Source organism: Phoxinus phoxinus, assembly GCF_949152265.1.
Source record: "Phoxinus phoxinus genome assembly, chromosome: 14".
Lineage (NCBI taxonomy): Eukaryota > Metazoa > Chordata > Actinopteri > Cypriniformes > Leuciscidae > Phoxinus > Phoxinus phoxinus.
Genome location: NC_136889.1, coordinates 24775011 through 25061651, shown reverse-complemented (window position 1 = coordinate 25061651; position 286641 = coordinate 24775011). Strand labels below are relative to the sequence as shown.

Genomic DNA, 286641 nt, shown 5'->3' with positions numbered 1-286641 from the left:
AAACCGGATTACAAATTGCAAGGAGGTCGATGAACCGTATTCCAGAAATCCCACAGCCTGCTTTCCAGATAAAAGAAACGTTCTGGATTGAACTTCAATAGGAAAAACTTCTCAATCACATTAAATGACATACTCCCCCCTAGATATCCCATGATGCTCCCTTCGTATTTGGTAAAGGTGGGTGGCGCAAGGGCGCTGAGGATTTTAAAACCTCTTTCGCACTTCTCTCTACCCTTATTTATATGAGAAATGATTTATTGGCGGTATAAAATACGAGCGTTGCGGAGTCCGACTGGCTTGGCAAGCGGGATGCGAAGACTAGGCCGTGGGAAAGAGTCAGACCACTCTTAGCTAAAAGCAGAGAACGCCAGACTGAAAACGCATTAAAATAATTTGATACATATTAAGATAATATTGGCTCAAGGGCCTCTTGCACAATGCGAGTGCTATTTGGAAGAGTAGCTCATCAGTCTGTGGAGAAATTAAATGAGGGAGATAAGAGACTAACATGTTCTCACAGTGCAGAGTGCAGCCTGGATCCAACATGGCTGATACTCCCACATGCGGTTTACTTATCTGAGGCATCTCAGCTAGGAATCTGTCCATCAGTGTGGTCAAGAATGCTTAATAGGTCTAAAGAGACTTGATGAGGCACTTAAACGTTCTTAAATAAGGGCCTCCGAGAAATTAAAGTAGGGTGAGAAGAACTGCACCCATTTAGCGAACGCTGGGATCATTCAACTCTTTAACAACATCCGACACAAATCGCACACACATTGCAGGGTCTTTTGTTGGGACATTCTCACCTGTTCACAGAGGCTGCAGCTTCCTGTAGCTGACTAAGAAGGAAAGGATAGAGGGCAGGAAAACGAGTGAAAAACTCTCGGCCGGTCATCCTGTTAAGAAAAGAGAGAGAGATTAAAGTGACAGTATATGCAGTATTACACATTCAGATGAGAAATGACAATTGAATGTATCGCAAGTGAGACTTTTAATCTAACAGTGCAGATGCACAGGAGCCCCCTTTCTCAGTCTTCATTAGTTTACTGTTTAACAGTTCTGTCTAATAATTAAAAGTCAAATGCTATGACACTTTTACACATACTGTCGGCATTCAACAAATACACATTTTAAACAAGTCTTTGAATATCTAATAAACATTTAATGGCACAAACTTTGAGCTGTTAGATCTTGTGTCCATAGCTTGCATAAATGCGAGGAGTTTAGCTCTCAATTGAGAGGACTGAGCAATCAACTTTAAATCCTTGGTCAAATTTACTGGCGTTCTCTGATTTTTCAGAGACGAAATCCAGTATTTTCCATAGGAATCCAAAAGTAGCGGATCCAGTGATGCCAACTTGGCAATTTTGTTACTAGATTTAGCAACTTTTCAGACTACACCAGCAACTTTTTATTTCAAAAAGCACTTAGCAACAAATAATAGCTAACAAATAAAATAGCTATTTTTATACAGCGACTTTTATCAACTCTTGAATAGTTGCTAACTCAAATGCTAATATGCATACATTTTATGCTAATATGCACACGTGACCTACAGCGTCAGCTACATCGCTTTACCACCATTCACCACTCTTCTTTCGTGGCTTCATGGGATAGTAAAGTGTCCATCGCAAGCACGCTTCATAATCTCAACAGAAGTAGTAGGTCATCCGTGTACTTTTGCCTACTGGTTTTTTGCATACTACTGTATATAGTTTTGGACACATCGATTGTGTATTCTACGTAATGATACGGTTTTACGTCATTGTGTAATGATGAGGTCATCACGAAATTACACCAAAACCTCATTTAGCAACAAATCAACCTGCCTCTAGCAACTTCTCCTGAAAATGAGTTGGCATGCAAAGTTTAGAACAAGAACTAAAACAAAAATGTTGACTACTGCCACCTAGTGTACTCTTCTGTCTCAACATTCAACTTCCGCATTCACCTTCCACATGCGCTGTTGTATGCACACTATCCATGTGGTCATAAAAATTGGGCTGCAACTAATTTGTCATCGGGAGGGTCCGCGGACGTCCGCAGATCCAGTGCTTAAAAGGGATACTTCACCGCTGGAAAGATGAATTTGTATTTAAATTGGATCATTTAGGTAGTAAAAATGTGAAATTATTTATGAAGTCGGTGACTTCTAGACTGAAAGACAACTCCCAGAATGCACTTGCTTCGCTGCCCTACGAGGCCACGCCTACCGGTTACAGAGGCCCGTATCAGAAGAATTGACACAAATAGGCTACTAGTTGAACTGAAAAGACGCCGTTTTATCGTAAATTTCCGTGACAAGTCTGCCCCGGCTCTTCCTCCTGACCGCCGGGCAGGTCTCGCTCCTCTGCTGCAGCGGCTGCTCCGGCCACCTCTTGTTTCTCCATCGTCCGCGGCTGTTCCTCGCTGTGTTGCGGCTCGTGCGGGTGGCCACGAGCGTCAGATTCGCGCGCCAGATTTCGGGATGTCCGGGATTCCGCTTTTGGTTTCTGCGGTCGCCATTCATTAAAGGTAGGGTAGGTCAGAATTGTCTAAAAAAACTTTTATTCAAATTTGTTTAAACTGTCTTTATATACCAATACATAATTAAAATGCAAGTACTCTGAAATAGAGAGTATAAAAAAACTGAGTGACTATTAATCTATTAAACTATTAATCTTCAATAAACACAGCTCATTAATTCCATTCACTCCCACCTAAAAACGGGTGCGTGACTGCGCGCACGTGGGCAGAGCCAGTAATAGCGGCGGTAGTCATGGCGACGGAGAGTGACAGTCGCGCAAGCCAATCACTTGTTTCGTCCCGGTAGGAATTAATGAGCTGTGTTTTTTGAAGATTAAATAGACCATAGTCACTCAATTTATATACTCTCTTTTTCAAAGTACTTACATTTTAATTATATTTTGGTATATAAAGACAGTTTAAGTTCCAATTGGTGAATCTGAATGTAGTGTTTACATGAACGCTAAACAAGTGATCGGTTGATGTGCGTGTTTAGCATTGTGAAGCAGAATGCATGACCTGCAAAGCGGGCACGTGTCAGTGTCAAATAATGTAATAATGTAGGCGTAGTGAATGGCGACTGTGTAAAGTAGGAGCCAAGTCCCGGACATTTTGGGCGATCTCGAGGTCTGGTGCGTGGGTCCGATGCACGGATGGTGGGGGAGCGGGTGGCGGTCGGAGCAGCTGCTGCAGGGGAGGTGCGAGACTGGCTTGGCGGTCGGGAGGAAGAGCCCGGGCAGTCCTGGCTGGACATGTCCGGGAAAAAGAGGACACATGGTCACCCCTACTACTAGCTTTCTCCACAGAGCAAGAGCCTGTTAGCTTGGCTTCAAAAAAAGATGGCTGACACTATTTTTACATTATGTGAGTGAGATCCCACCCACTATGGGCGGGTTGAACACATGCGGCACTAGCTCCTTCTACTGGCTGTAGTTTTTAGCCTTTGGCCAGGAAATATTCCGATGACGCAAAATGACGATTTTGAAATGGAATGGGGGAGCATGGTAATTCGAATATACTACAGGTTTTCTACTGATACAAAGCTTAATGCTGGCTGAACGTCTGATTCATATGGCACACTTAACTGGAAACACTTCAGGATTTTCAATTCAAAGTCATCATCTGATTGGTTGAATTCTACAGGATGTCCGGGAGACGTCAGTGTAATTTTCTTTAACAGTCCGCCTGGAAACAAACAGCTGTGATGCCAAACCCCCTCGTGAAAGAAGAAAGCCGTTGTGTTTACAACTGTGACAATGAGCGCTTGCCAGGATCAACTAAACGCTGGATTTTCAAAAGTATGTGAAGTTTGTGGCTCCATTGTTGCAGGATACTTGCACAACGTTCTTGAATTAATAATTTATTAGATGCACACCGGCCTGTTATTGTAGGGACATCGACTTTACATTTTCACGCTCCTAAACATGATGCGAAAACAAAACGAACGGTGCTTGGTTGTGTTAGATGTCAGTCAAATGTCCTCTTGGATGGTCCTTGCCCAATCTAGCTGCGATAGAGTCCAGACCTTCTGCCATCAGTCTGAAGGTCTGGCTATGCGAGACTAGCACAGCCATAACTACAATAAATACAAAACAATAAGCAAAATAATAACAAGAAGCTATAGCTGTGAGCCAATAGCAAAACATAACCTCCAAATACATCTGCATTAACCCATGCTTGTTCTGTCTCTCGCGGTGCACGTACACTGGTGCTGCGTTTTCAATTAATTCCTATGGAAGTTGAGCCTCACCCTCAAGCACGAGCAAGAGGCTCAACTTCCGAAAGAACTGAAACCGCTTGCTCGCTTCGCACAGTCCCAGTGTAATGCACTTGCTTAAGCACTTAAAAAATAAAAAAATTAAGCAGACCCTCGAGATGACAAAATTACGTCACCCTGAACAAAATTTAACCGTTACACAACTTTCTTATTCACTTAAGACAAAACCGACCGTTCCTGTGTATACTAGTCAAGACTATAATTTTGTACATACATTTGTGTGTACTTGTAGCCTGGTTCTACCAGACTCTTGTACATTTCATTTGTACAGAGAGTCTGGCCTCTCTCCATAGACGAGCGTTAACTTCCTTGAAGGCATGTCATCTGTTGAAGTTTTAAACTATTGGATCTTCCCAGAGTCACTCTGGATCTGCCATAACCAATCACTACATTTGGTCGTGACGTATGAGGGGCTAGCGCACGACCTCAACGGCATCGTTCTCAGCCACTCCGTCTGTTCGCTGATTGGACCGGTAAAAAATTGACTAGAGAAAACCCAAGAATACACCAGAATCCCAGACGTAGTTCTGAAGGAAAATTAAAATTGATCGGAAGCACGTAGGAGGGTGGAGCCAGGCTAGTGTACTTGACCATTTTAGCGCAATTCAGTGCTCGCGAGCTGTCTGTGAGGCGGCCTTATGTGTGTGCGCTTTGAGAGCACTAGAGCGCGCAAGAGCTGAGTGGTTTAAACTGTGCAGCATGCAGCTCGCTTATAGTGTAGATGCGACGTGGTGATGGGAAGCCATTTGCGCATTTTAAGAGGGAAACGGAGAGCATGCAGTGATTCACTCATGCGAGTCAATTACATCTCACAGAAAGTTTTCAAAGTTATTTAATAAAGAAATATGAATTGCACCTCACCTTTTAGCACTATAATTATTTTTACCCACGCCAGACAGAGACTGAGACAGTGCAGCATGTCATGGCAGGCGACCATCTTTATGCATCATCAGCATGAGATCGGCCTTTATAGAAACCTCCGATCAAACTTTTTAAAGCGATTATCCGCCGATAACGATCAGTAGCTCTGAGTCTTGTCATTGACAGACAGATGTGAGAGGTTAAGAACACGCCTCCATTTACATATGCATGTTATGGGGTGTGTAGAAGAAAATCATGACATCTTCATAGTGCATTACGGGATCAATTTCCGGACAATTCTGCCACAGGTGGGTATTTCCTTTTTGGAACACCGTTGGTGTCAGGAGTGTGCTGCCTACGTAGGCAGCAATCTAGATTTTGGAAAAGAGCCTAAGTAACATGGAGAGGAGGGAGAGACTGCAACCTTTAAAGCTCTGGTTTGCAAACCACTTCCTAAAGTCTGAGCTCTTTACAGCTCTATAAAGCTCTCATTAGCTCGGCCTCTGATGGCGCACTGCAGGGACACACGGCTCACAGTCCCTGTTTGTTTATTCCTTAGAAAGCGCAGTGGCTGGGAATCTCACTCGAGACAAATGCATATGTGTTAAGAGAGGGCAAGACAGACAGCGAAAGTGTATGCGTGTGTGACACACATAAACCTATCTTTATTTAGCTAAGCCTCAGTGTTTAGGATAGGCCTTCCAATAAATTCTTCTTTTCTTTTTTTTTTCATCTTATTCATGTAACTGAAACAGCCCCATACAGGGCTAACTTTAGCTCAAGAGCCAATTTTTCAAACACAGTTGTGACTTCGGCTATGTCAAATCCACACACACAAACACACCACATCCTGTTTCAACCACTAATGCACAGTCTGGTCTGAACTTAGGCCAGGGCGCTGTCATGGTAACAAGGTGGGTCATCTACGTCTGTCACATGGCCACATGCTAGCCAGCCACAGCCACAGACAGACAGACAGACAGACAGACAGACAGACAGACAGACAGACAGACACACAGACAAACAAGCTCTGATGTGGGCAAATCTGGTTACACTTAAGCTCAACACAACCCTGCATTTTTTTCAGTATGGATTAGTATCTTCCTGACAAAACACTTCCAAGATGTCCATACATGCAGCATGTCAAGCATAAACCATCTTTAACCGCTTTTCGTTTGTCATTACTTAAATTCACAAATGTATGTAACTGATAAGTTAGCAGATTATGTGTAATGCACTTGAGTGTGTTGCATAGGTCATAACCACAAACGGCGAACACACACAAAACACAATACAGTATTTCTTCAGCTAATTTGTTTACTGTATGTAATGTATAGTACGTTCAGAACTTCATGAAAACAGGAAACAAACTTTTTTTTTTCCTATTGTGTACTAGCTGACTGAGGTCCGGCAATGTAGGTCTAAGGAACAAGCAAACATCTCTGATCATAATCTGATGGTTTTTTTTTTTTTTTTTTGGTTTTGTGAAAGTACTGAAACAAGTTACTAAAACATGTAAATGTTTAAAGAGTCGAAACAAAATTACGTAGGCGAGATGGTGATGATATCAGAGGCTAGCAACTTTGTTGGTCTAGTTTACAAGCTTGCACACCACTGAAGTCATTACTTATCAAAATAGTTTTTTTAAATAATGGTTTGGAGACTTTCATTTTGTTTCACTTCTATGTTTAACTAAGATGTGTATCAATCAATTTTAAAACTGTGGTTTGACTCCTTTGATCAAGTCCAAATAGACCAACGGAAACATTACTCTGTGTGCTTTGTTTTGACCAAAATCATTGTTATAATGATAAGAAGTGGAACAATTTAATCTTTTTTTTTTTTTTGTTACGCAAAACATAAAAGCTAATATAAAACATATGCTTAAACAGCACATCAATCCAAGAAAAATACGCAAACACCACTTATATTAATGCGTGCTACTAAAATTCTGATTTTAAAAACTGTACAACTATTTGTGATTTATGATTTGGGTATTTAGGAGTCTGATTTCATGTATACGTGTATTTGTACATGATTAAGTTTAAAAGGTCACAGTAATTTTTTACTTCCCTGTCTATTTTCAAAATGAAATGAGTTTTTACTTACTGTGCAGTACACTGCCTACTATTTTTTAAGAAATGAACCTGAAAAGTTTATGCAACGCTGAACATCTGAAACAGCAGTGAAAACTATATAGCATGGCCTAATTATGATGTGTTGCTTAATATGTTATGTAAAAACATTATGCATGTTTCTGTACGGTTATTATTTGATCAAAATGGTGAGTCAATGCAGATGTTAAAAATGTACGTCTGATATTACATGAAAAGTCAAGTCGAAAGCATTGCACTATGAGATGCAGTGTTGCACACATTGTATTCTGATGTATAAAGTAGTTGTGTTTCAAATCACACTACTGTTCAAATGTTTGGTGTCAGTCATATTTTATTTTTTGTCCATACTTTTGAATGGTAGTGTAAGTAGCTTATACTGTAAACTTACACTTAATGCTCTCTGCCATCTAGTATTTGACATTTAAAAAAGTATTTCCTTTTAAATAGAACACTTTTTTTAAGAATTGGCCATTTTTCTTTAAAGAAGCGACATTTTATATGCACTACTAATACTACAAAGCAGTACAGAAGTATGTGAGATGGGCAGGCAGTTTTCTGGGGTAGACTGTAAACCCTAACACTCAAAATAATTAATTGGTTTGAGTAGAACAAACTTAAATTAAACTAATTAGTTCAGTCAAATTAACTCTGAGTATTTAGCACTTTCTTTTTCTTTTAAGTTCACAGAACTGATATATTTTAAGTCAACTGAACGGTTTCATTGTTTTGAGTTTTATGAAATGATTTCTTTTAATTTAGACAAACTTAAGTTTAACTGAAACGGCTGGGATGTCTATTTCCTAGCATGCTTTGCCTATTTCCCAGCATGCTTTGCCGATGGCACTCGAAAGGGAGAGTAAATGCTAAAATTAAGTGTAATATAATGGGTTTTTTTGTGCAAGATTAATGTTAAGTGAGAGATTTAGTAGTGATTAATGTGTGTTATGGTAATTTAGAAGAATTTCTGTTAATGTTGGTTTTAGGATAGTTAACATCATGGTCACAAGTGGTGCATGCAGCTTGATTTGTATGAATTAGTGTACTTATAGATTTTAATTGTTCTTAACTTGAAATGTTTAAGTACAAAATAAGAATCTGCTAGTTCTGCTTGCTTAAACTGAATTTCATAACTTAAAGTTGAGGCAATTGACTGCCTTAAATGTTCTTGAGTTCTGCCAACTTATTCAGGTTTACAGTGAAACACACAAAGATAGTTTGCATACTGTGCCAAGTATACATATTCTACACTGCAGAAATATCATTAGTATGATAGTATGCTATTGTGAACACAGCCTTTAAAGTACACACACACAGATTGTAAATCAAAAAGTACCCAAAAGTCATAACAGAGAACAGCCTGTCAAAATGTTTAATAAGTGTTTGTCAGCACACAAATCCCTAGACTCACAAAAAACACTTGCACACAGGAAGAGGCAATAAACAAAATAACATTAAGCAACAGTTGAGTGACCCGCAGGATCAAGATGTCTGCCATAAACACATAAATCTAAAGACAAACACATTGAGCTGTTATCCTGAAAGTAAACGATCCTGACTATGGGTGTTCAGAGCGCAGGAGCCAGATCGAAGAGTCAGCGTTATTTCAGTACGATTATGACAAAGCTCTACTGAGTTTCAGTGACCTCTTAAGATTCAGCGTCTCTTTAGAAAATCCGTTGGTAATCTTGGAGTGAAATGCCACGGTCAGCTGACCTGGGACCACATGGGCTCTTTGAAGTGTGAGGTATTCCAATGCATCGGCTTGTGTCATTATGGCCTGCTCGATTTTCCAATTAAGTCCAATCAGCACGCCGATTAATCATAACAAACCATGATCTCATGAGTGAGCCATTATTGTTCTTCAACGAGGTCAGTGCCACTCCTGTTTAGTCATTCCTCACTCCATCCGTGACCTCTCTGCGTTCAACCCCAGAATGCATCAGGGCATTCTTGCAACAGCTCACGCTCCACTGGTTTGGATGAGATTAGGGAGCTGACGCAGGACAGTCTCTGCAGCAGGAGGTCCCATCACGGCCCACCCGCCCCGTTCTGTGGTGGCCAGGGGTCAGAGGTCACGGTCAACCCGGCAGCAATCTAGAGGGTGTGAATGAGTGCCAGAAGTGTGTCAACGTTTGTGCGTGTTGAGGCAAGATGTTGTTAGCATTCCCTCTACCAAGGAACAGATAAACACGCGTTGAAGTGCGTTAACCTCTGTGCGTCAACTAAAATGCCTGTCCAGAGTTTGAGGTTATCAGCAATATGAAGAGTTGAAACTGTGAGCAAAAGAGTAAGTCTTTGCAAGGGTGGACAAACGTGGGATGAGGATAGAACACAAACAAATAAAGGCCAAAAGGGAGTTAGGAGGAACATCCAGAACATTTAAGGGCCTGGAAGATGTCCATGCACCGTAGGCCAACATACGGAAAAGATTAATGGGTGGAATGAAAGAGTCGAAGGTGAAAAAGCATAGAGCTTCAGTGACCCCTAGTGAACAACCCCTGACAGAGCAGGGTCACTCAGAACTGTTGCTCATCAACGAGATCTATTCACGCCAAGTGAACGCTGTGACAAGCCTTAAAATCGAAACAATGTATTCCAATGGACACCTTGCATCGAAAAGCCTTTTCTTTTCGGTTGATGTCACAAATCTCTCTTTTCAACCTTTCCTCTACAACAACCTGGCTCCTTTCTGCAATGTTACAGCCACTTTGGAAGGATAAAATGAAGTCCTGACTTTACATTGCTTCTCGTTTGAAAATAAGTCAAATTACGTGAGTGCAACGGGTTGCAAAGCACAAACTGAAGCTTTTTTGTAGGGACAGTGAAGGTATTAATTCACGAATGACAGGAACACAAAAAAATACATCTTATATTTTGTCAGACAAACTCTATTTTGAAGGTTGAATGAACTATTTAATGTGGAAAAAGTTGCCAATACAAAAAAATATTAAATTAAGTAAACTTTTAGGCCATTTAGTATGAGCAACTTAAAATATTAAACACCAATAACTTAATTGACAACTGAGTTTGGTAAAGAGGGTCAAACTAACAGGCTGCTGAGCATGTTCAGTTTGATCACTGATCAACCATAATCCCTTGAACTTGAATAATTTATGTTTTGGTCAAAGTATAGGGACTTATGAGCACATGCAAATTTTGCATTATTCAAAATTAATTATTTTTAATTATAATTAAAATGTGTGTTTTGTTTTGTCACCATTAGGATGATTAGTGTTCCCTATATTAAGTTCTACACACTTGTTTTGGTGCAGAGCGGGAACTATGACCATCGGAGTTTGTGCAACTAACTGATACAAGTTCAGCAAACTTTAATTGTTCAGTGGAAAGGTCTGCCAAAAATAAGAATGTTTCACGGTACATAAAACAACATAAAAGTCCCACCTGTTCTTTTTGGAGTGCTCATCTTTTCCCTTCTTCACCCCGAATATCCGTGTAATCAGAGTGCTGAACAGGAGAGTCGAGGAGTTCCTCACCTAAAAAGAGGACAGGATGAAGAAACTGATGTCAGAGCAAACCTTCCTTCCATGTAGATATATCCTTTGACCTTTGGCAAATTGGTGCTTGAAATCTTAAAAATGTGGTGTGCATTGATATCTACAGGCAGTTTTTCTAAGGTATATGCAATTATTTATTAGTCTGTCACAATTATATAATCTAATGTCTCTGATCATCTTTATAGGAAGAATATTGGTTAAAGGGATAGTTCACCAAAAAATTAAAATTCTGTCATCATTTACTCACCTACAAGTGGTTTCAAACCTGTATGAATTTCTTTCTTCTGTTGAACACAAAAGAAGATATTTTGAAGAATGTTGGTGACCAGACAGGACCCCATTGACTTCCATGGTATCTTTTTTTCCTACTATAGAAGTCAATGGGGTCCATCAACTCTCTGGTCACCAACATTCTTCAAAATATCTTCTTTTGTGTTATCCTTATGTTCCTTATGTTATCCAAATCTGTTAACTTCTGGCACAAATTAAATTATTCTGAAAAATGGCTCAGTGATTTTTGTGTTCATACAATGGAAGTCAATGAGCTTCAATGTTGTTTGGCTTCCAAAGTTCTTCAATGATCTTCTGTATTCCGCAGAAGAGAGAAATGCTCACAGTTTTGGAACAACATGAGGGTGAGCAAATGATGACAATTTTCATTTTTATGTGACTTATCCATTTAAATGGACCTCAGGGGGGGATTAATACATGACATGTATTTGACATGAGAAAGTAGTGAGTCAGAACACATGATGATGGCCCTCGAGACAATTACAGTGCAAAAATTGGTCTTGCAGCTCAAGGGTGTACAAGAAAAACAAAGCAAACGGCACGCAGTCATAGGAGTTATAACTTAACATAAGCAGCCAGATTTGCAGGGTCTGATGACATCTTGATTTCTAAGAACACTAAAAGGCCTTCAAATCACAATCTTATGTGGCCAAAGTAATGCTGTACACACCAAACTTCAAACCTCAGTGTTACCAGCTCATAACTTTGATTACATTTTTATGTCAGCTTAAGAAACATTGCTCACAGACTACAAGAAAACTGTTCTCTGTGTCTGACTGCTGCATTGTGGGAAGGATTAGGCTTACTGTACTCTCCACAGTAAAGCCTGCTGGCTTGAGCTCTGCCATTAAGAGAGAACACGGCAACAGAAGCAGATCTTTTGACATCCTGAGAGTATGGAAGAAATGGGAGGAGAAAAAAGGACTCGAAAGGAATGAACTGATAAGAAAATGAAGTGAGGAGAGATGTATGAAAGAGACGTAAAGGCAGATAGACAGGTATGAGGGAGGAGAGCACAGGAATGTGACCTAGAGTTGTCGCCACCATGACCTGTAGGAGCCGTGTCGCCCATGTGGAGGTGATCAAAGCAAGCAATCCAGGGCAACCGGCCAGGACCACCGCACAGCTGTGTGTGTGTGTGACCGCACGTACTGCCCCTGTCCCTTGTGTTCTCCTTCACTTTAATTATTAACCTGTCAGTGTCTCAGCAACTGCTATGGTCTGACAGGGTGGAGTACGTGAGAAACAGTGAAGAAATGAGTGTGAGAAAGGCAAAAGAGACAAGTGACTCTATATACCTAGTGTATAACTATACACAATATTCTCTTTATAAAGAAATTATATACCTTAAATATACATTTTTCTCATAAAAAAAGTGAAATATGTTTTAGTGTGTGCAATGCATGGATGTATATCTGGATGGTTAAAGTTAAACAAATGTCATTATATTAGATACAAAATATCAAACCACGATCCAACTGGTTCAGAGGGAGTATGCTACATTTTGGCTAGTTATCATTATCATCGTAGAAACAAATAAGGTTAACTTATAAATATACATGCTTGGTACTGAATTATTACCATATCCAAAAACCATGTTATTTACATGACACTTAAAAAAGTAGCATATTATTAAAGGGGTGGTTGATTATGATTTTACTTTTTTAACTTTAATTAGTGTGTAATGTTGCTGTTTGAGCATAAACAACATCTGCAAAGTTACGGCGCTCAAAGTTCAATGATATTTTCTTGTACAGAAATCGATTTTTAAGGACTACAACAAACGGCTGGTAGGAACAATAAACAAGTATGACCATTTTTTATGTAAAAAGCATATTAACAATACAAGTGCACCCCAGGAAACATTAGAAAATAATAAAATAATGCAGTTCATAACACCTTTAACCAAAGAGGCATGGAACTTCTTTTTTGTTGGTGAAGAAACTGACATAGACAGGAAATCAGAAAAGGGATTATTATTATTAGTAGTAGTATACACTCACGGCCCACACAGGAGAAGTGAAACCTAGGATAGCAGCTTGCATGCCCTCTGACACAAACGGCACAATGTTCTCCCCCAGACGCGTATCTCGATACAACGCCCTCAGGATGTTCAGAGCATGGACCTGTATGTGCATAAAAACAATCCATTAAAAAAAGACCCATTAAACGTCTGATCCTATTCATAGTTTCCTCAGAGATGAAGATATTTGTTTTGTGTGTGTCCACCTGTGGCACAGTGCTGCTTTCAGTAGCTCCATCATTAGGTGGCATTGCCAATGCCGTCAGAGATCTCATGGTCATCTTCAGGAGTCCACAGCTGGATGATTTAGGCTCAGAAGACAGCAGGGCCTACACAGAGATTTATTACACTTCGCTTACAATGGAAGAATAACAGGCAAGTTCCCACACCTTTGACATGGTTTGGGATGACATAAGAGCCAAAATGACAGAATTTTCATTTTTGGATGAACCGTCCTTTAAGCTGTATTTAAGACAGCACATTCCTATGAGACTGGGACAGTGAATGACAGCATGACAGTGGAAAAATGACTCACGGTATGTAACCGAATAGTCTATGGAGTTCTTTTGTCCCTGTGCCAAAGGGTGTGAACTCATCGCGCAAGACCACCTTTTCCGGGACATACCGCAGGAATGTGTGCTCATGCCAAGGTGTTGAGTTTATCCATCCTCGCTGTGTCTTATTCTTCCCTAAAACCCTCTCATTGTCTTGTGTTTCAGATCCAAAACCCATTTTTCCTTGACTTCAGTATTCAGCTATTTTGACCTTTCAGAGGACTGTCCACTGGGGAAGATCTCCATCATAAAAACTATAAGGAATCAATTACCGATTCACAGATGTTCAGATAAAACTAATGAAACTGTGAAATCTTCAGAGATTGTCAGATTATTGCATATTTGTAAAAGAACAAATGTTTTGAGGGTGCTATACATCAGAACTTTACACACATTAGTGGTAAATGTTAGGCTACACTCAGACTGCAGGAAGTAATGGCCCAAATCAAATATTTTTCTCATACAAGACTCTGAGATCTGTTTTGTTCATAACAGTGTGAACCATATGGAATCTGATCTTTTTCGAATCCAATTTGGGCCACTTCCATATGTGGTCCTTAATCAGATACAGGTCTGATGTTTTGCAATGCAACCTCAGTATAACCAGTCAAATCAGAATGCATGCTACTTTTATGGGGACACTGTGGCTGGACATGGTCAGCAACAACACTCAGGTAGGCTGTGGCATTTAAACAATGCTCAATTGGTTCTTACCAAAGTGTGCCATTTTCTTACATCACCAGCACAGCATGAACCGTTGATACAAGGCAGGATGGATCCATGCTTTCATGTTGTTTAAGCCAAATTCTGATCGTAACATCTGAATGTTGCAGCAGGAATCGAGACTCATGAGACCAGGCAACATTTTTCCAATCATCTATGGTCCGATTTTGTCGAGGCCTTGGTGTAGCCTCAATTTCCTGTTCTCAGCTGACAGGAGTGTCCATTTGCCTGAAGGTTTGACGTGTTGTGAGTTCAGAGAGACTCTTCTGCAGACCTTGGTTGTAACAAGTGGTTGTTTGAGTTACTTTTGCTCTAACAGGTCTGGAAATTCTCCTCTGACCTCTGGCATCAACAAGGCATTTTTGCCCACAGAACTGACGCTCACTGTATAGTTCCTCTTTTTCTAATCATTCTCTGAGCCATAGAGATGGTTGTGAGTGAAAATCCCAGTAGATCAGCAGTTTCTGAACTTAAATGGCACGTCACTTAAATCACCTTACTTTCTTATTCTGATGCTCAGTCTGAACTTCAGCAGATTGTCTTGACCATGTCTACATGGCTAAATGCAACAAGTTGATGCCATGCAATTGGCTGATTGTGTTAATGAGCAGTTGAATAGGTAAACCTAATAAAGTGGATGGTGAAACTAAACATACAATCTAGAAAGCAATTCAGGGGACCTGTAATCAAATCTCAAAAACATTTTTAGTTAATTTAAATATTTTGTTTTAATTAAGTTGTATGAAATTGTCTTGATAACTTAAATTGGGTAGTGGATATGTAGAGGATACAAGTTATTTATATACAAATAATTGTTAAGTGTACACATGGATAAATTGTATTTATGTATTTATTGGGAATGTAAGGTGTTCATTTTGGGGGACGAAATTGGTCATTGCTGTAGATAGAGTACTAACCTGGATATAGAAGGGTATTCCTGCACTGCGGCGGGTCGCACACAGTTTAGAGGAGGGGTCACTGGATTTTACTTCCTCAAGAACCTCCTTCAGCCAGTGTGCTGGCAGCTGCTGGAGTGTAGCACTCCCACTCCTGAGAAAGAAAACACACGAGAGAGAGATTAAAGACAAACCCACATAATAGCTTGTTGTGGAATTATGAACAAGACATTGGCTCCCATGACTGTGGTCCTCCAAGTTTATGTGGTTCCCAGTTTCTCTAAGACTTTTTTGTTTACTTATTCTCAGATGTGATATTATCCACGGTTTTCAAAGCAATCTGAAAATCAAATCACATCCAAGTAGAGACTATAAAATAATTGAATTTGAACAGTCATTTGAGGAAACCGTCAAGCTAGAGCCAAGTTACATTAGAGCAGAAAAGTTGTGAAGATAAACACTGATTCTTCGTGGACCCTGAAAGTGTCATATGGTCCTACACTGGATCTTGACAACAACAGATACAACAGTATGAGAATTACACATCACTTTTAGGTCCTATTAGCTATGGGATATACACTACCGTACAAAAGTTTGGAAGCAAAAATACTGTTTATTCATGGATGTATTCAATCGACCAAAAGTGACAGTATATATGTATAAAATCCTACAAAATATTTATATTTCAAATCAATTCTGTTCTTATGAACGTCCTATTCAAAGAATCCTGAAAGATTGCATCACAGTTTACAAAAAAAACAAAGCAGCACAACATAATATTGATAAAAATAAGAAATGTTTCCTAAGCACCAAATCAGCATATAAAAATGATTTTTGAAAGATCATGTGACATTAAAAAAAAAAACATTTAAACAAATCTTACTTTTGAAAACGAGTCGTGACTAAAGCAAATGTTACAGTACAATTATTTTTCAGCCAATTTCTTATTCACAAGGCTGTGATTAAGAAAATAAATCTCAAAAAGCTGCATGATTTGAGGAATCATTCATGTCTGTAGCACAAACAGAATGGGACGAGATACACAACAAAGTTTAATACTTCAGGTTAAGAGTTTATTCAAATCCCTATTCCAAAGTATGAGCAATAATAATAGAGATGCTTGCCTAAGCAAGCACTGTAATTACACTGCAAACCTCGGATGAATACACACACACAAACACATAGCAGGAGCTGCCCAAGCGTGTGCAGAACGCCCACTTTGAGAGCGGAGAAAAATGCCAGGCTCTCGTTATGAAAAGTACCGTTATACCAGAAGCGCTGGACCGAGCAGGCCAGATCAAACAATCCAAACCACACAGCAAGCGCCCACGCACACACACACACCTCACTCAGTAATACACTACCCCAAACACAAGGCGATACCTTCAAAAGGCAGCCGATGAACGCCCCACAATCAACACCTCGTAACGGGCATAGCGGTTGCCGGTGGAGGCGTGTAATCACACAGCAATGCTTTTTCTTCAGAAGCACCTCTCTGAGACTCAATACAGACACAATTGTTAATACAGGCCGATCCACCACAAACACACACACTACTGCTTCCTCAGGGATTTTAAGAAAAGTTGGCATCTCAGGACTAATATGTTTGCATGCACATTTTTGGGTGTTTTGCACCTAATTGATAGGGATGCCAGAAAAAAAATACAGGAAATGATAGGGAAAAGAGACAAACCAGACTCAAACCCAAATCACCCACTTGTGCACAACGTCTCAATGGCATAAACATATTTACTAAACGGGCTGGCTTAATTATGGCATGTAACACCCACTTTCCAATTAATCAATTCCTTATGAATAAGTTTCATCCATTTTGACTCATTGCATAACCTGTTTCACTGAAATAAGTCACAATAAGAAATACAATGAATTGTGAACAACATGGATTCAACTTCTATTCTAGTTTGTGCTTCTTACATTCTTAGATATTCAGCCCAAAAACTCTCCAGTTTAATCCAGTTCAGTTTTTGACTTTCTCCTCTGCCCACTTTTAAAAGCCCACAATACACCTACTTTCCACCATTTCTCATAACCTGGAGATATTGAGAACACTTGTGACATAGCAATTAACAGCAAAGACTAACTTGTGAACGGCAAAAAACTAGTTGTTGAGACTTATATACTTTAGCACACAACAACCGAACTTGCTTTCAGATTTAAGTTGTACATCTTGATAATGTAAGGGAGTCACTTATGTTATTACTCTCTTTTATAACCAAACTGAGTACCGTATATTTATCATTTATATTTATTTTTGTATCAAGTCAAAATGTATTTCTATAGCACATTCAAAAGCAACGGAGTTGCGCCAAAGTGCTGTACAACAAAACGTTGAGCATATAAAAAGAAATAATTAAAGGAAAACATGCAGTGTACAAAATATAAACACATTAAATAAAATACAATTAGAAAAATCTTAAAACTCTTAAACTACTCCTAATCAAAAGCCAGAGAGAACAAATAAGATTTAAGAGCCGATTTAAAACTGGCTAGTGAAGGAGCAAATATTACACCATTTAAATATTATTCAAATACATAGGCTACTGAGTTACTACAACAATCTGTCAAATAATAGTCTTGTTTGTTCACAGTTGGAACGGTCTTGTTTCCATTTGTTTCATTTCAAGATCTGAGGCGAATTATCCATTGTTGCTTTTACAGCTACAAAGCTGGGATCACTAAATGATATTCAAAGTCACATTACACGATTTTAACATTAAATAAAGCACATAAACAGTACCTGAAATTATTATAAATTATGTTGTTCCAACGCAACGTCGCAGAAAAATAGAAACCGTTTCTAAAATAGAATCGTCGCGTGTCGTCGTCGTGGCTGGTTAGGACAAAAACTGATTAACATGGAAAAGATACATTTTATCGCGTGTCGCCTGTAGTTAGGACACGGCGTTAGTTTTACAGCGAAAATGTGGGACAGTTAAAAGAAGCTGATTACTAGACCTAAGTGTTCTTTGGGGAGAGTGAGGAATCAGAAGGTCACTCACTAATGTATATTGGTGCGACACCAGATAAAGCCTAGTACACAAAAACTTCAATTTTAAAATCAATTCTAAACTTTATAGGGAGCCAATGTAAAGTCGCTAAAATAGGAGAAATGTGATCCCTCCTCTGATAAGAAGTCTTGCTGCAGCATTTTGGACAATTCGCAGGTGAGAGATCGCAGTTGAGGCAGGCCACAGTACAGGGAATTACAGTAGTAGAGGTGTGATGTTATGAGAGCGTCGATTACAGTCTCCAAATCTTTCGGGGGTAGAAATGGTTTTAATTTCGCAAATGATCTCAGATGAAAGAAACTGCCCTTTTCCACTGTACTTATTTGTTTCTCAAAATTCAATCAAATGAACGAATCAAATGTAACCCCAAGATTCCTTACAAGAGGTTGAACACTGGCAGAAAGAGAACCAAAATTAAAAACAGATTGAGACCTGGAGGGGCCTAAAATCAGAATTTAATTTAATTGCAAAAAGTTATTATTATTAGCCATCCAACATTTGACCTCCTCAAAACGTCCCAAAGTGAAGTGTCCAAAGAATCACTATCGACAGTTTTAGCTGGTAGATAAAATTGTGTATCGTCAGCATAGAAGTGGTAGGAGATCTTATATTTCTTAAAAATGGCACCCAAGGGGAGCATATAAAGTGAAAAGAGAAGAGGGCCTACAATGGACCCTTGGGGCACACGCAAAATAGGGGAACCGACGAAGAAGAACAGGGTAATGTAATGTTAAATATCACTGGCGTCTTACAAATAACAGGCATATTCTACGAAAACACTGTATTATGTATAACTATTCAATCCCTGTTTTTATAGAGAATAGTTTTAATTCTATATTAGGAGGAAGCGTTTCTGACCTGTATGCTTGTGTTTAAAGAATATTTTTTTATTTATTTTGTAAATTTATCATTCAGTTTGCTTACTCAATTGTAAGCTTTAAAACAAATAAAACCACTTGTTTTTTTTGCCGAAAAAGTATATGAATAATTTGTTTCCACACAGTGCTATCAGGAATCGATAAGAGAATCGTAAAAGAATCGGATTGATAAGCAGAATTGTCAGTGGCATTGATATTGATCAAATCTTATTTCCCATCACTACAGAATACTATGATCAATCGTATCGAATGCAGTGCTTAAATTTAATATTAATAACTTTATCACTTCTAATAGACCTGACAACAGCTATGAGTTTTATTTTAGTATCATTTACTTTTACTGTTATTACTTACTATTTGTTACAGCCCTATCTTCCACTTTTCATCAGAATGTGATTGGCAAGAGACGTTAATTTATGGGTGGAGAGTATACAAGTTTGTAGTAATCTGCTCACCAGTACTTCTTCCTCTGGTGGAACGTACTGTAGTTCTCCAGAGAAGTATTTTTCTTTAAGTTTGTTTATTATTTATCAACATTCATCAACCCATTTGATTATTTCTCTTTATTGTAAGGTGTTACATTTAATTAGATCTTTTAATAATCATTAATTTAGAAATATATCATTTTCTGCATTAATAAATAATCTTGCAATTCAACCAATTCGTTTGTATACGTGATCCTATTATGTGATGGTCGAGAACGAGCTGACATTAATGTGTGTATTTATGCATACAATGAATGAATACAATGTCAATGTATTTGGTCTTGGCGGAATAAATCTGCTACACTGATGCTACTTCAGAGTACCGAGACTTGATACTGCGAATACCTTCACAGGCATTCTGTGAACATGTAAAACATGCTGCTGCACATGTAGCAGACATGATTTAATCCCATAGAAGATCTACAGGTGGAGCTGGGGAAGGGGGAGGGTTCTGAAAACGCACTGCAGACTGAAACAGCAAACAATGGCAAGTATTTGAATGTTTGAACAGCAAGCTCATTGGCAGCTGCTGTAATAACAATCAATCAGCTGTGTTATGCTACCAATAACACCTATTAGTCTGCACCATTCAGAGTTTCATGCCAGAACTATGCATTACTGCAACAAACTAAACCAAAAATTTAAATATTTAACTTATTTCAGTTAGTTGCCTAGGCAATATTTCTATGTAACATTTCTAATTTATATGAGCTATTTCAATGTATTCGTAATAATTTTTGTTTTAATTAACAATAAAAATACTATGACTGTTTTTATTTAATGGAAACAAAAAAAGAGAACGGCAGAGGTTAATTAACTGTACAAGAGGCTCCCTCAGCAACTCCACAACAGCAGAACCGATCTGATGTCCTATTCATGTCACTGTTGTGAAAGCGAGCGAGTCAATTTCCTTAACTTCTGCACAGAGGCCACATTCCAAAGCTCATTAAATCTCACATTTCCAGATGTTAACAGTTTTCAAACTTCCTGATTATTTGAAGCTCGTTTTCCACCCAGCAGCTGAGAGGTAGCAGAGATGGAGGGGGCTGGACTCATTCAGGTATGAAACGTGGTTGCCAAGCACAACATTAGGGGCTCGGGTGTAGCAGTCCTCACGACTCCCTCATCTAAAGATCAGAGGTGGAAAGTCCAGGTTCAGAAAGTAAAAGTCCTCCTCAGTATTTTGTTCCAATCACCTGGATTTGCTAATTAGCACAGTTTTTCAGCCAGGAGATAGAACTAATTAGTAAAATCAGCTGACTGAGTTCATGGGTGGAATAAACATATGGCAGGACTTTTACTTTCTGACCCCTGGACTTTCCACCTCTGCTAAAGATGCACACTTGTTCTGTCTAAAGCCTTTGGGTTGAAAACATCTTGAATGTGTGTAATGACAAGGGAGCTATTTTACTGGACAGCAAGTTGACAAGTCAGTATGTGTGTTTTCCTCATTATTATATAATTGTTGGGGTCAGTCAAGCAATCTGATTGAGTTTGATCTCTCACCTGCAGAGCATCTCAGTGAGCCGAACAAATCCCACATAGGCCAGTTCAAATGCCCCCCTGTGACGAGACTGCAGCAGCTGCTCCCGAAAGTACTTCCCCACACCTTCCACCTGAGAGAAACACAGACAGACAGATTGACAAAATGGATATGTGAAGACACTCAAATTAAAAAGTTTACACTCAAAGCCAAAAGTGATGACTGACCTAGGAAAACCCCCTCTTTTCCCCTTATTCAAACTTAAAACTTTTTTTTCCTATTTTATATGCATGATGTGAAGTTGTGCTTGGAGTATAAAACTAATGTGTGCGTTTCAGGTTCAAATTGTATCATTTCATTTGACATAATGCAATGACACATACCAAGCTTGCCGTGATTATTCCTAGTCTTTACTTCAATAAATCACTATGTGGTCAGTATTAGCTATAGTATTAGATGTTATTTTGGAAGGAGCTGTTCCTGCAACCATATTGTTGAAATGGCTAAATCTGGTCAATCATTTTTGGATATTGCTCATATGCGGGATGTGAATAGTCACAATGTCCACAAAGCACAGTGACACCACTACCATGCAGAATGTAAAGTGCTGTGGCTGGTCATGAAAGACCAGGGAGTTTTGACAGGAGGATGAAAATCAACTGAATGTGGGACCACTACAAAACAGCTTCTATAGACCTGGATAAGATTGTGAGGAACCTCCCATTTTATTTTTTGAACTCTATCCAACAGCTACAAGAGGCTGGATGTTGTGTACCAGTAAAGAAACCATTTATTAGTTTTATCTACTGCAAAAAACACCTTGCATTTGCCAAAGAACATATGGACTGAAATGTGGAAGATTGGAGCAATGTTCTGCAGTCCAATAAGTCAAAACAACCTAGCATTGGATGGTGTCAGGTGTGTTCATAGGAGAAACTGGAGTGATTTAATGCCAAATGCAATTGTGGTGCCATTAAGCACGGCAGGGGAAACATACTGGTATTGGGGACGCATGTCTGCAGCAGGTGTTGGGAATGATCAACAAAGTTGCTGGCACTTTAAAAATGGACCAATATTGGAAATTCTGATGAACACATAGTCAAGTATGGAATTCAAATGTGTATTTTCCACAACGATAACGATCCCAAACACACCGGGAATGCAACAAAGTTGCATGCAATAAATACTCAGTTGTTCTTTTTTACCACAATCCAAATTTAGAAATTTAATCTGAATTTAAATAGCCCCCTCATTTTATTTCCGAATGGCAAACATTTGTGCTAACAAATAAGCTTGGTAAAATAGATACTGTACTGTACATGTCAGCCTCTGCTCCCAAATCAACAAAATAGCTCAACAAAACAGTGGTAAAGGAGCAACTGTTTATTCTAAACACTTTAGCTTTTAGTAGGACTTTATTTAGCCAAACACTTCCTATTTCCAACTTCACCCGACCCCAAAACCACCACCACCAAACTTTGCTTACGCTCCACGTGCACAGAGAAATTTCCCAACATGACCAGCTAATTACTGTCAGGGTCAGTGACCTAAATAGCAGCTTTTCCTGCATGTCTAGCACTAAGATGGGTTAACGCAAATGTAATGCTGTTGTTTGCTGTTTGTTTTGATTCCAATAACTAAAATTCTGGTTAAATAGCTATTGAGAAAGAAAAGAAATACAATGAAATACCACAGACAGTGCAATCAGCAAGCATGTCTGTTCTGGTCACACACACAAAAAATTGTTTGTTGCAGCGGGATTTAGAGCAAAGCACAGTGTTCACACGAGTAGCTCAGATTTGCGTTTCAGAGCAGACCCGTTCACAGTAAATGCTGCAAGCTCCATCACTGCATGTGCTGTAAGTTTAATCTTCATTTTTTACTTCTCTTGTATATCCCATTTAAGTTTATTGCAGTGATGTTACATTGTTTGCACTTAAAAAAAAAACAGCCAGTTTGAGATACATATTGGAGTATTGTGTGTAGGCGATCTTTGAATAATTTACTAAACAAATCAATAGGCTAATCTTTAAAATCACAATTGTATTGTTTTAGTATTTTTGTTACTCTTTTGTTGTGCTTTGTCATTTTTATTCGTTTTTGAAATATATTTCTATTTAGCTTTAATTAATTTTTATTCCAGTTTTAACTTCAGTAATTATTTTAATTTCAGTTAGTTGCCAAAGCAACATTTCAAATATTCTACGTTTTTTTTAGTTGAAGTATGTAGTTTCTGCGACTCTAGTGACACAACATTTCCTAAATCGTTGCTACACGACTAGAGAAAAAAAAGAAAAGAAAAGGCTGTTGTCTTCCCTTTTGGCAAATAGGTAGGAAAACTGCAACACCCATAATGCACCGGGCATGTTGCCGTCGAAGGTCACTTCCACCAGTCTGCTATGAATATGCATGACCAGTCAAATACCGCCTTGCTTTAGTAGGAAATAATACGTAGCAAACTTTTAGTTATAATGGTGTCAACTTTTAGTAACAATGGTGTAAAACATTGTCACGTACAGGTAAGAAAGCTGTTGAAATAGTGCTCCATTTTCACCTTAATGCTGTTTAAAGAGCAGACAAAGTAAGATACAATTTTCATTGATAAACCTACTCTTACAATAACTGTTCTCTTAATAACCCTCTGTTGATCTGACAGTCCGTGTGCAAGTAAACAATGTTCATTTACATATACTACAGACATTGCAGCTTTTCAACCTGCTTTTTAATGTTGCAAAGTTACACTTTAACACTAACAATGTTTCAAGCCAAGCAGGATTTTGTTGGTCAACATGGTGAACCCACTGTGATATCTGCATGGGGAAATCTTTCACCTGCAGGAGAAATTCCAGATAGCATGAATACCTATTGAATTGCCCGGATTTTGCTGATGAAAATTTGCCCAAACAACAGTAAAAATGTGCAGTTAAATATCAGCTCTAGAAACATTTCAAGCTAATGCAGCTAACTAGTAAACAGAGTACAGTACTTAAATTTATGATGGCCACTGGACTATACAAATTTGTCACAACTCTCTCAGCTAATGCAGAGTTCACACTGCACAATTTTTAGGTCCGATTTTCACTGGCCGACATGTTTTTTATGAAATCGCTGACAAATGCCCAAATTCGGAGGCAATTCGATGCTCTATCCAAACTAACCATGCAAGAAGATCTTGAGACAAAATGTGTAGGCCCTTAATTTCACAGCAATGATCTACTCAATAGAAACTGTCAGATTTGACTGTAAAGAGCACTTGATGGTCAAATGACCGGATTACGACTACTTTGGGTACCACAATGATAGCAAAAAGCATCCCCTACTGAGAAGCGGTTCACTCTTAACTAAAGGAATTATACACCATCAAGATGTGACTAACTGCTTGCAGTTGCCATGGCGCCTCCACAGTCGGAAAACATGTGCAGTGTTTCCACAGCAACGGAGGACATAACAGGATGCAGGACACACACGTTTGGGAAACAGAACCTTCACTATCATAAACACACGCTCGGTCCGAACCCTCTGATGAAATGCGGTCTGGAAAAAGATGTTGTATGAGGCATAAACACAAACCGCAAACACAAGCCATGTGGACCCCGGCAGCATCGTTAGATCATCCTTTACATAACAGGCGAATATGCCATGGTAACCACACCAGTGACATCACTGAATAACTTCACTCCATCTGTTAAAGCACTGAAGTCATTTTAGCAGGACAGAGCGGTGAAAATAACAATTATACTGACACATTAACGCGTTCACCGAGGCCGCTGGCTGATCAACACGAATTCCCAATCTGAAACCTTCGCACAGATATCAAGTAACAGCTCTAATGATATATTACTTCATTACTTCAGCGCAAAAGATGTTGCAAGGTCTGCTCCCTCCCTTGCTAATTTCTAGATTTGGAAACTACAGCGATCTATCAAGAAAACAAAGTGGGAACATTTGATCAAGCTGTCTGGCCTTGGCCGAAGTTACGCTCTTAGCTTAAAACTGTTTATAGTTTAAACCTTCGGCCCCTCAACTGCTATAAAATATCTGCTCTCCACAGGATGTTACAAAATAACCTTAAATGAACCCAAGAAGAACCTAAATTTAAACCTTAATATTTTCTTCTGAAGGCATACAATTGTGTAAATAACAGACTGATAATCTTAGCCTCCACTATGCCTCTAAATCTCTTTTTTAATTCTGCATGTTCACTTCATTAGTTAGAAGATACAGTGCTTAACTAATTTATTAGACCACCTGTCATAAAGAGAAATCTAAATATTTTAGAAATCTGTTAAAAACTTGTTTAAAGGGATATGAAAATTCTGTCATCATATACTCACCCTCAAGTTGTTTCAAACCTGTATGATTTTCTTTCTTCTGGTGAACACAAAGGAAGATATTTTGAATAATGTCGGTAACCAAACAGTTAACTGGTCCCATTGACTTCCATAGTAGGAAAAAAAAAAAACTATGGAAGTCAATGGGACCAGTTAACTGTTTGGTTACCAACATTCTTCAAAATATCTTCCTTTGTGTTCACCAGAAGAAAGAAAATCATACAGGTTTGAAACAACTTGAGGGTGAGTATATGATGACAGAATTTTCATTTTAAAGTGAACTATCCCATTAAAACTAAAAATTGTATTGTCATTTATTAGGCAAATAGCAAACTGAAACATTACATAACCAAAAAAATCAATATTTTATGGCGTCCTTTGGCCTTGATAACAGCTTGTTTTTATATGCAGTACTTTTCCAAAGTCTCTGTTGTTAGACTTCCAAATAGTTTCTAGTTGTTCCCAAAGACGTGCTTTTGATTAAACGTTTGTGCGACCTATCTTTGAATCCACTAAACCCCTAATTTGTTCAATAGGATGCAACAAGAGCTACACACATACTGGTGGATTCTAAAAAAATATTTTGGTGATTACCGTACCAATACTTAGTTTAGGGCAGTTGTGGCTCAAATCTTACATTGGGTGGTGGTCTAATACATTTATTGAGCACTGTACAGTATGTTAATTCACTGAAATCAAACCTGTGCGATTCATCTTCATGTAGTATGTAAGGAATATTTGAAAACGGGACGTTGAATTATAAGAAAATAATGTTCAATAGGATGTAATGTAATGCTGCGAGTGTGCATTATTTTCTAATAATTCAACAGACCGGAGTCAATTATTCCACTAATACTACGGTTACCAAACCTCAAGACATTGTTCAGATGTTGCATTTCAAGTATTTGTCAGGTTTTTGTAAACACTCTTGTGTGTAGGACTAATTTCTTGTGCTTCTCATCCCATGCCTCTGTTGCCAATTCAAAAACATCAATGTAGAGCTTTTAAAAGAGGCTTGAGCCACTGAACAAGAACAGTGCCGATTTCGGACGCAGCCACGGTATTAGACTATATAGTGCATTGCTTCGGTAGATGAAAACTAAAAACATTTTTGTGAACTGAAAAACTGAAACTTAAATACATTTTCATGATAAAACAATTTAAGTTTACAAATGAATAAAAAAATGTTGATAAACATGCAATAACACTGGAGTGCACTGCAGGGCTCCGAAACGGTTCAAAGAACAAGCGCAATTTTAACAGGAACATAAAAACTAAAATCAAGTTTAAACATTCGGAACAGAAACGCTTCTTGGAAATTACCATTAACCGTTTAATAATGTCATTTTATCATTCTGTTTAACATTTTAATTTGGCAGTCAATCAATCATGAATTAAAATAGTAAAGCCTAAGCAAATGTGACGTTGAGAAACGTAAGAAAAATGCCTGCGCTCACTTGTCAAGTCATCCTAATTAATATGATTAGCGTTTGGCTTGACTACATGTGTTGCTAATGTTACACAAACCATGTGGAGCTACTGTATGAGGTTTTGCCGACAGTTTGAGGATCCACTCGAGTTACGAGGTTTAGTCACAAGCCCTTAGTATAATGTTCAATTCAAGCTCTGGTATAAAGTATAGGCAAAAAAACAACAACCTTATTTACCAGAATTGTTATAATCAATCCCTTTTTGGTACGACAATGTTATTATGAATTTAGTTAGGCGTCTCTAAAATCGGAGATATACTGAAATGAAATAAACTGAAATACGAAAAAAGCTAAAATAGCGGATGAAAAAAAAGATTTATAAAACAATACAATTGTAATCGAAAATGCTAATTTGAATCTAAAAAATATTAAAAATTATATTAACCTTTTATGTTTTTGTTTTGTTTTTTGACTAATACTTTCAAATAATACTTGCTTTACACAGAAAAAGTCAGCCATGTAGGTTTGTATAAACATGAGGTTGAGTAAGTGTTGGGCAATCTATTCGCTAGGCCAGTAGGTTTTAGGACAAGACCCATTTGAGAAAGGGAATTTTCACTTTACGCCTCAAGCTATTTTTTAGCTTGGTTCAATGTACACGGACACTGTTACAAACAGATGTTCATATTGTACTCAAAGTGCTCACGGCTTTAAGTCAGGGAGGTTTTGAATATATACCAGGATGTAGGAAACATTCATGTTTATATATCGTATTGGCACATAGGACCGAGATGCTGCCAGAACAACCACTGCAAGAGTCTCAGGTGTAAAAACCTGGTGAATAAGTTCAGTGTGAAGTGGTTCAGCTCTTCAGGGAAAAAGGAAGCTATTTGAAAAGAATGCAGGATAGGAAAGGTAGTCGGCCCATTAAACAGCAGGCTGGTCTGAAATGAAAGCACTATGCTAAGAGGGCACATGCTAATTGAAGCCGGGCACAGCAGGAGACAACATATACATTCACATGGTTTAAACAACTGTCGACGGAAAATAACTGCCCTGCTAAACACAGGCAGCTGGCACGGTTCATGTTGAATTAGAGTCCAGCACTGATCCAAACCCTAGTGAGCTGCAAACCTAGCCACCATCTAGAAACATCATAAGTACACTTCTGTCCTGAAGCATAGGGAGCTAAATTATGCTTCCTTCTAACATACCTCATTTTGGCCAAATATGAAAGCAGTATCACATGTATCCTTTACAAATAAGGCAATCCCAGAATGCACTGCGTCAAGTTAAAAAAAATGATCCAATATGAAACCGCTCTTTTCACTTAAAGGTAAGACTATTAAAGGGTAATATCTGAATAAAAGCCTAGATTAAATCTGTTTATCATATAAAGAGATTGTGTGTCTTCAGACAGGGGCGTAGCCATCTCAGAAGAGAGCGGGAAAGAAACGTCAAGAGCAATACCAGTTTTTTTTTTCTGACCTTTGTCTAATTGACAGGTTTTATTTTTCTTATCTTTTGCATTTAAATGGCTAAAAAATCAAATACACTGATGAATAATAACCACTAATTTGCACATTTGTATTCTATAATATTTTTCCCTATATTTTCCCTATGACAATTTGTGAAACCACACCTGTGCATCAAGTCATCATGGATTTTATACCAGGTAAAAATCCTCATATTCTTATCACAGAATTTTCTGTACAAGGGTGCGCTCCGGCTTCCAGCCTTAATAAAACAGACTTTACATGGTAGTGTGTTTAGCACTCCATAATGCTCACATCGCCTCAGGCTTCAGGTCATGCATAGAATATCTTGTCTGTTTGAAATTAAATCTAGATTCGTTCTCATTGGCCCATGAAAACCCCTATGTGAATACACTTGCCCGGAAAAAGTGCGGGGGGCGAATTTATGTCTTATTAAAAGTGCGGGGGACACATCCCAACTCGTTCCCCATTTATTCTACACATGTCTTCAGACATTTGACTAAACCTCTCAATTCATATGGATTAGTTTAGTTTTATAATTTCTTTATAAACTTTTTCAAATCAAATCAAATTTGATTTTGGTATTTGGTTGCAGAGAGATTTATATAACGAATAATACCATTTTAAAATAAATTCTGTATCGGACTGGTAACCAATGCAGAAGTGGATTGGGTAACCAAAAGTGGATTGGGTAACCAAAAGTGGATTGGGTAACCAAAAGTGGATTGGGTAAGAAGTAACCAAAAGTTTAGGATTGGGGTGATGTGATCTCGTTTGGACCATTTGGAGACGAGAGATGGAAGAGAGAGGTAACCCGACACATGAGTTACAGTAGCCGAGTCGTGTTGAAATAAAAGTGTGAAGAACTGTGATCTCAAGGACCCCAAAAACACCTTAGACCCCAGAGGGGTTAATTGCTTTTTTTTTTTGCCAATGCGTGAACAGCTTGTAACGATACTTAAAAAATTAGACCTTCCCCAACTTCCTAGGTTTTCTATGAGAGCATGTGATTGATCTTTAAATGAAGGACTTGGGACGTTTTTGCCAGGAAAATCAAAAGGATGTGACCTTTACGCACACTCACGAGAGCCTTTCTGCCGTTCAAAGACACATGAACCGAATGCTTATGCAATGTTCAGAATAATGCCGAAAGAGCTATCCTGTACTTTAGTGTCAATGTGTCATGCAAAGAAGAGGGATTAATTCAAAATATAGTCTCACATAGCCAGATCTGTAGTCTATACAATCAAATATACTTTATAATCAAAACAGTGTAATTTTAATGACGTCATCTGTCGACATGATGCCGGTCAGATGCTTTCTTAACTGCTGCTTTTTCACTGTTGTCATTTTTGTTGTGTGCTTATTTTGTTATTGAAAGGGAAGCACATATGTTCCCCGCTGTAAATAAATAATTGTTTCCTAACATTCAAGCTAAGAAGCTCCATTCAGGATAGGATTCCACCTTAGAAGGAAGCCTACTATGAAGAGAGTAGACACGGAGGAGGCTCCCTAGGGATTAGAACACAGTCTTTAAGTCTGTACTGGAAATACGTTTGACATTTTCTTTTCAATGGGCGCCAGGCTCAGCCTTATGGCAAATGAAGTTGTATTCACCATGATCACATTTCCTGATGTCTCTTCAGGGGCTGTTCGCTAGACCAGATTTAAGTCTGTATTAGCTATTACCATGATGTCTCATCTCTCGGCCCTGAGCTCAAAAAGATCAGCTTACTGGTAAAAGTCTCCACACTACAGTATGAGGTACTGTTCTCCATTATATCTCATTTGCTTATGTAACCAAGATCTTGGCTTCAGGGAGAGCCCAGCAGTTTCTATTATAACAGTCTCAGTGAGGAGTGTGTGTATGCATGTCAGACAGTGAATAGTAGATCAGGTGACACCTGACAAGTGTTTTACCTGGTTCTCCGTGATGACTCCTCTGCTGTCAGGGTGTGTGAGAGGACAGTACAGGGTCATGCTCTGACACAGATGACCCAGTAACATGGACACCTCTTTCATGGTCCTCCAGCAACACACCAGCACCATCTGAGCGGTGACTCGATAGGCCTCTCCATCACTGCCACCTAGACAACATACATAAACATACACACAAATAAGCACTCGGAAAACACTGATCTAATGTCGGCCTCTTATGGACAGGACATGTATTACAGTAACACATCATTTGAAATTAATTATGACTAAAAGTATGATGTTTCAAATATCAGTATGGTTACTATAGGCATCATACTAATGGATTCATAACATGGCTCAATGCATGTAATTCGAGTTCAAAATTAGCTTTTTTGATACAGATACTATGGTAAAGGGCAATAAGGTGGAGGAACTGTATCTAGTGATGGGCAAATGTGTTTTTACCAGTGTTACAGATTTGTTGTTTATGAACGTCGTTCTCTGGCTCTTTCTGCTCACTGTTATGGCTGGTCTCACTGGGGTCCAGCTCTCTGGCACTCGTGAAAAAGTCATTTGAGTCACGAGGTTGAATCTCCTGCAGGATTTTCTGTAGGTCAGCAGAGGTCTCTGTGGAGAGAGAAAATATGTAATGTAATAATACGTATGCAACTGAATGTAAAGTAAATAAAGTGTCCTGACTCTAAACTATCCTGATTCTGTGCTCCAGTAACCATGTCATAAAGAATGCATCACAGAATCACAGAAAGTGTAAAATAAATAAAGCTCAGTGTCATAAAGAACAACAAGTCTATTCCAACGTTTGCATTTTTCGAATTTACTTGCTGATGTGCCACAACAAAAAAAAATGTTTCACTTTTTCTTACCAAAAAGGAGATTTGTATGTGTCCGACAGTTCAGTGAGCTTTAAAAGTTTGATGGAGAAAATGGTGGATAACAACAAGGCTTCTCAGCACAGTGATTTGATTGGATATTTGGGCTGTCAGTCATGTGTCTCTCATATGGTCAGTTATGACAAGCGATGTAGCATAGTACGACTATCAAATCAAAAGCTGCAATTTAATTAAGTATAGTATGTTGAACTACGTGTTTCAGAGCGACATTATCTTGCATTTACATGCAAGCAATTCATCATCTGGTATTTTGGGATTCTTAGAGCGTTTGAATGATTGAAAGTAAAGAATTTAAAGTCCCCCATTATGCTTTTTCACATAAATTTCATGCAGTGTGTCATATAGCACTTTGTGAATGTAAAAGGTCTGCAAACTTTCAAAAATCAAAGTGTGCGATATATGTAATTATTGTCTCCCTAAAGAAATAACCAATTCTAAACTTCCTGAAACAAGTTGTCAGCCATTTCAGTCTTACGTCCTGCACGAACATACGTAGGTTTGTAACACAATTGCATGATGCCAACCTATGATCATCAATGGCTGCCCGTGAAAATAGGGACTGAGTTTATAGAGACTGAATCCTTTATTGAACAGTTTTAGACACTGTGAGAAAAGAGATGATTCTGTTCTTCCTCGCCTTGACACGTCCTGCTCTACACTTTCATATTATTCCATGTTTTTCCATGTAATGTAAAGCAGTTCTGCCTATTAACAGTCAAAGAAATAAGTCTATCGCAGTATAAACAGCACAGCAATTGGTTGATGCATTTGTACTTTCACATACATATCACCCACTTAAGACAGATGAGGGGCTACCTCGTGCAAATCAAGGGGCCGACTACTTGTGCAATACTTGGCATGGTAACAGCTGGTTAGTTCTCACTTAGTTAGAACAGTGTTAGATGCATTTACCAGACTCTGTATCCATGGGAATGAGGCCCTCGGGGGAAGAGCTCTGAACCACAGGTGACACAACATCAGACATCCTGTAGCACAGGCCTATGAGCTCTGACACAACAGCCCTCCATTGAGACAGCAGTGCAAGTGATCTAAACAGACATTACAGTATCAACCACATGTACACCGGTCAAAATACCTCTGTAAGTAGTTGATTAAAGGTTAAAGGATTAGTTCACTTTTAAAAAAACTTTTGCTGATAATTTACTCACCCCAATGTCATCCAAGATGTCCATGTCTTTCTTTCTTCAGTCGAAAAGAAATTAAGGTTTTTGATGAAAACATTTCTCCATACAATGGACTTTAATGGGCCCCAAACGGTTCAAGGTCCAAATGACAGTGTCAGTGCCGCTTCAACGGGCTTTAAACAATACCAGACGATGAATAAGGGTCTTATCTAGGCTAAACGCTCGGTCATTTCAAAACTAAATTAAAAAGTTTAAGTTTTATAAGCACAAACGCTCGCCTTGCTCTGTTCTGTGATGCACGTTCGCGACGTCACGTAATACGCAATTGCGTTGAAAAGGTCACGCTTTTATGAAAAGTCCAACATTTCTGTCCTGACGAAAATTTTATTTTAGGCTTTTTAATATTACAACACCCAGGATACGCACACGAAATGGGCATTTTAAACGATAAACTGACACAAAGACATTTGAATATGTGTATACGGTCCTCCTGCAAATTTGTAAACACCGACTCGCTGAAGCGTGACCTTTTCAATGTAATTGCGTATTACGTGACGTCAAGAACGCGCATCACAGAACAGAGCAAGGCGAGCATTTGTGCTTATAAAACTTTTTTCTTTATTTTTGAAATGACCGAACGTTTCGACCCTTATTCATCGTCTGGTATCGTTTAAAGCTGCACTGAAAATGTCATATGGACCTTGAACCGTTTGGGGCCCATTAAAGTCCATTGTATGGAGAAATATTTTCATCAAAAACCTTAATTTCTTTTCGACTGCAGAAAGAAAGACATGGACATCTTGGATGACATGGGGGTGAGTAAATTATCAGCAAAAGTTTTTTTTTTAAGTGAACTAATCCTTTAAGTGTGTGTGGAAGTACCCAGTGTTGATCTGTTGGAGTACTGCAGTGATGCAGTGAGCTCTGCCATATAAAGGACAGCAAGCAGAAGCCTGCAGAAGAGACGACTCGGCCTTCAAAATCTCTTCTTTCAGACAAATCATCAGCCACTGTACCACTGAAACATCACAAACATATTCTCAAATTTAGATACCAATATACAGAGGTAAAACATTTACTTATTTTGTATTTGAAAGTGGGCATCTTTGCTTTTTTGTTGTTTATTTTTATACAAATAACCATTGATCAACACATGCAATTAGCACATCAAATATGAAAAAATAGGAAGCTCAACAGTAATTGACATACGAGAACAAAACTAATTTATTCTTGCAGAAGTTTATATGTGCTTGCATGACAAGAAAACAAACCTCATTGGTTAATTTATTGTTTATGCATCAGGCAAATATATTTACAATTGCTCTATATATTAGCACTGGAGGGAGCCTAAATAATGGGGGGGGGGGGGGGGGGTAACTGATAAAAATAATTTTTATTTTTGGGGTGAACTTTTAAGAAAGGACACGTGTTTTTGAAGTGTTGAACATGCGTTTATATTCACAATTAAATTATGGAAATTCTGGAGATTCTTGAAAACTGACATCCTGCTTACATCTTTCAGATGGCATTTTGGACCATACCTCCACCTACAGTGATGTTCATCTAACACCAGGGACGGATTACAACACCATGGGCACGGACTTGTCTAAACATCCCCCTGCGTGCCATTTTTTTTGTTTAGCGGGGATGGGGTGGGGGTTTGGCTACAGCTCTCAGATTTCACGTTCTGCAGGGGTGGGGTGTTGCTATCCATTTACTAGTGCCTTGGGCATGAGCCTGAAAGGCCCATGCATTAATACATCCCTGTCTAGTATACCTGCCAAGGTGTTCTGCTCCAGAGTGGAAGCCTCAGACACCTGGGACTGGTTCAGTGCTGGTGGCCGGAGAGGGATGTTCTGCTCTTGAATGCAGCCGAGTAACGCGTCCTGTAGACCCGGCTGGTGCAGGAGCAGATTGAGAAGATGAGCAGCAGTGACGCTGTCGAAGGGTTTGGTGCTGGTGCTGAGGTTCAGAGCGACCTGAAGCAAAGACTGCAGCCTCTCCGGCTCCTACACAGAAGAGGAAAAGCATTCATATTCATTTGAACATTACTTCATACTAGTCTCAGACTCTTATTTTCACACTGACCTGAAGTCGTACTGCTAAAGGAGGCAGTTTTTGTAAGAGGTTGCTGGCGAGCTGTTTGACTTCAAGAAAGTTGTTTGCAAGGCAGTACAGCACAGCTTGGGCATGAGCTACACTTACTGACTCTCCAAGAGCAAAACCAACAGAGCCTGAAAGAAAGAGGAGAAGAGATGATGAGTGTTAGAGGTGACTAGTGGTTGATCAATGTGGATTTTTTAATGGCCGATAAGATATTTTAAAGAGCAGGGTGACCAATGGCTTATATAAAGCCATCTATATGATATAATACTACTTCATTTAAAAGGTAGTAAATAACGCATGCACAAGTTCAGCTATTAAAATTATATTTTACATAATATTCACTAAAATAATTGGAAATAAATTAGAAAATAAATAATTTGAAAATAAATCGATTTGAAAAAATAATAATTTGTATACATTTTTTTTATATATTTATAATTTAGATAGGAATTTCTTGATAGTGTAACCCAATTATAGTATTTTTCACAAATAAATAAGATTATAAAAAACAAACACTTTATACTTTAACAACCAATAGTATACTCCGTAATCTGGTCTGAGCACACTGGCAATCAAAAAAGACCAGGTAACACACATTTCACATACAGTGCACAGTGAATATGACAGTGGCAAACTAGATATAGTGTAGCATAGGTTTGAAATTAAGTTTAATATATTTCTCACTATTGCATAACCAGTCAATTTAAACGGAAGGACCGTCATGAACAGAGTACACGTTTTTTAAGCAGGCTATGCATGCTATAGGAGATCTTACAGCTGTATTCGCTGAATTTTGAGAGGTTTGTAGCATTAAATGTTTATTAGATGTTCAAAGATTATCATATAATGAGTATTTGCTAAATGATGAACATTTGCTATACATTTTTTTAGGCAGAACAGTTAAAAACCAATGAAGTCGGAGAAAGGGTGCTTCTGTGCAACGACACTGGATGCAATCGGTGCTGTCAAAGTAAAAGAAAAAAAAGTATTGGCAGATTCAACCCAGTATGTAAAAAAATATTGATCATTACAATTATCCTTGGCAGTCAAGTCAAGTCAGGTCACCTTTATTTATACAGCGCTTTCTACAATACAGATATCAAAGCAGTTGTGCAAGGAACAAATATATGAAAACTCATCATCAGACTAGTGTTTAGCAGGTTTTACAAGGTAAAATTGGGTAATACCTGTGTTAAAGGTAAAATGTTCAGCGACCAGCAGCAGCAGGTGCAGAGCCATCAGACACCTGGAAAATGAGGCTCCTGGATGAAGCACCTGGAATAGAGTCTCACAGAACCAGCGCAGGAACTCCTGTTAAAAAATAAAAATAAAAATAAAAAATAATATATATATATATATATATATATATATATATATATATATATATATATATATATATATATATATATATATATATATACAGTGCTATGCATAAGTTTAGACACCCATGCTAAAGTTACCTAAAAAAAAATCATCTTTTGGAAATTTATCTTAATGCCTTAATTAAAAAAATTAGGAAATCTCCAACCTTTAAGGACACCAATTTTCTTTGTGAATGAATGTATCGTAAATAAATAAATGTTCTTCCTTAAAATACAGGGTGCATAAGTCAGGACACCTCTATGTTAAATTCCCATAGAGACAGGCAGATTTTAATTTTTAAAGGCCAGTTATTTCATGGATCCAGGATACTATGCATCCTGATAAAGTTCCCTTAGCCTTTGGACTTAAAATAGCCCCACATCAGCACACACCCTTCACCATACCTAGAGATTGGCATGGTTTTATTTCAGTTAGCCTAATAGCTGGTTTGATTTGCATTGAGAAATGATCTTATGGAAAGTACCCCATGCCAATCTCTACTCAGCCGTTTTTACACCATATATTGTAGAATTAAAACTTTATACCCAAATATCAACAAATTTACTTGAAACATCATTAATAAAGCCCCAGTCTTACAGATCATTAACTAAAAAAAGTTGTTTTAGGGTTTAGTTACCCTTTAAGATTCATTTTGTGGTTCTAAAAATTCCGAGGACTGTATGTTGTTAAAAACAATAGAGTGCTGCAGTGAAGATGTATATTGTATGCCGGAAGTTAGCATCACCCTGGTTCCCTCTACAAAAAGCCAATTGGATTTTCAAATGGCTTTTGGATTACTGCAGAAAATAAATTCTGTTGGCCAATCAAAGTTTATGATTCTTACTAATTTTGTTCCAAGATAATCAACTTTTATACATTTTGAAGTCTAATAACAATGGGTCTCATTCACCAAGCATGCGTACGCACAAATGCGTGTGTGAAATCTGCGTAGGAACGTTTTCATGGACAAATCATGATTCACCAAAAACTTCTAACTTTACGAAAAAATGTAGGAACAACTGAAACCACACGTATGCAAAACGCACATTCTCTGTACAGCCTTGTAATCAAGTTAAGAAAGTTAGATTTCATCTGTATGACTAATACAGCTTATGAGAACAGCACATTTTTCTTCTGTTATCTTAATGTTTATTGCTTCATGTGTGTCTCCTTTATTCAACACATTACTCAATGCTCATGTAATCAGAGGACTCTTATCTCTCTGTTCCCAATGTTCTTTGGCACTTCTTGCTGTTTAGATAGGCATTTCTAAATTCACTCCTTTAGCTATATTTTCCAAGCTACTTTTTGGTTTAGTTATGCACCATCTAATCAGTTACAAATGCAAAAATGCCTATTGAGAAAAATCATTTGCACAGACAAAGGTTCAAGACCAATGAAAGTGCTGTCTGTGGAGTTTATCTTACAGCTCAGATTGTATCACAGTTCTACCTGGTACATGTTGAGGACTTGCTGATCTTTATCGTTCTCATGCTGTTCCGGTCTCTTTTGCAGAAGCTGAGCACTGTCCTTCACCCTACACAAGAGCTGACAACACAAAACAGAAATGAGCCAATCAGAACACACTTACACTCTGAACACACTCTGACAAATCAAAGCTTGAACTGACATTGGTTTCTACCTTCTTTAACAGACTGACGGTCTGCTGTCTGACACCTGGTGACTGACTGTTCAGATTAAAAGGCAGGAAGTGGCGGATCAGCTCCATTTCTTGTCTGGACAGTTTCTCCGTGCTACGATGGCTCTCACATAGCAAACCCAGAGCATCCATTCGCACCTGAAATTACATAAACGGCCACAAATTCCCTTTTGGTGTTCTAGTGCCACAGAATGCATGTCAGACATTAATTATTAAAGGTTCAGTAAAAGATAACTGAGTTTCGTTTAACCTGATCATGTTTGTGCACCAGAGCCTGTCGCATTAGTGGGAGGGACACCAAGCCACCCCACAACTCTTCCTCATCAGACTTGAGAACCCCCTGAGACCGGGCAGCACGCAGACACGTCATTAGAGCCCCCAGTGCACCTCTGCTACCAGCCCCTGAGGAACAAACATTCTTAACACTTAAAGGCATACGTAGGGTGCTTCTCATTTCTTATTTCCATCCATAATATATTAATATGTCTTTGTTGTTTCTACACTTAAAAAAAAAATATATATATATATATATATATAAAGAAAAATTAAGGGTATGATGTCATTGATGGGCGACGCACAGACACGGTCCGTGTCCTGGTCAAAACTGATTATTTCTCTGTATTTAAACATTCTTAGAAACAATTAGGATAATGTGAGTACACAAATCAACAACATATATAAAATTGTTCTTGTGGTTTTTGGATATTTTGATCCAAATATCTTACATAGTGTGCCTTTAAATATACCCAGATATACATATACATATAAAATCTCAGTCCTATACAATATGCCTTTCTATAATTCACTACCACCATTTTTTTATCATAATTTCAAATACCCATATTTCATACACATATGGGCAACAATGATTTTCTGTAGAAACTGTGATATATTTTTTCAGGATTCTTTGGTGAATAGAAATAGAATAGCAGCATTTATTTGAAACTGAAAACTTTTGTAACATTATATGTCACTTTTTATGCAAGATGAATATCTTTTTTTTTTTAAACAAGCGCAAACTTGCAGTAGTATACCCAAAGTGTACATATAAATGATATACACATATCTGTAAATATTACATTGCAGGTTAAAAGTATCTTACCCTCAGAGCAATACGGCATCTCCTGCAGGGCCTGCACCATGTGGCTAAGGCTGGAGGGGTTGCAGCGTAGCAGTTTGGGCAGGAAGTAGTCTAGTATATAAGTGGTTTGATCCAATCGGGCTGTACACAGTACCTTCAGCAGAGGTGTCACCCAAACCTCGTGCCATCCATCTATCCACGCATGCCCATCCCTAAATTGGGCACATAGCAGGGCCTTATGACTGACAAACAACTTCTCCAGAAGGTCGCTGGCGTATGGTGCCAGCGTCTGATCCCCCATCAGACCCAGCAGCCTGGATGGCAGTCCACCATCAAGCTTGAGTAGATACTCCGCACCCAAGTGCTCCACCAGGCAGGCCAGCGTGCCGTACTTCCCTTTCATATGCCACTCCAGAGCCAGAAGGTCCCGGGTGAGCTGGCTGATGTAAGGGTCGCTGGTGGGATCGGACTTGTGATCACTGCAATGCTGGTGGATCTTGAGAAGGTTCTGGAACAGGGTGCGCGTCTGGTGGCGGACCCCATCCAGAGGGTGCTCCCAGTGGGCATAGATGTGGTGGTGAAGGCGTGCGATTAGAGGAGAGCCTCCGACCAGAGATGAGAGAAGAAGAGGGGGACACGTGTCGACCTGGACGCAGTCAACCGCTGCTCCGCTCCAGAGAGTCAAAACCCGAGCCACTACCATCACTGTACTGGACTCCTTCACTCTGAGAGATTTTTGTTAGAGAGCAGATTAAATGGAAATCCAGGCTGAACAACTTTAACTAACTACTTAAAGGATAACTCTCGCCAAAATTGAACCTAGGCTCCTAAATCCTAACCTAGAGTCAAACATTTGTGTAAAACCATAATTAAAATGGAAACTCCACTTTTAAGTTTGACCGTATTTTCGTTTTCGGTCAAAACGCCTTTTGAATGGGAGTGCTAGGGGCGCTACAATGAGAGCATCAACATTTTTAAAACACTAAGGAGGCTCGACACAACATGAAACTGCTTGAAGTATCACCAGGGGCTCTACACATGAACTCAAGCATTAAGAACATTGTTTGTGTGTACACAGAGTTTACTAAAAAGAAAGGTTTTGAACAACTCACTGCGTTTCCGTCTGCCGGCATTTTGTCAGTCAAAAGTAGTCGATCTCCGAATGCAACGTAACTAACTGACTCCATATAAGGAAATGTCATGAACTTGTAATTCCAATGAAAAGCATGATAACGTAGACACTTAGCTCATGGCAATATCTCATGGAAACAAGCTTTAGGAGCTTTCCATTTTTACTCTCCTCATGTTACGTTGCATTCGGAGATCGACTACTTTTGACTGACAAAATTCCAGCCACTGGAAACACTGATAAAGTGAGTCGTACAAAACCTTTCTTTTTAGTAAACTCTGTGTACACACAAACAATGATACGGAGAATACGGAGTTTCCTTTCTAATTATGCTTTTACATGAATGTTTGACTCGGGTAGATTAACAAAAATAGCCTAGGTTCAATTTTGGCGAGAGTTATCCTTAAAAACAAAATTTACTTAGAACAGTTTAACGATTTAAAATAAGGTGAATTCAGAGATGCAACTTCTCTGAGAGAAACAATTGTATTATTAATCTTTCATTTTGCTTTCGGTCAACTGAAATGCTGTAACTAATTGTGGTAATTTTATTCTATTGATATCCAATATTACCAATAAGAAATATGAAAAGAAAATAATTATTTTCTATTTAATATTTTTTTTTATTTTTTTTTTTTTATTATTGTGCTGCATCTTTATAAAGACTTTTATTTATTTGTATTTATTTATTTATTACTCATAAATTAATGATGAATATGCACTACCATTCAAAAGTTTGGGGTCAGGTTTTTTTTTTTTTTTTTGATGATGATTAATACTTTTATTTAGCAAGGATGAATTTAATTTATCAAAAGTGACAGTATTGACATTTCATGTTAAACAAAATTATATTTCAAATAAATGCTGTTCTTTTGTACTTTCTATTTATCTAAGAATTTATGGAAAAACAAAAAGGATTTCCACAAAAATATAAAGCAGCAAATATATATTTTTTAACATGATGATAATACCAGTAATTAAGTTTCTTAAGCAGAAAATCATCATATTAGAATAATTTCTGAAGGATCACGTGACTGAAGACTGGAGTAATGATACTGAAAATGTAGCTTTGTCATCACATGAATAAATTACATTTTCAAATAGAAAATTATTTAAAATTGTAATAATATATCACAATAGTCAAATACATCCATCCTTGGTGAGCATAAAATAATTCTTTAAAAAAAGTTTATTTTATATTATTTTATTTTACAGATTCCAAACTTCAGAATGGAAACGTCCACAAAATGTAAAGTCTTATCTTCCAGTTCATACATATAAATGTAGGGAGGGGGGAAATACAAACAAATCCCTGATTCAATTGTTAAAATATGTATTTTACCATATCCTTGTGTAAATGCATTTGGCATATTTAATACCTTGTATCTAGAGACAGGAGCACTTCAGGTATGAGCAGCAGCAGTTTCTCTGTCTGTGAACTTTGAGTCTTTCCTCTCCAGCTGAGCATAGCCAGAGCCCCATGACTCAGATACAGAGCCACCGCTGCAGGCCTGCTGCGGTCATACAGACCTGCACAGCTCTGCCTCAACCACTGGGGGGCGGTGTCGCCTGCATCCACTGAACACTGCAGGAGACCGGCAACCTACACACACATTTCACACTTAACAGCCAGGAATGGGTCCAAATGCAGCTCAAGTTGAGATCAGCTCAGCTGCATTGAGATTTATTCAAACTGAATAATGATAGTACAAAATACAATGATAGACTCTTGCTCCTGGTAAGAAGGAACATTCACTTACTATAACTGGTACATCTTCCCCATTCCCAATAATAGATCTAATGAACAAAACAACAGCCATCCCAGCAGTGCTCTGGACCGTCTGAAGAAACTCCTCTGGATTGGGGGGGGAAAAGCAATAACTTAAATATTATACAAAAATCAATACAATATACAACTACAACAACAACAAAAAAACTCATTGTCAATAGCATATGAGGAATACAGTGGTCTTAGCAATACCATCAGTCAGGATACATGTAAAGCAGTTGAGTAGTCCACAGAGAACTTGATGCAGATCAGATTGGTCACTTGAAGATGAAAGCATTGCAGAACTAATGGGTTCCTGAGATCTCTGCACCACCAGCATTGAGGCCTTCACCACTGCCAGACAGGACTGCATCAGCTGAGCCTGGGCTACATGACGACCCGCCAGACCCCTGAAAAACATATCACATGTAAATATACAACAATAAACCATGTTACAGACAATTTTCAAGGATTCTGGATAATATGAACAAAATGACAACATTTTCATCCATGCATACAGCACATTATACAGCACAAAAGTGAACAGTTTACCTGTTCTGCTCCACATAATAATTCAAAGTCCTTTGGAAGAACTGGAGGACTATGAGAGAGAGAGGAAAAAGAAATCAGCGGCTGGATTTGCAAAACAGAGCTGAGAAAGCCAAAGGTATGCCATTAAATTAATAACTTATATTCTAACCTTCTGTTAGCAAGCGATGAACACATTTCTCACCTGTAAATCAAGAAGAACTATTTTAAAATACATTACACCACCTCTGAAAAGTGTGGGGTCTCTAAGATTTAAAAAAAAAAAAATTGAAAGAAGTCTCTTATGCTCGCCAAGGTTGCATTTACGGTACTTCATAAAAAAATACAGAAAACCTGTGATATTCTGTGACATGTTATTAGAATTTTAAATAATTTATTTATATTTTTATAAAAAGTAATTTATTTACATCTCCCTCTCTCTGTAATCTCATTTTTATTTATTTTCAGTTTTCATGGCATCTGTCTGTATATAGTTCAGTGAGCTTTGATATGTTTTCTGGTATGATAACTTAAAATAAAAATATTGATTACAAAAAAAAAAAAAAAATTATTCCTGCAATGGCAAAGCTTACTTTTCAGCATTACTCCAGTCTGTAGAGTCACATGATCCTTAAGAAATCAGTCTAATATGCCAATTTGGTGCTCGAGAAATATTTCTTATTATTATCAATTTTGAAACACTTGTGTTGCTTAATATGTTTGTGTAAACCATGACACATTATTTCAGGATTCTTTTATTATTAGAAAGTCTAAAATAACAGCATTTACTTGAAATCGAAATCTAAAATTAGGGTAGAGTATCGTTTGAGTATCGTTTGAACGGCGCGAGGCACCCGTCTCGTATCTCTCACAGAGGAGTGGAAGCATAAAAGGAGGAACGACGACAGTGAGGGACGAGAGAGGACAGGCCTGGAATTATGTTGTGTTTTATCATATGTGACAGCAGTCGTCCGTGAGGGGCTGCTTTCTTTACTTTCGTTTAGTTTATTTTGTTATTAAAGTTGTTGAAAGTTGGCCGGTTCCCAGCTCCTTCCCATTGCAACGAACTGCGTTATAATATTCACAGTCTTATTGCAAAACATTTAATTGTGGCTGAATACCATGAACAAATCAACAGGCTAAAGAACACTTACACAACTCTTGCCTATGGTTTAAAAACACCATAGCAAAAACAACTAGCCTAACTTATACATTTTAAACAGACTGAAATAAACAGTGTTTTAAGATTTTCAGGTACATAAACTGTAATCAAATGTAAAATAAAACTGCACTTTATAAATAAAATATACAAATTTACAAATATAGTTACAAAAGATATTCAGTCAAGAAAAGCGAGTGACTTCTCTTTTTGTTTTGTTGTTTGATTAAATGTCATTATAGAGACAGCAGGAATATCAGGCTGCTGTCACTTTAAGAGATCCAATATACTGTTACACACACCGTTTTCGTTTGTCAACTACTGTTTATGTTCATTTTTTTATTATGCCCCTTTTTACAAGATGTAAAATAAGTCTCTGATGTCCGTAGAGTGGGTGTGTGAAGTTTTATCTCAAAATACCCCACAGATAATTTTTTATACCATGTTAAAGGTGCTCTAAGCGATATCGGTTGGCGTAACCTCTTGTTGATGTTTGAATTATTATCAAACAAAACGGAGGCTAGCTAGACCCTCCCTCCTCCTCATCCACGCAATAACCCCCCAAACCCCACCCCACATCATTCTTGTCAGTTATTGGCTGGAACAGTTTGTTATGTTTCGTGCTGCGGGTTGCTCTGTTTATTGCTGTTTGTTTTTGCTGCTGTTTGAGCTTGGGCTCTCTGCAGAGACCACGTTTTTTTACAGTGTGTTCAGGGGACAGGCAGCTAGCGGATAGTGAGGAGATGTTTGCGGTATGTGAAAAAAAAAGTTTTGGCCTAAAAAACGCGCGAGATCGCTTAGAGCACCTTTAAATTAGCTTTTTTGGAGCGAGCTAAAAAAAGCGCCATTTTTGGGTGTGTCCCTTTAAATGCAAATGAGCTTGTGCTCCCGGCCCCTTTTCAAGAAGAGGGCGGAGCTTCAAGAGCTAATGCAACAACAAAACAGGACGATCTCACACACTGAAAATGTCAGTAGCAGTGTTCAGCCAGCCTTATATGTTCGAAACCGGAGTCGGACATTGATGCCTACAGAGCCAGAGATTAAATGCTGTATGGAGATAGAACAGGTATAGTTTAGTTTAATTATGGTTATAACTTTTATCCACTATTAGTACAAGCCTGTTAGAGGGGATCCCGTCCGAATGATGTCCAAAACTTTACCAATGAGTTTTATGAAGTTGCTCAGTGTGAAGTACATCACACAAAAGATGAAGCATCCGTTTTACTCCAAAAAAAAACACTGTAAGAGCTGAACAAAACTAAACTAAGTCAATTATTAAATTGCTAAAGTAACCAGAGCAACTTTTCTCCATTTATGGAAATGACAAGACACATACGGGCGAGTGTGGCAGATGTACGCAATTTCCGACAGGTCTAAAATATACACTTTTATAATAGGCTTACCATAGTGAACCAGCTTAAGACAAAAACATGTTTTGAAAGAAGGATTGATGTATTGACTTTTTGCTAATTTTGAAAAAAAAAGTTACATAGTGTACAAGTATTGTCGTAATTATAAACTGGTTTGCAGCACAAATATTTTTACCATTTACCTATAGCAGCTAATGAATCAGATGTCTCACACATTCACAGAAAATAGCTTACTTTCCATAGACAGTATATAAACTGGACACAGCGACCCCATAGGTTTCAACGGAGAGCAGAGAAGTCAATTAGAAGCACTTACTTCCTGATCGCAAGGCGAACTGCGCAGGCTCAAACTGAGCTTGAGGACGTAGATGTGACGTGAGCAACCTGTAGGTCTTCTAGTAGCTGTGCCGAGAGAAATCTGAATCATTCCCTTCCGAATCTCGCAGAGACGGAGAGCGTGAGCATTAGCTGTCCATGAGCTAGCAGCGGGAGCAACTTTATCTCTCTCTATGGGCTTCTGTCTTGACTTTATGCCTCCACGTCCTCCCGATTGCTTGCGAGCTTCTCTGCCTGTCCATACGGTAATTTTTCGACTTGTGCGACAGAGTCGCGCGGGTATGACGCAATCGTTAGCCTGTTTTTACAAAAACTGCTTCTACGGGGCCATAACGTACGATACAAGGTAATGGAGCCTTTTATACATTTTCGTGTTTCTTTAGAAATAAACAATGGACAAACGGTGTCTTTAAACGCCTCAGATGTAAAGTTATTCGCTGTCAAAGTGACGCCAAAATGAATGGGAGTCAATGGAATGCTAACAGCAGGTGGGGGTCCGCTAGCCAATGGCGGCGCCCAGGTCGGCTTCAATATCTTTCGGAACACTGCCCCCCTGTTACTTTCGCATTGCAAAATAAGGTGCTGGTGGATATCTGCTATTATTTATGATACAATCTAATAAAATGACATCACTTAGACGTACCAATTTTAAAGCCATCCAGACAGGAAGTGATGCTATCTGTTAGGTGTGGGAAGTGATCTGTGTTCGTAGAGGAGAGAGAGGAAGACAGGCACTCAGACAGCCATCCAACCGTTTGCTCCTCCAGCCAATCTGGGCCACTACGTAGTGCACTGGTGGGAAAGAAAAAGAATATACCATTGTGTTAAATAAACTAAGTGCCCAGAAGTCATTAAAAAGAGTTTTTGATTTCCAGTCACATGAGTGACAGTGAAATGTGGGTACTTTTAACCTTGCTACAGCTCTCTTAAGTGGGTTCTTGGCTGGCAGTGTGGTATACAGGAACGCTAGTGTGCTCAGGCAGGCGTGCAGTAAAGGACCTGTAGAGGATTCATCCTCGCTCAACTGCTCCAACATGAAGCCTGCCTGCAGTCAACATGCAAACTAATGAATTAAAAGTGTTAAGCGATTACATTCATTATACTTATATGATGAATGTGATGCAGACCGACCTTAGAGATGAGCTGGATCTGCTCAACTGGGTCAGGTGAAGATAAACTGTCCTTCAGCACCTGAGCAAGCTCTATTGATCTACTGTCCCCCTCCACAGATAAGGAATCTGGGAGAAAACATGAGATATAAAGACACTTTACAGTAAACTATAAGCATTGCAACCACAACACAACCACTAAGGTTGATATCTGTCACTCACCTGTCAGGCTCTTCAGCTTGACATCATCCAAAACTACAGCCTCCACTTTAGGTGTTTTTTTCTTCACAACCATGACTAGTTCTGGGACATAAAAACAGCTGTAGATGAGTATCATAAATTAATCGTTTAATTATTTTAAAAGCTAATACAACAACTGAAGAAGATCAACTTTAAACTGCAGCGCGTGCACTTTATTGTTTCCTGCAGACATGTAACGTTATATTAAACCGACGTTCTCCCACACCGTACATCCCGCATTGTAATGCACATTCAGAACACTTTAAGGCATGAACATATATTGTCATACCTTTGCAATAAAGCAGGTACCGGTGAAAAAGTTCAATACTGCGTGTAGAAATCAGTAATTCCACAGGAACATAACATACACGTGTGACGCGTCAATTCCGGAGTCGCTATGAAACACCGCCCAATTGAACATATGATTGGTCTAGACTCAACACTTCAGATGTGTGATTGGTCCCCAGGAAAGTCAATCGTTCATGACATCACCGTTCAACAAAAAAACCGTCCTAACCACACCTACAATGGTTTGATTGTGCGTGCTCGTAAAAACACGCCCCTGGGCCCGCCCACTTCCACAGGACGATGCTGGGGTGAAAACTTTGAGCTAGAAAACGCTCGCTCTTTATATCATAATTAGGTCATTAGTGCAATAACAACTGGGACAACACGGAATAATATTTTTATTATGGTGTGAAACTAGTGCCATCTACAGCACTGTAACACTGAGTGTCGGGTAAGGATATAATCTTTAACTATTATCAAAAAGTATTAGTTTGTTTTTGTTTCTTGTTAAAGGGAATATGAGGAAATAATTGCTTAAATATAAAGTTTGTGTTGTTTGAAATACACTATTTGTTGATTTTATATGATTTAAATGTTGTTAATATTGATTAATTCTGTTCTGTTCATGAAACAACTCTAATTGTATTAGCCTACGTTACATCGTCATTCTTTCAATTGCAGTTAACTGGTATATAGATCATTGTCGTTATGTACATTTACCCTTTTTATATCAAGATTTTAGTTTAAAATGTGTATAAATAATACATTAGCCTGTAACGTTACTCTATATACTGCTTTCTATATCATATTCGTCATTTCAAAAATATAGCCTATATTTTGTTCATCATTCATCATTTTCGATGGCCCACTAATCTTTGAAAGTACAAATATTCCACATAGTGCCTGAAAATGAGGTCAGCTGTCCAATCAAAAGATTTCACCTGTAATTACAGTTATGTGGAATCATTGTATTATTTGCTCTGTAGCCTATAGAGAACTGTAGAGAAACTGTAGAGAACCTTTAATGGAGCCAAAGTACCACAGTCCATCTACTCCTGAGATGCAAATTCCTACCAAAATTCCCTGATCCTTGTATACATTTCTAGATCTACATTTAATGACTTTGTTATCCACTTTGGCTCACTTTCCCTAAATGTGTCTTTCAAGGAGGTTGTTCCACAGTAACATGTTGTTTTTATTCACATTGGTTGAGATTCAAACCCTCAGTCTTATTTACCACAGCTTAATTGAGCTCAACACATGTTTGCACTCCCTTTGTGCTCATGCCAATGCTGTAATGACAGCTTATTATAACTAGAGAAGTTGTAGTGCAATGTGTTCACTCACACTTTTCTGTTGTGCTTTACCTGATTTACATCAGTTAACACATGTTTTTCATAATTAAACTTTTACGATGGAAAAGTGTGATGGTGCATCAGTGCTGGCTGGTTTGGTTTGTTTTTATAGTGGTGGTCAGTTTGTCCAGGGCTCTGCCTGGCCCTTAAACACTTCTGAAGTTCTTCTGAACACAACCAATACAGACTGTCTTTGCTGTCTATTTCCAACTAATATTTTAAGTGAAAGTGTCTCTCTCTATTCCAGTTAATATTGGAATTGGGTCATATTCTGGTTGTGCATGCACCATATAAACGTTTTGATTGGAGTAAACCATTTATTAATAAGATTCCAGTTTCTTAAATTCATAAAAGATAGCTAGCATATACCTGTATTAATCAGAATGTTGTGGCAAATAAACACCCTCTTCAGTATATTCACTGTTTATTTCCATTTCCATTGTGAATGCCCAAACAAACATAATTATGAGTTCTATGACACATAGGAAGTTGTGAAAAGTCAAGTATGTTTTGAAGCGAGGTGGAGACCGATTATTTTGTCTAAATATTAATATATATTTTTTTGCAATTCATGATGATGATTTTAATGTGCTTTCCATTTCCATTTTCTATTTGCATTTCAGCAATTACACAGGGGAATCAACATGGTGGGTCTTCAAATTAACGAAAATTTCCTTATCAATCATGGGTGAATGAATCTCAACATTAATTTTAAGTATTTGATAACCTATTTTGAACCATCAAATATTGTTCCAATGTTGTTTTTTAATGTTGAAACAACAATAGCCTACACTTTTTTAATATATATAATATATATATATATATATTATTTTTTTTACGTTGAAGGTCAGTCACATGCCGTCTGGTTTTGTTGGGCTAATTAAATGTTATCTAAACTCCATGTCATTAGACACATTTTGGTACTTCATTTCCATAGACCAGTTCCATAGACCAGACTATCCATTTCAATTAATGGATTCATCATTTTGATTTATTTACATTATCCAAAAATGTTTTTTATTTATTTATTTTTTTTAATTATTTTTTTTAAACAGAAGTCTTGACATTTTTCAAGTAAGCTATACATGATAATTATGTGGAAACAGAGTTAAACTGGATTTTTAATGTTCTTTCTTGCATTTAAACATTTTGAAGCAAATTGATCACATCACAGGTGAATCAATGTCATGGATCAAGGACAAGATTAAATCACTGCTTATATTAGTTAAGTTATATTATATATTATATATATATTAGTGCTTATGGAATCACTGTTGATATTGCAACTTTGTTTCAACCTCTTTTCAACATGAGCGAATGAATGTTGTTGTCCTTTTTACATTGAGCATTAAGTGTTATTTAAGTGTTTTTTCAATGTCATTTTTTTACCACATTTCAGTGTTGAAATGTTGCTGGTTGTTCAAAATGATGGTTCCTCTGTGCTTCTTAGAGAAAATAGCCTATATAAATATTTGTTTTGCATCACCCAGCCCTGCACCTGATTTATATTTGGACCTATGTTCATTAGCTTAAGTTCTTGAGTAGTTTTCTGCATGTTCTGTTTGTCCGTCTGCTTCGGTCTCATGCTGTGTATATAATATTGCAGGGCCTGAGGGGTGACGGCATGGCGGAGGGTGATGAATGCGCAGGCAGAGAGTGGAAAGACAAGTACATGGCCCTCGAGGCCCTGCTCTTTAAGTTCCGTGGGCAGATGAGCGTGATCCGAGAGCTCACGGCAGAAAAGGTCAGTCAAACGCACTATGTCTCGGTCCCTGAGTCCTTTCACTTGGAATGCGGTTTCACACTGGTGCTCTCGGATCTTTAAAAATCATTTTATCAGACTGCATGCTGAGCAAGTAAAACCTACTTTACCCCTAGCCATCTTTTATTAAAATAATAACAGACCAGGCATAAGATTTGTCTGCAACTGTCACCGCCCCACTAATTCCTGTCTGTATTAATATAGGAGAGACACTCAATAGTTTGAATTCTAGGAAAAGCAAAAAAAGACACCTATTGAACTATTTGCTCACACATGTGTGTGTGTGTGTGTGTGTGTGTGTGTGTGTGTGTGTGTGTGTGCGCGCGCCATGGCCTATTTCTTTGGCCTATCTCGAGGGAGAGCAGATTAGAGGTTAATATAAACAGACGCCTGACCACAGGGCTCCAGACTGCTGCATTCTGGGATAGAAGACTCGTCTTTGAATTACAGACTCAAGATGTATTTGCGTACTTTAAATGTCTTGCCTTTGGGGAGAGGTCAAGTTTAGGATTTTTTTTATTTATTTTTTGAAAAATATATATTTATATTGTATGTTTTACATTACATTTCAACATTGATGGTGAGTCACATGATATCTGGTTTAGTTTGGCCCTCAAGTTTCCTAAAGTCGATCATGTCATTAGACTCATTTTGGTTACTTAATTTCCATGGACCAGTTCAAACTGTCCGTATCAGTGAATTGATTCATAGTCATATCTTCAGCCTTGCTCATTTTTAAAGTTTTGGCTCCCAAAGTTTATAAAGTTTTAACTGCACCATCTTTCAATAATGGCCTCTTGAAACCAGCATCACAAAACAATCTGAGTTAAACCAAATAAGTGTTATCGACACAAAGTTACTTTTACAGGAACAAAGTTGGTTCACCAAATTCAATAAAAAAAAAAATGTTTTAATCTATCGCTTGTGATTTATTTTTTCCTTCTCAATAACTTGTGTAATGAAAACAATTTAATGATTCCATCATTTAAAGGAACATTTTCCAACTCCCCTAGAGTTAAACAGTTGAGTTTTACCGTTTTCGAATCCATTCAGCCGATCTCCGGGTCTGGCGGTAGCACTTTTAGCATAGCTTAGGCTTAGCATAGATCATTGAATCTAATTAGACTGTTAGCATCTCTCTCAAAAAAAATTACCAAAGAGTTTAGATATTTTTCCTATTTAAAACTTGACTCGTCTGTAGTTACATCGTGTACTGAGGCCGACAGAAAATGAAAAGTTGCGATTTTCTAGGCCAATATGAATAGGAACTCTCATTCCTGCGTAATAATCAAGGAACTGTGCTGCAGCAGGCGCAATGATATTACGCAGCGCCTAAAAAAATAGTCCCCAGCTCGGTAACTTCCAACATGACGGGCACTAGGTTTGTAATATCATTGCGCCTGCTGGTACAGCAGCACAGTTAACTCTAGGGGAGTTGAAAAATGAGCCTATTTCCAAAAAAAGTGGAGTGTTCCTTTAAGAATCTCATTGTAATGGTTTCTCATTCCTTCATCTATAGACGTGTTGTTGTTATCAGCTGGGTACTGTCTGGGCCCGCTTATGTTTGCCATCTATTATTCCTCCCTTGCATAGCATGTGGATGCATTCGCTTACTGCAGTAATTAAAAGATGCCATTAAATGTTTACATAGGGCCTCTTTCCTAAAATGTCCTCTCACTGCAGATCCTGGATCAGCTGTCCTGTAATATACAGATAGCTGGTAAGATCAGTTTGACGAAATGTCAGAGATTAGTCCTGTAGAATTAGACAAAGGAAGGGGAAGGAATAGGTCATAGGATAAAGAAAGTGAGGAAAGTAGGGAAGTAGGAAAGTGTGAGATAATCAACAAGTCGGCCAAAAACCGATCAAATAAGAGGTTAACTAGTTTATCTTTTTTTTTTTTTTTTTTTTTTTACTATATTTTAAGTAGTGGTGCTTAACATGGGCTGAATTAAGAGATGTGACTTTGTGGAGAGCATTTTCGCATGCTGCCATTGTGCTTGTTAAGTCTCACATTAGCTGTGTTTCCATCCACCTATTTTAATGCGCATTTTGAGATATCCCATAAAAAATGCTGGATGGAAACGGCGAAATGCGCATACGTTCTAAAAAAGTTTTTTTCTGCTCAATTGACCCTTCGCAGGGAGCTTGATTGACAGGTGATCTGACCAATCATACTTCGCCATCCGCCATTTTGTCCGACAGTGTACTGGCGCCTTTCTGCGGTTAAAACAACATTCCTTCTTATGTTCATTCATGTTTATTTGATGCTATAAATGAACTAGAAGGAAGAGAAGGTTTACGAGCAGCTTTAACTGATGCTCTACAGCGATCTGTCACGACACATTAAAAAGCCACAAAACGGAATTTATTGTTTAAATTTATTTTAAAAAATGACCAAATTTGAAAGGTGACACTTTGTTTAATATGTTTAATATCAAAAGTAACCGAAAAGTAACCTGGTCTGTCCTGTCTGTCAGCGTGTAGTCAGTGTCCTCTCTGCTCCACGATGTATTTTTCACTGCGTGAGAACATGGTGTGGCGTGAGAGCGGCGAAGCTTGTCGGACATAGCGACAGTAACTAAGGGGGTCGGGTCTTTGCGAACGGTCAATTGGATTGCAACTTCCATTTTTATTTCAGATTTTGTGATTTTGTTCTCTTGAACACGTGATGGAAACGAATATTCCAAGTTCAATTTGCAATTATTAAAACCTACTACAAGAAGTTGTCTCTTTAATTTAAATGCCTATTCATACCAAGGAGGATATCTATAAAGATAACTATAATGGTGAATATATTAGTGCTGACACAAACGGACGATATGGTTTTTGCTATTTGTTCAGTAAGCAGACTCTGTTGCTGTAATTAAACTTTTTAGATATAGAATAGTTATTGGTGCGAACAGGCCATAACTTTCAACATTTAAAGCACAGCACTTTTGTGAAAATTGACTGACAGTTTTATGCAAATGTATACAACAATTAAACAAAGTTAATATTGAGTAACTTACGTTTTAGAAACAATATTGCCAGTTACTAAATGAATCAGTGGTTTTGAACAATCGGTTAAGTGAATGATTCAATTACTTATGTGTGTTCCATTCAACCATAAGTGCGAAGTGGACTTCAGTATTCTGTGTTTCAAGTGAGATTCCAATTCGAAGGGACTAGTTTGTGGGTTGTATCAAACTATTATGAATTTTTGACATTTTTTTTTTATAGTTTTGCTCATGCCTTGTAGGATAATGAAGAGGTATAAGAGTGAAAGGGAAAGAGAGGGAGTAAAATGGGAGGAGAGAGACATATGAACAGAGTGGCAAAACAAACTATCCTTTAATCACTGAGACTCCCATGGGAGGAAATGCCTGGTTTCGTGCTATACAGGAAGTTAGCATCCTAAATGCATACACAAACAAACTTGTATATGCTGATGCAAGTGTGGTTTGCTGGGAGAAATGTAGGCCATTTTCTCTCCTGCTTTGCATCCTGTTTTGTAAAGTTTGAAATGAATCAATCAGACATGGACAGCAACTGCTCATCATGCAAAGAAACTCAAAACAGTAACGAACATTCGCAGTGAGCCATCCTCAAAGAATGTCACGAAGGATCGCATGAAGAAAACTTCAGTGGCTAAACCATATCCTGCTTCTGAACTCATGCAAACCTTTCTTTTAAACCGTTATGGTAAAAATAAGGGCGGCTTTCAAGTGCAGTTAAATATACTCTACTTGTGTTCTCACACAGAAAGCACATTGTGCGAAGTCTGTATCTGTTGTAGGTTAACACTCCGCTTTTCCTCGTTGCTCAACACCCTCAGATTGATTCCACGTTTAGTTGGGCATGGCCAGAGAGAACAGACATTGGTTTTATTGACATGTTTCTGACAAGTTCGGGCCAAATTCAAAGCTCAGAGCCCTCTCCTCGGACAGCACACCAAATATGCATATTTTATACTATATCTGATTATATGCAAGTGTGAACTTGTGAATAATATATATAATTGGTAACACTTTACAATAAGGTCCCATTCATTAACATTAGTTAAGGCTTTAGCTAACATGAACTAACAATGATCATGAATACTGTATATTTATTCAGTTTTTTTCTTTTTCGTTTGCCCTAATGCTCTGTTCCAAACAACTCAGGATTCAGATTTTACCCACACCCTAATTGTAAATAACACCTGGAATGCTGTTTGATGTCGGACATCTGACCTGTGAACTCGGGGCAAATCGTTTAACCAGACCTCAGTGAGACACGTCATTTGACGTCACTTCCAAGATGGCGGCAAGTCCTGCTTCCAACAAGCATTGCGTGGAGCACCGTCAAACGTAAAAACAAACTGTAACAATAAACATTACGTTTATATAATGATACCTTTAATGCTTTCTTTTCGTCAGCTATTTTCAATGCGAATGCATTTTTTAATTTATTAAAAAATGTTGCCACATAATTGAAACAAAAATGCTCTTTGTGTCTTTGCGACATCATGTGTTCAAAAATTGATAGTGATGTGTGATTGACTGGAATGCCAAATTATATATATCCCAATTTCAACCTCGTTTTGAACGCGGCATTAAAGTCTGTGTTTATTGTCCAGTTTTAAATGGAGACTACAAACACAAAAGTTTATCAGATTTTCCATTGCAGCGTTCTCTCTGGAAACTGAAAATAACCCACTCCCGCTAAACATTTACTCTTTTTAATTCTATGCTTTTCTGTTACATAGACAGACAAGTTTTATTTAAAACTTCATTTTGCCAGCAGTGAAGTACCCCTTTAAATTACTTATCATAAAATGTAGAATTAAAAGAATTTTTCTCTGGGAGAAAAAAAATATATTATTCAACATAATATTTATTTCAATGCTGATTTCAGCAATGGACGTTACTTGAGTATAAATGTTTTTAGCACATTCCAAAGTGTATCCAATATACAGTGTGCTGCTGTTCCCCCTGAGTGTGTAGGACACAGAGTGGAGTGTGGAGCCGGGAGACGCTCGGGAATTTGGAGCTGTGGTGCAGTGAGGGGTGTCATACAGACAGGCTTTGTGAGCTGGCCTGTAGAGGGAGGCTGGATGAGGGGTGCAGGGCGGGCCGGCCACAGAAGGACGTGGGTGGAATGCATGGAATGGAAGACTGACTGTAGCCAGGACCATATGAGGTGGAGGAGCTAGGAGAGATCGTAGTAGATTAAAGAAAACTATTGATCGAAATGTGGAGTTTAGGTGCAAACTGATGAAAGGTTTTTAGTTTGTTTTGGGATAATGCACTCCCTTTAGCAGTCGCCCATCATGTCAATACTCATTTTAATAAAAATAAAAAAACAATCATATAATATTTTCTGTAAGAAAATAATCAGAACTTATACCCTTTTGTACGGTGAAAAATATACTGTGGAAAATAATTTCTTCCTTATTTCGTGCTCAAGTTGTATTCATTTGTTCCTTCATTTTATTTAAAATCATGACTACATTCTATTAATTTGTTTGATCATTTTAGTTAAATCGTGGCCACGTTTTATTTATTTGTTCCCCTTGTTTTATTAGTTAAATCATAGCCATGTAATGGCATTTTTAATCTTTCCTAATGATTTAACAGATTAATGCTGTATGTTCTCTGTCTGTATTCTGAGTTTTTGCTGATGTAACGTTGGTTCAGCTGGAGATGGAGGTGTGAGGCCGAGAATGATCTGTATTTTAAGTTCCCATGCTGGGGGAAGCTGTTCCTGCTTGTATAAACGATGGGGGTGATGGTTTCCCCTTGCATTATAAAGTAGCAGGCCAAGCTCTCTTGAGGAGAAGTGCGAGTATCTGTCTGTATCTGACTCTGGCCTGCAGCCTGGCTGCAAGGCTGGGGTCAGGGAACCATTTTTCTTGCATGAATAAATTACTTTTCTTTTTAAATACAATTTGGATCTTGACGTCTCTTTGCCTGGGAATGCTGAGTTTAGTAATTGTTTTTGCCACAACAATTTGGTGTCAGAAGTGGGATTCCGTGAGGAAAATTCTTCTCCTGGTCCTGAGACGGATTTGACGGAGTGAATCGCCCCAGTACCAGGTACTGGTCTCATACCTCGACGGTTTGAGAAATAGAGCTCAACAGGTTACGAGAGAGAGAGACAACTCCTGATTTCAGGGCCAGAGAAGAATCCTCACCGGGATCAGAAAGAATCCGTGGCAGTGCATCTCAGCTCAGGTAAAAAAAGACAGCCAAATTATTATTTTTCTTCTCTTTTGTTGGGTGTAGGATTGATAGGCTAACTGTGAGTGAACCATATTGGCTGAGACTGTTTCTTTGGTGCGAGCAGAGTTTTTTTTTTAAGCGGGAAATTGACCTGAGGAAGTCAAGTCAATTTTCTGAAAACTAGCTCGTAGGTGGACGGAAGAGCCACAGCTGATTAAGTAAGTGAACGGAAGAGTCACAACTGAATACAGAGCATATTTGCTAAAACCTGTCTGATTTTGGGTTAAGAAGTCAGATCTGTCGAAGACGTTCGGCAGATTAATAAGACGCGCGTCGAAAATAAAAATCCAAGAGAGGAGATTCAGCCAAAGATGGGATCATCTAACAGTAAGCTAGATAATTTTTACACACCAGTTTTTGTTAAAAAGAAGAAATTATGGCCAGAAAATGCATGCAAGAAATTGGGAGAACAGATATTTGTTTAACAAAAGGCTTTTTATAGTTGTGTTCAGCATCTGTGTAAAACTGTGAACAGACAGAATTGTTGAACTGAAGAAGCAGGTAGAATAAAAGAAGAATTGTTGAATTGAAGATGAAAGAGAAGGAACTGAAAAGTAGCAAAGGATAGTAAAATAGAATGTTGTTGAGAGTTGTTGAACTGAATTGTTGGATTGAAGGAAAAGAGAACAGATGTAGAAAGAAACTGAAATGTAGGGAAAGATAGAAAGAAAATAGAATGTTTTTTTCTGATGGAAATCACAAAACAGTGATTGTTGGATTGCAGATAAAGAGAACAGATGTAAGAAGGAAACATGGAATGTAGGGAAAGATTGAAGATAGAAGGAAACATGGAATGTAGGGATTGATAGAATTCATGGAACTATTTATGAACGCCTGTTAAGTCAAATTAAGTTGAAATGGTATGAAAAGTGAGTTTTAGAAAAAAAATTAAAAAAAATAAGGCATTGAGTATGATTAACAGGGATTAACATGAGGAATGTTTCATTAAGCAGAATGGGAAAAGTATATGTCAGTGTTAATTATGATGTGAATGTGCTTTATTGTATTAATGTTAGGAAAACAAGGATATTGAAGAATAGATTTCCATATGTTTATAACAGAGTTTATAAAAGATTTGAATGTGCAGGCAGCTATGAGAGATGTCTGTGTAATTTAGGGACTGAGATATGAATGATATTGTGATTTCTGTGAAACCGTGCTGATACAAATAGTGAGACAAAAGTGAGCAAATGCTGTAAACAGCTGAAGCTAACTGATTTGCAAATGATGCTTTTGTAAAAGTTTGATTCTGATTGAAAATAAAAAAAAATAAACATAGATTGGCTCCAAACAAAGAAAGTGATGATACAAATTTGAAGAAAATTCTGTGTTAATATGGGTTAGAAAAAAAAAAAACAGAGTAATGTTACTATGATTTGGCTTTTGGCTATTATAATTCAATTTGCAACTGAGAATGCATTACTAGCTCTGTTTTGCATTAGTGAATGGGGATGTATTTTGAAGGCAGATAGTAAACAGAACAGTGTGACACAGACACAGTGGAAACAAATAGTTCAAAAGAGCCTTTGAACTTTTAGTGTAGGTAATTATCTTCAGGAAAGATAGAGATTATTTAGCCACAAACAAAGAATTTTCAACCTCAGGGGAGTGAGGACAGTAAAACCCCCGAGGGAAGGGGAAATTTAGAAGACTCAGGGGAATTTAGAATTGTATTTTATTTTACTCCATAGATCTAGTTTACGGGAACTGAGATTGTAAAAGAATACAGAGAATGCTATTTTGATTGAATTTGCAACTGAGAGATTGTATTGTTGTTTGCTTTCCTGGATGGGACAGAACTACAGTGGGGGTGAATTCGGAGGCTGGCCGTGATCAAACAATAAAGTGTTTTAGTGTGGTCATTTAGCAGTAGGCTGCATCTAAGTGATGTGAGAGTGACGTGTATTAATGTAGTGTTAATGAAAAAAAAAAAAAAAAAAAAAACTTGTCTTAAACTTCTTCAGACATTGTGTGGTGTTAAGCATGTTTATCTTCTGGAATGCATGTCTGTTTTCTTAAGGCTCGCTCATAGCAAAAACACATGCTACTGGGGAACTTCTAACACCTTAAGCCACGGGAAACTTTTCAGTCAGGAAGGCACGGAAGGTCATTTAACCATAAATGAAGACCCCTAGGTGTGAAAGACAATTTGGCCTAGGAGGAGGGTTAGATAGGGCAATCTATTACAGCTAGATATGGTCGTATTAGAATAAACAGAAACAGAGAGAAGATCTGAAGAAGGCTATAAAATGATTGTCTTTTAATGAAACGCTTAAAAAAGGTTCTAGATGATCATAATTGCAGATTGATAAACTCATAGAAGAGAAAATATGGAAGTAAGATATTAAAACTATGGTAATTTGAGAACATGACAACTAAAATTTAGATGAAATTTGAAATGTTATTGAGACTCAATAATAATAATAATTTGTTCTCTAAAGAATAAAATAAGCTAAACAGAAGCAGTGTTGAGGAAGTAACAGTTGCTAAAAGCAAAAATGCGTAAAAGGCATTTGATTAAACAAAAGTTTGTTAGTGTTGACTATGAAAGACCTACAAGCTGATGTGCTATTTGTAAATAAGATAAAGTTTATGATTTGGTTGAAAACAATTTGATTATCTGAATTTGATGTGTGCTGAAACAGTTTCAGTGCAACAGAGACTCATTCTGAGTAGGAATTTATAATGTCTAAATTCCCCAGAGATGTCAAAAGAAACTATAAAAATGATGCTTGAATTGAAAATGCATTTAATTTATGGAAAAGATAACTCAAGCTAGGCTAGTGTTAAAATATGATAGATAAAGTCTGAAGTTAGTTTATGAAAGTGCAAAATATTAGTCCTGAATGGCTCAAAAGTCTCTCTTCTCATTCAAATGTCAGCTAAAAGCTGTTATCTGAGCATGTGTTGTAAATGTTAATGAGCTATAAAGCACAGTGTTTCAGTTGAAAATAATAGGCACAGAGATATTTAAAGAAATAATGTTACAGGATCTTATAAATTTAGAGGACAATTTGTAAATGTTTTAGAAGTAAAACTGAATGACTTTAAAGAAGTTTTTAAAATACTGTTTTGATTTGTTTATTTTAGAACCAGTGACTTCTTTGTCTGATTTTAGTTGCCACCATGAGACAGGGCCGATGGCTCCGGCTACAGAAGTAACAGTAATAATTGATTAAACAGTAATTGATTAAATACTGTTGTTTAAACGTTAGATTGAAGATAATTCTTTGATCGATATTGGACGCTCCCGTTAGATGGGATGGTTTTTGATTACCTTTTTTCAAACCCAAAAAAAAAAAAAAAAAAAAAAAAAGATTTTTCTTAACAAACAAACTATGATAATTCTGCTCAAGTGAAGTAGAGCTATAATCAGTGTGCAATGAGGTGTAGATTCCAAAGACGGGTAAGATTCTCCGGTGGCCAGTAGGGGGACGACCTAAGGCAGGACTGCACCGGCCACTGAGCACCTGCCCACCAGGCTAGGGAGGTGTGTCTATGAAAAGGGAGTGGTTGTGATGCTTCTGATGGGCCAAGAGCATCTAGGGGGGACTATAAGAAATTATAAGTCTGCTCCGATCCAACTTCCACTCCAGTATATATATCCAAATGCTCCTTCACTTAAAAGAGCTTATTTATCATAGAGACAATTGCTTCTAATCTCAGTAATATGCAAATAGTATGACAGAGTCACAGCTGTCACCTATAGCGTGCGACAGCGGGCAATCGAGAACCATTGATTATAGGGACTCCAAAACACAAAGAATGTTTTCAGACCATGAGGTGAATTAAATTTTCTGCTGTGAAGACAGTAACAAAATTCTAAGATGTTAGTTGCCTTAAGGGCAAGGAATTTTAGGTCATTGGACATGACAAAGGGCCATTAGTACATGATGGTGGCTAAAGATGAAGACATATTTTGTAGATTCAAGGAAAAGTCTGAGTAACGAAGGAACTAATACATAAAATAAGTTATTGTAATGAATTTATTGTTACATTTTGTCTAAATTACAGTCTTAGAAGGCTGTTGAAAAGAGCATTTGTTTAGAGAAAGAGAGAGAGACTGCTTGAGGAAGGATTTATATTTTGTCTTTCTGTATTCGGCCAGTAAAGGAAAAGCTAAAACAAATTAATGATAATGAAAAAAAAAAAAACAACACAGCTGACTTTTGTAAAAAACAAATTAATAGACATGTTTTGAAAAAGGTTAAGAGGCCATGTAAAATTAGGTAAAAGCTACAGAAAATTTAAGTTTTAAAATCTGATTTAAAATGTAAATTTTTTTTAGAGAAAAGATATGAATACGAAATATGAACGGTTAATAGTCAGATGTGTGTGTTTGATGATGACTGCAGTTTTATGTCTTGATAAGTGTGAGTTTAGGTATTAGGCAGTGGAAAACATTATGTCTGAATAGTGTGCATAGATGTGTCGTTAAATTTGAGAGAAGTTGATAATTCTGAATAGATTTGGTCGTCAAGCTCTGTCTAGCAATAATTACTTTTGTCATTTATGATGTAGATTTTAATGAATTTCTAGATCAGTTTAAGTTCTGATGGAAGTTGGAATTGTGAAGTTGTATCGGAATCAATCATGGATTGAAATAAAATAAGTTATAGATTTGACGGCAACAATACAGTAAAAAATTGGCTAGATCAACATCAAATCAGTGAGAGAGCTTTTAACATTTGTGTGAACAAAGAGCGAGAATGTTGTTCGACTGACAAAAGAAAGTCTGTGAAGAAACAACTGACCTGATGGAGACGGTTGATGACTTAAAATGTTTGTAAATGACTGAGAATTGAAACTGAGTTGAGAGTAAGGGCCATTTGCGTTTCGGGTACTTTGATGGGAGGACGAGATTGTGGCTTAGAGTGAAGAATATAACATTTTGGTTAAGAGACAGAGAAAGATGCTTGGAGGACAGTGTTTAGTTTAGTGAATCAAAACCCAATTATGTTAATTTGATGCACAAGTAAGATGGTGCATCAAAAATGGGGAATATAGTTTGTGATGGTTTGGGATTTCCCAAAGCCATCTGTGTTCCCAAAGCCATCGCACAGGTGGACAAAAGTGTGCTAACAAGAAATGTTTTCAACAGGAAACAGGGAAGATGCAGCAGCATAACAACAAAAGAATTAACTATTTGACATTTGTTTTTCTTTACAGAGGATGCAGACTGTGCCCAATGAAATAATGGCTATGGATGAATTTAGCTAGATATCCTGGCTTATTATTGTGACAGAAAGGTGCGAAACCTGCGCAGCACATAACTTAAACATTTTCTTTTGCAGAATGTCAGGATGGATTGGATCAAACAGAATTGATTCTGTTCCAAATGTATACATATTGTTTTGTTAACATGAGTGCTTTTTCAGGGGAAAAGGACTCTGAGTGCAAGAAATTATCTGATGATAATGTTTCAGGTTGATGATTCCACAGGTCGAATCAAGAGGGACGACCGACTAGATAAACAGTCACTAACAAAATCACTTAAAGGTCTTCGTTCGCAGGTGACAGCAGAAAGTAAATGTTTTATTCCAGTGGGGGTACGGTCATGATCTAAGGGAAAATCTTGTTAGAATCAGAAAATGGTTGGAGATTGTGACAACTGTGTCAAAGCATCTTACCTTAAGCTACACCAACCAATATCAGCAACCACACATGCCAACGAAGTATAAAGTGAGGGATCAAAGGCTTGTGTTAGTACAGCCTCCATTACGTACGAGGGAGAAAGACGATTTGACCAACTAATGGTTTAGCAGAAGAATCTGTTTTGTGATGATGTTGATGATTTTATTTGATTGATTCAAACTAGGTATTGATTTGATTGGTGAAAATAGAAAATCTATTAATTGATGTGTAATAAGCAAAAAAAGACGGTCCATAATGGAAATATTAGAGTACATTTTGAAAAACTACATTGGTTAAAGGATGAACAAAATTATGCAGACGATTCGAGTAGCGGAAGTTACAGTGAACTGTATTAATTGAGTTAAGATATGTTTTTGTTTTTCTTTGTTTTGTTTTATTCTGTTTTTGATTATCTTTTGTTTTTCTTTCTGAAGACGATGAAATGTAAAAAGTGTTAAAAGCAAGGACAGGATTTGAAATGAGGGGTTTTGTTATAATTTTTATTATTTTGTATGTTTATTCAAATCAACCAGGGGTGTTGAATTGATATGGTTTTCATACAATGACAATCTATACAATTTCTTGTTTATACTGGAGTGAACGCGGGTCTGATTTATCGGGAATGCGGTGACAGTGCTTGCCCATTTAGCCCTGCTTCAGTTAATATTTAATTGCTTGATACTTCAACAAGGTTCAAGTGATTAGTTATACGGAAAATTGTTTTTGTTTTTCTTTGGATTTACTTTATCACTTAAGTAATCATTTGTCTGACCAAGTTATTTTAAAATGTATGTCATTTTAACCGAAGTATAACTATTTGTATTCTCATTGAATTCTCATTAATGATTTTGAAACTTTTCTGAAACTTATTTGATTTTTGTTTATTTGTATTTTGTCCATTTGACTTGCAACAATATTTTTGGACATGAATTGAATCTCTGTGTTTGATTACACTGAATATTTTGCTGATACTCTTCATGAAATGATGTTTTAAACTAGCAGTTGTTGTTTTGTTGTAATGAAATTTATTTGAGTGTTTTATAAATATGATGAAATGACGTAAAATTGTTGCGTTTATTTGGTTATCAGATAATGATAAAAAGGGAGAATTTGTAATGGCATTTTTAATCTTTCCTAATGATTTAACAGATTAATGCTGTATGTTCTCTGTCTGTATTCTGAGTTTTTGCTGATGTAACGTTGGTTCAGCTGGAGATGGAGGTGTGAGGCCGAGAATGATCTGTATTTTAAGTTCCCATGCTGGGGGAAGCTGTTCCTGCTTGTATAAACGATGGGGGTGATGGTTTCCCCTTGCATTATAAAGTAGCAGGCCAAGCTCTCTTGAGGAGAAGTGCGAGTATCTGTCTGTCTCTGACTCTGGCCTGCAGCCTGGCTGCAAGGCTGGGGTCAGGGAACCATTTTTCTTGCATGAATAAATTACTTTTCTTTTTAAATACAATTTGGATCTTGACGTCTCTTTGCCTGGGAATGCTGAGTTTAGTAATTGTTTTTGCCACAACAGCCACAAGGAAAAAAAAATTAGTACAACGTGGCCACAATTTAACTGAAACTAAGGAACAAATTGTTATGTCTTGTGCAATTCTTAATTTGTAGCTACAATATCTTTTTTTTCTTTTTCTTCGTGTCATATTCAAAGCTCCATATTTTTGAGATGCTTATTTTCACTGAAACGGTCAAACGTGTTAGCAAGATGATCTGAATCGATCTGTGATTTAGTCTGAATTTCAGACTGCCACTTGAAAACTGAATTGTTTGGAGTGTCAAAGAATACCTAATAGGACCGGCACTGCAGATCAGTCACAGACAAAACATAGTGGAATAGGCTATTTTACTTCTTTTAAAGGTTTTGAAATCTTTTAAACACAACATTGTTTCCAGGTGGACTCCTGCTAGACTAGAATACACTAGTGTTCAAAAGTTCAGGGTCAGTAAGATTTTTTTATGTTTTTATGTATTATCTTATGCTATTGCTAAACAAGGCTCCATTTATTTGATGAAAAATACAGTAAGAACAGTAATATTGTGAAATGTTACTACAATTCTAAAGAGCAGTTATCTATTTATCTATGTTTTAAAATGTAATTTATTCCTGTGATGACGACAGCTGAATTTTCAGCATCATTCCTTCAGTCTTCAGTGTCACATGATCCTTCATAAATCTTTCTAATATGCTGACTCTGAGCTCAAGAAACATTTCTTTATATTATCAATGTTTAAAACAGTTGTGCTGCTTAATATTTTTTGTGGAAATACTTTTTTTCATGATTCTTTTTTTTCAGAGTTAGAAAAGAACAATATTTGAAAAAGAAATATTTTATAACATTGTTAATGTCTGTCGCTTTTGATTCATTCAGTGCGGTGATTCTCAACTTCGGTCCTGTGGACACACTGCTCTGCACATTGTGTCCCTTATCTGACACTGGGGTGCATTCCCCGTACAATGACGTAATTTACTGCTAAACCACCATAGAACAATGCATCATTGTAGAAACTAAACTAACTATCTTGTCACAACTGTTTCCGGAAACTGTTCCGGAAACTGCACCTCTGTTGTCTGAACCACGTTAGTTCAACAATATAGGACTGTTGTTAATGACGTCGCATGCAGGTGGTAGAGTAATAACTTAACATTGTTATAGTTAATTTACAGGAACAACAGAAAGTCGTAAAATGTTTTAATCACGTTAACGTAGTATTTGGCGTACATTTTACTCCTGTAAACGTGCGGTTCAATCAGTAAGCAACTTTCCCCATGTAACGTCATTTTTCTGACATGCTTCTGACACAACGAAGTGACGACTACTTCACTGTTTTTGTATGTCGTTTTGCTTTATTTCATTATTCGCTTGTTCCCTCATACGTCATACTCCAGGGCTCCCTTACACAGTTATGCACATGGGCACTCCTCAAAAACGGTGCTGACTGTTGACATGCTAAATATAGATTAAAATGTAAATATATTTAAATAGGATGAAAGATATAGAATGCACTGAATTATTGTTCCCAGGAGCATGATCTATTTGTCCACATGTCATTTTAACAAAAAACTATGCTTCTCGCCACAGCATCCAACAGATTTAACGAAAAAAGCCCATGTTAATATGAACCATTAACCTGTGGCTCAACTGGTCAGAATCTGACTGGTTTGTGCAGCTGTTCTCAGAACAGTCTGTAATTACTCTGCTATTTTTTATTTTCTATATCTGCACCATTGGGCAGTGGTGGACCTGCTTGACCACAGATGAGGATGGGTGTATACACTATGTGTGTATGTGTGGTTGTTGTGGTATGAACATAACTGTAGTTAGTTACACATTAAGTTTGTGTGTATGAGTAGTCTGTGGGTATAGTGGCTGTGTGTGAGGACGATATAGAGATAATGAGTGTGTGATGTATTTCTGACCATCAGTGTTTTTTCGGGACACGCCCTTTGGTTTAGTCTAGGAATTGGCTCACTAAACACTGAATAGCAATAGACTTTTATGATGGAAAGTCTTTTTAACTTCCATCAGTGAATAAGAGATTTACGTCATTCATCAAACTCTGACTAATGCACCATTAACAAATCCAACAAAATGTGCTTTAACTTAAGTCCAAGAGACCCAGAGCAGAAAAGGTTTACATGAACTAGATCGTTCCAAAGTCATCATAATGACAGTTTTGTCAGTAGTCCGCTGTGCATTGAGCCTTATTAAGCATCTTTAATGACGGAGGCTTGTAAACAAGAGAGGCTGTTAGAAAGATCAGAACATCATTCAGTCACATACTGTACACAACTTCATGGAACACTTTAGTGTGGTGTTCATTGGAAAATATGAGTGCGGCAGTAACTACAGTGTGTTAGGTCATATTTGTCTGTTTTCCTTTGGGAACTCTGTGAAAAGAAACAGGTTGCTGATGGAGCTCATGCCAAAGTAGAAACAAGCAAATTGTTCCAGCGAATAACAACCACACATGAATCTTATGAAATTAACTCCAAAATCAAAAAGATTTAATTAAGAAAAGACCCCAAACAATGTTCAAACCGAAGCAAATTTATTAACCTTTTTTTTTGTGACAGTTACCATAATCCAATAAAAATTACATTCTCTATACTAATATTTAATTTTAAAGTAATCTCCAAAAAGATTTTATAAGCTAAAAATATGCAAATATATATATATATATATAATTTTTATCTAAAAATAAATAATAATAATAATTCTCATTGTGAACCCTGTTGGCCTCTCAACTTAATTGATATGCCATACAATGAATAAGAAATAATTGAGATTGTGCTCCTAAATTTCTAATAGTTACATTATTGCCCCCCCAAAAAATTAATTTACATTGTTTATGCTGATTATTTAATTTGTATTAAAAAATGTCACATTCAAAGTTTCACTGATGACTGTAAAGTCACCAAAAATGAGTTTACCACAGAACTCAAAATCTCTCTCATTTCAATACAACACAGCATCAGGACACAGCATTGGACAGTCGTTCTTGCATTCCCTAACTTTCTACAGGAATTTTTCTCATGGTCTTCTCGTCCAAGAAAATAAAAATAAAAGACTTGATGGAATGTTACGGTAATATAGCATGGCATTCCTGCTATGGTAAAAATTATTTGAAAATGGACATGCTGCATTCCTGACAATACTATGCTATTAGAGTAATATGTATAAAAAGATGAAATCCTAGCTCAGTAGATATTTGTTTACAAAACCAGCTGGCTTTTTTTCCTTATTAATGCATAGAATATGTTATGCATAGAGCGTAAATCTAGTTGTATGTGTAATACCAGTTTATTCTGACCTTTGTCTAATTGACAGGTTTTAATTAGCTAAGAAATGAAATACACTGCTGAACAATAACCAGTAATTTTAATGTTCTAAACAATTTTTACTAGTCCCTATTTTCCTAATGACAATTTTATAATTTGTTTATGTAGGCCTACTACAAACACTTGTGCATTAAGTCATCATGGATTTTATACAATGTTAAATAAAGGAATAGCATTTTAAAGCCACTCTAAAGGACCGGTCACGCCAAGGGCTATATAACTATAAAGATAACTAAAAATATATTTTTCTAAAAATCTTTCTCAATATTAGAGTTTACACCACAGCTATACCGATAACGGCACAGAGAAAAATAGCATTGGAATCACTTTCAGAACGATTTTATCCAGCTGATGGATGATAAAAAACATTGACAGCCAATAGAATCAATCCTTCTTTAAAGAGCTTAAGCATTTAAAGCGGCAGACAAGCACGCACTTAGAATAGGCCCTATGCACAGCTTCACTACGTCCTGAACTTAAGCAGGGTCCTTTGTTTCCTGTCTGCCAGGATTGGCCAAACTGATTAATCCAGGTGTGTCTGACCAACAACAATAATCAGACACACCTGGATTAATCAGTTTGGCCAATCCTGGCAGACAGGAAACAAAGGACCCTGCTTAAGTTCAGGAAGTAATGAAGCTGTGCATAGGGCCTATAAACAGAATGATACCGTCCGCTGATGTGGACGCTAATATAGTTATTTTATAGTTATCTTTATAGTTATTGTTCTTGGTGTGAACAGGCCTTAACACTTAATGAGACTTTTTATTGCAGAATAAGGCAGAACATATATTTGATAAGTTCTTCTGATATAAAGTCGATGTCAATTAGCACTGCATTATTCAACTTTATTGCTATGTAAATATCCCAACAAGGCTTGGAAAACACACATAACCCATATATTGTCGCAATCGCATAGCTATTTATTGTCTTCACGTTTCATCAGTCAAAACGTTTTTATTTATTTATTCAGCTACAGTGATAGCTGGATGCCTAAAGGATTTCCAGGAATGTCATAAGTGTAATGACTTCTATGAGTCTCACTTGCAAGTGGTGCTTGCCTGGTTTGAGCTTGACCTAGTGAAGCTCCACCTCTGTGGAGGGATAGAGTTATGGGTTCTTCTATCTCCACCTTACATTACATCACATCCTGTCCTCACTTGCATACTTTTTGCATGAGGGCACCTTCCGGCTTCTAGTATGAAAGAAACAGACTTTAGCACTCCATAATGCTGACGTTGCCTCATTTTGGATTACAATAAAACTTCAGGTCATGCATAGACTATCTTGTATATTTTAATTTAAATTGGGATTTATTCATATTGCTCCACGAAAACCTCTGTGTGAACACACTTACTACACTTGCTCCATGAAAACCTCTATGTGAACACGTTTTATTAAGAGTCCCCTGCTTATTCTATGCCCATGGCATAGAGGAAAAATTAAAGCAGACTTAAGTATTATGTGCATGCATACACGCACAAACACAGCTCCTTTGCTCATTCATTCATTGTTCTTGCTCTCTCAGATGCAGCAGTTGGAGAAGCAGGTGTTGGAAGCAGAGCGTCGGGCATATGAAGGCAACCAGCAGGTAAATACTTGAGCGCTTTTCTCAGCACTCAAAGCGCTTTACATAGAAGGGGAAATCTCCTCAACCACCACCAATGTGCAGCATCCACCTGGATGATGCGACGGCAGCCATAATGCGCCAGAACGCCCACCACACACCAGCTTACTGGTGGAGAGGAGACAGAGTGATTAAGCCAATCAGTATATATATATGGGGATGATTAGGAGGCCATGATGAACAGAGGCCACTGGGCAAATTTGGCCAGGATTACACCCCTACTATTTCAAAAGACATCCTGGGATTTTTTGTGACCACAGAGAGTCAGGACCTCGATTTAACGTCTCATCCGAAGGACCGAAGGACATTTCATCAAAAATTAGGGATGTACGTATTTGATTCAGCTAAAGGGACATTCAAACACTAAAACACATTTTTAAACACACAGGTTATTAACAGTATAGATTGTACATCTTTGAAAACAGTGGTTGCACTTATTATGTTTATTATAAAAGAGAGTTTTCTTGATAAAAAGGGGTCCAATATATATATATATATAATATAATTTATAGTAAAATTATTTGTGGCATAGATTAAATTAAAGAGCTTTTTGTCCATATTGACACGATAGCATCACACATGTTGCTGCAGATTTGTTGTCTGCAGGCAACGTTTTTCCAATCTTCTATTGTCCATTATTGGTAAACCTGTGCGAATTGGATCCTCAGTTTCCTGTTTTCATCTGACGGGTGGCACTGGTGTGTTCTTCTGCTGCTGTTGTAGCCTCGGTTGTAACGAGCGGTTGTTTGAGTTACTGTTGCCTTTCTATCAGTTCGAACCTGGACATTCTCCTCTGACCTGACAATACTCTGACAGCCCATCCAGCACCAACAACCATGCATTGTTTAAAGTCACTTAAATCACCTTTCTTCCCAATTCTGATGCTCAGTTTGAACTTTAGCAGATCGCCTTGAACATGTTTACATAGTTAAAGGTGCTCTAAGTAACTTATTTTACGTTAACCGAACAATATTAATCTTAAGCCCCGAATATTTTGTTTCCTTGTCTTTCTCATAGAGCAAAACAATTAATCAGAAAAACAAATGTGAATAAGATTACAGCTGCCGCGATTATTACCTAATCATGAAAAGTACATATTACAGTTTTATTTATATTTTCCCCTTTGCATTAAAGATACTCACAACGTGCTTTTGTAGCGTTGAGCATTGTAGCCAATCACAGACATTTCTGTTGAATGCATCGGCCAATCAGAGGTGTTTAAATGAGTCGCTGTGCTGAAGATGTTTTTTGCACGAGCTCACCAAGTTCTACACTTTCGGAAACCTGTCATTATTATTGGCAATAAACTTAAGATGCAAATAAGAGATTCACTGCAATGTATTTTATATTCTTGATGCTGCTCTGATGCACTCCATTACGCACCGCTCTGTTTGTTGTTAGGATGACTAAAACTTCAGCGGTCTAACTCATCAATGTCAAAATGATTAAAGAAGGCAGGGCTTATCGTAAATTAATGAATTCCTTTAAATAAAAATACTCCATTTTAGTTTGGGCTAAAGCCCCGAATATCCGTTGACCTTAGAGCCGACCCCTGCTGATTAAACAGCATGATTATTGCACAGGTGTGCCTTAGGCTGGCCACTCTAAAATGTGCACATAAAATGTAAACGGATATACACTCACTTCACATTTTTGGTACCGGTATATAATCCTATAACATTTATTAGCTCTGTGTATATGTGTATGTGTTTGTTGCAGGTGCAGTGGATGGAAGAGCGTTTAAAGAATTCAGATATCCAGTCGAATGATTCAGAGCTACAGCTTTTTAGGCGCTGTCAAAATCTTCAAGCGGGACTGAAGGAGAAAGATGAGCTTATTGACACCCTAGAGCAGCAGCTGGAGGAACAGGTCAGTCATACCTTCAATCATTAAAACCATCAGGTTTGCATCAGTATACAAAAACGCCTTTTTAAATCCATTAAAAATAATAAATGTGATCCATTACGTTGTACACCTTCAGAAACAGAACCGAATCCAAGATGCCAAGACAGTGGAAGAAAAAGCAGCTAAGATCAAAGAATGGGTCATGCGGAAGTTGAATGAAGTATGTTCATGCTCTTTGTATGTATTTGTGTTTTAGAAAGAGATACATATGTTTGTGATCACAATCACTCTTGTAGTTTGATGTAGAGAATGCCTCTCTGAGAGAGATCAACCAACAGCAGGAAAATGAAATACAAGACCTAAGAAGACAACTGCAAGGTAATCATACATGTGATCAAATAGTAGGTTAAAGGACCCCTATTATGGATTTTTGAAAATGACCTTTCATGTGGTGTGTAACATAGCTCTCTAATTGAATGAAAACATCCTGCAAAGTTTTAATTCTGAAAGTGCACCGTATATAAAGTTATTGTCTTTAAAGAAGTAAGAGTCGACTCTGAGTCAATGAAATGAATCGTTTTTCGAGTCATAAGCCGTTTCGTTGTGACGTCAAGACGAAACATTAGCATATTGCCCGCGCAAACACGAGGAAAAACTTGAACCTCAAACCTGCAGCTGATTCCTGTGGACACTGGACAGCATCATGTCGAGAAGACGCTGTGCTCTACAATGCGAAGGTAAAGCCAGTTTTTTCCACTGCCCAAGGACGAGCATGTGAAGAATCAGTGGTTAAAATTAATCTTTACCACAATATCACAGCAGTATAATCCTAAACTTTTGCTGTTTTCCCTTTATTTTACTGACGAATGCTTCTCAAATCTCGGAGTTCAATGCAGGATTCGCAAACCACTTGCTCTTGAAAGATGGTGTTCAAAATACTTAGTTTTGAGTAGTTAATTTGAGTAGTTAATTTAATAGTTTTGAGTTTTATATTGTGTAGGTCTCCTGCTAACTGGTTAACTCACATTATTAATACATCTGCTGATCAGCTGTGGGCCACTATTACCTAAAACTGTGTCTATTAAAGCAGATTGTCTGTCGTTCTCACTACTTTGAGGAAAGATTAAGCATCGAGCAAGATTTGTTTTACCAGCGTTTATGTTACATCAGTCATTTACACTCGAGCTCGGCTAATGTATGCATTGCATTCATGCACTTATTGATACAGTTTCCACGTGTTCACTGCAATATATAAGAAAAATACCTACTAAATAAATGAGTACAAGTAAAATAATCGGTTTGTTGATGGACATGCACTTGTTAATGCTGATGGTGAGGAATTACAGTTGCAACATCTCATAATGTACCTCAAACTGAGTAGTGTATCACTGAGAAACGTCCTGCTCGAGTCGTCCTTGCGATGAAGGTTCGGATTGAATAACTTGTTCTTCCAGTGTTTCATCATTGGACTCGCATTGATATGGGAAAATCGAAGTCATTGTTCATTACTGTTTTTAGTTTACGGTGTAGGAAGCCTCAGGACATGCAGAGCTGACGTTGTTATGGCAATGAGCGTTTTTGTTTTCGATGCGCGCGCTGTAAGCGGTAAACCAATCACAACAGAGTGAGCTGTCTGGCCAATCAGAGCAGAGTAGCGAAAGGAGGAATTTAGAGAGATTGATTCATCTGACGAGTCGTTTGAGAATCATTGAAAATCTGGTGACGTGCAAATGTATATTATGAGAAAATGAAACTTTGATGCATGTAAACCTGTTGTAGGAGACTCCAAAACAACATTAGGAGTCAGGACACTTTAAAATAGCATAATAGGGGCACTTTAAATCATGGCTATGTTCAGGATAACATTCTTCTACCATATTAATCCTCTGATACTGATGAAAACATCAAGTTTAAACTGAGAGAACATTTTTATAAAAACTATGACTAACACAAAAAAAAACTGTAAAGGTATGTAGCATTCATACTGTGCAGTATATAACAACAAATAAATAAATAATGCAAATAAATAAAAGAACAAGAATTGGGCTTGCAAACATATATTATTTCATTTTTTTTTTTTTTGTTAAGTGTTAAGTGTCATGTTTTTTGTGTTGTTTTAGTCATGGAGCAGACTTCTGGTTCTGGTGGCCCAGTCCAGCCCAGTGTGGGTGAGGCCCAGCGGCTCAGCAGTCTGACTTTTGGCTGTTTCCAAAACAGAGGGAAGATCCCACAAGTACTGACGGGCCCAGAACCATCCCAGAAGAGCATCGACACCCTGCCGGATCGTGACCACGCACACATGGATTGCAGGAGACCCCCTACTGGTCAAAAGACTAATATCTTCAGATATGATATCTTCAGTTGTGTGACTGAAAGTAATAGTTCATAATCTGCTGAGTTTGATTGAAATGCAACAGGGCTGGGAAGAAATTAAGAAATTAATTACTAAATAAAAATGTATCAAAAGTGACATTGAAGATATTTCCCAGCAAGCAATTTTGCGTTTAAAAGATCCAAACACAGCCCTGACGTACACTTATAATAAGCGTTTATATTCTGACTATTTTAGACCGGTACGGGTCATACCACTGTGGAGTAGCCCAGTACCTGTGTGACTCGTCATAGATTTAAACAGAGAGGAGCTCCGGCTACAATGTTTTTCCACAAGACGCATGCAGTTCTGTTTATTAACTGCTAGAGCACCAAAAGTTACGGACTGAAGCTTTAAATAAAAGCGGTTCTTTTAAACTTTCTGTTCATCAAAGAGTCTTGGAAAAAAATGTATCGCAGTTTCCACAAAAATATTCCGCAACTGCTGTTATTGGTAATAATTTATCAGATGTTATAGAATGATATTAGAATGACTTCTGAAGCATCATGTGACACTGAAGATTGGAGTATTGGATGACATTGTAAAATAAATTTAAATAATTTTATTTCACAATATTACAGTTTTAAATGTATTTTTGATTCAATAAATGCAGTATTGGGGTGGGGAGCGTAAGAGACTTCATAAAAAAACATTTGAACAGTACTGTTCAAAAATCAAATTTTGATCATATTCATACATAGTTTTAATTGTCCCAACAAAAAAATCTATAAAAGGAAAGTTTCTCAAAACATATTTCCTCACTTGGAAATTAAAACATGTTTAAATTATGCAGCATGACAGTGGGCCCCGATCACACCAAACACATTTTTTCAGGTCGAAAACTGCTAGGCAACCACCGAAACAGCTGCCCTGTCAGTCAAGTAAACGTCAAATCAGCCTTTTATTAACTTTACAACACAGTAACTGTCACATTCACGTTAGTTTGAACTCGTTTTGTCATCACCTGCCTACGTCACTCATTTGTTGTCACGGTCCACGGACACTAATCCCGGTCAGCTGTGCACTCTTCAGTCACCATCATTAAAACCTGTATATATGTTCAGTTCTGTTTCAGTCCAGTGTCCAGTATTGTCTATGTTCAGTGTGTGTTGCTATCCGTTTGCCTTCCTATTGGATCTTTAGAGAATATACCTTTTGAATTGAATCGTATACGTCTTCCTCATATGTCTGCCAGCAACCACCCATGACAGTAACATTGTGATTTATGTTTTTGATTCAGAAGAACCGGCTCATAAGAATAATTTGTTCAGGAATCATACTGCACTGGTTGCAGTTTGATTCACTAAAAGAACAAATGAGTCATGATTGGTAATGCGTCTGATTCAGTGAAATGGATGGCTTTGACAATGGTTTGCAAAATATTTACTATTTGTATTCATGTATTTACCAAGTCTGTGTGTTTGGTCCAATCCAGATTCTGGAATAATAAAAAAACGCCCAGAAACAGAGTGTGTTGGCCGTTGCTCTAAGGGCGGATCTGAAGACGAGGGTGAGCGGGACAGTCCCGGACACACGCTTTCTCGCGGTGTCTCCTCTATCCTGTCCAGCGCTGCCTCTGAAGTAGAGAGGTGTCTGTTTGGAGGTTTGCAGTTCAGCCGACCCACAAGTGAGACATACCACACCGCCTCTGACGACAGCAGCTCGCTGTTTGATGATGACATGCAGCGTGTGGACTGCACCAGACTTTGTCTCACTGGCACCAAGAACGCTTCAAAGAAAGATGCTGACGATGGATCTTCAGATGAGTTAAATAAGCGCTTCCAGTCGCAATGTCTGGATTCTTCGTCCTCCTCCAGTGACACAAATACCTCCAGCCCAGTCCTAACTCCAGCTCTCACACCAAAGCGGCCCACCCCGTCTCAGGACACCCAAGACACCCCAGCTTCCCCCAAACAGCCCCGATTGCGCAATCCAAATGCATTTAAGGTTAGTTTGGCATTGGTCAAGAAGCATATGAGTCAGCCTCCATTGTACAGTGAAACCGCCCACGGGCGGACTCGAAATGCTATCAGCATGCTACGTCCTCTGCGGCCTCAAGAAACTGACATGGACCACGATCCAAAGATGGAGACTGGTGAAAGAGAACATACTGATGTGCCTTCAGCCGAAGTGCCACCTGAGGAACCCGAAACCCCCATGGCCTCTGCAGCTGTTCCCGGGAGTAAACCCCCGACCCCTCCACTGCACAGGCTGCCCTCTTGGGTGAGTCCTGGAACTAATTGTTGAACTAATATGAATGGCTGTTTTAGTTTATGTGCTAAACCTGTGTTTTCATGTTATCTGCAGGAGAGCAGAATATATGCTGTGGCAAAATCAGGAATTCGTCTGTCAGAGACGTCATGTGCAGATGAAGCTAATAAAGGTGTGTTTTAGATTTTTTTCTTCTTCATCCAGCTGCCCTTCATTCATCTCTCATTTTACCATTCACGCGCATAACTTTACAAAAGAGGAAACAAATATTGAGATATTGATTATGTTGGTCAGAAGAGATAAAGATATTTAATATGCCATCTTTCCCTTAGCTATTGTATTAGAATTCTTTAAAATAAGGAATAGCAATGCTAGTTAAAGACTAAACTAGTCTTAAACTAGTTTATTTATTTATTGTGTATTGTGACTGTATTTTTATGACAATTAAGTACATTCCCTCCAAGATTCCTTTTACCAAAATGCAAATAATATTTTTTTCATTAATTTAAAAATTAGCATAAATTAAATTTGCTTGACAAATTTATGTTACTATTTAATTAAAATTAAATTAATGATTTTTGCATCACATTAGATTTATTTGTTATTTTTTGCATTATGGGCTTAGAATTGTGGGAAAGGAAATTAATTAAATTAGGAAAATAATTAAAAAAATGTTTCATTTAAAAAGATCTTAGAAATAGAGTTCAAATAGAAATGTTCTTGACAAATTTCCCAGAGATTCGCCCAAATTCCCCTGCACAATTAGTTAATTCACAGATTAGAAGGTCGAATTATATTATTTTAGGGTTGGGTTTAGAGATTTAAACAATATTCGTATTTACTTGTATAAACCCTTTGATTTGAATAGCTGTAGTTTTAAGTTATGGTTATAGGATGGCATTTTCATGTTGCATGAAAATGTAAATACTGTATTAGTCCAGGGCCAGCAAAGTAATCAGGGAACATTTCTTACTTGCCTAATTCATATTGTGCATTTACTGACAGCTAGTGATGTCCTTTCCTCCTCTTCCAGACTCCTCCCACCCATCCTCATGCCCCGCCTACATGCTCTACACATCCCTCATCTACAGGAACACTAATACACCTGTCTTTACCTCAATGAAAGGGGTAGGGACCTGTGTGTGTCTATATGTCTGTCAGAGTGTGTGACTGTGATGCGCAGCAGTGTTAAGTAGAAATTGTTTTTGCATAGGAGTCTGCATTTCTATCAGTAATAGAAGCAAATATTTTAATCATGTTGAATGCCACATTTGTTTTTACTCTCATAGAAGGCGACTTTGTTATGCAACATTCAGTTCTCTGAGGAGTCGTGTAGTTCTGAGGAGGACAGTTCGGAGGAGTGTCAGTCTAACTCTGGAGAGGAGGAGAACTGTCAGACCTCTGGATCAGAGTCACACAAGAGCAGCAGCCGAGGAAGCCCTCGATCCCTTAAGAGAGGTACACGCATTATGCAGCAGTTATTAAAGATCAGGGTTGGTAACCAAGCACATGCAGGTTTGAACCCTGCAAGTAGCAACCCATGGGTTATCACCATTGTACCTTTGAGCAAGACCTTCAATCACAGCTACCCAGTGGGTCTGTCCTCGTAATAATTACACTGGAACATTGCTCTAAAATATGTATTCATTATGAGTGCAGTCTCTACAAAATAATTGGAAAAAAAAATCCTCATCCAGTGATTATTAAGGACTGGAGCATTCATGGAAAAATCTATTAAATTCTTTGGTCACAGCAAATTTCAAATGGTTCCAATGATTTATTTGAAAACACAGACTGAATCATAGAATCCAGTTATGGAATTTGGAATGTACTGCATAATATTGAATGTTTTGATTAATAAATCAAAAGTAGGGCTCTAAAACTAACCAAATTGTAATTGTGATATAGACTCAAATAGGCTATGAACAGAAACTCAAAGGTTTTCACATGAGTGGCCGGAGCGCATTAAGGGTTTTCTGTTGGAACGGTGTAGTGTTAGCGGCCCCTACGTTAATAACTAATGATCGTTGCGACGGAAGTGAATCAATAAAAACAAACTTTAGGACAATAACTTTATTCTAGAGCTGCTGTAAAGCCAAAACAATCTCTGTTACTTTAATTTCCTTTTATCACTGTAAAGCTGCTTTGAAACAATCTATATTGTTAAAAGCGCTATATAATTTATGAAGGTGACTTGACTTGACGTTTTAATTTGAAGAAATTTTGACAGAAATAAATGACTTGGCCAATTTACTAAGTACAGTATATACATTATATGGACAAAAGTATTGGGACACCTGACCATTACACCAACAGGGACTGTAATGGCATCACATTCTAAATACATAGGGCCAGATTTACTGAACGGGACAAATTGGTATGATAAATTATACTTGCTTTTTGCTTTAAAATTTTTATTGGCCCATTAAAAAAATATTTTACAGGGCTTTACAGACAAACACACCTTAATGAATGTGTTGTGTTTTGCTTAGCGGTGTCATTATCTTCTATGACATCTGAGTGCGACTATGCCATACCTCCTGACGCTTACTCCACTGATACGGAGTGCTCTGAGCCTGAAAACAAACTACCAAAGACCTGCTCCTCCAACAGTGACAACGGCAAGAGTGTAAGACACATGCACATGCATTTGTGCTTTTCGGTGAGTCACACATGTGAGACCAAATGATAATGTGTTGTATCTCAGGAGTCTATGGAGAAGTCTGGGTACCTTCTCAAGATGGTAAAGACATGGAAGAAAACATGGAAGAGGCACTGGTTTGTTCTGAAGGATGGGGAGCTTCTCTACTACAAATCACCAGTCAGTTTAAATGGCTTGTGTATCTCTTACTTCTTTAAATTTGTTTGTTGTCCTATTTTATTATCTTGTTTTGCTTTTACTGTTTATTTATTTCTTTGTACGTTTTCTTTAAAGCACTTTCTAAACACTTTATAATTGATGCTATATAATTAGCTTAAAAATATAACTATATGCTAGATATATATATAAGGTTAACTGACTGACTCAATAGCCACAATCTGGTGGTCAAGCTGCAATACAACATACGTTGTTTCCTGAGATTCTTTGATGATGTTTCATAGAGTGACGTTATCCACAAGCCCCAAGGCCAGATTGATCTGAACGCATGTAGCACTATATCACGTGGTGATGGGAAACAGATGCTTCAGGTAAAGTGTGTGTGTGTGCGTGTGTGTGTGCGTGCGTGCGTGCGTGTGTGTCTCAGATATAGGAGCATGTTATTTCACATGACTGTCCATGTTAATGTTGTGTCCCCTCAGGTGGTGACTGGTAAAAGTGTGTGTAATCTGAAAGCAGATTCCCCGAACCTCCTGGAGGAGTGGCTGAGGGTTCTACAGAGCGTCCTGAGGATCAAAGCTGCTAGTCCGCTCTTCACACACCCAGATGTACGGCCCATTATGAAAGGACACCTGACGAAGGTATTCTGTAGGAAAGAAAAAGCATTTGTATTTACACTGTCACATGTATGTTCTGTTTTTGATTCAGTTTTCATTGTGTTCACTGTGCTGGCTAGCAGTCAGTTTGTTAATTGGTTCAGTTCTCCTCCATTCCCTGCCTGTTTGTTTCTATGGTTTCAGATTGATTTGAGTCCTCTGTTCAGGTGTTTCGTTAATTATCTTGTTAGCTCATTTGTTTGCCCTTGTACTTAAAGGTGCACTCCACTTTTTTTGGAAATATGCTCATTTCCCAACTCTTTTTACCATTTTTGAATCCATTCAGCCGATCTCCGGTTCTGGCAGTCGAACTTTTAGCATAGATCATTGAATCGGATTAGACCATTAGCATTTTTCTCCAAAAAAATTATCAAAATGTTTTGATATTTTTCCTATTTAAACCTTGACTCTTCTGTAGTTACATCGTGTACTAAGACCGACGGAAAATGAAAAGTTGCGAGTTTCTAGGCCGATATGACTAAGAACTACTATACTCTCATTCCTGGGTAATAATCGAGGAACTTTGCTGCCGTAGCCTACCATGAGTGCAGCAGGCACAATGATTTTACGCAGCGCCTGAAAATAGTCCCCAGCTGTGTGCAGCCGGCAAATTAGGTCATTAAAAAATAACTGGGCTGATCACACGTCACATCATCGATCATCTGGGTTTAAGGGTATAGCGTGCAATTTTGACAGAAATGGGAGATTAATAAACATGCTGAAACAATAAAATGACATTTAAAACGTTAAAAAATAAAAAGTGTAGCATGCTATTCCGATTATCAGCTCTTCATTCAAATCTCATGACTGACTGAGATTGTACAGGCGATCGCCTCGTTCAGATATAATGTTGCACAATTAAAATAAAAAATTACACACACAGTATGTAAGTCTAAATAAACTATTTTGAAGATTGACGTTTATTGTAAGTTTTAAATAAATTTAATTTCTTGTATATACTGCGTCTGGCCATTATTTTCTGACAGCCATGTGGGGAGACTGGCAGGGATTTATATGACGTCCACGGTCCACCTGTGAATGCAGACACGATGGCTGGATTGCGTTTGCATTACACTGAGATCCGATCACAATGCGTCCTCGACTACCTCCGAACCTGGACACGGTGATCGGATAACATTCTGATCAGAAGCGCGTTTGTGGTTTGTATGTGTATATGGACAACATCCGGATACAGGTCGCACGTTAATGCCAAGTGTAAACGCATAAATGTCTTCTGAATCTTCTCTCACAAATGTATCGGTTACAAGGCTCGCTCCGTGTGCAAGCAGGTTGTCACGTTGGTTATGTTGATGGATGTTAGCCTATTTTCAGGCGCTGCGTAATATAATTGCGCCTGCTGCACTCATGGTACGGCAGCAAAGTTCCTTGATTATTACACAGGAATGAGAGTATAGTTCCTTGCCATATCGGCCTAGAAACTCACAACTTTTCATTTTCTGTCGGTCTTAGTACACGATGTAACTACAGAAGAGTCAAGGTTTAAATAGGAAAAATATCAAAACATTTTGATATTTTTTTTGAGAAAAATGCTAATGGTCTAATCCGATTCAATAATATATGCTAAGCTATGCTAAAAGTTCGACTGCCAGACCCGGAGATCGGCTGAATGGATTAAAAAATGGTAAAAACTCATTTGTTTAACTCTAGGGGAGTTGGAAAATTAGCATATTTCCAAAAAAAGTGGAGTGTTCCTTGTCGTGCATTGTTGGATGTGAGTGTGTTTGTTGTTGTTTCCTCTCAGGGGCTGTTTATATGACACCGTTTTCAACTAAAAACGTACTCGGTTACTAACGTAACCTCGGTTCTCTCTAGAGAGAGGAACGAGTACTGCGTTGTCGTAGCAACGCATTGGGGAAAATCCTTTTCCACGAGAATACTGAAGCAAAAAATTATCCTTAATTTTGTATCTATGTAAAACGCTTTGCCACAGCATACAGACCTAGGCGAGACAGCTCGCGCGCCTATTGGCTGCTGTGCGGCAAAAGCTTAAGCCAATCGAGCGAGCCCTTGAGTGACGTCACACCCAATGACGTCACTCAACGCGTCACGTCCCGCCGAAACGGGCGTGGCTTAGGGCTATATATTTCGCTCACAGGCTTATGAACTCTGATTTTTAACAGCGAAACAACCAGAGCGCATACACGGCAGGAAACGCAGTACTCGTTCCTCTCTCTAGAGAGAACCGAGGTTACGTTAGTAACCGAGTACGTTCTCTTACGAGAGATACTCTCGTACTGCGTTGTCGTAGCAACACATTGGGGAACACCCTGTAAGACGCCGTGTGTGCAGTGATCCGACACCATAGACCCAGAGCACTGAGCTGGGGTTCATATAGTACATAATCACCTGTAGGACTCACAGAGAATCCTGAAAGAGGTGGGCTCTAACCACCATCTCTCACAAAAATGACTGCCTTAGCAGATCAGTATAGAATTGACTGCGCTTAGCAGATCAGTACAGAATACACTGCGCATAGCAGAACAGTACAGAATTGACTGCGCTTAGCAGTTTCAGCATAAAAATGCCATAATAGACGACTGAAATGTCAGTCTAACAAATACGGTTATTTAAACCGATAATATCTTGGCCTGTAAGGCGGGTACCTCGAGGTTATAAAACCTGATAAATGTAGACGGTGAGGCCCAGCCTGCCGCCATACAAATATCCTGTAAGGCAATCCCACTCGACCAAGCCCACGAAGAAGCCATACTTCTCGTGGAGTGCGCCCTAACACCCAAAGGGCACTGAATGCCTTTGGATGCGTACGCTAAAGCTATAGCGTCCACTATCCATCTGGATAGGCTCTGTTTCGAAGTGGCCAGTCCCTTGAGACGCCCACTAAACGAAACGAAAAGCTGCTCTGTCTGCCTGAAAGCAGACGAGCGCGACACGTAAGCTCTCAATGCCCTCACCGGGCAGATTAAGTTTTCGTCCATATTATCCCCGATGACCGGAAGGGCAGACAGGGAAATAACCTGCGCCCTAAACGGTGTGTTTAGGGATTTTGGAACGTAACCATGCTTAGGTTTGAGCACGACTCTGGAGTCATTAAGCCCAAATTCCATGCACGACGCGCTCACTGAGAGCGCGTGTAAGTCCCCAACGCGCTTCACTGAAGCGAGAGCCAGGAGAAACACCGTCTTGAGCGACAAGTGTTTCATATCAATCTCCTGAAGAGGCTCGAAAGGAGGACCCTTCATGGCGTCCAGCACCGTGGAAAGGTCCCAAATGGGAACTGTGGGAGGTCTGGGTGGATTAAGTCTCCTAGCTCCTTTAAGGAACCGAATGACTAAATCGTTCCTTCCTATGGACTGGCCGTGTGCGGTTTCAGAAAAAGCCGCTATAGCCGCCACATATACCTTGAGTGTGGAAGGGGATCTCCCGCTATCCAACATCTCTTGTAAGAAGGACAAAACCTCTGTCACTCCGCAGTCTGGGGGTGACACGCCGCGAGACGTGCACCAGCCAGAAAAAACAGACCATTTAGACGCATAGAGCCGCCGTGTAGACGGAGCTCTAGCTTGTGTGATCGTGTTTAACACTCCCTGAGGGAGGTCAGCGGATACCCGTTGATGGCCCACACATGAAGGGACCATAGCTCCGGGTGAGGATACCAAATCGAGCCACTCGCTTGAGAGAGTAGATCTCTCCTCAGAGGCACTGGCCACGGGGCGGTGCTGGCTAACTGCATCACAGCTGGGAACCAGGGTTGATTCGACCAGAGCGGCGCTACTAGCAGCACTGAGCATCCTTCCTCCCTGATCCTCTCCACCACCTGGGTCAGGAGGGAGACAGGGGGAAAAGCATATAGGGGGCGGCGTGGCCACTGATGAGCCAGCGCGTCCTTGCTTTTCGAGAAAAATTCTAGACAGTGAGCGTTCTCTGGGGACGCAAAGAGGTCCACTTCCGCTCTGCCGAATTTCTTCCACAACAGTTGTACCTGTGTGTGGGTGTAATGACCATTCTCCTGCCGGAACGCGGTTCCTGGACAGTACGTCTGGTCCAACATTCAGGTGCCCCGGCACGTGCGCCGCCCTTAGTGAAAGGAGGTTGCAGCGCGCCCATATCAGGAGGCGTTTGGTCAGCCTGTATAATGACAGGGACCTGAGGCCGCCCTGGCGATTTATGTATGACACCACTGACATGTTGTCTGAACGTATCAGTACATGGCAGCCCATAATCAGGGGACGAAAGCGAGTGAGCGCATTGCACACCGCTAACATCTCGAGGCAGTTTATGTGGAAGAGCTTCTCTCGCTCTGACCAAAGGCCAAACAGCGGTCTGCCCTCGAGCAGCGCTCCCCATCCTGCGTTGGATGCGTCCGTAGACACCACCCTCAGACTCGAGGAAGTCCCTAGGCTTACACCTGACAGGTACCAGTCTTTTGACCTCCATGGTTTCAAAGCTGCAACGCAAGCTTGATTGACCTTGAGGCGAAGCCGACCGGAGGCCCATGCTTTGCATGGCACCCTCCCTTTGAGCCATATCTGCAGCGGGCGCATGCGCAGCAGACCCAGCTGCAGTACCGCAGATGCTGAGGCCATCAGACCTAGCATTTTCTGAAAGCTCTTTAGAGGGAGAACAGCGCCGCAGCGAAATGAGCTGACTGTGCGCTGGATGCGCAGCGCGCGCTGTTGTGACAGCTGCGCTGTCATCAACAGCGAGTTCAGTTCCAGTCCCAGAAAAGAAATATTTTGACTGGGGGACAGCGAACTCTTTTCCCAGTTTACTGTGAGACCGAGACTCTCGAGGTGACTCAGCAGCAGGGCCCTGTGCGCCACTATCTCTGAATGAGATTGGGCTAGAATGAGCCAATCGTCCAAATAGTTCAGCACTCGAACACCCTGCAGTTTGAGGGGAGCGAGTGCTGCGTCCATGCACTTCGTAAATGTACGGGGTGCTAGAGACAAGCCGAACGGCAGGACTTTGTACTGGTATGCCTGGCCCTCGAAGGCGAATCTCAAAAATCGCCTGTGACGTGACGCAATCTGTATTTGAAAATACGCGTCTTTTAGATCTACTGACACGAACCAGTCTCCTTGGCGAACGTGCGCGAGGATTTTTCTGGTCGTTAGCATTCTGAACTGGCGTTTCACAAGCGCTCTGTTCAGTTGCCTCAGATCTAGTATGGGTCTGAGACCCCCGTCTTTCTTGGGTACCAGGAAGTATCTGCTGTAAAGCCCCCCTTCGCTCTGAGCCTGAGATAAAGGTTCGATAGCCCTTTTCCTCAGAAGTTTCTGAATTTCGGCTCGAAGTAGATGTGCTACATTCGAATCTACCGAAGTCTCGACGCGCGCCGCGTGGCGGCGAGGGCGTCTGCGAAACTGTAGCGAATAGCCTTCTTTTATGATGTTTATCACCCATTTTGAAACCCCGGGAAGCTTTTCCCATGCATCTGCACGTGTAGCTAGGGGCTGAGTGAAAAGCGCGCTCTGATCGACTCGCGATACAGCGGCTTTCGTGAGCTGCGACATTTGTAATGTCTCGCTCGCAACATCTGAGGCCGGGGCCGCGCTTATGAAAGCGGGCAGAATGTCCGCGCTCGACCCCTCGACAGCCTTCAGGCGGGAGAGGGAGGGCTGGACGGGCTCCGTAGGAACCGTGATGCTTGTGTGGGAACGCGGGCACTGGGGACCGGGCACGTTTACCACCTTTATAGCATCGCTCGCCGGAGCGGAGCGCCTGCACGCAGGTTTCGTTTTTACAGAAACCGTGCGATGAGCAGGAGGTAGCATTAGTGGGCACTGGGTAGTGGGCACGTGTGCTACTCTTAACGCGCTATCGAACTGAGTCGATTTTATGTGCGCGGGCCCTGTGTGTGGGGCCGTGTTTGTGTGTAGGGATGTGCACATTACAGCGGGCAGATTTACTACACAAGAAACACCGTCGGCCGTGGCCGGGACACCAGAAAATGCACTCTTTAATGGATTTATCTGGGTAGCCGTGAAAACGGCTGTTGTGTGCAGGCAAGCGGCCAGTGAGACACGCCTGTTGGCTGCAATGATCGCAGGTACAGTCGCTTCGCTTGGGACTGCACGAGCGGTGAGCTTCGGTGAGGGTCCGGCCGCAGCGGGACTTGAACACCGACGCTTCCCTAGCAGTGCTAGGATGTCTTCGGGGGCTCTGGCTTCAACGCTACCTTCTGTCGCGGGCCACGCGGCGCGGGGCGGCGACCGGCAGAGCGAGAGCGCGGTCTCGAGCTCTGGTTCTGGTGGCGTTGAGATGAGGAGCTGGGCGGCGGTCTCGGCTGTGAGCTCTGAGCGGGCGGTTTCGCACGGCCTGCTGCAGAGCTGGAGCGCTTCGGCAGGAAGTGCTTCATAGCCTGGGTCGCCTTCTGCACCTCCGCATACCTGTCGGTGAAGTCCTTCACCGAAGTCCCGAAGAGGCCAGCAGGGGAGAGCGGGGCGTCGAGGAACGCGGTCCGCTCTGCTTCTGGCATGTCTGAGAGCGTTAACCAGAGGTGCCTCTCAGACACGGTGATCGCCGCCATACTGCGTCCGATGGCTTGGGCTGCAGACTTCGAAGCGCGAAGAGCCAGGTCTGTAGCGCTTCTCAGGTCCGCCACGCAGATCGCCTCGGGTCCGTTCTCGTCCAGCTTGCGGAGGAGATCGGCCTGGAAACTCTGCAGCGTCGCCATGGAGTGCAGCGCTGACGCGGCCTGTCCGTTGGCGGCATAAGCGCGACGGAGCAGGGATGACGTCGTGCGGCAAGCCTTTGAAGGCAGCGCCATCTTAGCCCGCCGTCCAGCGGAGGGTGGGCATAAGTGGGCCGCGATAGGCTCTTCGACCGGCGGGAGGGAAAGGTAACCTCTGTTCTTAGCGTCGTCGACCTCGGAGAACGCTAGAGAAACAGATGACCTCGTCCTCGTAGAATACGGGGAAGTCCAAGCTCTCGCGACCTCCTCGTGAAGCTCAGGAAGGAAGGGGGCGGGCTTTGAGACAGGCGTCGACTTCTCCCCGGGCAGAAAATAGCCATCCAGCCGGTTTTTAGCGGGCTGCTCGGGCGAAACCCACTCAAGGCCAAGGCTCGCCGTGGCTTGAGTGAGAACGCGCATGAGCTCCGCCTCGATGCTCGCTCTCTTTCCTTTTGGCGTGGGGGCAGGGGGCGCGAGATCCGCAGAGCTCGCCCAATCCTCGCTGCCGGAAGCCAAAACCGAGCACGAGTCCTCGTCCCTCAGCATGGCGTCGATGTCGATGTCATCGATGTCGTCGACGGAAGCGGCGGCAATCTGCGGTCGCTGTCCGTCGGGTATCGATGCTGAGGAAGCCGGAGACACAGTTCGCGGGCGCGCCGGCGAACTTGGGTGGCTTGCCGGAGGTTCCGGGTTCCGCTGTGCACGGCGCTTTTTACGGCGCGGCACAACAGCGGAGAACACGGGCTCCTGGAACGACGCCAGGCGAGTCCGCAGAGTCGCCAGAGGCAGAAGTTCACAGTGATGGCAGCCGCCATCCGCAAGAGCGATAGCCGCGTGTTCCTCGCCCAGGCAGGAAGCGCAAATCACGTGGCGGTCCCCGTCGCTGAGCGTGGTCCGTTTGCACGAACCGCAAAGAGGCATCTTGAGAAAGACGCCGCTTGAGATACAACAGAGTAAAACAAGTGTGAGTCGCGCCGGCGACCTCACACACACTCAATACGTGAAAGGATATATAGGCGCCGGAACGCGCAGCTGGAAGGCGACGAAGGCGGCGGTGCCAGCAGCTTGTCGTGACTTCTCCCGCTGAGGTGCTCTCTCGACGGCGCAGCTTCTTCACTCGGATCAGCGATGAGTTGTCCTCGCTGAAGGATAAAAAATCAGAGTTCATAAGCCTGTGAGCGAAATATATAGCCCTAAGCCACGCCCGTTTCGGCGGGACGTGACGCGGGAGGGCGCGAAGCGCCCTCATTGGGTGTGACGTCACTCAAGGGCTCGCTCGATTGGCTTAAGCTTTTGCCGCACAGCAGCCAATAGGCGCGCGAGCTGTCTCGCCTAGGTCTGTATGCTGTGGCAAAGCGTTTTACATAGATACAAAATTAAGGATAATTTTTTGCTTCAGTATTCTCGTGGAAAAGGATTTTCCCCAATGCGTTGCTACGACAACGCAGTACGAGAGTATCTCTCATAAGAGAACTTTCTATGCGCTTTGGCCGTTCGTTTACAGTTTACACGACAATGGCGTTTTGGGTGCCTGCAAACGCAAAGTTTTAAAAAAGGGGTTTCAAAGTGCAAGTTTTTGAAAAACGGTCTCCGTGTAAACGTGTCTCCGTCATGCATATGCGTATACATGCAACATGTTCAGTCTATAGTGTTTCATCATCACCATCTAACGGCCTGGCAGCAGAATACAGGGTTTTTAGTCGTTTTCGCAGATCCGTGTGAATGGGGATCGTTTTGACAATGATGTCGTCTGTATGTGGAAAACTCAAAGGAAAAACTTCCTTTTTTAAGCACATTGTTGTCGTGTAAATGTATCCTTACTTATTCTCCTGGTTATTATTTATAATATTAGATTAAAGATTTATTTTGAGTTTATCCTTCGTCGTGAACTTAATTTCAGCCACCGACACACTACTGTTCAAAAGTTTTTGGTTCGATTTTTGAAAATGTTTTTAATGTTATTAAGGAAAGCAAAACTTTAAGTAGTTTCTATTACTCCAGTCTTCAGTGTCATATGTTCCTTCAGAAATCATTCTAATATCCTGATTTGGTGCTCAAGAAACATTTCCTATGTTGTTCAATGTTCATTATTTTCTGCTTCATATTTTTGTGGAAACTGTGGCACATATTTTTCAGGAATCTTTGATTAATAAGTTCAAAAGAACAGAATTTATATGTAATTGTAATATTTTGTAACATAACAAATGTTTATACTGTCACTATTGATCAATTTAATGAATTCTTGCTGAATAAAAGTATGAATTTATTTTCTTTTTTTAAGTTGTAGCCGTTTATAACTAGTGTGTTACTGTACATGTTGTCTCTGACTCTTTAAGGTGAAACATGGCTACTCTAAGCATGTGTGGTGTGTGCTTTTGGGGAAGATTCTCTACTACTTCAGAAGTCAAGAGGACAAGGTTTTTGTCTCCTTAAATCAGAGTAATCTTGCACAGGACATTTGTATGTGTGCATGCATTAATTTTGTATTTCCCCTACAAAGTTTCCCCTAGGTCAGATCAAACTGTGGGAGGCTTGTGTGGAGGAAGTGCATAAGTCATGTGACTTAGCTGAAGTCTCTGCTCAGTATACCCTGTCCATTCAGTCAATCAGCCAGGGCCCGACATACCTGCTCATCGACTCACCTCATGAGAAGGTACAGTAGGAAATACAACCACAAATACCTCTTGCACATCCCTCGTGAAAGGGAAGTGCACTTAATTTTATTGGATGTGCACTTGTATATTTAAGAAATATTTACATGCACATAATCTAATATTAATTAAATAAAAATGTACATACAGTAAGTGTACTTAAAGAGAGTATTTTCTAGACAATAGAAGTAATGCTGTGTTCCATTTACCTGGGAAAAGGGATGTTGGAGCTTTGAATGTCACCACACGCGAGTTCACCTTGTTCCAGTACAAAGGTCGGAAAACTAAGATGGATAGTGGGAGCATAATCAATGACATAGGATTGGTGCTTGCCGACGAAACTGGCTTGGTGCTGGGAAAAACCAGCGGAGTGAAAGGGACATCACAAAGTTCTGGAATATCTAAACGGCTTGAGGTAATCGGCAGGGAAGAAGGTTGCTCAAGGGCAGAAACAAGGACGGGAGCTGGCTCTGTGTCACTCAAGTCAATCAGCCACTCCAGGCTGTCCAATTCCACCAAACTTCCTCTGGGACAGACATGGGACCGCTTCACACACCTAGTCAGACTGGCGGGAATAGGCTCTGGCTCAGCGTCTGTAGTCGGCTCTGGTTCAGGGTCTTTGTTGGGTAATGGCTCTGACTGATTATTGATCCGGATGGTGGGAGTTGACTGGGATGGCTGTAGCTGTGTGGCGATGTTGTCCTCACCGATGGTAAATGAGCCACTCGGCCACAGTGTCCAGATCCTTTGCCAGGGTCAAGCTGGAACCTCCCGCTTGCATCCAACGACCGATGTTCTCGCCAAGCCCACTCCATGAACAGACCATCGGAGAACAATCATCCAATGATGTCAGGTTGCAGTATTCCAGGAGTTCCTCCACATATGCTTCAATCTTCATGCCATTCTGGAAAATAGAACACAGAATAGTTACTGGTCTGAGAAAAACTGCTGCCAGATCCATTTTTAATGTCTGTTTTTCTGTCATGTAGGTTGCAGCAAGGATGAGTTTGAGCGAGATCTAGTTGTAGCAGCAACCAACAGGCACACTCTAGGAAACTAGAGCTGTGTTTGAAATTGCCCCATATACCTCCATTCACTATTCCCTTCGTTACTCCACTAATATAGTCCACTTGAAGGAGTAACTGAAAATGAGTGCGCAAATTCGGAAACTGAGCGCGCTGGAAGGGCTGCCACTTTTGCATCTTTAACTCTGTCATGGAAACTAGCATGTATAAACCTTAATTAAACTATTTAATAATCAATTATTTATACATGTATTTTATTACTATACCCACACTGGACCAGCGGTTTGGAAAATGGATGAATGGATGATTCAGCTGCGGGCACCATCTATTGGTCAGATGTGGGAATTCATTCAGCACAACCCTCACAGTGCATTATGGGTATTCTCTTGCCATTGAGTGTACGTCGGTTAAAAATAGTGTCCTATTTAAGTGTATAAGGGGTTATTTCGGACACAGCCTTGGTCAACTTAGGAAGACAGGAAATAAACGCATAAACACATAAAAACACACCTGGGAACACATAAAACTAAACCAGAACAGAACATAAGGTTTTGAGCTGCAAATTGTCAGGTTTATGTTCTGTTCTGTTTTGGTTTAGTTTTCAGCTCAAAGCCTTATTTATCTGAAGCATTTATCTCAAGGCCCTTTTCTTTTTTCTATATGTGTTGCCTTCTACCTTATGCTTGCAGTTTAACTGTTTGTTTTATTATTATATTGTTATAAATAAGACAAAATATTGTCTCTTCATTTTAAATGGACAGCAAATATATTTAATCACGCCTTCTTTGCTTGGACCCCTAAATAATGAAATTACATAGAAAGATGTACTAGTACTACTTAAGTAGGTCAAAAAACACTCTTAATTAAAAAATAAATAATCAAAACTAATGTTTTTATATCATTGTAAATAAATGTTAACTGTCCAAAAACATTACGTTTGCTCTTAAATATATTATTTTAAAGTACCGGTATGTTATTACAATAATAAGTGCTCTTTTTAAAAGTATGCTTTAGTAAGTGTACTTCTTTTTCACAAGGGATGAAATATCATTACGGCACAGAAAAGGTATAAATTCAAAGACAGTCCTAAATGTTTGGCTAGTTTATGATGAGACCAAACGTCATTGTTGCTTGTATGTGTTCCTCTCCTGTAGACAGCCTGGTTTTACCATCTGTCTGTGGCAGCAGGCACTACAGTGGGGCAGGTGGGAACTGAGTTTGAGCAGCTGGTTGGTAAACTTCTCAACATGCAGGGAGACCCAGGTAAGAAACTAACAGCTGATTTCTGGATGATCGTGTTATTAATTTCATATATTTCATTGTGGTGGAGTGTCCAACATCAGGGACATGCAGTAAAGGAGAAGACATGCCTCCTTGGAAAATCAGCCTCTTGAAAAATAAGCTATGGGAAACAAATCCCAGCATATTAAATCCATCTTGCAGGGCCGGATGTTCAAAACTGGTATAGTCTTTTCCACCATGTAGCTTATTCTTGCCAAGAACCACCAATTTAGACCGGAAGAGACATTTACTGTAAATGACCAACCACTATTGATCATGCTACAACAATAGGCTGACACAAAAACACAAATTCAAATAATGAGGTTTTTAAATCTCTGATTGGCTCCCAGTAGTTGTGTTGATTCACTATGCATTAGATGGTCTGTGGACACAAGGGCAAATTAGCATTTTTAGGATCCCCAAAGTTTGGATTTGAAGACGGTGATGTGATTTTTCCATATTTATAAGGCTTACTGCTCATGATCCGGTATCTTCTATGTTTTGGCGTAACTTGGTTCACAGTAAATGCTGCTTCATGCAAACTCCATCTCTGCAAATGAATTTGGCTCGCTTATAACCTGCATTTGAAAATGCAACACACATCAACCATCTTCTTAAACTTGCAATGATAAGCTCTTATAAATCTGTTGTCAACAAATCTCCCAGCTGTTTTCTGCCAAAATAAAACCTCTATAGTTTTGCACTTGAAATCAAAGAAATTAAGACAGCCACACATAATAATATTGTAATTTTTACTTTTGTCCTAACCCTAATAATGAAAATAATAATGATTATATAGTCAGATTGAATTTATTATCTGTATTAAATAAAAGTGATTAAAATAAAATGATTTTATTCAGTGACCAGCAGGGTTCCCCAGATCTCATGGGCCCCAAGCATTTGTGTGGTGGTTAACATCACTAAATGAAAGGACTGTGTTATGTGGGTGTAGTGCTTGAGGCTGAGACTGATTTGAAAAATGTTATTAAAATGTAACCACGGCAAACATTATATCATAAATTTACTTTATTCTCAAGTTGTTCATTTTAAACTCATGCTGCCCTTTTAAACTGTCTCTGTATAAAAACAGTTTAATGTCCATATTTGTCCGATTCCTTCTCAGGGTCTCCTCTCTGGAGACACCCAATGCTGTGTTTCACTAAGGAAGGATTGTCTTCTCCACTCACCACCCTGCCTTCACAGGCTCTACAAACTGAAGCCATCAAGCTATTTAAGGTGTGTGTTCATCCATTACACATTTGGGGAGCATAGCCCCAAAACACAGGCAAAAACACTCTTTTTTTTCTCTTCTTTACAGACATGTCAGCTCTTCATTAATGTGGCCATTGACACTCCAGCCATAGATTATCACGTGACTCTTGCCCAATGTGCTCTACAAGTGTGTCTCACCCACCCAGAGCTGCAAAACGAGATCTACTGCCAGCTTATCAAACAGACACAGAAGAGGCAACCACACGGAGCGCCTGGAACCCTGCAGGTAAGAAAATCACATGCTTGTGATGTGAACACACACCACTAGGGGGGGGTGCTTGACTTTGTTTTGTGTTTCTCGCCAACTTGGGAATTATTTATGAGGATGTCCATGACTTGTTTACATTTTCTCTAACACAGGGGTGGCAGTTTCTGGCTCTGTGTGTCGGTCTTTTCCTGCCCACACACCCCACTCTTTGGTATTTGCAAGTTCATCTCAAAAGATATGGAGATTCAAGGTAAATCAGATAAATTATCATACTCTTCCATGAAGCACATTCCACTCTCTTAGTTTGGCAGTTGTTCAATCTCTGAATTGTTCCCAGGACGGAGGTGGGAAAGTATGCAATTTATTGCCAACGTTCACTGGACCGGACGCAGCAGAAAGGGGATCGGCAGGCCCGATCTTCACGTATGGAGATCTTGTCAATCTTACTCAGGAACCCTTACCACCACTCTTTGCCCTTCAGCGTGCCTGTTCACTTCCTTAACAATACCTACCAGGTCCACACATTTCCAAAACACTTTATGATAAAGGAACAGTTCATCAAGAAATGATCATTGATCTGTCATTATTTAGTCATCCTGATGTTCTTTTAAATCTTCATGCAGCTCGTTTCTATATGAGTGACCAAAAATGACAAAAAAAACCTCATAAAATTATTATAAAAGTTGTTTTAGCATTTTATGTATGTGTTATATCCTAAGCCATCTGAGATTTTCTTCAGAAGACTTGGAATAGAGAGCAAGAGATGTATGGATGATTTAAAACCATTTATTGTTTATCTGGATCTTGACATGGTCTCTGTGAATCATCGTGTGGTGTTTCTGTAGCTTGAATGGTAAAGCATGACTTTAACAACATCTTGGGTTTGATATCCAAAGAATGCAAAAAATGCAAGTTGCTTTGCAGTATCTACAAAGTGCATGACTATAGAAAACAGCTGCATGAAAAGTCTTCAAAAAGGATTCCCATGGGCAAGTAAAACTTGAAAATTTCAGGCTAATTTAATTTAATGTAATAAATGTTTTTTATAGTGAATATATTTCTTTTTTTCTAGTTTTGCTCGGCTCCAAAGCATTTTTTTCTTTTTCTTGTGTGGAGGAAAACTGTCTGTTAAGAGACTTATTGGAGATAATTCCTTCAAAATGACTGAGATTACTGTTCAAATTTTTTTAAATATCTTATGCTTACCAAGGCTGCATTTGTTTAATAAAAAAATACATTAAAAAAAATTTAATATTGTAAAACATTAGTGCAATATATGAAACTATTTAAATGTAATTTATTCCTATGGTGGCAAAGCTGAATTTTCAGCATCATTATTTCAGTCTTCAGTGTCACACACGGTCCTTCAGAAATCATTCTAATATGATAATTTGGTGCTCAAGAAACATTTCTTATTATTATCAATGTTGAAAACAGTAGTGCTGCTTTTTTGTCATATATTTGTTTCAGGATTCTTTTGATGAAAAGAAATTTCAAATAACAGCATTTATGTTTTTACTATCATTTTTGCTTAATTTATTACATCCGTGCTGAATAAGTATTATTTTCTTAGTTTTATGAAGTATTTAATACCTTACTGATCCACACCACCTAATTATTAAATCTAAGAAAAAGTAATAGAAATTAATTTGCAAAAAGTCTGGGAACTCAGTGTGTTCAGACGTTCTCTTTTTATATTCCACGGAACAAAAATAACAGTTTAGAACATCATAAAGGTGAATAAATAATGTGGGATTTGTTTTATTTTTGGAAGAACTGTTTCTTTAAAAATGATATTAAGAACTATTAGTAATTCACCATCTACTTGTCTGCGCTAACAGTCTGTGTTTTTATGGCAGGTTGTTGGTTTTGATGCTTCATCCACAGTGGAGGAATTTCAGAGCCGGCTGAACCAGGAGACGGGCATGAGGAAAACTGGTCAGTCTGGTTTCGGCCTTTATTCTGATGACCCCACTGGCAAAGACCTTGAGCACTGTCTTCAGGGAAACCTGAAGGTCAGACACACACACACACACACACACACTCTGTACTGGACAGTGACTTATTGTACCTTGCAGTCATCTTTATCGTAACACCAATGTGCTGTGTCCTCAGATCTGTGACATTATTGCAAAATGGGAGCAGGCCTCGAAAGAACAACACACAGGCAAATCTGAGAATGCCAGGACGGTGAAACTCACGTATAAGAACAGGTAGAGTACAGGGGTCTGATTCAAACTAATTCTTAAGAGAAATTATAAGAAGTTCATAAGAATGTTCATAAGTGCAATTCTTGAAAAATTCTTAAGAAGTTCTCAAATATTTTCTTATGAAATATATTTTTTCTTAAGAAGATAATGAAAGGCTTTGGTGTTGATTGAAAGACAGGTATTGCTGAAGACTCGCTGGATGAAAAACTCCTCAAATCCCATCTTTCTGCACTGCCTGCAGAGACCGTAGTTATCATAAGCGCTCAGACTAGTTTCGTCGCAAATGGCTTGATGGGAGTTAACTGCTTAGCGCTGTGATTTTAATACCATAGAGTGAATGTGTCCGGTATCTGTGTGTGCTGCCTCTCTAGTTCTAGCTAGAGTGAATACATTATGTATACACGTTTACTCCAGTGATCACTGTTTAATGATTGATCTGTGACACTTGCCCACATTCCTGATGCTAGTAATATGTATTACCGTATATGTAGCTAGTGTTATGTTGTAATGTTTAATTCATGAAACAATCCAATTAGTTCATTAAATATCTTATCTTTGAGGATTTAAGACAGTTTGGAGGTTATCCTTCCTAACCTTAAGAAGTTACGTATTTGCGATGATTTTTAAGAGCATTCTTTTCAGGAATATGAATGCTTCTTAAATGTTGTCTTCAGAACAATCTTAAGAAAAAAGATAAGAAGCTTTAGAAAAAAAGATTAGAACAATCTTTAGAAAAAAAGATAAAACTTTTAAGAAAAGTTTTTGGGAATACAAAATGTTCTTATCTTTTTTCTTAAGTAAGAAAATAACAAGAAAATAGCAGTTAAGAAGAATTTTATTCATAAGAATGTTTTGTGAATCCCACCCCAGATTCTGAAACCGAACATCATCAACAACCCTACATCCAACAGGCTGCAATTTGTGTTTGTTCCCTGTAGGTTGTACTTCTCCCAGCAGATGAGAGGAGAGACCGAGAGAGAGCGGTTGCTTCTGGCATACCAAACAAATGAGGAGATTACAGCTGGTCACTTCCCTGTCAACAAAGAGCTTGCTTTCGAGATGGCCGCCCTTCTTGCTCAGGTTCACTGTGCTGCTCATATTATATTACTGGAGAAATCTTACAAACCTGTCAAGAACATTTTCATGTCATACTGTATTTCACCCCACTTTGTCAATGAATTAAACAGCCCACTACATTTCTTCGACCCCACAGCCTCTCTCCAAAATGCACACCGATGTCAGCAAATTCAAATGCAGAAAATAACTCTCAGTGGATCTGATCACTTAAAGCACCTCTAAAGAAAATTAGCTCAGTTTTGGCTACCTCAATTTTGATATTGTAACATTTTCATGACAATTAAACAAAACCAATTAAAAACGAATTATTGTAATTTGTGTCAATTATACAAATCTTTTTCACGTGATACATAATGAATTTATGAATTATTATTTAACTTTTTGTTTGGACTGTCATTAAAATTGTATCAATAGATTCCTATATTTTAAGTCTAGAACAAAAGTAAAACAATAAAATCTATGCAAAAGACATTTGAAAGGCAGCCAAAACAAATCACGATGGCATGGTGAAACTTCTATCCAAAAAAATCACAGGACCTCGAAAGAAAATGAGCTCTATTTAAGGCACCATACATTATTTGTGTATTTTTACATAATTTTCATGTCAATTAATCAAAACCATTTTTAATTTCCATATTTCAAAATAAATCATTGTCATTACTGTCAAAATGTATATGTAGTATATTTATACACATTAGTATTTGTTTTACTGCTGTAAATTCATGTTCATTTAAGTAAATATTGTATTATAGTCATTTGTTAATGGAGAATAATGGCAGTTACTAAAAACATGTCTGAAGTTCTGAACACATTGTGGTAATGAGAATTTGGGGAGAAAGTGTCCTTAAATTTCACTAATATATAATGACATATGCCAAAACATCTTAATGTTCCTAAAATAGGCTTCATTTCCTGTAAGTACGTAAACCCAATGGGTTTTGTGTCATGTAGGTGGAGTTTGGGGACTTTGAGCGGCCATTTTCTAGTCCAAGTGGTTCAGGAGCTGCACAGACTAAGTCTAACCAGACCCTCAAACAGGTTCTAGAGCGTTTCTACCCGAAGCATTACAGACACACCTCCACCGAGGAACAAATGAGGTATTTATGCCTCCAGTGAAACCAACTCGTGTATGAACACAAATAATTTGTTTGGCTTACCAACTGAAATGCATGCATTCTCAGGCAGTTGCTGCAGAAACTCTCTACCCGCTGGGCATCTCTGAGGGGGCGGAGTTCATCAGAGTGCATACGAATCTACCTGACAGTGGCCCGGAAGTGGCCATTTTTTGGAGCCAAACTATTTGAGGCTGAGGTGAGTTAAAGATAAAATATGTAATTTTTTTTCGCCGCTAGGGGTCGCTAACTTCTTATAATAACAAAGGCGTACGTTGATGGACGTTTCCACGTTATGGAACTTGTCGTCAAGCTGATGGATCTAATAATGTTTATGGATGAGTGAATACATTGATGTTTTTAACATGACTGTGGGATAAAGTAGGGCGTGATTGCTAATGAGAGACAGATATCAGCGCCACACTCGAGCCCCACAGATATAAAGGAATGAGGACCCGCAAGTGCTGTATTACCGGTAATACTTACACAGGTCAGTTTATTAGACTTATGAAACTTGTGAGGTAACACAGCTCTGTTTCACTTGGTCTACACTATAACACTAAACTGCATTTGAGTGTGTTGAAAGTTATAATGTTATTCTATGTGTTTAGTTTGTTGGCTATATGAGACTAGCAGTAAGCTAGGTCAACATTAGAATAACATACAGATCATATTCTAACATTTCATTATGTTGAACTACATAACATTGATAGTTTTATGTTACATTTGCTCACCTGTCTAATAAAGTACATGCAAAAGCTCTGTCAAGTCGAAGTTTGTCACGGACACGAAGCTCTCTGCATCTCGAAAACGCCACGCTGATATTGATCCTCGTTTTAGTTCTCCTTTTGTCCCAAAGTCAGCTTGCCATGGTCCATAATGTTTGAACGAAACAACAATAGCGTGAGCGTGCCGCTAGGCGTAATGCAGATGTCCCCGTCTGTCGCCATGGTTACCATGGCAGCACGAGCGGAAACCAGGGGTAACGCGGATGTTACGTCATTGACAGGCGACAAGTAAACAGGAATTTTAATTGGAATTTCTCTGAAATCAAAAATCTCTGGGAACTTTTGGGATATTGTAAGTACACAACTGCAGGAAATATATCACACTGTGCAAGTGATTTTTGGATATTTCATTACAAAATTATTACATACTGTACCTTTAAGGCCCCTTCACACCAAGAACAATAAATATAAAGATAACGATAAAGTTCTAAAAATTGTTCTAAATATAAAAGAATAGCAGAGTTCACACTTCAACTATAACAATAACAGCACAGAGAAACAAGATTTTTTCCAGCTGATAAACAATAAAAACATTGAAAAAAAACATTGCGCTTATAATAAACAGAACGATTTTGTGCTCTGATATAGTTATCTTTATAGTTGTCGTTCTTGGTGTTAACGGGCCTTTAGTCTCCTTCTAAGACTAAAGGCGATGCGTACAATTTTTTTCAATATTTAAATACTCAAAAAAGTGTAAATGCTGTGGCATTGTGTCTTAGTCATACTCTCGTTCTCCCTGTAGCCCGTAACTTCATCTCCACAGAAGAATGTGCGTGTTTGGCTGGCAGTACATGAAGATGGAGTCAGCATATTGGAGTTTAACTCTATAGTAAGTGAACATGTTCTTTTCAGAGCTGCAGCAATTTTTCATGTTGTTTCAAAACAATTCATAATAGTGAAGGGCTAAGATGAGTCTTCACCTTGTGTCTTCTAGAAAGTCCTTGGATCTTACCCTCATAAAAGCATTGTGACATTTGGAGCATGTGGTCAGGACTTTATGCTGGTAGTAGCTCTGAGTTCTGGCACCAACACATCCAAAGAGAAGCCTACAGAGAAGCATCTGTTTGCTATGACCCGATCTAAGGTAGGTATTGTGCTCTTAAATTTGTGTTGTTGTTTTTTTGTTAAAAAGAAAAAGGTTGTTGTAGAAATGACAATTGTGGGACAGCTGTTATTTGTGTAAAAAAAAAAACATAATTTTCACATGATAAATATTGAGATGTTTTACACTAGGCTACATTAAAATGTTTGGGGTCAGTAAGATTTTTTTTTTTTTTTAAAGAAATTAACACTTATTCAGGATACAGATGCATTACACTGATCAAAAGTGACAGTAATAATACTTATAATGCTACAAAATATTTCTATTTCTACACTATTTTAAGGTGACAGTTACACGTTACTACATGTACTATAGTAATAACAGTAAACATAGTTACACGTTACTACATGTACTATAGTAATAACAGTAAATTATGCATAATTACAGGTAACACTTCATTTTGATGGTCCCTTTTGAACATTCTGTTGACTATAAGTAACGTTGCAACTTATTCTAGTAACCCTAACCCTGCTAGTCTACTAATACTCTACTAACACTCAAATGAGAGATAGTAGATACATGTAGGTGCAGCGTTACTTATAGTATCCATCAAAATGAAGTGAAACCACAATTAACCATAAACCAAACTCTATAGTAATAAAATGTAGTTAATTTATATTTTTATTTATTATTTTAATTTGAAGTACAATGTAACTATGTCACCACAATAAAGTATAACCAAATGCTGTTGAATTCTCTATGTATTCAAGAATCCTGAAAAAAATTGATTTTCTACAAAAATATTGACACTTTTTTTTAAGACTACAAATGTTTTTTGAGCAGCAAATCAGAATAATTTCTGAAGGATCATGTGAGACTGAAGACTGGAGTAATGATGCAGAAAATTCCATTACAGGAATAAATTACATTTTTAAATATATGAAAATAGAAAGTTATTTTAAATTGTAATAATATTTCACAATATTAATGTTTTTACAGTTTTTCTCGATTGCTTAAACACATTTCTTGAAACTATGCCTCGTATTCTCTAAACAGCAAACACAAATCCATAACATCTCATCCAATTCCCCAAACATCCTATTTTCAGGTCAAAATGAAGCTCTACACTCAAAACCATTCACTCTTGCTGGAAAACCAAACTTTGCCCTCAGACAGAACACACACGGCCTAACAACACACACACACACTACAACATAGTCTTACACACTGGTGTAATAAATTCAAAACAACATTTCCCAAATTGGTAAGTTATGTTGCTTGTGGTCCCCCCCTCACAAACCTTTTCACATGATGAACACAAAAGATGAACACATACATTGGCATATTTTAATTCATTCATGAACTCTTGTAAAAGTACTTTTCTTTTTTTTTTACTCTAATTTTATTTTATTTTATATTTACTTACATAAGATATGTGTGTGCCCATCATATGACAGTAAAAGAGCACACACAAACCTCATTCAAATATGGGATTGTATTGGAATGGTGAAGAGTGTTGTAAGTGACAGGACCGCCTCCACTCAAGGATACAATATGATGAACAAGTCTAAGAATGTTCCATGTATGGTTGAAATACCATCATTGGCCTAGAAAGATAACATTCTGGTAGTCAAGTCTATAAAGGAGGAAGGATGCTCTCCCTTCACTGTCACACAGAGTGTGACTGTACGACTGCTAGCCTTTTCTTGCAAGAAAATAAACCTCATCAAAGACAATTGGAAATGTTTGTCTCTTATTCAGTGATAGAATTTTGTTTGCCAGCACACCTCCCTAAAGCTTCTGATGATGGAGGCGACAGTGAAGTGACTCAAATGTGGCCTTACTCGTAGCCCAGCCTCCCTCATAGTCATACCATGGACAAGGACATGGTCAACTAAAGTGGCTTGAATTTTATCCGAGACCGCTTGTCTTCTTGCGCTTCCCCTTAATCCTCCTCCTCCTATCCCTCCTCGACTTCTTTCTTCATGTCTTTCTGGATCCATTGTTCCAAAACTCAATAAACTGATTCGGCCCTTTTATCTATCTATTGAAGGATCTGATAGATGTGTGTTAAATTTTGACTCTTAGAGTTTTCACCTGGGCAATTGTGTGCTAACTGAGCTGAAGCTGTGCTGACTTGAGTGAACAATACTGAATACTAGTGCTTTCTAAATGACCACATGGTGTAGGCAATGAGGAATGAAGGGATTTGTGTTTATAGTTTAGTGAAATGGGTGTGCTTTTTGATAAATGGCATTATGGTTTTGAAATTTTATTTTTATTATTTTTATTTTTATTAATAATTATTATTATTATTTATTATTATTATAAAAAATTGTCTTTCAAAAACATTAACATCTTACTGACCACAAACTTGAACGGTAGTGTAGATTACGTAACCTTTGGTTTACACCTTCATAGTTTTGAACCTAATAATTCATACATAAAAGGCATTTGAAAAGTAGCCTGTAGTTAAAGAAACAAAAAGAACACACACACCAAAGTACACAGAAACACACCCTGATGAATACTTCTGTTTGCCGTTCATGAACATTACATTTCATACAACGAACATTTCATATGCCGCTAGAGAACTGAAATGCTGCATCAGCAAACATACATGCGCATTTTACAAAGCGTATCACACAGTATTTCTCTGCTTCCTTTGTGTTTTTCAGGTTCGAGACCTGACGCTGCTCATAGCCAGCTACATTAACTGCACACAACAACAACAAAATGCAGCGGTGCACCACCTGTCGGCCCCAGCCCTGCTTCTGGCCCTGTCTGGAGAGATGAAGAACAAGTCTCCTCCTGCTGCCTGCAGACCCAGCAAAACACCCACCCTTCTTTAATACATCCCTGCTGGACCATGTGTGCTCACTCAGGCTGGATCTCACTACACTCTCTAATTCATTACCAAGTTTTAAGCTAGTGCCCAAAACCATCTTTACAATAAACTGATTTACATCAAAGGGAATCTGGCATATCAGGGCAAGACCATAAAGAGACATCAGAAAAAATATTTATTGATATAGGACATAAATAATACAATTGAATGATTTTTTTTTAAAACATGACTTTTTTTGTTTTTATCTTATATACTGAAGCAACTGGGGTTTACTTTATTATTTATTCACCATTTTGTAATGTAAATACAATGTGCCTGACACAAAAGGCTTTTGTGGAACATTTTTGCATATATGAGCCATAAAGCCCTGATGTATAAATATGATACAAAAAGCTCATATACAAGCATATATATATATATATATACACACACACACATACATAAACAAATTTGTGTTTTTTTGGAGTATCATATTTTACACACGCACACACACGTACCGGTATACATCAGGCTTTTATGGCTCATATATGCAATTCGTTGGAAATCAACGATAATTAAGAGATGGAAAATGTTCCCCAAAAGCCTGTGGTGTCATATTTAACAAGTCAAAATATTTTTTAAATAATGTATGAATAATCAAGTAAACCCAAGTTGCTTCATTCCAGTAAATGTTTATCTTGCGTTTACTTTATAAAAATCTTTAATGATTTCTGAGCAAAAAGGACTTTACTTGATTAAAAAGTAGATTGAAGACATGAAAGTAGATTGTGTACAAGAGGTTTTTTAGCAAAGTTTTGGTCATACTGATAATTGATAGGCTCTGGAAATTTGCGTATTAAATATGATAAAGTAAGCTAATATATTCATAAATAGGCATTATACTTATTGTTCAACTGAATTATCCAAAGAATGTTTAATTTAAGTTATGAGAGAGTAAATGTTTTACATTTTTACTAAAAATGTTGTAGCAAGCATTGCCAAACAAGCATTATTTTTTCAATTAGTATATACCCTCTTGGGGTGACGTATTCTGGGGGAAACAAACATTTACAGTTAGATTATTAAAAAAATTAAAATTAATAACATTTCAACATAAACGTAAATAAGCTAGCACAATAACTTTTTAAACATATAAGTCCCCTCCAAATATTGCAAATATGTGAAATATATCAACTTTTATCTGAAGGTGAGTAAATTTTCCACTATAGGTGGCCGTGTTGTTTCTAAATGCTGCTCACGGGCTAAACAAAGAATGTATGAACAAAGTTACCAGATATAAATATTCACAACAAAACACCCTTTCAACATGAAACCAAAAAATGAGACCTACACTTTCCCTGCCTCTCCCCACAGCTTCTCAAATGTTTGTTTCTTTGTGTTTGTTTCTCCTTAAATCATCTTAAATATGACGTGACTTCCTGAGAGTGACCTGGTTGATAGTAGTCCTGAACATAAAAATTATTGAGATTTCATGTCCACGTCATGTTCCGCTCCAATATAATTATAAAAAAAAGTATTGTGGAAATGAAAATAATTTTTTTTTTGTATTGTAATATTATTTTTACGATTGTCATTAACATATTTTTTCCCTGAGAGGGTTTTTTTGAGTTTTTTTTTTTGTCATTCACATTATTCTAAATAATTGTGTGTGTGTGTGTGTGTGTGTGTGTGTGTGTGTGTGTGTGTGTGTGTGTGTGTGTGTGTGTGTGTGTGTGTGTGTGTGTGTGTGTGTGTGTGTGTGTGTGTGTGTGTGTGTGTGTGTGTGTGTGTGTGTGTGTGTGTGTGTGTGTGTGTGTGTGTGTGAGAGTGTGTGTGAGTGTGTGTGTGTGTGTGTGTGTGTGTGTGTGTGTGTGTGTGTGTGTGTGTGTGTGTGTGTGTGTGTGTGTGTGTGTGTGTGTGTGTGTGTGTGTGTGTGTGTGTGTGTGTGTGTGTGCGTGCGTGCTATTTAAAACAGCATAATTTAAATTCTTTTTGTACAGTATTGTTGCTTTTTTTTAAATCCAATCCGATTTTACATCAGTAATGCAACTTTGCGTGGAAATGTGCATCATTTTCATGAAAATAATGTCAAAGAAGCAAATAATCTTTTGATAATGTTTCTTTTTTTTATGATTTGGGGATGAAAAATGGCCAGAACTGTTTTTTGACAAGTTTCATGAGATTCAAAGTACACTTTTGTCATGCCGTGGTATTCTAATACTTGTATAAGAACCTTTTGTGGTTTACAGGCTCTAGCAACAATCTAATTTCAAAGAAATATATAAACTCAAAAACACTAACTAAACAGGTTTTCTTACACTCAAAAGGTATGAGGCTATACATTGTTCAGACATGTGTTGGCTTGCTGGAGTTTACTCAAACGAAACTGGAAGTAAATTGCAGAATGAGAAATTCTCAGTTATATCCCTCCACTCTGAATCTTACCTCATCTTTTCATGTTTAAGCTTGCAGCGAAAGAATGTAAGGATCACAATACAGGAAATGTATTAAGATAGAGGATGTGTGGTTTTTGGCGAAGAAGCCAGCATGGAGTCATATTTTAGAGAGTACAGTATGTACCGGTGTACTGAACTGGGGGAGTGAGATTCAATGCAGAAGATCTGTCTAAAGCCAAAGCATTATATTTCGTCATTCAACAAGGGACACTGTGACAGATAATGTCATAGTATATTGTATGTATTTTCCCTGTGTGTTTTCTATAAATATGATCTATTATGCAATTTTAAATAAATGTCCTTACTCAAAAAAACGAAAATTGAATCTGTTTTTAAAATAGAAATTATATTAATACACTATACCATTCAAAAGTTTGTGGTCATTAGTATTTTGTGAAAGAGAAAATTTATTTTATAAAATATTAAAATTTCTATGATGCAAAGCTGAATTTTCAGCATCATTACTCCAGTCTTCAGTGTCACATGATCCTTCAGAAATCATTCCAATATACTGACTGAAACATTTCTTATTATTTTCAATCTTGAAAACAGTTGTGCAGTTTGTGACTACTTTTGTGTCTTTACTGTCACTTTTGATCAATTTAATTTGTTCTTTCTGGATAAGAGTATTACATTCTTTAATAAAGAAATCTTACCGAACCTAAACGTAAATGTTAGTGTATAATGCATACTGTTTAGGAATACAAAACAGCTACACGTCACCTAATTATTATTATGTGTATGATACAATCTCTTTTAATCAACATATCAATGAGAGTTTGATCTAAAAAAAATTGCCGGACATGAATGATTGTTCGGCTTCTAATCAGTATTCTGATCATGAAAACTAGTTTTGCATAAGGTTTGTTCTGACTTGCTGCCTCGTTTGGTTGCTACACTTCCTGCTATTTCCTAAACCAGTGGAATTAAAAACAAACAGGTATTTTCCCCATGTCACATCTTTCCACTTGCCAGCTGTTTGTCTTTGTGTTGTTACAATACTTATTTGTTAACTGGCAGACTCCCTCCCTTCATTACACTGAATCAAAAAAAAAAAATTGTTTTACTTTGGTATGTTACTTGGGACCATTTACCCTTCAATTCAAACAAGTCGTTATTATTCTTAAAGCAGGAATGCAGAGTCAAGAATCTAGATAAACACCTGATACTTGAAAACTATTTAAGATGGTGACTTCACTTGTATGCTCTAAAGCCAAGGATGTAACAACATTTGATTGCTTTTCTACATTTGATCATAACCGAATCACGTGCCTTTTAAGTATCGTCGATAATGTGAACCGAAACACAGGTGAGGAGTGAATCATCCTTTTGAAAATGTCCCTCCCCACATTCATCTGACAAGCTTTGTTATTTAATCCCTCCTTTTCTACCATGGAAACGCAGACTGACTTCCTACTCAGGTGTGAGCACGGTTGGGGGAGGGCAACATGTGATCCACCTAAACCTGTCTAAACTAGTCTGAGAAACAAATGCTCGAAGCTCTTCTGGGAAAAATACTGGGGGACTAGAACTGAAAGCAAGGGAGTGCCAGTCAAGCTTTTGTGTGAAGATATCTCTTAAACAAGTCAGATTTGTTCATTTGCCACTCGTTATTCAGCAACCTCTTTGGCAAGGTGTTTGCTATTCTTGTACAAATTTGTAACATGTGATTTCTACTAAGCAAGTATGGGAAAGTTTTTAATTAATACATTAGTCATACATTAATGTGGCTGTTAAAACCTGACAGACTTTTCTACCAAAAACAGAATTTGAATAAACGCTGCTTCCTGGTTTAGTCATACATTTACATTAGTCACACCACAATGATACAGTAACTTTGTGGCCTGAAACATGAGCAACAGGTTTGACCAGTTTTTTGTTTTTAGCTCAATGCACAGCTCTCTCGTGGGTTTAATTATTAGTCCTTCACTGCAAGTGAATGGTCAGCAGCTTTGAGTTAATAAACAGCCCCTTTGTTCCAAATTCTGAGAGAAAATCACCCTTACAAAGGCACAGGTTTAAGAGGTTATAAGTAGACACTTGCATTTTACACCTTTTATTTACTTTAACAGCAAGCAGTGCCACTTGTAAACTGAATGTATCTGGTTTCTAGCTACTTTAAAATTGTTCATTATGCTGCTTGATATTGCAAACTGTGGTATTTGTATTACACAATTCTAAAAATATTGGTTTGTAGCATAAATGTTTCACCATTTACTGCACTTTGTTATTTACCTATAGCCTATGCATAGGGAGTCTCAGAAGTGGATTCCTTTCCCAAACCAAACAGTGTAAAGTCTTCTCTAGCTAAACCTAGCCTTTTAAACTCTTGATTTTGAATAAGGTTTACTTCTGTGATGAATCTCATGTGACAAACAGGTGCAGCTTCAGCCCTGGACTAAAAGGACAATCAAACTCTTTGGTCACAAAAAGCTAAGAATTGTGGTAGGACTATCCTTTTCATTAAAGCCAATAGATCTTTAGTTAAAAGGGTTGATTTACTATTAAAATGTCAGATCAGTTAGAAATACTGTAGATTAAAAATAAAAAAAATGCATGACATTTAACAATTTTATTAAAAACTTACAAGTCACAAACTGTACAATGTTAAAATGTTGATCCAATGAAAATGAGCCCTTATTAAATAGCAAAACGTAACATCGCTTAAAAACAACTGTAGCCAGCATGTAACAGACACAATTTTCCCAATATGAAAGTCACATGCAATGCACAAAAAAGATCTATGCTTCAGCATGGGGCACGTCCCAGTGTCAGATTCAAGTACATGGGACATCATTAATAGCTTTAAGACATGGTCTCCATCTCTCTGGGCTGCAAGAACAGAAGGAAATGTGTTAAAAACAGAAGCTTGCTCCCTTTTGGGAAAAAATACCACAGTTTGGATAATGAAGTAAACGAGAACTAACCTGTGCTTTACTGTACAGGGCCTTCTGCCGCCGTGCAAGAAAGAACTAAAACAAAGAAAAGGGGAACAGTTAGATGACATGCACGCACACTTTATTTAAAAGTGAATCTACATACACTTACCATAATAAGAAGTCCTGCAATCACAATCAAGCTGACCACCACAATGACAGCAATGATGCCACCGGTCAACTTCTGCATGGTGATGGTAGGTGGTTTATCATCTACATAGTACACCAGGATTTTCTCCATGGACACCTTTGATCCCTCAACATTGACCTCAAATGGTGTTTCGTTTGAAAACAGGGGCAGAACCTTGATCTATAGAAGACAGATTAATTTTACACGTTACAAAATATAAAAGCAGGCACTAAAGTTTCAAGACATCACAAGGAGTCTTACATCCTTCTCCATGTAATAAGCCATGAGGGACAGGTCTGGAAGACTTTCTCCAATCTTCTTTTTGAGGTCCACAACAATGAGACGGCCATCTTTGTCATACTGGGAATGAAAAAATGGTTAGGATCTGTACCGCAAGCAAAATAGAGGTACATCACAAAGGCAATGTCTTACCTGAAATTCAGACACAAATGATTTATCCAACTTGTAACGCTGCAGCAAAGCATTCTCAATCCCACTGCAAAAAATGAAATAAATTAGCAAAAAACACTTCGATAGCAGATCTTAATATTCCACGATCTGGCAAAGCCCTAGAAATTCATTGCAACATACGTCCTCAGTTTGACGGCATCAAGACCTGCTGCTTCTTTATGCTTCAATTCCAGGCGAACCCAACTACAGAAAAAAAGGCATTGTTAGACCATCAAGTTTTGCTTCCTTCCGCAAACAGTAGTACAATACAGACTAGAGTTCTCAACGGGTCGGGTCGGCCCGACAAACCCGACGGGACCCGCGGGGTCGGGCCGGGTTCGGGTCGAAAATATAAGCAAATGACTCGGGTCGGGTCGGACCTCGGGCTTAATCTTTTCCGCTCAGTGAAAAAAAAAAAAACATTTATTAATCATCGCTGCTGTTCACCGTAAAAAGTCTGGCTGCTGCGTGTGCGTGTAACGTGGCGTGCATCATGGAGAGGGGTGCGGGCAGACCTGACGCCTGCGTGCGCGCTGCGTCTCCTTTAGCCGGGAGAAAAAGATGGAGTTGGTGAAAAGTAAACTTGCCGCAGGTGAATTCACCATCGCTACTACAGGAATGGGAAATCAGAGGTCTGGAAAGTGTTTGGACTGGTGCTGGATTCTGATGAAAATTCTACAGGTTATGTAGCCTACAGCCCGCCCACTGGCTGGGTAACGTTATACATGTTTGAGTTCTTTTTATTTATTATTGTGTGAAGATTTTTATTTAGACTAAGGCATATTTATATAGCCCATCTATATAGTTAAAGTTTATTGTTTCAGTTGTTTGTATTGTTAAAAGGCGTGGACATTAAAGGTTGATTTGAATTCCCGTCTGCTGGTCAATACGTGTATGAGAAAAAAAAATACACGGCCGTCGGGCCGCGGGCCGGGTTCGGGCAGATAATTCATGTTGATGTGTCGGGTTAGTTCGGGTCCGGGCTTTAAAAGCCACGGGCCGGGTCGGGTCGGGTTGTAATTTTCAGGCCCGTTGAGAACTCTAATACAGACCACACCTCATACTAGGTGTGTCAGTCAGAAGACTATCCAAGTGTACTCACTATGTCTCCGCAGTCTCACACTTGATGTTCTTGTCTCCTTTGTCACTTCTACGTACACCAGCACTGTTCACACACCAGCACTCTTCAGTTTTGTTACACTGGAGATTCTTGAACTTCCCGTTGGTGTCACACTCTGGATCATAGATGCCATCATTGTCCACAAGTGCGGTTTCTACAGGCTTCCCAGCAATTGATCTTGTGGACAGGCCATTCCTAGCACGATACATCTCTGCTTTCATGAGGAAGCACTTGGGAATCACTGAAGAGAAAGAGAAGGAGAGAGAATTGAAAAAACACTTAATGAGAAAAGACGATTAAACCTTCCTGGTTTGTCTCAGCTAGGCAAGTTGGTGCTCAGCTAATTTAGTTAATTAGAGTTTCCAAAACCAGTTAAGCCAGCAAACTAGGCTGTTATACATTTTTAATATAGCCCAGGTTAGACCCTAAAGCAGGGATGTCAAACTACCTCGAAAACGTTAATTAAATAACTCAAAAGCAAATCTAGATGAAAACTCACATTTTGTACACTCAATCGGTTGCTTGACACCGTCATCAACCAGAATGGTGCACTGGCATGGCGTTCCATCACAAAGTGCCCATTTCATACTTTCACAAGGAGCACCTGTTGGATTAAAGTAAAAATAAATGTATAGGCCTATAGTGTTTGTTTAAAAATAGAAAACTTGTTGGTAAACAGGATTACATTTAAAAACATATATAACCCCAGGCAAGTAGAGTTCGCCCCCCTCCCCCATAATGAACCACACCCAGGATCTCTTTGTTTGCCTTCTAACTACCAAGTTGATGACAAGGATTAAACAAATTTAACCCGATTTTAATTTACTTCATAAATGTACATTTAAAACTTTAAATATAAAACAAAATTACTTACATTGTGAAGCGACCACATCCACAAATACCACAACAAACAAGGCGATTAAAACCTTCATCATGGGTAAGAACTGAAAAACAGACAACAACCAGCGTTATAAATCACTCCGGTCGAGGAAATTATGCATAAGCCTGTGTTAATATCCAAGTGCGCAATTTAACTATTCTTTCATTAATAAAACGCTGAAGTCTTCTTACCAAAAAAATACTCTGCTAGTCTTGGAAAAACAGAACAAAATCCAACCAGAGTGAGTTATTCCGCTTGATGGACTGTAGACTCTTGAGCTTTATAAAGAATAGATCCAGCAGATATCCTCTCCCTCTCTACCCCGCCAAACGACTGATGTTAACGCGCAACAGGTGACTAATTATGTACCTGTTTGAGTGAGCATGTGGGCGGGACTAACAGACTCACCTGTTTCCGCCCATGACCATAGTTGGCAACTTGACGCATCGAGAATGAACGCAAAACGTCATCTCTCCATTTTGGAAATGTAAAGCGTCAACTAAGATTTTCGGTTGAAACTCGACACATGCAAACTCTGATACCTATCAAGTGAAACTGCATTATATACCTGCAAGTTGTAGCCTATATGACAACGGCTACCGGGGTGAAACAAACACAAGGTGACTAACACACTTGTACTTACAGATGTAAGGCAAGGCAAGTTTATTTATATAATTTAAAATGGGCCACTATTTCATACACAATTGTGATTCAAGGTGCATAATAAAGAGGGAGAGATAAATACAAACATGTAGTAGCTAATATTGTATCATTTAGGACCATAAAAATAATGCTTTAATTTTTTATTTAAATTAATAAAAAGTACTGTCACCAAGTATTAAGAATAACTTTAACTATAACTATATCTATATTCTCTAGTCTAATGTGATATAATGTATAATACAAGCTTTTCATTTACATGTTAAAAAGCTAATAATAGCATGCCTAACCAGGCGAGAAAAACAACAACAACAAAATGGGACAGTTTAGACATTTTTGACATAATGCTCTCACATACGGTCTGTTATGTTTTTAGAATTGTTAGTTAGTTAGTTTTTTTAGATTATTATTTATTTATTTTATTTGGCTTTTTGAATGATAATGTTTACCATATGTTGTATCATTTTAATTTTAAAATTACATGAGGTAGGATGTTGGTGATATGGAATGGCATAATAATTCTTTAAAAAAAGGTATACCTACATTGAATTGCCACAATAAGTTTACACGCAGCACTTAAAACACCCATTTTTTTCCCATTAATGTAAACACTTGTAATGCCAATTCTAATCTGAAAAAGGCAGGAATGACAATCACAACAATATGACAAAGACACATACAGTACTGTTAATGATCAGTGTTGGGACATCAGTGTTCAGGTAAAGTCATTCAATAGGCTTCAACACTCAGGCTCTCTCTGTTTTTTCAGAGAATGCAGCGAAAACCAGGTGAACAAGTTTGGACAGAAGTGGCCCAACCCCCAACCACTTTCTGAGCATTTCACAATCAGGACTTTTTCTGTAAACTATTGCTTTGACTCCTTAAAGCAATTCCGTGGACACCAAATTTTGGATTGTGTCGAAAATTCATCTATGTCTTGTAGTTGTAGTCTACGGGTATCATGACCTCATGAGAAGCATAGCACTGTCAAAGCTGAGAAATCAGTCAAATGACACACCCTTCCAGACTGATACCCACAACAACATCGAAACTGACGTACTCTCTGTCTGTAGTGGTATCTTAAACAACATCTCAAGGACAATTTCATATCATAGACATCTGGATTTGTGTTTGTCTTGTTGTTATTTGGCTCTAAAAGTTATATATTTATGTTTATATATTTTTTATATAGCTGTGGTCATGTAGATCTGAAACCTTATTTATACAGCTATGGTTGTAAAACCTTTTCTTAATGTAATGTCTTAGTCTAAACTAAACATTAAGGACAACAATCTGTGAGTCCAATTTAAAGTTGCAGTCAGCCTATTTATCAAATTCTTTGTATATAGGCTATGTTGGAAAAAAGATGTCAGATATATTGTCTGGTCTGCATTGCTTGTGTTGAATGAAAGTATGTAATAACTAACTGACAATTGAATGCATTTAAAAGATGTTTCTCTTTGTTATTTTTCCACATCGCCACTTGATGGCGCTCTTATATGTTTTTCTACAATTATATTTTTGTTTACACCCAGATCTACATTTTCAAATGTCCAGAATTGAAGTTCCAAACGTATGACTGGATTCTGTAGAAACTATTAATGACAGACACTACAGGTCATATTTTTGTTTTTAGTTGTAAGCAATTATATTTTACCCATTTTACTTCAATATTTTCATTTCTCTACACCTAAAAACAACAAGCCTCACAACAGGTCTCATCCACGAGAATACAACCATCTTACTTAAATTAAAAGTGTGAGTGTTACTGAATAAAGCTAAATCATCTCTATAATTACTTAGGTTTCTCAAACTTTATTAAACATTGTGATACATTTAAATTACGTGTGCTCATATAGGCTACAAAGTTTAAAAGCAATTATTTGTTACAGTTTCTATTTTTTTCTAGTCAGCTTTAGCTGAAGATAGTTGAGGAACCAGTTAGCCTTAAGAAACTGCTGAGAAATGTTATCCTTTTGTATAACTTTATATATTGTATTACTTTATATATATTAAGTTAACCGGTTAATATTCGTAAACAGGTCACGGAAACAATACTAATAAAAACATCTAACTCATTTTTTTAACAATCTTTGTCTGAAGACATAAAGGCTTAATTATTTAACAACCAAAACGCAAATAAATTACAATCTACTCACCTAACTTCACAAATATCTAGAGATTAGGATAGAATCAACTCTGTCTCAAAAACTTTTTACTTTTTATAAACTAGCTTAGTATTTGCACTTGAATGGTAGCCTACGTTTTTTCTTTTAAAGCAACATTTTTTTTTCACCCACCTTAACGCAACTAACACTGCCACCATTTCCACTGTGTATACTCCTAAAAAATCTGATGTTCTTCTATTAATTCCTATTCCTTTATCAGGTATTGCCACCCCATATCCTGTCACTCCTGTCTCAGGTTTCTTAGAACCATCTGTATATATATGTATGAATTCTTTATAATCTTTATTTATGTGGTACTTGAATGCACTTACCAAATCTATTTGATATTTTTCTTTCCTTTTTAACTCTTAACAAATACCAGTCAATATCAGGCCAAACAAGTACCCATGGAGCCACCATCGGATATACAACTGCAGGGCTCATCTTCATATCAAATACTCCAAATGATATTGCCACCTCATTGCCTACTCGACTAAAATTATCTCCATTATATCTTGCATTCTCCCATGTCTCCTGCAACACTTTTGTGGGGTGGAAATCATTATGTCCCTGCAAATTAGCCCAATAGTTTGTCATCAGCTGCCTCCTTCTTAATACTAACGGCATTTCTCCTATTTCTACCTGTAGTGCAGGTACTGGTGAAGTTTTAAAAGCACCACTACACACTCTTAAAGCTTATGCCTGAATCATGTCTAGTTTCTTTAATAGAAATTTGGTGGCTGACCCACACTGCCGTAATCCAACACAGATCTTATCAATGCCACATATATTGTTTGTAATGCAATTGTATTGTATTGTAATGTAATTGCTCATTGTACTTTCCTGATTGCATGCTCCATATTCCTTCCCCTTTTCCTCAAAGCCCCATCATCCGCAAACAGTGACCTCCCTATATCCATTGGCACCTTTGTGAAGACATCATCGATCATGATGATAAAAAGTAGCGGGCTTATCACCCCGCCTTGAGGTGTTCCATTGCCCACAGCGTACTGACTTGATATGTCTGACCCTATTCGTACTTCTTTATCCAGTTAAAAACTCTTCCACCAACACCCATCAAGTGCAACTTTATTAACAATCCTTCCTTCCACGTCATGTCATAAGCTTTTTCTATATAAAAAAATACTGTAATGACTGATTCCTTATTTGCCTGAGCCTTTCTTATTTCATTTTCTAGTCTTATCACCGAATCCATGGTACTCCTACCGTTCCTAAAACCACTTTGATACCACTTACTAGCTTTCCACTTTTTTCTAGTATATCATCCTTTCTGTTATCATCCTTTTACATAATGTTGCATACATTTGATGTTAATGCTATTGGCCTATAACTTGTGGGTTTAAAAGGATCCTTGCCGGGTTTCCTTATTGTAATGACTACTGCCTCTTTCCATGCACTCGGTAATCTTCCCTCCTCCCACACTCTGTTATAAAGGTGCAGCAACTTTAAGAGCACTCCTTTACCTAGATGTTTTAGCATAACGTATTTTCCTGGAGAGGTTGGTTTAGCTCTATTTATTGCTCTCATCAACTCTGCCATATTAAAAGGTTCATCAATTTTATCATCAGTTTTTTTCCCTCCAGTCTAAAACACCTGGATTCATTGTTCTTTCCTTTCTCATTTTGCATACTTCTGACAGGTTTTCTGAACTGTGAATTTTTACAAATGATTTTGCCATTATCTCTGCCTTATCCTTATTGGAGATTGCTGTCCCTTCCTCAGTTGTTATTACTGAAATTTCCCATTCCCTCCTTACTCCTCCCATCCTTTTTATCATTCCCCAAACCTCTCCCACAGGTGTTGATCTCCCTATTTCATTGCAAAATTTCTTCCAACTTGCCCTTTTAGCTTGACGTACTGTTCTTCTCACACTAGCCTGTGCCTTCTTATACTGAATTAGATGCTGCATGTTATGGGAGTTTTTTACTCATTTGAATGCTTTATTCCTTTTTTTAACAGCCTGATGACATTCTTCTGTCTGTACCAGTTTTGTATTTCTCCTTTGTTTACTCTTGGGAATAGATCCACCTGCTGCCATAATAATTGCTGATGTTATCTGTTTGTTTATTTTGTCTATATTTCCAGAAATGTCTATCCTTGATAGTGATTCCTCACTTAATTGCTGGAATTTTACCCAATCTGCTCTTCTAAAACCCCATTTTGGTATTCCTTCACCTGGTCTTATTTCCACTCGCTGAGTATCCCACTGTGGTGATCGCCCCCAGTGGAACTCTGGTGGACCTACAACCAAAATTCGGTACAATAGGACTTAATAGGGAGTGAACAGGCTCTCCGTAGACGGGCTCTGGGTTCTCCCTCACTTCTTCCCATGTCAGTCCCACTAGTCCTAAATGATTTACTTCTGCTTTGACAACCAACTGTATTTTATCCTTTTTTTATTTAAATTCAGCCGTACTGTTTATCACTCCTGCAATAAATGTCACAAAATCTTTTTTGTCCACATAAATCTAGTCACTTCTTCTTTGTAGTTGTTCTTCAACCCCCAATTCTGTTTGTTCTATGGTGATATCATTGTGTACTCTTGACAATCTTGCAGCTTCTGCATAAGTGATCCTTCTTTCCACTCTTATTTTCTGGATTTTATTTTCCAGTTATCAACTCAAATCCTCCATATGCCACATTATGGCTTCCTCCACAATTACAACATTTTGGTTGCACTCCTGTTCCACACTTTCCGTACACTCTAAAAAATGCTGGGTTGTTTCAACCCAATTTTGGGTCAAATATGGACAAACCCAGCCGTTGGGTTACATTTTTTAATTACATTTTTAACCCAACGTTGGGGTTTGTCCATATTTGACCCAAAATTGGGTTGAAACAACCCAGCATTTTTTAGAGTGCATGCTCGCGCACATCTAGCACATATATTTTTTTTGGCATATTCTCTCCCTCAAATTCAATCAATAGCGTTTCACTATCCTTTTTCACTCCATCTTTTGTTGTTTTTAATCTTTGTGCAATCACTATTTCCCCCCCTTTAAGATGTCTCTTAAGTTCTTCCATTCCTACATTCATTGGTACCCATGTGATCACTCCTTTGTATCCTCCACCATTTCGTGCTCCCAACCTCCTTGTGTTTATCACTTTCAGTTTTCCAACCTCTTTTACTTTGAATGCTTGCTCAAATTGATCTTCATTTGCACATTTGACCAACACATTTCCATCATTTAGGACCTTTGCATATATTATCTCCCCTATCTTACTTGCCAGATGTTTTGTTAATACAAACGGGTTGATAATCTTCATGTTCTCTTGATCTTTATCATTGAATCTTATAATGATTATAAAATTCTCATGTATTTCCTTCTTATTTTGCTCATGTCCTTCTTCCTCACTTTCCGACCCCTCATCATTTTCATTTCTTATTCTTTTATTCCCCTTTACTTGACGGTCTCTCTTTTTAAAAAATCTCCCTTCAATATTCCCTAATTTTCTTCATCATTCCCTTCACTATAATCCATTTCTGCCCACCTACCTATACGTCTGAGCCATTCACAAAGCAGTTGTGGTCAACCGCTCCTAAAACAGTATTTCCAATGTTTTTTTGAATTTCACGCTTTCAATCAATTATTTCCTCGATCATGTCCTGCTGATGTCGCCGCCATCTCCTCGTAGCAGCTGTTTTTCGGCGAGTCCCCAAAAAACACTCTCATTTGTTAGTCGTTCTTGTCGGTCTGAGTCTGACTGAACCGATGAATCGATGATTCGACACCCTCCTCTCACTCAAATCCTGCGGCTCTTTTTATCAGTCCAAATATCAGGGTTTTTATTGGTCCGTTTACGATCGGATATTTTTATTGGCTACCGAAATGCCGGTCAAAAATTTGAATATAAATTCAAATTGTACTCAGTAACGAAATGTGATTTTACAAGTAGCAAAGTAGATTACTTAGCTTAATATTTACTTGAGTACAAGTAAAATTAGAGATGTAAAAATACAGTATACTCAAAAAAGTACAAGTAGCCGAAAAAACTACTTAATTACAGTAACGTGAGTAGTTGTAATTCGTTACTCCCATCTCTGATGTCAGAACATGTATTACAGTGACAGCTCTACTGTACTGTTACTGTTGGCTTTTGGCTTGCTTAGTTGGGGACATTAATATTCAACAATATTTTTAATATTCAACAATATTTTTGATCTGCCTGCACACTATTATATGAGAACTTAACTGAGCTGGACGATGACATCACTGTTTTCTCCAGAGCAGCTATAGATAAATTAAATTAATAACTTTTTTACAACAAAAATGAACAATCACTGAACTTAATTAAACTATGACACTATTTTCTTCTAGATCTGCTAAACAGCAGAAACAAACTTTGTTGCATTATTTCCTGTTATCACTGTAAAGCTGCTTTGAAACAATAGTAAAAAGTGCTGTATAAATAAAGGTGACTTGACGTGACTATACAGTTGTAATCACGATTTCCTGATTTACAAAAATGAATCCATCAGGCCTTCCACACACTGCAGGTTTCCAGTGCCAGAGGATGCAAAGCAGCCCCAGAGCATCACCGAGCCACCACCATGCTTAACTGTAGGCAAAGTGTTCTTTTCGGCATGTGCTTAATTCTTCTTCCTACAGACTACCGCTGATCCATAGGGCCTGAAAGTTCGAGTTTTTTTGTTCATCGCTCGACTAATCAGAATCCCAAAACTTCTGTGGCTCATTTATATGATTATGGCCAAATTGGAGCCGACTTTTCTTGTGCTTTTTGGTCAGTAGTGGTGTACGTCTTGGTGTTTTGGCATGGAAACCATCTGAGTTTAGTATGTAAGCTGAAACCTCAGTGCCTGTGGCCACCAAGTCTTACTGCAGGTCTTTTACAGTCACTCAAGTGTTTTTCTTAACCTGCCTTCTCAGGCATCTGGTTGCAGCCATTTATAGCTTCCTTTTTCTGCCTCATCCAGGTAGTGGATCCAACTACTGTTCCTTTAACTTTTAACTTGCGAACTATGCTTCCAACGGTGTCTCTAGGAACATTAAGTGCCTTTTTGTGAAGGGCGATGATGTCTTCTCTTAAGATATCTTCTATGATATCTTCTCCCTTTTTAGACCATTCTTTTGACTTTGATATTTTTAACATGCAGTCAAACGTGAAACTCCATAGCAAGTTCAGATATGTCATGTTCTTGCTCAAGCACACCTGGTGCAACTAATGATGCCCTTGATTAGTTGCATCAGGTGTGCTTGAGACAACACCTGTTTTGCAGATTGTGCTGTAGTGATTTATTCTATTCAGGGGTTTGAATAATTTTGAGTTGGCAGAAGTCACATTTTCAGTTGAATTTGGGGAAACCACTTGACACATTTGTTGTGTTGAGCTATTTCAATTATTATTATTATTATTTTTTAGTTTTTCATTGCAAACAGCTGAAAGTCTGTACAATTTGCCAATAATACTAATTTGCAATCGGGGTTGAATAATTATGATTACAACTGTACAAGAAAAACAGTAAAAACTACTTAATGTTTTCCATGATGACTTCCATTTGACGACCATCCGTGTGGTGTTTTCTGACCTGTGTGCTGTTTATTAATAAAGAGCGATATTGCAATTACATCCTGTTTCTGTCGACCGTTACAGAACGATCTGACCATATTATGGATGTAGCAGGCGCCACGACTTGGGACGAATTCGCGTCTCGAAGCGTCGCAAGAATGGATACCCAAGAGGAGAGCATCTCAAACACAGGACGGGCGGTCCAAGCGCTTGTGAATTTTGAATGGACTTATTGAACTGGCGCTCAGAGTTGATGCTCGGTTGAGCAGAATGGGTCGCTTCCAACAGAACCATCCGTTTCGCGGCCCGGGGACCCTGCGCTCCAACAACCTGGACACGGTCAGTCCCGTTTGCGATCCCGAGCCCATGCAGGTTGGTAGAGCTCGGCTTTCCCGGGAGGAGAGAGAACGGCGGAGACCCCAAGGACTGTGCCTATACTGCTGGAAGGCGGGCCACTTTATCCACTCATGCCCGTTAAAAGATCAAGCCCGGCAGTAACAATGAGGCTACTATCGGGTGGGATCTCCGCCGAGAAGACCTCATCGTCACCATCATCATCTACTCTCCTTCCGGTAAGACTAAGGTGGGCAACCCACACACACGACACCAAGGCTTTACTGGATTCGGGGGCAGAAGGTCATTTTATGGACTCTGGACTGGCTCAACGTCTTCACATCCCTGTCTCCCCTCTCACGTACAATATTTCTGTCAATGCTCTTAATGGATAACAACTCCCCAACATTTCACACGCTACTGAACCCATCACTCTCATCACATCTGGCAACCACACTGAGACAATAGCATTCCTCCTCATGAACTCACCAGTCGCACCTGTCGTACTCGGTCATCCCTGGCTTACACAACATAACCCCAGAGGCGATTGGGGTCACAATTCTGTATCTATGTGGAGTAATACATGTCATGAGTCATGTCTAATGTCAGCGTGTTCGTCTGTACCTGTGTCTGTATTCCAGGAGGAGGCGGTGAATTTGTCTAACGTGCCCGGAGAGTACCAGGACCTGAGAGAAGTGTTCAGTAAGTCTCGTGCTGCTTCTCTTCCTCCACATCGTCCCTATGACTGTGGCATAGACTTAGTGCCAGGTGATTCTCCACCTAAATGTAAGTTATATTCAGTTTCTGTTCCAGAGAGGAAGGCTATGGAGAAATATATTTCTGATTCTCTAGCATCCAGATTCATTAGACCTTCCTCATCTCCAGCGGGAGCAGGGTTCTTTTTTGTGGGGAAGAAGGATGGGTCTCTGCGACCATGCCTTGATTACCGAGGGTTGAACAACATCACGGTAAAGAATACTTATCCTTTGCCGTTGATGTATTCAGCCTTCGAGCGATTGCAGGGAGCATCCATCTTCACAAAATTGGATTTACGTAACGCTTATCATTTGGTTCGTATAAGGAAGAGCGATGAATGGAAGACCGCGTTCAATACCCCCAGGGTGCATTTTCAATACTTGGTCATGCCGTTCGGGCTGTCCAACTTCCCAGCGGTCTTCCAGGCACTCGTCAATGACGTGCTGAGAGATATGGTTGACCAATTCATATATGTCTACCTGGATGACATTTAGATTTTTTTCATCTTCTCTCCAGGAACACGTTCAGCACATCAGATGAGTGCTTCAGAGGTTGCTAGAGAATAGGCTGTTTGTCAAGGCGGAGAAATGCGTTTTTCATGCACAGTCTGTACTGTACTAGGATACATCGTCTCGTCCGAGGGAGTGCTTATGGATCCTGACAAGGTTAAGGCTGTGATAGATTGGCCAAGTCCAGATTCCCGTAAGGCCCTACAGAGGTTTCTGGGGTTTGCCAATTTTTATCAGCGTTTTATTCACAACTTCAGCCAACTAGCCGCACCTCTGACTGCCTTGACCTCCCCCAGAACAACGTTCAGGTGGTCCGATAGAGTGGAGGCTGTATTTGCCAAACTCAAGAGCCACTTCGTTTCGACTCCCATCCTTGTTGCCCCTGATCCATCACGTCAGTTCGTGGTGGAGGTCGACGCGTCAGAGGTGGGGGTAGGAGCAGTTCTTTCCCAACGTTCTTCCATAGACGACAAGATGCGTCTTTGCGCGTTTTTGTCTCATCGTTTATCACCTGCCGAGCGTAATTATGATATTGGTAACAGAGAATTGTTGGCAGTCAAGTTAGCGCTGGAGGAGTGGCGTCACTGGTTAGAAGGGTCGGGGGTACCTTTTATTGTATGGACCGATCATAAGAACCTAGAATATATCAGAACTACCAAAAGACTCAACTCTAGGCAGGCTCGGTGGGCACTTTTTTTCGGACGTTTTGACTTTTCTCTTTCGTACCGCCCGGGTTCCAAGAACATCAAACCCGATTCTTTATCTCGTATTTTTGACCAATCCGAACACCCGTCTACTCCCGAGTGTATTTTACCCGAGACGTTAGTGGTCTCCACTCTCAGATGGGAGGTTGAATTGAAGGTCATAAAGGCCTTAGAAGGGATAATGCCTCCGCCCGATTGCCCACCGAATCGTTTGTTTGTGCCTGAGGGGTATCGGTCCGACGACATACAGTGGGGACATTGTTCCAGCATAGCGTGTCATCCTGGAGTTTTTCGCACCAGTTTTTTGGTGAAGCAACGATTCTGGTGGCCATTAATGGCTCACGACATCCAAAGTTTTGTTTTGGCTTGCTCAGTTTGTGCCACTGGCAAGACTTCCAATCGACCCCCGGATAGGTTACTCCAACCGCTGTCTGTCCCTTCGGGACCCTGGTTCCACATTGCGCTAGATTTTATTACCGCCCTCCCGCTTTCCCAGGGCAAGATGGTCGCTTTGACTGTCGTGGACCGATTCTCAAAGGCGGAGAATTTTATTCCCTTGCCCAAATTACCCTCCGCCAAGGAGACAGCGGTAACTGTCGTAGATCACGTCTTTTGCTTACATGGCCTCCCGATTCTCTGCACTCTGCACTGGATCTCCGAGCACCATCACGTGGGATTATTAACTGGATCAGAGCACCGTCATGAGGGATCACCATTGGATTAGAACACCAGCACCTGTTGTCCACCAAGGTCCCTGCGTCACCGTCACCGGAAAAGATCAGAATCCATGTAGTTTGTGCTGTTCACATTGTCATGACAAAAACAGAACTGAGTTTTATTAAATACAATATCAAATACACAAATTCTGATCACACAGTTTCTCTCAGTATGGTTTCCAAATTCTTCTAAATGATCTCGTATTGTACTCAAATATATTTTTAGGCAGAGCAAGGCAAATCAAGTTTATTCTAGCACATTTCATGCTGTACACAACACTTGAGAAAATTAGAAGAAATAAAAATGGACATTACTGGTTTTGTAATAGTTTGAATAATTAAGTTAAGTCTCTCATGCTCGCCAAGGCTGCAATTGTTTGATCAGAAATATAGTAAAACAGTAAATTTGTGAAAAAACATTACAATATAATATTAACTGTTAAAATAGTTTAATAATAATAATATTTTAAAATGTAATTTATTTACTTTTCAGCAGCCATTGCTTCAGTGTTCAGTGTCAGATATCTTATGTGATCAGATATCTCTCATACTGAGGTAAATCAGTCACACGCTTAATAGGTTTTCTAAACAGCCTCTTTACTTTTTCACTTTAACACATTTCCAACCACATAAACATCCGGTTCCATCATGCATGTACTCTCAAATCTTAAAGGGCACCTATTATGACATTTAAAATGTTCCTAATGTTGTTTAGGGAGTCCCCAACAACAGTTTTACGTGCATGCAATGACAAAAAACACTTTTGTTTTCGTATAATATGCATTTATTTTTACCTGATTTGCTCACCGACTCCCAAATGATTCGTTCAACGACTCGTTTTTCCTAACCCCTCCTTTGCGCGACGCTAATCTGCGATTGGTCAGATGACCCAGCAGTGTTTACAGAGATAATACTTATTGTTTAACACGGAGTACAATTATGCTTTTATCAATTAAATCGTGTTATAATAATGATTATAGTCCACTGCTTTGTAGTTTGTAGTAAAAAACTAAAAATAAGATAAAGAATTTAATGTTATGTTAGCGAGCATAGCCCAGAGTTCATATTGTAAAAGCACAATCAGTCTTTGTTTGCATTAGCCCGATGCATAAACATAACGTTTTTACAAAAAAAAAAAATGCAGTTACGTTACTACGAGGTATTATTCTATTCTTTAAGACAACTCCGAAAACAACGACAAACACTTCACATCTCAATACAATTGCCATTGAAGACCTAGAAGCTAAACGGTGCTTACTCAACAAACAAAATAATTATTAAGCATGCTACATAAAACATAAAAGCAACAATTATTAATAACACTTACAGGTTGTGATACGGAGGAGGAAGCTGATGCAAATACACTTGGATCTGAACCTTCCTTCAATATCAGCCGGCTCGCGAATCCAAGTTTGATTGCATTTAAAAAGCAATCGTCTTCAAAATGGCGCGAACAAAGCACAAGGCTCGGACTATACTTCTGTGGTATAGTTATATGAATTGTAGCCACTTAGTCTTCAAATGCTCCTCCTTGGGCAGATGAAAAAAGTTGGCTTTTGAGCCGCACTTCAGAACACAGCGTCTCGTCGCCATGATGTTTCCCTGGCCTTGGAGCGCAATAAGTGGGCGTATCATATTCAAATAACTTGACAAGTTGACGTCATCTAGTCAGAGAAAAAGCTTCGGTCTTCTAACGATTCATAAAAATGACTCAGAGTCGACTCTTACTTTTGAAAGACAATAACTTTATATACGGTGCACTTTCATATTTCAAACTTTGCAGGATGTTTTTGTTAATTTAGATCTACTTACACACTACATGAAAGGTAAATTTCAAAATTCCATAATAGGTGCCCTTTAAAGATACACAAACCATCATTGCACCTGTGCTAAGTTTCTCATATATTGTAATAATGTTTCACAAATATTTACACAATGAGCTCATTGTTTCTGCCTTAAATTAACTAACTGCATGATTTGTATACAGTATGTACATTTCTGAAATCCATCACACAGTCACCTCTGCTAACAAAACTCTAAATTGTAATGTAGACACATGCATTTTCTGTATACCTGCTTAGAAACTATATGTATTGTGAAAAGCGCAATGCAAATAATTGTGAATGTAATTTAATTGAATCAAGTACATGACAATGCCACATTTTGGCAAAATCCTGTAAAACTCTGGAAGGCATACAATGAGTCAATATAAATATTTACTTTCTGATTCTCATGCAACTGACTGGCTCATATCAGAGCTGCTAGTTCGACTGCCTGAGAAATGTAAAAAGAATAGAATGTGCTTCTAACACCTTCTTTGGTAGCTCACAGACAGCATACCACAGTTATAGGTGTCTTCTCAAGGGGCAAGGTTCTTTATTTTTACACATACATATTAGATACGAGTGTTGTAATGTAGTGAAATGTTTTTCTCCAGTTTCCTGTCCCACAATGCAACACAATCTTGTGGTTTTTAACATGAACCATTCACAAACACATGCACCCAAAACCCCCGCCCTCCCACCCCTAGAGGAACCTCTTTTAGGTCAATTCTACAGGCAGAGGTTTTTTGTATTCTGACTCTTATTTCAAAATCCATGTTTGTGAGCATGCAATGCAACATGGCTGCTGGTGAATATGGGTTTGGGGTTGAAGCAAATCAATAAGGCAAATTGTATGGGTTATTACATTTTCAACTTACTTTTAGTATAATGATGCTGTTTGAGTGTGAAAAACGTTTGCAAAGTTACAAAGCACAAAGTCACTCCGAAGTGAGTTATTGTCTATATCAGTAAGCACTGTTTCTGAACTCTTATGAAATGCCTTTATTGTAGTCTTGAATTTTTCTTAGGGATGGTACTGGTCACAATATTCTTAATTTAAATAATTAATGCAAAAGGTATATGCAAAAAAAGGGACGAGCCCTGGTTGAGTTGCGTTAGTAGCATGTGAAAATAAACAGGGGTGCATTTCCCATACAACAACGCAACTCGCGGCTTAACTACCATAACATACCATAGTATGGTGCATCGTTGAAGAAATCAACTAACTAGTCAAGTCTTTTTCCCATAACAGTATCGTCGCAAATTTTTCGTAATAACTTTTTTAAATTAATTTGTTTGAGATCTAATTAATGTCAAATTTTTCTGTATTATAAATTACGGTCATGGAATCTGAAGACCAATTCTAATTTTTCTCAGTTATTTTGCTTTATTTCCAGATTAAATCATAAGCTCCTTCTTGCACACTAGATCACATGCACACTCTTCAAAAACGGCGCTTAAAATCTCTTGACAAACTAAAATACATAAATGAAATATATAGTGTATTGAACATCAGCTTGCTTATTTTGCTCAAGATAAGTATCTATTAAGTGTCATAAAAACAAGAAACTATGCTTCTAACCACAGGTCGAGAACTGGCCACAGGTAATTTCCAACCACACAAATTTGCGATGCTGTTTGGAACTATGGTTTTGGGAAACACCAACTTGTTGAACTATGCTGATAACGACAGAACATGCGACCATAGTTGCCATATGATGCTTTTGGGAAACGTATAACTAAAAGTAACTAATTCTACATTCTGGCATGTATGTGCTGCCTACTTCCAGTTTATTTAGTCAACTAATATTTACAACAACAAAAAAAATCAGTTGCAGGTTTTTGAAACAGATCTTACAGTCAAACTGAAAATTGTTGAAGAATTCATTGATTATATAAAATTCAATGAAGGTTGACTAATCTTTGAACTAGGTAGTTATCTGCAACATGCCTCAACCATGAGGATGGAGAACAAGCTATTGGGGGTTTTATGAACCAGAACCAGAAAGGAGTGAGCTCCTTTTTTTTCTTAATATGCCTGGAGCTGAGGAATAAGACACAATTGTCGAATTCACGAATTATCTATTCCACCACCATCTTAATTACAATTAGTACACAAAAAGGGGAGTAGATCTGAGTAGTTTGAGAAACTTAGTTAGGAACTAGCCACCAGGGTGGTTCCCCCGATAACTAAATTCTCCTCTAGGAACATTTTTTACTGGTTGCTTTTGCACCGCCAGTAGGAACTCTGAAGTGACGTAAGCCGCGCTAGTTGTTGTGACTTTATTTTGACGGCGTTGAGAACGCCAGAGCCTGAGCACACAGCTCTCACCGTCTAGTTTATGATCTGTTTAACAGTTCTGTCTAATACGTTATTAGATACTGTTACAACTGTTATAAACAGAAAGTAGACAGGATATGATAAAGTATTAGCATTTGCCTTGTGGTTGATGCCCAATGTCGCCAGCTGAGCAGAAATACATAATCATGTTTTCGCTTGATCCCCTCAAAGTCGCTTTGGATTTTCCCCTTAGCGTTTCTGTAACGGTCGACAGAAACATGATGTAATTGCAATAACGCTCAAACATTGCAACACTCTCTCCAGATCTTGGTTGGATCTCTAAAATTGACCATTGCTTTGGGGATGAAACCCCGAAAAGAGACTGACAGTCGCCCCCAGTAACTTACAAAACTCTTGCCAAAATTTGGACACAAATTGGGGTCCCCTGTCAGAAACCACGTCAATCGGGAGGCCATGTAAGCGAAAGACGTGATCTACGACAGTTACCGCTGTCTCCTTGGCGGAGTGTAATTTGGGCAAGGGAATAAAATGATCCGCCTTTGAGAATCGGTCCACGACAGTCAACAAGACCGTCTTGCCCTGGGAGGGCGGTAATAAAATCTAGCGCAATGTGGAACCAGGGCCTCGAAGGGACAGACAGCGGTTGGAGTAACCCATCCGGGGGTCGATTGGAAGTCTTGCCAGTGGCACAAACCGAGCAAGCCAAAACAACACTGCGGATGTTGTGAGCCATTAATTTTCCCCTTCAATTTATAGGCTATAATCTGTGTGTACACTTCTTTTTTTTAAAAAGCGAGAGCTGGTTTTTCACATGCGTTTAGCCAATCAGCGTACACTTACATGACTGGTAGTTCCTATTGTGCTGGGTTAGACCCTATTTGAAGTAGGAGCTAATTTAGTTCCCTTAAAAGGCGTTCCTAAAATTGTTCCAAGTTCCTGCAGTTGAACACGCCAAAAAGTGGGCACTTCTGCCATAAGTTCTAGGAACTCCGTTACGAAAGCCCTAATTAACTGTATTCAGTTGTGTTGTAGGCACTAAAACAATCCAGTCATTTGTTGTCAAACTAATTTGTATGTTGAAAAAATTCAACTGGTTGCTGCCCCTTGCCTGGCCACCCCTGCTAAATATCCTGGCTCTGCCACTGTTCTTGTTCACAGTAATAAAAGACTGATTAAAAATTAAAAGATAAGATAAAAAAATTATTGGACAATTGCCCCATATGTGGTAAATGGTAAAAGTGATATGCACTGAGAAAGCACATTAGCATCAAACAAAAAAAGAAGTAATATGGACTGTCAAAACGTCTTTAGTTGAAAACATTGTCGGGATCATTTAAAAAAACGTTGACGCCTATAATCGGAAAACACAAAGGAAAAGCTTTAGCTACATGAAGTGACGGGTTGCAGGAGATGAGGGATTAAAACTCATCTGGCCATTGGACAACCTTATTACCTAGCCATTGTGTTGATGTACAGGTCATCACAGAAGAGATGTCTATACGGAAATATTTATAATAAAAACTGCAACATTCCATAAAAAATAAGAATTGTCAAATTAGATTTTATAATGAATTTAATGTCCCATGTTCACTGTTATACGGTAGATGGTGCTATTACGCGTCCGTCTTCTGAAAGAGTACAGAATCTCCGGAACCAAAAAATCTCCGGATCTCCGGATTCATCTGGATTTTCTCAGATTTTTGTTCAAAATATTGCTCTTTTATGAAACTTACCCACATTCAAGTGTTGATTAAAAAAGAATGCATGAAGCTAATAATTTTTTTTTTTTTTTAACCAAAGGCTCTGTACTTTATTTTGATACATTGTATGTAATGATCAAAAATGATGGTGCTGGCTAGCAACTTAAAAACAACAACAACAATAACAACAAAAATATTTTTGTTTTTGTATAGGCAATGAGAAATGGAACTAAAGTAAAACTAACCTAATTATGTTTCAGCTAAATTATAAGAAAGCACTTAACAAAGGGAAATATACGTACACATGATTGTACATTGCGCCAACTACTTTGTATTATACAGTATTTGTGCGATGCTCATACTAGGGGTTGTGATGCTATGAAGCTATATGAATCCAGGGCTGATTTTTAGTTCCAGTCCATCCCTGGTAATAATAATCTATTATTTGAGCATGAGGTAAAGGTACCCTCAACACAAAACACTAACTATTGTATGTTCTTTATTATCTCGTCCTTTATTTTACACCCGGAGGCAAGTTGAAGCCCAATGGGAATAGTACACTTACTAGGAGAGAGAAACATAATCATAGCAATATATGGGTGTTCCCTATTATGCTGGTTTAGGATGTCTCTGGTGCTGAGATGGGTCATTATGCTTTGTACCAGGATGAAAAAAGTTTTGTAACTTGGGCAGAAGAGTCCATAGAGAAGGGAAGTCACACACCTCCCGAAGCCTGAAAGGGACCCACTTGCTCTTTATCCCAATGTCAGCCTTATAGGACAACCAGCCATCTGTCAGATATGCTGTAAGTACTCATTTAAATGTATCATTTTATTTCTCATGTTTAAATTTCTTGTTTACAGTAACAGTGGAATTGGTTAGCTTGTTTCTGTACAAGTACTAAGCGCTAAGCGCTAAATATGTGTTATCAGTTATCACTCATGATTTATTTCCAAATATGGAATTGGCAATTTAACCTAATGATACTGTCATGTGAGTTCTAGATTTACATTCTGATACACATCAACTATTTCTCAATATGAATGTTCTGAATGCTGATCAAAATTAATTTTATATATTGATACGGACAGTCTAGGAAGATTTAAAACAAAAATTCTGTTACATAACAAATGGTCTCAAAATTGTTTTAATGGTTAATTTTAGTTGAAACATAATTCCAATCTGTAGCGGTAAATGTGCCTTTTGGGCTGTTATGTTCAGCATTGATGTGATGTTGAAAAGAATGTTCTTTCCAGTAAATTCTTTGTATGATATGAGACACGTCTTGACGTAATTTGATTCTGACACACAACACAGATTTCTAGAGATACCATCAACCAGACAATGGCTGAATCTGACACACAGTGAAGTCAGATATGTAATATAGTCAGAGATCAAGGATTATCATCATACTTTTTCTTATTCAGGGCACCATTCATGTTGACTTCAGTTACCAAACATGAGAAATGATTTATCTCACCACCAGCCATTATTAAATATAGCCATTATAAACTCTCCATAAATGATCAAGGCAATAAATTAACAACACAATTTTAGGGAACTATGCTATATTCAGAAATATTATAATCTGAAATTTACTTAAAGAAAAAGCTGAGATGTTGACTGGTTATCAGAGATGACAAAATAGTGGAATTAATTATTGCGTCTGAAACAGTAAGATGACTTTGAGTCTAATAAAGTTCTTTTGATTTGGAATAATTAGGTCCTTTGAGCATATCCATCCCTTTTTGGTCTCATGAAATTAGGCTTAGGACAAAGTAACCACATTACCTCTGTTTTTGTTATGGATACACTTGTTTGACTCAATAGATGTAACTCTATAGATGTAAAGATATTCACACATGTATAAGTAACCGGTAGGAATTCACCTAATTACTCACACCAAGAAGCTGTAAGGGATAAATATATATATGTATATATTTTACAAAATAATTAGTGGTTTTTGAGTTTCATTTTGTGTGTATCTTTACACTGAGCTGAGGTGCTAGATTAATCAATAATCATGGACACAATTGAAATTCAAAATGTATCTTTTGTGTTTTCTGAGGACAGTTTTTGGATCAAATAAGAGCGAAACAATGACACATAATGTAGACTGCACGGTCACAAAAGCTCATGGAATTATTAACTTAGCAGTGAGTTGAGTCACTGGGGCTGCTAAAACTCCTTGGCTGGGGAATGCATCTGTGTTCATTGTATCTTCATATTTGTTGACCTTCTTTTGCAGGAATCTGCTGCTGGACCTTCTGTGCCTGTGTACTGTGTTCAGGTACACAACTGCAGGTGAGTAACAATCAACTCACAGCACAGAATAGAGTAACTTATTGCCAGACTAACCGATCTCCTATCAATTTTGTCTACACAGTTGCAGATCTCAGTGACTGTGCAGCTGCAGGCACCATATGCCACACCAATGCAGATTGCTACAAAACACGTGATGAGAAGTATGTCTGCATGTGCCAAATTGGGTACCGGGGCAATGGAGTGCAATGTCTGGACATTGATGAATGTACTACTGGTCTACACAGCTGCCATGGAAAAGCAATCTGCAGTAACACTCTGGGCAGTTACGCCTGTTCGTGTCAAAATGGTTATTTTGGTGATGGTTTCCAATGCCAAGATATTAATGAATGTCAAACTAATAATGGTGACTGCCATGTCAATGCGCTTTGCACCAACAGAGATGGAGGAAGGGACTGCAGTTGTAAGTCTGGTTTCAGTGGAAATGGATTTCAGTGCACTGATGATAATGAGTGCGCAAGACCAGGAATCTGCCACTGGAATGCCACTTGCACAAACAACCCTGGATCCTACGTGTGCACATGCAATACTGGCTACAAAGGCAATGGAAATTATCTCTGCCTAGACATTGATGAGTGTTCAGAGACTCCTAGTGTATGCTCTGCCTTCTATGGGTACAAAGGTTGCAAGAACCTCCCAGGAACCTACACCTGCCTTTGCAACAGTGGCTACCAAAGCAATGGACAGACATGTGAGGACATCAATGAATGTGAAATCAACATCTGCAGCTCATTTGCTGATTGTACAAACTCGCCAGGATCTTTTCGTTGTACCTGTCCTGAAGGATTTGCAGGAAATGGCTTGGCGTGCGTGGACATTAATGAGTGTGATAGAAAGAACAACTGTGACCCCAACGCAATATGTACCAATTTGCTAGGAAGCTACGAATGTTCCTGCCGCTTTGGCTTCGTGGGCATGGGTACAAAGTGTACTGACATTAACGAATGTATCACCAGTAACATTTGCCCAGACAATGCTGCATGTGTCAACACAGCAGGTTCATTCTTCTGTGACTGTGGTCAAGGCTACAACTTTAGTCGAAACCAGTGTCTGGATGTGGATGAATGTGCCATAAAGCATTGCAGTCGTTACGCCTCTTGTGAAAACTTACCTGGTTCATTCAACTGCTCATGTCTAGCTGGTTTCGAAGGTGATGGATTAGTATGCAATGATGTGGATGAGTGTGCCATAGAAAAGCGGTGCCATGTTAATGCACTCTGTATTAATGTACCGGGAAAATTCAACTGCAGCTGTATGGTGGGATATACAGGGGATGGTGTGTTGCAATGCATAGATGTGAACGAGTGCCTTGTTGATAATGGTGGCTGTGGAAACAGAGCAACATGTGTCAACAGTGAGGGGTCTTTTTCTTGCATTTGCCCCTCTGGCTTTCAGCTAGTCAATCGTACAACCTGCCAGGATATAGATGAATGCCAGCTACCTGAAAAGGCTTGCGGCACCAATGAACAGTGCTCAAACATGGAAGGGTCATATGCATGCCAGTGTAAAGCAGGCTTCAGTCGGATCAGTGATGATTCAGACTGCTCTGATATTGATGAATGTGAAAATCTGAAATCTTGTCACCAGAATGCCACATGCTTGAATTTAGCAGGCTCCTTCTCATGTACCTGCAAACATGGCTTCTCAGGAAATGGTGTAACATGTGAGGATATAAATGAATGTGCAATCAAGGATATGTGCCATCTACATGCCAATTGCTACAATTATCCTGGAGAATTTTTGTGTACATGCCACCGGGGCTTTACGGGAGATGGTTTCACCTGTACAGACGTAAATGAATGTGTCCTTTCCAACTATACTTGCCCAGGTATCTCTGTATGTGTGAATTCCCCAGGAGCATATATCTGTTCTTGTCTGAATGGCACAGTAGCATACAACAACAGCTGTGTCCTCCCTAGTCGTGAATGCAATCCTGCCTGCCATCCACACGGACTTTGTCATCCTTCACCTTCAGGGTATCAGTGTGTTTGTGATGTGGGATTCAAAGGGGATGGACTCATTTGCTCAGACATTGATGAATGTAAAGAAAATGTGTGCCCAAAGAAAGAGACACAGTGTGTCAATAAACCAGGATCATTTGACTGCATGTGCAAAGTGGGTTACACTCTTAATGGAACAGAATGCATAGGTATGTGCAATTCACATGTAATTTTAAAAATAATTTTTATTTTAACAAGGATTCAGTTATCCTGGAAATGTACAAACTAATACAATATTTACCTTGAATGTCTACCAGATGCCTAAATGTAAGTCTTCAATCTTCTCTTTTCATGTTATTCTTGTTCCTACCTTACAGATGTGGATGAATGTGAATCTGGAGTCAATAGCTGCAGCAAGTTTGCACAGTGTGTCAACACCATTGGGAGTCACCTGTGCTTCTGTCGCAGTGGCTTCACTGGGGATGGAAAAAACTGCTCTGGTAAGTCTCTCTCCCTTTTCAAAATTTATTTGTGCATTTCTTTGCTTGCTTGAGGACTCTCTTCTCAGTCTTTTAGGGATTTTTGTCCTGACCCTGTCCCATTTTGGATGACTTATAGACATTAATGAGTGCCAATCCCAACATGGAGGATGCCATCCAGCTGCCAGATGCACTAACTCCCCTGGTTCCTACAAGTGTACCTGTCCCTTTGGCATGACCGGGTCTGGGTTTGATTGCCAAGATGTGAACGAGTGTAATGAAAACACAACTTTGCCTCATAACTGCAGCCTTCTCGCCATGTGCAACAACACTGAGGGCTCCTACATTTGCAAGTGCATGGATGGATATCGGGGAGATGGGTTTACTTGTGAGGATATGGATGAGTGCTTGCTACCTTCAATCTGCAGGAACAACATGACCTGCCAAAACTTTCCTGGAACATATACCTGCACATGCACCGTTGGTCTGGTCTATGATCTGGGTACCTGCGTGAATGAAAAGGACTGTATGAATGTAACGAATGCGTGCAGCACCCATGCTGAGTGCAAACACATCCGTGGGTCAAACTATTGCTCCTGCATTAAAGGGTTCCTTGGAAATGGTAGAGATTGCCGGGATATTGATGAATGTTCACAAACAGGAGCTTGCCCAAAGTTGTCCAACTGTTTCAACACAGAGGGGTCCTTTCATTGTGACTGCTGGAAAGGTTACCAGTACAATGGGACTCACTGTGAAGACTTAAATGAGTGCAGTGTAGGAAACTTTATTTGCCCAGACAACAGCACATGCTACAATAAAGAGGGAGGGTATAATTGTTCATGTAACAATGGCTTCCTCTACCTTAACGACTCTATCTGTTTGGATGTTGATGAATGTGCCACAGGGAGAGCACAGTGCCCAAATGCTTCCAACTGCCAAAACACAGTGGGAAGTTATTTTTGTGAATGCTGGGATGGGTATACAGGTAATCAGACAGTCTGTGAGGATGTCAATGAATGCCTGAACAATTCTGCATGTTCAGACAACAGTATCTGTGTCAATACTGAAGGTTCGTTTCTGTGCCTTTGTGATGATGGATTCTCCTCTAATGGTACCAGTAGTACCCAGTGTGAGGACATAGATGAGTGTTCACACCCAGAATTTGGGCCACTCTGCACTCATGGGACTTGTATTAACACAATTGGCTCATTCCACTGTCTTTGTGACATGGGATTCTGGAGCAATGACACTAAGTGTCTTGACATAGATGAGTGTTCAGGTTCAAATAATGAATCCATATGTCAACCTCACTCTACATGTGTCAACATCCCTGGGTCTTACAAATGTAACTGCAAATTGGGGTTCCTTCTAAACAGAACAGAGTGTCAAGACATTGATGAATGTCAGGCAGATGAAAGTCCCTGCACTGCCAACGCTGTATGTGTGAACTCACCAGGGTCTTTCCAGTGTCCATGCACATCTGGCTTTGAGGCCCGAGGCCCAAAGTGTACAGATATCAATGAATGCCTTTCAAACAGAACTTGTCGGCCCGATCAGGTGTGCATCAATAAACCTGGAACATATCGATGCTCCTGTCCACTGGGACATCATGAGGAAAATGGTACCTGCATAGACAACAATGAATGTGCAAATAACACTACCTGCCACCCCTTGGCAAGATGCTGGAATACAGTGGGGTCTTTCACATGCCAGTGTCGCTTAGGTTATGCTGGGAATGGGACATACTGTAAAGACATTGATGAGTGTTCCACGTCGTCCTTACGTTGCCACAAGTCAAGTCAATGCATCAATACCCCTGGGTCTTATGTATGTGTATGTGTACCAGGTCTTATTGCATTAGGGTCTTTTTGTGTGGATCTAGATGAATGTCAGTCTAGTAGGGATGGATGCCATCCTGCTGCCACATGCTACAACTCTGTAGGTGGGTTTCAGTGCAAGTGTGGCAATGGATGGGATGCCTCAGTCAGAAATGGGCAAGGATTGGGTGGATGCATAGACCGGAATGAATGTCTTTCACCTGACGTATGTTATAGCAACAGAACATGCACCAATTTATTAGGATCTTACAGCTGTGCCTGCTCTACTGGAGATACTGACTGCCCACAGCTACCAAACATGGGTGGGGTACTTTATTACAATCATGAAAAATAATCTATGTAAAATTATACATCTATATTTTGCTCTCTCTCTTTGTGTTTTTAACATGTAGTATTCACAGATCACAGGAATAATTTAGTAATTTAAGAAATACTGAAAATAATACTGTTGATGCACTAAATTCACTCACTTTACATGAAGACTCATGTAAATGAGTGTTATATCAGGACTCCCTCTTAATGTTGCTCCTTTATGTTGGGAGTTACTCTCTTATGGCGAGTCGGCGACTGCCATTTTGATATCACATGACCATCCAACCAGAGTTAATAAACATAAGCTTCAAAAAAACTTTTCAAACAAATTTTGCCGACATAGAACTCCACATTTTTATGTTTTGCTCTGGTCAACCTAAATGCACATATTATTATTATTATTTGGTGACCAGAAGGTGCTTTTATGACATCTACCAATAGTGGCTAACTGCTCATGCTAACCAACCTTGTCCCCTTTGGGTGCATTTTGTATATATTTTTACAGAAAGTTACCTGTATCCATTTGGAGAGGAAGTAGGTGATGCTGAGTTACCAATTACAGTGGCAGATGGAAATTCTCCATACATCACTCCTCCTGCAGGCTTTCCATTCATGGGCAAACTATATGAGCGGCTGTTTGTAAGCATGCACATTTAACTGTTCACATTTTAATAGCAATTTAATGGTGAGCAGGCTCATCTGAAATTTCTAAACTAATAAACATTAAATATCTCAGGAAACATTTTGGCTACTTACAGTTAGCCTTACCTCTGTTCACATTTTAAAAGTTAATAGAGTCTTGATATATGAACCTTTTCAGTTTTCAGATAACGGCTTGGTGCAGTTCCAATCGGTCAGTGAGAATGAGAAACTGTTGATCCCTGCTCCAATCCCAGGGGGTTTCCATGGTAATGAGGGTATTCCCATGTTGGCAGTGTTTTGGGATGATGCTGACCTTACCCTCGGAGATGGAAGACTGCTATACCAGGTTAGCATTGCAATTAATAATGCAAAATTTAGTGGTCTACTATTCTTCTATTATCTTTTTTTTTTAATATTTTTTAATTAAAAATGTATTAAATGTATTGAAATTCAGTTGAATGACCTGGTTTTAAAGGTGCTTCTTCAGTAAAATAATTACTTTTTCAAACAGGTTTCACAAACATTTCACCTGTCTGCCAGTGCTTGTATAGATATGTCTCACCCTAAACACAGGTTAAAAGGTGAAAAGAGCCACTGTGTTTAGACTTTTCAGTAGACTCACTATGCAAATGGTGTGCATATTGTTTTCTATGCACGTTAAATTGAGATTAACATAAAAAATATTTAAGTTTTACTTAAGTGAACATTTCCCTATTTTGTAGAAGTACAACCACATCTTTTTGCGGCAATGTTGAAAAATTCAGCATAAACTGAATAAACATGAAATCCATTTTGGTCCAGGCTGGTTTACGCTGCTTAAAGCTGGTATAGTTCTGGTCTAGCTGGTGGCCCGCTTCCAATGCTGGGGACCAGGAACCAGCATCCTATGCTGGTCCCAGCATACAAAACATACCTTGTGCTCAGTGTTGGGAAGGTTACTTTGGAAATGTAATAGGTTACAGATTACAAGTAACTCTATTTAAAATGTAATAAGTAGTGTAACTATTTCAATTACTTTATTAAAGTAATGTAACTGATTACATTTGATTACTTTTTGATTACCGGTAGGCTACTTATTTAAATTTCTTACCAATGTTTTAAACTGTTAATTATTTTCAAACATTTAAATCAGGCAGGGTTAACCGTACAGTAGTACTTAACACTGATTATTGTCAGACTTTCAAAATCCTTCATCTCTTCAATTAACCACAAAATCAGACTTGAGCACCTCTTTAATTTGAGATCTTTCTGAGGTTAAATACAGATATCTGGATGAAATTATTTTAAAATTTCCAGCAATGGAATGCATTTTTATCACTCGCCATGGTGGCACCTCTCATACAGGTTGTAGCCTAAAGCTTTCAGCAGCAATGTGGATTAACGTGGTGCATATTCAAACAAGAGAACCAACCAAAAGCATCAGAATAGCATGACTTAACCAAACAGCCTTTAAATGACAGGGGCATCGTGCACATCAAAAATAGATAGCTTTTTACAGAAAATATTCAGATATAATCCCCTTTGTAATCGTTAACATTTTCATATTTAACTATAGACTTTATTTTTAAAATAAATTATTTTTCTCTGTAACAGATTACAGTTACATTTATTTTGTAATTAAATTATGTAACTCCATTACATGTAACTAGTTACTCCCCAACGATGCTTATGCTGTTGACTAGCAATGCTGGATTTTTCAGCAGGGTACCATGAAGGAAATCTTGAACATTCTCCTTTTCTGTCCAACAGGAATACAGTCTGCTCAGTATATCTGACATCTACGCTGAGGCAGTATTCAACCGAACAGCACAAGATGTTAGCAGATTTGAGACTCAAAGGGGCAACCCCCCCTTTACTCCATCCTGGATAGTGAAAATCACATGGGATCACGTTTTGCCTGTGTCCTATCAAAAGCTCAACCTGTCTGAGGTGATTATTATTTTTCTAAGTATCGGTAATCGGTTGTATTAGTTTTGCCTGGAAGATAATAAAATTGGTGAAAAATTCCATAAACTTAAACTTAAAATGGATTTAAAGTTACATCATATCTAGACTGTAGAATATCATAGAGACTTGGAAGCAGACTCTTTTGACTTGGGCCAAAAAGCAAACACTATAGGAGCCAGAACACCCAGGAAACCACACTTAGCAACATTCTGGCAACCAACCACATATGAAGTTAAAATGACATCGTAAGGCAAATGAGGAAATAGAAAGGCATAGTACAGAACCTAAACATGCAAAGTTCTTTCAGACAATTGAGAAAAACTTGTGGGTTATAGTCTCATTTTACAGAAAATGAATGTCACATCCTGTCTCAGTCTCAGTCTCACTAGTTCCTGATATGGGTAGTAAAAAGATGGGCTTGGTGTAGTGTTGCTGTCTCCACCCTAACCCCCACTCTCTGCCCTAGTTTATATTGTTAGCCAAATCAAGAGTTTTTGCAACGACTAAGGCTCTGTTTACACCTGGTATTAAGATGCGTTTTGGTCAATCAGATCACAAGTAGAAGAGGGAGACACTTAGCTGTTTGCTTTAATCTGTTAATTTTGTCCACTTTCACCACTTTTGTTTCTTTGAGTGAGGGTCTATGGGCAGGTACGTTTTTCAAATTTGGGTCTTCACCCGACAAAGTCTCAATCCCATCTGGCTTGCACGCTACTCACCATTATGTACGCATTGAGTCAGTAGGGGGAGAGTAGGCGGACTTTTGCGGCTGTTTGAACACATCTGACCACATGAACATTTACACCAAGAAAGCAATCCGGTCTAATGCGTTTTCGACTACCTGTGACAGTGATCGAAAGTGGACAAGCTCTTAACATTTTAGACTCCGTTTACACCTGTATTTAGCATCATCCACTTGTGATCCGATTGACCAAAACGCACCTTAATACCTAAGAGGACATTCACACAGGTCGCGTACAGAATGGAACAGACCATTGGGGTCTTGAGACACATTTTCTAAATTTGACATACTTTAAACCGAAACTGAAAAAACAGTGCAAGAGCAGATCCTATGTAAACGGCTCTTAAAAACTCATCTTAGTAATAATCATCCTAATGTCATTCGCAGACCAACACCTTCCAGAGCATTCTGACCACAGATGGACTACGTTCATTTGCTCTGCTCCGCTACAGTGACATGAACTGGGGTCCAGGACAGAGGACCGATCATAACGCTCTTATTGGCTATACTGATGGCAAGAATAACTTCCATAATGAGATTCCAAAGCAACCCAACAACCTGTTTGGCCCAGGAGGGCGCTATCGTCCCCAGACCGTCACTGGTAACACGGGCAAACTGGGGCAGCTGGTGTATGACCTGGCAGGATCTAATGAAATAAGTTCAGATCCTCAGAGGCAATGCCAGATATGGGGCTTCAACGAGCCAGATCCTAAAGAATGGGCATTAGGACTGGCATCATGTCCCTGCACCCGTGTTCAGGCACAGGAGGATTTGGCCTTTGGCCCTGAGACTCTACCATCAGAACAGATGGCACACGTGAGGGATCTGAGAGCTCTTAGGTGGGGTGGCAGCAGGAGCCGTGTCTTTCAGTCCATCCTCTTTAACAAACAAAAGGCAGGAAAGAGATGTGTGTATGATCCAGAGGGCCCCCTGCTGGCTGGATACAGTGAACGATTCTTTACTGAGGACAAGACACAACAACATATAGGTAAAGCCAAATTCATTTATATTTTTCTTTTATGAAGGCATTGTAAAATGAGGGTCTTACCTGATTTCTTTCTAGTGATTTGATTTGTTTCATGCTGTCATTGTTTCTAGACAAGGATCTATTACCCTTCCAGTGGTGCTGTGTTCAATCCCCTCTGTGTAATATTTTCTTGGCAAAGAGACCACTAGATCGGTGCCAAGGGTATAGCTGGAACAGCTCTGACAGCAGTATACCTGGGAACAGGGCAGCACCAGGCATTGGTAAGGGCTTTAGGCCTCGCTAGCTCCCTTATGCACGACTGCCAGCGGTGTACTTGATTTGATTAGGGATCCTTACAAAATTATGTAAAGCATCAAGAAATCTGATATTTAACCACAATTTGGTGACATCAGTTTGAATTATTATGGGCCAATTTAAAATTATTTTCAAATTGTAAAGGCACAACACTGAAACTAGATTGGGGATCTGAGTTTGACAGACTTGAACAACTGAAAGTAGTTCAGGAAGTGTATTCTGGAAAACAAATTAACATGCAATACATTAAGTATGATAGATCAATATTTGGGATGCAAAATATTACATTTTGACTGTTACTACTACTGATAAGCCAATAATTATTGTCATGTTATGGCCAGTAAATGATTATTGTATGATATTATAATTATATACTGCTGTCAAAATAAATAAATAATCAAAGACTAAATAAAAGCTAAAATCAATTATTTTGAATTCTAAAAAATGTCTTTAGCTATCACAACATTATACAGTAAGAAAAATGTATTTTTGCAAATTTGAGATTTGCTAAAGATTACATTAAAAGTGTTATATGGTTATCTTTTTGTTAGATTACAGCAAAGTTAATCTAAATGTAAAAGGGCAAATGAGCATGGTTAACCAATATTATACCTATGTTATGCAGTATTAATGATCATAAATTCCATAATCGATGCATTGAATTTTCTTTGACCCATTTGTTAATTTTTACACTCCCAATGACTACTGATTGATTGATTTAATGTAAAAAATAATTAATTTGAAGCTGACAAGAAATTAGCTTGTCTGTTCCACTCTCTGCTTTCATCCAGGCATGGTATACGGAAGTCTTCACTTTATCACCTTTGACGGAAGTGAGTATTCCTTCAAAGCCTTGGGTGAGTATGTCATAGTTCGCCTCTCCACCAGCACGGGATCAAACATCTTCACCCTGCAGGGACAAACAGCTGCTCTAGTGGTCAACGGGCAGCCCAAACTTGTGCCCGCTCTGGTACGATTAGCCGCCTTCTTTCAAGGTGCTGGAAAGGTGAGTTTGACATTTGAAACATAAAATATAGATGTAAAATGCATGCTTAAGTCAATGTGCCACAATTTAGAGATTGTAAATTGATTTCTTGAAAGGTGGAGTGGCGATGTGCTGAATCTGGAAATGGTCTTAAGGTCTTGGTCAATGATGTGGTCATTCCTGTGTCTGTTGGTAAGAACGAATTTAAAGGTTTTCAAATGCTCAGGCAAAGAAATAACACTGCTGTCCTTCTATTTACAATACTAGTAAAAAAGTTGAAAAACCTTCTTTTATTATCGCTGTTTTTCATATTTTAGAATAAGTCATCATGCCTATAAAATAACACAAATAGACATACATAATATGCATTTTTTTTGTTTTGTTTCCATTCTTCCAAGTTCTTTCCTCAATGCTTTTTCTTCACTGTCAGGTACAACTTATCCATAAAGTCTTAGTTTTGCAAAGAAATTCTTACAGTAAACATATAATTTAGATTCAAGTCCAGAGAAAAATAAACTCTGTCAATTGTGTCCACACACCTGTGTGAGTGTGACTGGTTGTGTATAAAACCTGACAACAGATACTACTAAATTGAAAGGTGCCTGAACATCTAGACTACGTCCGAAATAGCATGCTCTCTATACTTCTTTTGAATAAGTAATTACTTTGTGACCATTAAAAAAGTATGTTCTACATAGCATTAATGCGTGTAATATGAATGTAATCCGAACATACTACATTCACAATGGTGTCATTCATTGTCATGCACACTACCAATGTCAGATGCATTACCTCACTGCCCTTCGCAAATCCTCTCCAGTAGCTTCATGGGATAGTAAAGTGTCCATTACGCACACTTCAGAATCTTGCCCGAAGTAGCAGGTCATATATCGTCTACTGTTCTATGAATACTGTGAATGTTTGGACATACTACTCTTTTCACATCCTGTTTTTCACCTACTTTATTGAAAGGAAGTATGTGATTTCAGATGCAGTCCTTGTTTTAGTTTTAACCTAGCGCCCTCTGCTGTTCTGACAGGAGTGATACATGTGGAGGAGCAAGGCTTTGCAGTGCGCTGTACCTCTACGAGTCGCTGCGCAGTGGTGTATGCCGAGGGCCTGTACGTGGTGGTGTGGAGAGGCGATGCTGGGAGGCTGACCGCTCTGGTGGAGGTTCCTCAGAGGTTCTACAACCGCACGCTGGGTTTGCTGGGCCACTGGAGCTCCAACAGGACAGATGACTTCCTGCTTTCCAATGGCCGTCTGGTGCCTTCTCTAAATAACAACATCCCCTCTGAACAGAGTCTGCTTCCCTTCGGACAGTCATGTGCGTGTACTCTTCAGCTGGCTTCAGTATTTGTGAGAAAATATGAAATATTGTAGAAACTGCAACTCGATAGAAACATTAACGGCTAATATGTATTTACCAGTACTGAACTGGCATTCATCCTTTTTTAACTAGGGTGTACCACTGTCTTGTTAGAATCATAATTTGAATAATTCCAATTCCTGTTAGAATGAAATTAGTTCCTACTGAAGAAAAACGGGAACTTACAGAACTTGCTGCTGGACAGTTTCAGAAAGGGTGTTATGAATTTCATGAAATCCCTGGCAAATGTCTTTGCGATCAGGGGCAAAGAAGGGGATAAGAAAATGAATACTGTTAATTTAATATTTCTTGACTTTTTTTCCACAGGGGCTGTTCCTGCTCCAGAAAGTCTTCTATTCTCAGAGCCTCCCACTGCTCCATTCAGTCCCATCACGACAGAGCAACTGATGTCCTCAGTGAGCCCAGATGTGCTGGCCAAACACAGTCAGACCTGCCAGGGCAGCATGCAGTGTGTGCATGACATCCTAGCCACAGAAAACACAAACCTCGGCCTGGATGTTCTGAAAGACCAGCAGCAACTTCAGAACCGAATGCAAATCTACGGTTAGATGACTTATGACTTAACCAAACTTGCCTAGAGTAGAAAACATACACTTCTGTTCAAAAGTTTGGGGTTGGTAAGCCTATTGCAAGTCTCAAATGCTCATCAAAGCTGCATTTATTTTGATCACAAATACAGTAAAAACAATAATAGTGAGAAATAGCCTATTATTACAATTTAAGATAAACTGTTTTCTATTTGGATATAATGTAATTTATTCCTGTGATGGCAAAGCTGAATTTTCAGCATCATTACTCCAGTCTTCAGTGTCACATGATCCTTCAGAAATCATTCTAATATGCTGATTTGCTGCTCAAGAAACATATTACTATTAATGTTGAAAACAGTTGCTGCTTAATATTTTTGTAGATTAATAGGTAGTTCAAAAGAACAGCATTTATTTGACATTTTTTTGTAAAGTTATAAATGCCTTTACATTATTGATAAATCAAATGCATCCTTAGTAAGAATCAATTTCTTAAAAAAAAAAATCATACTAACCTCAAACTTTTGAACGGTGCTGTATTTTATGCTTATCACTTTGAAAAGAGAAATCACAAATGAAAAATATATTTAATGAGATTAAATGGAGAGCAAATTGAGACTTTGCTTTTAGTCCCCCTCTAGTCAATCGTTTTATGCTGTAAAACTCAACTTTGATCACCAAAATGACATACAGTATTTAAAAAATGTTTCCTTGAAATACAGTTCTTCATGCCTTAATAATGTTACAAACAATATTACCAAAGAGATCTCAAGATGAACTCTTATGAAATTCTTCACATTTGTGTATAACAATCCTCCCTCTTCTTGTTTTCAACAGGGAACCTGCCGCCCATTGTGACAGAGCCGATTGTTATCATGTGCAAGGTCAATAGTACAGTTAGAGTTCAGTTCAAAGCCCAGGATCCAAACAAAGACCAAATCACCTTCTCCCTGGCCTTACCACGCTCTCCACGGATCACCATCGGCAGCAGTAAGATTTACTGCAAAGCTTTCTATTTACAAACTTAGCCTACAGTGTATTATGCTAATGTCTGAGAGATCATCTGTTAGATCTCTTTCTAGAGCTTTATCCTCTGTTGACTCTAATACATTGTGCTCTACACATTGGTGCATTGGTATATCACAATATGATTCTTTTTTTGCGTGTGTGTCTTGAAGGCGATGGTATCCTCGTGTGGTCTCCATCCGGTATTCAGCCAGTGAATCTGACAATTCAAGCGAGTGATCAAACATCCAGCTCCTTGATCACCCCTGTTCTGCAGCTCTGTAACTGCGTGAATGGAGGAAGCTGCCAATACAACAGCGTGGCTGAGAACCTTCTGCTGGGAAAGTTTCAGGTACACAGCATCTTTAACCCTGCTCACAGATACAGTACTTGTTTGCTGAGAAACTTTAGCTCATGTGATGATACCACCAGTTGGGAGTATATATGGTCAAAAATACAGTTTTCTATTTAAAGGATTTTAAAATGTAATTTATTAATATGATGGCCAGGCTGAATTTTCTTCAGTGTCACATGATCTTTCAGAAATCATTCTAATATGCTGATTTGCTGCTCAAGAAACATGTATTATTATGATCAGTGTTGAAACCAGTTGTGCTGCTTACTATCTTTGTTGTGGAAATGGTTATACATCAGGAATTTTTGAAGAATAGAATGGCTAAAAAAGGAAAGCATTTATTTAAAATTGGCAAAAAAATATGTATTTTACAATTGAATTTAGCTACAGCTTCATGTAGAGTCAAGTTAATTCTATGTTATTCTGTTGTGTACAGTGGTGTTCAGGGTCATTTGTACACACAGACATGTAATTATTCCTAAACAAATGTGTTTTTCTGTATACATCTAGGTTGTGGGATGTCTTTGTCCACCGGGTTTCGGTGGCAAGTACTGTGATAGCAGAACAGATGTGTGTAAAGGCAAACCCTGTTTTCCTGGTGTGGAATGCATCAGACAAAAAGAAGCAGAACTCTTCACATGTGGACAGTGCCCTCCTCCGACTGTATACAATGACAAACAAGGATACAAATGCTTTGAAAATGGTCAGTTAAAAGGCCTACCTAGTATTTTATATTGCTATTTTGCATTGCAACAGTTTCAAATGCAGTGCTTCCAATGAGATTTAAGATACAGAACAGCTCTAAAACATTTTTTTTTTAAACAAAGTTCATCTAACTCTGTCCCACAGACTTCTGCCTCCCTCCGTACACCTTCCCCTGCCATGAGATGGCCGACTGCACCAGCACCGGCTACAACTACACATGTAAATGTAAGCGTGGCTACGCTGGCAATGGAAAAGAGTGCTCAGGTATGCCACATGAATGCACAGCCTCACATCCATTCTTTAAGACACACTTGCACTCAGGTTTGTTTTATCCTACCCACAGATATTGATGAGTGTCTGAACCCCTCAGCCTGTCCCAATGCTAAGTTTGAATGTGTGAACATGCCAGGATCAGTGCGGTGCTTATGCCGTTACCAGAACACCACAGATACTGATGGCTGTGGTAAGTGGTTTGAATCAGTAATATCGTAATAATCATAATTTCTTGAGTCATCAACACATCTCAAACTTTACATTTACCATACCCAGGTAAGTGATTGAATTAACAAACATTTTGAGTCTTCCAATCAGTTTAAACAATTGCTTCGTATCATGATAGACAAATGGTCAAAACACAGCACCTTAAAGACATCATGTGTTAATGCTTTAGAGGTTATTGCAATGTATACAGTATTTTAATAGAGGGCATATGCACAAATCTAGGCAATAGAGCTTAATATATAATCAAGATTTTTATGGTTATATTAAACTAGGATTATATTAGTTTTTATATTTTTTGGTTTCAAATATTAATACAATATTTTGTATTTTATTTGCACACTCAAAAATATTAATTATAGGTTATATTTACATTTTATAGCATCTATGTAAAAAATATGCAAAACATGAATCCCTTTTGTTTTACTTTTTTTTAGGTGAATCTGCTAATCCTACAGGTAAGACTGTGTATATTGATTCACTTTTAATATTATATTATATTATATATAATATTACCATTATAGGTTTCATCAGGGTGCGATTTGTTAAAAATTCAGAAGGGGGATATTTGAGCTACAATCATTGAAATTGCAATGTAATAATTTAGACAATGTAGAAATACAGTGTAGTTTTAGTAGTTTCTATAAAAGTTAATATATATGTTTTAACAATTAACTTGACAGCTATTCATTTATTTATAAAATGTACAGGTCCCAAGAGGTATTGAGATAAGGCACATTTCAGCCCTCTATCCCAACACAATTGTATTATCTTCAATCTGCTTTAATCTAGGATTAGTCGTAGTATCGCATACATTTTATAAGCTGTAAAAAACTTAAGATAAAATGAAAATCTGTTTTGGTCTCTTCTTGAAAGAGTGGTGGCAGTGACGTGTTGTGCTGACTATAGAAAATCTCGTCTCCTGTCGAGGACGGCGATGGCTAGTAAAACTGTTGACCTGCCATTTAAAAATATTAAACCTAAATTATAACATGATATTAATCCAATTCTTTACCATTCTACTTGGAAGAGTTTAGTGTAGTGTGTCCAATCCTGCTCCTGACAGGCCGACGTCCTGCAGAGTTTAGCTGCGACCTGCTCTAACACACCTGCCTAAAATACTTAGAGGTCCTGAAGACCTTGATTCAGGTGTTTGGTGCCAAACTCAGCAGGACCGTAGCCCTCCAGGAGCAGGATTGGACATCCCAGCTATCGACCTTTTTCCTAACACACCTATTGCGTTTTAGATTATGGGACGCACTTTCAGTTTGTGGAAGTTCCACTCAAAAACACTGAAACAAATCATAAGGTTGCCCTACAAATAATCCGTATCCACCAGTTTCACTGAATGAGCTGTACAATTTCCTTCATGTTCTATTTTCAGATGTCAGGAGAATAATGTAGCGCTTGACATTTGAATGTGACATGATATAACAAGACTATTTATGGCAAGAGCTCTATTCAATCGCTGCATTCTTTTCCTCCTGATTATTTTCTTTTTTTTTAAAGACCGCAGACCACAGTATGAAAAAAAGAACATATACTGCGTTTTTGATCTGCTCTCCTGGTTTAATTTACGATATATTCCATGAATAATTCACTGGAAGGCACTGAAATGCAATCTCTTGTTTTTCTCCCCAAATCCTCATGTCTCTTATCAGGTTTGTCTTCACACGGATGCTTTACAATGTAATTGTCTCCCCTTTTCACTTCTAATCCCTATTAGCCGTGTTTACTGGAATGTTAGGTAAAAATGACGGAAATCATTTTGAAATATTATCACTCAATGTTCCAGTTAAAGAACATTTTTGATTAAGGCAACGCATGTTACATAATACAGACAGACTGTGGAAAGAATCAAACACATTTTGTTTGGGGTTATTCATTGTCTGTTGTAGTAAATTGTTAATGCGTTTGCACTTTTAAATTCCTTTTAATGTTCGATGGTTGAAGGGTGAACGGAATAATACCATCTCATTGTTTCCAGTTTTTGAAAATGATTACTATTGCATTCATGTGAACCTTTTGCTGATTGTTTACAGTCTAACAAAAGTTACTCCCATAATTCATCATGAGGCCTATGAAAACGGTGGATAGTGCTTGTTTTATTATAAGCCGGTAGGAAAACTTACATCACCAAAGTATCAAAAGCAGAGGCAGGGAAATCCTCCCCAAATCGCAAATCGTACCCTGGGTTTCATATTTTAGGAGAGAGACCAACATCGATGTCTTTTTTTCTCCAGGATGGAATGTTTTTAATGTGTCCATGGACTGGGGAAATCAGGAGTCTGGACAGGGACTGAGTCAGGTCAGTGTGTGGATCTGAGAAATCAGATAAATGTCAGATGGACATGGTATCACGTCATAAACACTGCAGCTCAGATTAACCTCAGCTGATTTTAGTGTTAACGTTTCTGAATTCTCTGCAGCTGGAGAAGATCCTGTCACTGGGTTTCCAGAACAAGTTCTACAACGCCAGTGCTATAGCTCCTGATTCAGCTTTAGCAGGCGGGCTGAGCGAGTACAGGATCAATGTGTCCAGCGACACGCCGCACTGGTATGTCATGGACTACCTCACCAGAGTCCGTCAGTACTACGGCATCCGGTCAGCCTATGTGGAGGGTAAGAAAATGTAATATGTTATTTTCACTTATTATACAGTTCTGTGGAATGCTTGATTGGTCAATCACGACATTATATATTTAATCAAACGTGCTTGTGTGATCAGACCTGACCTTCAGCCTTATTGCGAGTGTGATATTGCTTTTATACATGAATTGTTTTTTATTTTATACAAGTTTTTGTTGTGAATATTGAAGTTAACATTGAATAGCTTATATTTTAGACACAATATTGCCAGGTACTTTGTCTATTTTTACTTTGGCAATGAAGAAAAGCAAGCGCAAGATCAACTGCAGCGTGTCTCAGAGCAACTGAGAGTAGTGTTGTTTCTGAATGGATCAGTATTGTTTGACTCTGTCATAAAGAACATAACTTTTTTTCATGAACGAACCGTTGTTTTTGAACAAATCTGCTGAGTGAATTATTCAATGACTCCCTCTTGACTTTGATGCTGAATGAATCAGTGTTTTTGAACAAAAAATGATTTAAAGTCGACATGAAATCAAAATTGACCCCATTTACTTTGTTAGCACATATTACTAGTTATGTGGTGAGCAATTAATCTGTGCAAGTTAATACACAGAATTTTTTTTTTTGCATTGGTAATCTTTAATCAAAATCTGAAAAGTTACTTCCGGTCTGCAATGGCGTTCCTTTTCTGATGACGTCAGTTTGACGGCTTGGGTTGAAAACGCTTAACCACTCCCCTCAAACCGTTAGTCTGCTATGAGCAGAGATGGAGAGGAGGAGCGCTAAAGTAAAACCCTGCCCTCTGTTCAATATTCCCTTACACTTGGAAATACATCACAACACTGGAGATAAGTCGTTTGCAACTTCCGGTTCACGGGGACTTTAAAGGAGAACTCCAGCGCAAAATGAACCTTTGGTCTAATTACACATTGTTACCTAGTCAACCGTTATCTGAGATTTGTTTTCATGATTATCGAATGTAAATAGTTTTATCTCTAAAAACAGTTCAGCCTATAACGCTAGTATAACGCTAGTATATTGGGCATAGAGTAATGACAAATACAAATCGCTTGTTAATACCACTAACAAGGCTCAAAATAGCCCCACACTAACACGGCAGCATAATGAGGGTCCCTACCTTCAAACCGAAGCATTGAGAACTTTGACAGTGTCCAGACAGTTTAATAAGAAGATATTTTATACATACAGTCAACTTCACGTATACAAGCAGAAGCCATCTTTGAAAAACAGACTCGATCAGTCGATCAACGAAACGCCGATCCAAATGCGCTGAACTGTGTAGAATCTCATATGGTCCAGCGCATTTAGATCGGCGTTTCGTTGATTGACTGATCGAGTCTGTTTTTCAAAGATGTCTTTTTTTAGAGATAAAACTATTTACATTCGATAATCATGAAAACAAATCTCAGATAACGGTTGACTAGGTAACAATGTGTAATTAGACCAAAGGTTCATTTTGCGCTGGAGTTCTCCTTTAATTCCTCTGTTATAAAGTCACTTGTTTAATTTCTGAATGAATTAGGCTGCATCCGAAATCACATACTTCACTACTATATAGTAGGCGAAAAACAGTATGTGCAAAGAGTAGTATGTCTATATTTACACTAGTACTCATAAAAAAGAAGGCAAAAAGTACCCGGATGAACCAATACTTCCGGCGAGATTCTGAAGTGTGTATATGATGGACACTTTACTGTCCCATGAGGCCACGGGAGAGGATTTGTCAACGCCAACGTCAATGCAACTGACGCTGGTAGATCACAAGATAATGACAGCATAGGGAATGTACATAATACGTCTGAACTACAAGCATTCATACTATATAGAACATGCTTTGTCAGTGGTCGCAAAGTAATACTTATTGAAAATAAGTACCTACTCACTCAGAGATTATTCGATATTGGATGCAAATTTATTTTAAATGAATTGCTTGAGTGAATGATTCAATGACTCACTCATAAACATATTAATTTCACCTTCTTGCATAAAAAATGTAACCTGCAGTAAGATTTACTGAAACAGTTTCCATCATTATTGCGGACTAACAGTCTCTCTGGAACATTTACAACAAACATTACAAACAGGCCACAGTGCTGTTGAACTGAATTCTCTTGAAACATTGTTTAACCAATCATATTTGGGGACGGAATTAACTGTGGTATTGCATTAGATATAAGACGTGAACCTCTAATTCCTCTGTGCTTATGACTGCTTAAGTTCTACTCCTTGTCTTTGGACTTTGTATTCCTTGTTTTATTTAGACCTTGATGAATGCAAGACAAATGAGGCTCCGTGTTCAAAAACATCCCAGTGTGTAAACACCTACGGTGGCTACAGGTGTGTGTGCAATGGCACTGATCTAAAGAAGGAGTCACAGTCATGCATATTTGGTAAGAGCATCACCAGAGAAAGTGTTCAGGCCCTCAATCTGCTGATTCGATTTTCATAAAAATGAGTGTTTTTTTTTCATTCTTTCCCCTCCTCCTTCTCAGACTGGAACAGTGTTAACAGCACAGACCCGTCTGTTGATAAGACTATGGCGGATAAGAAGGCATTAATTTTGGGCCTGGTCCTGGGCATCGGTATCCCCCTCCTGCTGCTACTGCTGTTGGCGGCCCTCGCCTGCTTCTGCTGCTGCTCACGAAAGAAAACCATCACTGGGGAGTGAGTGTCCTGATCACACATTCAATGACATTGTGGAGGATTTTTTAAAGCAATCTTAAGTCAAGTCACCTTCATTTATATAGTGCTTTTAACAATATAAATTGTTACAAAGCAGCTTTACAGTGATAATAGGAAATTAAACAGATTGGTTTGGCTTTACAGCAGCTCTAGAATAAAGTTATTGTCCAAAGTTAGTTTTGATTGATTAATTTCCGTTGCAAAGATCATTAGTTATTAACTTAGGGGGCGCTTTCACGACACCGTTCTAACAGTAAACCCTTAATGCGATCCGGCCGCTCATTTGCACAACAACAGTGCCTGGTGGCTCGAGAACGCAAACCTTGAAATAGGTTCCCAGGGTGCAAGTGTTGAAAAAATGTGAAAAACGTTATCATCTCCGCGTAAACTTAAATTTACGCAAATCTGTGAAAACGCTGACGGCACATGCATATTACGTGTTTAGTCTATAGATATGCACGTTTGAATATATATGTGCGCAGGCGTGTAGTCTTTCTTTACAAATTGACCTCAACAAATTACTTGTCTGGCCTTAAAAATTCATAATACAGAATTTTAGGGCTGTTAAACGATTAATCGCGATTAATCGCATCCACAATAAAACTTTGTGTTTACATAATAAATGTGTGTGTACTGTGTATAATTATTTTGTATATATAAATACACACACGTTCATGTATATATTTAAGAAAAATGTGTAATTTATAAATAAAATATTTATCAATTATATATAATATAAATTATATATAAATCTATATACAGTATATACATGCAAATATTATTTACAACTAGATTTCTTAGTGGTTTTGAAAATATTACTATAAATTACAGCAACACCTCCTCCTTTGCTTTTCAGACGAGGTTCATGTTTATAACCGTAATCTTGTGGGGTTGACTCATTTAAAGCAATGTAATCGTTTGGTTTTAGCCAGGTTTCTGTTAAACAGCACATCTAGGTTATAATCTGTAATCATATCATTAACTATTAGCGCTTTTGAAGTAAGAGATCGAATATTCAGCAGCCCAAGCTTTATCATTTGCTCATTTGTATTATATCTGTTTTTTATTTGTTGAAGATCAATTAAATTTTTAACCTTAGATGGGTTTGAACGTATTTTGGATTTCCAAGTTCGGGGAACAGACACAGTCTCTATATGATGATATCTAGGTGAAAGAGTCTCTATGTGATGGGATTTAGCTGACCTTGGTGACGTGAGGCCGCTAGCAGACGGTCGGTTAAGCCAGCTGTCTGCTTCCTGACCTGAGGCCCAGATTGTCATGTTTTATCTCTAAGATGTTTATGTAAACACAAACTTTTATTTTGTATGCAATTAATCGTGATTAATCGTTTTAACAGCCCTACAGAATTTTTGTATTTTCTTATTATTAGGATTAAGCATATAAACCAACCAGTCTGTGTCCTTGAAGTGCATTCACTGAACTTTCTCTCTTTCTCTCCCTCTCTCCATCAAGCATTCCTCACCTGCTGCCTGAGTACATGCAGGAGCAGTTCAACCCCCCGTTCAACTTTGAAGATCCCTCCCTGCAATACAACACACATTGCAGCCCACGTATGCTTGACAACCTCACACCACGACAGAAGCGTCGCTATCGATAACACAGGCCCAGTGCGCTTGTATTGTCTGGTTCATCCAGCATCAGTGCAGATGCAGTACATTTGTGTTTAAAGGAAATCCCAATACAGTAATATTTATACTAAAAAGAGACTGCTGACTTTTAAAGTCCCATGTGAGAGTGAAAGAGTGCCAAGCACATGCAGAATAAACATGATCTGTGAGCAACAAGCTCAGTTGAACATAAATTGACTCAGTTGAAGATAATAATTAATGTGAAGAAATACATATGCAATGTTCTTACCAAAATTATCAACTGGCAGTCTGGCACACATTAGTTGCACTCATGTGGCACTGACATTAAAAAAAAGAAGCTACGGTTTAAAGATATTCAAATAAGAGAAACATCTGAACAGCAGTGGCAGGAGGTCTGGATGCATTATAGTAATATGAATTGTGGTAAAATGTGTTTGAATGCCATTAAATAATTTTAAATGTCTAATGATTGTTTGTTTCCCTTTGTTTTGGGGATGAAATATTACATTTTTTATGTGATTCTTTTACAGAATGTGAAATAATGGTCAATAATACCTTGCACATAAGTCAAAGGTCTTATATATATTTCCAAAATGTGTCTGTTGAAAGCAAAGCAACTTAATAATGTATGCATGTTCATCAAATTCACTCAAATATTGTCAACTACTTTGTATCGGTTAGTATGTTTGTACACCCTAGAACTTTTCCTTAAATAAAATGAACAAAAATATACATTTTAACAGGGTTCTGGACGTAAACTGATTATAAGCTGTTATAAGGATACATGATTTTTACAACAGTGGGCTCTAAAAGCCTGAGGCCACTTGTGAATATACTTCTATTGTTCATTCATTCCTAATTCAATACAAATTATATTGCTAGTTTTTATTACTAATTATATTACTAGTATAAGAATGAGTAAATATGTGTGTGTGTGCAAAAACACGGTCTCAGAATTTTTGTCCCCACTGTAGCATGTGTTACTGATTAAGTGATGATGTATTAGTGTTGTGAAAGTGCAGTGTGTATATTTCACCCCTGGGTGGCAGTAGTGTGTTTCTGTCCGTTTTTAGGGCAGACAGTCAATCACAAGAGGCACCAGGCAGACACCTGCAGTGTGTGTGTGCGTGTGTATGTGCGTGCGTGTGTGCGTGTGTGCGTGTGTGCGTGTGTGTGTGTGTGTGTGTGTGTGTGTGTGTGTGTGTGTGTGTGTGTGTGTGTGTGTGTGTGTGTGTGTGTGTGTGTGGTGGGCCCTGCAGGATGAGATCATCAGAGTTGTTTGCAGCCCTGCACTGCAGATGAAGGCCCACACAGGGAGAGGGGGTCAAGAGCAGGGCAGCAGCCGCATGTACACTTTCCTTTCTCCCTCACTTTATACCCCACCTCCTCTCTCAACCATCCTTATCGCTCGGCCTTCCCATCCTCTTCTAGTAATTGTTGTCATAAACCTTTCAATTGTCTTTCTCCCTATCAGCAGATCAGCCCCTCACCTACTACCTTCTCTTGACTTTCATTTTCCTCTATTAGCCTTGCAAATCTTGTTTGTTCCTTTGTTTAAAAACTCTACAGTCTATTTCTTTAGGTAACACCCTCATTCTGTGTGTTAATTCTGGGTGTTAATGCATAGCATCAGCAAATGTAACCCTCATGTTCTGTTGTGGACTCTTAGGGCTTCTGCATTGTTGTGACTGACTTTATAAATACAATTGTAGCTTGTAAAAAAATATTTATTTTGAGATTCATTTTATTTTACCTCCAGATTATTTTAAATCGGTCTTCTGAATAGAGTAGTCAGACATTATTGACAGATTAACCCATCAGTTGTAACACAAATCATACATGCACTTTTATAATAAAAAAATTTAGTTTTAGTAACTGTTTCTGTTTGAGTTCAGTTAATTCAAATTAAAATATTTGCATTTATTCATCTTTTATATTTATTCTTTAAGACGCCAAGCAAAAGTAATATGATGGGCACTATCATAAATCCGGCTCAATGTGGTGCCAGGCACGACTCAAGTGTTTTTTTGCTAGTTTCGTCGTTAAAGCAAAAGTGGATTCGGACACGCAAGTGCACTTGCGCCGTGCGCGTTAGACCATGCTCTTAAATCGTTAAAATCATTACAATAGGGCCCAATGTTTTCATGGAGGTTTTTTGACGTGTGTTATCAAGATTAGGTAAAGCCTTGAAGTTTCAACCTAACACAGCCTTAGGGTCTCTGAGACCCAAAAGAGAACATGAGCTTCTAACTTTTCTGAGAGGAGAGAGGCTTTTGCATGCAAATCTATCATTGTATTGCATAACATAAGAGGTGTAACCGGGGCGGAGGACTGTCCTCTATGTTCCAGCTTTTCAGGTTACCTAAACAACTGGCTTCTATTCACAACCCTTTTTCCATTCAGTAAGACTCATTATTTTGTGTCTTGTTGACACCCATTCTCTCTTTTTTTGTTTGTTTATAGTGACATTGTTAATGGTATGACATTATATCACCTGGGAGTGAAGCCTTGTTGAATCTGGAGCATTTGCCACACAGAAGCAGTAAACTCTTAAAGAAAAGAGCTATCAGCTGCCCTTAAGGTCCTGCCTTTGGACTCTGCACTTTGCAAGCGTTTATCTCCCAGTCATAAAACTATAAAGTTTAGGATGTGAACTAAGCTCTTTCATGCTCTGGCCTTATCTCCCCTCTACGTCATTTCTGCAAGCCCTCGACTTGCTTTTTGCCAACAATTTAATCCAGAGTTGGGCTCCGAGTAATGCTGAGTACAGCTTTTCAATCTAAGTGTAACAGTGCAGTTAAGAAACTGCATGAATCCAACAACATCTGGCTGTAAATCTTACCGAACTCAAGGGTGAAAGTACTTATGCTGTTTTAAACGACCCACATGGCTATTTGACGCACAAGAGTATAATGGCATTAATAGACTCTCACAACTCTTGAATTGTGAGCAGGCATATCAATGACGAAAAGTATGTGTTTTTGTAAAGAGTTTTATAGATATCAAGGCCACAAATTAAGAATTAATTCCCACAACCTCTTTATGTGGCAACGTTGTAATAATTTGTTCTTAATTTTAGGTAAATCGGGGCCATTTTGTAGTAATTTTAGTTACAACATGACCACATTGTAGTAATTTGTTTCTTTATGTTAGTTCTCATTTTAATCTGGTTACTGTAAGCCTTGGCCATGATTTAAATTGCCCGTATTATGCTATTTTAAAGGTTCCTAATTTTGTTTTGGAGGTCACCTACAACAGGTTTACCTGCAGCATCACCTCATTTCTCAAAGAGTCTGAAAATAGTTTATTCAAACTCTCTAAATCTATCCTTTCCATGAGCCTATCTTCTCTAATTGGTCAGATGTCTTCTCATAAACAACGTGAACCAAACTCTTCCAGGCCTCTAACTGTGTTTGAGGGTGGGTCAAAGTAGACGTTGTTGTTTTTTTGTGCACTTTGTTCTGCGAAACTTTGCAGTCGTTTTACATTCACAAACAGCTATTACACACTGCATGAAAGGTAATATTTAAAAAAGCATAATGGGGCACTTTAACTAAAACGAGGCAACAAATGAGCTAATTTGTGGCCATGAATATTAAACAAGGGAAGAAATTAGTGCAACATGTATCTAAAATGAGGGAACAAATTAATAATTCCAATGGATTGCAGATTAAAATTTGCCATTGGTTAAATCTGGTACATAGCATCAATTGAACACCTTTTATGTTTAATATTGTACATGGTCCCCTCCAAAAAAAAAGAATTGATAAAAATAATTAATTATTGGCCACAATATATTTTTTGTCGCCTGCAATGTCATCCATATTTGGCTCCATATTTTTGAGACGTTGTCACATTCTGCCTTTGTTAACGTTCATTTTCATGGACTTTAGTTTGTTTCTCTAATTTACCTTTTTCCTGTGTTCCTTTGTTCCCCCAAGTCATTAGTTGCCATTAATTTCACAATCACACCTGTTAGTCCTTGTGTTCATTATCATTGTGTATATAAGTTCTTGATTTCTTTCTGTTCATTGTTTGTGTTAGTGTTTGTGCTATGCATGCTGTCTCGTTGAGTTTACTTGGACTGGATTACCAATTGCTTGGTTTACAAGTTACTTTCTTAATAAACTTTTATTTTGAACCTACATTGAACTAAATTCCTTTGTCTATCTTCATCATCTTTGGATTAAATGTTACAGGAGAGGTATGTTATTAAAAATGCTACATGCATATCTAAATCATTTAATAGCATGGTACAAACAGGTACAAAAGTGCCTCGTTAGAACACTGTATGTTCCTGTAAGAGCTAAACATCCTCATACGCCCCTGAAAACCAACTCTATCCCCTCCAGCATGAGCAGGCTTCATAAATTAAAGACGACACAACCTCCAGTTACACAAGCAGACATCTACACCCAGACACCTGCTCTGGCCTCAGTATCCACACCCAGCCCTTTGTTGAAGACTCCAGCAGTGAACAGAACCGAGTGCACCATATAGTTCTCAGCATTTTCCCTTAACAGGAGAAGTCCGTTGCTTATTTCCTGTAAAGAGGTGTTCTGCAATGTCTTTTGAATGCCTTGCCCTGTATAGACTTGCCTTGACTTGCCTATTAACGCTCAAGGTATGAGGGTTGTCTTTTGAGCTTTAGATCTGGAAAGATCTGGAATGTTCTAATGCAGATAAAGCCTCCTTTCATTGAAGTGCCACAGTTCTACGTGCTTTACAAGAGAATATTTGAGCGCTGAGTGAATAAATATGCTTGAAAAACAGGGAAGAGTGAGTCATTTCAGGAGAACAACACATTTAGAGAAGTATATACATAAACGCCTTGCCTTCACACTCCTGCCCACGTATGGTACCATCACTCATGCACTACTATTGTAGGGCAAACACGTCATGCAGGTTTACGTTCAAACATGCTCACTGCTCACTGCATTAACTTGAAATAGCACGAGATTGGAATTCTTAACACCCACAATGGGCTTCTTCATGACACTATTGCTCTCAAAAGCATAACTTTGACAGATATTATTAGATTTTTATTTATCATTATTTTATCTTCAGACAGTAATGAACAGAGTCACTGATAAGGGTGTTGTTGCGCAGGGTGCCTGTAGCCCTTTCAGTCATGACTATATGTATTTATAGGCCTATAAAAGTCAGCATGAAATGAAAATTCACAATATCTATATTCTAATAATCTTAAAGTAAATCATCCATGCATATGTTTATTTTATTTTTTGTGATTCTTTATTTATTAAACATTTTGTGTGTATAACTATTTACAACAAAGCCCAAGATCCGCCCATAACCGCAAGACTAAATAAAAATAAATCAAATAGATAAATATGACAATATTTATAATATTGTCAGTAATTGGACCAAAACTTAGAAGGATATCAAAGACTTTTTGATAAAGTCTCAATAAGGTCCAACCAAAATTGTATTGTCTTTCTGTTGGCTCCGTGCACTTTAGCTGTGGTACACTCCAAAAGGGCAATGTCCAGCAAATAGGACATCCAGATAGACATAGCTGGGGTAGTTGGTTCCAACCACAGTTTTAGGATGACCTTTTTAGCAGCAGTAAGGACAACGGACAGAATCCTCCTTTGATTGGCAGACAGTGACCATGATGAATCATCCAGCAAAAGAAAAACCAGAGGGGCCTTTTGGATTATGTTGATTTTTTTAAACATTTTGTTGACCTGAATTTTTTTAAATAACTTAATCGTCATGTATGCTGCACTTCACATACTACAACTAACTTCACATAATACAACTAACTGCATCGCATTCAGCCTTCATCCAATCAACAACCAGTTGATAGGACCAAGTCCATGCCTACATTTTCTACTTTTTCGATAATCTATTTGACTTGGATGTACATCACAATATGAAAGAAAATTTCTTTGGCTATTTTCCGTTTCATCGCAACTCTAAAGCAATTTTCATTAAATCTTTATTTTATTAAGTAAATCCATTTGAAGATATACTGTAGACCTTATGTAGCCCCGCCCCTTTTCAGCGCTGCGCTCATTGTCTATTGTCTTCCGGTCTGTATTTTCACATAAATCTTGATGTGCTTATGAACAGCTTGTATCCCAATAAAATCCCTAAGCAAGTTATAGCCATTTATTACAACATTATTATATGCGATTTTCACTGAAAAGCTGGTGTTTTTTATTTACTGACAATGTAGATGTGTCCAAAAAAGTGACTGTTATATACAGGTGCTGGTCATATAATTAGAATATCATCAAAAAGTTGATTTATTTCAAGAATATATTATATACTAATATATTATAGATAGACTCATTACATGCAAAGTGAGATATTTCAAGCCTTTATTTGTTGTAATTTTGATGATTATGGTTTACAGCTTATGAAACCCACAAAATCAAAATCCCAGAAAATTACATGAAATCACAGTAATTACACAGCAATACCATGGTCATTGTCATTGAACCAGGTTTTGGTTCTTTTTGCAGTGCGGGCAGGTGCAAATCCTGCTGGAAAATGAAGGAAGCATGAAGTGCTCTGAAAATGTCCTGGTAGACGGCTGCGTTGACTCTGGATTTAGTAAAGCACAGTGGACCAACCTTTTCTGAGGTCCAAGGTCAACGCAGCCATCAACCAGGAAGTTTTAGAGCGCTTCATGCTTCCTGCTGCTGACCAACTTTATGGAGATGCAGATTTCATTTTCCAACAGGACTTGGCACCTGCACACAGTGCCAAAGCTACCAGTACCTGGTTTAAAGGAGAACTCCGGTCAATTTTAACATTGAGCTCAATTTTTAGTAAATTTGGAGTGCTGTCAATACAGAGAACAACGACAAAAATCGGTGTTGCCTACACTGTGTTATCCTCTTTTTAAAATTTGCACCCTGTTGACTTCAATGGGGCACGTTTTAAACCTGCTTTTGGCATTGTCGAGTACCTCGCGTGATCATAGGTAACTAAACCTATGCGCGCGAACTCGACAATCGACTACTTTGGACTAAAAACAGGAACTAAATACAGGTATGTGCGCTGGCTGATATAACATCATTTTTATTAATATCTTTCACATCTACTGCAGTCAGATTCACTCGTGTTCACTCTGAAGGAATCACTCAACATGGCTGGGCACTTGTAATGACATATCAAAGATGTTAAGAGGCTAAAAGCAGGTTTAAAACGTGCCCCATTGAAGTCAACAGGGTGCAAATTTTAAAAAGAGGATAATACAGTTTAGGCAACACCGATTTTTGTCGTTGTTCTCTGTATTGACAGCACTCCAAATTTACTAAAAAATGAGCTCAATGTTAAAATTGACCGGAGTTCTCATTTAAGGACCATGGTATCCCTGTTCTTAATTGGCCAGCAAACTCGCCTGACCTTAACCCTATAGAAAATCTATGAGGTATTGTGAAGAGGAAGATGTGATACACCAGACCCAACAATGCAGAAGAGCTGAAGGCCACTATCAGAGCAACCTGGGCTCTCATAACACCTGAGCAGTGCCACAGACTGATCGACTCCATGCCACGCCGCATTGCTGCAGTAATTCAGGCAAAAGTATTGAGTGCTGTACATGCTCATACTTTTCAGTTGGCCAGCATTTCTAAAAATCCTTTATTTTTTGTATTGGTCGTAAGTAATATTCTAATTTTCTGAGATACTGAATTTGGGATTTTCATTAGTTGTCAGTAATAGTCATCAAAATTAAAATAAATAAACTTTTTAAATATATCAGTATGTGTGTAATGAATTAATATAATATACAAGTTTCACTTTTTGAATGAATGGCGCATAAGGTCTATAATCCCTGACATGTAATCTAAGGTCAATAATTGGTCTCTATGGGGAATGATGCAATGAATGCTGTGTTGACCAATCAGCATCCAGAAACAGAACATTCAAATTTATAAATAAGAAAAGTCTCATTTAAAAGAGTTGTTAGCAGCAAAGTTACTATATTCACAATTCAGCACAACCTTGAGTGTGCCACGATGATGAAGACTGAATGAAAAATTATAAATGAGGTTTAATAAGCAGGTAATCAGGCGTAACAGTGTTTCCAACACAAACAACAACCGAAAACTGAAAGATCAATCAGAGCAACTTAAATACACAGTGATAATGAGATGATAATGAACAGAACAGGTGATGATTAAATGTGTCCATGACAACTGATACACAAGACAAATAAACACATGTGATTAATGAAAACAAGAAAAAGTCCATGAAAACGGAAACTTACCCGTGACAGAGTGCCTTATTGCTTTTATAAAATTGTTAGGCTTCTACATAATAAATTATTGAAGACAAATTTGCCATCATTAAATATGTTAATTTAAGACACGTATGCATGCGTTAACAAATTCAGAGGCATCTTTCCGCTAGAATTAATAGTCCCTGAAATTGCAGTTTCTCCCATTCATAGTTGTAAATCGTGGGAACTCATTATTCATTCTTTGCTATACGATACACCCCCACCCCAAACACACACAAAAAAAACTGTAAAGCGCAAGGCTCTGTACAAGAACATATACAAATTATGGACTTGAATTGTCTAGGATTGTTTCTTATGGCCAAATAGAGTTCAAAAGCTTATAGCAACGAAATGATTGTACCGGTTGGCTCTATAGCCAGCATGTTGTGTTTTGCAGTTTCTCCCATTATAGTAAATGAGGGATCCATCTTGGTAATATAAAGTCTTATCATGGGTTGAAATGCTGTATTGTCTAATCCAGGACCGGTTAAATAATGCTATTCTGGAATAGTCCTTTAAAGATGCTAATTTCAATGACCGATATTTCAATATACATCCATTTAGTATTTTCTTAAATAAACTCAAATTTATGTCTATTTCTGACCTAAAACATAGTTTTCCTTAGAGACCTGAGGAGGTAGCTGCTATTTTTTAGAAGATTGGAAGCGATGGAAAAGATGATTACATCTTAATATTTAACAAGAGAAATTTTACACAGAAAGCCTTTGTACTGCATACTAACTTGGAGCCATTGTCACAAACATGTTTGTTTCTTCTTCTTAAAGACCGTACATTCATGCTCAGTCTGAATCCAGCTTATCTCCCCCTTGTGATTAATAGCAAGGCCCTTTATGATGTTTCTCCTTTCTTTGCGTAATCTTCTCTATGAGTCGCAATCCCAGTGTAGAAAAGCAGATTTGAATGAATAGACGCCACTGTGTTGAGGATTAGGCAGCAGAGACGGTGGCAAGTGCCAAGTGGACACTGAAGCAGTTACTTATAAGGATCTCTAAATGGTGCGCTTGTGTGTGTATTTGTGCATATGTCTGGGTGCGGATGGTATGCTTCCTGTTTGTGTGTGAATGCTTGCATCCATTTACTATCCATCAACGATTTCACGTTAATTGTGCAATCTGGGAACACACTGCGGTCGGTCTAAAGGGATAGTTCACCCAAAACTTCTCATGATTTAATCACTCTCAACACAGAACAAATATTTTGACTATTTAGTGAAAGTCAATGGTGTCCAAAACAACACTGGACCCCACTGACATTTATTGCATGGGCCAAAAATATGAACCTTATTTTGCTGCGAGGACTGGAACCTATGTTGTGTTATTCTTAAACAACTGACCCCAGAGTTTCCACGCTCTCCCACCTCCAACTTCACTGGGTTTGGTCCAGAGACAGGTGGCCAGTGGGAGAGAGAGCCAGGCAGCCAAGCATAGAGAAGCAGGCCATCAGATACTCATGCATTCAGTGAGTACATACAGGCCTAGCATCTACTGCACGTGTGCCCACAAACCTGCTGCTCCTTATGCCACATCTGACATATCGCTAGATGAGCCTGTCTCAGCTGATGTTACACCCCATTGCACGCACACAACACACCAAAAGCATAAACAGTCACTGTCAGTCCATAACCACAAACTATGGATCTAATACAGTGTCTCCAAAATTGTTCGGTTTAATTGCAATCAAGCCAAATTGTCTTCTACTTCAGGTGATTCATGTACTGTATTAATGGGACCTGAATCATCGGCTTCTAAATGCTTTATTCTTCTTGTCGTATATAAGACGTTGGAGGCAGACATTCTGTAAAGCTTGCAGCAGGCCAGCCTTGCCAAATCAATCTGACGAAGAAATTAAGTGGATTGCACTCCATAACTAATGTTCAAATCCTTTTAACGGAGCGAGAGCGGGTCAACCATTTGTTTTATTTCATTGATTGCATTGAAGGCATAATATTACACGTAATGCTCAGTCTAAACATATGCCCAGCATGTCCATTAAGTCAATTTTTCTGCATGGTGCTGTAACAACTATTGCGAGTGACATGCACCCCACAATATTTGGTTAACCTATATTATTTTTGCTGGTTTATTTATAATAATATATTACATTTGGTCCTGCCAATCTGGTGACATTCTTCCATAATGATTGTAATGAATAATTTGCTCAAATTTAACCAACTTTTTAATTTATTTATTTATTATTAATTGCTTTGATGGCATCATCAAAATACAAATAAAACACCTCTTAACACTTCTTAAATCACTTGATATTAAATGCTTCACTCTATATGAATCCCAATTGCTTATAAGGTGCATCATGATGCAGTGTCAGACATTTTTGTAATCATTGTTTTTTAAATTAATTTATTAATAATTTAATTGTGATTATTATTTATTAATGGGCATTAGCCTATTTGGGCATTGACTTTCAAAAGCAGTTTTCATAGCATCCTGTCAATTATGTCCAGTAGCCTACTTTAAATAAAAAAATATGTACAGGCCTAGACAATATCAAATGTCACATAACAGATAAACAAATGAACAATGTTCTTCAGGGACATTTTTTGTCCAAATATTTTAAATAGTTGCACACATTTGTCACTTTCCATGGCATTCCCGCGTTGAGCCCTGGTTAATATCTAACCCTGATGTGTAGTGATTGAGTCTAGTAGTAGTCGGGAATGCAGCTCTCCTCGGATCTTAGCGAGTGACGCATTGCGGGTACAAATGGACCAATCAGAAGCCGCCTCTCCTGGCCACAACATCCAGTACTGCGATTGACGCATCACACTTTAGCAGAATGTATGACTCCGCTGGTTAGCTAGTTCCACTCAAAACAAGCCCCCCCTCGCTGCAAAGCATACATCTTCGCGATTTGAAGACGTCGCTATCGTATAAAACCCACGGTACTCTTTACTGTATGCTTACGCATCACAATTTTGACATTTTGACGATCGTTTCTGATAGGGAAGGAAGTGTGTTGGCGGATGGAGATAAAGCAGGGGGAGGGGTTTATAAGCGACCATTAAAGGCGCGTCAAGCACTGTATGATTGCATCCTGTTTGTTTGCCAGCTGCGGACTGTTGTTCTGTGTGGAAATACATCTGTTAAAACAGCGCGATGGTGAGTAAAACCTGTTATGTGTCAACGTGACTGTTTATTTGGTGCAAAATGTAGTTATCATAGACTACATATATAAAATAATGAACGTTACAGTCAGTATACAGTTCGTTGGTATTGAATGCATAACGTCATATTATTTTTCATTGAATGTATGGGAGTGTTATGGTTTAATGACTGGTAGTCTTCTTCTTGTGTTTTATATATGTGTATTCATTTAATTCCTTAGGGGAATAACAGTTAAATATTCCATTCTTGCTGTATGAAATAATTTAAAGCATCAGCTTGGAAAAGCTTCATTGATAGCCAGTACCGTTACAGTTTGGGGCACGTCAGCTGCAAATATGGCGCATTTCTCTTGCACACGCTTACGTTTGAATATGGGCTCATGCCTCATTATCAAACACGCGTATGGGAAGCATTGGACGTCTAGTTGTTATTTAATTCAATGTTCTGCTCATGAATAAAGCAGTAACGTTACAAAGACTTTTGTAAAACGGCGGAGAAGGGACTGCGCCACCTTCTGCTGTTAGCATCAAAGGGAAAGTTCACCCCAAAATGAAAATGGTCATCTATTCACTTTCATGTTGTTACCAACCCATACAACTGGTTGACTTTCTTCTTTAGGACACAAAATGGGACGTTAGGCACTGACAGTGTCAGACGACGTTTACTTTAGTTCCATCTGTCCGTCCCCCTAATAATGAAAGTGATTGGAGACTGAGGCTGTCATTCTGTCAAACATGACATTTTGGGGTGAATTGTTCCTTTTTAAATAGAAGTGAATCTGATCCTTTATGATACCTAGGTTTTAAACCCCTAGACATGTCACACCAATATTTAATTTAATGGGTGACCAAGATGGGTTTAATGGTTGGTTCCTAAATGGATTCGATTTGTTTCCACCAGTGCTTCAAATACATCATTGTTCTCAACGTACGTCTTCTCTTTTTCTCTGCAGGCCGACCAGTTGACAGAAGAACAGATTGCCGGTAAGACATTCCCACCTCCCTTCTATTGGCACATGTCAGTGGTGTGGATTCCCGTGGTTTCCCCCTCTCCAACCCCCCCACCCCTCTCTCTCTCTCCGTGGATTTATATTATTTCCTTTTATGGCAAGCCCTGAGACTTGGTCGGGACACATTCCTCAAATTAATGGACAGGTTGTTGTGGTGGGAAGCGTGTAACGCCAGGCTTTAAAACTAAGTGGCTGAGTAATTTCCTGGGGCTTGATGTAGTTTTCGATGAACACACCCTTCTCTGTTGGAGAGAGTTAGCAACTGCAGGCACTGAGGAACAAGGGTGTGTCCCCTGCTCAATATCAATGGCTTTGACATGATGTTACAGTTTCATTGGCTGCTGGTTCGCCTTGAGTAATTTCTGACCTGATATTGCAGATCCTAGCTCATGATGGACTTCTATGCGTTACTTTATTGGGGCATGATGTTCTTAATGTCTTTATAATGTTTCCTTGGTGTTTTGGATCCTTAGGGTAATTTCAATGGTTTATAGGGGTGCACTTATCTCTGTCTCTAATGTAATAGCACACATGTGCTAGAATAATCATTTTAGGTGATCTGAGATTCATATTTCTGGTATCACGTGCAAAGACCACCCTGCAAGATTAATGTTATTTTGAATACTTTGGAAGAAAAATAATAAGAAAACCTCACACTTTCAGGATCAACTGTTTTTTTGACTAATGTTTTTGATCATGGTTGTGCTATTACAGTAAAGAACCTCAAACAGAAATGCTCTGATACCATTTAGGTCATTGTGGTCTGTCTCCATAGCGACAGTGAGGTCATGGTGGTTTATCCATCGAGACATAGTCTCCAAAGTGTGTTTCCCTGGAGATTGTGTGAGGTCACGGCAGTGTTTCCATACTGCCCTGAAATCTAGATCCTATATCCGCTCAATGGGGTCACAGCACTGGATCTCCATATGGTTCAGTGGGTCTCCATAGGAACAGAGTGAGGTCACAGTGCTGGATCTCCATAGAAACGGTGGCTCGGAGTTGATAGTTTGCATAGAAGCAGGGTAAGGTTTCATTTATGCTAGGACAGGCAGTTGTAGCAGCCAGTGGCATTTTTACATAAACCGATGTCACATTTCTTTTTAGAGGGATTGATATCTAGGACTTTTTCCATTGTAGTTCTAGTTTGGGTGTCACGTGTTTTTCCTGTGTGCCTTGCGTAATAAACTGGTAATTACAGACTGCAGATTTTTTCCCACTATACAGTGACTCTTTGCAGTGTTTATTATGAGCAAGGACAAACTGCTTTTTAAAGACCGCCTAACTGTTGTGCTCGGGCCTTGGATTTTAAAGCCATCATGAGACTTAATTTGCAACCTGTTTTATTTCCATAATCAGACTTTTTTTTCTTTTGTTCTGAGTGCAGCAGCGAGAGGAAATGTATACGTCTGGACATGTTGCTACTTAGTAATTGGTTGGACTAAAAGTAGGTGTTACTTTTCAGAATGAAGCCTGGTGGTTGAAAAAGAGAGGATTCATTACGGCAGCCAAAAAGCAGAGTAGCTTCATTGCTATTGCATTTTAATAAAATATTATAAAGGGTTTTTTTTGTTGTTCTTTTAGAATAACAGGCACTGATTATTCGCTCATTAAGACCTGGAAACGCGTGTTAAAGTAAATGGGGTCAATCTTGGTTTACTTTAAAAGCTCTATGGTTGAGCTCAAGCTTCTTTTGCACTAATGTCTGAAAGGGCTTGTTTTGAGAGTGAGTGTAAAGTGTATTTGGGCTTCCCTTCTTTGGAACTGGCCCCACTGGTTCCTCTGTGTGTCTTTTGTGTTCAGTGTTTGTTTATCCTTGGGAGACTCTGTTAATTCAAGATCCTATTCCATTTATTTGTCACCCTTCACAGAATTCAAAGAGGCTTTCTCACTCTTTGACAAGGACGGCGATGGCACCATCACAACCAAAGAGCTGGGCACTGTCATGCGCTCGCTCGGCCAGAACCCGACAGAGGCCGAGCTGCAAGACATGATCAATGAAGTGGACGCTGACGGTAAGGACGGCCACGTGCATCCTCAACCCAAGTGAATGCTAAAAGTTGGGCTTTGTCTGAAGTCTTTCGCTTTCTGTATAGGAAACGGGACGATAGACTTCCCCGAGTTCCTGACCATGATGGCGAGGAAGATGAAGGACACCGACAGCGAGGAGGAGATCAGAGAAGCATTCCGTGTCTTTGATAAGGTAAAGCTTGTCTGGTTCCAGAATAGTGCCACACACAGTCACGTGCAGTCACTGACCTGGATACCTTGTGCTTTAGGATGGCAATGGTTACATCAGCGCAGCTGAATTGCGTCACGTCATGACAAACCTTGGAGAGAAGTTGACCGACGAGGAGGTTGATGAGATGATCCGAGAAGCAGACATCGACGGAGACGGACAGGTTAACTACGAAGGTGAGTTGACTGACAGATTGTGTCCTTGATAAAACGCACAACCACAGCCTATCAGAACATGGTTTGTTTAATATACTGTTATGTGGAGTGGGGTTTTTGGATCACTAAGATTCCAGCACATCACAGAAACCATGCAACCAACAAAATGTCACTCGGCGCAGTCGTGGCTGGTTAGGATATGGTGTCAGGGCGCATCTTGAGTTCATGTAAGAAATCTTGTCATCGTTCAGAAACGGACTAACCCGTTCTATGTCTCCACAGAATTTGTACAGATGATGACGGCGAAATGAAGGCCTTGTACAGATCCTCTCTCTTCTATAAATAATTTGCCTTTTTTCTGTTTAATTTATCTGTAAAATGTTAAGTCCCCTCCCCTTCCTCCTCCCGGCTGTCCAAAGGAACTGCATGTAAACTGCATAGGATCTTCAGTCCTCATGTCCCTTTCTTTTGCTGTCATCGTGTTTTTGGAGTGGCGGTGCGGTTACACGGTCAGGTGCTTGTTGCCGCGAAGAGGGGGTTGTGACGTGCAAAAACGTACACGTCACGTCTGTCTGCCCCCCTCATGCGTAGCAAGAGTGGAGACCTGCCAGCTGGTTGTCTTCTGGCAGCGGCGCTGGCACGGCAACAATGTAGAGGAGTAACTCTGCATGGACTATGGACAAAGTATATAATATATATATAGATATATATGTATATATATATGAAATTTCTCAGCATTGCACTACTGCAAAAAAAATAAAAAGACACGGGTGTATCTACAAGATACTCGTACATAAACTCTTTTTGTATCTGCTGTTCTATACTAAGAACTTGTTTGAATCTTACAGTGCTTTTTAATGTTTTAATCACTTATTCACTTTTTTCTTTCTTTCTTTACTTTTTCTTTCTTTTTCTTTTTTTTTTAAGCCGCTTAATGGCATTGTCATGCCTCAGATAGTCCATTCCAAGTTGTATATTTGTTTTCCAATAAAATTTGACTATTTACCCATATTGAAAAGTTTCTTTGTTTGCCAAGCATCATTTGGCCCTCTGAATTAAAAGCCCTTCTGTTAATCATTATGCATCCCAGAGCTGGTTTTTATAAGTTTGAAATCGCTAACTATTTTACTGAACAGGGTTGTTTACTCTATTTATTGTAATAGTTCAGATTATTCATTTGTACATCATTATACGATGCGTCTCTGAGTCAGCTGGACAAAGTGCTGTGTGTTCACAAGATTGGATTGGGGCGAGGCCTCTGTCAAAAAAAAAAAAGCTCATTAAAGTAATCTTGAATGACAATTGTTGTAAAGGTCATCCTTTTCCTTGTGAGAATACATCAGTTCTGTTCAGAAGTTTGGCTATGTTTAGTGAAGACTAGTTGGTGTTTAATGCATGTTGAGTATTTATGCTGTACAAAGATGTAGTATTAGTTATAATATAGTTAATACACAGCTATAATGTATAATTCATGCACCTCTCCACGTTAGCTTTTCTGGCAATCCAGAACTAAAGTATACAAGATTATTATTATAATTTTCAAGAGCTTATTACAATGACAGCATACACTGAAGCATGGCTTGGTTATTCATGGTATGTCAGTGTTGAAGTGCACTGCTACAGGAGACGGCTCTGACAAACAGTGAACACTGGGCCCTTCAGTTGCTTGTTAGAAGTGTGTGTTCCTGGTCGCCTAGAAACAGAGCAGAACATTCTGCCATAAACTCCCAGAGAGAGGCTTTCACTGCTTCTGCTGTGCTATTCATCTGTGGCAAACACTGTCATATGCCTCTTGCATACAACTAATTATTGTATGAAAAATATAACTCACTTTATATTGTCGCAATCCCTTTTAAAACTTGGGAGATTTATTTTAGAACTTTAAATGGAAGTTTAATTTAATACAGAAATTAAAACATGTTTTGTATACATACAGTTCAACAATAATTGTGGATAGCAGCTCAGATATCTTGGGCTTGACATTTTTTTGTTTTTAGTACATTTATATTTTTGATCGGAGAATTTGATGAACAAACAGACTTTTTTTCTCAATAGCCTATGTAACAAAATCAGTAAATGTAAATAATAAATACGAGAGCAAACACATAGCAGAAACTCGTGTATCCAGTCCTCTCGATTAATAGTTAAATAGTTTTAGTATCTAAGCGACGCCTCTTGTTGTTGAGGTGTCTGTTACAGAAAACAAACAGGAACGACAGAACTATGGCCACGGGAAGAGAGAAAACATTACCCAAAGGGAAATGTATAGATGGGGTAAGTTTTTACATTTGTTGTGGTGGAAGGCTGGTGCGTAAGAATTACACAAGAACTATTTCTTTATAGTTTTTTTTTTTGACACAACCAATCAAAGGTTTGTGGGCCGGTAATATTATTATGATTATCTTTTTAATAAGGAAAGCTATTTATAATGATACAACAGGTTTTATTTTTAAATAATTCTAGTCATCAAAGAATCCTGTTTTTAATATTGATGCTAATGATAAATGCTTCTTGAGAAGCAAATCATCAAATTAGAATGATTTCGGAAGGATCATGTGACAAGATTAGAGTAATGATGCTGAAAATTCAGCTTCGCCATCACAGCAATAAATTACATTAAAAAACAACAACACTTATACTAAATTGTTATAATATTTTACAATATTACAGTTTTTTTACTTTATTTTTCAAATAAATCCAGCCTTGGGTGAACACAACAGAATCTTCCCAACCCCAAATGGTGATCAGTGGTCTTTTCTTCTTCTTTTCAGAAACAGAAAGAAGAAATGTACACTGACAGAAGTGGTTGGTGGAGAAACACTATTAAGGCAGGTGATATTTTACAAAAGATCCAGCCATATAAGTAAAAGTAACATGTCTTGACAAACACAATATGAAGTGTACTTTTGCTGTAGTTTCTGTCTTAAAAAACAAGGCCTGTTAAACACCGCACACGAAAGCAGCTTGTATTTATTTTGATGCTCATATTAACAGGTTATTGCTTTCACACTGCCTGCATAAGCAGCAATGTGTAACCACAGCTTCAAACCTGTTTTTGTAATGAAAAGATATGCATTATGAAAATGCACTTTAAACCTATTCATCATTATGCTTTTAGTCCAGATGATATAAGCAGTTTATTACACTTCGGGCTCCCTTCTATAATGATTAATAGCCATTCGGATGATTTCACAATGTTTAGTGTTGTACTAAACAATGACTTCACTCAATAACCGTTTTAAACTTTGGCTGTTACTAAAGGACATATTCGGTGTAGTAAGCCAGAAATGATGTAAGGTGTGAAACGGAAGAAAAGAGGTCTCCTCCTTCTACCTTCAGAACTATCCCGTTCCAGGCAGTTACCACATTCGAGACTTCATAGAGGAGACAGGACTCAACCCGGTGCCGAGGACGTACAGCTTCAAAGGCCCCGCGCGAAACACCCTCACGTGGACGGTGCGCCGAGGCGGGGATCTGCTACTGCCTGGGGCGTATAACTTTACTGACTCAACCAATGAGGCTCTGCGGCGCCAGGCAACTTACTCTTTCAAAAACTGCCCCAGACCTGATAACCTCACTTTAGGCCTCAGGGATAAGGTCAGTCAATCACTATGAACGGGACGTCCCCCCAATCATATTATCGGCATACAAATATTCCTCAAGGTGCCTTGAGGTCAGTTTAACATTTTGACGTACATTCCACATGATGTAGGGGAGAGGCACAACCTTACACTTTTTGACTTTCTCAGTTTGTGTAAATCCACTTGGGGTTCAGAGAATTTAATTTGTCCACATTAATTTCACACATCTAGTACAATTATGGGGTTTTGTTATACTTTTTTCTTGATTTCCCCCGAAAGAATGGAAGTGAAATGGGACAACATGCCCCATAGGTGGGGCACATTGTAACATGACCATATGACAGCTTAAAATGTTATCTGATTTAATCAAAAAAATATACAAACTAAAACATGTTTGTCAATAAAATACAATTATTAACTTTTTCATATAAAATAATGGATTTTTTAAATAATTAAGAAATAAAGTAATTTTTGAGTTTGACAACAAACACACTGCAAAACACAGCTATAGCATAGTTCAAAACATAATAATAATGAATCATTTCTGAACATTAACTCTTTTTCTCATGGTTTCTCAATAGAATTCATACAAATAGTTCTAATGGGGTCATGTGTGTTACAACGTTCCCCACCTGCGCAACTGATTTAGTGTCTTCTGCTGGTTAGATCATGTGTGTGTATGTTTAACGCAGGATATTAACCTCTCTCCCGGTCATTATGATGTTATGGAGAAGCCGGTTCCCAAATCACCCTGCAAGTGAGTAGGCCTCACGCTCAGCACGCTTTCACACACCGCAAGTCAGAGAACGTCACACACTGCAGCTCGGCGATGTTTTTCCTTCTCATTCTCAGTTTCTTCCTTTACCTCAGACAGTTCACAGAACAGCCCTCAGATACTTTAATACTGGCCTCAACAATAAGGATGGTCCAAAGACCAGGGTCAGTGTCAGAGAGTTTGTGACTTTCCCTTGCCTTTACTGGGTACTTGTTGCTCAAATACATGTGTATTTTTAACAGACTTAACATTTGGCTTTCTTTGATGTACTGTACTTAACTTGAAAATTCTGCTGATTTAAAATCTAATCAATGTGAATTTATCAGGTTGGTTGATCTATATGAGGTCCTGTTGAACTCGTGACAATTAATCTAGAGATTGAAGCATCAATTAGAAGGGGTTTCAAATAAAAGTTTAGCCCGTACTGATAGCCCATTATTCAGAATGATATCTGCCGCTGCCGATAGTTAGAATTTTTGAAGATTTTTTTTTTTTTTTTTTTTTAATAATGCTGTAAACTATACAGGGAACCCTCTCATTTGGTACACCACTAAGAGGTTAAATGACCAACAGAACTATTATATTCAACTTTTTTAACTGTTACATTTTCAGATATAATAATTACACGCAAATAAAAACTGAAATGTTAACATAAGGTAGTTTTCATAAAAACATTTGTTTTTATTTTATTAATTTATTCAAGCATACAATATCTTCAGTTTGAGATATTTTATATATTTGTATTATACTTTTACTTTTATGTGTTTTATTATACTTTTTTTATGGCTGAACTTACAAAATATGAACATTGGATAACTTTGGATAAATGCAACTTGGATAAATGCAACATTAAGTGACCCATTGTTCTCAAGCTCAAGTTTTATTGATGTCTTTCCACGGCTGATGTAAGCACCTAACTCTGGTTATAAGCCTAAACTTGACATAAACTGTAAACTTGTCCCTCAAATCTGTTGGGTTGATTGGAATGTTGTTCCAGGATCAACAAAGATATTGATCAAGGAATATGTGGCACTTGGTGGAATCAGGTTCTGCTGACAACCCTGGCTTGAACTAAGGGTGATTCATAGGATCAAAATGAGCCTGCTTTAACTTTGCAATTTTTTTTAACTGTTAACGCCTTGTTGTTGCGTTAACTTGCCCTAAATTCAACACAAGACAGATTTTCTTCATTCGCAGGATGGGTTGCAGTCTGAAGTTTTTTTCCGCCACCTTTTGATTGACACGAAATAATTGGCCCTGATCACCGGCTCTTGTTAAACAATCGGCCAATGGCTTTTATCGACCGATACCAATCATTGGCCAATACATTGGTGTATCTCTAGTAGGTATTTTAAGTCATGTACCTAAGTAGGCCTACCTATGTTTTGAACAAAAAAAATGCAAATCTCTGGAAACAATGACGTCATGCACATGTGTTCAATCTATAGTGTTTCATCTCCATCTAATGGCCTTGCAGCAGAATACACGTTTTTGTGGATCCGTGTAAATGGGAATCGTTTTAACAATAGTGTTGTTGGTACATGGAAAACTCAAAGGAAAACTTCTCTGTTTTAAGCGTTTCGTTGTCGTGTAAACTTACCCTTAGTTTCCAATGCAACCCGTTTGTTACCATAACAACTAATCACCTACACCTGTCCTTCATTTAGCTTCTTGTCATCTTGTGTGTATAAACCCTCAGCTATTTCTGTTCTTCATCTATGTTCGCTTTTACGCGTCCAGTTTAAACAGCTTGGTTGCGTCTCTGTACAGACTTCAGAAGTATATCAGAGTCGGAAATAAGTGCGTTTATTTTGATTAGTGATGGGAAACCGATGCTTCCCGAAGCATTTGAGGCTTTCATCAAATTGTGCTGAAAAAAGGTTCTTTTACAGTTTTTTCCAACTGCTTACACACAAAATCTTTTCATGTCACACGATTTTTAAAACCTCTCACTCAAAGTGCAAAACTACACACCAAATCTCCAAAACCTTAAGCTATTTCTCAGCCATTGACACTTTTTTCAAAACACTAAACACAATTCTATCCCTAAAACACAAACATCTAACAGGAAGTGACTTGCTTTCCTTTTCCAAACGCAACCAATCAAAATGCTACACTTAAGGTTTGTTCGACTTGAACCGGCGCTGCACAGACCGATCGGTTTATGACATCAAAGTACCGCGAGAGCGATTAGAGAGTAGACGGCTCCTTATGCTTTTGAATCGCTCTCGCGGTACTTTGATGTCAATCGGTCTGTGCAGTGCCGGTTCAAGATGAACAAGCCTTTATTCACCAGGTCACACACACTCCTCACATGTGCAAACACTAATTGCTTAACTGATCACTAACCAATCACTGCTTTACTGTAGGTATAGGTATAGGTATAGACCTATAAATAGGTCAAAGGTCAGATTACCTGTTTTGACCAATGGATGCCAACAATGGACAGAGACCACACACACACAATTGTGTTCTTTTCTGTATTCTAAAGAATATACTTTTGGGTGCATAATGTTTATGGTTTTGTTGTATGCTACTATATACAACAGTAATGTTTGGCCTAATAAATATTTTCATTTATTTGCATTGGTGTTTACAGAGTACTTGTTACCCCTCTCAGAAGATTACTTTCACTGTAGAACATTGTATTGAAGTGTAGATATAAGCCTATGAATGACCAAAAAGCTTTAGATTTAGAACAACAGTGTTTACATGGTATATCCAAAAATGTACTACTATTATGAAAGTGTTTGCCATTTGATGCAAATGCTTCATTCTGACATCTGTTTATGACATTTTGAATGCAGTGTTACATTTTGAAGGAGATGTGAGGCATTTCGCATTTTGGGAATTGTGTGTAGAGTTTTGAAAAAAGGTGACATAGTCGGTATAGGGTCTAACATACATGTTGTCGATTTAGATGATTTAACGAATTTAGAAATTTCTTCCTCTCCTATAGCAATAAATTAATCAAATTTGTTCCTCAAGGAGACTACAATGCACTTCCTGATGCGATACTGTAGTAGACGGTTGCATAGTTATAATTTTCTCCCTGATATTATCAATCTTGTAAGTAAAGAAGTTCATAAAGTCATTACTGCTGTGCTGAAACGTCTGGGGATGAAGCTTTCTTTTTCGTTAATTAGGTTTTGTTTATTTTCTTCTAATAGGGTTGAAAAATAAGCAGATCTAGCAGCTTTTAAGGCCTCTATATGCAATCGAGCTCTCTTTCCATGAAATTCGAAAATACTCTAGTTTTGTTTTCTTCCAGTTGCGCTCCATTTTTCTGGCTGCTCTCTTAAGGGCCTGAGTGTGCTCGTTGTGCCACGGCGTTCGGCTATTTTCTTTAATCGTCTTTAAGTGCAAAGGAGCAACTGTGTCTAAAGTGCTGGAAAAGAGAGAGTTAAAAGATTCTGTCGCAATATCGAGTTCTTCTAAGCTATCCGGGATGCTGAGATGATGAAACTGATCAGGAAGATTATTAATAAAGCAATCTTTAGTAGCAGAAGTTATAGGTCTAACATATTTTTAACACTGAGTCGGCTTTGCAACCTTGGCTAGATGGAGTGTACAAGAGACTAGATAATGATCTGAGATGTCATCGCTCTGCTGCAGTATTTCAACGGCATCAACATTTATTCCATGATAATATTAAATCTAGAGTATATGACAATGAGTCGGTCCTGACACATGTTGTCTAACTCCAATAGAATTCAGAATGTCTTTAAATGCCAATCCCAATGCATCTTTTTAATTATCTACATGTATATTAAAATCACCAACAGTTAGTACTTTATTTGCAGCCAATACTAACTCTGATAGAAAATCTGCAAATTCTTTGATAAAGTCTGTACGGTTCCCTGGTGGCCTGTATACAGTAGCCAGCACAAATATCAAATGTGATTTATCATTTACACTAGATAGTGTTACATTAAGTAACACTTCAAAATAATTATTTTTAAAACAAGACTTCTCAGTAATTCTGAAGATATTAAATTACAGCAACACCTCCTCCTTTGCCTTTCAGAAGAGGCTCATGTTTATAACAGTTATCTTGGGGGGTGGACCTTGGGGGGTAAATACATATTTAAAGTAATGTAATTTTTGCAATGATGTTACTCAATCAGTTGCCAAACGGGATCCATTATTATATATATAATGTTTGTTTTTCTTTTTATGCAAAAACGTTATTAACATTATAAGTGAATCTCAAGAAACCAAATATCAACATGAATCAATGTCATGACGACCCCTTCAAATTTTTTTTAAATTGTTTTAGTTACTTTTAATTTTAGTTAGTACAGTAATATTTTAATTGTTGTGTTCAATTAATCATTTGAACATCCACATATCCAGCCAAAACACTTGAGTGAAAGTTTTTCTTTAGAAATGCATTTGAGTAAAAGTAGAAGTATTCAGTTGCAATAGTAAAAGTTCCACAAAACTGTGAAATACATAATTTCACACCCTTGTGAATTATTCTTTCTAACACAAATGAAAAACAAAATGCAATATTTTTGTAGAGGGGACCAATGAAAGTATTATTAGAGTAAATACAAATCTGAAGCACCAGCCTGAACAAATAGACGAATCCTTATTGTTGAGGCCTGTAGTGTTTCACCTGTGTTTGTTGACTCCTTCCTCTCCTCCGCCCTGTTTGCACCATTTTATTGTCTTCTCTTATGACACTCGTCTCTTATTGCAGACACGTGATGTTCCGATCAGCTGTACAAAGGGTCAGCTTTCTCCCGGTAAGTGTCCGGTTTCATTGTGAATAATACAGTCTAACCTATTATGTGTATATTAATAGTATGTGTTTTCCCCCAGAATGGTTTGTAAAGCATGTAGACTCCTGTGAGAGAGTTTCACTGATGCGCGTCAGTGTTGCACCTCACGCACCGTGGCTTCAGTGGCAGTGTTGGCTGGTTATTCGAGCTGTGCTGGCAGCTGTCTAGTGTTGACGGAAAAGTGAGGATGCTAAATTATCCTCTGGGTCTCATTAGGGTGAACATTAGGGCTTTGTGTGGTTGTAGAAGGGTGTCGTTTCATGTCAGACAAGTGTTTTGTCAAAGGTTAAGTAGCAAAGAAACCTCAAGCTTATTCTTAAAATGACAGATGAACAGCAAACAGGCAAATGATATTACTCAGAGGCTGAACTTCCATAGTTTAAGGCTGGAATACAAAGAAGACTTTTAAAATCTGAACAGATTTTAAAACACTATGGCATCATATACTTGCCAACTTAAATGGTTATAGAGAAATACTGGGCATCATACACTAAATGACTGAGGATAACACACTACCAGACTTTAAAGTTGTTCAGAACACAAGAAAAGCCGTTTTTTCACAGTCTAGCTGAACGACTCTAAGAACGGTAAAGGCATCCACACACTACAAGATAATCAGGACGATTTTGATCCCAATACTCTCCTTCCGACAATCCCAGGTAAAGTCCTGATTATCTTGATGGATCCACAGATTATCTTATCAGATTTTCCTGTGGTGTGATCTGTGTTAAGAGTGATTGAATCTGCTCGGAAGAAAACCAATCTCAAATATCCAACATGTTAAATATTTTTAGTCAGAAATAATGTTGTGTGGGTGGAACCACGAGGACAAATGGGCCAGCCTGGTTCCAATTTCCAATTTCCACTTGTATCAAGTGTGATATTTATTTTATGCATCAGTTAAAAATTAGTTAGTAATGAGTAATTGGTAACACTTAACACTAACACTTTTGGTTAGTTCAACGAAAAATTAAAATGATCCCATGATTTACTCACCCTCAAGCCATCCTAGGTGTATATGACTTTCTTTTTTTCAGCCAAACACAATCAGAGGAATATAAAAAAATATCCTGGCTCTTCCAAGCTTTATAATGGGAGCCTGTGATGTTGAAGCTCCAAAAAGCGGATCCATCCATTATAAAAGTAATCCACATGGCTCCAGAGGATTACTAAATGTCTTCTGAAGCGAAGCAATGGGTTTTTGTAAAGAAAAATATCCATATTTATAATTTTTTTAACTATAGGCCTAATCACTGGCTTCTGGCAACAGCCGTACGCGAGTCGAGTTCTATGAGCATAAGAATGGGAAAGAAATGTGATTTAAGTAACTTTGAAAATGGCATGGTTGTTGGTGCAGACGGGCTGGTCAGAGTATTTCAGAAACTGCTGATATTTTTACGCACAACCATCTCTAGGGTTTACAGAGGATGGTCCAAAAAAGAGGAAATACCCAGTGAGTGTCAGTTCTGTGGGTGAAAATGCCTTGTTGATGCCAGAGATCAGAGGAGAATATCCAGGCTGGTTCGAGGTGATAGAGTAACTCAAACAACCACTCGTTACAACCGAGGTCTGCAGAACAGCACAACACATCGAACCTCGAAGCAGATGGGCTACAGCAGCAGAAGAACACACCGGGTTTTACTGTATATGCTAAAAAGTTGGCCAGTTTAGTCCCAAGTAGTATTGAAGAAGTAGGCTACACTTACAAGTTTACTTCTACTAATATCAGTGTACTAGAACTTCTAGTATATTGATATTAGTATACTCAAAATTGACTACATAAAGTATACTTAAATATACTTGAAGTATACTTATTATTTGTACGGGTAAGAACAGGCTACAATTCGCACAGCGTCACCAAAATTGGACCATATTTTCTTTTTCGGGCCCCTTAGTAGGCCTACTATAATCAAATGGCCTCTACAGTCCAGATCTCAATCCAATAGATAGAGCACCTTTGGGATGCGGTGAAACGGGAGTTTCCAGCCAACAAAACTGCAGCAACTGCGTGGTGCTATCATGTAAATTTGACCAAAATCCTTCCCAGCACCTTGTTGAGTCTATGCTATGAAGAATAAAGGCAGTTCTTAAGGCAAAAGGGGTTCAACCCGGTACTAGTAAGATGTGCCTAATAAAGTGGCTTATATTTTGTTTGTGGATAAATCTGCGTTTTTGAACAATCACTAGATTAATGATTCAATGACTCACTCACCTGTTAAGCATATAAAGCTATAAAATGAATGTGGATCACATAGTTCAGAATATTTGATGAGAAATGTCTTAGGTCATATTAATATATCTGGTAGGGCAATTCTGAGCAGTGAGCCTAGTTTGATATCTTTTCTCTGAAACTCAAGAGAAAAGACATTTGAGATTTTTCATTCCTGGGTAGTTTTCACAGGTTCACCTTAAGGCATTTGAAAATACAGAGAATTTTTTTTTTTTTGTATTGATATTTTCTTTATTGAGTTGTGTGTAGCTTGTTTTGGAAGGTGTTGAATATGGCTTTTCTGGACAGGAGTCCCTTAATGAAATAATAGCTCAGTGCCTCTTCAGACATGTGTAGTATGGCACAGCTATCCGCTCTTGTCCAAGGGAATGCCGAGCTGGCTGGCCGTCCCATAGAAGAAGGGCGCAACGGCCTGATGCCTTTAAAACCAACGGAAGTTGACCTCATGAGCAAGCAGGCAGAGGGAAGTGAGTTCCACCGCAGCCAGCATTAACACCTCCGGCACAGTTCAACCCGCCACACACACCACTGCACAGGCCAGCTGGATCAAGTGAGGCTGCCGGTGGAATCAAATGGCATGTAATGATAGCAGACAGCTAGCACAGGCGCTGAGCAGTGAAAGCTCTTCCTCTCAGCTATGCTTTTGAAAGCACATAGACCTATATCTGTGATTATAGAGTCAAGCACAGGTTGATGAAGTGCTTTTTTTGGAGAACACTAATTAGATTTTTTGATCTTCCAATCTAAAGGAATATTTCAGGCCGTGAAACACAAAAGGGCAAGTTTATCAGATTGTCCCTGCTGCTTTTTTAGCATATAATGAAAGTGGATTGTAATTTAAATTAATAAGGTCCAAAAAAGGTCCATTCATAAAAGTAGTTCACATGACAATTTTGGGGTGAACTATTCCACCAGCTGGTTAATTAAATTGAATTTGAATTTTACTTTTGTTGACTTGACTTCCATTAATGGATTCAGAAGGAAGGACCAGCGCCTGGACATTACAATCCAAGGCCAAGCACGGGCATTGCAGTCACTTCCTGCTTTAGGTCCACAGTACCACGGCTGTACAGTGTGCATTCGGTGAGCTCCATTTCTATCCCTGTTCGATAACAATCTCTACAACCCTACATTAAGTTATTAAGTGAAATTGGGTGAAATTAAGTGAAATTTTCAAACCTTTGCTATTTTTGACAGGGAACTCCCGGACCAGGTGTGCATGATCCCACATGGCACAAAGGTCAACGGCTCAGCAGCACTAAGGGCAAAGTGGACTGGGCCTATGACCTCCTTTTTCGCAACACACCATGAACTTTGCCCTCTCTTTTGTCTGAATTTCTCATAAGTATTCCTTCTAGTAATATTTCCCATTATTTTGAAAGTAGGGTGTTGCCAGCTGGTATGCGACTGACCTTGTTGAAATGAGGTTGAAATAATGTCAGTTGTTGTTTTAACATTGACGTATGTTAAAAACAACGTTTTATTCAGAATTTTTGTAATAAGGTAAAGACAATATGTATAAATTTTAACAAGATTTGTAAGATACGACATTGAAACAACATTGTAATATTAACATTGATTCAATTTTAATAAAAAAATCTATCTCTGCAATCTCTGTTATGTCATGAACTGACTGCGAGGCTGCCCATGTAATGAACAAATCTTTGTGATGACTCTCACATTCACATAACTCATTCAGCCTGAACAAAGAGATCAGTGTCACACAATAAAACTGCTGTTTACAACACTCACACACAATAGCTAGATTAACCCTATTGTTGAGGTCCTGAATAATTCTGCTGACATCAATGAGAATGTACATGTGGGTAGTGTAGGCCTATATTTATGTCTATATCTAATAAATAAATGTAATCTACAGTACTGTGTGGTCCAAAAGTCGGAGTAAAAAATGCATCTATTTCCCATTTTTCTAATTGAATGCAAAATGTTTAACGGTGCATTCAGTCGTTTAAAAAGCTGAACACATGAATGCAGTACACTCACATGAAATGAAGACTGTACTCATAGTAGTTTTCTATAAAAAATATTTTAATTTTAAATGGCGCAGGTAACCCCCCTCAAAGTATTTGACCATGTGGAAATAACGTGACCCACACTGTTTCACTAAACATCCAACACTATTCTCATATTACTTGGCTGCCTCATGGTAGTGGCGTTTACTGCTTGATTATTATAACCTTCTTTAGTGTTCATCGTCTCATGATAGACCCCAAATGGATAAATTTCAAGTCTGCTTTTTAAAAAAGAAAGAAAATGAGGATGGTTATTATGCAACAAAAGTGGGAATCTCTGTATATTTGTGCAGTGTGCGCTTGTCAAACGATTAAATCTGATTTAAAGCTTGTGACATATAAACAAGTGCATTAACCCGATCACTTTATTTAGCGTTCAAGTAAACACGTAAACACATGTTCGGATTTATCAATCAAATTGATTTCATTCCGATTGAAACAAAAAGTGTCCATGTAAGTGTGGCTAATGTTTTTAATGTTTTGAGTTCTCTTCATTGTCTGTTACAACGCTATCTCACGACCAATTCGTACGAATTTGTACGAGTGATTAAAAGGTGGCTAATTCGTACGAATTTGTACGACCTCACTCGTACGAATTTGTACGATTTGTCTAAACCCACGTGATGGGTAGGTTTAGGGGCGGGGTCAGGAGTAGGTAATTCGTATGAATTTATACGATTTTGGCAAATCGTAAAATATGTACGATTGAGCAAAAAACTTGTACGAGCGAAGTCGTATGAATTGGTACGAATTAGCCACCTCGTAAAATTCGTACGAATTGCCATGAGATCGGGTTGTCTGTTACTATAGTTTCTGTTTAGTTTCACACCTGTTCCTGTTCTGTTGATTGTCATCTCTGTGTATATAAGCCCTCAGTTTTCTAAGTTCTCTGTTCGGTGCTGTTCTCTGTATTCCTCGCTCATTCTGCGTCACACTCTTTATTGGATTTATTTAAACATTTTTATATTGATGGTGCTGTCATTTTATAAAAGGGAAATTTACGTGAGTAATGAAAAAATTACCATTTCAATTTTTCCCAAAAAAGATTATGAAAGACTAGTGTATAGGGCTTCGTGCAATCACACAAGTCTTTTCCAACAGGGTCATGTTCAGAGTCAATATCACGTTAGACAAAAGTGTCTGGAGGCCTAGTATCATTTTACATTGCAATGGACAGGTGCTGGTACTACATCACAGGTCTATTATATGACTCATATTACTTTAAAGAGGATGGTTTGGGTTCGGGATCAGGACAGAGGTTGATGTAGGCTGCTATTGTTTGTGAAATATGAACAACAGTACAACAAGCACACAACTAATGTGAGGGTGAATGCAAGGCAACCTTGAAAACTCATGTTGTGGTTGCTGAAGCTAATTCAGTGGCTAATACATTTAAAGTGGTCATATTTTTTTAAGTTAATTAATAATTTTCAAGATTTCCCCCCCAACCAAACCAGTGTTTTTAATTGCCTTTTTTCATCATCTCCCTTTTCTCTGCTATAATATGATCTGTGGCTATGTTGTTGGGATTAAACCATAGGGATTAAACTGATTTTTAACTGCCCCATTTTGTGTCATTTTGCATCATCATACATTCGTATTTTCTTAATCAAAAAAAGAAACCCATCAATATGGGCAGCCAGCTGTCAGGGCTGTAACTCAGTCTGGACACCTGACCTTCCACGACTCCAGAGTCCCACCTCAGTCTGAGCAGGGCTGGCCTGCCACCTGTGAGTAACCAGAGAGCCAGGGACAGTCTCTCTCTCTCTCTCTCTCTCTCTCTCTCTCTCTCTCTCTCTCTCTCTCTCTCTCTCTCTCTCTCTCTCTCTCTCTCTCTCTCTCACACACACACACACACACACACACACACAGAGAAGAGCGAGAGAGGTTTTCTCAGGACGGTGATCACTTTTTTCATTAGCACATAATCAATCCAGGTGAATAAACAAGTGAGCAGGAACATTAAAACACGCTCATTAGCGATGACCTGCATGTTCTGACTTCTCATTACCCAGTAATTTTACACAATGGATCAGAGTCAGACTGATATGATTTCAGACATTGCTTAATATAACTTTCCGGAAGATATGCAGAGCGGCAACATTTCGTTATTCATTATGAGTCTGGTTTTGATCTTGATTTTAATTTTGTTAATCATGAAATTAATTTGATTTAGATACTAACAACTTTGTCAGTCATAATTCTGCCTCACATAAGCAGAAAGAAAAAAATAGATCTAGTTTAATTTTTTTAAATAATTTTAGAAATTATTCGATAAATAATAAAAAACCCTGCTCTTTATAAGTAGTTTAACCCTTTAAGTGTCACCCCCCTTTTTTTGAATATACATGAAAATGCACATTCCGAACTTAAATGGTTGTAATTCAAGAATGCTTTGAAATATGGATGTAAGATTGGTCTTGTTTTTTTCTAAAATAATTGAACAAATGCTATCTTTTCAACTCCTGGCATGAAAACAAACTTTTTTTCATGATTTTTCATGTTCATCACTATTTCAAAATAAAGGACTGAACACCTTTGGAGTACAAAAATATTATTGTTGCAAATTGATAAATTACAGGTCCTCTGTAATTTATTTTGAAAACCAGTCACCAAATACGAAAACTAGAGATTGTAAGCTTTCAAGTGATATATAGTTTGTCAATATTAGTTTAGGTTTAGTATAGGATATTACTATTTTAAATATGTAATGAATTTGGGCCCACCGGTGGGCCGGTGACATTAGTATGGAGACTTATTTATTTATTTGTCTTAATAGGGAGAGTTATTCGAAATGTATTTTTCATTTGCAATGCTTCATGGGAGGGGGTGGTTGTAAAATCATTTTCTTTTATTGGTGGATCTCTATTAAGGATTACAGGTAGTTTAGTTTTTAACAATACATTTGACAGATACTTTCTTTGTAACTAAATTGACCCAAAAATGTGATTTCTGTCATGATTTAATGACCCTCATGTTGTTCCGTACCGGTATGACTTTCTTTTTTAGGGGAACACAAAAGAAGATGTTTTGAAGAATGTTGGCAATCAAACAGTTTTGGTTTTCATTGAATTCCACAGTATTTTAAATTTTGGTATTATATATACAGGTGCTGGTCATATAATTAGAATATCATGAAAAAGTTGATTTATTTCTAGAATTCAACTTAACAGGTGAAACTAATATATTATATAGATCCATTACATGCAGAGTGAGATATTTCAAGCCTTTATTTGTTATAATGTTGATGATTATGGCTTACAGCTTATGAAACCCACGAAATCAAAATTCCAGAAAATGAGAAAATTACATGAAATCACACAGTAATTACACAGAAATACCATGGTCATTGAACCAGGTTTTGGTTCTTTTGGCAGTGTGGGCAGCTGCAAATCCTGCTGGAAAATGAAGGAAGCATGAAGTGCTGTGAAAATGTCCTGGTAGACGGCTGCGTTGACTCTGCATTTAATAAAGTACAGTGGACCAAAGTCCTCTTATCTGATGAGAGCAAATTTTGCATCTCATTTGGAAATCAAGGTTCCAGAGTCTGGAGGAAGAGAGGAGAGGCACAGAATCCACGTTACTTGAAGTCCAGTGTAAAGTTTCCACAGTCAGTGATGGTTTGGGGTGCCATGTCATCTGCTGGTGTTGGTCCACTGTGTTTTCTGAGGTCCAAGGTCAACGCAGCCGTCTACCAGGAAGTTTTAGAGCACTTCATGCTTCCTGCTGCTGACCAACTTTATGGAGATGCAGATTTCATTTTCCAACAGGACTTGGCACCTGCACACAGTGCCAAAGCTACCAGTACCTGGTTTAAGGACCATGGTATCCCTGTTCTTAGTTGGCCAGCAAACTCGCCTGACCTTAACCCTATAGAAAATCTATGAGGTATTGTGAAGAGGAAGATGTGATACGCCAGACCCAACAATGCAGAAGAGCTGAAGGCCACTATCAGAGCAACCTGGGCTCTCAAAACACCTGAGCAGTGCCACAGACTGATCGACTCCATGTCACGCCGCATTGCTGCAGTAATTCAGGCAAAAGTATTGAGTGCTGTACATGCTCATAATTTTCATGTTCATACTTTTCAGTTGTAATGGAGTTCAAATGTACAGCACGCACATCCAAAACAATAAAACTGGGTGCTGGATAGACAAGTAATTAGAAAAGGTAAACAATGAGTTTGCTCCTTAGTAAATGCCAGAAAATGCTCCTTAGCACCAAACACCACAAAATGCTCCTTAGGAAATGTAATGATTGCTCACTGCGTGTAACGTTTCGGGCCCAAGCCCTTCATCAGACATACTTTTCAGTTGGCCAGCATTTCTAAAAATCCTTTTTTTGTATTGGTCTTAAGTGATATTCTAATTTTCTGAGATACTGAATTTGGGATTTTCATTAGTTGTCAGTTATAATCATTAAAATTAAAATAAGTAAACATTTTAAATATATCAGTCTGTGTGTAATGAATGAATTTAATATACAAGTTTCACTTTTTGAATGGAATTACTGAATTAAATAAACTTTTTCATGATATTCTAATTATATGACCAGCACCTACTGTACAGTATATAAGTCAATAGTAACCGAAACTGGTTATTTCTGTCAGGTCCACTATCATCAAATACGATTGACAATTAGCATACAGTTAGAATTGGCGGTATGGTTCCGTTCTGGCGGTATGGTTCCTGCTCTTATCTATGCAGGCTAGCATGGATAAGAGCAGGGAGAGCAGCAATACCCCCCCAGAATGCCAAATCCTGACTGGATGAGAGGAGGAGCTGGGGATGGAGGAGGGTAATTCACTCCTGAGAAACACGATAGCAGCTGATAATACTGAAGGAGCTTATATATATATATATGAATACAGTGGTAGGCGTCGTATTCCTATAGGTAGATGTGGATCAGCTGACAGTCAGCTGATGCGAGCTTGACTAACGTGACCTGCCAGAACTAACGCTACGCTTGATATTCTTCAAAATAATTTTTTTTAGGTTCCAGAGAAGGAAGGAAGTCACAGGTTTGGAATGACATGAGGCTGAGTAAATGATGACAGAATTTTTTATTTTTGAGTGAACTTGTCACAATCACGCCAAGCTTGCACAACAACAATGTCAATTTTGAAAAAATTGAAAAGTTTGCCCTTTGCATTTTTCACGTACAGATTGACAGCATTGTCAAAACGATACCCATTCACACGGATCCGCGAAAAAGCTGTATTATATTGCCAGGCTAGTAGTTGGTGATGTCATCATGTTGTAAAGAAAAACTACGCGCCTATAGACTAAACACATAATACTCATACGCATGATGTCGAGCGTTTTCACAAATTCCCCTTTTTGTAGTTAACATGGAGACACTTATGGTATCATTTTCAAAAATGGCTTTTTCAGGCCCCAAATCCGTAATTTTCGTGTAAATGAACGGCCAAAACGCATAAAAAGTTTTCTGTTTTTAGTTGAAAACGGTGTGGTGTAAATGGCCAGTCAGCCTTCACAGTCTGAGTACTGATCACGCACACGTCACTCACACACACACCACCAGTAGTTGTCTGGCCTTGTCTGAAGAACACGGACTCATTGCCTGCAAACTTACCTTGGTTTTTCCTGTTCCATGTTGAAATCCTACTCATCCATCTGTGTGAGTGTGTGTCTGGAAACCTGTAAGGCAAAACCAGTAATCATCTTTCAAAGACTCTATTGCTGTTTCTATTCATGTTCGTCATTACTTACCTGCATTGAATTGTGTTCTTGCTGCTTCTATAAATAAACGTACCTGTTCATTGTTCACCTGACTCTACCATCGTCATTGTGTCCAAGCCCTGTAATTATGACAAAACTATTCCTTTAACAATTTCAAAGCTCATGGTAGTTCTGTCTTAAAAGGTTTGTGCATAAGACATATATTTCTCTATGGAGAGTTTTACTTCCAGAACCCTTTTGTTGTGCTTCTTTAAGTGATTAACTGAAAAAATCCCAAAGGACAAGCTTCCAATTCAAAGGCCTCCATCTAATCATTCCCTTTTCTTTCAAAATGTGTGAAACATAATGAGCCCAGTTCTCCTGTGTGTGCCATACGGGAACTTTATGTTGGGACACTGGGCTCGGCTGGCCTGGGGTGCGTTTCCCAAAAGTAACTTTTGTTGCAAGTTCTGTCGCTGCGATTGGCTGTCGTTGGCTACCGATGCTTTTGGGAAATGCATCCCTGGTCAGGATAATCATTCAGGCTGATGCTGATGCTTTATCAGTCACAACCTCTCCAAATAATCCCATATATCACCACTACTGCTCCTATACCGCTAGTGACAACCGCTAACAGTGAGACAAAAAATAAATCAATACTTGATGAAATATTTAAAAAATAAAAGGTATCATGTTATTTGAGTAATTCTCAGAACATATTTGTGACAGTTAGGCACACATATATATATATATATAAAAAATCACTGTAACTTTATGTGTTTTTGACTAATTTTGTCTAAATCCCAATATCACATTTTGTTATTCCCATCATCCTCAATGGTGATTCTCATTAAACTCTCATTACTGTAATAATAATTTGTACACACACTACTAAATAATTAATATCAAGATAAATAATTACTGCATTATCAGCATAATCAATATATTTTAAAAGACATCTCTTCTGCTCACCCAGGCTGCATTTATTTAAAAACAAAACAAAAACTTAATTTTGTTAAATATTGTGACAATTTAAAATAACTGTTTTCTATTTTAATATATGTTAAAATGTAATTTATTCCTGTGATCAAAGCTGAATTTTCAGCATCATTACTCCAGTCTTCAGTGTCACATGATCCTTCAGAAATCATTCTAATATGCTGATTTGATGCTAAAAAAACATTCAGTTTTATATTATTATTATCCATCTTGAAAACAGTTGTGTACATTTTTGTTCAGGATTCTTTGATGAATAGAAAGTTCAAAAGAACATAATTTATTTGAAATATAATCTTTTGTAACATAAATGTCTTTTGAACAATTGAATTCATCCTTGATGAATAAAAGTATTGATTTATTTCCCCCCAAAATGTATATATTTTTAATAAAATTAAGATTCTTACTGACCCCAAACTTTTGAACGGTACTGTTTAATGTTACAAAAGCTTTCTATTTCTAATAAATGCTGTTCTTTTGAACTTTCTATTAATCAAAGATTAATAGAAATTACTTACATTAAAAATGTAAGTAACTGTTTTCAACATTGATAATAATGAGAAATGTTTCTTGAGCATCAAATCAGCATATTAGAATGATTCATGTTTAGTCCATCTCTGCAAAACAGACTTCAGGGTAGGAGATGGACTTACTGCCCAAAACTCCCGGCCAGATTCTGGAAGATGAATTCTTGAAACAGTGTAAAAGAGGATGTGCTGCTGGTCCTTCAACTCTCAATCTGTCTGTCTTCATGTATTTTACTACACTGCAGCTCCTGATTCTTAAGTGTGGGTCATTTTTTAGGATTCTTTACCTAACCAAAGTCTCTGAGATCCTGACAACTTGCACTTCTGTAGACTACAGGTATGTTGCAGTTCTGGAAAATGGTGGTGTTGGAGATTAAAGGGTTCCTGATGGTTTCACACTTAATTCTTCACATTAGTTCTTAATTCTTTTAACATGGGTCTTTTCTTCTCCACCTGTTTTTGTCTGACCCTGCTGACCCAATGAGCATTTCACTGTCCAATGGTCATGCCTTAACTGCAATTTCAAGTATTGCATCCTTGTCATGGGCATTTTTTTTTTTTTTTAAATAATAATAAGAGTTCAATCTTTTTTGGCTTAAGGTGTTTTTAATTTCCAACCTTCATGAACAATTATATATCACTTATAAATGATTAAATACAAAATGAATAGTAGTTATTCAGATTAATGTGGTTTGGAATTGGAAAATGTTCCTGGAAAAAAAAAATATTATCAGAAAATCAACGTGCCTAATAATTATGCACGGAGTATCTTATTTGTTTTTCATTATGAGTGAAATATGACCATGTGAATACCATTAAACAATATCATCTTGTGAGCATTATTCTTGTATGTTTCGACTTTAATCTTGAAATATTTAGACTTTATTCTTGTCATTTTAGATTTTTTTTAACAGATATTTTTTTACAGCTGCTATAACTGTCAAATATCAAATTGAATATTACCATGCAGCATTTAACACGCAACACATTTAATATTTTTTTAAATCAATAATATTAAGTAATATTGCGTTTATATTTGACAACCTGCAATAACCCAGCCATGCATGAAACACTTTTATAATCTTTTGCAAACAGATTCAACGTGAATGTGTATTTATATCGGTTTGAATTACATATTAATGTTTAGAACAGGAAAAGTATGCCATTGCCCCATTTAGTAAGACCTTGTTCCTGTAGTCAAGCATTTGAATTATGCATCAGCAATAGTTAAAACAGAGAAAGCTCTATAAAACATTATGTGGAAGTGATTCAAAACAATACTATGCCAAAACATGCAGAGAGGCCAGAAAGACCGGTTTCAAACAATAGAAATGGGAGGATAATAGAGATACAATTTCAAGAGCACTTGTTAAAATGTGCCAGGAGAAACAGTGGGCATGTATACTGTAGATGTGTGCAAGTAAACAAGAATCCCACTTATAACACTTACATAACCCAACTCAATGGTCTATGCATTTGTTCAATGCTCTCCCTAATTAACATCTTGATCCCGTCATCAAACAGAACTGGCTAAAATAGCACAGCGCTGTTTTCCATGAGGCTTTAGACCCACGTGCTGAAGATCCAACAGCCTCCCCAGAAACTCAAACAAGGCTCGGCTGCTAGGCAACCGCAGCCGCCCCAGAGAAAGAAGACCAAGGGTTTCTCCACCAACAGCACTGGAAACGTTACATAAGATATTTAAGTGCTGTGGAGCTACAGGACCGAAACTGATAAGGAATGAAAACAACAGAAAAAAATGACCCTGGGATTGCAAAAATCACTCTTTATAAGAAGAACAATCTTTAACCAACATACAGATGATTACCGGGAATATAAATACTAAAAGAATTTAAAATGAACTAAAGAATTCAACAATTTTGTCCCTGAAAAACAAGACTCAGTATCTGAACATGTTGCAGCACATGTGCAAATAAATATTGCAGATAGAAAGAAAATGTTTTATGTGTTCAGTCATTCGTCGTATTGTAGTTATTTGAGAACACGGAAGTCCACACCCACAGCTGTCAAGATAAATAAGAACAATATTGTTGGGATCACTGACAGTCTATCAGAAATCCACCTGACTACAAAGAGTCCAAGCATTTAAAGTTGCAGTCGACAAAAATTGTAGAGTGCTCTTATAGTAAACAAATAATCTGTTGGTGTAGAAGCTAATATTATAGATATAGTTATCCTTAGATATCGTTGTTGGTGTGAACAGGCTTTTAAAGCGATAGTTCACCCAAAAAGGAAAATTAGCCCATCATTTACTCACCCTCAAGCCATCCTAGGTGTATATGACATTCTTCTTTCAGACGAATACAATCAGAGTTATATTAAAAAATGTCCTGGCTCTTCCAAGCCTAATAATGGCAGTGAATGGCTGTTTCTGTTTCGAAGTCCATAAAAGTGCATCTATCCATCATAAAAGTAATCCACGCGGCTCTGACGGGTTAATAAAGGCGTTTGTGTAAGAAAAATATCCATGATCAAAACTAAACTAAAATAACTAGATTCCAGCCAAACGAACATACTGTACGGATTTCACTAAAGTCTAAAGCTCAACTTATGTGAGTAATGCGACGTACTGCTGATATTTCCGCTACGCCATGAGGCACTACACTACTTCTGACGCCATAAGTTGCGTAAGTTGCACATTAGGCGTAAGTAGAATCCGTATGTTCGTTTGGCCGGAAGCTAGAATTTTACTTTGTGTAAGAATTTTTTTTTTCTTATTTAGCATGTTACAAACGCATCAATCCGCTTCAGAAGGCTTTTATTAACCCATCAGAGCCGCGTGGATTACTTTTATGATGGATAGATGCACTTTTATAAACTTCAAAACAGAAATTGCAATTCACTGCCATTATAAAGCTTGGAAGAGCCAGAACATTTTCAATATAACTCAGATAAGTCAGATAGACTTGAGGTTGAGTAAATCATGGGCTAATTTTAATTTTTCAACTATCCCTTTAAGGTCACATTTTCTGTTGCTCTGTGAAATAGCGCAGACGTTTCAATGGGAATTCTCAGTCTGGGATTTTGCGTGACGACAAAAAAGTCCCACATTGAATTTTGTCATATATTTTCATTTGCCACATTGATCAACAGAAAGCTTCATGCATCGCTACTCTATTCACGACGGACCTTGTTTGCTTGTGAAATTTCACTAATGCGATCATGCTCCCTTTCAATCAAGAGCCAAAAGTGCAAAGTTGTTTTGTTATACAGTATGTGTCATTAAAGTGATTAAAAGCCAGCATTGCCTCCACATGTACGAGGGTCATAGATGTGTCAGAGTTCTCGTGGGATGATGGTGAAGGGCCGGATAGGGCAGCTGGACTCCAGCTCCAGTGCGGTGAGGAAGCAGTCGGGAGCCTGTGAGCAGCTTCTGCTCTGTAGCGCCTCCCCTAGGGCACTCCAGGCCTCGTGTGCCGTGTTATGCACTTGTATCGCGTCCCTCAGCATCTTCTCCCCGAGACCCACGCGGCCTGTGCGCACCAACAACTTCCCCTGTGGACAGGAAGCGAGGGAGAGTTACACTGTATTTTTGCAGAACTGTTCATTTTTTTATATATGCTAGATTAAAAATTAAAATGCTTGTTGGCAAGAAAAATATGAGTGTAGGGAGTTTGTGATGGTGTGCTGATGTTATACATTGCTCTATAAATAAAAGTGTTTATTTATAAGGGTATGGGTAGAGTGGAAAGGGGTCAACTTGGAATCAGTACAAAATAGTTGAGTAGACTGATTTAAAAACAGGACAGGCACCAATTATGAGATTCCAGGTGAGGCGGAGTTTATACATTATTTAATTGTTTCCCCATTACAGATTTTGTAACTTTACAAATTACAACCAATAGCACAAATAAATACAATAGAACAAAGATACAGATATGAGAAAGAGAGAGAGAGAGAGAGAGAGAGAGAGAGAGATAGGAGACTATAATGTATAAATAAAATATATGAATCCTATTAAAGCTAAATAAGTTATTCAGTTAAGTTCATATACTGTAAAAAATATCGATGTAGTGTCCGTGACATCACCCGTAAGTTTCTGAAGAGCATTTTTGAAGCCCAAAGTGGGCGGAGCCTGCCATCGCCGAGCGTCACTCTTAAAAAAACGGAAATGGCCAAAAAGGCGGGATTAGCTGAGGTGATGTGACGGCTAACAGACAGCAGACAAACGGCTAGTAGTGACAGCAGAAATGTCACTCAAGTGGCTACGCCCTTAATTATGCAGAACTTTAAGGCTTAATATAATTTAAACGGATGAGTTATATTAACCCCCCTCACAGGTGTCATGAAAATAAGGGTCTATGGGATTGACACTCTTTTGTAGCCTGTCTCTAGTGGCCAGTCGATGAATTGCAGTTTAAGTCACTAGCTTGCAAGTTGGTTTCAAAAGAGAGACAGGAAGGTTGTTGCTTGGTCAAGATCAGATTTTACATTTTTTTTTTGTTCTTTAATTAACATTAATGACACAAGACAGCAGCAGGTATATTAAGCTATACTGTCACTTTAAGATCAAATGCACAGATCCGACACGCATCAGATTTTTTCCCAACTGTTTATGTTCATTAAGACTTTTGGTCCCACTTTATATTAAGTGGCTTTAAGTACGTACTATGTACTTACATCAAGAAATAAGTACAATGTACTTATTGTGTTCATATTTTATTGTAAAACACTTTTGCTGCTATTGAGGTGTGATACGGGTAAGGTTAGGGACAGGTGTGCTGGTATGGTTAAGTTTAAGGGTGGGTTAAGGTATAAGGAAAGGCTCAACAGTGTAATTACAAATGTAATTACATACATTAATTACAGCTGTAATTACATGCAGGTATTAAAAACATATAAGTACAATGTAAAAACATGTATGTACACAATAAGTCCATTGTATCAAATTATTAATTTCAATGTAAGTACATAGTACTTAACGCAGTTAAAACAGGGCTTACGAGGAAACTTGCCAAAACAGGCATTTTGATGTAGCCCAATTTAGGCCCGAGCACCGATGGTGTGAGGACCCTATTGGAATTGCTCCGTTTATTATTATTGTGTGTGTATTCGTCTGTTTAAGAGTGAAGACGCAACAGATAACTCAGTTCGGTAATGACGCAGCTCTCTGTACGTGTGCTATGTGTGTATGCGCACAGAACACAGTGTGAGTGGACCAAATTGAGTTTCTTTAGCGTCTTGCGCTTGAATGGTTTAAAATCATTCAAATTTATGAAGACCGATGTCACGTTCTAATACTGCTTTCTAGTTTTTAAAAAACAAGCAGATTTTTGATACCAAAATCTCCCTCAAAATCTGGGGCTGAATTGAACATCGCACCAATTTTGCAATATGTCGTCTTTTGGTGAGGGGGCAGGATGGGAAAAGCCCCGCTGTGGTGCCAGGCCTGCATTTTAATTTTGTGTAATTCCCAATATCCCATTTTGTTATTCCCACTATTCTCATTGGTGATATTAATTAAAATCTCATTACTGAAAAAACAATCATCTGTACTCTACAGTACTCAATATTTAATATCACGACCTACAGTATAAATACTGGATCATTTAAAAATATACACCTTTTGCATTACAGTGAAACTTTTTATGAGGCATTATGGGTGAAATATGACCATATTTATGTTATCACTGAAAAATGGATTTCCCATGCTAGGTATTAAAATGTCTTAAGTAAATATTATATAAAAAACGTATATATAGATAAACATTGCAGTGTAACACCATATGTTATTTTGATGCATACAAATTATGACATTTTTTTATTGTGTTTGTTTGGTGAAATACAGTGTAGAAAAATGCTTAATATTTTTTTACTAAATTAACATTCAACTAAAATTTACTTCACAATAATTGACTTTTTAATGAAATTATGATTGCTCTGATTTAAAGGCAATTTGGAGGGCAAGCACATAAATATCAAGATATATCAAATATGGTCAATGTTTAAAATATATTTTTCTGAATTTTCAGGACAATATTACAGTTCAAAGAGTAAAGCAAAGTCATGGGTCCAATTCCCAGAGAATGCATGAACTAAAGAATTGTGAAACTTTTTATTTTTGGGTTAAAAGCGTCTGCCAAATACATAAATGTTATTGTAAATTACTGCGCAGTCCTACAAACAATTACCTAATTTGCAGCATAATATTACACATTTAAAATGTACAGTCTTCATTTCCTGGAAAATTAACCAGACATATTGATGATAAATAAGACTTGTTTTGCAAATGTGTACAGTATTATGTACTGTATATTTACTAATGCTTTGGCAACGTGAAGCTATTTCCCCATGCCAACAAAGCTTCTTGAATCTGAAATCTCAATATAATATACATTGTAAATCAATGGTATGAGATGAAAAGTGGGTTTAGAACAACAGTCTATGTGCACAGTGAGTTGGTGGTTATGCCTAGAGTTAAATTGTGTTACTTTTCCCAATCCTGCCAACAACACCATGATTTATATGGCGTTATTTTCCTGTCAAATGTCGAGAGCGCATTATTGTAGCGCGAAAGTACATTCATATAATGCGCGAGCGCGAATCTCTCTGCTCGCGCACGAAATATGATGCGCGAGCGCGAATATCTCTGCTCGCGCGCGGAATATAATGTACCGAGCGCGAATCCCGCGCGCGCGCTCTCAGATACACGCTGCTCTTGTAAGAATTTTCTCTGGGCTCGCTCAGAGAATATGCCTGCACTTAAAACCTGTTCGTGCCATCGCGAATCTCTCCTCTTCGCTTAAAGTAAGCGTGTATGTGCTTAGACTGTGACCCGTGCGTTCGCGCATGCCTAAGTACTCTTCTCTTCCATTTCTTTCTCTCTTTGCTCTTGGCATAAACGCTGTCAAAACGGCAACAACCAATCATAAATAGGCTTCAACGGCTGACCAATGAAAACGTGACATCGTACATGGAATCTTATTGGTTGATATTGAACCGCACATGGAATAAGTTCAATCAAGACAAGCCGAGATGGATCCGCCGAATCGACGAGTTTTATTTGTTTTAATGTTAAATATGTCAAATGTATCTTAGAAATGTCTGGGAAGAGGGCGATTGGATTATTTTACATATAAATGAATGACCTAGACTTTCTATCTGCACAATATGTTTTGTAAAAATTGGTACTCCAGACTCTAAAGTTATCTGAAAGGAAATGTTACAGGGCTGGATTTCCCGAAACCTTCTTTAAATTATTATACCTTAAACTAAAGCTATATCTAACGTTAATACGTGTTTCCCGAAACGTTCTTATTTAAGTATAACTTTATAACATTTTACTAACATTCGTTAGTAAGGTTGGTCTGGACCACTCTTAGCTATAGGATACCTTATCACTGTGATAGGCTATATACGAATATAATTCTGAAGCTGTAGGCTAACACACCCAGTGTTCAATTAGGATTATGGCAAAGAATAAATTATGCAAAGATTCACTGCTAAATTCAAATGTGCTTTTGCACTGAACCAGAGACAAAGGCGCTCAACTCTTGTCATATTTCATACACATATCTATTTTTTTCTATTCTACTAGTAGCTACCTACTTACGTTAGTTACTTACATTCTTAAATGTATATGTATAAATATATTCCTTTGTGTTCAACAGATCTTAAATGTATATGTATAAATATATTCCTTTGTGTTCAACAGATCAAAGAAATTCATACTGGTTTGAAACTACTTGAGTGGGAGTAAATTATGACTTTAATCATTTTAATTTTGGGTTTAATTTTAATTTTTCCCTTTAAGCAACAATAAGGTATAGTTCGGGGAACACGTCTAGAAAAGGTATCTTCATATACCTTTAGAGTCTTATCTTAGATTCCCCCCAAATATTTGTTCAGATTTGAATTTAGCAGTTGATCTCGCTACGTACTTAATGGTTAATAACTGGTGTGATTGCACGAGACAATGTGTTAATTATCAGACGTAAAATATTATTTTTGCCTTTTGGAATCGGCTTTCAAATCTATTTGGCTCAAAAATCTCACTTTCAATGGACATGGCACCTGTAGTGTGAACAATGTGGTTAACAGTCTAGGTCATTTATAGGCCTATGTAAAATAATCCAATCGCCCTCTTCCCAGACATTTCTAAGATACATTTGACATATTTAACATTAAAACAAATAAAACTCGTCGATTCGGCGGATCCATCTCGGCTTGTCTTGATTGAACTTATTCCATGTCCGGTTCAATATCAACCAATAAGATTCCATGTACGATGTCGCGTTTTCATTGGTCAGCCGTTGAAGCCTATTTATGATTGGTTGTTGCCGTTTTGACAGCGTTTATGCCAAGAGCAAAGAGAGAAAGAAATGGAAGAGAAGAGTACTTAGGCATGCGTGAACGCACGGGTCACAGTCTAAGCACATACTTTAAGAGAAGAGGAGAGATTCGCGATGGCACTGAACAGGTTTTAAGTGCAGGCATATTCTCTGAGCGAGCCCAGAGAAAATTCTTACAAGAGCAGCGTGTATCTGAGAGCGCGCGCGCGGGATTCCCGCTCGGTACATTATATTCCGCGCGCGAGCAGAGAGATTCGCGCTCGCGCATCATATTTCGTGCGCGAGCAGAGAGATTCGCGCTCGCGCATTATATTAATGTACTTTCGCGCTACAATAATGCGCTCTCGACATTTGACAGGAAAATAACGCCATAGATTTACCCATTGCAATTACATTTCATCGTCCCCACTCTCAGCACACATGCAGTTGTATTTCTGGGTTGCGGCACATGACTGCTGATTATGCAGGCACTTCAAAAGCACATCAGAGAGAATGACTCCGCTGGGGAGAGAGAAAAGCGAGGCAGGAAATGAGACACGAGTGAAAGAAGCAGCCACAGGCAGGGCATGTTTGGAAAGAATGATCATAACACAGCTGCAGGAATATACAGACTGACAAGCCTGTGGACCAATCACAGCTCGGTAAGAGGCTGTTCTGGTGATTCAGGTGTTTGTGAGTCTTATAGCCGGAGGACTGAACAGCAGAGCACAAGAATGGGGGTTTAAAATATAAACAGATTTGAGGCTAGCACATTGTGGCATAAATTGCCTTATTTTCATATGGATGTAGCAGAGGTGGCACTTGAAGAACTGCTGTAGGGTCACGGCCCTGCATCTGAACTCTGCTAATCCAAAAGGATGCTGATCCGATCCAGCTGGGACCAGCTACGATTACAAGTGTCAGCTACTAGGCAGACAATACGCACACAGTGTACAAACAATGCTTGTGTTTGCAAGCAGACAACCCTAACATAGACAAACCATTGATTCATGTACAAACACAACTAGAATTACAGAAAAACACAAAGCCAGAACATTTACACATCATATTCTTGCTGTTCCTCTTGTAAGGCTGATCAATTAATCAAAATAAAATTGAAATTGCGATATGGCTTAGCATAATTAACAAAACTTTAATGCTAAAAAATGTGTATGAAATAAATGAGTCGCGCATTTCAGAGCAAAGCAAGGCACTGTTTCCACAGCTCTTGATCCGGTGTTTGCTCCACACAAACTCATCTCTACATCTGCTCTGAGGATGACCTGATTATTGCTTTGTTGCAGGTCAGCAGACTTGATTTTGCAGGACCATGTGGGACATGGTAGAGCAATAACTTATTATTATGTTATATTCATTTGATTTAATCTCACTCTCATTAACCATTTCAGTCGTATCTGACTCTTGGTGATTCTATGGCCATCTCTTGCCATACGAGACTGACCATGAATTTTCTTGGCAATGGGGTAGGTTGCCAGGTCTTTCCCCAACCCTCTCTATTCCAGGGATTGAGACACACACACACACACACACATTCACAACTATGGTCACTCGAGTATAGCCAATTCACCATACTGTGTGTTTTTGGATTGTGGGGTAAAGTGAAATAGGAGCACCAGGAGGAAACCCACGAAGACAAGGCATGCAAACTCCACACAGAAAAGACTCTTGGCTCAGCCGGGACTCGAACAGGGGACCATCAACAGTGCTAGCCACTGTGCAGCATATTATGTACATATTATATTGGTGTATGTTCAATGTAAAGCCTATTTGCAGTGATGTTGGATGATAATGTTCTTTATAAAAACTTGAGTGATACAACACACTACCAATTCTGTGAAAATATGATGAATTGAATATAATTTTATTTAAGCAGTGAATAGGTTGTGTTACTTTATAAGATTGCATGCATTTTTTTACTGGAGTAGCATCTTGTAGATGTGGCAGTTGTGGCCAAATGCTTAGAGATTCTGACTTGTAACCCCGAAGGTCGCAGGTTCGATTCTCAATACCGGCAGAGTATTGAACGACTGAGGATGCCCTTGAGCGAGGCACTTAACCCCCAATTGCTCCCTGGGCGCCGCAGTGAATGACGCTGAGTTTGGGTCGCTTATAACATGCATTTGGGAATGCAATATGCGCCGTCCATTACATCAGATTTGTAATGAAAACATATATAAACGTGTTGTCAACAAAGGAGGAGCTCTCTACAGTTTTTCGCCAAAATAAAAGCTAGACGATGAAAATAAAGATATTAAAACACATTTTATTACCGTAATTTTACATTAAAATAAAACCAAATGTATAGTACAAGTTTTTTTGCAAACTTTAGCCAGGCTTGGATGAAGGGATGCCCTGTACTTTCTACAGTTGTTAATGACTGTCTTCACTGTGTTTCATGGTATATCTAATGCCTTGGACATTTTTTTGTAGCCCTGGCTTGAGTTTGGGAGTGAATAAACAGGCTTACCAAGTGGTTCTCAAAATATAAAATACAATAAAAAGCATCCAGGCAGGCCGAATTCAACATGTTACATGGGTGACTTGAATGTACTTAATGAGCAAAGCAACATCAGCTTGTGAAACCGTAAAGCTCACTCTGCCTCGACTGATTAAAATGCATGCCACATCTCGTGTGAAACAGCCTTAACACTGGTTCTATGTCTCATTATCAGATATCTTGCACCGTATGATACAATTGCCTGGTTGCTAGGCATCCCATAAAGGCCTGAGAAGGAGTGAAGTGTTATAAATAATGTATTTGCATTATCTAATCAACTGACAGGGCAATGGTAGGGAGCCAGAAAGAAGACAGAGAGAGAGAAAGAGTGAGGGAGAAAGCAATAGAAACAGAGAAAGGACCCAGAGATTCAAAGAAGGCAGATGTATAGGCAGAAAGAGAAAATTATGAGGTGCTGAGTCACAGTGCTCAGTGTGCTTAAACTCATATGACACGAGAACAGAGACTTCCGAGACACCGTGTTTGACTCACATCAGCTGATAGCCCTAAATGAAAAAAGACCCATCCAGATGCCCCAAGTAATATAAAATAATAAAATATGTCCCCCACAGAAACAGATTAATATATGCTGTATTGTATTGTAAAAAGCGCTATATAAATAAATCTGACTTGACTTGACTGTAAGTGTAAGCTTTCATGATGGCAACGCTAATTTTTCAGTTACGCCAGTCCTCAACGTCACATTCAGATATCAGTATTGTGCTGATTTGGTGCTCAAACAGTTATTATGATTAATGTTGAAAACTGTTGTGCTGATTCATATTTCTGTAAAAAAAGTGATTCACACTTTTAAGTGACACGAAAAGTGTACGTATTTTTCATGATTCATTGATGAATAGAAAGTTAAAGGGATACTTCACCGATTAGCATTAAGCTTTGTATCAGTAGAAAACCTGTAGTATTTTCGAATGACCATGCTTACCCCGTCATGTCCCCCTGAGACGAGAGATTTATGTATTTTTTGTCTAGAAAAAATCTTCCTATGACGCAAAAAAAAAGAGAGTATTTTCTGACCTGAGGCTAAAATCTACAGCCAGTAGAAGGAGCTAGTTCCGCATGTTTTCAATCCGCCCATAGTGGTGGGATCTCACTCACAGAATGTACAAACAGTGTCAGCCATCTTTTTTTTTAAGCTAAGCTAACAGGCTCTTGCTCTGTGGAGAAAGCTGAGTAGTAGGGATGACCATACGTCCTCTTTTTCCCGGACATTTCCGGCCGGGATTGCCCGGGCTCTTCCTCCCGACCACCAAGCAGGTCTCGCTCCTCCGCTGCACCCGCGACTCGTAACGAGCCTCCGCTGCACCTGCACGAGCCGCAACACAGCGAGGAACAGCCGCGGACGATGGAGGAACCAGAGTGACAGTGGGCCCTATCTTGCACCCTGCGCAATTGACTTTGAACACCGACGCATGTATCATTCCTATTTTGCACCCGCGCACAGCGGACTTTTCCCTCCACAGACGCACGTCGGTAAATTAGGGAAGGAACTTGCGCTCACGGGGGCGGTTCAGCGCAAAGAGGAGGCGTGTTCCGGCGCAAAACTCCCCTGGTGATATTTTCCAGTTTTAGAAAGCAATTGCGCCACTGACCAGGAAAAAAACAGTCTAAAAACAGTGGCGCGTTGCGCGTTCGTGATATGGTATTTTAAGGGCGCGTGCTTGGCCATAATGTAGTGTGTTAACGCGCATCCACTTTGATTCTCTAATAATTATAAACAGACGCAGCAGTTTTCATTTTTGCAAATCATACATTATTACAAGGAAAAATATTAACACACGAGGGAAATCATTGTTGTGTCCGTGAAGATGTGAAAAAGATCTATCTAGATTTTTTTCTAAAAATCTAGATTAGGCTACACATTTACCCAAATTATACGCCTGTTTAACCGAAGCTGGGCGTGGTTCAGCAAAGTCTGCAGCGGGAGAGAGAGACAGGAGACGAGCAGTGCATAAGTAGTGAAAAATGACAAACACCTGTGTCTTGTTGCAGTAATTGGCGTGGAGAAACCAGATAAAGCCACCGGGAAATAGGAAGCTGGCAGAGAGACTGGACTGGAGACTCGTGCGAATATCTGAAGACTAACTACCATTGCAAACGGAGATGCTGATTGCTTTGATCTAAAGCAAATACTGTTGATGCGTTTGTTTTATCGAAAGAGTCAAATAAACGCACTTAAGTCTCAATAAGCTGACCCTGTCTTCTTCCTTCCTTACTCATTACATTATCACACTGGTGCAGAAACCCGGGAAGGAAGAAGAAAAACCGCCGTCGTCATGACCATGCCGCGCCCACTCAGATGCCCTTAACGAAAATGGGGCACGTGAGGATGACCCGGAGGCTTTCATTGCTCTCTTTGAGGAGAACCACGGAGGCATGTGAGTGGCCACAAGCCTACTGGCTGGTGCGTATCATCCAGCCGCTTTCGGGAGAGGCGCAAGTGGCAGGCAAGTGGCAGCCCAGCAGCTGCCGGTCCAGAACCTCCTGCTCTATGAAGACTTGAAGCGAGCCATCCTACAGTGGGTCGGCCTCAGCCCAGAGCAACAGTGCCAGCGCTTCTGATCACTGGACCTGGGCAAGAGTGGCCGACCCTTCGTGATGGCTCAGCAGCTCTGGGACGCGTGCCACAGATGGCTGTTTTCTGGGGGAAGTGACGATAAGTAGTTCATCGACAGAGTGGTTGCGGAGCAATTCATTTACGTGACTGCCGAAGAAGACGTCCAGTGGGTCTAGTGCCACCGCCTGACATTGCTCGGCTGGTGGGAACACGCCTGACATGGTTCGGCTCCTGAACCTCCAGCTGGTGCAGTTTTAGCTCCCGTTCCTCCGCTCTCTCCTTGTCAATTACTTGAGCCACTTCCAGCCACTAGAGCGGCGGGGAGGTCTGGGCTTTCCTGTTGGCATTGCCGGGACCTGGGACACTTTGTTGACAGGTCGGGTCAGTTATTACTGATCTGTAATAACTCAATCTTCCAATGAAATGGTGGTGATGTTGTATTCTCTCTGGTGATGTATTCCAGACTTCTTCAATCATTTAGTCTAGTTAACCCTCTGGGGTCGGCAAACGCACCGGCGCATTTTGCTAGATTTTTTTCACATAGCAGCAAAATAGACTTAAAATACTTATTAATGTCATTTATGGTCATACAGACTTAAGAAATATGAAACAATAAACTGTAAAATGTCTACTTTTTTATGTGTCCACTTACAATCGAAACAAACCATTGTGCTTTTGTAAAAACAAAACAAAAAAAAAAACAGGCTGGGCTTTCTGCCTCTCCGTGAACTTTTTTTCTGGAGCACGTCTCTAAACTTAAACAAAACTCAGCGAATACTATTCACCCAGGCATGAAGATATGATTATATATCTTTATAATTATATATATACTATTATATATAAGTCTCAATAGTGTCTACTATTATCTGCTAATGTGAACATGCCTATGGAGAGCGCGCACTATTCAAACACAAATGATCTGAGGCAATCCATGCAAACCTGTCAACACCCACATCAGCTTGATAAAACACATCAAGTTGAATAAGAATCATGTACTTTACGTTGTCTTGCGACGCTATGAGGGATAATACTATCGTAATAATAATCCTGGAAAACTGCTTATTTTATTTGTGCGTGACATGATTTACACACAGCGTGTGTCTTCTCCAGGTCGTGCTTACCAGGTTGTTCATAAAAGCCGATATGTGCCCAGATGTAGGCTTTTTAAGTAGTTGGAGAATTTTTAATTGCCCGCACTCGACTCCCTCTGAAATTTGATTGCTACCGCGACAAAGCACGTACGTGACAAATAACGTCAGAAAAGCGTCAGTACATTATAATTGGTTATGGTCTATTACTGAACCGTTACCGAATCGTCCTCGTCTGCATCACGATGCATCGTAGAAACTATTAATTTCAACACCCCCAAGATGTAGGTGAAAAAATAGGCTCTGAAATACATTGTCTCTCAAAGGATTGACGGTTGTAACGAGAGTGCTGGTCTCTCTAGTCGTAATGAACAGAAATGTTTAATCTCCCCCATTGGATCCAGTTTGAGAATTCCCTCAAAACTCCACTTCAGTTCAATAACAGCAGCTCAAGCCAGAGAAATCAGTGGTGTGACGTTCTGATGAAGACAGGCTGTCTGTGTGTGTGTGTGTGTGTGTGTGTGTGTGTGTGTGTGTGTGTGTGTGTGTGTGTGTGTGTGTGTGTGTGTGTGTGTGTGAACTATGCAGGGCATCACCAGCAAGCACAGAATTAGTTTTCATCAGCTCAGGGAATTGATATTTTACGTATTTTGTCCAAAAATAGTGGGGACGTGTACTCTGATTGGCCAGATACAGGAAGAAAATGGCCTAGCTTCACTCCGGTTTCTCCAGTGAAGATGAGTAATGAAGGGCCTGACATTATGCAGTCACAATGAGAGCAGAGAGTGGAGGCAGAGCTAATGTTAGCACACATCACTTTGGGTTGTAAAGATGTACATACTGTACTGCATGTACAGTAAGTTGCATATGCAAGGACTTAATCAAAATATCCCAAGTCACCTTCAAAGCTTTATATGTTCTGAACAATGCATTAATATGAATTTATATTCTCTTAATAATTGTTTTTTTCTCTTTTGCTTTAATAACAGCAGCACTGAAGCTGCATGAACTCCACAAGTTTCACAAGATCCTGTTCTCTAACATGATTTGAAAATGATCAGAAGAGCTTCATGAGCTTCTATGGAAGCCAGAACGTCTGAGCGTCTGTACAAAGAGTCACATGATTATTATTAAATGACTAAAATGGCAGACTTTCAATGTGGTCTCATACCAGCGGATTATTTTAGTAAGTGTTCTTTTAGTGTTAATTTATACACACTTATAGTATCTATTAATATTCTAAATTAACTTTTAATTTATACTTTATGTTATTTTAATCTTAGTTGAAGTTTTAGTAATTTTGTTATGTGCTTTTGTTCTATATTTTTATTTAGCTTTTTGTTTATTTATTTTTAGTATTTCGTACTTCAATTAAAAATTATTTTTAAGGCAAGACACTATAGGATAAATTATACTAATAATGTTAAATAATTAAAAGCAGAACAGAGAACAAACACAGTAAAATAATACCATCAATACAAAACATAAAACAGAAGGTAGCATGTATGTGTAACTATGTGAAGTGAAAATATTATAAAAAAGAATATATATTTATATATATATTGGGTGGTATTGGGTCAGATCGCTATTCAAGGGCATCAAAGTGGAACTAAACATCTATTAGTTTTAGGGTTCAAGATGTTAAAGTGAGTGAGTGTGATGCACAGCATGTGTCTGTGGATGTGTGTCACTCACCAGGTGCAGCAGTATATGGTGTCCTCTGGGGTTGATGGCGAGAGCTTCATCGTACAGGCCCTTGGCCTCGGTGTCGTTGCCCCTAAGCTCAGCCACGCGGCCCTTGAGCAGCAGCACTGAGTGTGAGGTGGGGAAGAGAGTTCCTGCCTCCTGCACACAGAACTGAGCTTCCTTCATCCGCCCGTCAGCGATGAACAGCTCCCCTGGTCGGCACGGCATCACAAAACATACAAGAGATCAACGAGAAAAATAATAAACCATTCTGATGGCATAATTGTTTTTGTGACATTACACTAAAATTATATTATTACAGTTACAACTCATTTTCAGTGACAGCTTTGTCATATCGTGAGATTATCTCTAATCGAGTGCATGATGATTCATCTTTATGAAACGTCTCTGACTTCACGGCCGTGACACAGCCATCTGAAACATCAACACTCTCAAAGACGGATCTGCTGCCACAGCATTACAACTCTCTCAAAGGAGTGAATACCCACATGCTTCATTTCAGACAAGCTGTGGTTCAACCAGGAGAATTGCACGAATGCCGCATTTTCTTCTGTCTAGATGATTTAAAATGCAGCTTAGGCAACATATTTGCGATCGCAAATGCACGATGACCTTCTCCCCTTTCTACCCTTAAATCTCACACTCAGGCTCATAGAGGGATATTCATGCTCATGTCTAAATAAGGCCATTTGTAGAGTGCTGTACAAGCATCTGCAGCTCTACTCTAGCATGTAGGACTCACCACAGCAAATAAACAGTTCTAATCAACTGCTGCCTGTTGTGTATTTGTGTTTGTTCAAACATAATCACTGGTAGGAGAATTTAGGCAGCAATTACACACAGAAAAAGGTAGTTTTGAAAATTGCATACATGTATAGTGCTTCCAAGATAGCAGCAGGGTATTTTCATTTTTATTCACACCTATCTGCAATTAATTCAGACTGAACTGCTTAACATACAGACTTATTCAAACTATGTTTTGTAGATAATTGCAGCATTAAGGTGCGGTCACATTTATTGCTGTTCCTGAATTGTTACAGGCCAGACATTTTAATAGGAATTCAAGCAATCGGAAGTTTGAGTGAGGGCAAAATATTTCCCCACGCAGATTCAGCTAAAATTAGTTTGAAATAACACAGAAATGAATTGCTAACTTTAGCTGCTAACTGCTAGCATTAAAAGCATACGATCCCACCCTCATTGCAAATCGGCGTCCAAACTCGCTGATGATGATGTATGTCTTTGTGAACAGGCTGCGCAGTGTTCTGCAAAACTCACGTCGACCGACAGGGAACACATAGGGCCCTATTTTAACGATCTGAAACGCAAGTGTCAAAGCGCAAGTAACTTTGTGGGCGGATCCCGGCGCTGTTGCTATTTTCCCGGCGGGATAAACGCCTCTTGCGCCTGGCGCAAATCTAAAAGGGGTTGGTCTGAAGTAGCTTCATTATTCATATGTAGGTGTGGTTTGGGCGTAACGTGAAATAAACCAATCAGAGCGTCCTCTCACATTCCCTTTAAGAGCAGGCGCGCTTGTTCCATGGCGGATTGCTATTCTAACGGCGGATTTGCCAGCGCACGCCAGGAGCGGTTCACAGCCGAGGAGACCGACGTTCTCGTCAGGACCGTAAAACACAGAGAAGTGACATTGGGGATGATGGGAGAAACCCACCCAAATTAGCTTCGGTTAAACAGGCGTATAATTTGGGTAAATGTGTAGCCTAATCTAGATTTTAAAAAAATAAATCTAGATAGATCTTTTTCACATCTTCACGGACACAACAATGATTTCCCTCGTGTGTTAATATTTTTCCTTGTAATAATGTATGATTTGCAAAAATGAAAACTGCTGCGTCTGTTTATAATTATTAGAGAATCAAAGTGGATGCGCCTTAACACACTACATCATGGCCAAGCACGCGCCCTTAAAATACCATATCACTAACGCGCAACGCGCCACTGTTTTTAGACTGTTTTTTTCCTGGTCAGTGGCGCAATTGCTTTCTAAAACTGGAAAATAGCACCAGGGAAGTTTTGCGCCGGAACACGCCTCCTCTTTGCGCTGAACCGCCCCCGCGAGCGCAAGTTCATTCCCTAATTTACCGACGTGCGTCTGTGGGGGGAAAAGTCCGCTGTGCGCGGGTGCAAAATAGGAATGATACATGCGTCGGTGTTCAAAGTCAATTGCGCTGGGTGCAAGATAGGGCCCATAGTAGCATTTCATTCGGACCGAATGCAATAATTGAACAAACATTTTATGGTACTACACCTTACACAGACGATATATATTTATAAAAATACATTTAGACCGTTTAACATAGTGATTGTTATCAGGATGAGACTTTCAACCAGCATAACAAAAAAAAAAAAAATTCTGAAGAGAATCACCTATTGCACCTTTAATATAAAAACTGTAAATGTAAAAATAAAAGCTAATTCAAGATATTATTTAAAACTTTAATAATAAAATAACACTGGTTTGACCTTTGCGTGAGCTGCATTTCATACATCGCTACATTATTGATAATAGACAATGGTCCTTTTTCCCACGGCAACATTTTGCGCATGTTTTGGTTTAAAAAAAATATAAGATCTCCCACTGATTTTGTTGAAATGTTCAAAACAGTGCTGGCATTGATGTAATATTTGCATACTGAAATGTTACTGGTCTTCTTTCTGGTAATTTTTTGCATACTCAGTTGTGATAGGCCTTTCTTGCATCTTTTACCATCAATAGCTGCCTTTGCACTGCAAACACAGTTTTGTGCTATGTTGTTTCTTCACAGACAACACATGCTGAGTGGCATAACATTGAAATTAAACATTTAAATGTTAAAAATACATTTATTTGAAACATTTGAATGATTTAGTATAATATGTTATTCTGCTACAAAGCACATAAAAACACAGACAGATTACAAATGACAGCTGATGTAAAAAATATGTGCTACAGTACATGGTGGACTGTGTTCAGTGAGCCCTTGCGCTCAGTACTATTTTAAACTATCAGTGTGACATCACGCCCATTCTTTCAATGGGCCGCTCTTGTGCTCTCAAATTTACTAATTTGTACAGAACCAGGATATGTCCCATTTTAGACAGGAAATGATCCCATGCCAGAGGAATGCTGGGAATGGGAACAAGAGGGCACAAACACCCAGTATAAGATCCCTGGGAAACGCATTTCATGCAGAGCAGCATATAAATAACGCAAAAATAACATCCAAATAATGTCATACTACGTCAATGACTTCCCAAATGTATTAAAGTCAACATGAGTACAGAAAAAAAACTCAAAAAACAATTACAAACTTTATATTTCATTAAAATGTAAGAAGATCTGCGTATGAAACACTTTACTTTCAGCTGATGTCATCTAGGAAAATAAGGCAAATTATGTCCTTCTAAAGTACTGCAAACATTAAAGCAGTAATTTAATTCTGGTTAACGTTAATATAATAAAATGTAGAGATATAAAAAATAATGATATTAAAAAAAGAAGTGTAATTTCTACACTTACGACGTACCTGCTTGCAGCCAGATGCGCTCCAGGGTGGTCCAAATGTAGGCAGGGCCGTGTCTGTGGGTGGAGCTGAGGGCCGACACCTCCGACATGGCCTGTTCCAGACGGGACACAGCGAGAGACGGAGCGCTCTGAGACCCTGGCAAAACATGACACACATCTCAGTTACATAAACACACATGCAATCACACATGCTCATGATACACACCGGTCTCTGTCTCCTGGAAGTCTGGGAGGGTAAGATGGAGGCCGCTGGGTTTCCTGCTCAGTGGGCCTGGATCAGGGGGTATGCTACTAGTGTCATCCTCCTCGCTGGAACACATGAAATCACAACATCTCTATCACATGGAAATACTGGGCTATAAATACACAGACTAAATGAGGAAATAAACAAAGCTACTAGCTACAGAAACAAATCAGGACATATAGGCTATGTGTCCACCAAACTGTTTTTTCCTGAGGCTAGCTTAATTTTCCAATTGTTTTCAATGGGAGTTGAGCGATCGTTATTGTTTTTCCAGTCACCGACTGAAGAATCTTCAATTTTGGTAAAAAGAAGCACTCATCACTGTCTTTTTACCCAGCCGTCCAATCACAGTGGAGGAGGGGCGGGACAAATACCATAGCGACCACGTCCTGCTGGGACAAAGGCAACAACCGAACAAAACCATTGCGAAAACAGAAGCCAAAGCAAATATCGTATTGTATCGACATTTTTTATATTCAGAAACATACAATCTGGGAAATCAGATATCAGTAACAATTCTGCAGATATTCCATATCATATAGCAACTGAAGACCAATGCTGCGCCGCTGAAGCTCCCGCAGAAAGATGTTTCAGAAGAGTGCTGGCGTTATTAGCTTGCTAAAGCACTTTGGTGGACACACGGCCATAGGGTGCTTCACAAATGGAAGGCTGCATCCTAGTGAGACAGTGTCCTTCCTAGTCTAGTTCTTTGGAGGCTTGTAGGCTGGAGTCCTCCTCAGCGTATATTTTCTCATACGATATTGATATTCATCCCGATGTACATTTACCTACCATTAAAGGGGAAGGAAATGCTTCCCACATATTTGTTAGACCTTGAGAATGAATGTAAACATATAGGGCCCTATTTTAACGATCTGAAACGCAAGTGTCAAAGTGCAAAGCGCAAGTAACTTTGTGGGCGGATCCCGGCGCTGTTGCTATTTTCCCGGCGGATAAATGACTCTTGCGCCCGACGCAAATCTAAAAGGGGTTGGTCTGAAGTAGCTTCATTATTCATAGGTGTGGTTTGGGCGTAACGTGAAATAAACCAATCAGAGCGTCCTCTCACATTCCCTTTAAGAGCAGGCGCGCTTGTTCCATGGCGGATCGCTATTATAACGGCGGATTTGCCGGCGCACGCAGGAGCGATTCACAGCCGAGGAAACCGACGTTCTCGTCAGGGCCGTAAAACACAGAGAAGTGACATTGGGGATGATGGGAGAAACCCACACAAATTAGGTTAAACAGGCGTATAATTTGGGTAAATGTGTAGCCTAATCTAGATTTTTTAATTTTTTTTATCTAGATAGATCTTTTTCACATCTTCACGGACATACCAATGATTTCCCTCGTGTGTTAATATTTTTCCTTGTAATAATGTATGATTTGCAAAAATGAAAACTGCTGCATCTGTTTATATTAGAGAATCAAAGTGGATGCGCGTTAACATTATGGCCAAGCACGCGCCCTTAAAATACCACATCACTAACGCGCAACGCGCCACTGTCTTTAGACTGTTTTTTTCTTGGTCAATGGCGCAATTGCTTTCTAAAACTGGAAAATAGCACCATTGAAGTTTTGCGCCGGAACACGCCTTCTCTTTGCGCTGAACCGCCCCCGCGAGCGCAAGTTCATTCCCTAATTTACCGACGTGCGTCTGTGGAGGGAAAAGTCCGCTGTGCGCGGGTGCAAAATAGGAATGATACATGCGTCGGTGTTCAAAGTCAATTGCGCTGGGTGCAAGATAGGGCCCATAAACTTTTTTTGTTCCAAATTAAACTCTGCAGAGTCACTACCCTTATTAAATCCTTTTTGTTTTTCTCTAAATGCTGTTTTTCCCTTTTTTTTGTGGGATTTTGATTTAATATAAATGTATATAAACTTTAACAATTTAATCAAATGATCAAACAAACAAACAAAAAACATTAAAAAACAATTTGTCAAATAAGATGCCGCAAAACAGAACTGTATAGGCTACATTTAAAATATGGATGAAAAATATCTTGGTTGTATGATATTCCTTAGAAATAATAATAACATTATCATTATTATCATAATAATATTATTATTACTTTGAGAAGTACATTTTAGTATAGGCAGTATTTCTGTCATAATTTCTTGAAGTTAAACCAAACTTTTATTTTGAAAGTTTGTCGTGAAGATGTGTGTATTTGACGGTAGTTTCTCCTAGTGAAAAGGTTGTGAAGTGACTCAAAGGAGTTCTGGAGATGAATTTCATGTGTTCATGTCTTTACATATTGAGACAGCAGACGATGATAACACTGTAAGTGTCACATGCGTGTGAGTTTGTGTATCATCAGACGATTCATTCACACACAGACACGCAGACATCACTTATTAGCGACAAGCACCGACTGGCTGTTGACGTGTTTATTTCTGCGGTGTGATAGGCTGTTAGATTAAACCATATTGAGTAAAAATGTCCAGAGCTTATCATCGTTATCTACGTAAAAGCCTCAGTAATAAATGCTAGAAAAGAGTAAGTCTAGTAAGTGCACATGGCCACGTCACATGTGTTGCCGCCCCTACGGTCACAGCACAAAAATACTATTAAAACTTAATTTTGGAAAAATACTTTGTATCCAAAAATCTTTAGATTAACTGACTACTGACTTTCTATTACTGCAGTACAGTGAATGACAGCCTCCCAGGGGCATACAGTATTGGCAGTTTAGTGTTAAGTGATTCATTTACACCAAAACAAAAGATAACATCTCCAAAAACATTATTTTTGTCTTACATTTCACAATGAACTCACAACTCAAGCTCGCGCCGACTCATTTCCCGTCAGTTCTTTTTCACGAATTGGAATGTGTGCAATGGATTGTGGGTGATTGAAGAACGCGAAGGATACACTTGATGCATCCTTCCAAATGAGCTGAATTAAAGACGCGAAATAAGGCTCCAAATTGAGAATGCTTTCAGCGACCCTTGATGACGTGGCAGTCGAGATATGCAGCCTTACTATGACACAGCCTATTGTTTGAGAAGCACCCATAGAGAAACCAAGGAAACAGGAAATTAGCAAAGTAAGTAACAAGAAGAGAGGAACAATGCTAACGGAGCTAAATTAATATCAAAATCAGAGATTTTTTGGAACAGAGAAGTGACATTACCTGAGTCGGGTAAAATCATAGCGACTTTGCCACAACTGCAGCATTTCTGCACAGGTCTGTAAAGCTGCAGCAGGTCCGAACAAAACCTCCTCCAGCTTCACTTTGGTAAAGAGAAGACTAAAACACACAATGACAAGAACAATCAATAAACTACAGTACAACCCGCACCAAAAAAGAGACAGAAAAAGAATGTCCTGGCTCCTACAAAAGCAGGAAGTGCTTCTGCTTAATACTTTAGTCAAAACATAACAATATGTTATAAAAATGTACACTTCAAAAGTTTGGAGTAAGTTTCTTTTCTATGAAATAAATACCTCTAACTAGCCAGGATGCATTCAATTAATCAAAAGTGATATTAGCGATATGTATAAAGTTTCTAAAACGTTCTATTCATCAAAGTATCCTGAAAAGATTGATCATGGTTTCCACAAAAATATTAAGCAGCACAATTGTTTTCAACATTGATAATAATAATAAATGTTTCTTGAGCATTGAATAAGCATATTACAATGATTTCTGAACACTAATGTGACACTAAAGAGTAGAGTAATGTTTGCTGAAAATTCAGTTCCATTTCAATACGGTTAACTTCGCATTGCGTCAGTCTCTGATGCGTATGGGGAATCTCAGAATACTGAAGCCTGATTGGTTCATGTCTGTGTACTGTAAACTTGGAGATCAAGGACGCTGACAAGACAGGGGCTTGACATGACTTTCTCGGGCCTATTCGGTTCTGCATGGCTTGCTGAGCGTTTCACGGTGGCCTGGAGGGCGTTGGAGGCTATGTGCCACGAGTTCTTCTGCTGCTTCTAATCCCCACCGTCGTCGACTCAGCAGCACACCATGCCCGCTCCCGCACCCGCTCAGCCCAAGCCCAAAGCGGACCAGAGGTCAAGTAGCACTACCGCCCAGCTAAGCGCTTTACATTTTGAGCAGTCCAAGCAGTCACTAATGCTTTGGGCATGAGGAGGAGGGGGCCAAGTCCCACCAAGGCCAGACCAACCTCAAGAGACCATGTGTTCACCTCCCAACCCCCAATCCAGTCCAGGCGTTGGAGGCGCTGTGTTTGTTGGTACTGGTTCCGCCCCACCAGTGGTATGTGCCCAGACCTCTTTCCGCTGTTAAAGTGAGTCAAATAAAAAACAAACACCTTCACAAATCATGCTGCAAGGGTCAGGTTCCAGCCCCGAGCTACGGCTCTCCAACCCCTCGCCCCCCCGAAGCCAGGCTTGAGAAGCCATTCCGGCCGTGTCGAATTGGATTTTAGAGATGATAAACCCAGATGAGGCTATGTGCCTAAGGTGCTCTCCACGCCCTTTAAGGCACAGGTTATTTCCCTGGGGGTGAACAGACACCACACCCAGTGCGGGCTCTATAGGGTGTACATTGAGCGCTCTAGGCAATTCAGGCAATCGGAGCAGCTCTCTGTGCGCTTCAGAGGACCCTCTAAAGGGCTGCCAATCACAAAGCAGAGACTGCCCCACTGGATAGTGGACGCAATACCGCAAGCCTACAAGTCCCTGGACTTGCAGTGCCCCATTGGAGTGAGGGCTCACTCCACCAGAGGGATGGCTTCCTCTTGGGCATGGTCTAGCGAAATATCCATGGCTGACATCTGTGTGGCGGCCGGCTGGTCCTCGCCGTCCACCTTTATCAGGTTCTACAACTTGGATGTCCCAGTCCTTCAGGCGCAGGTTCTGTCTGCCTGAATTGGTCTCCACCCTAAGGTTTTTTTTCCTAAGGAGATAACCATATCCACAGGCTCCGGGTTCTGTACCCCAGCCTGCCATTTTTGGGCATTCTAAGTCCTTAACTCTAGTAGCCTGCCTCCTCACTGAGCTTCCGTTCTGCGCTAGTAGCAGTGCGTTTTGCAGTGCGTTCCCCATACGTGTCAGAGATTGTGAACTGTATTGAAAATGGAATGCTGCGGTTACTAACGTAACCTTGGTTCCCTGAGAGAAACAAACAAGCATTGCGTATCCTGCCGTGCTACAGCACATATTGCGAGTCGAGGCCTGTGCTTGTTCCCTTATCTCAGGGAACTGAGGAATATACTTCACAGTGTTTTTTGACCAAATAAATGCAGCCTTGGTGAACGTAATATATTTTTTTCAAAAACATAAAAAAAAATCACATGAACCCCAAACTTATGAACTGTACTGTATATCATAAATATAGTAAACATAGGACTTGGCGATATATCAAATATTCACAAGATTTTTGCAGATGACAAAATTAAAGTCAACACATACTCTAGACCTAAAAATAACAAGGGAATAATCTAGGAATTGATTGGTTCATTAAAGATAGTTGTTTTAGAGGAGGAACAACCTATTATAATTTTATTCAATATATAGTTAAATAACATATAGTATACAGTGGATATAAAAAGTCTACACACCCCTGCAGAATTTTGACAGTCAGTATTTTGTGATAAATCATATCAGAATGTTTGCACGTTTAAAGTAAAAATGGCAACTTATGCAATGCCACTGAAACCAAAGTTCCACATTTCAGAAAAAACCCTCAGAAAAACTAACTGCATAAGTGTGAACACACTTTTATCATTGTGAATGTGGCTGTGTTCAGAGTTAACTAATCATCTTTAGTCTACTGCCATTGACGTCATGGTCTGGAACAAGTACATATACCAACAGCCAATCAGCCTAGCACGTCATTTTCCTGTTCCAGAGTCGTCAGTCAGACTTTTACTGTGTCAATGAAAGTTTCTGGAACTGAATGTCCCTTAAGCAAAGGCTGCAGCATCCAGATCTTCCAGAGCTAAATGCAATGAGCAACTGCCAATGAGATGTGTGAATGCTAGCAGATAATTTTCAACGGGTATTACAGACCTCCTTGGGTCCACCACATTCAACCCTAGTCTCCGTCAGTAAGGCCAATGCTTCAGTTGCTTCTAACAGAAACTAGCAGTTCTGCAGGTGTCTGGGGGCATTCTTCTTCCCCTGAACTGTCTCTCTTTTAAACAAGGTACAGCGAGTGGGTGGACGTCTGTGTGAGCTGGAGGGTGCAGGGGTGAAGCGAGATGAATGTGAGTGTGTGTGTGCGGATGTGTGCTATTAAGAATGTGTGTGTAAACAGGGGCAGCAGAGCATTCACACCAGTGAGAAAGAGATGCAGCGAGACGCTCTGACTGGCAGACGCTCATAATGTGCTGTTGTGCTGGAGCAGCTGTAGTGTAGTGATGAAGTACACACAGGCTACGTTCAAACTGTCAGTTTTTGGGATTGACAACCGCATTTACTTACAGGTCTGAGTCTTGAAATTTCCCGCTCACACAGCAAGTTACAGTAGCATCTGAATGAATGTGCAACGGGAGTCAAGCCTGTATTCTCTTACCAGCACTGCTGAAAAATCCATCATAAACCAGCATGAATTCCAAGCTGGTCCAGGCTGGTTTATGCTGGTTAGTGCTGGTATAGTGCTGGTCTACCTGGTGGACCAGCATAGTCATGCTGTTCTCAAGCGAAACAAAAGTGGTGAATCTGGTTCACCAGCATGGTCTTGCGGGTTTGAGTATGAGTAGGCCAGTTGTCTGTATATAAGCAGTGTTTGGGGACAAGCATTGTTTTTGCTTGCATATTTCTATTTGTAACACATTAGGGATGTAAAGGAAAAACAATATAAGATTACATTTTATGCATGATTGATTGAAATGTATAATTAACTATTTCTTTTGTTTCCTCTATTGGCAGTAGAACTGAATTTTAATTGTTTTAGTTACGGTTCAATTATTAATCAATGTCATCTAAAGCTTTAATTCAAAGTAAAATAGTTTTAATTCAAAGTAAAAAAAAAAAAAAAAAAAAATTCTAACTGGTGAAACGTTCCAACGTATCAAAGGATTTGTCTGATGTTCCAAAGGATCTATACACAAATCAGTTAAAAAGAGCTTGTGTACATCGCAAAACAAAAATATTAGAGATATAAAAAACAAAGAAAAAAGCCAAATAACAGCGTAATCATACGCAGTTTGTTCAATAACAGGGTTTATGAGAAGAGCTCTGCCTAAGAAAGAGCCAAGTGTCTGTAAAAGTCACATAACGAAACATTGATCACCATAATGGTGACAAATAGACTTTCGTTTCGTTGTGGTCTTGCTGGAATCAAAAGCCAACATATGGTAGTCCACCAGCATCCCATGTTGGGGACCAGCAAACCGGGAACCAGCATGCAAAACATACCTAATGCTGATAACCTGCAATGCTGGATTTTTCAGCAGGGAGTGACCATAGTGACAGGGACCAAAGTGAAATACAAATTTAATTCCGGGCCGTATTGTGAACAAGCATTGCATGTTATTTCAAATTATCTTAATATTCTTCACAGTCACAAGATCCATCTCTCGAACAAATTTCCACATCACAAAACCCTCTTGGTTTCCAACTCTCCTCTCCAAACATCTGCTTCCATTATGGGATGTAATGTTCAATGTTCATGACACAATCAATTTGACGGACCTCAATTTGACGGTTTCTCTCAGAAAAATAGTATGTCAGATTACGGAAGTTAAAAAAGGTGATTAAAAGTGATTTTAGTTTGCATACACCCTGGTTCAACTCTTCCTTCTCCCATATGTTAACAGAGTTTAGTGATGATTTGTTTTCTCCGGAGGTTCTAGGAATGAGAAATGTGTGACAATTTGACCATTGTGTTCAGTCACGCACACAATAGATTCAGTGTGTGAGAAATTCTGGGGATCTTTACACACTTTTGTGTGTTGCTATCACACATGAGCATGATCCTAATTATTTTCTCTCCATTCTCATCTCTGCCTGTCACTGAGAGCAATACTGACCCCACATGGTAATGTAAAAAATGATTTTTTCTCTCTCACACTTTTCAAGTAAAAAGCACTTTTCATTTTTTAAAGTATTTTAGGGCTTACGATTATAAAACAGTTGAAAAATAAGACAGGCATTGTCAAACGTTAGTAGATCATGTGATGAACTATACATATAGCTAATAACTTCTGAATTCATATGTCCAGTAATCAGCTGATTAAAATCTAAAAATGCAGAAAAGTGAAGTCAGCTCTGAACTACGATCCAGATCCTGAACTAGTTTTGATATTTTGTTTTCTAAAGCAGATATTTATTGGGGTTACAGTCAAATAAATCAAGGCACATTTTTTTTATTGAACTACTAAATAAAATCCTCATGGAATTTAAGACACTATTACAACAATATTTCTCTGTAAAGTTGCATTGTTCACCCAAAGTTGGATAGTTCACCCAAAAGAACATAAAATAAGATATAATATGTCTTAGGGCCCTATCATACACCCGGTGCCAGGCACAAAGCAAGTGTTTTTTGCTAGTTTCAGCCTGACGCAGTTATCATTTTCACATCATGCGCCACGTTGTTTAAATAGCAAATGCATTTGCACCCATCTGTGCACATATGGGTGTGCTGGTCTGAAAACGAGGTGTGTTCAGGCGCGTTGTTGGCGCTTTGCTATTTTGAGGACACTGAAATAGACTGCGCCATTGACCAACAAAAAACGGGTCTAAAGTCTAAACAGGGTGTATGAAAATGAAGCACACAAACTTCAACAGCACACAAACATGCCAAATATTAAAAATAAAAGGATTAAAATGTAAAAGATTATTATTGTGTACATAAATATATGGTGAAATCAGGCTTGTCTCGTAGATGGTACAATGGAAGTCAATGGTAAGCCAAACTGTTTGCTTACATTCTGTTTTCCAACATTCTTCAAAATATATATATTTTTTGTTTCACAGAAGAAAGTCATAGGTTTGGAATGACAAGAGGGTTTTTGTTAATAATGACAGAATTATCATTTTTGGGTGAACTATCCCTTCAAAGGAGTAATTCACTTTAAAATGAAAATTAGCCCATGATTTGCTCACCCTAAAGTGTATATGACTTTGTTCTTTCAGACGAATACTCAGAGCAGTGTGTAGTTAATTTATTATGGATGCTTGCAATCCACTGCCATTATAAAGGTCGGAAGTGTCAGGGTGTTTATTAATATAACTCTGATTGTATTCATCTGAAAGAAGAAAGTCATATACACCTAGGGTGGCTTGAGGGTGAGTAAATCATGGGCTAATTTTCATTTTAAAGTGAACTACTCCTTTAAAGTAGAACACAAACATATATAAACACGTACTTAAAGTTGTCCGGGTGCTGGTTAAGGGCGAGTCTGAGCGTGTCAAGGGCGTGTTGGTAGTGTTTCTGGGCACTGAGTAGTAGAGCCAGCAGGTGTAGAGCGTGCAGATCATCCCCACGAACATTCAGAGCCAACTCCAACGGCTTCATCGCTTCGGACACCTACCACAAACACAAGAGGTCACATTAGAGACCAGCACTGCCTGAAACAACAGGCCAAATATTACACATACTTTCAGTTACATGTTCAAAATATGACAAGATAAGGAGCTATTCAGACAATCATGTGACCTTGACCGTTATATTGTGTGTAAACAAAAGCTACAAAAATGCAGTCTTGCAAAATAAGGAGGAGAGGGATTCATGTAAATTTCTTTTCTTGGAAGATATGAAAATCATTATGCGATTCCGCATCTAGTCAGCAAGATTGATGTGTTGACATGCTAACCTGTCGAACCAGAGCGAGCTGCAGAGAGAGGCAGAAGGAGATCTGAGGGTCCTGAGGATCCAGCGACTGTGCTCTGCAGTCAAAAAACAAGTCTATGTGAAGTCTTCATCAGTCTGACATCTGCCAGTCATCTCACAACTGACCCTTCGCTAAGCTAACACGCTGGAATTAACTGTGATGTTAAATTACATAGTAACGGGATTAAAAACAATCTAATTTGAAACCGATTGCAACAGATTACATTCGTGTAAATGAACAGAAACGATTCAATGTCAGAAGTTAGTATGACACCTTCAGTTTGGGCAAGGGTTTAAAAGATTCCATGATTTTAATATGAAAAAAAATATGCTTAATGTAAATAGTGATTTTGTTACGATTACATTCACCAAATTTGTCATCAATTTCAGTGTTTTTTATATAGACTGATCAATGACGTGATTATTTTCTTCCATTGACAGCACACGTTTTTAATAGAAAGTATATATATATACAACTACTGTTCAAAAGGTCAGTAAGATTTTTTTTTTAAGAATTAATTTCATTTACCAATGATGCATTTGATCAAGAATGGCAGTAAAGTCTTTTATATTTGTTACAAATGTCTATTTAAAATAAACGCTGTTGAACAACTGTTGCCGTTTGAAATTTCCTAAAAGAATCCTAAAAAATGTGTCACGGTTTGCAAAAATACAAAGCAGCTGTTTTCTGTTTTCAACATTGATAATAATAAGAAATGTGTCTTGCAAATCAGCATATTAGAATGATTTCTGAAGGATCATGTAACACTAAAGACTGGAGAAATGATGCTGGAAATTCAGGAATAAATAATATTTTTGAAAATATATTAAAATAGAAAACTAGTATTTATAAATTGTAATAATATTTCACAATATTACTGTTTTATCAGATTATTGCTCAGATAAATGCTGCCTGGGTGAGCTTAAGAGACTTTTTTTCAAAAACATTAAAAAAATCTTACGGACCCCAAACTTTTTAAACAGTGGTGTAGTTTTGAGGATAAAATTAATATTGGTGTGTTTTAATATTAATAACAGTTCTGCAATCAACTTAGAAAAGGCTTTAAGTGTCCAAACAATTCCAAAACAAAGTGGGTGGCTGAAGCCTCCTTAACACAATCTGAAGTGAAAAAGGTAAACATCAAGCGTACTTCCGGAGTGACTGCAGCGCTCTTCTGTTGAACTCATCGCGGTCTGCTTTCAGAGTGGCTGCAAACACAGTCAAACAGTGAGTCACCGCAGACATGAGAGAGGGAGCAGAGAGCAGCTGAGGACAGCTGGGGGCCCGGCTCATTTTGTAGGTTCAGAGAAGGATAATCGGGCTTACCGTCAGTTGCCTGCATACTACGGCACAGTCCTATGGCCAGATGAGCTTGAGGAAGAGACTCCCCAGCACACTCTCCTAAAGCAACCACACCTGCTGCGAGGGACACTGCATCCTCCAGCTGACACACACATTTAAACACGCATGAGACATGGATGATTTATATCAGTGGTTATCAACTTGTGATGATATTGGAGCTGTTGGAGTTGTGGTTAAATACCTAAGCAGGAAACTGAAAGGTTATGAGTTTGAACCCAACATCATCATTGACCATAAACTGTACATAACAGTCACTTTGAACAAAAGCATAAGCTAAATAAAAAAGTAATATATTTTACATTCAAATGTGTAATTAATATACACAATTCAGCAGCCATGTATTACTCCAGTGTCATAAATCATTCTAATATGCTGATTTGGTGCTAAAGAAACATTTATCATTATTATGGTGAATTTTTAAAAGTGACATTAAAGGAAATTTTTAAGGTTACAAAAGATTGATATTTCAAATAAATGCTGTTCACTGAACTTTCTATTAATCAAAGAATCAAATATTTTTTTTCTTATCACGGTTTCCACAATATTCACAATATTTAGCACCAAAAGCAGTTATTTTTTTATAATAATAACAACCATTTTTAATAATTGAGTACCAATAAAAACTGAGCACTAAATCAACATATTATGATTTCTGAAGGATCATGTGCCAATTCAGAAAATTCAGCTCTGCCATAATAGGAATAAATTACATTTCAAAATGTAATAAAACAGTAAACAGTTACTTTAAATTGTATTATATTTCACAATATTACTTTCATTTACTCCTTTGTGATTTTTACTGAGCCTTGGTGAGCAAAAGAATCCTCTTTTAAAAGCATAAAAAAACGTATTTATTCAAGATTTTTATCTGTATAGCGTAGTTTAGAAAAGAAAAAGAAAAACTTTTTAGGTCATGTCAACTGCCCAGATTTGATGCCAAATTGTGACAAATCCCTACATGTAATCATGCATTCACATTATATATCATTCATATGAGCATAATAAGCTGACTTAATGTCGTATGATATTCATTAATTTAAATGCTAGACATGCTGACATGAATCAGCATCAAGGACAACTGCCTGAGGAGAAGTCCTTGCATGCCCTGTTTTGATGCAGGGAGGATGAAGTGTGACTGGGATGGCGTGCTATCTGACATTAAAGCCTATGCATTACGATTCTGTGGCTATACGGCCCTATTGTGCTATAAGCCTCTTATGGCATGCGGTCTGTATTCAGCACTATACGCTTCTTACCAGATGTGTGCTAATCTCAACAGGGCTGTAGTGTGTATTTGATTGATAGTGTCGTGACTGTACATTGCGTTGTGTCTATGGAAATGTTACACAATAACACAGAGGACACTTATTAGTGATGGAATCTAAACCCCATCTAGGACGGAGCGATACTGTACACTGAATATTATATAAAAAAACTGAAAATACAGATGTTTCTCGTACAATTCTTTGTTTGTGTGGAGCATAAATAATAAAGTTATGAGAATAGCTTGTATTTAAATATATTAGGATTATATAGGATTTATGGTATTAGGATGGATGGATTTAAGGACTTATGGATGCCAAAATGAATGAATTTACCTGAAATGCACATTGCTTATTTCATTTCATAGCCTTTAACATATTTAATCCTTATGCTGGTAAGTACACTATGGTTCTAAAGTTTGGTGTCGGTAAGATTTTTTTATGTTCTTGAAATAAGTCTATTATGCTCACTCAGGCTGCATTTATTTGATCAAAATTATAAAAAAAATGCTATATTGTGAAATTTGATTTGATTTCTATGTGAATATACTTTATAATTTTATTTATTTGTGTGATGCAAAACTTCAGTGTCACATGATCCTTCAGAAATCATTACTGATTTGGTGCTCAAGGAAATTTTTTTTATTACTATCAATGCTGAACAGTTGTGCTGCTTACTATTTTTCTGTAAACCATGATATGTTCCCCAGGATTCATTGATTAATAGTGCAGTATTCACTTTTGAGAAGCTGAATAAAATAAATATATTTTTTAAATATCGGTAGTGTATGTTTTAGAGACGGAGAATCTTGAAACTGAATTGAATTGCTCAATACAACGGTGTGATATTTTTTTTATTATTTGACTCAGTAGTACGAACACTTACTATTCTATATCTATTATATATTTTTAAAAACCCTTTCTACATGCTGGTCTAGCTGAGTTTGGTCATGACTCACGACATTTGCATATTGTTGCCCTATTGTTGATTTGACTGCTTCTATTGCTCTCTTCATTTGTAAGTCGCTTTGGATAAAAGCGTCGGCTAAATGATTAAATGTAAATGTTTTTCTCACCCAGTGTAGCTTGTTGATGCACACTTTTGCTGCAAGAAGAGGTGGGATGGGGTCCTGTGGTCTCATTGTCACACACTCTTTGAGGACTGACACCGCACCCTCATTCTGTACAATATCATTAATAATATAGGTTTCATTCATTTATATATGCAGATATGTAAGATAGAGTAACACAAAACCAACCCACAGCTAAATTTTGATAGTTCCTTATATGGCAATATTAGCATTCTGCGTACATGTACACACAACAGAAGAAGTGCGAAACTTCTGATACATCATGAGGGCTTTCACTCGCAAAAATCATAAACCCAGGCTCATTTTAGTTTAGCGCACTGTACATCTGTAACATTCTTATTTGCACATGGTTAATAACATTGATTGGACAAGTGGAGTGCACAACGGATATGCATTTGAGACTTCTGAAACTGAATATCAATCTACGACAAAACACTAAAAGGAAAATGCAGAGTGGGAATTATCGTCACTGAACACAGCAGTTGAAAGTTGAGGCAGTTTATGAACAAGTATCTGTAACTTTCTAGCACTGCATTGTTTCACATTGTACACTTATGGCAAGTCAGACGCAGAGAGCCAGGTATAAAGGGGTTATAGGGATAGTTTGACCAAAATTCTCTCATTTACTCACCCTCATTTCAACCGAGGATTGTACAGTCTATTACTTTCTTTCTTCAGATGAACACAAAGATTTCTAGAAAAATGAATCAATGTCTTCTGAAGCAAAACGATAGGTGGGTGTAAGAAACGTAATATTTTTTAATACAAACCATCATTTCTGGCCAACTGTTGATTGCATATTCATGAGAGGGTCAAGTTTACACTTAACGTAAACATAAGCTCGGCTTAAGCGTGTTGTGAAACTCACATGAGAAGTATTGTCCTCTGTGGTTCCGTGTCACTCCTCACGCAAACTTCACACACCGCTAACATCACGCTTCACAACGTGCTTATGTTTATGTCAAGTGTAAACTCGACCCTCTCTAAAACATGCATGTGACAGTTGGCCAGAAGCGATTGTATTTGTGTCACGCTGGGGTTGTGCAACACACATGATGATGAGGATGAAGATCAAAAGGCAGTCTTTAATAATCAGAGCAGGGTAAATCCAAACATGAGTAAGCGCGTAACACAACCTTAGCACATATGAGATCCAGTGAAACTCAAACAAAACAGGACTTAAGTAGTGGTGATAATGAGATGATTGATTGCATTGAAACTTTCTTCCATTATTTTCCTGTAAAGCTGCTTTGAAACAATCTGTATTGTAAAGAGCGCTATATAAATAAAGGTGACTTGACTTGATTGATTAGTGCACAGCTGAAACTAATGGGTGTCCATGACAACAAACTAACTAAGGGAAAACGGTACTGGCTGAAAACAAAAGTCCATGTGGTGTTATAGTGTGACAGAACGCCCTCTCTCGGGCGGCGCGTCCTCGTGCTGTGGTGAGAAGGCGAAGAGAATGAGGAGATGGTGAAGGAATGGTGAAAGGGGCTGGCGAAGGGACGCCACACACAGAGGGATGCAGGAGGCTCTGGAGGAGGACAAACAACGGGAGGAGCCAGAAGCAAAAAAAAAATCCAGGGTGGTGATGGTGACAACAACCAGCGGATGGCCTTGATCAGAGGCAGATGCGCTGGTCGCAGGTGGGAGGAGCCCTGATGGTGGAGGTAATAACACCATGGAGATGAGCTCAGGTGACAATGACTTGTCATTGACGCAGAGCAAAGGAAGCGATGGGATGCAGATGACTTGGGCTGCCGTGGCGGCGCTCCACCGAGATGGAAGTGGGGATCCGGAGGGCAGAGGTTGAGCTGGAGCAACTGAGGATGGAGGCGGTGCCTGAGGGAGGGCGGAGCTGGTCAAAAACGAAGGAGTGGAGGGCCGGAGAGCAGTGGATGGCCCGCAAGTCTGATGTAGGCATGGCGATGTCTGATCCAGGTGGAGCCGATGGTCCGAGGGAGCCTGGGGAGGCCGAATGGCCGATGGTCCACGCTGGAGTCGAGGGAGGAAGGAGCACAGGAGCCAGGGCAACGAGTCGAGGTGGGATAGAGCACTCCGAGGCTAGAGGGCGGAGCTACGGGTTCATCACGTGCAGGAGGAATTGGCTCCCAGCAGGTCCACGGTGTAGTCAGGTGGTAATGAGGGGCTGATGGGAGACCGCGTTTCCATTACCCTTCAAATGGCGCGAATTGAAAATACGCCCACAGAATACGAGACAGAGTTCTTTATTAAATTCATAAAAGACAAAAGAATTACAGAAATACTGGATTCTAAACCTCAAAGAAATGCCGCAATCAAGACATCGAAGCAGATATGAGTGAGAAACTCAGAGAAACACCTCACATGTGCCGCTCTCAAGTATAAGGGGCTTTCCTTGCCATTAATGATTGGATAACACATATACATCTCCTTTGATTAATAATAATGGCCAGTGCAGTGGCTGAGTTATATACGTAAACCTACCAACATCCGTTGCCATGATTTTTGGAATGACTTATCGTGAGAGGAAAAAAATTTGTTTTAGTTGCATAATATGGGTTAATGGAAACGCTGTCATTTTGCAATAGTTTTTTGTCGACATTTAGAAAAATTTAATAAAAAAATCGCATAAGTTTTGAGCAAATCTCTAATGGAAACGTGCCAACTAACAACTGGGTGGCAGGATCGGTTGAGGACTGAAGAAGAGACTGCAGGGACAAACAAATACTCAGGAAAAACACCAAGTCGTTAGAAGTGGTTTGGAGAGGTGGTGGGAGAGGGAGGCTGGCCGGGGCCATTACAGACGGAACAGAACTGACAGATTCAGGTAGAAGCACTGGGGGCTAGGGTAACATCCTCTACAAGATCACAGTCTAACAGCGCCGAGATTAAACACTCACTCTCAGTGACGGGAGGGTGGGCGAGGCTCAACTCCATTCCCTTGAACTCCAACAGCACTCCCTCGGCTATAGGAGGTGCAGTCTCGGCACACACACCTGCTCAGACTCGTGCCGCTCGGGCTCCGCGGCAAAGTTAGGCTCAGTCGCCCCCGATGGCGCTGGCTCACATGTCGCGGCAGAGGGTCTCGTTGTCTGTCGTGGGCTCAAGCTGCAGCTCCTCGCAGTCTGGTGGAGCTCAGCTGGCCGCTGGATTGGGAGTGGGCCTGGTGTCATCATCGATGACGTTCAATCACAGAGCGATGAGCGGCGAATCACAGGACACCCACTCTACGTATTTGGCGAAACTCCCTTGAGGGTCTTCCCTGTAAAGCTGTGTTTTTGTTTTGTTTTTTTTTACAAAAAAAAAACTCAAAAACTATTTAACAAAACACGCCGCTAAACTAATCTTGGGTCCTGTCAAGCTGGGGTTCTGTAACACACACGATGACGAGGATGAAGATCAAAAGGCAGTCTTTAATAATCAGAGCAGGGTAAATCCAAACACGAGTAAGCAGATATAGATCTGGGATAGCATGAGGGTGAGTAAATGATGAGAGAATTTAAATTTTTTGGTGAACTATCAATTTAACCTTCTTTTACAATCACAAGTCTGAAACATTGTTGTTACATTGACATTAACATTAACCAAGGGTTAATCTTGGTGTGAAAATAGGCTGTAATCTGGGAACGATTCATAAAAAAAATACTTTTTCTTAACTGCTATTTTCTTCTTATTTTATAACTTAAGAAAAAAAAGATACAAATATTTTGTATTCCCAGAAGCTATTCTTAAGTTAAGCAAATTGTTCTTAAGACAAAGTTTATGAAGTATTTATATTCCTGAAAAGAATGTTCTTAAAATTCAATGTAAATTACTTCTTAAAGTAGGATAACCTCCAACCTGTCTTAAATCTCCAAAGATACGATGTTTAATGAATGTATTGGGTTGTTTCAAATATTAAGCATTACAACATATTAAATATAATAAATATTACTATTACGAATTTTTTAACTTCTTTCTTAAAAAGATTTTTGTGAATCCCGGCCCTGATCCCAATCACTCAATGAGATCCCTCTTCAAGGACTTTTCAACTTTAAACATTTAATTTGGGGTTTTCTTCTGGGTTTTGTTTCTTTCAGTTACTAGAACTCATTTATTTAGTTGATTATAGCAACAAATGACTAATACATGAATAGAACATTGATGGAGGACATGAATCTCACCTTCCCACTTGCCATTAAAGACAAGCCAAGTTGGTACCAAAGATGAAACTCATTATAGGAGAACTTCATGGCCCGCTCCAAACACTGATGGCAAACAATCACACAACACAGTCAAAAAAAAAAAAACTTTGAATCAGGGAATCAGCCTTCCAAGAAACACTAGAGGAAACAGAGCTAAATGATAATGGGTCATTCTGTGTCAACTCAACCAGAGGTCCCCGGCTAAAACCTTTTGATTTGGATCTTTTTTTTTTTCTGGTGAAAGAAGTACATAAATGAAGAAGAAAGCCAAAACATTAAATGTCATGAATGTTAAAGGAGAACTCCGGTCAGTTTTAACATTGAGCTCAATTTTTAGTAAATTTGGAGTGCTGTCAATACAGAGAACAACAACAAAAATCGGTGTTGCCTACACCGTGTTATCCTATTTTTAAAATTTGCACCCTATTGACTTGAATGGGGCCTAATTTTAAACCTGCTTTCACGCGCGTGATCATAGGTAACTAAACCTATGCGCGTGAACTCGACAATCAACTACTTTGGACTTCGACCGAAAACAGGAACTGAATACAGGTATGTGCGCTGTAAAAGCAGGTTTAAAATTAGACCCCATTCAAGTCAATAGGGTGCAAATTTTAAAAAGAGGATAACACGGTGTAGGCAACACCGATTTTTGTCGTTGTTCTCTGTATTGACAGCACTCCAAATTTACTAAAAATTGAGCTCAATGTTAAAATTGACCGGAGTTCTCCTTTAATTAACTGAGTAATCCACTATTTTATAGAGGGGGGTCAAAATGACAATTTTCACCTGAGATTTGGAGCCAAATTACAGGGTGGGTAAAAAAGACATAATTATTTTATTTTTACACAGAGATTGGTAGGTCTGTTAGTTAAATCTATTTACTCTAGCAATCTTTGTGGCATTATATGCCAACGGTGACAGTTAAAAAATGGGAATGACGGGTGTTTTTATCCCCAGGGTTGCATGTAAGTCCAGAAGTATCAAAACTATCTTAATATCCTTTTATTCTGGTTCTTCACAAACTTTTCTTTTGGCATCTTCATTTTAAAAGCCCTCTATGGTTCAATCCCAGAGATATGGAGATCTTAATGCAATTCCATAAAGTAAATTGGTCAATTGTACACATTTTTAGTGGTTGAAAACCAAATGTGGGTCACTATGCATGCAGCTGATACTTCTTTCTTTTAAAGAGGAATATCTTAACAACAAATAATTTTGAAACTAGAAATGTATCTTGTTTTTTTCTATCAACACAATGGCATAGAACATACCTGTCTGAGTGCCATAAATGTTTTTTTTTTTTTTTCAAGTTTGAAAAAGTATTGAAGATATCTTAATATCCTCCTTGATTCTAACTCTTAATAAACTTTTCTTTTGCAATCTTCATTTTTAAGGCTAGTACTATATGGTTCAATCCCAGAGATATTGGGATATTGGGATGTCAATTCATGTCGTAATGTGTATTTGGATGGCATGTAGTCACGATACTGCATACTCTTGGTAGCTTCAGAAGCTTTTAAAATGAACAAAATCCTTTCTTCTAAATATCCCTAAAATTGGTTAAAATATAGAATCTTATAAATACACCTTTGAGAGCAAGTTAATGTGCCTCAACTTCACCATTTCAGTGTATTTTTGCCAGGTGTGTTGTGTGCAATTTTTTTTGATGGAGGGAAACAAGATACATTTCTAGTTTGAACATTATTTATTCTTCAGACATTCCCCATGTATTAATGCATTAAGTATCAGCTGTGTGCAAAGTGAACAACATTTTGGTTTTTGGCCATTAAAAATTGGTAAAAATCAACTAATTGAACATGGAGCTGCATTGAGATCCCAACAATTACAACAAGCCTTAACAATTAAGATTCCAAAAGAAAAGTGTGTTAAGAATGAGAATCTACAAGTTAGAATCTTAACAGAATTAATAAAATTTAGTTACAGGGATGCAAACTTTGGAAAAATAATATTTATGGCACTTGGGTATATTCTATGCAAATGTTTTGATATAAAAAAAAGATACATTTTTAGTTTTAACATTTATTTGTTGTTAATATATTCCTCTTTAAAAGAAAAGTGGTTTTCGACCACTACAAATTTGTATAATTGACCAATTTACTTTATGGAAACATTAAGATCTCCATATCTCTGGGATTGACTATATATAGGGCCTTTATAATTAGGATATTGTCAAGAACCAGAATCTAACAGGATATTAAGATATCTGTAATACTTCTTGATTTACAGGCAAAAACTTTGTCATATAATGCAACAAAGATTGCTCAAGTTAACAGATTTTATTAATAGACCTACTAATCTCCATGTAAAAATAAAATAATGATGCTGCCATCTTTCTAAAGTAATTTGGCTCATTTTGACCTCCCTCTACAAAATAGTGGATTACTCAGTCAATATACATTCATTACATTTCATATTTTGACTTTCATCACTATTTATGTTTGTCTTTCTTCAGAAAAATATGAACAAAATCAAAAATTTGATCCGGGTAAGTTTTTGAAATGTGGTTGATTTGACATGGAATGACCCTAATGCGGTTGATATTGCTCAGCATAACTCAGTATTTCTAGGAAGGATCTTGTTGCTTTCAGCACCGATAAGGGATTGTGTGTATCCTGTACACATCACATAATGGCACATGCATGAGAAAGGGGATCAAATTGATGAGAACGGGATTAACATTTCTATATAAACGCAGGCATTTGTTGATAATGCCGAGTAATGGCAGTGTGATGTGGGTTATCAGTGAAATGACATGGATTCAGTTGAAATGAACCTACTGAAAACACTGAGCTTAGATTCAGATTCACCTGAGAACTTCTCTGAGTAAACGTTCACCATCACGCAACGGCTCAACTACTGAAAGGACAGGACGGAGGAAGAAGGGAAAAAAATCACCCATACAACTAGGAGAGATTAAGAGAGAGAGAGATTGAAAGATGCGACTTGCGACAAAGAAGGTGAAAGAAGCTACTACATAAAATACAGGTCACTTCCTTGCTCCTATTTGCAAAGCATAGGGTCGATACTGTTCTGTGCTGACACATCTTACCTCGGACAGCATGGAGTACTGCCCCCTCCTGGCCATGCCGATGCTCAGCAGGTCAAAGACGGAGGAGGCGTCCTGCATGCTGCTCTCCCTCACCTCCCGGTGCTCCGGGGTTCGGCTGATCACTGCCTCGCCACTGGCCTATAGGGGACAACAGAGAGAAGCTCAGGAGTTTTGTTGAAGCTGTGTCTCTAGATCCTAGTCCAGGAGAACCTCCAGCACTTCACAATTTAGATGATTCTCTTATCTGACACATCTCGTTCAACTCATCAGCTCATTAGTGAAGTGATCAAGAACTGAATTGGGTGTCAAATACGGAGAAACATAAAATGCCTTTAGGGTTTGGAAGCCTGTGTCAAAAGGATAGTTCACCAAAAAAATACATTTAACTGCTTTAGATAAAAGTATCTGACAAACAAATGAAAAATCTTAGACATTCTACTACTAACTATAAGTAACATTGCAATTACATATGAATGAACTCTTATTAGAGTATTAGTAGGCTGTCTGCTTTTTAACACTTTATTTTGATGCTCAGACATTCAACTGACTATAAGTAATTTGCAACTACATGTCAACTACCAGTCATTCGAGTATTAGCAGAATGTCTACTTCATTTCTGCTAACACTTTAATTTGATGCTCCTTCAATATATTCAATACTCTAAGGAGAGTTAGTTGACATGTAGTTGCAAAGTTTCTTATAATAAGTATAATCAAAATAAACCATTTTCTATTATTAAAATAAAAGCGTCCATAGTTGCATTACATTAAAGCCCTTGATGTTAAAAATGCAAAGCTTTACCACAGTCAGAAACCACTGGTGACAACCAAATAGTAACACTTTATTTTAGGGTTCAATTCTCACTATTAACTAGTTGCTTATTAGCATGCATATTTCTAGGATATTGGCGGTTTATTAGTACTTATAAAGCACATATTAATGTATTAAATATTAAAGCACACCTTATTTTGCATGATCTTATTCTACATCACTTAATTCTACCCAATACCTAAACTTAAACGCTAGTAAGCAGTAAATTAGGAGTTTATTGAAGCAAAAGTCATAGTTGTGAATACTGTATGTGTTCCCCATACTAAAGTGTTACAAACCAAATAAACTAATGTGGAATGACATAAATGGATCCTACATACTGTATCTCAACATTTTCTTGATATCTGCTAGAAAACATACACTACCATTCAAAAGTTGGGAGGGGTCAGTAAGATGTTTTTAAATTAATATCTAATGCTTACCAAGGTTGCATTTATTTGATCAAAAATAGCTATTATATAGCCTACTGTATATTATAAATGTCTTTACTATCATTTCTGACCAGTTGGTGAATAAAAGCAATATAATTTTTTTATTTTTTATTTTATTTACTGACCCAACTCGATTTATGTGATGCATGTAACTACATTGGTAACTACTGTTAATGATAATGTTCGGGGCTCAGACACTCTCTCTGTTTAAATCAGATAAAACACGCATCTCTTTAGCCAAGCATTCACATTATGCTTCTCATAAATTTGTACTAGAATTAAATCTGATGAAATAGTACCAAATACACATCATCTTTTGCCTAAAATGCTATGGATTGCAACTTTGGATCGACATTCAAAACTTTAAAATATTATCCTCATATTATAAAATGATCCTTATATTGCAATAATTACGAGTACAAGTTGTAATTGCTGTTTAGCATGTTTGTTGTGTTAGCTTAACTGAATACATGAAGTTAACTAACCACACAATATACTATATTATAACTATTAATTACTGCCATATGTATATTACTTTGATACACTCATCTCTGGGGGATAAGAGAATATTGTAACATTGAAACTGAAAGCTGCTTTGAATCAATACGCATTGTGAAATTGCTATACAAATAAACTTAAATTGAATTGAACTGAACTGTTTGCCTGCCAAATAAAGTGTATTCATCGGCATTCAACTTCATCCGCCTATTGAGGACCATTTAGAGGTCACGCTAAACTATGTATGGAAAACAGGAGCATTCTTAAAAATTCCTCCTAAAAGGTTTTGAAACAATATGAGGGTGATTCGATAAGTAAATTATTAAGATTTAAATAATATGATTAATATATTACGATTTTTCAGTGAACTATTCCTTTATACTCTACAGTATTCATGCATGCAGCTAAGGAGAAGAGACGTCACAGCACAGCATGTTAAGGAAGAAAGGATGAATGTGAGAAAGACTGTCTCACCATTGACTCTGTGATGAGGAGCACCAGCACCGCCTCTTCAACCACGTCCTGTGGACAGAAAGCTCTACAGGGTGGCAACAGGAAAAAGAAAAAAACACGTCACAAATGTGTGTGTGTCAGTCTCTAGTTACACATGTCAGTCTGTAACTGAGCTCTCTGGACTTACTGCCATACTCGCAGCTGTCCCTTTTTAAAAATGTTTAATTGGTATTCTGAACAGTTTCCTCTTTCTTTACAGCCAGTTTTCTCTCATCCCTTTTTTTCTCCATCTCATCCCTTCATCCTACTTCCCTCCACCATCTGGAATCCCATCATAGCATGTAACTGAGCTGTACCAGGAATAATAAACTGGAATATTCCTTTCATCTGTTTTAATTTCTGTTCTTCAGACATATTCTCAAAACTCTCTCCATCTCTTTTCATCTCTCTTGTATTTTTCCTTTCTCTGCCTGGAGTCTGCAGACTCACAGGTACAGTTACAGTATGTTTTATTCACAACACAGCATTCCGCCGTGTCCTGAATATTAAAGCAGGCAAACAAACCCCCGCACTGCCCTCGGCCCGTCTCCTTGTTCATTGCTCCCTGACTCTAGTGATCGATCGATATTGCCAAATGGCTGATGTACAGGTACACAATACAATCTAATGATAGCAGTGAGGTTTACTGTACATACAACTGCTAAAAATTAACACTTATTATTCTGGCTTGACAAAGCTATGACCCACAAACTCAGCACATACCTCCAGGATAACTCGGTCTGCTATATATTTTCTAACTTATCTGACTTACGGTTTTCCTAAACTGAACAATCCTATAGACTTTCATTGAGGGGATCAAAACTTTCATACAAAAACTCTTTTAGAGTATTTTAAGCTGCATCCACAAAGTTCATCCCATCTATCTATCTATCTATCTATCTATCTATCTATCTATCTATCTATCTATCTATCTATCTATCTATCTATCTATCTATCTATCTATCTATCTATCTATCACTAGCAAAGCCTAGCTACTTGCTTATTGGACAGGGTAACAATTTTAGCAACATGATAACTCATGTTAGAAACATGCTAGAAATAATACTAAATCATGTTAGCAATTTGTTAAACAGGCTAGAAACAGGCTCTCAAATCCTAAATCATGTTTGCAATAAGTTAAAACATGCTAGAAACATCTTAGCAACGTCATGAAAACATGTCAGCAACATGAAAACGTTCAAAATGCTCGAAAATGCGTTAAACCATGCAAGCAACATGCTAAAACATGTAAGAAACATGCTAGCAATTTGCTTAAACATTCTGGAAACATGCTAACAATGTGTTAAAACATAGGCTATACCAACATGCATTTTTTTTGTGCAATACTACATATTAAAGTAAGATAAAGCATGTTAACAAAACCCAGGAAGAGGTCAGCAACTCTCAGCCGAGGCCACAATATACAGTACAACCTTTCTGGAAAAGTGGTAAACTTGGTGGTAAACACCTTCAAACCAACCTTGGTCTATGCCAATTTTCCAGAAAGGTTGTATATCGTGATATTTATTTCACTGTAAAGCTTTTGGATTTAACAGAAGATAAAATATTTGTACTGAACAGAACAAATATCTTATGTTCTGTTAAATCCAAAAGCTTTACAGTGAAATAAATATCACGACCCCTGCCCAGTTTAATAACGGCATAAACATGGTTTCGTTAAAATTGCCAAACATAAAAATTATTTGGTTGCTGTAATATTATTTTAGTAAAAAATAGCAGATCCCAAACATGCAAGACGGCAGAACGTTGCTATGGTCACCACGGTGTCAATCATGGCAATTTCGAAAGTTGTGTTCCGTACATTCACAGAATGAAAATTTAAGGGATTCACTCCAATATTTAAATGCGGTTGTCACTCCTAAATCTTTACAGTGTGTGTAACCTTAGTGTTTTTTGAACGCTTGTCATGTGGTTTCTTAGCAGTCTTAGCAGAATAGACTAATATGAAGTAGTATATCATTGGAAGTATGTCTAATAAAAAGTCTAATATGGTCTAAATGAGTTTGTATTGGTCTGTCTGACTGTTTTCGACTTCTCTGAGTAAACCTTCACACTTCAAGCTTTTAAAATGTATTTTTTCATTTCAGACAGGGCTTTGTCAAGCCAACATTAAAGTTTGTCATCAAACTTTGTCATCAAACTAATTTTATTTTGTTCTGCTTTTATTTACTGATTATGCTTTGATTATGATTATGCTTTAAATAATGTTTACAGGAAAAAAGTGAGTAGAATATCAGACAGAGAATGTGAAAGGAAAGAGAGTCTGACCCCTCAGTGTTGTAGCGCTGTGGTGGTCTGGACGAGGGGTAGATGGCATCTTTGGGGTGTGTGACTCCTTCCTTCTTCAGCCAGCCGGGTGGTGGAGGAGACAGTGGATCCCAGTACGCATCCTCACACACTGAACCCAGCAATACTTCTGCAAGCCGGCGCGCTACTGTCTAAACAACACAAAAAAACACTGACACCTGCTGTGTGTAAGTGAGCAGCAAAAATCTCATTTACTCAGATCTCACCTTACGAAAACTCTGCGACCCCCGACTCTCCACGGCCCTCATGACCCGCCGCAGCTGGTGTGTACCCTGAGCCAAGTGACTAACACACACAGGCAGAAGTGATTGTGGGAGGACAACATGATTGATAAGATGATGAAAGAAAGTAAACATGTAACAGAAGGAGAAGATAAGACTGATGGACATTATTTCATCTACATTTGACTATGTTAATTATACATTAGAAAGACAGATGTATCTATATATATATATATATATATATATATATATATATATATATATATATATTAGTTATGTCAAATCGATAGATCGTGATTAATCGCAACTAACATAAAAGTGTACAAACACACACATATTTGCATATTATAATGATTTCTGAAGGATCCTGTGACACTGAAGACTAGAATATTGATGCTGACAATTCAGTTTTATGTGCACACATGTTTCATATCGTACACACAAACTAACACAACTTGTTATTTTGTTTTCTTTCCTGAACTGAAAAAATAATGACATTTCATATTTGTCAATGTCAATTTTATGATCTGTTAATTTAAGTTGACAGCCCTAATATTTTTAAGTTTTAGCATGCTAGGATGCCATTTCAAACAAAGCCGATATCAGCGTGACTGACGTTTGTTTAACCTGTGTTAAAACACTGACACCTGCTGGACATTACTGGCACATCCACACCACACACAAGTCATGCCGACACAAGAATACCAGCGGCGTGTTTACACAGTCCCGGTCATATATTCAAGTGGAGTTCATTAATGGATTAAGTGAAGCTGTGCTGTGAATTCTGTGTGTACATAGCAACATGAGTGCTTGATATGAAATTGTGGGTAAAGAGTCTGAGATCAGTAACATGCGAGCTCACCCTTTCCTCAGCAGCGACAGGTATGCGCTCTGAAGAGCCGCCTGCAGGAAGAAGCCCGGGTCTAAATCAAAATGAAGGACTGATGAACTGCCTTTAGCGGTCTTGGAACTTGGTGTGCAAACAGTCTGGTGAAGAGGACACATACGCTGTGAGATGTAATGTTAGCTTACAAATAAACACAAAATGCAAAAACACAATGTTCTACAGTATATATAAGGTCTATATTCTAAGTTACTGAATCTGCGTACACACAGAACATGTTCTTGTATTTAGAAATGCGAGACACCTCGATCCCGATAAGGAAAAAGTCAGTGCTTGTAAAAGTTGAATGTCTTTTTTTTATTTGAATCACTCAAACTTGAGATACTTAAAATGCAGTGAAGACACACAGTGAGAGAAAAACACATTCTGTGTGAGACTTCGCACGCACAGACCTTGTCAAGCTCTTGCAGATATAAAAGGCCAGCATCACAGGCCATGAGGTAACAGGTCAGGCATTCTTCCTCTCTCTCAGACAGTCTAACACGGGAAGCACCTGACATTGACTGATGGTCCAAAGACAAACCTGGACATTCATGGAGAACAATTAGGTTAAGATTCACTTTATAGTCATTATGGACAATGACTGTAAGAGAGAATGAAATATAGTTCGACAAAGAAGCCAAGACATGCAAAATAAATTTAGCAATGCATCACATCTCCAATTACAGTGCAGCTAATAAGACTTAATTAGACATGCGGAACAAGAAATAATCTCTGTTTGCTACAGTGTCAATTCTTAATCAATATGTGCCAGTTAATCCTTATAATTGAGAAAAACACAAGTGCGCAAATAGTTTTTCAAACGAACGGGTCTTTTTAAATGACATTAGTGGGACTTTATCATTTAATTAGTCGGTCTCATCCAGTGCTTCGGCAGGGCAAGATGCAGAAAATAGTCATAAACAAACAAATCTATGAATCTCCTAGACAACAGGGAGGAAGTCCTGTTGAACAGACCATTTTCAGAATATAGCAAACAACCAACGACTGTGGCTGACATGCTTTGCCATCTCAGATTTAAAGAGACCGTTGCCCACATCGAATTTCCCAGAAGTCACTAGTTCCATACATATATGAGGAAGTGCACAGAGGAGAACAGAAAACGAGGAACTACACAACCAGGACAGATTTACCACACCACTACTCTTAAGAACAGTTCCACATTTGTACAAATCAGAAGAGAAGATTTGTAGACAGGGACTAAAATTAAGACTCATCAAGTGCCTAATGCAAGTGAAACTGGCTTTGATATGTATATAAACAAAACTAAACAAGGAACTGCAACATATAGATAGATCGATAGATAGTGTTAAATGTCTATAAAGATGGTGAAGAATGTCCTTCATTAGTTAATCTATTAGTAAACAGACAGCAGTAAATGAATGTAATCCGGGCTCATTATTGTCATTATAATTAGGCTATATATCACTATTGGTCTGTCAGAGCGGAACGGCTGTCACAAGCTCTGCCTGCCGAGTCTCTCGAGGGACCGATTCTGGGAGGGTTCTGCTTCCTACGCAAGATAAGCTAATATTACACTTTCCCAGCCTATACTGTCTGAAAATATGTGTTTGAGAGTGAACATGTAGAGTGGGTACAGATGACGGGGTCCATGTAAAAAGCAGCAGTTATTCTAACTAGCACTTTTTAGTTAACTTTACTCAATACAGTCTTAATTGTTCAAATCTAGTAATCTGTAATATTCACATGCTATGCCTTTTTTACTCAGAAAACCCAAGTTAAGATGAATTGATTTGTTTGAATACTATTTTATCAAGCAAAAAAGAGGCGAGTTAAGGCGAGTCAATTCTTAGACTTTTCACTAATTTCCTCCAATTCTGCAGTTATTTTTCTCTATTTGCACTCACTGATTTCCTAAAGTCATCTTAAATGTTCAATTGTCAATACAACTAACAATTTTGAGAGAATATCGCATAAGCTGACTTCATAAATTGATGTTGATTTTCCTAAAATGAACTTTTATGGTGATTAGTGTTCCATTTGATTGGGCACTTGGAACATTTATATTATTGTAATTCTCTTCCCATTGATGCAGCGATATATATAACAACTATTTAGATTTAAAAGTTTAAAAATAACAAGTTGTTGTACTTACAACTTTTGTTTCTAAAATATTATTTAGTAAAGTATAATACCAACATTACATAATTGATCATAGTTAAGCATGACCTTTTTACGTTCACATTTATGACATGAACAATAATCTACCATAAAACATTCTAAAATACTTGATATGTGTTCCTTACTCTGACTGGGAGTATCATGGTACTGATGTTGTCAGGTGTTAAATATACTTTTTTTGTAAGTATAAGTAGTGTGAGAGAATGTACTGTATGAGAAAATAATGGAAAATGAGAAAATAATGGACATTACACAAACACAGGGTGAGTGGCATGTTGGAAAACCCCTTATTTAAATGATAACTAAATATAGATATAAGCTTCCCTGTAGACAATGACGTAAACCGTTCCTCCTTGGTTACATTCTATCTAAGGATATGAATGTAAGAAAAGACATACGCCTGCCCACACACAAACTGCACACTGTGAATGCAATGCAGACTTTTCTTTCACTGCACACTTTAGCTTGGGTATGAATCCAATAAAAGCATGCCTGAGGCAAATACTCAATGAAATGGAGCAATGGAAATTACTTAATAACTCTATAAATACATAAATCTTGTATTTAAATTGCTCTAGCAGTCTAACATCTGCTTTTAAATTTAGTATATATTGGACTGAAAGTCACTCATGGAATAAGTGTAATTTATTTCTCCCAATTAACTTCCACCACACCTCATGAAATCTCAGAGGACACACTTTTCACAAGATTAGTATTGCCGTATTTTAAAGAGGTTGCGTCAGTGTTACAGGAAGCTACATAGCACATATAATTAGTTGAAAATGTAGACTATGTTAATTGCCTTGTCATAACTTAATTACACAATAATGAGGAAGGATTAATGAGCTATTAGTGATTTCTCAATTACTCGTACCTTTGATGACGAAGGCCTCTGCCAGCATGCGAAGTTGGTAGACAGGCTGCTCGTGGCGGGTGAAGTCATCGACACCCGCTCTGGCACACATGCCCTGGGCGTCCCTGTAACGTCCCTGCACGTAGTGCACTTTAGCCAGCAGTAGCAGAGCTTCATTCAGGTAGTGTGGCTACAGGGGAAGAAATCACACTGACGATTAGGGCTGCACAATTAAGGGGTAAGTTGCAATTTGTTCTAATTAGGGCTGTCAAAAGATTAATCGCGATTAATCGCATCCAAAATACAAGTTTGTGTTTGTATAATATATGTGTGTGTACTGTGTATAATTATTATGTATAAATACACACACATTCATGTATATATTTAAGAAATATTTGAATTTATATACTGTATATACATTTATATAATTTATATTATATATAAATATTTTATATATAAATATATCTACTTTTTCTTAAATATATACATGATTGTGTGTGTTTTTATATATATAAATAATTATACACAGTACACACACATATATGATGCAAACACAAACTTTTATTTTAGATGCGATTAATCGCGATTAATCTTTTGACAGCCCTAGTTCTAATATATAGTTTGAATGCAATTTAAAATGCGATTAAAAAAATTAAATTAGGCTTGCTTTGCTTGTTTGTATGGCTGCACAATTTGGCCAACATATTGTTGTGATATATCAATATGGTTACAAAAATAATAATAATAATTATTATTATTGCATTACTACTACTGTTAAATAAATAAAAACTAAATAACAAATATTACTGTAATATTTAATTGTAAAAAATTTTTTTAAATAATATAATAATAATTTTATTTTTACATTACAACTGTAAAATTGCAATACTAATATTTAAGGCTGTCTTAATGTTAAACCACAAAACGGTAACACTATACAATAAGGTTAATTAGTTAACATTAATTAATACATGAACTAACAATGAGCAATACATTTGTTACAGTATTTATCAATCTTTGTTAATGTTAGTTAATAAAAATAGAGCTGTTCATTGTTTCTTCATGTTAGTTCACAGTGCATTAACTAATGTTAACAAATACAACCTTTGATTTTAATAACGTATAAGCAAATGTTGAAATTAACATTAGCTAAGATTAATAAATGCTGAAGTTTCACATTTAATTTAATATTCAACAATAATATTGATCTGCCTTGACTTGAAGAAGTATTGCTCATTCTTAGTTCATGTTAACTAAGGTATTTAACTAAATGTAAAGTGTAAACTAAATGTAAAAATGTAAACACTTGTAAAGTGTTACCCACACAACTTTTTTTTTGACGGAAAACCACAGGGAGCCCTTATAGCTTCTCTTTTGTTGAGAAGTGCATCTCATTAAAAGAATGTGAAGATACAGTAGTTGGCGCATGTTGCATTCCCAAATGCATGTTAAAGCAAGCCCCAAATTGAAAGCAGATGCAGATATGTGTTCATGTGGAGCAGCATTTCCTGTGAACCAAACCATACTGCTCCTGAGGAAATGAACAGAGGGCCGCATTTCACTCTGAAACACACAGCGTGAATATTTATTTAATCAAATCGCAGCCTTTGCGATTTGATAATCGCACTTAGCCATATCGCAATTTAGGTTTTATTTCGATTAATTGTCCAGCCCTACTGACAATCTAAACAAAATGTATAGAAGTCATGCGAGCACTACAGGGACTTTGCATCCATATTCTTTTTCTTCTAACAAGGACCAAAAATGAAAACTAAATCTCACCAAATATAAATATCATTGCATTACATGATAAAATATCAAACTATGCAGCATTAATTACTCTGCTAAGACACCTGTGTGAACTTGAGGAGAACTGACTTCATACATGAAACCAGTGTTTTCTGCAGAGCTGCTTTATGACTGATTCAATTTCATTTCATCATTTCATAAAATTTGTAACCCAGACATATTGCAGCATTAAAGAGTAACTGTCGCCAAAAATGAACCTAGGCTCTTAATTGTTAATTTACCCGAGTCAAACTTTTGTGTAAAAGCATAATTATAAAGGAAACTCCACTTTTAAGTTTGACCGTATTTTCGTTTTCGGTCAAAATACCTTTTGAGTGGGAGTGCTAGGGGCACTACAATGATTGCATCAAAATCGCTATTTTTAAAACACTAAGGAGGCTCGACACAACATGAAACTGTGCTTGAAGTATCACCAGAGGCTCTAAACATGAACTCGAGCATTGACAACATTGTTTGTGTACACAAAGTTTACTAAAAAGAGAGGTTTTGTACGACTCACTTTTTAGTGTTTCCGGTGGCTGGAATTTTGTCAGTCAAAAGTAGTTGATCTCCGAATGCAACGTAACATGAGGAGAGTAAAGATGGAAAGCTCCTAAAGCTTGTTTCCATATAAATTCTAAGTGTCTACGTTATCATGTTTTTCATTGGAATTACAAGTTCATGACATTTCCTCATATGGAGTCAGTTCATTACGTTGCATTCGAAGATCGACTACTTTTGACTGACAAAATTCCAGCCACTGGAAACACTAACTGATAAAGTGAGTCGTACAAAACCTTTCTTTTTAGTAAACTTTGTGTACACAAACAATGTTGTCAAAGCTTGAGTTTATGTTTAGAGCCCCTGGTGATACTTCAAGCTCAGTTTCATGTTGTGTCGAGCCTCCTTAGTGTTTTAAAAATAGCGATTTTGATGCTATCATTGTAGCGCCCCTAGCACTCCCATTCAAAAGGCATTTTGAGCTAAGACGAAAATACGGTCAAACTTAAAAGTGGCGTTTCCTTTCTAATTATGCTTTTACATGAATGTTTGACTCGGGTAGATTAACAAAAAGAGCCTAGGTTCAATTTTGGCGACAGTTACTCTTCAAACTGAAATTATTCAACATCAACTGAATCGAGACGTAAAATGACACTATTGTCTTCTGTAAAGCTGCTTAAGAGCTGAATTGAACTCACTTTATAATTGATGAACTTTGTTATTGAACTGAATTGAATCAACACTAAACTGACTTCAACTTACTAATGCCCCCGTCGTCCCCTGTATAGCTGCTTTGTCTCATATTTGACAAAGTTAGCATCATTGATTGTTATTTTCCTGTTTATCACTGTGAAGCTGCTTTGAAACAATCAGTATTGTATAAAGCATTATATAAATAAAGGTGACTAGACTTGACATCCACTAAAAATCTGCAAAACACCAGCTGATAATAATAATTGCAAAAAAGGAAAAGTGAAGTTTTAACCAAAACTGTAGCAGCCTTGTTTTGCAGATCCCTATCGGTTCGATAGTTGTTCAATGAATAACTGATGTAATTTTAGTGGTTCAAAATACTGAACTGAATTGCCAAAAGTTCTTCTGATATCCATAAACCCTTTCTTCTCTTTCTCAGAGATGCTTAACGGATGATAGAGTTGAGAAACAGAGAGACTTGTGAAGGTGCCGTGCCAGACCTCCAGGAGTCCTCTGCAAAGGATGCCGTCGAGGTGAGCTTTGGCCCGGGCTAGTTTCGGCTGTGAATGTTCAGTCAGAGGCGTAGAGTTCTTCAGCAGGGTCGTGTTCTCCAGCAGACATTCCTCCAACAGAGCTTCAGCCAGCAGCAGCGTCCTGTAATCATCTACAGACAGAGGGAGAATCTGGGCAAAGGTTGAAGAAGAAAGACTAGAACATAGAGATATTGTGCCACGAGAATCCGTGAACCGCAATATTAGATCGTTTTCTAATGGTCCAGGATATATTAAAAACCATATAAAAATCATAATATACCATTACATACCGGTAGTTCTATCATTTATAAATCTACACTAACACATGAGAATACATCAGTTTGTTTCTAAATATCCAAACTGTTGTTCATTGCGATTTCAAAATAAAAGTTTAAACCCTCGGCCTGAGTTTGCATGTTTTGATGTCCACATGTTCTTGTTGAAGAAATCACAGTGGCTGTAGCATTTCTATCATAAACAAGTGGCCAAATATTAAAGATTAAGTGCACACTTGAATTAAATGTTGTTTGGCTAATATTAAGCAAGGATTTGATCATGCTGTAAAGTGTAACAACAACAATCACCATTTGTTGTGTCAACAATCACACCAAGTTGTCGTTGTCTGCAGGTATATATAATAATATATATTGTACATAGGTTGATTGTTTATAATATTATGTATATTACATTATGTTTTTTAACAGTGTTGTTCAATAAAACCATAAAATGACTTGTTTTTGATACTTTACGTATGTATTAGGGCTGTTAAACGATTATTATGTAAACACAAACTTTTATTTTGGATTTATCGTTTAACAGCCCTAGTATGTATGTATGTAAACCAATTAGTATTGCCTCATTGTTATAATATATGTATTTTAAGTCATTTTAAAGGGTATTCAAGTCAAGTCACCTTCATTTATATAGCTTTTTTTACAATACAGACTGTTTCAAAGCAGCTTTATAGTAATAATAAACAATTAATGCAACAAATATTGTTTTGGTTGTACAGCAGCTCAAAAAGAAAGTCATTGTCCACCAGCTTAAGTAAGTTTTTCATTGATTAATTTCCATTGTAAAAATCATTAGTTATTAACTTAGGGGCTGTTTTCACGACACTGTTTTCCACTGAAAATTTTAATGGCTGTTCATTTACACCATGTTTTGGTGGCCTGAGATCGCAAACTTTGAAACAGATTTTAAAGTACACATTTTTTTTTACACATGTTTTGAAAGCGTTATCGCATTCCCTTCGGTCTATTTTTATTAACACGAAAAATATTATTACTCAACTAATTGTCAAAATAATTGACCAATTACTCTATTACCAATATAATTGTTAGTGACAGCCCTATTAGTTAAAGTATTAGTTGATAAGTAAAATGCTCCTGCATTGTTTAGCATTTTTTGACTTTCAAGCCAATAAAATAATTTTTTTGCAGTCATATTTTGTCATTGAAGATTTCTTAATTAAATATAGTGTTTATTAAAGCTGCAGTCCGTAGCTTTTCCTCTTTGTCGCCATCTCTGTTCGAAATCTGCTATTGCAGTCACTCGCGGAATTATCAACTTGGGTACGTGGGTTGTGCCTCGGCATGGCACAGCGCGAATGAATCCAATGTTTTGAGGAGAATGTGCGGCTTTGAAAATACCATCTCGTCTTGTTCTTGTGAACCCAATATCGTGTGTTGTCTCGTCTCGTGAGCTAAGTGTATCATCGTCACACCCCTACTAGAACATGCTTGCTGTTTGCTGATTATGGTAGTGTATCTTCTTTGACTTCTTTTAAGGGGAAAATCCTCACCAGCATCACGTCTAGAACAGGGTTTTGTTGAGTAATTATTTCATTTTTATGTCATTTTTCATCCAACATTGGACTTTATCGCAACAGAATGGCATTCGCTGATAAACACGTCTAGATTTCATGCTAATCTACAGCTGCATTCTGATCAGGTTTAGAGTCACACGTGTTTGTTTTAGATGACATATAAAGTCCTACAAGGAGGTGCTTCAAAAATATTCCCTTTGCCTTCATGCTTTTTTTGTATAAACACTGTGGATGAGGTGTTTCCTGTTTGGTTCAATCTCTCACTCCCCACGGAATCCAGACTTGTGTTATATGTCAAGTTTAGGTATGACATGTTCCTCAACAAAATATGAAGTAACTACAGTATATCACTTTGTAAAGTAAAGTAAACAAAATATGTTCTGTGGCCACCTTTTACAGACTGAGTTTGTTTCCCCACAGGGTGTTTGCGGTGGCGAAACAAGGCGTCGCTGGGTCAGAGATCTGATTTGGACAGTGGTGGACAGACACACTCACACACCTCCTGGGAGTGCCATGTGTTAACTTCTAGATTACTGCTGTTGATTTAACAATGAACATGGCAGTTTAAGCAGTATGTTTACTTTTTACCATGCTTACCTTTGTGAAATTGAGCAAGGGAGAGGACTGTTTAAAACTAAAACTATTTACATTTATAATGTTTCTACTGTAAAACACAAATTTAGTCAAAGTTATATTGTGAAATATTAATAGAATTAAAATCAATTGTTTCTATTTTATAATTTTTCAAAACGTAATTTATTCGTGTGATAGTGAAGCTGAATTTTCATTACTCCGGTCTTCAGTGTCACATGATCCTTCAGAAATCATTCTAATATGCTTATTTAAAAACATTTAATATTATTATCAATGTTAAAAACAGTTGTCCTGCTTAATTTTTTTTGTGGAAACTGTGAAACTTTTCCCAGGAATCTTGAATGGAAAGTTCAAAAGAACAGCAGTAACAGAAATCTTTTGTAACAATTTAATAACATCCCTTTTATTCTCTCTGAGTCTCTCACTTTTGATAAATTTAACGTGTCCTTGATGATTACATTTATTAATTTCTTTCAAAAACAAATATCTTATTGATGGTGCAAAAAGAAGCGCATCAAATTAGTTCATGACACTGTAAGCGAACAATACTCAGATGATGAACTGCATTAACTGGGCTATCCCTACACTCTGCTATCCCATAATGCCACGGGATCCGAGGAAACTGTCTAAATAAACTGCAACAAGTGTGAGTCAGGCAGTTCTTTTAAAGTGCAAGTGGTCCAGGTACAGAGAAATTTGTTTCTTAGAATTAAATTGTTGGCTACTTGTTTAAAGGGATAGTTCAACCAAAAATGAAAATTATGTCATCATTTACTCACCCTTAAGTTGGTTCAAAACTGTATGAATGTATTTATTCGTCTGAAAACAAAAGAATGTATTTTGAATAATATGGGTAACCAAATAGTTGACTTTCATAATATGGAAAAAAAGTCAATGGGGTCCATCAACTGTTTGGTTACGGACATTCTTCAAAATATATTTCATTCTTCATAATAACAGTTTTGGGTGATCTATCCCTTTACCAACACCAGAGTGAATTATTTTCAAGGTTGTTGTTACATGATCTTCAAAAGATCATGGTCAAAGTACATCTGGGTCAAAGGGCAATGCCAATAGTGTGTCTGGGAAAGTATTTATAGCCTGATACTATACAGTACATCAATATAACGGTGGATAAATACAACATCAAATTCAGTGTATACCCTTAAGTAATTGTATCAAGTGAGTTTCACTATCTGCACTTTCATTGACAGCCTATGTGATTTATGTCACCAGAAATAGCCAACAATCATTGAAAATTAACAGCTTACTGTTAAATAAATGTCAGTGTGAGTACACACAGAAAAATAAATAAATAATAATAGAGGTTTGGATGAGTGGTGGAGTAACTTATGATAGCCTACTATCCCTTTAAGTCAAGCAGCTTCTACTGTACCTGTAGGCTATTAACTAAAGGGTGTGTGCAAGCAATGCATTTACATCTCTGATTCACATGAGTAACTGGCGTTATACACACAGTCTCTCTCTCTCTCTCTCTCTCTCTCTCTCTCTCTCTCTCTCTCTCTCTCTCTCTCTCTCAAATTAAAAAGTGTACTGACAAATCAAATCTAAACACAAAAACAGACGTCTAAAAGAGTGAATGTGAGTTTCTGTGACTGATATCAGAGCACACTGGTAAACATGGGCAGAGTTTAACAGAAAGGTGCAAAGTTCATGCGGAACAAGACACACTCATCACTGCTGGCTCTCTTCTATTCTACGGTGGCACGCGCACTTACCATCGTCATGCAGGCGCGCGGCAGTGAGCTGCTCCACTAAAGACGGTATTTTGTCCCAGTGACAGTCCGCCCGGCAGCGCTCGACCTCCGCCTCCACGCGGTACTGAGAGAAGGAGAGCCGCGTTGACATCCCGACGCCTGCGTCTCTGTGACCGCGCTCCGCCGACACCAGAGGAGTGACTGCAGACTGTCAACGACAAACTCACTGAGCATGTGCAAACAAACATTAAAAGGCTTTGCCCATTTCAGGGACTGCAGAATATTGATCATCCCCGTTAATAACTCAATAAAAGTTAAAACATTAGTATTCCTCTTTATGGCTGCTTTTATTCACATTTCCTTCAGTTGCACTTCCACCGAACGTGGTAAATCACATTCAATTTCACATAGGCTAGAGTTCCCATTTCCCACACTTTTTGACATTTGGATTTCATTTTAAATGAAACAAATTATATTTGTTTCAACTGAACATCATTCAGGCATCATTCAAACATTTTATTTTATAATTTTAACGACATAGCTATAGGGAATTTAGAACATTGTAATGTCTCTTGTCTCCATATTTGCATTTTAATTGGATGAAAAAAAAAAATGAATAACAGCTTTAAATCCATGTCAGTAGCCTATAGGCATACAAAATATTTGTCAAGCAGACAACAGATTCTTAAAACCTGTTAGGCTACTGCAAATGAATGATCTACACTGCTGGGAGGCTTTAGCCTTTAGGCTATGTTTATTGTTAGTTATACTGGTGAAATGTCGCTGCATTCTTGGAATGCGTCTCAGAAGTGTTAGCCTACAAATATATTTATTCAATAATACTATTATGGCGATATAGGCCTATTTATGTTACATGTTTGTGTTGTTGTTGTTAAATTGATTTCCACTGTAGAAAAGAAAATCTCTCCCATTAAGGGCTCTTCCTCTCTCAGTCATCTCCACCACCTTCTCTCTTTATTTGTCTCTCAGTATCCTATCTTCCATTCCCAAAGATTTGCTTTGATTGACACAAAAACAAATTCCGTCTGTGTCAGTGAAAAAAACTGAAACATGGTCGGTCAACTGATACTACATTTATGTTTTATGAATCATTTTCTTAAGACAAGTTAATTTACTGAAGGCTATCGAGAAAGCTACTAAGCTTATTGCATTTTTTTTTTTTTTAGCTGCGCCTTATCTGTTAGGGTAGGTGGGGCAGAGCGTATAATTTAAGGTAACAGAGATTGAAACAAACATCTGAATTAATAATAAATTGTAAATGTCTTCAGCATTCTGCAACAAAGATTTTCTAGACTTTAGAAGTCCTAAAGTGGGCAGGATATAGGTCTATTAAAATGTAGCGCATGGATTCGGCAGGAATGTTTAGGATACCAGGCAGGGCAGCTGGTCTCTGAGCTCTCCCCAGCTCTACAGCGCCCCACACATATCCAATGTAAATCTGTGGTGAAAAATGGAACTGCAGGGGCAGATTTCAGACTGCCCCGTTTCACGTAAACCGCTACAGACCAAGAAGATATCAGTCCGCTTCATGTGTCTGCATCAGGTCAGTAACTAGTTGGCATGTTTTTCCTATGTGGAGTAGCATATTAAATGAATTAATTAATTTCTTCAGCTGAAAACAAAAGAAGATATTTTGAAGAATATTTCTAGCTTGTTCTGGTGGAGTAACCCAGTCCAACCCAGCAGAGCACTGATGGAGGCTGAGGATCGACTGCATCATGCTGGCATCGTTGAGACAGTAGCTCTGGGCAGGCTTGGACTGGGTTTCTCCACCAGAACGAGCTGGAAAAAAGCTGACCCAAATGCATGGTGCAGAGGGAGGTCCGTAAAGCAGAGGAGGAAACCCGGCATGCCAAGACTGTTGCCATTAAAAAACAGGGCAGCTGGAAAAGGTGGGAGGGCGTAGAAAGGGCCCTGACGTGGCAGGACATCTGGACCATGGAAGGACGTTGGATAAAGTTCTTGATGTGTTCTGTCTACGATGTCCTGCCTACTCCATCAAACCTCCATATTTGGCCGAGAGAGCCCCAGCTGTACGCTGTCAGGAAAGCCAGCCAATCTTGAGCATGTTCTTCAGCATCCCGGTCAAGCTTGGCAGACGGGAAATTCCGGTGGCGTCATGATAAGATCCTGTCTCGGTTGGCGGATGGTGTGTAACAGGCAAGAAAGAAGGGTAAACAACTCAGACGGGCACCACTTTATCCATTTCGTCGGGACAGGAGAGAACACTGCAGCAGGAAGGCCGGAGGTCCTGGCCTCAGCAACTGACTGGGAGATGCGGGCAGACCTGAAGAAGCAGCTCAAATTCCCAGAGGAGATGGCACACACTAGCCTCAGACCAGATATTGTCCTCTGGTCTAGAGGTATCAAGCAGGTGGGGCTCATAGAGTTAAACGTACCCTGGGAAAAGTGAGGATGGAGGAGGCACAAAAAATATCAAAGCCTGATCCTCGAGAGCCAGCAAAAAGGATGGAAGGCCCTTTAATCTACCAGTAGAGGTCGGCTAAAGAGGTTTTGCTGGACAGTTGCTCTGGGGAACCCTTGGATTCCAGGGGATTGAAGGGATGGCCAGGAAACAGCTGATAGGCAATGTCACTGAACAGGAGGAAACAGCATCTAATTGGATTTGGATACAGTGGGAGGTGCGGTGGCAAAGCCAACCTGTTGAAGGACTAAAAACACCACGCAAAAAGTTGCGTGGTGGTCAGCAGGGGTAGATCCAGGACGCTCCCGGGACGAAACACCAAGGAAGGGGGTGCCCATCTGATGACCGGCCACGGTGCGGGCCACCAAACTCTTGTATAGTTGAGAGATGTAGCTAAGCCTTGAGCTGGCCCAGGGAGAAGGACGTTGCTTGAAAGGAGGAGAGAAGGAGAGCGATGGCTCACAGATGGGACAGGGCAGAGTAAAGGTGGGCCAACTGCGATAATCACATCGTATTTTGCATTATGAAAGTATAAATCCTTTAGCTTAAACATGCTCATGTGAATAACCAGTTATGTTGTGTTTGTTTTATGTTTGTTGAATAAACATGACACTGGTCACGAATTCTGGCCCTGTTCTAAAACAGAAGCAAATAAAGTGTGAGAGTACATATACAATATACATTTGTCTTGTTTCAATGCTATGGTGTTTGTTTAGATATAAAGACAGAGATGGTCTAATGTTAGGGAGATGAGAGGGTCTGTATCTATTAACATTGGAGAAAGTGTAACGGCTAAACATGTTCTATTTGGTGTTATATCGCTCATAAAGGTACAGTAGGACTGCATTGTTTGTGGAGTGTGCTTTAATGCGGAAAAAGTGGGAATATCTCTATTAGCTGCAAAGTACTAGTCAATGCAGGGCACAAAAAAATACATTTAAGATTACACTAATTACACTAAATTACACTAATTACACTAAATTTATTGTATTTAATACATTTAAATTCTATATAAAAGTATTTAATTCATTAAATTTTTTATTTTTTTTTACCATCATTCATTAAAAAGCATTATATCATCATCTAGGCATACAGCAGTTGACACAACACGTTTTATTTTAATTAAACAAATTAAAATAATTAATTTTGTCCTAATTAACTATGCATACAGTAATATCAGCGTCATATGTAGGCTATACATGCAGTTATAATAGTCTTTACAATTCAAGTATTATCATAACTGGTAAAACCTGAAAGCCAAAGAAAGAAAAAACTTTTACTGTTTAGACAATATACAATATTATTAAATACTATGGTAATGCCGTAAATGAATCGTAGCTGTTGCAACATTCCCTCCTCTGCTTTCTCTTATAAAATAACCTTTTTATCATAGTAAAATCTACAAATAGTTCCCAACAAAAGTACTGTTTAGCGTAAAACATGTTGAGGATTAGCTAGCAAACAGCATTAGCATTAGCTATTACGTTTTTTTGGCTAAAGGTTGCAGGCTTGTCATAGTGGCTTTGATAAAGATGGCCATATTTTAGCATTACCCTTGGTTGTCAGGGGCTCTACATTAAAGGGGTCATGAACTGGCTTTTAAAAAAAAGAATTATATTGTTGTCTGAGGTCAACTTATGACGTTTGCTTGGTTTTTACATTCAAAAACATCAAAATTAAAAAGTAATAGGCTAGTTTCTACCCTGGTTTTGTACCTAGCTCCTGAAACGCTCGTTTTTTAGGCTATGGGCGTGCCGCATTGAAGACTGGGAAGTAAACGCCCACTGCTATGATTGGATAACAGTTTTGCATATTATAATGAGTTTCATGTACTGAGTCGGTGGGTGGGGCTAAAGCTAAACAGGCGGTGTTGAAGTAGGCGTTGATCTTCTTCTGCGGAGAAGGTGTTTGATACCCTTTGACGTCATAGATCCCCACTTTGAAAAACCTGTCATTCGCTGTGCCTGGTGTCAATAAAAGCTTTCATTGGACTATCAAGGAAGTTTTCACTTCTGAAACTTACAGGATATTCTTATAGTATGATGACCTCTTACATGTCAAAAGCTCAAGGAAAATTTTATTTCTCAGTTCATCAAAAAAGCCTAACCCAAACCCTAACCCTAACCCTAACCGCATTAAATAATGTTATGTGATTGTTTTAAATATTTTTTTATACAAATAAGAAATGTTGGAAAGAATGATACTTTTAAACACGAAACTAAACCACCAGTAGGTGGCGGCAGGTGACCGTCTTAATGAGTGAGTCATTGAGTCTTTTATTTAAACGATTCTTTCAAACGGCTGATTCGTTCAGGAATGAGGCAGTTGTTTATGAATGGGTCATTGAATCTTTGACTCAACCGCTTCGAAACGCTGAATCATTCAGTAATGAAAACACACATGCTGAGTCTCAATTTGCCTACTTATACTACGCCCTAAAAGTATACTCTTTGAAGAAAAAGTCACTTTTGAGTGTAGAAGAGTAGACAAGCTTTAGAACATATTATCACATCATACAATTGCGTCATTAACAGTTGCACAGTCGCATCCTGTCACAGTAAACTGGCCTGTCAATCATCTTGTCAAAGATAAAATCATCTACATTTCATTTAATTTCCTACCGTATCAGAGAGAAATGCAGTAGCACGTTAATGGCCTAACGGATCTTTATAAAAGTCCACATTGTTAATGCAGATGGAATATAACATGGATAACATTAAATATGATTTTTTTTTTTTTTTTGGTTAAACTTTGATTAGTAACTCAAACCTTTATCTAAACCTCTCACCGTCGCTCGCGCACATCCCCCATGTTTTGTAACACTTTTTACTCGAGTTTGTAATTCCAAAGCGCAATGGATTGTGTTGTTGTGGGCAATATTAGCCAGTTTAGTGAGCACGGATTCACACTTCGAAAATCCACCGGAAATAGTAGACCATCCGGGGACTTCTGGCATACTCTTTTCAACATACTATACTTTGGGACACACTTATTTTAATCTCACTCACTGTTTAGGATGGATGGACATTGAGACTCAAGGACGGTTAAGTGTTCCTGTGAGATGCGCTATGGTTGTGATCTCTCAAGATGAGAAAAGGGGGAGACTTAATAGTGTGTAATAGGGTTTAATGTTCAAATATGTTGGAATTTTTAGAAGGTTACCATTGTGAAGAAGAGAGGAGCATTTGCTTAGGCTGTGCATAAAGGATTATTTAATGCTTAGCCTTTAATATGCTATTGGGTGCTATTGCCAGCAAAAAGTAAGGTAGCAAATACAGTCAAGTTGTGTGACACACTACATGAAATTGAATTGGATGAATGAATATATGAAATTGAATGCCTGAATCATATCATGGAGCCATATGAAAATTTACGTTGAGATGACTTTATTAGATGGATCACTTAAATTGACTTCATTCCAAGTTGAAGTTACATGAACAAATTATGTAGTATATGTGGTACCAACAAAAGCCTGCTTGGATTGGTTTTGTCGACTCTAAACTAATCCTGTAACCTTGAGTTTGTTCAACTACAATCATGGTACAGGCCCCTGGTCTCCTATCCTGGCAAAGCTGGTATTGGAGTTGGTCATTATGAGTTGGTCAACAAGTCACAATGCAGCTGAACCTTAAATGAATAGTTCACCCAAAAAATTAAATAATTTACTCAACCTCATGTTATACCTAGAAGACTGTATGACTTTATGTCTTCTGCAGAGCACAAAAGAAGATATTTTGAAGAATATCCGCAGGTGTGCCGCTAGAGTTTTGAGCCCCCAGGACCGTTTATTGCCTCGAAATCGTGTTCCAATGACATTTGGAAGTTTTTTTTTACATTTCTGGGGTTCTCAGAAACAGTCATCAGTTGGGTAAACTATAGTGAACAGAAGATGACAGCAATTACAACTTTTGTATTACCATTTGCTCCAATAACAAAAACAAAACAATAGCATTTCCACGACTTTCCAGAAGAGGAAAACATATCAAGAGATTGATTAAAGCAGTCAGACGAAAGAATAATGTGCAATTTACCGTCACGCCTACTGCCATTGTATTCAAAACATTATAAATACATTTCTAAAAAGATGAAAATATGTAAAACTGTACTAGATTTGTGATGTTTCACTGTTGGTGAAAAGGTACCACTGTATGGACCAAAAACTAAAACACAGAGACATTCTTAAAATATCTTACAGTCACAACAATTGGAATGACATGAGGGCGAGTAAATGATGAAAGAATATTAATTTTGGGGTGAATTATCCTTCTAAGCTGATATGACCAACTGGTAGCTGATTAGTGGACAAGAACAATCTTGTACAATGTTCTAATCTAAATCACAGTTACCATGATCACATGTAATGCAGACTTAAAAAGAAAGATGACACATTAAGGTAAAATTTTCTGAGAGTGTAATAACAGCTTTTGTGCATATTAAGACAGCAAACAGCATTTAATGGACTGCAACATCATGTGGGCCAACAGGAATGTGTTAAGAGTCTGCTAAGACCATAAACGTAGTTTAACAGGTCTTCTTTCCGAAGCAAAGCCTTGTCCTTGACAGCTATGTCCTATTTCCCTGAAATCCCTTCACTGCTAGATGACTAAATCGAATTAACCGATTAAATCTTGTTAACTGTTTGCAGGGCTTGTTGTAATTGAATTAGGCCATCATATAGTCTGGAATGAGACAATGGCTGCGTCCGAGATTGCATACTCTCTTGAGTTGGTACTTATTTTGAAAAGGAATATAGCCTACTTCACGGCCACTTAAAAGTGTGTGTAGTGTGTGTAATCCAGACATACATTCGCATGCTGTCATTATCATGTGATACCACCAGCATCAGTTGTGTCGCTTTACTGCCATTTACTATCCTCTCACATGGTCTCATGAGATAGTAAAGTGTCAATAAAATACACATTTCAGAATCTCACCAGAAGTAGTAGGTCTTCCGGTTACTTTTGCCTACTTTTTTGTAAGTAGCCTACAGTGATTTTAATTCAGACATAGAGACTTTTCATCTCATTATAAAGTAGGGAAGTATGCGATTTCGGATGCAGCCAAAGTCACAAGTCTGTTTAGATGAAAATACTTAGTAATTTGATGCAAAGCACCTGGCTGCCACAGAATGCAAATGGCAATAAAATGAGACACCTGTCCGGATCGCTACTGAGACAGTGGCGCCATCTAGCGGCTGATTTAAAATAACATGTGCTTGACAGTTTTGATTGAGCGTTTAATGTACATCTACAATCTGCTAGATTTGAGGCAATCTATGCTGCTGGTGTACTCCTGAACGTCGACAAAATGATCCATTAGCAGATATATACAACTTTTAATTCTAAAGTATTTCTTTTCGCGGAAGAACTCGTTTTGTTTTTAAAAAGCCTGAAGAAACAGCGGTGATCTGTATTGTGAAATGATTAAGCGATATTTTATGGGGGGAGTAGAGACAGACAATAATGTGTAACGTTATTCCGAAAAACACATTTAAAGTCAGTAGTTTGGTAGTTCATGAAATAAAGCGGCATATTTACAGCTATCAAAATTGCATGGCTTTTAAAAACTCAATAAAAACCTATGATAAAAACTAATAATAAACTAATCATTCATCGACTGCCAATAATATATCCATTAAAATATACATAGAGTAACTAGAGGCTACTCTAAGTTGCTAGGAAACATCAAGCATGTCTACTGGCTATTCTAAACGGAGCGTCACATTTCTACGACACCAAGAATGTAATAAACCGAACCTCCAGCTGTCGGAAAATAGATTTGGCCCTCTCATTTTCTTTGTAGAGGTTTGCCATGCAGCTGACCGTGGTGATTGATTAACTAGACACAAAATCATCATCCCTGAGAGTTATAGGAGCGCTCATTCATTCCTCCGCTTTGCTGCTGCGTGTGGATTAACTGACCAGTACGCGCGGCCTTATTGTGACGTTTAACTCGAATCCAATCAGCGTGCAGCTGTCGTGTCCTGAAAATAATAATAATAATAAAAAGATTCTGCATAATTTCTATTTTATTATTCCTGATATCTGTTTTAAATGAGAATTCAATTATGTAAACAAAGACTTGTCAAATTATTGAATTAAATAAAATTATCCATCAGCATTCACCTACTAAGAGCCACTAGAATTCGAGATTTTTTCTTATTCTTTGAAATTGTGCTTTTTAGTTTGTAAAAAAAAAGATTCGGATTTTTTTGTGACTATTCTAAATCAGCTTTTGGCTAAATATTTTATACATAAATATAAGAGCATAAATATAACATAAATATACGTTTTTATTACCAAGGTAAAATTTGGTGTATATTTTTATATAGTGCATATTTTTATACCGTTTTTATTCCATCCTACATCAAATCGTATTGTATTTTATTTACCGTGTCCACATAAAATAAAACATTGTAAAAGCTCCCCGTGTCCAATCAGAGTTTAGCTGTCGTGTCCATGGGGTGAAAGGCAACTACGGCAAGCAAAAGCAGCCAGAAAGAACGGTGCTGAGTAAACATCAGCAGGACTTCTGTTACTCCACTGTGCCTGAATAAATAGGACGAATATTTACCCGTCAACTGTGATTCATAGCAGGTGAGTAAATGTGCATGCAGCATGTGTGTGTTGTTATATTGCTGTAAGGTGTATTTAAGAGAGACGCAGAAAAGCGTTCAGATGACTGGGCAACGTAACTGTATGCAACTGCTGTTTGAGTGTCTAGACTGCTCTTTCTGTAATGCTTCAAAATTCATATATATATTTTTTTTCCTTTTCCTTTTCCACGTTTTAGCATAGATTATATTCCTGCTAGTGATGATCTCATTACTTTAGTCCACCATCTGTTTTGATTCCTCATTTTTCAAGTTCATCCATATGTCAGCCACATAGGCTAAACCCATTTCTCAGATTTATACTGCTTTTTCATTATAAATATTCTGTGTAATCTTATCATAACGACTCTTGAAATGTGTGTTGCTCTCATTGGTCTAATACTTGTCAGTAAGGGCTGCTCCAGCTGTATTATGAATGGAGCTGTCATTGTTTTCTCGCATGAACTCTTATTACCTTGTGATTTCAGTGTAATGAGATTGAAAGAGAGGTCTGGGCAGCTCAGATTATGGAGCTGGTTCCTGCTCTGCTCCAGCTGTACGCTGTCTATATGTGCTCATGGAGGACAGCATGGAGAACCAGCTGCTTCAAATCAAGAGCCCCCGCCAATCATCCGGCTGGACAGGAACATGGTTCAGGATAAAGAGTAGGTTTTTTTTTTTTTTTTAATTACACTTTAAAACTGCTTTTAGAGCCTATACATGTATCCAAATTTAGTGAAACTGTTCTAGTGAAATGTATTTTTATAGCGTTTGTTGATTTTGAGTGGATTCTCTCTGCCAAATGACCTCTGCACCGGAGCAGTCTGTCCTGATCTCTGCCTGTCTGTCTTTCAGCAAATAATATGTCAGGAAAACAAAGGTCATAACTAATCCATTCGCAAAACTCATCTTAATATTATTTCTCTTCACTAATTTAATAGTACCGGTAACTATTTTGTTGTTGTTGTAAATTCTAGTTTGTTCTGTAGGTGTTTGCTGCTTAATATTTTTGTGGAAACTGTGAACACTATCCTCCAAAATGTTTAGGGTAAACACACACGCATATATATATATATATATATATATATATATATATATATATATATATATGTATGTATGTTAAATGCATAAATGCTTCACAGTTGGCAAATGTTTTAACTATGTTACGAGATAAACATCTTTTTGTATTGTCTTTGTTTAAACCCTAACATAAAGTAATAACTACCTTATAAAACATAAGGAATAAATATAAATAAAGATGATTAATTACCACTCTGTACTATCCTTGGTTTTTGAGGTGTAAGTTTGTTGTTTTCTGATTTGGGATCAGACTCTGGCTCAAACATGCATGGTTGAATTTCACCGGTTGCCATTTCAACATTGGAAGTTTTAAAACAATTCCACACGTGTAATGGTGGGACGTTGAAAATTATTTTAATATACAAAACTCATAGCAGGGGCCGTTTACTTCCAAGTCTTGAATGTGACACGCCGATCAAAATGAAGTGTTGGAAAGAGGGTCAAAAACAGGATAGAAAATGGCTTTTTTTTAATGTAAAAATATTGCTGACATTGTAAGTGGACCTCAGAGAACATTATACAATTTTACGAAATTGCCCTTCATGACCCCTTTAAAATAAATAAACCTGAAAACTATTTAAACTATTTTAAATTGTAATAATATTGCACAATATAAGTGTGGTCCTACTTTATATTAAGTGGCTTTAAGTACTATGTACTTACATAGAAAAATAAGTACAATGTACGTATTGTGTTCATTTTTTTACGTATTGTAAAATACTTTTTCTGCTATTGAGGTGTGATACGGGTAAGGTTAGGGACAGGTGTGGTGGTATGGGTAGGTTTAAGGGTGGCTTAAAGGAGAACTCCGTTCAATTTTAACATTGAGCTCATTTTTTTGTACATTTGGAGTGCTGTCAATACAGAGAACATTGACAAAAATCGGTGTTGCCTACACCGTGTTATCCTCTTTTTAAAATTTGCACCCTGTTGACTTCAATGGGGCAAGTTTTAAACCTGCTTTTATCCTCTTAACATCCTTGATGTGTCATTACAAGTGCCCAGCCATGTTAGATGATTCCTTCAGAGTGAATCTGACTACAGTAGATGTGAAAGATATTAACAAAAATGATGTTATATCAGCCAGCGCACAGACCTGTATTTTCATCCTGTTTTCGGTCGAAGTCCAAAGTAGTCGATTGTCGAGTTCACGCGCATAGGTTTAGTTACCTATGCTCACGTGCGTGAACTCGACAATCGACCATTGAAGTCAACAGGGTGCAAATTTTAAAAAGAGGATAACACGGTGTAGGCAACACCGATTTTTGTTGTTGTTCTCTGTATTGACAGCACTCCAAATTTACAAAAAAATTAGCTCAATGTTAAAATTGACCGGAGTTCTCCTTTAAGGTGTAAGGGACAGGTCAACAGTGTAATTACAAATGTAATTACATAAATGAATTACCGTTGTAAATACAAGCAGGTATTTTTAAAATATAAGTACAATGTAAAAACATATATGTACACAATAAGTCCATTGTTTCAAATTATTAATTTCAATGTTAGTACATAGTAGTTAAAGCCACTTAATATAAAGTGGGACCATAAGTGTTTTTATTGTATTTTTCTTATCAAATAAAACATTTAATTTAAAGAAATAAAGAAATATTGTGGTAAAATAGAAATTGGCCCTACTTGGGTATAACAGTATATACCGGTAAAGGATGTCAGTAGATTTATCTATAGAATGAAAGTTTACCCTATCTATTTTTCTTTATGCACCATATATGTCATATTGTGATTAAACTGCTTATGTTCTATTCTTTATCACCTTGTCACTCATAGCTGGACCATCCGTTAAATGACAGACTTGTCTAGTGACAGCAGAACTTCTCCAATCATTTAGTCAAATCAAACCCGACCTGCAAGCCTCCACTTTTGAGTGTAACAGCCACATCTCAAAATCCAATCTACAACTAATGCACAGAGACACTTTTTTTAATTTTATAATCAAAATAATCAATTTCGCTTGTTGGATATATACACAACACAATACGGAAGAAAATATGTGTTGAAACTTAAGTTTTATCGTGTCTTCGATCAACCAAAGGTTACAGTTATCGACTGATGCTGATCCTCTTAAATTGGCCAAATACCAATCCACCTCTGGCTAATATTATTCCGTCTGTAATCTAACCTCTCTTCTGTTCTGTTGTAGCCACATCATGGAGCATTTAGAAGGGGTGATTGAAACGCCGGAGGCGGACATGACACCTCAAGAGCTGCAGCTTCACTATTTCAAGATGCACGACTATGATGGCAACAATCTGCTGGATGGACTTGAGCTTGCCACTGCCATTACTCATGTGCATAGAGAGGTGTGTGCGCTTATTTTGAGCTTGACTTTATGCCGAGCACTACCGGTTCAAAGTTCGGACACAACTCAACTCCTACTTTTGAATTTCGATTCAAACACCCACGCAATCTTATTCCTAAATGTCAACGATTTGGTTATGTCTATTAAACCTTTAACTAAATCATTCTGGAACATTTAAATCTGTGTTGTCGCTGACCTAGAGAGAGAAATTCTGATGTATAGACCCTTTTACTGTTTGTACACAATGATGACGTAGCAACGTATGCGCGCGCATATTGGCAACGGAAGTATGGCGAGAATCAGCAGAGTGTCAAGTGGGCGCTGCAGACGCGAGCATTTTTTATTATGTCCTCGCTCCAATCAACACGTTTAATCGCCAGCAGCCACAGGCGCTGCCGGTTCTTCTGAAACGGCCGCGATCCTGTCGGAATCCTATAAAACTTAAGCCCCTTGGTGGAATATTGATTAGTGCAACCGTAAACGCAACAACCAGACATTTTGATGCTGGGAAACCGTTTTGATAAACTTTTGGAGTTGCTAACACATTAGAGCCAGTGGGAAACAACACCACTTCCGTTGCCAAAATGCGAGCGCAACTATTTGATCACGTGGGCTTGTAAAAGGGTCTATAGGTATAAAACAGTCAAAAAGTTTCACAAACAGTCTTTTCAACTACATACTGTAGCATCGTTATTTCTGACTTACAATAATTCAGATTATCACAGAAGTACTGGGATAAAAGTTTATAGTTCATAGTCTACAGTAGTGATCAAAATAGAGCAGATACCCTTTTGAAAGTAGCTTGACGCTTCAAATAACTATTGTATCGACTAGGTGGTGACAAGTGGCTGTTAAAAAATGTATTTGTCATTGAATCATGGATTCAAGAGATTTGTTTAAAAATGGCGATTCATCAGTAATGAAACAAGTGAACTATTTATGAGTGAGTCGTTGAATCATTAGCACTATTCGGACGGGATTAGTTTTACAAGGGTAGATGGAGTAATGTGTTTTTACCACAGGACATGTGTAATAATAATGGCCAATTCTCAAAACTAGCAGAAGTGAGAGGGGTAACTCGATCTACGTCGTCATGTGTGTATTACGTTGCTTCCTGATATCATGTGCGCAAACACATAAAAACTATATTTCTATATATAAAACAGTTATGTCCGGTCGAACGATGTATTCAATTAAATTCAGGTTGGATTATGTTGGTAATAGGCACTTACCTAATGCTAAAAGAAGTTTCGAGCCTCTAATAAGTGCTTTCAACTATCTTTTTTAGATCTGAACGCAACTAAATGCTTTTTCAAGCGCCTCCATACTTCTTTTAAAACAAGAAGTGACGGAATATTTACATAGATATTTACAGCAGGTCTATTCGCACGGGATCAGTTTTACCTGAGGTAATTTTTCCGGACCTTTTTACAGAAGGTAAAAGTCGCCGCAATCTTTACTGGCATTGTCAAAATCACTGAGAAGGTCTGGTAATATTTACTTTACTCCACCTCTCCATGTTAAACTTATCCTGTCCGAATGGGGCTATTGATTCAAGAGATTTATTTAAAAAATGATTCATCCAGTAATGAAACAAGTCAAGTCTTTATTATTGAGTCATTGAATCATTCCTTCAAACCAATTTTTCTTTTTTTAAATAATTCTAATTAATTAAACATATTTTTAACTAGATTGCTGCTATTAATATTTTGTCAGATCCTTTAGTAATAACGCAATTTTTATTTTATGTAGTTGTCCATTTAGAATCGTGGAAGAATCCTGATCAATTTGAAACGAAAAAAAAAATATCATGATTCTCAATTGATCCAGAATTGTCCAGCTCTAAACCTACTCTTTTTAATTTATAATTTTTTTAAAATACAGTAAGTAAATTAAGTACAATTGTATCAGCCTCTCCTTCTATCATTTGTCATGTTGTATTCATTCCGTTCAATTATAATTAGTATTGTCACCTGGCTTTGGTTTCCAGGAAAGAGGAGAGGACAGCCAGCCAATGAAGGAAGAGGATCTCATCAATCTCATTGATGACGTCCTCCGAGACGATGACAAAAACAACGATGGCTACATTGACTATGCAGAGTTCGCGAGGTCTCTGGAGTGAAAGACGACGGGAACAGCCGTGGCCTTACTGTGAATGCAGATTACCTCTGATGTACAAATCTCCAGCACATTCCTTCATGCGTGTCTGCGATTTCACAGGCGCAGTATATTCATGCTTTATTATAACCAGTATAAACTATGTCGTACAATGAAATCGTGAGGGGCATGTAGTGACATGAGATGTTTTGTAATTATGCCATCTGTGTAACATTAAGTCATTGTTGCACTCACATCTGCATCTCTTATCAGAATGGGCCCTTGATGTATAAACTGCCAAATTTATTAGCTGTAAACAAGCATAAATTGTTATTATTGAATAAATACTTTGCAGTGGCACTCTCCTGCAAAGCTGATGGTTAAATGAAGCTAAAGTGGGATGTAATCGCTGCTCTGCTGATGAATGATGGCAAACATGCACTCTTTCTGCCTTAAAGGGATTATCACTGTTACTGTCATTATACAAATACCCATTCAAAACGATCTGAAAGGACAACTTTCACATGTTGAGCACAGAACATCTAACTATGTAGATTTGGGTTTACGTAGATTTACTTTGAAATGTGCAAGATGCTTGTTCGGACCTGAAGGAATCCCGCTGTAGAGCTAATGCTACTTTGGTTGGATCAGCTACCATCTATTTGATGAAGTTTTCCATTTCTAGAACAGAAATAGAACTTGTGTCCACTAAAACATCAGGGTGAACTGATTTTCTGCTCGCTATAGAGTCTGAATTTACACAAAATGTCGTATGGGTCAATGATATGATGCTGTTTTTGTTAGGATTAAGTTATTCAGAAAAGCAATTAAAATGCAATTCATCCATATACTAGTGACGTTAATGCACTTCTTCCAGAATGAACAATCATTTTGATATTTTTTGAGGCATAAAAAAAAAAGCTTGTGTTGATGCAATTACCCCAATATGATAATGAAGAAGAAAGCCTTATTATTAAAATAATTACATTTTTGAGAAGAAAACTTTAGTTTGGTATAATATTGTTATTCCCTAGGAAAACATATTTCTTACAAAACTGTTTATTATTATTATAAAAAATAAAAACAAGTCTGCCAAATCAGTTGTTTAGTTCAACCAAAATGCAGAAAAAACACTTTCCTGAAAATATAGTATGATAAAGTTTGTAACCAGCAAAAAAAGCACATTTCTGAGACATTGGCACGTATGTTTTCAACAAAATATTTCAAAGATTGTCATTGACCCATGTCTGTTTATTTTACATACTGTATATAAAATGACAAGAAGAACAGCATTTGATATAAACCATGTGTCATTTACTTCTACCAAATCTGTAAATCATTATTGATGAATATCGATGAATTGACTGAATAGAAATGCCATGTAAAAGCTCATAGGGTCTATTGTACATTTCATATGAGATGAGAATGACATGTTCATAATGATCCTTATTTAAAGTCTACAGTGTAAACAGAACCTAGTTTAATTAAAATTTAGTTATTTTTGTCTAGGGAGATATAGCAATAATTGAGATGAATTATGTTACGTGTGATTACAAATATAATAAAGACAGAAAATGTCGATCTTGCTTTCTCATTGAAAAAAAAACTTTATTTGTTCTGTAGCTTCTTATACAAAAGGAAATATAAAAGAGTGGTAACACTTTATTTTGATGGTCTCTTTTGAGCATTCTGTTGACTAAGTAACTTTGCAACATGTCAACTAACTCTCATTATAATATTAGTAGTCTGCCTGCTTTATATCTGCTATCTCTTTATTGTGATGCTCCTCCGACAGACATTCTCCTGACTATAAGTAACTTTGCAACTACATGTCAACTTATTCTAACCCTACCAGTCTACTAACACTCTATTGAGAGATAGTAGACATGTAGGTGTAGCGTTACTTATAAATCAACAGAATGTGTTGAAGGGACCATTAAAATAAGTGAAACCAAAAGAGTTTACGGCTACTCAATATGCCAGCAGCACTTCCTCTAGTTCCAGTGACTTGTGGTTTCCAGTGCCGACACCGAGGCCAGTGAGAGCACTGAAGTAGCGGATGGTCCGATGTTGCGCAGCTGATTGTACCAGTCGTCTGGCTGTCTGCTGGCTTGTGATGGAGCAGGGCCGGAGGGGCAGGAGAAATGACTGCTGGAGGACGGATGGGGTGGGAAGCCTCCAGGGGGCAGCACTGAAGGGAATCTGGGGATGTGTGGCAGGGAATGGGGGCACTGGTACTGCCGCCCCATGGCAGAGGAAGACACACACACACTGCTAAAGAGAGAACTCCGCCCTGGCATTATGCCCACCGGCAGCACTTTCTGGGTGATACGATCCTGCTTACGCTGCTTGGCACGACGGTTCTGGAACCATACCTGCAGCAGGGAGCAAAACAAAAAAGGCAGGTTTAGTTCAGAGTCAGCTAGTAATCGGACCAGGGAGTCGAGGTTTGGCTGGGTAACATGGAAAATTAGCTGAAGATGCTGTAACTACACCGTGTTGCCATTCGAAATATATATTTTTTTAGCAACATTTAAATCACTAACATGTCAGTATATTATAATTATGGAAGCTTGTTTCAGCCACAGAATAAACATTTTTAAAAGATAATTGCACATTTTTATCTCACAGTTGCGAGTTTACATCTCGCAATTCTGACTTGCGTATTATATAGTCAGAATTCAGAGATATAAAGTCAGAATTGCATGATACAAAGTCACAATTGTGTACTATAAAGTCAGAATTGTGAGATATAAACTCACGTGATATAAAGCGTGATATAAAGTTAGAATAAATTCGCAATTCTGACTTTTTTGCTCGCAATTACGAGTTTATATCTTGCAATTTTAACTATAACACGCAATTGCGAGTTTATATCATGCAATTCTCAGAATAGTGCGATAAAAAGAGCAATTACATTTTTTTTTTATTCTGTGGCGGACACAGGCTTCCATATATAATAGATAGTGGCCAAGAACTATAAATGCATACAATAATCCAGACATATTTTCTAACGAGGTGTGATGCAATAAGTCTACAGCGATAAGTGTTTTGTCTGTTCACAGTGTGTGCAACATGGCACAATTAACAGGGGCCAGATTCATATCTAAGAATAAAAATCTTTGTAACTGCTATTTTCTTATTATTTTATAACAGAAGTCGACATGAAATGGAAAGTTGAATGAAAGTCTGTTCTTTCCTATTGTGCCATATATTAAAATGGCTTCTCAAACAAGAAAGTGGGGTTATACCTGATTTTATCCATTTGGGAATGGGATTGGATTGTTGGATATGGTTATTGCTATGATCTCATGTGAGTGACAGGTTCGTCTAGCCCTCGCGCCAGTAAACACGTCATCAGACAAAGAAGAGTATGAGATGTCGTTACAAGAGGAAGGGGATGTTATTGTGTTTAAAGATTTTGATCCAAATAGTTTTAATCCCATACAAATAACAAATACTCAATTTAACACATTTAAACTCAAACAACACGGAACAATGAGCAAACAGAACTCATGGTGCATTTTTATAATTTACAGGAACTGATACAGATGTAGGGTTAATAATCGAACAATCAAAAACACAGGCAAATAGGAACAGAGCAAACAAAACCAAAACAGAAGGAAACCGTTATACAATTACATAATATTACAAGGGCACTTGAATTAAGTAAAAATAATAATAATAGAAAGTATGTGCATGGGCACGGATAAATTAGTTATTACAAATACTGCAATATTTCATAAAAAAATAATTGTCTATATTTTAATTTCAAGGTGACTTCAAGAATAACGTTAAGAATATTGTGTATTCCAAAAATATCACATAAGAAAGAATATTAATTTGTCTTAAGATTGTTGTAAAGACAAAACTTTTGAATAATTTGAATTCCTGAAAAGAATGTTCTTTAAAAATTATTAATAATTGTAAATAACCTCTTAAAGTTTGGATAACATCCAAAAATTTATGTTTAATTCATTTTTGGGGTTGTTTAAATAATTAAATATTACAACACAATATATTGCAAGGTATTTGCGCAAGTACTCTGAAATTACACCAATGATTGACAATGTAAACAATGATCCGTTATTATTATGAGTGAAGTGACTTTAAGCTAAATTTGGAATTTAGTAACAACTCCACAAAATCAACTTAATTAGGGTTTTTTTTTTACATTATAATTGTGACATATTTTTCAGCAGATTTCAGCACAATTTACCTATTTAAAACAGTGTATTAATTCATTGGTTCTTGATGAAGCTCAAACGTGCTGCGTAACACGAGAATTAACCCTTTAGGCGCCAGAGTTTTTTTCCTAAAACGTTCGATTTTGACATCTTAATTTGAAAAGGCTATATCTTAAAAGTGATAAAAGATAGAGACTTTCTGTAAATTAGAGAAATATTAAGGATGACCCAAAGTTTATGTAGGGATTAAATTTTCCCATCTAATTTGCATATTATGACGTCATATGGTGGCGGCTATCTTGGATTATAGAATTTTCATGAAAAGTCACAAGTTTAAATGATAAAATGCAGCACTTCTTTCCTCCAAAATGTCCCTCACCTTCTGTATGCTATATTGCACAATACTGAATGCTCAGGTAAATAGTAAGTAGTAAACAAACAGTGTAAATCATTACTAATAAATGGTAGAAACAAACCGAATGCAGGTAACGTTAGTGGTTGGCCTTTTGCTGTAGAGATTTTCCATTTACTACATACAGTAGGCACTCTGATTATATATATATATATATATATATATATATATATATATATATATATATATATATAACATATATATATTATTCATATGACACACAAACAAGTAGACAAGACCTGTTTAGTTGCCCCGTGTCACACCGCCTCTGCTCCTGCTACGAGCAGCGCGGGCGCGGCCAGATCTGCCTCGCGCGCGCGCGCCGAGTGCGCACAGCTCGGACTACTGTCATTGTCAGCACTGCGCGGCAAAGATGTACCGGGAGAAGCGCGAGCTGCACCATTTCGCGGCAAAGATGTACCGGGAGAAGCGCGAGCTGCACCATTTCGCGGCAAAGATGTACCGGGAGAAGCGCGAGCTGCACCATTTCGCGGCAAAGATGTAACGTTACCGGGAGAAGCGCGATCGTCATTTTCAAAAGGCAAATATTCCCCTTCAGAGTCAGAATCGGCGAATAACATTTGCAACACATCCTCACGATACAAGGTTTTATTAGCCATTTGATGATTTTCTCTCACAAATCTCACAATTTACTTAGACGCTCTGAACTGAACTGCTTCCGCATCAATGACACGAGCGCTCACTTGCTCTGCTGTTTTCTCCAATACATTGAATAGGAACATGACGTAATTTTGGTCTTGAATCAAAGTATTACATGTCTGCCATCTAGTGGTAGGGAATACAAACGAGATATTACACCATATTAGGATCTACAGCCTGTTTTATTAAGTATGACGTCTTGTCGCAATTTTGCGACTTTGGCGCTTAGAGGGTTAACCTCATTGGTTCTTGTGAAAGTTCAAATGTGCTGCGTAACATGAGAATGAACCTCATTGGATCTTGCAGAAGCTCAAACGTGCTGCGTAACACAAGAATGAACCTCATTGGTTCTTGCAGAAGCTCAAACGTGCTGCTTAACACAAGAAAGAACCTCATTGGTTCTTGCAGAAGCTCAAACGCTCTGCGTAACACAAGAAAGAACCTCATTGGTTCTTGCAGAAGCTCAAACGCTCTGCGTAACACAAGAAAGAACCTCATTGGTTCTTGCAGAAGCTCAAACGTGCTGCGTAACACAAGAAAGAACCTCATTGGTTCATGCTGAAGCTCAAACGTGCAATGTAACACGAGAATGAACCTCATTGGCTCTTACAGAAGCTCAAACGCTCTGCGTAACACGAGAATGAACCTCATTGGATCTTGCAGAAGCTCAAACGTGCTGCGTAACACAAGAATGAACCTCATTGGTTCTTGCAGAAGCTCAAACGTGCTGCTAACACTAGAATGAACCTCATTGGCTCTTACAGAAGCTCAAACGTGCAATGTAACACGAGAATGAACCTCATTGGCTCTTACAGAAGCTCAAACGCTCTGCGTAACACGAGAATGAACCTCATTGGCTCTTACAGAAGTTTAAACGTGCTGCGTAACATGAGAATGAACCTCATTGACTCTTGCAGAAGCTCAAACGTGCTGCGTAACATGAGAATGAACCTCATTGACTCTTGCAGAAGCTCAAACGTGCTGCGTAACAAGAATGAACCTCATTGGTTCTTGCAGTAGCTCAAACGTGCAACGTAACACGAGAATGAACCTCATTGGCTCTTACAGAAGCTCAAACGCTCTGTGTAACACGAGAATGAACCTCATTGGTTCTTGCAGTAGCTCAAACGTGCCTTGTAACATGAGAATGAACCTCATTGGCTCTTGCAGAAGCTCAAACGTGCTGCGTAACAAGAATGAACCTCATTGGTTCTTGCAGTAGCTCAAACTTGCTTCATAACACGAGAATGAACCTTATTGGTTCTTGCAGAAGCTCAAACGTGCTGCGTAACACAAGAAAGAACCTCATTGGTTCTTGCAGAAGCTCAAACGCTCTGCGTAACACAAGAAAGAACCTCATTGGTTCTTGCAGAAGCTCAAACGCTCTGCGTAACACAAGAAAGAACCTCATTGGCTCTTACAGAAGCTCAAACGCTCTGCGTAACATGAGAATGAACCTCATTGGTTCTTACAGAAGCTCAAACGTGCAACGTAACATGAGAATGAACCTCATTGGCTCTTACAGAAGCTCAAACGCTCTGCGTAACACGAGAATGAACCTCATTGGTTCTTACAGAATCTCAAACGTGCTGCGTAACATGAGAATGAACCTCATTGGTTCTTGCAGAAGCTCAAACGTGCTGCGTAACAAGAATGAACCTCATTGGTTCTTGCAGTAGCTCAAACGTGCCTTCTAACACGAGAATGAACCTCATTGGTTCTTGCAGAAGCTCAAACTTGCTTCATAACACGAGAATGAACCTCATTGGTTCTTGCAGAAGCTCAAAATGTGCTGTGTAACACAAGAAAGAACCTCATTGGTTCTTGCAGTAGCTCAAACGTGCCTTGTAACATGAGAATGAACCTCATTGGCTCTTGCAGAAGCTCAAACGTGCTGCGTAACAAGAATGAACCTCATTGGTTCTTGCAGTAGCTCAAACTTGCTTCATAACACGAGAATGAACCTCATTGGTTCTTGCAGAAGCTCAAACGCTCTGCGTAACACAAGAAAGAACCTCATTGGTTCTTGCAGAAGCTCAAACGCTCTGCGTAACACAAGAAAGAACCTCATTGGTTCATGCTGAAGCTCAAATGTGCTGCGTAACACGAGAATGAACCTAATTGGTTCTTGCTGAAGCTCAAACGCGCTACGTAACACGAGAATGAACCTCATTGATTCTTGTAGAAGCTCAAACGTGCTGCGTAACACGAGAATGAACCTCATTGGTTCTTGCAGAAGCTCAAACGTGCTGCGTAACACGAGAATGAACCTCATTGGTTCTTGCAGAAGCTCAAACGTGCTGCGTAACAAGAATGAACATCATTGGCTCTTACAGAAGCTCAAACGCTCTGCGTAACATGAGAATGAACCTCATTGGTTCTTACAGAAGCTCAAACGTGCAACTTAACACGAGAATGAACCTCATTGGCTCTTACAGAAGCTCAAACGCTCTGCGTAACACGAGAATGAATCTCATTGGCTCTTACAGAATCTCAAACGTGCTGCGTAACACGAGAATGAACCTCATTGGTTCTTGCAGAAGCTCAAACGCTCTGCGTAACACAAGAAAGAACCTCATTGGCTCTTGCAGAAGCTCAAACTTGCTTCATAACACGAGAATGAACCTCATTGGTTCTTGCAGAAGCTCAAACGCTCTGCGTAACACGAGAATGAACCTCATTGGTTCTTGCAGAAGCTCAAACGCTCTGCGTAACACGAGAATTAACCTCATTGGTTCTTGCTGAAGCTCAAACGTGCTGAGTAATACGAGAATTAACTTAATTGGTTCTTGCTGAAGCTCAAACGTGCTGCGTAACACGAGAATGAACCTCATTGGTTCTTGCTGAAGCTCAAACGTGCTGCGTAACACGAGAATGAACCTCATTGGTTCTTGCAGAAGCTCAAACGCTCTGCGTAACACAAGAAAGAACCTCATTGGTTCTTGCAGAAGCTCAAACGCTCTGCGTAACACAAGAAAGAACCTCATTGGTTCTTGCTGAAGCTCAAACGCTCTGCGTAACACAAGAAAGAACCTCATTGGTTCTTGCAGAAGCTCAAACGTGCTGCGCAACAGGAGAATTAACCTCATTGGTTCTTGCAGAAGCTCAAACATCCTGCGTAATACGAGAATGAACCTCATTGGTTCTTGCAGAAGCTCAAACATCCTGCGTAATACGAGAATGAACCTCATTGGTTCTTGCTGAAGCTCAAACGTCCTGCGTAACATGAGAATGAATAACATCAAGCGAAAATGCTTCAGCTTTTTATTCACAACAACAGATGTGTGAGATGATGAATGTTCATATGTGAATAAAAGTATAAATTCAATCTGTTCATAAAGTGATCTTAAGAGAAAATTCAGACTAAACCGCTCAATATGGATTAGTTTTACGATCTCTTTATAACATTTGTTTCAGTTACATGTAACTAATAATAACTATATCTGTTCAGTTATCATAGCAAATAGGTCAATTACCTGTATGCGAGCCTCGTTGAGTTTGGTAGCTCTCGCGAGCTCCTCTCTAAAATAGATATCAGGATAATGGTTCTGTCTGAAAGCTAACTCCAGCTGTTCCAGCTGCTCACTGCTGAAGGTGGTTCGGTGTCTCCTGCGGGACGGTGAAGGGTACGGCCTCGCTCGTCCTCCGCCACCCCTGGTGCTCTCAGATGTCCCAGAATCTTTTCTTGGGTGATTTTGAACATCTACATCCAAAAAGGGGAAATTCAAGGAGGTGAATTCATTATGAGTAGACTTCTTTGTCACTCCTAAAGATTTCTAAGATTTTAAAGACTTTGTAACTTCCAAAAAGAAAGAGTCTTGACTCAGGTCTCTCTCTCTCTGGTTACAAGCAATTTCCTATTGACAGTGAGAGTTCATCAACCACTGAAACCTCTGAGATGTTGGATTTGCAGGCACTCTTCTCTCAAATGATGTTCACTGAAGACGGGGGATTTAAGAGCTTTAATGCTTCTAAACAAACATCCAGGAACTCAAAAGACAGAAGGCTTTGCCACCTAAACTCAATATCGTGAGAGAGCGGCATGCCAGAGCCCTGAGGATTACGCTCAGCTTAAGCAAACAATGGCCGAAAAAGTGACTAATTTGTCAAATTGTGGGACTCTTGGTTTTCAGGGGCTATTCACTTTAGCGTGGAGGGTTGGAATTGGTAGGATGTTTGAGCGTCATACTGTAGGCTACCAAATGGATTATGAAAATACAGCTCCAAACAAGTGACTGAAACATGGGATCTCGAGTCGACGACAGATGAAAATACTTCTATTTCACCTTTTTCTAATTTAATATAATATTTTCATGGAGCTTAAATTTTCATCATTAACATTTTTGAGAACATTTTATTATTTTAAAAAAAATATTATTTAAAATTATCTGAATTTCAATTGTTCAAATGACTCCCACTGTTTTCTTGACAATATGACAAAAATAGATAAGAAATAGGAAATTCATGTTAGGTTTTATTAAATGTACAGCGACCTTGGGAGTAAAAAAAACAAAAAAAAACTCAAGACTTACCACAATACAGCAATGCTGACATACATATTAATGTAAGTTATTATTTCAATTTTGATATTATCCTTGCAATAAAAAAAAAAAAAAACTTTGAACACTTGCTGTTCTATTTTCTCTTTTACTTTTATATGTGCTCTAGCTCTGTACTCTAGTTTACTCTTGAAAGTTGCAGTATAATACATTTCTCGCAATGTTCTTTATTAAGTTGCTTTAGATAAAAGCATCTACTAAAAGACTCAATTGTAAATATTTTGTGAAAATATGTGTAAAAATTCATATGTCGATCATCTAACACTAGATTATTTCTTGTAGGCCTAGTAAATGTAATATTCTTACCTGCGCTTGAGCTAACCGTGACCTCAGAGTAATTCTCGGAGAACTGTTGCTGAGGTTTGTCTGAGTCCATTTCCAACTGTCTCTGGGCTGCAGGCAGGATTGAGGTTTGACCCCCGTCCTAACCGGACCATGCTTTTTCACTGCAATCTAGTGTGACATCACAGAGCAGTCACACCTCTCACCTAGCCACTTACATGATGAAGCCCACGGTAACCTGTTACTGTCAGTGTCAATTGTAAAATAAAACTAATTCATGTAGTTGACATAATAATGACAAGCATGTGTGTGTAAATTTTTTCCCTAAATCTGGCTCGTATAGGTGCAGTGACATGTTGAATGATAATATGACTTGGAATTCAGAGATGAAATTGTAATGGACTATTTTAACCACCAGAGGGAGAGTAAACAAAAGAAAAAGATGCAAGAGGAAAAGAAAAAACAAGCCAGTAGGGTTTCCTTTACACAATACATATTCAATAACATTTGAGATCTGGGAGCATGGCATAATTAGATTACTTAATGTAAAATGTTTTGAACATTATGTTATGCTTTCACCTTGTATAGCCAGATTTTTTTATTATCAAAATAAAAGTTTAGTCCACTTTGTTTGCAGCTTATTGCTCTGTTTTTAAAAGGCCGACCTCAGCGAGTCTGTATTAATAATAACGTCATGTCAGACTGTTTGGTTTTAGATACTGGGGTACCGCAGGGATGTGTACTGTCCCCAATACTTTTTCCGTATACATCAATGAATTGAAGTGCAATGATGATACCCTTATAAAATATGCCGATGATATGGCATTGGTCTTCTGTCAGAAAGAAATTAACTTCTTATATCTTAATATTCAAAAGACAAAAGAGCTATGTCTGAGAAATCATTTGAGAAGAGTAGATACCGCCTCTGAATATAAACCAGTTGTCATAAAGAAAAAAATTGTAGAGCAGGTCTCGAATTGTAAATACTTGGGTACAATTATTGATGAGAAACTTAATTTTGAAAGTAATGTAGAGTACATTCATAAAAAAGCACGACAACACTTGGGTCTCCTCAGGAAACTGAGAAGTTTTAATATTAGCTCGCAGACTCGATCAATGATTGAGAGTATTCTCACATATAATATTGTTTCATGGTACGGCAATCTAACATTAAAACAAAAGAACAAACTCTCACAAATAATTAATCAAGCAAATAAGATTATTGGACACAAACAACAGCCACTTCAGGGCTCGTTTGATCATTTTATGGGAAAAATGCCAATTACGATTTTTAAAGATAATACACACACTCTTCACTCTACTTTTGAATTGCTTCCATCTGGGCGTAGACTAAAAATTCCCTTGGCTAGAAGAAACGTCTATAAAAAATATTTTCTCCCAGTGATTATCTTATCGTACAGTGTTTTAAGTTAAACAATAGCCTAGAAAGGCTGGCAATATTATTATTTTTTCTTTACTTTACTTTTTCTTACAGTGTTTAATTGTATAATTTTGTATTTGTGCTGTTGATGTGTGATGTGTTTTTAAGCAGTAAGCTAATGTGAATGTATGTCGCAGTGTCAAAGATAAATTTCCGCTCTGTGAAAACAGACTGGACAATAAAGTTCAACTCAACTCAACTCAATTCTAATTAAGCCCCACCCAGGAACAGGAAGTGTCTGTTCATTTAGTTTTTACATGCCAATTAGGGAGCGGGTTTACCTAAAATAGTTGATGCATTAATGATAAGATTCGTCAGAATTTGCATATCAGAGAATGATGTAAGCCATGCTGGCATTGCCATGTGACCTACTTTACAACAACAGCCAAACCACTGATATGAATACGACGACTTCTCTCTTTTGGCATTATTTATATCAAAATATCAAGAAAAACGTAGCGAGAAACTGTATTTTACGCGTTTGAAAAATTGGTGGTGCATTTGCATAAATCTATATAATTTGATTTGAACACAACTAATTTTTTAGGCTACTGTAAGTATGATCAACGCCTAAACCTTATAGTCAATGGGGTGCAAATTGTCCACCGTATGAATAACCATGAGAGTGTGTGGCAAAATATTTCTTTTTTCTTTTTTATCAAACATTTAATCTGTCTATTTGTCGAAGAATTGAATTGGTTCTGCAAAACCAGACTGAAGAGCACTGACAGACAGGATAAAAGTCACTCAGGCCTTCTAGGCAGAGACATGGCAAGTACGAACGTCATCTTTGCCAAGGTGGGTGACCTAGTGTTCCTCAGGGAGTATACAGTCAACCAGACCCAGATCGCCAGGATCTGCCAGTTCTTTTCTGCAGTCGAAAAAGGATTGATTCAAGAAGAAAGGAAAGAAAGTTGGGTTCACATTCACTCACCTCAACAAAAAACCTCAGAGTAGCTTTTGCTCTGAGGTATCTATCTATCTATCTATCTATCTATCTATCTATCTATCTATCTATCTATCTATCTATCTATCTATCTATCTATCTATCTATCTATCTATCTATCTATCTATCTATCTATCTATCATTCTATCTATATATCATCTAAATGTTAAAGTGTAATTTAATGTAAACAACTGCAATGTTCATACTCAGTACAATTAGTAAGACTTCAGATGTCTAATGTTTCAATGTCTATGACTGTTGTTACGCTTGTAAGAATCATGTACCCAGAGCTGGAGAATCACAGGGACTAGCCAAACTCTGCAGACCGCCACAACGCTGTGACCAGCCTGCTCCCGTCCCCAAGACCTTTGGGAATTTCCAAAAGTCTGAGGAATTCTGACTCAAACTAGACCCAGCACAGAACTGGGAGGAGGTTCTGCATGTGAGGCCCACAGTTTAACCACAACCATACACTCCACATGCACAGACTTGCGCTCATACACAAATATACATGCGCATGCACAATTTTATTGATGCTCAGAGAGGACGTTCTCTCCTCCCAAGTTCCTGGGACTGAACTAAGAGTGACCTGGCCATCCCTCAGCCCCGATGGAAGGAATGTAACCCAACACTCTCTGCCCTGTTCTACTTGGTGGCTTGCATGTCTGTGTGCGCGTGTGTGTGTGTGTGTGTGTGTGTGTGTGTGTGTGTGTGTGTGTGTGTGTGTGTGTGTGTGTGTGTGTGTGTGTGCGCGCGCATGTGATGGAGACACAGATTCACCATGTTTCCATTTACTAAGGAAACAACTACAATTCAAATGGGCATACGTATATTTTTTTCCTAAAAAAGTGTTGGTCTAACATGTTTTATTCCACCCACAATCGATGCCTATTGTAGGAGGAATACTTACAATCTTATTTGATTTGTAGAAAATGTGTTCATTTAAATGCCATTTTGTTATAATATTGTTAATGTTGTTTTTCTGAGTATGCCACCCCTGACAGGAGGGGGGCGCTGGTGCAAGAGCATACATTTTGACTGTGCACATGGAGCCAAGATGACATGGTGTAACAATCTTGCAATCTAAGTTGTTTGTGTTACGTTGCAATTAATTTTTATTTTTATTTAATGAACTCATTAAAGTCATTTTTTGAATCATCGATGGGCTTCTGGATCTATTTATGCTAATTTGCACATGTCAGGAATACAATTGCATCAACATCTCCCACAGTGGACAAGGAACAAGGGACACAATTGGAAACACTGAGGCTGAATCCCCTGAACCCTCATTCACTATTCCCTACGTTAGTCCACTAATACAGTTCACTTGAAGGAGTGAATGAAAAGGAGTAAGCGAATTCAGACAGCCCTTGAGCATACATCGGTTTTACACTCGTTATTGCAGTGCAATGTGGGATTGAAAAAAAAAGTGCACACAATAACGTCCACTATGATTTCGGACACCGCTACAAATGGCTGTCCCCTCATATAAGGCCCTATTTGAGGGTATATGAGGGGTTTATGTAGGAGCCTAAGTATACTTTCAATGAACTAGTTGTATACTTGTAAGTGTACTTTTTCAATACTACATACTTGAGCATAAATTGGCCCACTTTTTAGTGTATAAAAATATATTTGTAAGTATACTTTTAGTGTAACAGTATAAACTTTGAGTACACAACTAGTCAACATTTGAAGTGGAACCTTTTATCAAAGTTATGCATGAATTTTGAACGATACCCGTTCTTGTCTTAGGACAACTTTTTTGATCCACTTCAAATGTTGACTTCTGTTGCATACAACTACAATTTTCGTTTTTACTGCAACTATACTACAAGTTCATATCCTGATGGTTTACTTAAATACTTGTAGGACATTTTTTAGTTTATGAAAGTACACTTTGAAGTATACACACTCTCTCTTTGAAGTATCTCTTAAGTAATGAAGTAGTTTTATTCAGCAAGTATACTTGTACTTTTTTTTACGTGGATATAACATTACATATATATATATACTTACAGTTTATTATTTATATATTATTGTTGCAGTGTACTACTATGTTCCTATTCAGGTATTATTTTTATACTTGAAATATACTTTTAACTTTATTAAGTAGATTAAAGTTAAAGTAAATTCCTATGTACACTACCAGTAGACTACACAAAAAATCACATACTCAGAATTATTTATTTATTTATAAAATCCACATTTTCAAATCAAACAATGTAAGTTTATAACACATGTAAAACTAGCCTATGTGAAAAAAACCCTGAATAGGCTACTCAATCAAAAGAGTAAACACAACTACAAGACAAGTATACTTAGAATAGGCTACTGAATTATACTTTTAAGTATCTCAATCAAAAGATTGTGTATGTATAGGACAAATATACTTAGACTTTTCTGTCGGTATAGTCAAGTATACTTGTGTAATTTTGTAAATATATTTCTGAGAAGTACAAAAGAAGTAGACTGAAAGTGCTTATTTTTAGTTTAAAGTTTAAGTAGAGTAATGACGCATTTGAATACACTTTTTGTAAGGGTATTCATATCATATAATTAAAATCCAAAATAATTAATAATTGCTACAAAAACATCTACTATAATATAATGAAATATACAGCTACATTTGTAATGTTTGTCAACAGAAAATAGGTTATTTTTTTACCACAGATGGTGTTGTTATAGCATCTAGCAGAGGCAAACGGACCCATGCTGCCAGCCAAACTTTACCCCTCGGTTGCCCCTCATGCTATCTGCCATGTTGAGACTACATGACCAGCTGACTTTATCTCGGTAACCCTCCATTATTGGACACTTTCAGTTGGGGAATAAATTACTTAAGGGAGACAAATGTGCCTGTGAGAATATTGTATTTCTACAATGGTATTTGAAAACTAATACTGGCCAGCAAAAAATAAACAAAAAAAATGACTTGTTAGTGCAATGGAAACTGAATGTTCTTAACTGATTACAGTTGTTTTTGTGGTTTGTGAAAATGTCATTTTCGTGCAGTCTCACACACATGGTCTTTATGAAAGACGTCACTGCTCTAACATCAGACGGATATCTCTGAACCGTATTGGACGGATTAGTGTCTTGCCAATATGTATCTCTTTGGTGACTTTCCCATTTGTTTGTGTACGAGAACACAAACTCATGTGCAAGGTGAAAGAGAAAGTTTTATCAATGAGACTCGTGCAATAATAAACAGGTTTATATCTATAAAGGAGAACTTTATTAGCCTATAAAAGCTGCTCCCAGTGCAGCTAGACAAGCAATTATACAGCTGTCTGGCGTTTCCCCCTCCCACATAGTGTACACTTCTCCAGGAGCAAGAGGGAAAGCAGATGTATAGGCTTCCGAGGTTCATTAGTGATGTGCAAACTCTTGTGTCTGGGGCACGAAAGGCTGTAAGTGAGTGGGATGGTGGAATTTTCACCCGTCCCAGTGGGCTTGACCTCTCGGTATATTCCTGTGGCTGTAAGAAGAGCGAGAAGAGACACAGGTGCTTCCACGGGATCTCAGATGGGGCTGCGAGAAACAGGAAACCACCGTCGCTCACAGGCATCCAGACAACACCTCGGCAAATCTACCCAGCCAGACAAACTCGCCAGCAATTCACACGCACGCACGCACGCACGCACGAACACACACACACACACACACACACACACACACACACACACACACACACACACACACACACACACACACACACACACACACACACACACACACACACACACACAGCTATGCTCTTGCTCATATTCAGACTCAAACAAAAGAGGGGGAGAGCAAAATTATAATGATTATTATTATTATAAATTTTCAAGCTAGTGTGGTTGGTACTCATAAGCCACCACCACAGCACTTCTCTCACTTTTCTTGGTGGTTGCTATGGCCTGAATTAGCCTTTTTGGTCATTGTATTGCATGGTATGCAGAATTCATACATTTGAACACTTAGAAAAGTAATAGCCCAATTTTTTTTTAAACAAGCAATTTACACTACCTGGCCAAAAAAGAAAGAAAAAAGAAAGTTGCTGTTTGGATTCAAATTAGCAAATGCGTAAGAGTCTATGACTGGATCATTATTGCAGTGATTATTATGTTTCTGGCATGTTATATGTTTTGCAACAGTTCTTCTAACCCTACTCGGTGGAGTGTGTATAGCTGTATAGCATGCAGAAAGACACATCATTACTATATTCCAGGATGACAATGTCGAGATTCATCAGGCTCAAAGTGTGAGAGAATGGTTGGGAAGACTCATTTTAACACATGAATTGGCTCCTCTGAGTCAAGACTTAAGGTCATTGAAATTATTTGGGATTTGCTGGAGTAGACTTTACAGAGTGCTGGACTCTTGCATGGAAAGAGGTGCATACATTTTTGGTTAATAATGATCTTGTATTGACAAGAGTCAAGCACTTGAAAAACCCTCAGTGAACAAGTATTCACCCGACCTTCACATTATTGGGCTCCTGTGGGAATTTTCTGGAGACAAGTTGATCAACACTCCCACTCAAACACCATAAAACGTGTGTACGCACACATTTGATCTCAGAGTGTGTGAACGCTAGCCTGGCTAACGCTACGAATGCTACGAATGTCTATCAAATGCGCCTGTACGTAGCTCATAGCCAATCGTTTCAATTATACCAGATGACGTATGTAGAGCGACAGAAATTCGACGAGGAAGTAGACGATGGGTCATGGATTTATGTGTAGGCTACACGATGTTCAGCGACTATTTCCATTTGTGCAAGACAAACATGAGTATGGTCCATGGTATCCAGGCTGCCTAGCTGCGTGAATAAAATCGTGCTGGGGAAACCCAGGCTATGTGAACGCTAAAATCCACGCCAACATTCATATTTATTAAAATGGTCTTTGACATGGAAAAGCGCCAAATCAGAGTCTAAGCAGACGTACACACTTTTCCTTGTGGCAGAGAGTCGGGCCACTGCAGACCTGCATTTGGAAATCTAAGCAAGTCTTGCTGCTCACCATTCTCAAGTAAAGCGTTTGGACGTTGACTAATCTTTTATATGCTAATGACCTTAATTAGGCAGCGTTTACAAGAGGGAGATCTGAAACCATTCATCTGCGACCAATTTCAAGATAATTTGTGATTTATAGATTTCACATCTGGAGGAGAGGACCCAGGACACTCGAGGGGGTAATTTGATGTGGAACTTACCCAGCAAACGTTAAAAAAAGTATGCTGTTCAATTTAAATAATTTTCACAAATGTAGTGGCTGTTTCTGTCACAGCTTGTTGAGTTTGTACGATTTAATCATGGATCACATGATTCCAGCAAATTCATCCCCAATTTGCTCACATTTGCTTCCAATGTAGATGTTTAATATTAGTTGTATTGTAAATAGTAAAGGTAAAGTAATTGTAAAAGCAAATGTGCTGATGCTTCAGAAATGTCACTCACAGGCTTGCCAACTATAGTTGACGATTTTAGTAGTTGATTGCTTATTACACAAACAGGGACGCAGCAGCACACAAACATGCCAAATGTTAAAAATAAAAGGATTACAATGTAAAACATTATTATTGTGTACATAAAGATATGGTGGAATCCGGCTTGTCCCGTAGATCAGTTTGCTCTCCGGAGTTCAGTCTTTCCGCTTGCAAATTCCGTCATGTAAATAGCGAATCCGCCATGGGGCGAGCGCAACTGGCTTTTAAAGGGAATGGGAGATTAGACTCTTATTGGTTTATTGCAAGTTACTTCCAAAAAACACCCATTAAGATAATGGGGACAACCCTTTTAGACCATGCGCCGGGTGCGCCGACCATTTGTCCTGTCGTTAAACTGGCAAATGTGGATTCGGACACGCCCTCAGTGCACTTGCGCCCTGCGCTTTAGACCAAGTGCTTAGATCGTTAAAATAGGGCCCATATTCTCAATTTTAAGAAATAAAGTTGCAGTTGTGAGATATAAAGATGCAATTGCAAGATATAATCACATTGTGAGATATAAAGTGACACATTTTGAGAAATAGAGTTGCAGTTGTAAGATTTTAACTCACAATTGCAAGATTCACAATTGCAAAATCACAATCGGGAGATTTTGATGAAGTCTAAATTCTAGGAAATTAAGTTGCAAATGTTAGATATAAAATTGCAATTAGCTTTATTTTACTTCTAATTGAGAGAAAGACGCATTTGCGAGATATAGTCATATTGTGATTAGGGCCGGGACTTTAACGCGTTAATTAAGATTAATTAATTACACAAAAAATAACGCGTTAAACATTTTTAACGCATTTTAATCGCACTTATTTTTGCACCGCGGAACGTTTCTCACTGGATAAGTTTAGGCGGACCGATTATACTGGAGCACCAACTAGCGTTATTAACTTCCATAGACAGTATTTAAACGATAACTTCTAGCGTTGCCACCCGTCCCGGTTTTCCAGGGATTGTTCTCTTTTTTGAGCGACAGTCCCGGAAAATGTATATTCTTTCCTGGGACACGAATTGTCCCGTTTTTTTTGTGAAAATGTACCTCTAAAGTAGAATTTCCTGGTTTCAAATTAAACCGTTTCCGTCTACTGTTACTTTGTTTTCTTCATGGTTGTGTACATCAAATCCTGTGTCCGTAAACGGGTAAAACAGTGGATTGGCCAATGCCAGGCGTTTACTTTTATTTGATTGGAAGCTCAACTTATCGTGCGCATCAACACACGGCAGTTGCTAGCTAGCTTTAAAAAACGTTCTATTTACATCTATTGTGTGAAATTGGGGGAGAGACGGACGAGGAAGATAACACAACAAAATCGGATGAGCCACCAGTGTCAAAGAAAAAACTATTTACAACCTATAAGAGCATGGTTGTGTGCAAGCTGTGCAACAAAGAAATCGGAACGGCTATTGCTAACGTTACACTTAATGGCAAAAATAGCACTGGTCTGCTGGACTTGGTTAAACAAAAATAAACAATATTTTGTTGCTTAAGCTTATGTATTCAGTCATTATTCAATGGTATACTAAAAATCCATGTGAAAAAAAATTACTTCTCACTGTTCTCAGGTCAAATATTTATTTGCGATTAATTTCGATTAATTAATTACAAAGCCTCTAATTAATTAGATTAATTTTTTTAATCGAGTCCCGGCCCTAATTGTGATATAGTCACACATTTTGAGGAAATTGTGAGAGATCAGTTCTAAGGAGTAAATTTGCAATTGTGAGATATAAAGTCAAAATTAGCAGAATCACAGCTAACAGTACATTAAAACCATGTCTGCAACTACAATTATCTGATCAGTCCAGCTAAACATAGTGAAAAAAGAATATATAACTTAATTTAAATTAATAAATCCATAACTGTAATTATTGAAATAACAGAATAGCTAACAAATTATGTCATTCTGTGTTTGCATTGATGTATTAGATTTTAGTAGCAACAGTTACTAGGTGGCTGTTTGAGGACATGATTGTGGGTGCTTGTGCGGAGAACAACCATGCATGCTATTCTCAATGAACCAGAACTGACTTGGCAGCTCTCTCTCTCTCTCTCTCTCTCTCTCTCTCTCTCTCTCTCTCTCTCTCTCTCTCTCTCTCTCTCTCTCTCTCTCTCTCTCTCTCTCTCTCTCTCTCTCTCTCCCTCCCTCTCTCCCTCCCTTCATCTCTCTCTTTCTCTCTCCCTCCCTTTCTGCCACATTCTCCCAAATCTCTGCTGAACTTTGCCCTTTTCAGACTCACGCCAAACCACAACGGACCTGGAGGCCATGACGTCATTCTGAAACAAGAACGTGGAACAGCAGAAGCTATAACGAAAAATAAAATAAAAGAGAACACAAGACTGTGGAATAATTATATAAAAGAGGGAGTGAATCAGGAAATAGCTCTGGGTTTGGGAAACACATAGAGCGAGAGGGAGCTTTGCCACGATTTAAATTAAAACAGGGTTCGAAAAAGCAGGGAGGAAATAATGCGAAATGGAAAGGCGAAAGAGCAGCGGCGAGGTAACCAGTCTTGAATCGTTCTTGTTTTTTGGTTTCTCCTCAGTGTTAGCCCCCCGTCCTTGCGTGCTGTCGTGCCCGGCACTCTCTCTTTACACGTTTTTAATGGGTGTCTTCCCAATCAGGCTTTTACTGCAGGAAATTTCAGCACACCACATAGCGTGAGGCGAGAAGAGCTCCATTCTTGGCTGGGCTGAGCACCGTGCCAGGCTGCATCACGCTTGCCAGGGAGGAAGGGAGGCGAGGGGGAGGGGGAGCCGGGAGCGGGATTGTGGTGTGGGTCCCGTGCCAGCATTACAGCTCTGCAGTTTTTTTGTTTTTTTCATCTCTGACAATAGCGAGTGTGACCAAGCCACTGAGAAAAAGAAAAATGACAGAACAGCAGGAGCAAGCAGACACTTTTCTCAGCTCCCCAATGTAAAGTCGCTTTTATTCGCGCCGCTGCTCTTCGGGTTTTGAGGTTTTACAGCGTCTTCAGCTGTGTCAATGTGAGCGAGGTGTTTTTTTTTTCTTCCTTTTGCTCGTTTCCGCCCTCTTCCTTCCACTCCCCTTTCTTATTTCTCATAGTTTGTTTTGTCAGATTTCCAGCACTCTATGTGAGGCCTTTCTTTTCACCCTTCTCTATCCCATCATGCAGCCCCCTTTCTTTTCTGTTTAGCTGCTCCCCCCCTCCCCCCCATTCCACTCCAAAAACAGTGCTGTGGTCGAGCAGTGGTTGAATAGGAATAATATTTGCTGTACTTTGCCGCCTTCCTGGTCCTATTCTCTTCTAACTACGAGGCTTATTTTTAGCCGCATGCAGGGTTTGGTCATTTCCTGCGGCTGGTGTCGCCTGACATTTGCAGTTTGGGACTTAAATCGAGGTGTTCACGGTTATGTTGCTTGTCCAAATGATGTGATCTGTGACTGGTGGTTCATTTGTCTTAGAACAGTAGTTGATTGGTAAGGTCTGTGTTACATGCTATTCTTCGTGTCTGGAGTTTGTGTCTGCAGGCAGATCTGGATGTAATAGAGAGTAAAAAAGTATTAATCACCATTACCAGGAAAACATCCACCCATTACTCCAGAGGAGGAAGAGGGGAGCAACACTTTTCCACTGATGCATATCAGATCTGTGTAGAGAAATATCCTTTTTGAGTTAAATATCCAACACACCACATTAAATCATATGGGAATGATTTAATTCAGAGCTATACATTGGACCGAGATTGAATGATGGTAGTAAATACCCTTGAGGGTATTGCAATTTCAACCAAGGGTGACAGTGATGAAGATTTTGTCCCAGACCCAATAATTAATTTAGGCCCTATTTTAACGTTCTAAGCACATTGTCTAAAGCGCACGGCGCTAGTGCTCTTTGTCCGAATCCACTTTTGCTAGTTTAATGACGGGAAAAATGGTCGGCGCACCTGGCGCATGGTCTAAAATGGTTGTCCATATTCTCTTAATGAGTAATGGGTGTGTTTTGGGGGTAACATGAAATAAACCAATCATAGTCTCATCTCCCATTCTCTTTAAAAGCCAGTTGTGCTCGCAGAAAAATTTGGAAGCAGAAAGACTGAACACTTCTCTAGCGAGGAAACGGATCTGCTCATGTGCGAGGTTAAAGCGCACAAGCAGACCATCTACAGGACCAGCTGGATTCCACCATATCTTTATGTACACAATAATCATATTTTACATAGTGTGCTGCTGCGCGTCCCTGTGTGTGTAATTAGCAGAGTGTAAGCTCGTTGTGGACCCGCATAGGCGCATATTACTAACGCACTCTTTAAATGGCAAAGAAATATTGCGCCATTGACTTTAGACCAGGTTTTATTGTTCAGGTTTTTGTTTGTGCACAGGACATGAAAATTATAACTGCGTCGGGCTGAAACTAGCAAAAAACACTTGCCTGGGGACACATTGAGCCGAGTGTACAGTATGATAGGGCCCTTAATGTGGCCTTGCTTCAGAAGATTTAGAAAATAGCGTCAAAGTCAGGACTAGTTTTATCATGTTGTTTTGTTCAAATTCTTCACAATTTTTCCATTAAAAAAGAAAGTCAAATGGGTTTTAAAAAAACATGATATTGAGTAAATTATTGATTTACTGAGGGAATTGTCCCTTTGAATTTGTGCATTCACCATCCATGTCCTGATAGACCTTGGGGTTGTCAAAGTTATATGATTTTGCTCTTTTGGATGTTTTGTTGTTATTTTTTTTGTGGGCATAATGTTGTAATGTAATGAAATCCATTGTTATATGTCTTTTGGCCAAATACAAACTTGCATAACCCACATAAAAGCTACAGTGCAATGTGTTTGCGAAGCCGCTAGACCACAGCTCCAACACTAATGAAAGTAATTACTTTTTTTTTTGTCTTTTTAAACAAGACATGAAGGGGAAAACAAAACATTTCATCAAGCTCACGAATATATTACTGGTATGATCACAGTGCGGAGTCTAATTTAATCTGTAATGTTTAAATCCAAGGGCAGGACTCTCTAAACAGCTGTATCCCCTCTGGGAAAGGGGGGCGGGGGTGTTGAGATGGTGCAGTCTTGGACCCCCTTCAGCGCATTGGGAGATTTAAGAGCAGGATGAAAGAAACCTGGGCCACTCAGCGGTCACCACTCTCTGATTCATCTTTCTGGGAAAGAGCAGAGAGAGAGAAAACCACAGAAGGCTCCCTCCTTCTTTAGAGCTACAATCTCACTGACAGGCCGGTCAAGACAACAGAGAGAGATAGACTGAGGGCGAAAAATACTCAAGGCAAGTTTGTGGACAAAAACACTTATAGTTTTGATTTTGTCAATATTTCAGAAATGTGTCGGACCACAATTCAAAATGTAACACACGTGTACCATTCTCAGCATTGCCACAGTTCAACGGCGCCAGTGCGCTCACCACACACCAGCAATAGTGGAGAGGAGAGAGAGTGATAGAGCCAATTCAATGTATGGGGATTATTAGGAGGCCATGATGGTAAGGAACAATGGGTGGAATGTGGCCAGGGCACCGGGGTTACACCCCTACTCTTTACGAGAAGTGCCATTGGATTTTTAATGACCACAGATGGTCAGGACCTCGGTTTTACGCCTCATTCCGAAGGACGGTGGTACTAACCAGGCTCAGCCCTGCTTAGCTTCAGTGGGCAACCAGTCTTGGGCTACAGGGTGATATGGGTGATGGCTTGATATGAAATTGAAATAGAATCGTAAGGTAGGCGAACAATTTTGGTGAATTTGATGTTTCCCCATTCAAAGAGATAGGAGCTGCACTTGCATCCCAGAGAGGCGTATCAAAGATGGCCGCCGAGTGAAATGACTTGTCTTAAAGGGACATTGGTTGTAATTAGCACATCAAATCACTTTGGTCAGAGCGGACAGCAATGTATGCTTCTAGAAAGAAATACAGCAATATCTTTTAACTCTATGGGATCTGTTAGTTTGGTGTTTGACCCCATAAAGAGAGATCAATATGTTTATTAAAGACCAGAAGTCAAATCTGAATTAGATTAGTTGTCAGAGTTTAAGGCATGAAAAGAAGGCCATAGAAAATGACTAAAAGGATCCAGCTGCCAAATTAACACCAGGACACAGAATAATCAATAGTCATAGGCACATAGGAAAAGTTGACGTCTTTTCTACAGGTTCTGATTGGTTAACAGTACAGTCTGAACATGGTGTTCAGTTCTTTACGCAAATGTGTTTAAAGTCAATATCTGTGACACACTCAGTTCTCATTCGTAAGCAGCTAAAAGGGTCACAGGTGAGTCATCAATCCTGCGAGGACACTTCTCTTCTGGAAGGTTGTCGATTTTTCCTGGAGACTGTTCCTTTAGCATTGTCACTTGCCTACCACATTCCTAAATAACCCCTGCAAAGACAAACATAGGCGATATCCTTTCCCTTCAAGGTTGAGTTACAGAAAATCACTAGGACAGAACAATACATTCACACAGTGCAACTTGAGCTGATTTAAACTTCTACATATGATTCATTGTCACATTTTAACACAGAGTGACCAAGAGTTACATGGCAAGTGTGTATATTTGTTAATTGGATACGCGCGTGTGTCTGTGTGTGTGTGTGTGAGAGTGTGTGTGTGTGTGTGTGTGTGTGTGTGTGTGTGTGTGTGGGGGGGGGGGGGGTATGAAACGTCTTTACACGTTTCATACAGCTATCATGAGAACAGCAAAATAAATATTAAAAGTGACAAAAAATCAAACTCTAGAAGGCCTAGTCTTAAATCATTTGATGACAGACTTTGGCTAAGGCAGTTCAGAATGACTAAAACAACATTTTAGATGGTGTGCAACGAGATTAGTCCACTGGTTAGTCCAGTTATCCAATCACCTGATCTGTTGAGGCAAAGCATTTCCATCCAGCATTTTCTTTATGCGATACCTCAAAATTTGCATAACAATGTGTGAATGGAAAGGTAATTATTGACCCTCGCATTGAGTGAATGGAATCATGCAAGGATGCAAATTATATTTTATCAATAGGGGTTCACTTTTGCAATTTAGGAATTGCTTTTATACTAATAGTAAATTGTACCAGGATTTACATGAATAAAACCCTATGTTTTGTTGGTGCACACCCAAGTTCGGAAAAAAAAAATGCTTTGACACCAATCAAACGAGCCAAGCTCTGGCATCAAACCGACTTACAAAAAGCTGTAGTGTGAAAGTGCTTTAACCGTCATTGCTCAAGTGTGCCTTTTAAAAAATGAGATAGTCCAGAAGTCCTTGAGGTTTAATCTTGCATCCAATCCACTGCGGCTCGTGGAGCTGTTCCACATGATTTCAGATATTATGACATGCAGCCAATGGGGAATGAAATGCTAAACAAACATAAAGTTTTCAAAAAACCTTGTGATTTACAGTGTGATTTACAGTGTGATTTCACATGTTAATGAAAGCAGTAAAATAACCTACCAGGGGTTTTATGAATCACATCATTTCAGCTGTGGCCAGAGCTGTAACATTTGATCAAAATTCACTTTCTAAACACTATTACTTGGCACTGTGGATTCTCAGTATCTTGGTCTAAAATCTAATGAGGGTGAAAACATATCCTGCCAAGTCAAGGCCAAGTCATCTCCAAAACATGGTTAACAGTGGTCTAAACTGTGGCCATGAGAGCTTCATCTCAGAAACCACGGGTTTCCATTTTAAGGTTTACATATTTTTTTGCCACATTTGGTTGAGAGCCTACTAATCTTCTCAAAACTTTCCTCAAAACATATTTCACAGCTCTGCTCTGTGGCAATTAGAAATGCATACCAAAGCTTCTCATGAAGTCTAAATAAATAAAACTCTGTTACATCATATATTAGGGGGAGGGACATTCTCATTCTAGAAAGCATCTGATTGGTAGTCTGGACACCCCCACGGGTACAAGATGAGTCATTCATATTTTTGGACCACTTACCCAGACTGTACATTTTGAATGTGTACATCTTCTAAAAGATAATTTTGTCAACGTTTGTTCAACTTTTGTTATTGACAAAGCCAACACACGCATATTATATGGAGGGGACACACACACATTTTGATTGCATTGGTGCATGGTGTCTATAACTTGTATTTAATTTAGAATATTCCTTCAAACTTCAAAACACACATTAAAAAAAGGTTTTAAAACAGCTTCATTTCTGTCCTTACAAAGTAGAATCTTTCTCCTTTAGACAGGAGAACTGAAATTAAATCTCTGAGAGTGGAGCCCCAGAGGGAGAAAGAGGGGAAGTGAAGGAGAGAGGGAGAGGCTGAAGAGGAAGGATTTTGTCAGGACTTCATAAACACGTACATAGAGTGGAATAACTATGCCAGGATTAAGACTGAGGAAAACTTTCCAGAGCTGGTTTGAGTCTTGCACGAAAGCAAGAGAGAGAGAGAGAGAGAGAGAGAGAGACCAGAGCCCCCGGTCCTTAGGTTTACAGTAAGGCCAGCCAAACAACAATGACACAGTGAGAAGGTGGATACAACTATGGATGAAAAAGAATAGAGAGAGACAGATATCAAGAAATAATAAGTAGGAAATACATTTTGATGATCCAAAGCAGAGGCTGATCTTGATGATAAGATGAAACTGAAATCATTTTTTTTTATACATTTCATTCAGCTTGAGGAAACTTTAGCATGACTTCAGCTAAATTAAACACAGACCCTTGGTAGGACGTATCCAGTATGAATTATGACAGAATGAGATAATGGAAAAAAACATGGCAGATTATATCTTTCACTTGCCAGGTAAGAGTGTAAAATGACAAAAGGTTGAAAAATTGGAAAAAGATGAAATGCTGGATTGGAAAAGAAGCAGGTATTTAATAGTGCCGAAAAGCAACAGATGCAGAACTATCTGCCAAGGCAAATAAATTCAACTAAAGGTTAAAGTCAACGTTAAATGCTGCTTCCAAAACCCATCTTATCTGATGCAAGACGTTCAGTAACTACGTTTACATGTGTACCAATAATGCGATTACTTCCAATAAACAGAGTAAGGGCTAAATCGCAGTAAGATGCTTACGCTTACATGACAAAAGCAAATCTCTTCAGTACGGTATACATGCAATTTCCATTATTCTGATTATTGCTAAGGACCTTAAAATGTGGAAGTGTGTCTCTAATGTCTCAATTTCAATGTTTTCGACCATCGATACACTGCATTATATTCATGCCGCGCAATGCTGTCAACACTGAACTCATTTCTGCAGAACCAAAAAAATGCGATGCCTTCTTTCCCGCCATGTTTCCACATTTGCACATAACTGCAGGAGCATAAAAACATCATCCGTGTACGTCACACAAGCACATTCACACTTTGGTCAGAGTGGAATAGATGCACATAAACTGTTTACATGCCTGTTTATTACGATTAAAATTGGTATATGCCTCATATTTTACTATACGGTTATGGTTGCTACGATTATAAGCTAATCGCATCAATTTGATCGAAGTATTGTGTTAACATGAGGTCAAGATTCGCCTAAATCTCATTATAATTGCATTATAAGGGTGCATGCTAACATAATCACTGATACAAATGTGGTGGGACATTTTGATGCAATGAAAGTAGTAACAAATCATTTCTTTCTATGACATATCCGAGTGAAACAGATTATCCGATTTTTTTTTTTTTAGAGAAAATATAATTCAACGTTTGTTGATTGGGTGAAGGCAGATCTGAATGCAAGCTTGCAGACAATTGTAAGAAAAGGGTGTGCTTTAAGCAGACTAAATAATTGGAAAAATCCTGCATGTAACCAGAGAGAAGTTGGTGTTTTCATAAGGAAAAGTTATGACATTTTTAAAACAGTAGCAAAGTCATTTTTAAAAAACGAAACATGCATGGGTAAATCGCCAATAACGTTAACAGACAGCGATTGAGCATACAAATGCAACATCTGTTCGCGATTGTCCGTTTAGCGCATTATTACTTCTTTCTTATCTAACGTTTTGGGGTTACTGAACGTATTCTTACATGTAAAAATAATACACACCTTTATTACACGGCTCTGTGGAATACTTGAATCCGATTGGTCAATCGCACAATCTATAGTGTGTGTTATTCCCACGTAACAACTGCTGAAAACATAACACAGGCTCATCCGGGTTACTGAAGTCAGCAGTGCTATACGCTTGCTAGGAAAACAATTTTCCTCGTGGAAGTTTTGCGTTTGGTGTGCTAATAAAATTTGAAAACTCAATCAAATCAATATTTTGTGTACAGTTATTTAATTATGTCATCCAGTATCGTGGACTCGCTCTCTCTCTTGTTTCATACAAATGCAGCTGCTATACCATTTTGTGATTGTTTTGTACACTTTTGGATTATAAGACAGCAAAAAGGTATGATTTTAAAACAGTTTCATCTCAAATCAATATCTTTATTTATGTGGTGAAATGCTGTGTAATAAGTGGTAAGACTGTACCGCATCCCTTAAATGTCCGTCTAGTTTGAACTTACCGCGCTAGCTCTCTCGTGGAAGCTTTGCGTTTAAAGAGCTAATCAAATATTTTGACTCAGATCAATATTTCGTGTCCAATTATTTACTTATGTGGCAAGTAGCCATGTAATAAGCGGGATAATGTACATCCAGCCAGTTGTTATCTCAGGATAAATGCAAGACCTGATCACCCTGTCTGGGGTTTATTCTGAGATAACAACCGGCTGGATGTACATTATCCCTTACTTAAGACCCCCCAACTTTTGTTTTCACTTCCTTTGTGGGGAGGTTCCTTAATTAGGGTGGACAGACCCCCTCCCCCCCTACCCCTCCCCCAAATATTATTCATACCCTGGCTACACTGTTGAGAAATGTTGCAGCTGGTGTGACCGCTTTTCCTATTATGTATGACGAGAGCATGTTAATGAATAATTGTACCCTGTATACTCCATATATGTGGTTCTCTGTCATGTTTTTCCACATTGAGTTGACACAGGCACTGCTCCAGTCGTGCATATGACATGTTTAGTGAGGACTAAAACCGTGCCAAAAGGACTTAAGAACACCTCCCATTTCAAGCAGTTTAATCTCACTGGTACATGGCAGAGTCGTCATATTTTCACAAGCTTGTGGTTAATCCGCTGTAGGCGAACAGAACAGTGAGGCTTGCTCCTCCAGATGACAGTATGATAGTGATGGCTGTTTTTCTTGGCTCTGGTGGCCAGGCTGGCGCGCAAGAAACTGATTTAGGCCCTGCCCTCTCCTCCCGGACTTGACGGCTGCCTTTCACACTGGGTGTAAAATACTGTCTTGGGATGTATTTCTGGTATGAAATATGGATGGGAGCCTGTGCATGTGCATTTAGGCAGGGAGAGGTGAGAGAGAGGACACTGTTCACTTTGCCGCCACAGACTTGGAGGCCATCCAGTGCAAAAGAGACAGCGGCTTTTTCTCCCCCTCTCATTCTGCTCTGCTTAGGGATGATGTGTGGAGATATGAGGCATGAGAAAAGCGCACACACGTGTTTCGAGAGAGAGCTCAGGAGGTATGCTGGCTATGGAAAGCATGAGCAGAGATGGGAATGTCGCTGTGATCTAAATGAGAGACTCGTAACTAGGACAGTTTTTTATTCACCCCATTGACCAGATCATGGTCATCAAAGAGGAAAACAAATATGAATAAACCGAATAGAACTCGATCTGTACGCGCAGCGTGCTATAAAGAGCAGAAAACGAGAGTGTTGTTTTCAGAGAACAGCTTTCATAGATTGTCCAGCCGTGTTTGTGATTTGAATAATGTAATTTTCAATAAAGTAAACATAAATGGCCTCATTTCTTCTGCTCAGCCCTCTTGTCCAAAGGATACTTTCAATTATTCACAAGCTTTGGGTGGGTAATGTGTAATTGATAACCTGCATGCTATTTATATTTCATTTCGAAAGGACAAATAATACCGCTGACCTCCAGCTCATGTGAATTTCTATGATGGAATATTATGGAACAAGATTAGATGCTTTTTGTTATTGAAGTCAACATGAATACGCAATTGTGTCATGTTCTACCTCCAACAATCTATTAAAAAAAAGGCAGGTGGGATTTTATCCAACGGGATTGGATAGTAAAATGTGGGTTGGATGTCAACCAACTTTGAGTGTCGTTTTAGAGGTGGAGGCTGATAAAAAAGTATTTTAAAGATATATTTTCTTCATTGCAATGACATGCACTGATGAACTGTGCACAAAAGGGTTAGTAATGTACATTAAGTTGAAGGGATAGTTCATCCAAAAACGTCATCATTTACTCACCCTCGCATGGAAGCTTGTTTCCGCCACAGAATAAAAAAACAAAAAAAGGTTGTGACTTTTACTCTCACAATTGCGAGTTTACATCTCACAATTCTTACTTTTTTTCTCTCAGAATTATGATATAAACTCACAATTGTGAGAAAAAAAGTCAGAATTGAGAGATATAAACTCGCAATTGCGAGTTATAAATGTCCAATTCTAAGAAAAAATACTTTTTGCCCCAGAATTGTGATTTTATATCACACAATTCTGACATTATATCTTGCAAATGTGACTTTATATCATGCAATTCTGAATGTAAACTCGCAATTGTGAGATAAAAATTCACAATTACCTTTTTTATTTTTGATACTGTGGCAGAAACAAGCTTCCATACT

At 38.4% G+C, this 286641-nt stretch overlaps 9 protein-coding genes across 15 annotated transcripts in view; 5 read left to right on the top strand and 4 right to left on the bottom strand.

The window, feature by feature from the left end:
- Window positions 1-46614, bottom strand: part of thada (THADA armadillo repeat containing) — a 112355-nt gene extending 65741 nt beyond the window's left edge. Inside the window, exons 1-27 of one of the 3 annotated variants that reach the window (XM_079635711.1) lie at window positions 46505-46614; window positions 46198-46278; window positions 45998-46104; window positions 45778-45911; window positions 45510-45658; window positions 42174-42206; window positions 42026-42074; window positions 41687-41883; window positions 41466-41560; window positions 41085-41308; window positions 38598-39301; window positions 37746-37897; window positions 37478-37633; window positions 37288-37383; window positions 35661-35784; window positions 34456-34601; window positions 34145-34376; window positions 33250-33385; window positions 32135-32271; window positions 30777-30938; window positions 30315-30481; window positions 21161-21270; window positions 15284-15416; window positions 13296-13418; window positions 13070-13192; window positions 10663-10754; window positions 807-896 (exon numbers count right to left, since the gene is read on the bottom strand). In XM_079635711.1, the coding sequence (XP_079491837.1) occupies window positions 807-896; window positions 10663-10754; window positions 13070-13192; window positions 13296-13418; window positions 15284-15416; window positions 21161-21270; window positions 30315-30481; window positions 30777-30938; window positions 32135-32271; window positions 33250-33385; window positions 34145-34376; window positions 34456-34601; window positions 35661-35784; window positions 37288-37383; window positions 37478-37633; window positions 37746-37897; window positions 38598-39301; window positions 41085-41308; window positions 41466-41560; window positions 41687-41883; window positions 42026-42074; window positions 42174-42206; window positions 45510-45658; window positions 45778-45911; window positions 45998-46104; window positions 46198-46270 (3944 nt within the window). In that variant the 5' untranslated portion in view covers window positions 46271-46278; window positions 46505-46614. Of the gene's footprint in view, window positions 1-806; window positions 897-10662; window positions 10755-13069; window positions 13193-13295; window positions 13419-15283; window positions 15417-21160; window positions 21271-30314; window positions 30482-30776; window positions 30939-32134; window positions 32272-33249; window positions 33386-34144; window positions 34377-34455; window positions 34602-35660; window positions 35785-37287; window positions 37384-37477; window positions 37634-37745; window positions 37898-38597; window positions 39302-41084; window positions 41309-41465; window positions 41561-41686; window positions 41884-42025; window positions 42075-42173; window positions 42207-45509; window positions 45659-45777; window positions 45912-45997; window positions 46105-46197; window positions 46296-46504 lie in introns of all 3 variants that reach the window. The other 2 variants (XM_079635709.1, XM_079635710.1) reach the window with 2 other exon arrangements.
- Window positions 46615-46788: 174 nt separating this feature from the next.
- plekhh2 (pleckstrin homology domain containing, family H (with MyTH4 domain) member 2) lies at window positions 46789-104121 on the top strand. Of its 2 annotated transcripts, XM_079634614.1 has the most exons (30): window positions 46789-46954; window positions 49465-49602; window positions 67874-67936; window positions 69692-69841; window positions 69954-70037; window positions 70114-70195; window positions 71938-72141; window positions 73624-74411; window positions 74496-74571; window positions 75433-75527; window positions 75689-75857; window positions 76892-77028; window positions 77107-77220; window positions 77502-77588; window positions 77700-77858; window positions 86865-86945; window positions 87029-87181; window positions 89359-89467; window positions 90609-90721; window positions 90804-90983; window positions 91118-91215; window positions 91303-91480; window positions 92825-92980; window positions 93081-93178; window positions 94114-94255; window positions 95204-95349; window positions 95434-95563; window positions 96895-96981; window positions 97087-97236; window positions 99873-104121. In XM_079634614.1, the coding sequence occupies exons 2-30, from the start codon at window positions 49483-49485 to the stop codon at window positions 100044-100046; spliced, it is 4323 nt and encodes a 1440-aa protein (XP_079490740.1). In that variant the 5' UTR covers window positions 46789-46954; window positions 49465-49482; the 3' UTR covers window positions 100047-104121. The 2 variants fall into 2 exon arrangements, with proteins under 2 accessions (XP_079490740.1, XP_079490741.1); XM_079634615.1 differs by lacking the exons at window positions 46789-46954; window positions 49465-49602 and adding an exon at window positions 53879-53951.
- Window positions 104122-105034: 913 nt separating this feature from the next.
- epcam (epithelial cell adhesion molecule) lies at window positions 105035-108552 on the bottom strand. Its single transcript, XM_079634972.1, has 10 exons — window positions 108185-108552; window positions 107988-108057; window positions 107613-107717; window positions 107096-107354; window positions 106135-106197; window positions 105976-106039; window positions 105805-105903; window positions 105526-105723; window positions 105405-105449; window positions 105035-105309 (listed from the first exon to the last, which is right to left on the bottom strand). Exons 2-10 carry the CDS (start codon window positions 108046-108048, stop codon window positions 105283-105285), a joined length of 921 nt encoding a protein of 306 aa, XP_079491098.1. The 5' UTR covers window positions 108049-108057; window positions 108185-108552; the 3' UTR covers window positions 105035-105282.
- Window positions 108553-129233: 20681 nt separating this feature from the next.
- Window positions 129234-149778, top strand: LOC307009960 (mucin-4). 2 transcript variants are annotated; one of them, XM_079634227.1, is made up of 22 exons: window positions 129234-129685; window positions 129854-129976; window positions 132611-132744; window positions 132926-133093; window positions 134497-134676; window positions 135824-136424; window positions 136535-136684; window positions 137510-137724; window positions 137820-137895; window positions 138743-139030; window positions 139400-139636; window positions 140458-140610; window positions 140799-140977; window positions 141491-141683; window positions 141830-141949; window positions 142029-142148; window positions 142621-142641; window positions 144427-144491; window positions 144613-144805; window positions 147058-147186; window positions 147289-147460; window positions 148952-149778. In XM_079634227.1, the coding sequence occupies exons 1-22, from the start codon at window positions 129643-129645 to the stop codon at window positions 149094-149096; spliced, it is 3705 nt and encodes a 1234-aa protein (XP_079490353.1). In that variant the 5' UTR covers window positions 129234-129642; the 3' UTR covers window positions 149097-149778. The 2 variants fall into 2 exon arrangements, with proteins under 2 accessions (XP_079490353.1, XP_079490354.1); XM_079634228.1 differs by lacking the exons at window positions 129234-129685; window positions 129854-129976 and adding an exon at window positions 131980-132095.
- A 10580-nt stretch (window positions 149779-160358) lies between these two features.
- calm2a (calmodulin 2a (phosphorylase kinase, delta)) lies at window positions 160359-164899 on the top strand. Its single transcript, XM_079635278.1, has 6 exons — window positions 160359-160482; window positions 161441-161471; window positions 163366-163509; window positions 163591-163697; window positions 163774-163909; window positions 164171-164899. The coding sequence occupies exons 1-6, from the start codon at window positions 160480-160482 to the stop codon at window positions 164197-164199; spliced, it is 450 nt and encodes a 149-aa protein (XP_079491404.1). The 5' UTR covers window positions 160359-160479; the 3' UTR covers window positions 164200-164899.
- A 564-nt stretch (window positions 164900-165463) lies between these two features.
- Window positions 165464-176804, top strand: stpg4 (sperm-tail PG-rich repeat containing 4; the record flags this gene model as incomplete). Its single annotated transcript, XM_079635371.1, is given in 8 exon segments — window positions 165464-165481; window positions 166075-166097; window positions 166099-166162; window positions 167228-167485; window positions 168162-168226; window positions 172950-172995; window positions 176240-176344; window positions 176459-176804. Coding segments are annotated over 8 exon segments (693 nt in total). The 3' UTR covers window positions 176573-176804.
- A 9461-nt stretch (window positions 176805-186265) lies between these two features.
- ttc7a (tetratricopeptide repeat domain 7A) lies at window positions 186266-249924 on the bottom strand. 3 transcript variants are annotated; one of them, XR_013800203.1, is made up of 22 exons: window positions 249721-249924; window positions 241540-241726; window positions 237346-237509; window positions 233885-234053; window positions 231261-231391; window positions 230827-230951; window positions 229950-230028; window positions 229705-229874; window positions 227398-227461; window positions 225164-225301; window positions 222070-222153; window positions 217907-218011; window positions 215533-215650; window positions 215357-215414; window positions 214189-214261; window positions 213742-213902; window positions 207585-207701; window positions 204409-204512; window positions 204205-204339; window positions 200666-200868; window positions 187363-188014; window positions 186266-186946 (listed from the first exon to the last, which is right to left on the bottom strand). XR_013800203.1 is itself a non-coding variant. In XM_079635274.1 (21 exons), the coding sequence occupies exons 1-21, from the start codon at window positions 249775-249777 to the stop codon at window positions 187796-187798; spliced, it is 2661 nt and encodes an 886-aa protein (XP_079491400.1). In that variant the 5' UTR covers window positions 249778-249924; the 3' UTR covers window positions 186266-187795. The 3 variants fall into 3 exon arrangements, 2 of the variants coding, with proteins under 2 accessions (XP_079491400.1, XP_079491401.1); XM_079635274.1 differs by having other exon boundaries at window positions 186266-188014; XM_079635275.1 differs by lacking the exon at window positions 249721-249924 and having other exon boundaries at window positions 186266-188014; window positions 237346-237528; window positions 241540-241673.
- A 480-nt stretch (window positions 249925-250404) lies between these two features.
- mcfd2 (multiple coagulation factor deficiency 2, ER cargo receptor complex subunit) lies at window positions 250405-257629 on the top strand. Its single transcript, XM_079635277.1, has 4 exons — window positions 250405-250560; window positions 251045-251221; window positions 253795-253954; window positions 255944-257629. The coding sequence occupies exons 2-4, from the start codon at window positions 251049-251051 to the stop codon at window positions 256073-256075; spliced, it is 465 nt and encodes a 154-aa protein (XP_079491403.1). The 5' UTR covers window positions 250405-250560; window positions 251045-251048; the 3' UTR covers window positions 256076-257629.
- Window positions 257630-257904: 275 nt separating this feature from the next.
- On the bottom strand, window positions 257905-266380 carry prop1 (PROP paired-like homeobox 1). Its single transcript, XM_079635276.1, has 3 exons — window positions 266175-266380; window positions 264786-265012; window positions 257905-258425 (listed from the first exon to the last, which is right to left on the bottom strand). Exons 1-3 carry the CDS (start codon window positions 266242-266244, stop codon window positions 258045-258047), a joined length of 678 nt encoding a protein of 225 aa, XP_079491402.1. The 5' UTR covers window positions 266245-266380; the 3' UTR covers window positions 257905-258044.
- Between the last annotated feature and the right edge of the window lie 20261 nt (window positions 266381-286641).

Coding starts and splice junctions, on each gene's coding strand:
- plekhh2 (XM_079634614.1), top strand. CDS start 49,483: ATGGCGGAGGGTGATGAATGCGCAGGCAGAGAGTGGAAAGACAAGTAC. Junction 49,603..67,873: donor GAGAGCTCACGGCAGAAAAG/GTCAGTCAAACG, acceptor TTGCTCTCTCAG/ATGCAGCAGTTGGAGAAGCA. Junction 95,564..96,894: donor CCAAACTATTTGAGGCTGAG/GTGAGTTAAAGA, acceptor TTCTCCCTGTAG/CCCGTAACTTCATCTCCACA.
- epcam (XM_079634972.1), bottom strand. CDS start 108,048: ATGATGAAGGTTTTAATCGCCTTGTTTGTTGTGGTATTTGTGGATGTG. Junction 105,724..105,804: donor CTTATTACATGGAGAAGGAT/GTAAGACTCCTT, acceptor TGTCTTCTATAG/ATCAAGGTTCTGCCCCTGTT. Junction 105,310..105,404: donor CCCTGTACAGTAAAGCACAG/GTTAGTTCTCGT, acceptor CTGTTCTTGCAG/CCCAGAGAGATGGAGACCAT.
- LOC307009960 (XM_079634227.1), top strand. CDS start 129,643: ATGTGCAAAGTGGGTTACACTCTTAATGGAACAGAATGCATAG. Junction 129,686..129,853: donor TAATGGAACAGAATGCATAG/GTATGTGCAATT, acceptor CCTACCTTACAG/ATGTGGATGAATGTGAATCT. Junction 137,725..137,819: donor TCTTTCAAGGTGCTGGAAAG/GTGAGTTTGACA, acceptor ATTTCTTGAAAG/GTGGAGTGGCGATGTGCTGA.
- calm2a (XM_079635278.1), top strand. Junction 163,510..163,590: donor CAATGAAGTGGACGCTGACG/GTAAGGACGGCC, acceptor CTTTCTGTATAG/GAAACGGGACGATAGACTTC. Junction 163,910..164,170: donor CGGACAGGTTAACTACGAAG/GTGAGTTGACTG, acceptor ATGTCTCCACAG/AATTTGTACAGATGATGACG.
- ttc7a (XM_079635274.1), bottom strand. CDS start 249,777: ATGGCAAACCTCTACAAAGAAAATGAGAGGGCCAAATCTATTTTCCGA. Junction 227,462..229,704: donor CAGCGCTACAACACTGAGGG/GTCAGACTCTCT, acceptor GCCACCCTGTAG/AGCTTTCTGTCCACAGGACG. Junction 207,702..213,741: donor CAGCACCCGGACAACTTTAA/GTACGTGTTTAT, acceptor TGTGTGTTTTAG/TCTTCTCTTTACCAAAGTGA.
- mcfd2 (XM_079635277.1), top strand. CDS start 251,049: ATGAGATTGAAAGAGAGGTCTGGGCAGCTCAGATTATGGAGCTGGTTC. Junction 251,222..253,794: donor AACATGGTTCAGGATAAAGA/GTAGGTTTTTTT, acceptor GTTCTGTTGTAG/CCACATCATGGAGCATTTAG. Junction 253,955..255,943: donor TTACTCATGTGCATAGAGAG/GTGTGTGCGCTT, acceptor TTTGGTTTCCAG/GAAAGAGGAGAGGACAGCCA.
- prop1 (XM_079635276.1), bottom strand. CDS start 266,244: ATGGACTCAGACAAACCTCAGCAACAGTTCTCCGAGAATTACTCTGAG. Junction 265,013..266,174: donor CACGGTTAGCTCAAGCGCAG/GTAAGAATATTA, acceptor TTTTGGATGTAG/ATGTTCAAAATCACCCAAGA. Junction 258,426..264,785: donor TCAACGAGGCTCGCATACAG/GTAATTGACCTA, acceptor TCCCTGCTGCAG/GTATGGTTCCAGAACCGTCG.